Source organism: Lepisosteus platostomus, chromosome 8 (assembly GCF_059453375.1).
Source record: "Lepisosteus platostomus isolate fLepPlt1 chromosome 8, fLepPlt1.hap1, whole genome shotgun sequence".
In the NCBI taxonomy this organism is placed as follows: domain Eukaryota; kingdom Metazoa; phylum Chordata; class Actinopteri; order Semionotiformes; family Lepisosteidae; genus Lepisosteus; species Lepisosteus platostomus.
Window position 1 is genome coordinate 49,295,490 of NC_142618.1, and position 234,443 is coordinate 49,529,932.

General features: G+C 35.4%; 1 protein-coding gene across 1 annotated transcript; it reads left to right on the forward strand.

Annotated features, from left to right (window-relative positions):
• The first annotated feature begins 12,944 nt into the window (after positions 1-12,944).
• adarb2 (adenosine deaminase RNA specific B2 (inactive)) lies at positions 12,945-230,235 on the forward strand. The gene is made up of 10 exons (XM_088643780.1): positions 12,945-13,354; positions 150,898-150,984; positions 160,838-161,784; positions 196,044-196,158; positions 205,165-205,333; positions 208,216-208,367; positions 210,433-210,601; positions 219,214-219,395; positions 224,065-224,246; positions 227,066-230,235. Exons 1-10 carry the CDS (start codon positions 13,252-13,254, stop codon positions 227,240-227,242), a joined length of 2,283 nt encoding a protein of 760 aa, XP_088499906.1. The 5' UTR covers positions 12,945-13,251; the 3' UTR covers positions 227,243-230,235.
• Positions 230,236-234,443: the final 4,208 nt, after the last annotated feature.

Consider the following 234,443-nt stretch of genomic DNA (forward strand, 5'->3'; position numbering starts at 1 on the left):
ATCATGCTTTGAGCAATGCATGAAACTTACCCTCGCAATGTGCTGATAATCGTACCGTCCTCCATTGAAGTTGTTGTTATTTCTTCCAGTAAATGCAAGACTCATTTTTTCTACATCTTTCCATTCTCTCCTTTACTTCCTCCTTCCCTGTCTCTCCCTGATAAGACACACTTCTAAAGAGAGCACAATACACCCATTGTTGAAAACTACCGAGCTGATAATGTTCTATGACATTAAGGGCACTAATGCTATTGGTGTTGAGGGAGACAGTTTGATTTAAATAAACCAGAGTTCATATAAGAAGCAACCAATAATATCTGAATTTTAAACAGGACTAAATTATAAATGTGTTAATATAGTCTTACATGTTACAACTAACATCAGTAAAAAAAAATGTTTTTTTTTCAGGGTTAGGTATTAATATTCAGTATCTGTACATGTTTAATGTTATTTTTTCTTTGTCACAGCTCAGATTCAAATGTTTTATATTAAATGTTAATGTTGGAAAAAATAAATGCATAAACACGCATTTCATTTTATGCATTACATTATAAATAATGTCTGATAAACAAAAGAACTGGAAGATTCCTAATTTTCATATAATGTTAACAGCAGCAGTTTCTGGATCGCCAAATGAGGTAGCACTAAGCCAAACTGCACTGACACAAGGGGTCAGCTGCTTTGCATTTATGACAATATGCTCATATTTCCATGAATAGCAATCTTGGAAAACATTTTTTCAGAACAACCAGTATGTCTTTATCTTAAATTTCCAAATGTTAGCAGCGAAGAAGACAGTTAAGGACTAGACAATTATTTTTCAAGACCCTTATGATTAATGACTAGGGGTATGACACAGGGAAAATGAAAAACAGAAGTCAATTATATTATTGCAGACACATTAGGCATTCTTTATGAATTCCATCAATGGTGCAGTATTTAACTTGGAAAAAAAATAAAGAAAATGTTAACTAAAATTTCTAGCTCTGCCAAGTACCATATACACAAAGGTTTGACAAGTCAACAATGCCTTTAATATAAATATTGAAGGTGTATATATATATATTCAGTCTACCAGGAGCTCCCATCAAGTGACATTTAAAAAATACATAAAATGGTCACATTTCTTTAAAATAATGAAGAATTGCTCCAGGCTCTATCAAATAGAATTCAATTGATAGAAGCAGTACAAACATTTCAGTAAAATGACAGTTATTTTATTTCTTTTAAAATGAGATGGAATATTTCGTCATTAAGATTATATAAACATTGTATTTTTCAGTTTCATATTTACAGTAAGTCTCAAAGATACTTTCCAATTGCTATAATGCACTTATTATTGGACTTATGGTTCATTTTATTTCTCCTTAAGATTTTTTTAAAACTGTTCCAAGAGTTAACACAAAAAAATTACAACTGTATTTTGTATTTAGGTCATAAGAAAATTGGGATAACTGTACAGCATTGTATTTGGGGATGTTATATTTCACTGAAGAGTAACTTTACATGTTAGACATAAGTAAATATTAATGGCCCCATTCATTACTGGAAAGATGGAAATTAATTAAGGAATTAAGGAAAATGCACCCTATACTTTTTTTTTAAAAAGTGATTTTATTGATATTAAAACACATGTATCACTTACAGTACCACTGGATCGTCTCCTTCTTTTATGACAGCTTTTAGTTCTATTGTAGTTGTTTTTAAAAACTTTTATTCTGGTCAGTTAGTTCCCAGTTAACTGCCTGGATTTGTTAACTAGCCCCCCAAAAATATTTCAGGCTAGAAAACACAATTTTTAAGTTCAAAAGTTTAGTTCAAAAGAAACACTCTCAGTTTAATTTTATTTGTATTGTTTTTCTTCTGTTTACTCATTGATTTATTTGTACAACTTCACATTAATTTCTAGTGTACATTCCTTGATTCTTTTTTTAAAGATCAGTATTAACAATAGTCCCCAAAATTGTAGGCATTTCATACAACAATGCTTTATCAGCTGAGTGATTTGAAAATTGTGGTGATACTTTCAGAGTCCAGGGTTTACATTTCCAGTATCATCCTAATAAAGAGGGTAACTTGACACCCTACCTCTGTATTTGTCCCTGAGTGTAGTAGCTCTGGTGCCTCTACCATCATTGAACTTGTATGGGTTATGTAACTGTGTATACTGTACATATGGTTCTTTGATCAAAATCTTGAAAGAAGCAAAGTAATCCTGTGACAGCCCAAATGATAGCAAGCTTAGAGGTAAAGAAAGTGAAAGGAACACAAATGAAAGATAAGTGCATAAGGACATAACATAGGAAGCATGTCTGTGAACAAGTAGTTTCAAACTACCTAATCACACTGTAATTAAAATGATACAAAGATCACTAACATATTTGGGTTTACTTTTCTAGTATACTTTCTGGTCTTCTTACACCAAACACATAAAAATCAAGAATTGTGCACCAAACATGAAGGTTTGCAGCATTTAACCTACAGTACATCTTACAGTATGTTTAGGAAACCAGATATTGTTGAAGTTCTGTAGGTTTTGTTATTTGTCGTGAAATTTGTGTTTCAAGGGACATTTTTTTCTGACGTGTATATGTAAGGAGTTGAGTGCTCTTCAGTTCATATTTCCATATCTCCCATGTATCTACTGTGTTACAGGATAACCACCTGCAACTTTAGATATTTGCAACTTTCGTATTTACCGTAAGATCTCTCCTCAATCACACATTTTTGTAGCTGAGCAAAATCTTCTCAGAAAGGTTTACTGTACGTACACACTTTTTTCCCACTTTATTTGTTTGTTGATAAAATAGAGTTTAAAAGTTTTTATTTCATCCTGGAGAGATGATTCTCTATGGCTCTATCCTATATTTTTCATACCCTGAAAGAAATACTGTTAAAGTGCAAACCTGTACAACAGAACCTAGAGTATCCTGTATAAAAAGAACACAGGCTTTGAAAGTGGAGATACCGAGTTAAAAAAGCCATTAGAATGTCCCCATTCTAAAAATAATCCCCAGTTGATTGTCATTATGTTATTACGATTACATTCTGTAGGATTTTACCTGTGATGTTAGTTCAGTTATACAGTTTACTTGAATAAAACTGTATAACTGTGAACTTGAAACATCTTTCCTAAATTTTCTTACTTTTTCTGTCATATGCAGTTTTGGTTTCTAAAGGGCTCCTATTAAAAAAAAAACTCTTTTCACTATGTAAACCTTTCAGTTACACAATCTTCATTTCCTTTACCCTTCAATAAGGAAGCGGCCTCAAAGGTAATGCATAAACAAATAATGATTATATTTTGAGTGGGTCATCTTTCAAAGTTGCTGACATGCATGCCATGTAGCTAATGAAAAATATTAAGATAAAACAGTTAAGCAACAAAGCCATTTTGAATTTAGAATGCCCTGAAGGAAATATATTAGATGGCACCATATAGTGTGATTATTACTGGACTGAGTAAGCAAACATTTCGGTACATAAGAGCATAAATTCTATAGAGAGTTTAAATTTAGATTCAGCATATCTTTTGATGTTTTCTTTGTTTGACTGGATCTGAGACGGACATTCTGTTTTTGTTTTTTACATCATCTACTGTATGGAACTGTATCCAGATATTTCAGATAAAACTCTTGGATTTTTCATCTCGCTAATTTCTGCATTACAGCATACTTTGAACACTTGACAATATAGCTGGCTGTCTTCCTTTCGATGAACACTATTTTTAAAGTACTTTAAAAGGAAAAGCATAATAAACAGTAATGTGGCCTTTTCTAAGAAATCAGCCAAAAGCACACAATCAGTCAGGGGTTTTGTGATAGGATAAAGAGGAGAACCAGTCTACTTACTGTATCATGTTCTCATTTATGTCATTATTTACTTCCATGCTTTTTGGCGTTGTTTCTATTGAAAGAAATCTGCATTAATGTGTTTCCTCATGATTATGCATTTAATTTGAACATTGGGGTCATAAGGGGTCATAAGGGGCTGTTCAGGGGGTCATTAACGCTGAAATAATGATGCACTAACACATTACTAGTTCATTTCATCATAAGGTGAGAGAGAAAAAACAACACAAAGCGGAAGCTGACAGATTGCACCTGTATTAAGACTTAATTACTCTTACAGTACCTTTGCTATAAGATAGGTCGTTGTAAGCCTCTGAGGTACAGTAGGCATTTATAAGCAAGTGTGAATAAATTCAAGCTACATCTGCTTGTGTTGTTCTGATCCTGTGAAACTACAGTACATTGCAGTTCATCTTCATGAGCTTTCTACTTTACCACCTTGGTAATACTTTCCTTGGCCACCTTAAGGTGTTAGAAATTTTCTGCTGGTGAAACCTTCAACTTTGATCAGTTTTCTTTCATATGGATCTATAATGGGTGTGGAACAATAAGCCTTGGAGCTTCAGTGAATATAGTGAGAAAGGACTGTAGATAACCACTTGGATGTGTAAGGTAAAAAGCCCAGTCAGGATTAGGGGAGGTGGAGTGAAATGTCTGCTGTGGAGAGATGAAGGCAGATCTGAACCGCTGCTGAATTCCCATGTGATGGGGTTGAGCAGTAGATAAGGAGACATCAGCCTAATCCCTCCCTGAAAGCTTAAAAGTCGATATCTTCACAAAAATAAGAGGACAAAATCCTGCTGGTGACCTATGTGAACACATTTCTTCCCTGGTACTGCAGAATAAAATGTCCACTAGAAGCACTGTAAAACTGATAATAACAATATAAAATATATACAGTACTTACATATTGTGTCTATTAGAAAACAAGGATTTTGTTTTCGATTTGTAACACTGGAAAAAGTAAATGCGTCAAACATTGTGGTTATGTTGCAACAGACAATTGTTAAGAAAAAGTATCTACTGTACACTCCTTCTAGACAAAGATTATGTTTCCATGTGTGTTTTATTTACATTGTACAGGCTGAGAAATAAGGCTAAGTGTGGGTCATACACAGCATTATTTTTCCCTAAGAAAACTCTCTTTTATCAGGATAACATGTTACTGCAGTTTTGATTACAAAAAAGTGTGGTAGTGAGAGCCCACAATTGTTATGTGACAAGGAGCTGAATTTAAATTGTTACCAACCATGTTCAACACAATAAAAGTGGTATTAGTAATGTACAGTATTTTTCTGAAAAGTTTCAATAATGTTTCTCAGAGTGTAAATTCTCACTTTATTAGTGAAAAGGAATTTGTGGAATTGATTTTGAAATGCCTGAATAAAAAAAAAATAGTCCAAAATAGTACGACTATAGTACAACACAACTGAACTGTAAACCAAAATGAATTTAAGGCTTCTATGCCATTCATACTGTCAGAGAGCATTTCGGTTTTCTACTGTCACTGGCATCTCACTGCCTTTTCACATGATTCTCATTGCATGATTTCATACTGTTTAGTGAGATCCAGCCATTTAGGCTGTTGTTCATTGTCTCTAGCTTAATGAGACTGAGATTTCTCAAGTGACAGTGCATAATTGGTAGAACATTGCCAGAATAGGGTGGGCATTAGTTAGACAGGGTGTTCTCAACTCTAGATAAAAACCTGCCAGAATAGATGCCAGAAGGCTTGTATTGACATTAGAGAGAATCACATTGGTCCTAGAAAAGATACTAATTATCTGGCAAGGTGCTGAGTAGGTTGAATCAAGACTGTGTCATCACTAAGTGAACTGAGGTCATCATCATCCAACCACGGCTATGCTAGATGGCATGCTTTCATTCCAAACTTTAATTTTGTTTGGTGGTCTTTCAGTGAAATGAAGAAATACTTCCAGCAGTTAAACATGAATGTGCACTCATCGGAGGACAGTGCACATGACAAGCATGAGTGGCACCCTGCCATGCACAGCAACACCCAACTGTTTGAGGATAGCCACGGTCAGACTACTACAGAGAGACAAATTAATCAAAGCAACAGCAGTCCTTAGGTGACACCTTAGTGTTCATCAGGCATGTGGCTGCATCTGGCTCTTGGAAGGTGTAACATTCTGTTTTATGACTTTAAGAATTTCTGAGTCATTTTTGACAAATAGAACCTACTGTACACCAGGCACCAGTGATGGACTCACCACATTTCTGGGTGCTTTAATTCATGGAGCAACTACTGTAGGTCAGGCAGCAGTGAGACTAATTATAATAAAGAGAATATTGCACAATACTGTATGTCTGCCATATGTTTTAAGGTGCTATCTCCCTAGTCATACTTCCACTTACTGTATGTAGGAGAGGCAGATTTGCAGTAGTATGTAGTTATAAATAGAACAGGAATGTGCAAAATACCATTTTATTCCTTCTTTATGTTCTGATTTTCTATATGCTCTGTGATCACTTAGGCTTCCTACAGACTGTAATAGCATTACCCTGAACAAGATGGAATGGAAACGGCTGTATCTTTTTGCAAATCAATTACTAATAAAGTCTTCTCGGACATCTTTGATCCTTTCAATGATTTCAGCATAAATTAAAATGTAGAAAAAATATGTTCTGAAAAAAAAAGTAGAGGTAAGTTAACATCCTTTACGACCTACAGAAGTCAGATAAATAGAGAAAGTCATTTAGAATTAATACAAGGGCTCCATCTAGCACAACACATCCTTGGACAAAATGTTCTTTATGTTCAGAGCTTTACTTTAATTTCGTGTTACACTTTTTTCCCTTGGGTTTAAAAACTTGGCACAGAAATGTGAATTGTGTTTAAAAAGTGGACATGTATGGTATGTATTGTTATGTGGGAAAAGTAATTGATGAGACTAATAGTTATTATAAATTAGTGTAACAACAACAGGTACCTAATACAATTAATGCAACTACCATTTTCAGTTGGGAATAAGACTTAAAATGTTTTCTAGGGTGTATTAAAAAATATTTTACAATTTCAGTTATATTTTATGAAAGTATGTTATTATGGGAAATATTTAAGGACTTTTAAAATGTCCCAACTAATGAAGGAAGCAGCCAGCCTAGTATGCTACAGCTCCCCTTGTGGTCCTTATGAGAAAGACACAGTAGGAAATGAGATTGTCCATTGAACTAAGAAAACTTTATTCTGAACTGTGGTACAAAAACATCATTCAGCACACAGAAAAGAAAAATACATTAAATAATATGTGTAAAAAGTTTTAAAAAATCAAGTGTTATGCAATACATTAAGCTTGGTGACTGTAAAAATTAAACTTTGAGTTCCAAATAGATTTAATACATGTGGATAGAAAATATTTTATAACATAATTTCACTGTATGAGGCCAGTAAGCCAAAGCACTTTGTTTTGAGTAACCAGACAAGATGATATACAGATAGCTTACCTACCTATGAAATTCAAATTACAATTAAAAAACAAACCGACCATCAAATTTCAGATACGGATCATAAACATGCTGTAATGGAAGCAAACAAACACTTGGCTCCAAAGCAGAAAATGAGACAAAATCTGATGCACATATTAAAACTGACATGAAAAATACAATGCTACTGAGAAGATGTTTGGGTTGCTGTGTGTAACTACTGTATGAAGCTTGTGTGTACATATCAATCTTGTACTGTATATACGTATATACTTTTATTGCTTTAATGTTTCAATGGTGATCTATAATAATGCTGCACTGAAGAGAGTGATAAATGAACAGGTAGAAATATAAAAAGTGATAAGTATGGATACATTTACTATGGACTGGAACAATTGCTTTTATTTCTATAGTTGTTATTCTATTGATATTCATCTCCTCACTTACTCAATTTGTTTCCCTTTGTTGGGTAGACCTGTGGTTGTAGGGGTTATGCAAAGGTGCTCAACACTCTTCTCATATTTCTATCTGTTCATCTACCACTCTAGCCAGTGCAACATTTCAAACATCTTTTCATTGCAACAGAGAAAAAACAAACATGTTACAGTGATGTAGTACACAGATAGTTGTACTCAATACAGTATGTAGTACACAGTTGTAATACATATGTAAATATGTTATTTGTATTAGGCATTCTACACTGTTCTGGCAGAACCTCACTTTGAAAATCTTTATGAAATTAAGTAAAGACAGGTTTATACAGTATTATGTTCATGATGTTTACCCTACTAATTTGTATAAGTTTCGTGGAGATTTTTTTTTAAATTTTGAACTTTGTGTTTCTTTTTAGTTGCTGTTTAGGTAAGAAAGGGGCTAATAAAAGCACACCCAAAATATTCATATAAAGTGCCTTTAGCTTTTTTGACTGTTTTACCGATACAATTGGTGTCCCAAGAATTCCTGTCTTTAACCCTTATCAAGCATTTGTAAGCATTTTTTTTATATTAATATAATATACTCGGTATCACTGTCTGTCAAACTCTGAACATTTGTTTTTACTTTTCATTTAACCCTTTTCAAATTAAAGGCCCCTTTCTCTGCTAGCAAGGCATCTTCTTAATGAAAACAACACTTCTGCTGAGTAGCACCTTTTTAATAAGAGAGAGCTCAGCTCATAGCACAATCTTTCCCATAATGCTGTGTATCAAGCAAATTAAGAAACACCTTATGGTTAATAAGGTAGAGTGAATGCTATCTACTAATCTTTCCACAACATTTAAATACATTAGCATGCATTTTGCATATTCAGCTGTCACTAATGAACCCATTGTCCTATTTCTAAAGTGTGTTTGTGCAACAGGGCTCAGTGCAGTGAGCATGTTGCAGAAGTGATGTCAACCTCTAGAAATTTAGACAGTGTAGAGTTCTCCCACAGTAAAAGTTAATTTTAATGGCAATTGAAGGGCAATTTGTTAATGCCCTTCTTTTGTTTTACAGTGATTGATGAATAGCACCCATATACACAGTTTATCAGGTGAGGACCTTTACTGAGTACGACCCAAAGAGTACCTAAAAATTCAGACCACACATCTTAGGGATCTCCAAACGTAGTCTATAGGGTCTCTGAATTATTTTGCTTAACTGATTATTTATTAAGTTAACTAAAAAAGCAACATTACATTTGACCCCGGAAGGTACTGTATGTACTGTAGATTAAAAAATCTAAAGGGCTCATTAAAAAAGGTTGATTATTACATTTTAACATTCTGGGTCAGGTTTACCATATTCTAGATTACATATTTTCTACATTAATTGGCCATTTGTATTTGCTAAAAAGTAGTCAAGTTAATGCCCATTAGGTATTGTATATGCCCTTACTAATCACGCATTCCATTCTATACAAATAACCACAGCATATCTAATTAGGGTGTAACGACTATATGAAGTGAAGTAGCATTTACATTCAAGCATTTTGCCATAAAATATTCTGAGGTTCAAAATTAAAGCTCCCTGTAACAGTGAGATGATATAGTAATTAAGATGGAACTTCCAGAATCCAGCTGAAATGCACTGTAACTGTAAAAACAGAGACAAATACGTTGAATGTACTACAATTTCTCTCCTCCAAACTGACAAATTGCACAACAAACGTCTTTAGACATTGTCTTCATTCATGGGATATAGCGAAGATTTCTTGCGCAGTGTGTTTAGTTTGTATCAACAGCACATCGAATTGGCGAGTGAACAGTTTAAAGATGTACTGTAATGTAATTAGTGCTCAATAAACTAGCGTGACACATTACATCCCATCGGCTGTACAGTTACAGTATGTTCGCACAAGCAGAGAGAAAATCACCTAGGACAAAAAGTGTGGATTGTTGCTGTTAAATTCGTTGCAATACAATAATATTACAAAACAAAACAAACAAAATAAAATTAGTCTTCATTCAGATTACTTTTAATACTTAATGGTAGTGCATGAGAAGGGTAGCTGGGTCGAAAGAGAAAACCGAAGAAAAAAAAGATTACAAATTCAGCACCACGGACAGCGGAGCTCCGCTGTGAGAACGACAGCGGCCACAATGTACTGTAAGGAATCCTGGCATGACAACGAGCTCCTACAACAACGGCATATTAGTGAAATGAATAGAACCCTGAATTCTGATTCTTCTTAAAAAAGCAAACCGAGGGAGCGCAAGTCAAAGTAATCCCCACAAAAACTGCTGCCCAGCAGATGCTGCTTGCTGTTGATACAGCTTCGTTTATTAAATAGGCCATTACAGTATGTCCCCAACAAAAGGGGACGTGTTTTGGGTTTTATCTTTCTTATAAAACTGCTGGAGGATAATCCTATTTCCCCCCACCAACCCAGAAAAACAAACAAACATTTAAAGCCATAAAAACAGATGTGCAACGCAAATTGTCCACGGCCGAAGCACTAAAAGGCGAATATGAAGATAGTCTGTGTTTCGCTTGCTTCCTCAAAACTGTCAAACATACAATACTACAAGAGAGTGAAAATCGGGTTAGTATCCAACAAACAAAGAGTGTCAGTTACCTCATCTTGGCATTACAGGGAAAGTTAGTGTGTAGAACAGATGGGAGGTTGAATATATTCCCTGAACTTATTCAGTAAGGCACTACTGCCACTTACAATTAGGAAGGACAAGTGCACATACACTTTCGTTGCAGGGAGCCGTGACCTGGGAGCTACAGCTCATTTTCCACAACACTTCTTCAGTGCAGCCGCGTTGGCCTGTAATTTCACTTAGATTTGTTATCTGTTAGCGATTTACACGCACACACCTCATTACGTCCCGAGATAGAAGAATTGGCAACTTGTCACATCTATTGATTTCTCTTAAACTGCAATTTACATGGATATTTTTGAGTGTCCTCTGAGCAAGTGATGTCACCTTTGACACATTTGCTGTTTGCTAACTAATGCCGTCATGAAAATGTTTCTCCAGTACAAAGGAACTCAAAGTGACTTGACCCACCGACATCAGCAAATATGTCATTATTTTTTTTTAAAGCAGAAGAAAGCATGTCGCGTTTCTTGAATGTCATAATGCCATTTTATTTGCTTTCTGTTTATGATTAGGTCGGACGTTGCTTGAAGCATCAAGTAATTCCTTGCGATGTTTTGCAAGTATGGGAAAGGGGTAACCTACATGAAAGTGCCTCGTTAAATATAGGCCCATTTTTCTATACAGTACAATGTCCAACCAATCGACAAGAACATCTGGATACTCTCAGGCCCGTGTTATTTAATAAAACATTGCTCAAGAGATAAAATTAATATTCATAATATAAATGCAAATTTATAATTTAACCATGAGCGATATTTAATGTATTTTTATCGTCTAGCATCCATTTATTTGACTTCGTTTTACCTAAGAACTTTCATTATTACTTTCGTAATCTGACTTTTTAACTTTAAAAATTGCTGGTTGACGTGCCCCAGTACTGTTCTGTAAAAGCACATCTTCCAGTACGCGAGTTCTTTCTCGTATGTAGTGTAACTAAAACTCTTGCAATGCCATACTGGTCGTACTGAGCAAAAGGGAGAAGAGCGTGAAAATCAGTTTAATTGCTTTAAAGTTCTAAATCTTCTGACGCCGTATTCCTTCATTTTATTTCAATGTTTGTCTACCATTCTGAATTTATACGGCACCAATGGACATCTACTGTACAATACAGCATGACTAAATCTTATCCGTAGGGGCCAGGAATTTCAGCATCGCCAGAAAAACAAAGAAAAAATGTTAATGCTTGTCGAAATAGTCTACACTTCCGTTTCATATAAAATGTCAAAATGTCACATTTCTCAAGGCAGTGCTCCCTCTGAATTGTCAAAATCTTTTGTCTTTGAAGGTCAGAAGCATGTTACGTTTGTTTTGACCTCCTTTGCCCAAACCTCTGAATGCAAGCTTGGAACTCAGTCTTAAGCAAATCGATCCTAAAATTATACTTTATACTGTATACGAGGACACTGCAAATAAAAAAAAAACACTTTTACGTGTCTGCCATGCGTAAATTTCAGCGCGGTTTTCTTTTTTAATGTTAGTTTCGTATTTATCGATGCAAAGCTGGTACAGTATCATTTTAGAAATTGCGATTGGCATTATAGTGGAAGTTCTGATTTTGTCCAGGCCATTGTTAAACATGTATAAATGCCAGTTACACTGTACATTTGGGTATTAATCTATATTTCTATCATCTTTGAAAATATGTAAAATCCTTTACAGAAAAAGTCTGGTTACATCTAGGTTCTTTCACGCAAATAATATAGTACTAATACATGTAATAGGATACTGTACATTATCTTTATTAACGTGCTGTTCAAAACTGTATTTTATACAGGTGCACAGGCCATTCTGTTTTGACATTCCGTGGGTATTAAGCTACGTAATGTCAAGGAAAGGGAATCTGTTTAGCAACAACATAAATCAATGAACAAATACTCTAAAATGACTTTATCAGGTGCGGCATCAGATTTATCTTGTTCAGTGGTGGTAAACTCTAGAATGCATACAGGTGGATCTTATCTTACGGTCCAAACGAACAATTTGTTACATAATTGACCTGTTAATTTTCTTAATAGGACTGCTATAACAAATCCCAGGTCTGGAACTGCCATTTAAAAGACCAATACAGACTCCTAGTATTTGTTTCACAAAGACTACTGCATAGTAGGACACACCAGCTGTAGTTCACTGCCTTTATATAGAAACAATAGTACAGATATATGCAAGTCTGCTTAAAGTTCCCAATTCAGTGACATCCTGACATAAAGAGTGAAGTTCAATTACTTTCCGAAAACACGGGTTTGTCATATCTAATCACTGTATATGTGTATTGTATGTAAAAAAATCTTGATTTATATGTTAAATATAAAAACATTTATATGGTTTCAATACCAATAATGTACTTCTGGCTTCTTTTGTGTGAGGACCTAGACATCACTCAGCCCAAATGGGAGCTGAGTTTGCAAGCTACAGGGGAGGGGGGTTTGGGGTTGGTGGTAGATGTGGTGATGTCAGAGCCTGGAGACAGTCATGATTGGGTCTAATTAGAATTTGCGGCAGCAAATAGATAGGCTTCCTGCATGATTGGATTCAAAGTGGCTGGTGCCAAAAAAAAAAATAGCAGAGGTGCAGAAACTAGAAGCAGAGCATTTACAGCCCTGCGTGAAAAAGGCGGCTCTACTGAAAGCTATCTCACTGTGATGCTGATACAGCCTCTCCTAGAGGCTCGCATGAGTTTAATAAATTATTGTGCAGACAGTGCTTCAACAGCAAGGGTAACCAATAAAGAGTTCCTGAAGGAATAAAGAGAGAAAATAAGCTGCCGCGTCAACGGTGTTAGGTTAGAAAGTGAGCACGGCAACCTAGGACACATCATAAACGAAAACAAAGGTTATATTTAACGTTGTCCCAGAGCTACATCGATGGCATCAGTTCTTGGAAACAGCACCCGCGCTTCGGGAACTCCTAACAGCCAACTCAAATGCAAGTTCAAAAGAAGAAGGAGGAGGAGGTCGAAGAGAAAAGGTAAACTTTTATATAAATAGCGCGTCTTTTTCGGTATCCTTATCGCTAACTGAGGTCAAGCGTGACTTGCTGAGTGAGATTCAGCGACAGGCAAATGACATTCACCTGCCACTGCGTAACATCCTTTATTCAGGTTTGTAAATGCCGCCTGAGCTCACTTTCGCTTGCCAATGTATTAGTTATGTCCTTGCATAAATTACTTTAGTTTTTTTTTATTCAGTGCGTTTGTGAATTGCATTTTGTCATGCTTAATCAGTAAAAGAACGTTTGGATTAAAAATGGACTGTTAAGATACTCGTTAAGACTACTTGTGTGAAAGTTGTTGTAATATGCTTCTCACATAAATATACTTTGTAAAGTAAGCTCCTAAATCTATTAATAAACGAGAATTGTCAAAAACTGCAGTAAATGAATTTCTTACACTTAGGTTTAAGTTAGGGTTAAGTTGCTAAAAATATTAGGAACATTCGGTGTTTACAGTACAGTATATCAACTTATATCATATTTCACTGTCGTGTATCTATCCGAGCAAGGTTCGTTTCGTCCTGTTGATGTTAAAAATTATTTTTAAAAATACCCCTTTTCTTACTTCAAAGGCCGTGTTTGGAAAACGAAATTAAGTCGAATTTGTTTTGGTGCCAGTTACATTTGAACATTTGCCAGTCTGAGACTGTCCAAACTAGTACATTTATCATCAGCTTCCAACTGCCTAGCACTTTCAAAGGAATGTGGGCTTTTCGCCTTTTGTTTCATGTTGTCGTTTTTAGGTGAAATCTATTAGCATAACTAATATTGCCAAGATATCAGAGCAAGATTGTAAAAGGGCTAATTGTTCGTCTACAGTACGTCCTTTGGCTTCTCTTGGGAACACTCGTTGTGCAAGGACATATAATGACTGCCTGTTTTAATAATAGTTTATAGGTTAGAGCTTTAATCAAAACAGGGACCTCTTAATGTTCTTTAGGTTCCAAGTTAATGAAAAGGTGGGATTAGCTGTAAATCCCTTTTTTAAAAAAAAAAGCTTTTTGAATTCAGAAAATACGTCATGAAATAACATTTATGACTACAATATGTCTGTGTACATGAGGATAAGAGGTTACATTGTTTTTACTTTGAAAGAATGAAATTAATCCTGATGTGTCAATATAAATCCAGTTAATCTTACTGGAAAGGTACAACATTTGACATATTAGCATTTAATTTATGTACGTCATTAAATGCAAAAATACATATTGTGAGGAATGAGCCAAAGTTGGAGACAGGCTTTTCATTTTGTCACACAAAATGGATTTCTATGTAGTACTGAGCAATTTGTATTTTAACCCTAAAACATAAACCATTTAAAAGATTCATATGTATATTTTCATTTTACATCATGGAACAGATTGAAAATGTATTTTGTGTTTAGAAGTTTCTAGAATATTGAAATCTCAATGTTAATTCTGTGGAGTTGATTTTGTTTTCATATACAGATTGAAAACTTTTGAAGCGATTTAATGTGCCAATAGTAATAACCCATCTACAAATAAATGGCTAGAATGCATTTCTTGAGTTTATGTGGGGGTTGTATTAATAAAAATGTATTCCCTGCACTCTTCCACTTATACAAAAATGTCTTTTTCATTCAGAACTTAAGGACCATTATATGTGTTTAACCTCTTACTGGCTTTCATTTTTGTTTTGCAGTTAATACACAATACACACAAAAAAGAAACAGTTTTTCTACAGTACTTTGTTATGCGCAAGAGGTGGAAAAAATAGCTTGTGTCTTGTGAGAAGCTCAATTCCATCCATTATCAGAATTCCGCATACCCCATAAAGGGTTGTGGATAGCCAGAGTCTGTTGAAAAACTGAGGACTGAATCCACACAACTGCTCTGCCCCTTGTCAGGACTTTGTACTGTATATGCATTCAAATAAATAAAGAATACATTTACAGAATATTCATACTACAGAAAATGAGTTAAAAGAATATCATATTTTGTAAAATTGTGCAGCAAATATGCTCCTCAGAACTTCCAAAAGGAGTAACCTTTTGTTGTGCTTTATATACGTTATCTGTATTTTGAGGAAAAATAAAATGAATGTTATACATTTTAAAGACAGCAGAACAGGGAGGCTGGTGTAGATGATAATGTAAAACTTTCAAACCAAAAGTAATAATTAAACTTTCAAAAGACTTTCATCACTCCTCAATATTTATTTCAAATCAAGAAGGTTGCTGTACTGTACATACCTGTGGAGGTGCTTGCCAGTTAGAAGTCACTGTCAGTCAAAATTACTATTTTTTTTTCTTTTACACTTTAGTTCTTTGACAAAATCCTAAATCTGGAACACAAATTTCAGTATATCTATGGACGTCTTGAACATTTTTTCCATATTGATTTAATGTTCGTTCCTTATGTTCTGTTTTCTTCAGTAAAGGTTGCAGAGAGATATAATGGGGTGCATTCATGAACAGAGAGAATTTGGATGGAAGCTTGTAGCCATGTTTAAGACGAAGAGCCATTTTGCCACTGTTAGTCCAGGTCTTTACTTGAGCGAACTGAGGGCACAAGCTAAGGTGCAATGGGGAGCAGCGAAAGAGTAAAGCGGAACAAAAGAAATGTACCCCAGGTGGGTGAGTGGAGAAGGATTATTGAGAAATGAAATTTCATGAAAAATTAATGGAATAGAAAAATTGCACAGGAGCTGAAGGTAGGGAGCCATTCTGCCTCTTCATCTTCCTGCAGTGCCAAAATAATAAATGAGCGTGTTTCATCTCGGCTGGGTTCAGGGACACAGCTCCTTCTCCATGACAAGTTTGTGTCGTACGTTAAGACCTGTTCAGCTTATCGTACTCTCTGACAGCTACAGGAAGAAGACTGGATGCTGATAAAATTAAATTGATCATACCTTTTTAAATAGCAGGCAGCTTCCTTATCTTCCTCATCCTCTTCTCCTTCCTCTGTACTTACGTCTTCCTTTTCCTTTTTTTTTTGTTCTTCATGGTAGATTCTGATTTCTTGTGATCCGTGTAATAACTGCCATTTTAAATTGCATCAAGGCCATTAGCTGTGATAGCTGGGCCAGAATTCTGAATAAAGAAATATTAGAATTAGATTCATGAGCTTATTTCGGAAATGTTACAGAGTAGTTAATAGCAGATGTGACTGTCTACTGGCCACGGGGCAAAGAGAAAGGAATTACATTGAATAGCTATAATAAGCATAGAAATGAGCCTATTGATGTATTGTTTTTTTCCTAATGAACTGATTGTGTGCAAAATATGTGAAAAAATGTAATATACTAATGAGCTATTCCTTTCCACAGTCATTTAATAGGTATAACTTATTTTAGACTGTATGTTACATGCTGAGTAAGTGTTAATGTGCCAGACATGCCAATTATTTATGTATTTCTGAGTACAATAACAGGACTTTGTCTCTGTCATTATATTTATTCACAGAATCAAAAATATAAGACTATTGCTCTACTTCCGGTGATTTGTTCCTCTTAGGACGATGACTATGGAAAAGCCCATTTGCAACTTTTCCGAAACGAAATGTAGCATTGACTTCTTCTCTATTTTAAATTAAAGGTCTTCCTATATTGTGAAAGTTTATCATTTGTTTTTGTTAGAGCCTAAAAGCTTTCAGCTTCATCCAAAATAAATAAGAAAGAATCCATTAACCTAGTTAAACTTTTCTAATGAATTCTGTTTCAAGTATAGCTTTCTTCAAAATTATGTACAAGCTTCAAAATGTATTGAATGGACCACTGAGGCATTTTTTTTACTTCAGCTCACAGTGCAGCAATATTAATAACCAAGTAATTTAGAAAAGAAGGACAATAAATAAAATATAGCGTGGAAGAAAATATATTTACATAATGGAAATAATAAAATTGGTTACACAACATTAGGCATTGCATATGAAAATCAGAAACGACCGTACACTTGCGAGAGATGTGCTTCAAGCTGTCAAATTGCATATTTAAATATTCTCTTTATCAATATTGCTGATTCAGTTTGATTCCAATTGATGACAAGAGAAAATGGTAACAAAAGGAAGTTCTTTATAAAACTGATTGGTATCTCAACTTTTACCTACTGATTTCATTGTGAAGCTGAAAGAAACAAAGGAAATGAATTGTATACAACATACGCTTAAGCCATTCAGGAAAAGTTCTATTTTTTATTCTGAAAGGCATTTAAATAAGTTAAAAGAAAAGGTTTTATGCATACGTGAATTTCATCACATTTAAAACTAATTATTAAAGTCTCATAATTGTTTGACAGGATACTACTAAGGTTTTCAAGTCTGCTGTAATAACCTGCATATACAGTACTTTGTTTGAATTGCTGTACAAGGAGATGATGTTTTTCCTTGGGTGGGATAATCCAACTACAAATACAAAGCATTTAACATTTTATCTTTTTAATTGTAATTCCCATAGCAGACATCCATTACATGGTTTCTCATTCATGAATTAGTATTAAATAACTTCTTTTCTGAATTATATTTCTCAAACATGTACGGTACAAGTAATGTTCAGTGGAATTTGTGTTGGAGTATAGTGCCAATTACAGCAATGAAATTCAGCAAAATTTATCAACCAATGTACTTATGGTACGATGCAATTTGCAATTTTGAATTCTCTGTAGTCTCTACTTTCCGTTATCAGTTGATACTGTACTGTATGTGTGGAAGTACATTTTTTTGCATGTCTTCTCTGTTTAAAAAATCTATTTATTGTTCATTAGAAATGTGCTATGGCTTTTTTTCTTCTGTGGCATTAGTTAAAGTATGCAAAATTTAATTTAAAGAATTTCAATCAACAAATTGTTTTACCAATTTCCAAAATAATGGAAACGAAATCAGTAATTCTTTTTATGTTATTTGAATGCATATTCATCATCTTGAAAGCCTAGACAATTATTTTTATAGTCCTCTTGGCTAAAGGTCAGTGTTTTAGGATTACAGAGACATGGGATTTGACAGACTAATCCTTAGCAAATGCTGCAGATTATTCTATGATGGGTCTTGTATTAAAAATATTCAAAGGATGTAAGCAGATTTTTCTGTTGATTTCATTAGATTTTATGGGGTATTGTGCTTTTTTGGATAACATACTGAGACTAGCAGTTCAGTGTATGTGGAAAACAATGAGGATTAGATAAAAAACAGATCAGCCTTTTTAATATCTAAAATGAAATTGGATTGGCTTGGCTTTGTGTATAAAAAATGTCATTTTTAAAACAAATTAGAAGTAGCTGTACTTTAATTTCACATTTTTAATTAATTCTAAAACACTAATATTCTTGTACTTCCATTTAAAATATGTTTGTTTACATTTAAGATTGTTAATTCATTAACGTGTGTTTCATACACACATGTCAATATGCTTATGTGTGTTATATTTAAATATGTACTCTATGTACAGGTTAGTATACACATTTTTTTAATTCTCATAATTTATAATTGCTTTGTTTATAATGTAATGAGGTTTAATAAAAATGCTTAAAATGTTTTTGTTTTGTTTACTATGTCATTGCTCTATATTTTGTTATAGTTATCCATTTCTAAATTGTAGTGTGTATTTTGTTTCTTGGCTTTTTAATTAATCACACCACAGTGATTTACTTTACAGTCCCTTTGGACACTATAAATAATTTCAGGGCTTTGGTAGTCACTTCAGCAAAGGACAAATTATTTACCTAGCTGTGAAAAAGAAGACATGCTTCCACTTGTGATGTTTGGTATTTTGTTGTGACTTGCAGAAATGTGTGTGTGCGTTTGCAAAAAACATAATTTGATGTACAGTACATAAACAACAGCCTTATCTTACTTTGGGACATTAAATAATTATTTATTTAACTATTTTAAGTACTACAGTATGTGCAGTAAAAATATACATTATGTTACATAGATGTATCTTAATGGGGTTTGGTGGCATTTAACCAATACTCTCCAGGCACTGTTCATTTCTATAAAATAATGATTGCACAATTATCTAATATAAGGTTATTTATGTCAGACTGCTGTTAAAGATATTCCATCATATTCATGCATATTTTTATGGTGGGGGTAAAAAAAAAGTGTACCTAAAAGACTATGAAAGGCAGAGAAGAAAAAAGCACATACCATTAACAGAACTACTCTTTTTGGTGTGCATTATTTCTCCTTTTAATGTTAACACAACGGCACATCAAAGAGCTGGCAGGAAGTCAGAAGCTGTCTCGAAGTGTCACATAATTTATGTAGCAATTACTGTTTACGCACTCCCATAGTGACGAGCTTCCCAACACTGTCAGATCCAAAGATCCAGGTCAACATATTTTCAGTCAGTTACACAACAGTCTGATCAAAAAACTATTAGTAAATCTGATGTGCCTACTAGAAACAAAATATTACAGTGTGCTACTGCTGCATAAGTAGCATTGGTGAGAATTAGAGGTACTCCCTTAGTGTAATAATAACAAATTTGATTTTCTGAAAGTTACCTAGAGAAAAGAAGCAAGACTCGCAGCTTCAGGTTGAGGTTAAGGCTGGGTGGTACTGTCATAAAAAGCTGTTTTTCATCACACCTCTTCTTTTTTTCACGAAAATATTGATAAAGTCATAAAATTAGAGCTTTAAGGGTTAACTGTTTTTTTTCTGTCTGTGAAAGTAATTTAACACTGGAATTTCAGACTGAATGTGTCGCTATGTGGTGGAGATCACACTGTGACACTGTCAGTAATTAATATTCTACTTCATTTTAAAATGTTTACCTGCCCTTTTTACTGGAGTGAAGCATGCTGCCCTTTTGCTGAAGTGAAGCATGCAGTCTTAATACACCAGGCTTATTCTGTTTATATAGTCATGAATAAATAAACATTTTAAATAAACGTTCAAAGCTTTTACCATATAGGTCACAGGAATAAATTGGAATGGAGCTAACCCCAAACCTCTCAAAATTATGGTCTATGATACTAATGTAAAAAAGTCTCAAAACAGTGCACTCCCTGTCTTTCCAAGCACTGTACATCTGACTTTCTCACACTTTAAAAACTCAACATAATTGAAATCAGAGTGACACTGCACAGAAAAAAGGGCTTAAATTTGCTTTTCTTCTTTTCTTTCTAGCCTGTTCATTTTGCATTTTTGAGGGCTACACAAAATATTGTTTAGAAATTTGGTGAGGATTTAAGTTTTATTACATCCATTTAATAAAAGAAATTGTATTTTAATAAAATGAACTCCAATGATATTCTTGATGGATTTAAAGCCTTTTATTAACATTGAGATATATTTTTTGGGCAAGAGATTTTAAAATATTAATGTATGAATAATATAATAGATTTGAAGAGACTAATGCCTTCTGAAGACACATAAAGAAATCATAAGAACAGAGCCTGATGATTTATTGTGATGTTTTATTTAAAAGTGTTGTTCTAACACATGTTCTTAAAAGTAGTGTTGGTTTCATGTATCGCATTCGATCACGTGGAACAACAGAACGAGACAAAAAAAATTGGAAAGGTGTTTCTGGATAGCTGCTTAGTATACAACAAATACCTGGTTCTGTACTGTATGTCTAAGGTTAATGAAGGTCATTACCATCAGCAAGCACTGCAGTTTGTGAAAGGCACTGTCTAATTCACAGTCACATCCTGATTAACTGTAAAATATTCCCTGGTTTAGGACACTCCGTCCTCCACCGAACATTTAGCAGGGGAAAAAAGGTTATTAACATTGAATGGTGACTGTTCTCTCTGGAGAACTGCAGATAAAATGACCAAGGAAAGAAATAGCACAACTTTGCAAATTAGCATAATTAGTAATTATCTCTTAATAGCCCCTCTTGGCTTTTGAGACTTGGCACTTGAAATTCTGCTTAAAGTTCAGTGAGGAAAAACAAATTTCATGCTGAAATGTCTCAATAACACAGCTGAGCTATTGAGGTAATCACTCCTCTTAAGTTAAAAAAATATAGGGATAGAGAAAGGGTGGAACTGTTATGCATGGAAATGTAAAACTGGTTGAGTAGGGACTTATATGCCTTGTAAAATAAATAAATCATTAAATACACAGATGCTTATTTTTGTGGTTTTCCAAAGTACTTTCTATTAATATCTGTAATGATTAAGCAACCAAAAAGAAAAATAGAAAAATAGATCTTTGAAGTAACAAATTATAAGTACTTAAATATTGATTTTTTTTAAGTTACTGTAGCAGTGTATTTTGTACACATTTTGTTTTTCAACAGGCAAAGTGTTTTCTATTGACTTAAATATACAGTAATACCTAATAATACAGCAATATTTGAGGACTTTCATGTCAAATGTACTTTTCTTCACAATGAAATGGAAGCGAAGTTGTAGGAATATTTACACTGTATTCACAATCTCAGATGTGCAAACCCAAGTGTTGTTGAAGTGGTGTCAGCCCAGGATAAAACAGAATGTTTCTTTCGTAGTTAAGAATAGAAAATTTAAAATGTCAGCTCAATAATACATTTATGGTAAATAAAAACATAAAATATTATACCATATAAAAGCTATTTTTAAGTAACTATGAACTATTTCCATAAAAGTTAAATAAAAACAATGTATACATTTCCATGTGTGATTTTTACAGCACATTTGGCTCTTTAAGCTTAATGAGGCAGACAGCTAACATGGATTGGTAAACAGATTGTTTTGTTTCTAAAACTGTCGTGAGACTCTTTAATTAATTTGCCTGTTTTATTATTACATAAAAGACTTAGAAAAACTACAACTGAAGTGCAGTTTGCAGAGTTAGAGGGACTTCAGGGTGTGATAATGTTCAAATAAATATGCAATTAACACCAATAATAAGGAAAGCATTGGAATTTTCGCAACACACTTATCTTGTTTCTAATTTTACCTAAAGCTTTGCATCCCACAGATGTCACTGATAAGTGAATTCATCGTCAGTTTTTGTGGTGTTCCCGACTTATTTTAACAACCATTGGTATGTTAGCTTGTTACATACAATTAGTAAAAACTGATATATAGAATTGAAATATACTTAAGGAGTCATTAAATTTTGATTTTGAGGCAGCTGGAAGAATGTTTTCACATTACATACAAAATCTGTAATATTCCTGTAAATATTTTTGTCTGACTTTTTAAGTTATTTTTTTTTCATGTGTATGAGATGAATGTAATGACTAAAAAAAGATTTGTCATTTAATTTTAGTATGCGCTATAATAATTGCTAACACACCGGTAATTCACTTCCAAAACAAGGTGTGTATCCAGTGTTGTTAATGGAAGCAGACTGATAACTGGACAGCAAAAGAAATAAAAAAATATTTTAAGTTTTTGGTTCGAGAACTGATATTTAAGTGCAGAGGACTGCTAAAGAAGTATTCATAAAGATTATATGTTAACTTTTGGCCAGTTGGCTTTTGTCAGTTTAAGCTATAGTAAGATACTTTGTAGCCCTCTTCAATTCTTTGTAGCAGTAACACTTTGTAACCTTTTTGGGTTTTTTTACGTCTCGGAAGCTGACTTGATTATGTCAAGACAGTCCAGGGAACAGGAAATCAGAATGCTATTGTATGTGGTCTTGGTGGACCAGTAGGGGGTACTCATCTCTCAAGACCAGGATTTCCAAACTAATGTCTCATTAAAATGACTGGGTACACTGTGCTGTAAGAGTTGTCATCCTTTGGCTGCGATGAACTGAGGCCTGATTTCTTTATCATTAAATCTGGTATCCTGGCTAAACTCTGAGTTTGGACAATCTGGCCTCAATTCATTTTTACTTTAATTCAATTGGTGAGGTAATTCCTTATCACTCCAAGTGCGTTGGTGTTGAATGAAGTGAGCCTTTTCTATATGTGAAGCGCATTAGAATAAAGTTAAAAAGTGCTTTACAAATGCAAGTAATTATAACCGTTTTTTCTCAAATTATATGGTTGGCTTCTGATCCTATAAATCTAAACTATTTCAAAGACGTATATAGCAAATGCATTGCAATTTTAAGCACCAGCAGCCAAGAGGTACATCCTATAGGAGGATTTTAACAACATTTAAAACTTTCTTGCCAAGAACGAGAAAATAGGTTGGCAAAAATGATAATGCCGATAGGTTTATTTTAAATATTGGAACAAATTGGATAAAGCAGCTTACAGCTTTTTTCCCCCATCAGAATGGTTTCCCATTTTAGATAAAATTAATGAAGGATTTAAGCAGGAATAGAACTCAAAGCTTTTTTTTACAACAGAAGGCCAAGTGAATGGCACTTAGACTTTATTAACAGCAAGACTGAAACTCCAAGCAGCTTACAGCAGAGCAGAGTATTGTCTTTAGTTCTGTGCAAAACAAAAACTTTTCTGTCCGTTAAAATCACTACAAAAGAGGAATTTCTTATTGCCTGTATGAATCTTCTTTTAATTCTGTATGAATGTACATTGAAAGCTTTTTATATCCAAAAGTTTGTCAACACTCAGCTGATCACATTTGTCTAGATTCAGTACATGGTTACAGATACAGTCTATGGTTATTCATTAATTTGTAGTCTGTAGGTAAGGTGGTGTTAGCATAGTTTTTAGACTAATGAAAGTACAGAAACCTACAGTATATTTATGAGGTATCTTATGAGATGTATAAACCTGAATACATCTAAACCATTAAATGGTGGTTTGAAAGCAATGTATATTATACATGGTTATCTTTTAACTGAGTCATTCAGTAGCTCACACACAGCAGAATTACTTATAATATGTACTGTACTTTAAGTAGAAATGAATCTTTGTTTTAGAGATGGATAAGCTCTATGATGTATATTCTTAATCTGCACTTATTTTTGCATACTGTTACTTTGCACAATGTTATTAAAAAGTACCTTTACAAAATATGTTTCCTTTTGAAGTAGATTGTTTTGTTAAAGCAGACTTTGATACTTGTTAATTGGGTTCTCTTTCTGCCCAAGAGGGTGGGGAACTTATCCATTTAATATGATAACTTTTGATTAATTAGCTATTTTTTATACATGTAATAGTTATAATTCTAAACCTACAACCGCCTCCAGTCACTTTTAGCCGTGTTGACTGATGTGCCTTTGTAATCTTTTAATTCTCTCTGTGAAATTCTGCATAAAGGAGACAATTATTAATTTGAATGATCACATTTTATGAACACCAGTCTGTTGAATTTTCGTGAAAGTAAATACAGTGACTAACAAATCTTTTTTAAAAGGTAAATTGTGTAGGAGCCTCCTTCGGGTTATGTACTCTGTATCCTATAAAATAATGGATTTGTTTTATTCTAGTATTTTATGCACATCTAACAGGCGAGGACTTAGTTCAAAAGCAGTTTCAACCAATTCGTAAATTAATTCCAACAAGACACCTTCAGTGATTTTTTTTACATGGGTTTACAATCTGTTCTCTAATTTGCTAAAGTACAGTTTGCATTGCTAAAGGTTTTAATCTTTTATTAGACTAAATGGTAACATGAACAGTTTGGAACTTCTAGTGGTGATGGTGGTACTGGTGGTAAGTGAAATGAGTATGGTATTCATTGTTTGCACATGCAATTTCTTAGACAAATAGGAACTTACATCCATGACATACAGTACTTGAATGACATTGTCCCAAAAGGTGTCAATCGACTAGTAAAGACTTCCTCTACTGCCTCTGCTTCTTTTCCCCCAAACAAACCTAATGTGCAGTTAATGATCTTGATTTTGCCTTTAGAGGATGTAGTGGTTGCCTTGGAGATAGGAGTTGAATCAGGCAATTGTTTCTCAAAATATATGTGGGATAAGAGTTTAAAGAAAGTGTTTTTTGTCCAGTCTTCTACTTTTGTGAATATTTTAATATTCACTAAGCCTAATAATTGTTTTTAAGCTTAACAGGAAAAGCAATCTTGCCCATGCCTTAGCCGTAGAAGTGAAATACAATGGGTTAAACATAAACATACAGTAGCCTATAAGTGCTAATCAATGTCGGGATATACTGAAAAAGTTTGTGAATCCACCAGGCTGGTTGGTATTATCCTATTTTCTCATACTAAAACTCAATTAGATCTTAATGAAAGTCTTAAAAAATTAAAAGATTAAAAGTATAGCACAAAGACACAAAATATATTTGGATTAATTTGAAAACTATCCAAGGGTAAAAATGCTTGTGACCTCATATGAATAAGTACGGTATGTGAACCTTTGAATTCAGTGTCCGGTGCCACCTGCTTTAGCAGCAATGACTTTAGATCATTGTAACTTTTCATTAGACCCCCACAAATTATTCCCAATTTGGGAACATGGTTCGGTGGCCATTTTAGTTTTAGTGAGAAAAAAAAATTGAATATTAGAATGCGTAAACTTGTTCTGTCATTGATATTCATAAAAAATATGGCTTCCATAGACCAAAGAAGTTGAAGGTTGGTAGTTTACATACTGTATAGTGCATTAGATCATCATTGTACAGTGTCCCAACCTAATGAAACTTTATGTACTCTCAAAATTCATATAGCTTTAAAGTGAATGTGAAAATTAAGCTACAGTTATTGCTCACATGATTTGGTCAAATGAATTTTCACAATTCTTCTCCTTCGAAAACAGTGAAAGTGTTATCTTGTCCAAACTTTAGACATCTTCAGGACAAGTTGATTAGTCACGTGGTATGGCTGCCATAAAGGATTTGTTGAAAAATAATTCAAACTGTCTTCCCAATATGCACTTGGCAAGTTGGTGTTTGGTGTAACTAAACAGGTTTTCTCAAAGTTGTTCAATTAAGAACCATGTTCTCTAGGAACCAATAGAATTTCCAGTGTGCTACAATATATACAGAAATTGTGTACTGTATGTTGCACCATACAGTATATAGTAGTGGATATAGTAGAATGTTTTATGGTCATAAATAATCACAGAGAAATCAGTATTTTATCAACTGTTAAAAATACAGCTCACAGCTTAATAAGATGATCATTCACGTGATTTGGTGAGCACATAAGACTTCTGACTTTTCTTTATAGTCAAATGGGAAATTAACTCCTTATTAAGTGCAGATAAGGTTACAGTTATGTTTACTATGGAACACGTTCTTTCTGTTCTAGCAAAACATGTCCATGACCTCTGACTTTTCCTGAAAGTCACAGACAAAATGGTCTGTTAGTTCCTTACAAACATCCATCCGATTGGGTAAGTGTAAACGTTTTCACAATAGAATGGATGAACCTGATTTTAACATTGGTAAAATAATTATAAATCAATATAAATCTGATCTGTTTATATCAAAAGGTAGGCTGTGTTTAATGATGCAGACAGGATCTTAAGTGTACTCTCCAGTAATTCCCCCTACATTCAGCCTTAAGAAGTCCCTCCCCACATACTTCCTTCATGTTAAATCCCCTTTCTTCCATTGATTGTAAGATCCACTGGGATCTGCAGTGAGAAAGCAGGCTTATCTAACAAATCCTTTAAAGGGTGTTGGAAAAAGTCTTCTTCTGCATTAAACTGGTCAATGGTAATGCCCTTCTGAACTGATATAAAGCATTTTATGCAGTATGTGAGGTACTCCACAAGTATTGATTTTGCTTACAAATAGCACATACTGTATAAAAGCAAGATAATAGAAATGTGACTAAATGTGACTAAAATTGTTTTCCACAGGAAAGGGTTACTTAAACAATTGTGTGTTTTTATTTTTTCCCTCTTTACTTTTGTTTTTTGTTTTGTGGAGAATAGGCTGTAAAGTAGCAAAAACGATTCCTATTTCAAGCTTTAAAAACAACAAAACGTGAAAACTGTGCAAGAATCTGAATATTTTTGAAGGGTACTGTAAATATTTATAACTTAGTTCCATTGAGAAAAGAAGAGGGGTTAGCCCTTATATTCTGCAAAGTAGTGGGATGTTTTTGTATTAATGATGTCTTTTTTTGTTGCTTTTCTGAAAAGGGCCTGATCCATCACTTTGTGTGATGAATTATACTGATGATACATTTTCTTTGCTGTACCTCCTACTCACACAAGTAGACATTTTAGTTGTATCTACACATCAAGGCTCCAGGTCTGTACGCTACACAATAGGGGGTAAAATTACTACAATATATGACACTTACAATTCATTTGTCCTGCTTTTTATTCTTTTGCAGTGCAGCATTCTCTAATACCTAAGCATCCATGTCTATTGAACTCTGTGTTTAACCTGAAATACATCGTCAAGCGGTCTTATCTGTCTTCTAAAGTTAGATATCAAAAGAACAGAATGAATGAGAGAGGATCTAATAGTGATGTCGTGGGTGAATTCATTATATTCTGTCCTCCCAATAATTATTCTTTGTCCAACCATGTTTGCAAATGTACTGTACTTCTGCAAGTCCACTTCACCCATGGCTCTGGGAATCACCACCACAGTGGCTCTGCCATTCTCTCAGAAACAGAGTGGCAATTGGTGTCTGGCACTTGACATGCTAGACAACTTACAAAGCTGTTGCTCTGAGTGCAGAGAATATGGTAAATTAAGGTGTGATTCAGATACACATTCAAGTCAGGCTCTGGCTACAAACCCCACCATATTTAAATACAGTAGGTAATCCTGGAGTAGAAGTAACAGAACTGCACCAAAACACCAAGCACATGAGGGAGAATACATATGAATTGTCCTTATCTGGTATTCTGGGCTTCTGCTCCAGACAAAACCTGATGTATTTTATTCCGAGCTTGCAGAAGCACAAGAAATGTGAATGATTCCACTTACTACCCATATTTTGTTCATGTACTCTATTCACTCCATCATAAATGTAAGAGGGGGTTCCTGAGTTACTCCACACATAAAGCTGCTCACTTCGAGCAAAGGATGAGCAATATAAATATCAGAAGTTTGAGTCTGGATCAAGTCACATGCACACAATTGGCAGACTTGCAATGACATTGTTGGGAGATGCACTGCTCCTCTAAAACTGGCTAACTGTCTATTAGGGCACTAAGGAACTTACTAACTAAAGCAGTAAGGAACTGCAGCTAAAATGAATCTCTCCCTATGCGGTGCAGGTGCCTTTGATGTGAATTGCAATTGTATTTTGGGTGAGTATAAGATGGAAAAAAATAATTGCTTAGAAAAAATATGATTTTGGATAATGCTTACATGTTGTATTGCAATCACTTTCAAATTATGGCCAGAGTTTTCTTTGAAGCAGTAGTAATTTATCGTTATCTTGTCGCTTTCCTTATTCCATCTCCAAGGGGAGATGGGGTTTGATTATTTAAAGTTGCAAGAACATCCAGTACTGTATACGTTTATTGCTTATGTATTATGTAACTTTGATCTCTGTCAATGTAATCATTTGTTAACTACAGTACATAAATATAATATATATATATATTCTGTTCTGTAAGTCTCTTCTGTACAGTATATCGGTAAAAGGTAAAGCTACTCACCCCTAAGTAGAAATACAAGTCTAATGTATTACACTTCTAGAAATAATATTAATTATCTAATGGCAACTGTGCAATTGAGGACTTTATCAGTATCATCAGCTACAGAGAATTCTTATATTATTTGAATATAAGTGAGACCCATCTGATAAAGCACCAGTCATAAAAATTATGTGCATTAACCAACTAAGTATTCCATTATCAAGCTGCTCCATATTGATGTGTAAAAATAATGCACTTATTTATAATCTCGTTAAATGAAAACCTGCAAGTGAAAATATTTCACTTAGAAATGTGTTCCCATTAAAAATAATAATCCTAGACGTTCTGATGAGGAATGTGGGTCATTGTTCTCTGGTGTTTCTGTTAATATAATGAGGCTTTGTTTTAATTTGAAAGGACTTTGGGCTGATTATGGTTTTGAGACTCTCCTGTGCCAGGAAAAGACAGACTACCGATGGAAAATAACAATGACAAAATCACCCTGTGTCTGCTTGATGAACTTTCTGCTACAGATGCTATTATGTTGCTGTCACCTGCTTTTTCTGGTGTCATTCTCAATTGGATGGTGAAACAATAGTGAGGTAAAGTCACTGGCAAATGGGAAAAACTTTAAAGAATATAGGGTCTGTCATGTAGCACATTCAATTTTAAAAGGTAGCATTTTAACTAAAGCCATTTAAGCCATATGCCAGACTAGACTGGGCATGAACACAAGCTTTATATCGAATGTCAATGGTACAAAATATGTTAGATATGCAAAATAGGCAACATCTCTAAAATTATAGAAAAATGTAAATGCAGTTCTTATTGATATTTCAAGTGTACTTTTACAAAGTAACATGGCTAGCTCTCCTGCTAAATTAGAAGACATACATGTATATCAAAACCAAAAAAGAAAACTAATGCATATCCACATTCATGAAACACCCTTATTTCACAAAACACATAGTCTTGCCTGGATTTTCTTCTAAAAGTCTTGATATACTGAATGCATCACAACATATTACCAAAATTGCTAATCATTATTCAAATGTTGTGTTAATTTAGTTCTTATCTGAGCACTCAGCATCTAACTACATAAAAAATAATATTGTAATATTGCATATTAATATTACAATTACATATTCAAAGGTACATTCAACAAAATTAGTGAGTCACATTTTCAAAATGTAGTAATTTGTGTGGTAATGTGGCAAATAAATATTATTTTAATGAGACCAGAAGAATCTGTATCGTCTATCTTTGTTCTTACAATACATTTAAGATGTATTCAGTGTGCAAATGTTCTTAAAGTTACAATCACATCTGATCAAGTATAACAGTAGCATAAAACAGCAATATAACCACATAAACAGGAAGTACAGTACATGTTATGTGTCATGTTGCTAAGGAGTTTCAACTTGACAGGAAGTAGTAACGTAAGGGTAAATTTAGTAAATGGGGGTCAGTCATGAGATGTGGACTTCGAAAGAAACACATGAAAATATGTACAGTATCTAAAGCAGTAATCTGACAATACCAATCAGTCTTATTCTAAAATTACTGTGAATTACTAATGTGTGTTACAGAGCATCCTTTTGGCAGCATGCCCCTGACATTTCGTGACCATTTTTAGAAATTCAAATATTAAATAAGTTTAAATAAACCTTTCAGTGGGGATTATAAAAATTTTAATGAAACATTTGATCTAAAAAGTAGAAGGAACTTCTAAATGAGTTTCAAAAATCTTTTTATCAAGTGTTTGAAATCTTTCATGTTTTGTTTTTGTATGGTACAGTCACAAGTCATTTATTAACTGACACTAGTTAGGCATCCTCCTACTCAGCTGCAATAGAGAGTGTAGCTCACTTCTACCCAAAAGTTAATAGATATGAAATTGGACACACCTGATTTAAAATGTACCATTTGTTTCTTAAATGAAGATCATGGATATTAGACAGCCACAAACAATGTTTGCTGGTTGCAATCAAGCAATGTCTGGTCCTAGAAGTCTCCAGATCATAATCTTCACGTTAATTCTCAAAAGTTAAATCTGTAAATTTAGGCAATTTCATAATGAAAATTACGGCCTATATACTTTGCCTTTATAGCTTTTTTAAAGCCTTCATTTAGTTAAATTAGTAATTTGGTGTGGAACATAAGACTTGAGGAGTTAACTCAGTAACCCAACAACTCCTAAAAAGAACCAGTTTCAGTGTTTTCTTCTAATCTCATGTTTTGCCAATCCAGATGGCCAACTGTTAAAAACCTCAAAATCTTACATTAAAAAATTCCGTGACTCCTGCTAGATGCTATACTGAAAAAAGAATAAAGTAAAGATGACCAGTAACCTGCTGGACAACAGAGAATCTAGCCAGACCAAAAATGTTATTTTGTTCTGTGTATTCTGTATTTGTGGTATAATTTCAAAAAAGTTAAAATGATATGTTTTGATATGGGGTTCTGTTTCTTTAAATGCATTACTCCTTTGTAAGAGGTATAGGCAGGAGGCACAGTCTTAGTATTCCCTTGCAGTTACTAAGGTGTGCCTGATGATCAAATTCACTCTTCTTTTTTTTTCATGCCTAAGGAGGAATTAAACCTGAATAAAGACAGTTTTATATTGCAGGCTGTCTAATTCATTTTGTTTTGTTAAATCAGAAGCATTCTACTGAACACTTGTTCATTATTTTATGGCTCCAGCCACAGCCTTTTCAATCAATGCTACAAAGCACATTGTAAATACATACAGTACAGTAGTTATTTTTACATGTTTTGTTTCATTTAAGGGTGTTTATAAAGGCTTTTGAATGCCATCTCATTACAAGCATGCTATTATTCTGTGTGTTTGGATTAAATGTGCAAAATACATTATAGTGAACCACTGTGTCCTACACTGTGCAGTCTGGCATTTTTCTGTCCTTTCACATCGATTTAAGGTTGGGACAGTGATTGGGTTTTGATCTGAAACTTTATAAAACTTATTTTTGTTAAATACTGTACTGTTACATTATTGCTTTGATTCATAGAAACATACATAAAGATTGAGAACGAATTAAATATTTCCTGTTTGGTTCTGCTGTTGGAATATTTCCCAAGATACAATCTTCTGTATAATTTAATGATTTACAGTAAATCTGGTGTAAAACAAAAGTCAAGAAAAGAATATGGGTACTCTGGATATCTCTTTGATTGTTTTAGAAAGTTTGTACAATATGTAATTTGTTCTGGTATAAAGCATAATGATTAGCAATACTAAGAGACAAATTGGTTGTACTGTAAGTGTAGTGTGACCTTTCTTGATTTTCAGTGTGTTTTATTCGAGGTTAATGTGTAGACTGGAATTACTGTCAATCCGTGATCTAAATTAAAGCTTGTCAACCTCTTCTTTGTTCCTTATGTTTATGATTACAGAGATTTTGAATGTGGGATTCACTTTAACAGGGTGCAAAAGAATCTATGTCTTCATGGTTAGCTACAGTATTTTGCTTTCTTTCATTTACCTGAGCTAAAGAAGCAGCTCCACGAAGACCCACTGCATATACAGTACAATACATTTTCACATACTGTGCAGTGGTAGTAAAGTATGGCTCTATGTCAGCTGAATGCAGCTAATATCTAAGTGGCTGTTATTAAAGCATCTATGAAAACTGTTATGGAATAGAACAAGATAAATGTTTGTCCTAAACTTGAAAAACCATATCCTCTCAGTTCAGAATTTAAGGAGTATGTCTAGGCATCCATACATCAAATGGTTTATTCCAGTGTCTGTTTCTCAGCTGCTCTGGTTTAATTGGTTCTTTTAATTTAAATGAAAATGGTGACTTTCACAGAAGATTTTATATAGTTAACTACACATACAATCTGCTTTGCCAGCAGCTATATCACCCTGCAGCTCTCAACTGGCTACCCACTGAAGCTAAAGAGGATTGAGCCTGGTCAGTACCTGGATGGGAGAGCTAAGGTTGCTGCTGGAAGTGGTGTTAGTGGAACTAGCAGGGGGCCCCATCTGTGGTCTGTGTGGGTCCTAATGCCCCAGTATAGTGGCGGGGATACTATACTGTAGTGGACGCCATTTTTCGGATGAGACGTTAAACCGAGGTCCTGATTCTCAGTGGTCATTAAAGATCCCCGGGTGTTTCTCGATAAGAGTAGGGAGGAATCCTGGTTTCTGGGCCAAATTTTCCCCCTTGGCTTTTGTAGTGGCCTCCAAATTCTCCCCATGTATGATTGGCTTCCACTTGCCCTGCAATGGACTGGTGCCCCGTCCAGGGTGTACCCTGCCCTGCGCTTGGTGCTTGCTGGGTAGGCCCAAACTTCCCCATGACACCTTATGTTATAAAACAGTTTGGCAAATGACATGACAATCTGCTTTATTTTGAACCTCAGACATTTACTATGGGTTGTTTTGTTTAAAAAATAAAAATTGCCGTGTGTAACTCTTTGACCTTTTCCATTCATGATACCCAGTACAAGTAGTGACTGAACCTCTCCAGATAATCTAAGACCATAGTCATGTGCAAACGTTTTGTGGAATATAAATTACCCTAATGAGTGTGATATTATAGAGGCAGTCCATGAGCCTTGCTCTCACTCTACTGATCTGTTGCAATAATAATTGAAATAATAATAATTTTGCATTTAATTTATTATGTGAATTTAAAAATGTTAGGGTGAACTCTTGTTTTGAAATACAAAAGAATTGGGTACATGGTGTAAACAGGTCAGTCAGTTAGATACTGGAGCAGATTAACTTTTGCCATTAAAGAGATTCAGACAAATCTAGACTAAATATAGTGGACCCTGTTTACTCTGTTATAGTCACAGACTGTGAGCCAAATTATAGTAGTTACCACTTCTTTTGAAAGACTTGTATGCAAATGGTCAACGAGACCTACCCCTGTGAGAGCCAACAAGGAGAACTCCTTGCTCCTAGAAAGCAGTTGCATTTAAACAACAGCAAAGACAAGGAAGCAGGGCAACAGAAAAATGCATGTCTCACTATGTATGGTAAACTGAATATTGCAAAATATTGCTGATGGGCAGCTAAATGTTAGACCCTCAAAACATAAAGTTTCAGGGTTTATTTACTGTATGAAAAAGCGGCAGTATCAGACATTTAAAAGATAGACAAGATCCTAATAATGCTATTTCAATAAAGAAAGAACACTACTTTATATGTTTGGCTTTAACCAATCTGACTTGAGGGAAGACCACCTGTCTGTATGGAGAATGAAATCGGATGCCTTCACCAAAAAGGATGTTTGGTAATTTGGTAATGTGTTCTGGGGATGGTGGAGAGGTGTAAGAGTGACAAACGGTGGAATTAATGTTCAAAAGGCATGCATGTATTGCCTAAAGGGTAGATTATTACCATAAATTGGATATTTGATATCCCTCCAAATCTTTCGTTGTTGAAAACCAAGTAAGATGCATTGAAAAGTATTTTGGAAAACCATTGTTCAATTTTTTTTCAAAAATGCTCCTCTCATGACAGTAGCAAAAATTGTACATCCTATTGACAATAAATTGTCCTATTTTTTTAGCAATGTACAGTAAATACTCAATCAATTTATCATCCAAGATCTTTTTTCATAATACAATACATAGACTAATTCTTCTCATTTAAAAAAAGGTCTCAAGAGCCTGTTCAGAAGAGGTATTTTTTAACAGAATGTTGCTAGTCTACACAAATCCTTTCTGAGAAGAAATAATAGTTTTTTTTGTAAAACTGTGTTGGTAAAATGAAAGAAGTCAAAATCAACTGATGTTACTTTTAGAATTGAAGAATAGATATTTGTGATAAAAAGCTAGATCATTATAATACCTTACATATGTAATATCTAGAACTATCAACACATTATTTCTAGTAGGGGGAAACGCAACATATTGCTCTTGGGGTGACAAAAACTACAAAGTCCCCATAGCTGCACTTGAGTGCATATAGAATTAATCGGTTTCATTTTATTTATTTCAAAGATATCTCTTGTTTTGCACAGACGGGAAAAGATAAGCTGCTGATGTGCCTGGATAGTGAAACAGACAGAGGGAAATCCTTTTAGTTTGAAGCTCCCCTGGGTACAGGCTCTCAAGATGAGTTAGTGTTTGTGTGATAAATCACATCTCTGACCCCCTTCGCATGCACAACACAAGGCATCAGCTTTATCTTTACCACCAGGAGATGTACACTAAAGTGTGGTAAGATATGAGACTCGTATTTTATTTGCAAATAGAAGACTAATAGCTCTGTCGCTTAATACAAGTAAAGGGAGCTTTCACTGCCATTTCAGCATGAAGTCTCTGTGACATTTCAAAAAGCTGTTGCAATGACATCCCTTATCCATCATTTTAGGAATTCTGCAATCCACTAGAGGTGACATTTAGATAGCTGGTTAAGTAGTGTATGTACATCTTGATTTTGCACAGTTGGTACATACAGTATTAGAAAAGTACTGTAAATACAACTTACTGTTAGTCCTGTAAATACAGTTTCCTGCCTATTCCAAGAACTCACTAAAGTGAATAATCTTTATACACTAGACCACATATTTAATTAGTTGTTTTTTTTTCTTTCTGTTTTTTACATTCAAGATGCATCACAGAGAGACTGAAGCTAAGCTATTAAGAAAGAGTAATATATATCATAGCATGCAAATGTAGAAATCTTCTAAAAGAATTTATAAAACCTTTAAATACTTCAGTACATGCATGATTGAAATTTAATCTAAAGGAGTGCCAAATCAAGTAATTGAATATTAACATTTGGACCCATTTTGTTGCATCCAGTGTTGACTGTTAATTGTTGCATCGAATCTTGATTTATATCTAAACCTTAAACTACTAGTTAATGGAAAAAAATATAAATTGATGCAAAAGGGAAAATTAACAACTAAGACAGCCACATCATACAATACTACTTTTGAAATACAGGAATGTTTGTTCACATTTGAAAAAAACAAGAGGCCAGACACTTATCTACACAAACCTTTAAAGCCATTGATAATTACCCATACACTGTAGCAGCATAAAAAGATATTGACAACATTGTCACCTAAAATCTGGACTGTTCAGTAATCATCTGTCGTTTCAAATGAAGCTCAATCAGAACCAGCAATAAGGCATTAGAAATTGGACTTGATAACAGATACAGTATCAGTGGTACTGTAACACTGGAAAGTTTCAAATTAAAGTTGTAAATGGCTTACCAGCAACATTCTTGAGACCAGAACGATTAACAAATAATAAAGATAAGAATGCATACTTAACCCATCTAAACATGCACTGCCTAGTGACTAGACTGATACTGTTGCTATCTGATTAAAAGTAAGTAATTTTTATTCGTACATGCAGTACATCATATGCTTCATATGTCTCATGCTTCATTAAGAACAACATTTTGCCTAGAGATAAAGCCCTTGCTAAGCATTTGATGTGCTAAAGTAAAAGTTACAATAGAAACAACTGAAATGATTAATTATGGATTTGAATGAAAAAGATTCTGTGAAAAAGGCAATGGGCAGATGAACTTGTTACTTGCCATGCAGCCTTGTGTTAGTGTATCGTTAACTAAAGAAGAAAATGAAGTTTACTTAAGTGAGACTGACATTTAAGGGGAGGGGTTCTTTTGATTTTAATTAAGAATGAATTAGCAGGAAGCATTTCATTACAGGTGGTTGCAAGTAAGTCCAGCTGATTGCAGATGGGAAAACCCCAAGTCTCAAGTATCACTGATTGAAAGTCAATAAAAATGAATAATTTGAGCAGACAGACATTTACTTCTTTTCGTCGACATTACTTGAGTAATTACCATTACCTAGCTGAACATCTTGTCACTGATTTGAATAAATTCATGCTTGTAGCTCAGATAAAGTAGGGGTGGGCAGCCCTGGTCCTGGAGGGCTGGTACAGTATGTCTGCAGGTCCTTTCAAGGCACGGGGACCCTAAGAGTAAAGAAGCTGTTAAATTGGTCCCAAGGAGTCAAAAATAAGCTGATTAAGTTTTTTAAGAGCTGAGTTGGAATGTACTGTAAACATGCGTACACACAGGCCCTGTAAAGTGCTGTAAATATTATTCCAGGTGGAAAATGCATGGATGTTTAATGTAAGTGTTTCACATTACTGTGAATTTTGTTGTGATTTACCATGTGTAGAAAGCAAAGTCTGTTTTAAACAGTATTACTGTATATTCAGTATGTAGTATCACATCATTAAGTATGGTGATACTGTATCTCACTCACAGTCATAAAATAATAAGGCATGACTTTGTCTATATAGTGTTGCCTCATTTCATATCACGTAATTCATTTAATGTATGAGGTCTTTATTAAGTGTGAAGATTTGGTATGTAATGTCTAAAAGTTTTCATTATTTGCATTATTTTGTTCATAACTGTTACTTATTGGAAGATATTGCACACAGAGCTTATTATTATTCTGTAGTTTTGTTCTTATAAATGATCAACAACGTTTAAATAACCTAATTCAAAATATAGGGCTATTTTATGGAATGCCAGAAATGGATATTACTCCAAATTCATTGGTAATGAACAATGTACTCTAAGGGATCTTTTTAGAATCATAAAACAAGTCATCTGCTCATGCTTCAAAAGCATTGACTAGAATTTGTGATGACTTTATATTTATTTATATAATGTTTTTTCAGGAAAGATGTCTGCCACTAGGTTAAATATTTCTGTTCTACAAATGAAGGAAATTAGAAACCTGTTGAATCCTTCATCCTTCATTGTAACACAAGGATTTGTTTCTTTAAAGATATCACACCATCTAAGGCACAAATACTGTAGCTGATATTTAAAATAAAACCCATTGCTTTTTGCTTTGATCCTTTTCTCAAATCTGTGTTATGTTCATGATCTAAAACTAGCTAAAGCTCTCTTTTTTGGTGAAGTGATAAATATTTATTTGCACCTTAAAACTGGCTGCTGTAAAACAATTAGGAAGGAAACCATCCATAGATCAAAGAATAGTATTTGAAAAGAAATTAAAAATATTTAGGTTTCTGATGGATTTGTTCAGGGATGATGATTTCTTCGCCATTGTTCAAAGTGCAGTCTTTCACAGTGTTGATCTCAACATCTTCCTTAAAATCTTCAAAGATCCAGCTGGTATAACACCATTCTTCACCAATTGCCGAGTCTTGTTTGTGCAGTAGGTCACAGTGATGCTTGCTTCTGTACTTCTCCCATGCTTTTGGCTATCATTTTTATGCAAACAGCACTCAAATTTACATTAAATTCTAATTATGATACTTCTGACTGTGAATAAACTATCAATTGAAGGATTCCAGTTTTTGAAAAGTTTATTGTATTCTTATGAAATCTAGAATCACAATCTCATTAAATGATATCACCACTGTTGAAGTCACTGCACTGGTTACCTGTAAAATTTAGAATCTAAGTTATTACTTTTAGCATATGGCACTTTAGAGACACTTGCCCCACTGTATCTGGAGGATCTTTTGCAACCTTATACTCCCTGTTTTATTCCTACTGTATATTCAGGACATTGTGTTCTTCTGTTCAAATAAGGTTGAAAGCTATAGTTGACTGGGTTGTCTATGCACCTAATCTGTGACATTCTTAGCCTCTAATCATGAGATTCTCCAAGCCTGAACATATTTTTAAAACCCATCTAAGGGCTTTAGTTAAAGCATATTCTTTTAACTATGTTACACTGTTTTATTTTTTTCCCATTTAATTTCAATAGGTAGTACAATTATTTTCTTTTCAGTGCCACTAGATGGAATGCATGTAATGGGGATTTATAAATAAAATTTGATTGATAATCAATCAAATTGATAATGTTGAAAATTAATTCTAAAAACATTGGGTATAGAGGCACTAGTATGTAGTCAAAGTACACATTTTGTACATGGTTTTGGATGTGGGTGGGGTTTGGCATGTTACATTGATCCACATCCTAGTACCATTCTTAAAACCATAATGTACCCTGGGTAAATTTTAATTAAATATCATTGCGCAACATTGAGTGTTCCAGTTTTTCTGTTTCCCTAAATATGTCCTCACATCAGTTAAAAGTGTTGCATTTTAAAGTAAACATTTGTTTTGTTAGGCATCGTCCCAATTAATTCAATATTTTTTTATTGTTCCACCAGTTGGAAATGAAGTGAATACTGTGTGAAGTATAGTGAGTGTCTTTCTTCTATACTGCATTTCATTATCACAGTATGACAACTGGTTGACGAGACAATGTCAATTCACCTGGAGGCGGGATTGTTGTAGTAGATTTATTGTATACTGTACCTACAATTGAATAGTGTGACGTCAGGTTACCATGGAATTGTAACCACAGCAGCAGGTCTTTTCAATAAGCAAATGAGTGATAGACAACTTAAGCTGTAAAGCATAATGTAAAAGTACTCTTTTCTGTCGTAAGTCATAGGAACAAATTGGATTGCTACGAACAGATGATGGTGTGCTTTTTAAAAAAAAAAAAGTCTATGATAATGTTACAGTTCCATATGCAGTAAGTCCACCATGCTGTATATATTAATATACTGTAAGTTAACATAAAAGTAGTCTTTAGTTTTTTCTTTTTCTTTTTATACTCCATTGCCACTCAGCCTGAATTAAAAAAAGACAATGAAATAACAGCTGGGGCAGTAGAGGTAGGCAATTTTTTTATTAAAGTGGTGACAGAGATTTTTTTTTCTTTCACTTGTAAACATGCCCAGTGAATTGATTTATTGCCTTTCATTTTCTGTTATTAGAGATTCATAAGGATGCTGCTAATTTGCTACCAGAGGACCGGTTAGTGTAAAGATTGAAGAGCTCTTCTGCGGCGTGTTGTTTACATTTTGAAATTCAACAGCTCTACAGTCCCTAGTCAGTAAAGACAGCAATTTGATCCTGATTGGCAAAATCAGCCCTGTGGCACACTACTAAAAAATGCCCATTATCATTTATTAAGCAGGTGTTGAAATTTATTGCTCTTTTATCATGATGCAGATTTGCGGCACATTAGGCAATCCATTTTTCAATTTAGTGTACTGCCTGTGATAAATTAACAGATGTCGATTGATTTTCCTCCTCTACAGTTGTGCGCCTTGTTTACACCTGACAGCCCGAACTTTATAGCTGAGTAGTTATTTGAAGTTACAGACATTATAATTAGCAATTTTTTAATTAGACTGACAATTACCAGGAGATTTACTAAACCGCTAATTTGACATGTCTCCCTCGCTGTGTTTCTTTGTTAACCACTACTTGAGTGATTCCATTCAACCAGACCACAGTATCTGAATAAAATCAATCTTTAGAGACTTCTACCCCAAGGGTGGCTGACCATTTATTGGACGCCTTCAATAAAAAATGCATTATTGTACACACTACCTTACATCACACACTCTGGGGAACATTTTAAATCCAACACAATACTTAACTTTTGGTCAATTTAAACTCACTGTAACTGTGAGCCTGAGGTCCATATCTGCTTATCATGTTGAGTGGATGCTTGCTGTACTGTATGTCTTTTGCTGTGTTGAGATATTTTATGATTACTTCATATAACGTTTTTTATCTCTTCTTGCTTAATCAAACCTACTGAATTGTTATTGTTAAAAGTAAACATCATCATCGTAATTTTAACAACATATTCTTTTTTTTTATAGCAAAGTGTTATAAGACCTGGGGGACAATCAAACTTACATTTTCCAATGACCCAGCTCTTGAGGGATGAACTAAAATACTGTACAATATATTTCCTTTTATTATTCATGCTAAGCTTCAGTATTTGTAAGCCAGTATAATTATAATTTGAAATGCCAATGTGGCTAGTATTCAGCTAAATAAAGTCCTTCTCATTTCAGCCATTTCTACAAACTAAGATCAATACGCTGCATGTTAGTATTCCCCATCTTTAACCACAAAACCACATGAAGCTGACATGATTGTTTCACCCATATGCGCTTGTCAGCAAGTGTCACAATAAGAGATGATAAAGATGTACAGGTATCAGAATTTGTAGTATATCCTGGCAAAGCTTCATCGTACATTCATAACCGATTTAAATCGCACAAATTGTGCCTCACATAAATATCTTAACAGTAGTGATACAATGAACAGTTTAAAGCCAAATTAAATTGTCACTATTTTGTGATGTGATTCATGGAACTGTAGTTCTATGTGCGCAATTCTACAGCTAAAACAAGACAACTGTGTCTGTTTTATACACAGAGTATATAAATAATCTACTTTTCAGTCTAAGAAATTGTGAATCAATGGGTCTAATTTATAATTTAGTACTCACATATAATTGTTCATTCACAAATTGTAATTATTTTCTCATGTGTAATTTCATGAATGCTATTGTTATGGTTAAGTCTTGAAACGTGATCATTTACCCAAGCTTTCCAAGGAAAGGTGTATTTTCTGAATCAGTGTTTAAGGAGGTTTTGCTTGGCCCCATCTCTAAAGCTTCTGTTTGTCAGGAAAGACCAAATAAATAGTATTAAATAACATGGAAAATGTATTTTCTGTCTCTTTCTGTATTTATGACTAACTTGGTGACAGGCAGGCTTGGTTCGTGACGCCTGAAACTGGGACAGCTTACAGCTGCTTTCAATTGTCAAGGGACCTACAGATTGTATGCCACCGTATTTCATTGTCAAGAAATTAAAAAAATTCTGGATGTAGCTCATATGTCACCTGATGGCAAGACAAAACAACAGCAACTATCTTTTCATTATTAAATTACGATACATTTTGGCAGTATTGCTGAAATTATCCGTAAGGAAAAGGTGGTTTTTCTGTAATGAAACTGCATGTTGACCTCTGTCATGTCGTTCAAATTGGAAACATGAAAAAACAGATTTCCACACTTGTTTAGAAGTACTGTGATAAAAGACAAGATGTGTGTTCTCCGTTTTTAGCTTTTTTTTCCTTCTGTAAGATGTCATGTCATTGAATCATGTTATGTTCATTCACAATTTTCACAATGGTTCGGTCTCTACATTTTTTCTTCCAAAAAGGAAAAGAAAACGAGAACTGCCTATTGGGGTAATTAAAAAGTATTAAAAGTTATTTAAACTCCAACCAATTTTTGTTTTAATTTTGTTAAGGCATCCCAAAGAGTTTTTAAAGAAACGTAAAAAATCCTTTCTAGGCAAAATTGGTTTTACTTTAAATTATTTTTAATAATAATAATAATGTTAATAATGTTGTTATTTTACTAAAAATATTCTTTATCATTTCCAATAATAGTGAGCTCCAGTTTGGAATTGTGTTATTATATTATATTATATATCAACCACTGAGGTTGATTGATTTCAGCTGCTGTGCTTTTTCAAGTCCCATATTCTAAATTCTTAAATAGGATGAAGTCAGGTTTATTTTGAGATCGTTATTATTTTACAAATTATTATTTGTAAATGTCTTTGACAAACATGTCTGAAAGTCATGGTGAACACATGGTGAATTCAAGTAATGTACCTACTTAGGCAACAAATACTTAAAGGGGAACAGCAGTTCTACTTTCTCAGACCAGTTCTTAAACCTCTGTAACAAAGAAATGCATTGTTGGTACAGAAAGATTTTACAAATTCCAAATTAAGCACAAAATCATGACTTTGTGAAATTACTGTAAGTTGCCATGTTGTCTCTTGTCGCAAACCCCTGGTCTCTCAAGTTGCGACATGAAGCAGCCCTTCCTGCTCAATAGTCACTTTAATGACTAAAGTAATGTGATTAAGGAGCAAATAAGTTGCGCAGCAGTCATTTCACCACAGTTCCAACATGATCTGCATGCAAAATTAACAAGACGATTGCAAACTGTCTCGATGTCGAGAGCAATATTTCTATTGGATTAAAAGTGATGTGCTGTATTCAAGAGCCTGCTTTTTTATAAAGTAATAGGGCCACATCACGTCACTGGAGGTTTTGTTGCCTTTTTCTGAATAGAAGAATATGAAGCAGTGCATACCTGGAAATTATGTCTATTTTGACATGTACTGTAGATTGAAGTTTTCACACACTACTGTACACACTTTGCTTTCATTGTGGTTTGAAATGCACTCATCAGTGTTGATTCTTTCTTACTCCAAAATATAAAAATAGGGTTGCAGTTCTCTTTTAGTAGGTACAGGACTTGAATTCTAGAAGACTAAAGGTAGACTAGACTAGAAAAGATGTTGTGCTGTGCATGAATCACAGCAATGTTCCTTTATTAATTGAGTTGCTACTATACATCAGCAACAATATTTGACAGTGGTTCATATATGCATTTTCTCAGCCCTTCGCACATACTGTAGCTAAAGGTGCTCAATTTAGTTATGATCCAATGAAACTGCAGGTCAAATACCAGATTTCAGTGCCAGTTTGATACACGAAGACTTGAATAACCATTGCTGTCTGGGTACACGTATCATCATGTGGAAAGATAACTGGATCAGATCAGCATTTGTGTTTCTGTGACAACAGGTGGAGCACAGATATTAAAATGTGGCCAGCATATTGATTATGAGAGATTATCATCAATAACCACAAGTAGACTCCTGAACCTGGTGTATGGTCTCCTAAACCATTAGGCCACTGTTATCAAAATGATAATGTTTCTTCACCGATGGACCTCAGAAAACTTGTTATAGTTTCTCTTGAATAAATCTGCCCTACCACTAACAAATCAAACAAAATCAGCTCATCTGAAAACATTGAATTTTCCCCAATATTCATGCGATTGTAGTTTATTCATTCATACTAAATATGCAACTTGCAGTCGTACAAGCCTGTGATACTGGATCATGACACGTTCATTCCAGGGGCAGCTCTGATGGCTACTCGTGAATCTGAGCTCTGAATGAGGTATTTGCAATCAACTGTTTGAGTCTGACATGAAACCCTATTGCATTAGCAGCTGGAGTTACATACCCTCGGGTGGTCCCCACACATTTAACACTCCCGTCATTTGGATCGTTATAGGTTGTTGACAGAGTCTGCGTTAATCAAATGCGTTTCCTCTTATGTTTTAGTGTCCCTGTAACATTGTAATGCTGACTGTACTCTAAATTCATCAGTGATGCAACATTGCAACTTTCTTCCCATCACTTTTAGTGTAGCGGAGCTAGTTCGGATACGGTGACGTCGGCGCCCTCACTGCGCGTAGCAGGGACCTCAGCTGCCGGGGCTGAGGGAGGTCTCCTTTAGCTCACGGGGCTGATGCCCTGTTGCGTTACGCCGGAGACCTGGGTTCACGCCCCAGGTACTGCGGGACGGAACGGGTGGCGGAGGGCACGAGCCCACGCGGAACCGCGACGATCACGTTAGCAATGCGATGTTTTCTCCCTTTCACTAAATGTTGACCATTTTGCTGCCTTTCAATGCTCAGACAATCACACACGCGCATTCATTATTCATGTGTTGCTACACATTTTTTCTTATTCTGTACTAAGTAGCAGTTCAGAAACATTTGAACATTTTCCATAGGCATATCATACCATCTCCCACCTGCACAGTGTTGCATTGTTGTAATACTGTGTAGCATTTCTAAAATACTTCAGTGTACTGTATGTGATTAAATTTATATCATTTTTATAAACTGGATTGTGTGAAAATACGTTTGAGCAGATGACAAAGTGGCACAGCTTAAATTCCATATTTGAAATTATTTTTTATTGAGACGCCTTAGTTTGTAAATGTGTGTCAAAAAGCTGACACCCCCATATGCTTACAAAGAAGAGTATTAATTTTCTCGGGTGGCTTGCCAAAGACAAGTAATATAACAGTTTTGAGGGTGCACACCACATTTAAAATTTTCTCAATCTTCATGAATTAAAATGACAAAAACAATTCTAGAATTTCTGATGACTGTGTAATCTAGGACTTACTTATACAGTACCAGAGAGATATTTTAAAGGGAAAAGATGGCCATGTAGGGAAGCCACCAAGTGATCCTGATATTTCAGGTTTTAGAAACATTGTTTAATACTCCCTAGCTTTCACATTTCAGTTACCTGCATTATTTGGTTGGTTGTACTGTACATTATATATGGTTGTAAGAAAATGTTATAATGTTGAAGTACTGAGGTTCACCAAGTAAAATATACAACACTTAAAAACATTATCACTTCTATCCAGAGTAAAGCGATGAGTAAATAACTGTAGATCAGCTTGGGTGATATTCTACAATGCATCGGGACAGTGTGGGTAATGGAAAATAAATAATAAGGTCCTGCACGTCAGGGCTTTGGTACTTCTGATCCCATCTCTGTGCGTTTCCTTTTAAATTACAGTGCTTATGGTGAAGAGCCACTTACTTTGCATCGGAAGCCAGATTGTGGACGAGTACCTACAAAGCCAAGCTGGGAAAATGGCTCAGCAAAAAAGTGTCATTACTTTCTTTAAAAAATACTATCAAATTGTGCATGAAAGGGGCTTTAATTGAGAAAACAGTTTTTTTAAGCAGTTTATTTAAGCAACAGAATGGTTCCTAATGGAGCCATCAGCCCTTACTCATTGGCTAATAGTTTAATTAGGCCCATCTGGAGGGGGCTGTGAAGAGAAGTCGTCCTCACTCTGATGTTGGCAGAGATGTAATTTGTCATTTTGCAACCCAATGACTGGCGTGCTGACTCCTCTAAACTCAGAGTGCTTTTGGCAGCTAGTCCCCTCCCCCCTTTCCCACTGGGAGAATGTTTGTACCATGAAACACTGCCATGGTATACATTAAGTGAGCAACATTAGAAAAATTGTGCTTATAATCCTTATTTCCAGTTTACAGCCTTATGCTCTGAATGTATTTGTGTGTGGGAACTGGAAGGGTGTCTCACCTGAACTCTATCCTGGACTGTAAAGAAAAAATATATTTTGCCTTCAGCTATTTTTGTGATATGCCACATGCCATTTTACACCAAAGAGAACGTCTCTGATTCATTGACCTCATACACAATTGGAAAAAAAATCTTGCTGACATTTAACTTTTCTTTTCACCCATTTAAGTGTTCAGTTTGAGCACTTATGTTCTGGTTATAAATATTTGTTTTATACAGTCAAATGTTTATGCATCATTTCTAACTCAACAAAACAGACAACATTGGAATAGGGTGAATACTTTTCCAGGGCTTTCTCTGTGACAGGTTTTTATCATTTTTGTATGTGTCTAAATGTACTAATGTGTAAAAAACAAATCCATATATACTGTTTATCAAAAGCATCTAAGACAGAATATTATGATAGTAAATGGAAAAAATATAACAACGTCAAGACAGGGTTTGATACTATTTCATTGTTTCTGATGGAAAAACATAGTTTATAAAAACAAAATAAATAAGAAATATTTAAGACAAATAAGAGATTTAATTTATCCATAAAAGTGTTAACACTTCGCTATCTCACATTAATAGTCACCACTTTGTAAAACATTTAAAAGTACATCAATACATTGTATAAAAATGTATTTGTTTACTGTATGTATGGTGTTACTTACAGTATGTGCATGTTCTGGAAGTTAGCTTTAAATTCAAACTGTCATTTCTTTAGAATGTGGAATTTAGGTATGTGGATTAAAAAATATAACTCTTTCCACCCCCCCCATGTAGAAAAAAAATTGTGGGATCAGCTTCATTTTTACATGTCAGATATGTGCTTAGACATCCAGTAAAATAATGGGTTGTTTAAAGTATGTAGATGAAGACCGTGAGAGTGAAAAGTATTGAATATTGAGGGACATGCCCTGATCATAAATAGCTTTTTAAAAGTCTGTTAAAACGTTTTAGAAGATTGTGTCAACAGTTTTTTAGAATGACCCAACCTTAGAAAATTAGAAAATCACAAGCACAAGTGACCTGCTGGATTAACCCCAAAATCCTCAAATAAAAAAATTGGTTATACAGAAAATATTTTAGGGAAACTTACTTTTATAGCCCTGTAACGTGTGGCAAAAAAATTGTCCATCGCTGCAAATGAAATATGGTTGGAATTCAAAAGCATAAGTTATGGGAATTTTCTAATGAACACAAAGTTTGATCTCACCTAATGACTTCAAGTTTTAAAAACAAAAAAAGTATTATCAGGAGTAGCTACAGCATATAAATATGTGACCACAAAAATGAGCAAACCTACATTAAATAGTAACCTCTGTGAAGATTATTTTCAGAAGAGTAATTTAAAATGAAGAGCAAGAATTGCCAACATTAGCTATCAACATTGAAGAATCCAAATTAAGGTAGTGAATAATGGTGTGCTTGAATTATGCATTAAGTTAGAGAATGGGTGCTTAAAAGTATTCACATCAGACTGCTCAAATATAACCTCTGAAACTCCTTTTTGAAAAATATTTTTATGAAATCAGATGTCCAGTTAGACTATGTACTGTAGACTAGTACAGAGTGAGGTTTATGATATTTCAAATTACAGCCACAGAAAATTTTGATGTGGCAGAGGAATATCTTGAATAATTCCCAATGATTATTATTTTTTATTTCACGTTTAGTATGACAATTATGGCTGCCTTTCAAAGAGACGCCTTGTCATTTTATAAAATGCATTTTCTCTCAACCCCACAGTCTGAATGCTGACTTAGCAGATGTATCTCATGCTAGCAAAGCATTTTCTGACATAAACTTATATCTTTATACATAAATAAAAGTATGTAGCCTGAGAGAAATTGTTTCTAGGTTTAAATGAATGCTTTTGGAAAGTCAGCACGTTTCACCAGTGTCAGAGGCTCCAGACCCTCACTCTAAACAGCAAATGATCAAAGCTTCTACTGCAGCAATTTTGGTTAAAGGCTTTAAAAAAGTGGTGCTTTTCTTTTTGGTTCTTTGGGCTCTTAAAAACATCCCTGCACCATGGAGTAACCACTTTGCTATGTTTAAGTTCACAATCTTGAGCAAGCCCTCATTCATATCCAAGCAAAAGGTTTTAAAGGGTGATAAGAATGGAAGTGAGAAAAATGCCTGTCGCTGAATGATTCCAGCTCCAATTATAACAGGAAGCAGACTGTTACGCACCAGATGAGCTGAGACACCAACTTGCTAGTGACTTGGGAGCAAAAGCTGATAATTCCTGGGCACAGAGCTGTGCTTGTAGCTACTGCAGAAACAGCTGTGTCTATTACATGCAGAAAAAAAAGTTTCAAGTAATCTAATTGATCTGGACACTTTTCATTAAAGTAGGAAAAGAAAATCATCTTTCGGTTTATGATCTTCTTTCCTGTTGTAGGAAGTCTGCATTCTGGAGTCAGGTTTGTCTGACCAATAAAAAAAGATATGTTTTTCATATCCCATGAAGCAAAAACAAAACAAAAAAAATCACAATCTGGCAAGATTACATGAAAAAGCCGCATTCACAATACTCACATATTCCTGCTGGAATGTTTTGGAAATTGCATAGAACAGGACAAAATATGAGATTCATGAATTCAGTGTTTTATGAATTGCAGAAGTTGTCATCCACAATTTTTGGGTGGTTTTCATTGCTTGTCTGACTTATACAATATAAGTTACTGGATCTACGTTTTTGGTTTGACTTCTAAAATGACTAGTGCTTTTCTAGACTCTTCTTCCTAAAGTACATTTAATAATACCTCAGTTTAGGCTTCTGTTGTTACTCTTGGTAATAAATCTATTAACATGTTATAATGTTACTTAAAATAAAATGCATTCTATTGTAGGTCACTTGATCATTATTTTTTTTTAAATGTGTACATGTGATTAGGGATAACTGTGTGGTAAATGTCTAAAATCATAACATGCTACTGTAGATTACAGTAAATTATCATTTTTAAAAATAAACTGTTAAAGGTCTGCTTTTCATGCACTATTGGTTACATTTCAATCCTGTTTACACACAAGACCTTAAAATAAAATGTAAACTAACTTATTTCTAAATAAAACACACATAAACCTGGAATGTGAAGTCCAATGCATATCTCGATCAGGGTAAATATTTTAGTTGTTTATATGTATGCTACTGTCATGTAATACACTTTTTCTGCAAAATGCCAATTAACCAAATAATAACAGGCATATTGCTGTTACAGTATATCCTTCACAAATCCTTCAGGACATTTTCATTGAAAAATCTAATAACTGCAAAATATATGCACTAAATATAAATAAAACGTAATTAGAAATGGTATATTTATAATTACATAATATTATGCAGCACAATGAGTACAATATGTATTACATAAAAATAATCTAAGTTATACCACTGTACCAAATTTACAACATGAGGAAAGCAAATAATAGCACACTGATGTCTTAACAATTCTTAAAGGGATAAGATATTTTAGGATGCAAAGGTCAATGGCTGATAAATCCCAAGCTAGTTTTCAGCCTTTTAATTAAATTGGTGCAAGTATGAAATGTGTTTCAGCAAGCAAATGTTTAGTTTCCAGGGCTTGCTGTGTACATCCTTTCACTGTTTTGAAGCCATTGGAACACAGATGCTTGCTGATTAAGGGTATACAGAAGATGACAGAATTGCATTAGTTTGATGTATGTGTTGTTAGTGAGAGACCAGCTAATTCCAAATTTAGTACCTGATTCACACATACAGTCACACCTGAGTGCAACCAAAGATTTAGTACCAATGTCAGTGTTTTGATGGCTTTTATAAGTAATTTTTGAGTTCTGATTTATTCTTTTGGCATTCTATAATAAATTATGTTTCTAGGTCAGGAAACAGCTAAAAAGGTAAATTATTGCCATTTTAGGGAGACTAGGCTTCCATTAGCTCGTTATGGAAGCAGATTCCCTTCTTGCATCTTTATGGTGACTATAAACATCCACTGAATGAAGACTAATGGTTAACCAAATGAACAATATTTCTCCTTTTAAAGTGCAATACTGGAATTACATAATTTGTGATCAACTGTCATATAAAAACACCCTTTTGTTGTCTTTTTGTGATCTACAGTATGATTACATTGGTGTCCATTCTGGCTTCCTGAAATCTCAAAGACTTTTTGCCCTGCAAACCAATATTTGTCTGGCACACAGAATCTGTAACAATACTGTAGTAATGGCAGGAAATAGTTTGTATCCTCCATATCAGAGTGGCTTGTCTAATAGACTGACAGCAATTGAAAAAGCAGTTGACTGCTTCCTAAAAGACTAAAACAATAAACAGGTCTTACTCAAAAAATGTTTAAAATGTAAGATGCAAGGTAAGGTTTTTCATTTCGAATGTTAATTTCAGTAGATAATTTAGTGAAGGTCATTCATTGCCCTCTGGGCTTGGGGTTTTATTATTAATAATCATATTTAGTTTACTACATGCCTCCATTCTGTTGCAAAGAGTATTGTTGTGGCCATCTTGACCAGCTACTGCTAAGAATAAACATCAAACAAAAACTACAGTAAATCTAATTTGGGAAAGTGCAGTATGGAAATGCACATTACATTGTTTTTTTGGAATTATGATCAGCATTACCTCGACTCTGCCTGAAGGACCGACCAGGCAGAGGATTCAGAAGTTGTGATGTTAAGGTAAAACCAGACCATCTCATTTTGGAATCAGTAGTTTTTAAGTGTTTTTTTATCTTTCAAAGATAATTGTTAAGCCACGTGGCAAGTAAAAATAAATACTGCAAAAGATGAGCCCTACAGCAAAGTTAAGACACCAGCTGGAGGTCTTGCTACAGTTCTCACATGTGAGGTGACAGGTTGGAGACAGTCACAGGAGTCACTGTTGCGTGTCAAACTGAGACAACCTGGCTCATATCTGAACACATTTAATTTTTGTGTGGAACTTGGCCTGTTAGGATATAGTCAACAAATATTTTTTTCACTGTAGTTCTTAAAGAGATGCAACATTTCTTTTGTCTTGTACAAAGATTCCTAAAAGGTATGGATTTTTTGTGTTTTCCGTTATAAATTTGTTTAATACAGTTGTAAATTCGGGTATTTTGCATAATCATCATTATGTCTAGTGACTTTCTGGTCTTCTCAATGAAAAATTGCAGGATACTGGCATTGATTCTCTCTGAGAGAACCAACCAACTCTGCATGGATCCACTTCTGTGTCCTGTGGTGCTTTTAATTTTAATCTGATATCGTGCAGCACCCAATTTGTACTAAGGGATGTGCAATATGTTGTATTCAAGGTTTGTGATAAACATGCACCTTTCTGACTGGCACTTGATAGGGATTGCTACTGTCTGTGTTGTTGTGCTGGTGTGTTGATGTGAGACACTGTCAGCAGTGATTTGAAGCCCCCAAGGTCAACTTTGTCACTTAAGATGAATCCCAAGCTGTGTTAGATGTGCACATAAGTTCTTATGGGTTTGTAGTGCTTGTGAAGACTAGTGTCATGGTAGATTAATTAAAAAGCAACCTGCTGACTTTCAAGTGGCAGTAGTAGAATTAACCTTTAATTTCAGCTGGAAATCCTGATTATTTTAGCTTTGATTTGAAGGCTTATTGTACTGCATTAAATGAGCCTTACACATCTCTGCATGACACTCCAAATTTCTTAAAAGAATGCTTAAGAAAGTGTTATTTTCATTACATACGTTAGATTAGAAAATATCATCACAACAAAACAGTGAACTTCGCAATAGTATTAATATCGAGGGATGCTGTTTTGAAACGAAGAGGAATACAATTAGAAATCATATTCTTTACAATAACATTGAAGCACATGCTTCAGTTGTGTAATGAAAGTACTTGATCAATTGCTACTTTACTCCTATTATTCCTAAATTTGTTCAATTGTTTTTTTTCTATAAATAAATCACTTAACTCCTACAAATACATACTGGTGTATGTATGTTTGTTGGTATGTGTTTAGATGTAAAAATAAGTTTACATTTTCACTAAATATTTGCAAATATGTAAGTAAGCATTACTGGAATAAAACATTGAGGAATTATATCGAATTTCCTTTGGGTTTGTAGAGGGTCAGAGCACTACTTGCCTTCAGATAAAATCATGTGAAGCCTTGATTGCTTTTATTCAGTTTTTGAATTTTGGAGAAAAAAAAGGCTTGTTATTTTAGGCTGTAGAATTCTGCTACTGTTCCTTAACACTTGGTACCTTTTTATTCCATATGGAGCCCCCTACATGTCTGAAGATGTCATAATGCATTATTATAGACCGTCACCTCCCCCTAGGACAATTACAGCCTGCCAGCTTCAGCACCACAGGACTGCCAGAATAACTGCTTAGAGCTTCAGACTATTGCCTGTTGCAAATCTGCTACTGATGTCAAACAGCCACTTAGATTCTAAGTTCTGCTCTAGTCTTTGAAGGAAAACTTTATTGTAAAATAATATTTTTAAGCATTTGTAGGTCACTCCACTAGTCGAGTGAGTGAACACGAAATGTACAGTATGAATGGCAAGAACAAGAGAAGTTCTGACTTTCTTTGTCCACTTGGTTGATAGTTGCTAATTGATCTCAGAATGTTGCATAGCTGTTCCTTGAAATGGCAGTCAGCTTCTGCCTCATGGCTTCCTGACAATTGAATATTTGCCTCCTATTTACAGTTTTGAATTTGTCATTTCATCATTTCTGTTTGTTTTCTGATGACTGATGAGGCACCTTAGACTGACAGTAACTTTTTTCGTTGCTGTTTCATGACATTGTTTTATGTAGAAGTGATCATCTACACTTAGATGATCAAGAACATAGAGTACATCATAGTGCGCCACATGGAGCTTGTACCAAATGGAGGAGTGGTACGTCTCTAACACTATTACTGTTTTGCTAAGAAAACTGTGGCCAACTAATTCCAACACTCTCCTTGGCAGCCCCTAAGTGACTGAGTGACTACTTAGAGAATCCTGGTCACCCATGGTTATTGACATGGCTCAGATTCAAAGTTGCAAAGTCAAAACGTTCAGCCAGTGCTTGAAGTGTGTCTTTACTGATAAAGCCACATACTGTAGTAGCTCTCTTTTATTTTCTTGGTAAAATTCCTTTGTATAAGGGGAAGTGGGGAAAACTCTGTTGGGTATGTCTCTCACTTATTTTATTAGAACTAACCTACTAAACCTGTAGCAATTCCTATGTTCATTTTTATCCTTCCCCTAGCCTTGTTCAGAAGGTGGAGAAGTGCCTCTTCTGTGTCAAGATCCATTAAAAACTTCCCCATTCAAACTCATATGAGCCTAGAGCTGTTTTTATTTTCCATTTGACCCAAATGAAAGTAGTGCTTTCAGTCTAGGTGCTAGTGATCTTCCTTGGCATTCTCAGAGCCTTTGTCAGTTCGTTCTTTGGGGGCCTGTCCCCATTTAGATGAATATAGACCTCTGAGCTGTTTAAGAACCTCAGATGGAGGTCTGGCTTTGTTCCAACCTAGTCAACATTACAGTTAAGTTATTTTTGATGTAATTCTGACAAAACTGTGGGTGTCACATTAAAGCATATCAAAGAATACATTATATCTTTAAAATTGCATTTGGTACCCCTTGTTATACAGTATGCATCCTATTTGAAACTATTCTTAACCTACAGTACAGTACATTTTTTTCTACTTATTGCATTAGTAATATTAAACAGGAAAAAACACAGATTTTGTAAATAAACTGTGAATCAGTGGCATGGTGGCTTCACAGCTAGTGCTACTGCCTGACAGCTTTTGGGTCCTAGGTTTGATTCTGGACACCTTATGTGTGAAGTTTACATGTCCTACCACAGTTAATGTGGATTTTCACCCAGTCCTCTGGATGAAACCGAAACCAGAAAACACTATACTCTCCAGAAACTGAGTATGAGACCCCTGTTTATTCCCTGCTTGTCTCTGGGGACTGCAGTGGACAGACATTCTGTCCAGGTTGTATTCCCACCTCATGCCATGTGTCTCTGGGATGGACTCTAAGCTGCTGTGACTCTTGCTAGAAACATATGGACTTCTGCTAATGGATAGGTGAAAAATCTGTTTATTTCGTTGTTGGTCATACTCAAAATTGTTTTTTGCTTCAACGTTTTAAGAAAAATAATGTACAGTATGATATTATATAGCTGTATTTGCCTTTAATTAAGAACACAATTATAAACTTTAAGAACAGTGCATATTACCTATGCTGCAAAGAATATGTAGTGGGGTAAAACTGTTTGTCTTTGACTTGAAAATATTAGGAAAGAAAATAAATTGGATCTAGTGTGATATATTCAGTATGACCAAATAATACTAATTCCTGCAGTTTGGCTGCAATGTGCATGCAATCTGAAATCCCACAGTGCTGCAGCCGTTTCAGAACCAACGCACTACCACCAGGGTGATGATTAACTGTCCACTCTGCAGCAACCCTTTTGCAGGAGAAGTCCAAGTGAAGTGACAGCTCTATGAACAGTCGGCACAGTTCTGTGTCACAGCTGTTGATAACCCACAACCCCCATCAGCCCCTGTATATGTCTTCAAGGGAAAAATACTTCTGTGATCTACCTGGAAAGCTTAGCATTAAAACACCTGATAGATACAGGTTTTAAAAAAGTATATTTCTGTATGTAACATACAGGAAAATGAATGCAGCTTAGGACAGGGGGGTGAGAAATGTTTTTCTGCATTTGAATGGAAAGGGCCTTTGCATAGTCACACTGTTATGAGGAGCTGCACAAGATTCTCATGTAAATAATATTATAGTCAGGTTGTAGAATAGAAGGTTCAATGGCTTCTCCTTATTTGTAACCTTTTTGTGTTCTTATGATTTATTTTTACAGCCAGAAAACATAGGAGGTTTTTTTTCTTATTTGTAAAAACAGTAAATTTCAATACCAAAAAAAGAGCCACTTGGGCAATTGATAACATTGCTACTCTGTTTCTCACTAAGCAAAATTATCACAACTCTAGTACTTAGTGGTATGTTTTAAAAAGTATGCTTGGGTCAGGAGGTCTATATTTTATAAATATTATACAAAATAAATTGGTTTATTTCCTTTATACCATCCAGTCGTAAAAATACTATTTTTACGGGGACCGGGAACTGGGCTTTGCTTTTACTTTCTACTTCACAAAAGAAACAGATATAAAAGCTAAAATCCCCATGGCACCTTGTAGTAAAGCGTACAGTAAAGTGAAAACACATCAAATGCTCTGTAAAATCACAGTAAGACCCTGGTAAAAGGGCAACAATTCTAAGGTACATTTACTGTACCACAGCAAACTATCATAAGTGATGCCTGTGATGTGTCATATATGTTTGCATGTTTTCTTTTTAATTCTCACCATAAATGAGTGGGAACTCCAAGTGCCTCAGCCAAGACGCTCGGAATCTAGGTTGAGAATCCTAAGCAATAGTGAACAATACACCGAATGCCACTGGCAAAAGATGGGCAAGGTGTGCATCTCCTCAAGCTGGTGGCATTGTGGAGCTCACACTCTGTCAAGAAGGCAAATGCGTCAGATGAGTGTACAGTTCATCATTCCCACTGCACAGTAATGAAGTTAGTTCAAGTTCAAGTTTGTCATTATACTCATATACAAGTATATGGTATGACGAAATGCTATTTAGTTAGCTCTCGGGCGATAAGTAGTACAAAGAAAAAAACAACAACAATACAATTGTATAACAAAAGAAAGACAGACAACAGGCAGTGTGCAAAAACAACATCAGATGTGCAAAAACATGCATCAACAGAATGAAATGAAATCATAAAAAGTTATGATTTTAAGTCAAAAGAGGTATGGTAAGAAATTGCTTATTTCAGATTAGCTGAGTAGAAAATCATCTAGTTTTTGAAAAGATTGTAATGCTTATTCAATCCACTCCAGAATGTATATATCAACAGCATTCACTTGTACTTTTGCATGATCTTTAATTTTCTGCATGTATGCTTAAATAAATAATTTGCAGTAAAATAATTAATGCAAATATAGTCCTGTGACTGAGGAGGAACATTCAAGAAGACTGCCTAAAATGATTTGCAAAATGTAGCAAAATGTATAATTGACTTATCACAATTTTTTCCAGAATCAAAATGCAGTCACAGCTGAATTAAAATTCAATTGTAGCCCTGTCATATTAAAATAAATTATCGTGAGAAATTAGCTAAAACATTTGATACACAACCACAAACACAAAATGGAGCAGGATCCCAGCACTAGCATTGTACTGCATGTCTTGTCTTAAAGGGCAACGCAGATGCTCATGTTAAAGGCTGATTTGTGGGATACTTATTTTTATATGAGAGGGTTGAGTATGCAAAAGCAGCTGGTGAAAACATTTAATGTACAGTGATGAACCTCTTTGGTTGAAAGTGGCTGCTTTCTTCAATCTTGGGCGCGTTTTCATTTCATTCCCAGATATCTGTGTTTCTTTCTTGATATTGTGCTGAGTCATAATCAGTAACTGAGCTGAACTTTCTTTAAATATGTTCCAGTTATTTAAAGACCTCGGCTTAATATGGTAAAAGACAGCATGAATTTAAATATGTACTGCCTATATTTAACATAATAAAAATCTATAGACACCACCAGTGGGGGGAAGGGTCTTTCTCTTGCACATTTGCAGCTCACACAAAGATTTGTCTTATAAAGATGTTCCATAGACAGAGACCGATTCAAAAAATATGTTTTTCAAATATCCCTTGGAGCTACACAACAATAATTACCATCATAGCAAGCGCCGAGCAGTAAGCGGCTGATAATAATTCTGGCTAATGTCTGGTGAATGCAATTAATCAGGAATATTACCCATAGAGCTTAGGATTTATTCATAGTTATCTTAAAGCACTGATGAGCCCCCGTCTTGATCCTTCGCCATGTAAGCATTAGAAGTATCTTTTCTCAACAAGCTGGAGAAATGTGCTCTGAGAGTTGGCGCAGACTAATATGCTTACTATCACTCCTGTATGTCTGTACTCCCTGGTAGTCTCACAGGGTGCAAGTATCATGAAGTGGCAGCATTGCATTAATTTAATCTCTGTAACTGATATGACAGCGCACACTGTATTGTAGCAGTCCCAAGGCAACAATCATGTATCACCATGTTGGTTGTTAGTGTATCCTTAGCAACAAATTGGCAGGCTGGGCCAAACTGCTAGGCTGCATGTGTTTCACGCCTTTTTTCTGTCTTCTCCTTATTCATTTCTTTTCCTTAAATCCGAAAGACTGTTGTAACTCCGCTCAGACAGTGCTCCCTGACCCTGAAATGCACATAATTTATCAATATTATCATTGTTCCATGTATAAAGATGTTTATTGTTCCTCAGGTTCTAATATTTTGAGCAGTAAAGGAGAGCAGATTTATTGTGAACGCTCTCTTTTATAAAAGGATAATAGCTGGATTCAATTTAAAATCTAAATTATTGGAACAGCATGGCTCAGTTAAAATCAGATCATGACATTTTGAAGGTATAATAGAACGTAAAATAATGCTTTGCGCTTCGACTGTTAGGAATTTATTTCTCTTTTGTGTAGCACAGCCTCCACATTTATGGTTATGGTTCTTTCAACACTGGAATTACACTGCTATTTTTCAAAAATTATCACTCTCAATTTTTGCTATACAATGAATGACATAATTAATACGTTTTTTATGATTCATATTCGTGGACAGCATGGTGGCACAGTAGTTAGCATTGCTGCCTCACAGCTGTGGGGTTCTGGGTTCAATTACTGAGGTGCAATCTGCGTGGAGTTTGCACAGTATATTCAGGTGGGTTTTAGTATATACTGTATATACAGTACATATTCAGGTGGGTTTCATCCAGGTGCTTCAGTTTCCATAATGCAAATACATACTGGAAGGTTAATTGGCTTCTGGCAAAACTGACACTGGTGTGAGTGTGCTTGTGTCTATGTGTTTGTCCTATGATGGACTGGTGTTCCTTGAGGGTCTAACCTGTCTTGTGCCCATTGCTTGCTGGGATAGGCTCCGGCTCCCCAGCAACCCTGTATTGGATGGCTGTTAGGAAATGGATGAATAGAAGAATGGATTCAAGTTTGAATAACCAAAATCTAATAGAAATAAATCATGTCCATTCATTGATCTATCCATTTTATAACTACTTCATTCAGTTTGGGTTTGCTTTGCTACAGAGCCAGATCTAACCCAGCAAACAATGGGCACAAAGCAGGATAATAATAATAATAATAATAATAATAATAATAATTGCTTACATTTATATAGCGCTTTTTCTGGACACTCCACTCAAAGCGCTTTACAGGCAATGGGCAGCATCCACCTGGATGATGCGACGGCAGCCATAGTGCGCCAGAACGCTCACCACACATCAGCAATCAGTGGGGAGGAGAGCAGAGTAATTAAGCCAATTTACAGAGGGGGATTATTAGGAGGCCATGATTGATAAAGGCCGATGGGAAATTTGGCCAGGACGCCGGGGTACACCCCTACTCTTTTCGAGAAACACCCTGGGATTTTTAATGACCACAGAGAGTCAGGACCTCGGTTTTACATCTCATCCGAAGGACGGCGCCTGTTTACAGTATAGTGTCCCCGTCACTACACTGGGGCATTAGGACCCACATGAGCCGCAGGGTGAGCGCCCCCTGCTGGCGCCACTAACACCTCTTCCAGCAGCAACCTTAGTTTTTCCCAGGAGGTCTCCCATCCAGGTACTGACCAGGCTCACACCTGTTTTAGCTTCAGTGGGTTGCCAGTTGTGAGTTGATACACACTGGATACACACTGGATGGGATGTGAGTTCATCACGGGGCACACACCCAGAAAACTTTATCAGGGGCATGCACACGGTCACACCAGGGCCAGTTTTCCCAGGAAGCCCATTGCCAAAGCCAGCATGTCTTTATTCTGTGGGAGGAAATCAGAGCACCCAATGAGCCCAGGCAAACGCATGGAGAACATACAACCTCCACACATATTGTATATCTCCCCAGATCCAGACTTGAACCCATGGCCTCAGAACAGTGAGGCAGCAATGCTAACCACTGTGGCACCATAACAACCCAGATCACTTACTGTACAGTACATTTGTCATTAATCTCTCATACTGGTGTGTTTTCTAGGATAATTTACAGTATATGGCACACACTACCAGAATATGTAGATAATGTATACTTTGGAACCTGATGAATTGCCATTTTGTCTACTAAGCCCAAATTTGGATTGGCAAGTTTTTAATCAACTCACTGCACTGCACTGACACAGCTGTAATGAAGACTGTGTAAAGGTTTCCTCTGTATTGTTGGAGCACTGGAAATTGGCAGATCTGCAGTACTGCAATTCATGCCCCTGATAACATTTTCTCTTCTACCTCTAACTAGGTGTTTCACCTCATATTAAAGGAGAGTGAACAAATTGTTAACACTGCATTTTCTTGATTCAGCAATGAATTTAAAATGAGCAACCTGGTATGTATTATATACAAGACAGGCATTTAGTGCAGAAACTATTTCTAGTGAAACAGGATGGCGTTTTCTTTCCAACAGCACAAATACTCCATCATACTAGCACAGGTTATTTTGGCATCTTGCCAAGATGTACAGTAAGTAAAGGTCACATTTTTAATAGCTTTGTACTCTGAAGTAATCACGTCTGTTAGCTCTGCGAAATAAATGAAAATATTTCAGTGCCTTCCGATGCCTGTGCCCTGCCATTTCAATAAATGTGTTGGTCTCAGATCACTGACAGACATTTGAATGCTAATTATAATGACACAAAAACTTCATTTCTGCTGCTGGGTTGAGAATGTAGAGAATAGTTGAATTTTACTAAAAGAAAAAAGAAATACAATAAATCACAAAATGAAACAGTAAAGTGTAATTTGGAGGATACAGTATATGCAACTTTCACATAGTCTACTTTCTTTTTCTGCTACCTTGCTGTACCTGACTTTAAAGCCAGGTTTTATTAACCCCCTTACACTTCGCATATAACTGTGTTATTCATGGATAACAAATGTATTATCATTATAATAAAAATATTGAATTGAAGCAGTGAAAATTTAAAAAATGAGAGGTTTGCTAAAAATTAAACATTAAAAATTAAAACAGGTTATTTTAATAAAAACGCTCTCAAATGTTAAAAATGTCTCAAGCTACAGTATGAAGTTAAAATAACTGTGCTTGACTCCTATTAATAGTTTTCTTTGATGTTTTAATTACAAAACCACAAAAGATTACAATCTGTTCAAAACAAATATAAACGAGTAAGAATGGTACAATGTATAGGGCCATACACAAGGCCATGCCACTAAAACCAGTTGTTTTTTTTGTCTGTTCTGTGCTTGGCTTTGTTGGATACTATGACACTAGTCAATTGTGTAGCACTTTGAGATGAAAACTCCACATTAATCAAGGAATTATTATTGTTATAACTCTTTCAGTATCAAGGCTCTTCCTTTTCCAAGGCTCATATTATAAGTATAAGAAAGTGATACTACATTGTCCTATTTGTTGCTGAATGAACATAGATTATGTTCAAAAAAAGACAAATCCAGTATAAGTCATACACAAATTAAGTATGCATTATGTTACAATAAATGATTTTACATTGCAATTAATTCCTTAATATGATTTTAAAAGGTCTGTGAAACTGGTCATAGATTGCATTTTGTTATTTGCCTGAAGACTAGCTCTGACTTGGTCTGTCATAGTAAGTATTCATGGTAGTCTGAAACACTTAGCCTTGGGGAAAATACAGCATGGAATTTCTTTATATTCCTGTCTTGTAAAGTTGAGGATTAAAGTGTATGGAAATCCACTCCCTATGAAATACAGTGTACTCCTAAAACCTGCAGCAATGCACAGACTATTAAAAACACAATGTGTCCTCTAGCCCCTGTGTTTAGAATACCCTACACTGCTTTAAAAGGGTCTGAAGAGCCAGGGAAGGTAAAAAATGTCAGTTAAACTCTGTAGAAGACACTGTAACCAAAAGGGCTCTGTGCAATCATCAGCAGAACTAGCTATTATAACCAATTTAATAGCTTAAAAATGAACTCATTAGAGGTCTTTTATCAGTGGAAAAAGTCTATTAAATCCGGATGTGCGAAGAAGCTGTACAGAGGCTCATTTCCATCCCACTTGTGACCTGAACAAATCAGAAAAATGCTTTCCAAGGAAGGGGGTCAGGCATGACTGGAAAAAGATATTTCCTACTCTGTGCAAAAACTAGGATACGGAGCCTTTGGAGTTGCAGCGTACACAGCACACTTCAGATGGACTGTCATTTGTGCAGTTTTGTTTATTCACCATAATGTTTACATCTAGTTTCATTCACATCACGTGCTTCTTTAAAGATGACATTTTAGCATAAATGAATACCAATTTAATTCACAGTTGAATACCATTTTTAAAAAGGAGTTATGCATGATTTACATCTACAAAAAATATGCAGTTCAGTGGGAAAAACAAAAAAACAAGCAGAAAAAAATGTGAGTGGTAATTCATTAGTCTGGTTCTTGATGATCTCTTTAAAAACATGAAATGTAAATTTCGTTTTTATTTGCTTTACCTGTAGAGTGTGATTACAGTTAAATAAGAGTGTATTGCATTATACAGAGGTTGTGAATTAAATTCATGATCCCCTGTTTTGAAACCAGAACCATTTTTGGTTTAAAAAAATGGTTTAAAAAAATAGTTTGAATTGAATTAAAATGCTATGGCTTCCATTTTAATGCCTGTTGGTTCGGTACATACAGTATATAGTCTTACACTAGAGTTAAAATAAATGTTTCCCAAGAGATACAAAAAACAAAAGGACAGGGAGCATAAGAACATAAGAAAGGTTGCAAATGAGAAGAGGTCTGTCTTTATTTGGTTACAAGTAGCTCATTGATCCAAGGATCCTAAGGATTAAACTTCAGCAACATGGACAATGTCCAAACTCCCACAACCTTTTGTATAGAGAAGTGCTTTCTGATATTAATCCTAAATTAACATTCATTTAATTCCCACTTATCTCACCTTGTGTACAGTACTTTAGCAATAATACTAAAATAATTTAATGGATTGAACATGCTGGGTTAAGGGTCTTTCATGCTTTATAAACAATTTCCTCTGTACTCCCCTTTGCAATAACATTTTTTTCTTATTTAAGGATGTATGAAATTCCTGATTCTTTCTGCAAATGAGGGTGGGGCACGCAACCCCTAATCCAAGCAAATCCAGGCTCCTATGCTTTCGTGCTAGAAAAACCATAGTGTCTAACTGTAGCCTATAATGAAGAAAAATGTTACAATAGGTTACATGACCTCACTTTACAATAACTTCAAATATTAAAAATTGACATACTCTGACTGTAATAACTGAGTCTGAATCACTGATACAATGAATGGTTTATTGTAGTTAGCATTCTAGTGATGCTGATATGTTTTGTGAGCCCTTATTAATAACTATATACAGTATATAATAGCAGTATAGGGAGTTTACTAAGATTTACTGAAATATTAACTGAACTGAAATAGAACTCTAAAATATAGTTGTATAGTACGTGCTTGACAAGGGAAAAATAGACAAAAATTGTTTTTTTTCTTTCAACTAAATATAAACTACAACTTTTTGTATATAGTAAACATCTTTGTCGAACTAAAAGAAGCAGTATTTAAGATTATGTCCCACTTTAACTCCTAGCTTGAGTTCACATCTTAGAATGTTTTACAGCCTGTTTAACAAAGGTTTTGCTAATCCTAGAAGAGCATCCCTATAGTTTCTTAATAAGAAGTAAATCTGAAAACTTAGTTACAGAGCCATGGGAAGCTGAGACATTTCAGCAATTATAATATAGGTCTACTATGGCGTTTTCTAATTAGTTTTTTTATATCGAGCATTGTCTTCAGGCACATTTTTTAGTACATTTACTGGTTTATAACTGATAGCTCTCAGTGCATTTTGAGTGAATTAATGAATGTGAGGGTTATTAACACTTAACACATCATGTATGCCTTGCAGGGTATGATCAAATTTCAGGTTTTCATTATGTGTGCACATGTTCAAGTGAAAGTGAACTGTGGAGTTAAGGATACTTCCATTTTGAATATAATGATTTTTTTTCAATACCAACGCAATTATTTCCATTTCATTGTATTCTTCACGTATCATTTAATCAACATGGAAAAAGAAAACTCAACAAGTAAAAGCCAAACAATCTTAAAATCATGTTGTACATCTATCAGCAAATATCACTATCACAAGATGGCCAGTATACACAAAACATCTTCAGAACAGACAAGTGTATTATTGAAAAGGGAGTGTCTGTAATCGACCACTACCCGGACAGAGTAAGAAGATTTTCTCTTATATTTTTTTACTTGAATACAATGTACATGTTGTGTATTGGAATACCTTGTTGTGTACTAAATATGGATATTATAACTTTAGCTTTATTTGATCAAATGTTGAAATCTCAAATGTCAGTGCGCATACAATACAATACACAATGGAATAGATCATTTTCTTGGGTTTCTGTGCACATTTACAGTACCTTGGTTAGGCAATGCAAAATATTTTATGAAATACTGTACTTTTGTGGTTAGATGATTTGGTTATCAAAGCTAAGCTATCTCTAAGTCAGTCATTCTCAGCCAGGTTACTCCTCTGGGTCCTCGCACACAGAAATGTGCAGTTTTCACTCTGTATTGTAGCATGTACTGTAAAATAAATGTTCTCAAATGGTAGTTCTGTTCTGTCAATCCTAATTTGGAGCACCTGCTGTCCTCTGTTTAATATTGCAATACATTTTAGCAATATTTCTAATGATTATTTTAGTTTGATCTTATTTTTAATTAGTTTTTTGAAGAGCCCCTTTTCATAGTGATATCTCCATAGGGCCTCTCCTAGCCTGTAAAGAACTCTTACTTTGACGTCTAACCAGTGGCCAATGGTTCTGCCCTTAGCCATATCTACTGTAAATAAAATAACTTTTTTAAGGAAAATGTATGCCCTCAAACATTTTTTTTCCTTGATATTATACCAGATTTATGATAGCAAGTTCATTAAACATGCCTTGATACTTCTAATGTTAAATGTTATACGACAGGTAGGAAGGTAAACATTCTGCACTTTACATGCTGTATAAGAATTCACTTCTGTGTATCAATCTGCTTCAGGTGTGATTTCAATCAATTTAAATAAATATATTCCTTACGTTTCAGAACATTTTATATTTTAATTTAAAAATATAATTTTATATTTCACCTCTGATATAAACATTCAGTTCACAGTAAAGGCAGCTTCCCAGAGTCAGAATATGCAGGTATATTATACAGAAGACGTAAATGGCAGTTGCTTTTGATGGTGTTCTTTCACTTACTTTAGAGAGTATAGATTAACTTTGACATGTGAATTGTCATATTCACAGTATATGGAAAACCACCTTGGCATTTTATTAAAGTGCTTTATCACATATGTTTTACATTGAATATGTTAGTTTGATAATAATCAGAATTACAATGTCTGCACTAATGTATAACTGGTGTAATTTAATTTAAAGCAAGCATCTTCGCCCAGTGAAAGAGAAATATAGATGTGTCTTTGGGTGATACAGAGGGAGCTGAGATGAATTCCAATGTTTCTCTCAAAGTAAAAGGTCAAATCAGAATTTTCTGAGTCATTTTAATTATGACTATAAACCATCTAAATGTTTTTTTTTCATTGCAATCATCACTAGACTCCATTATGATTCATTATGCCTGAGAAGTGTGCCTTTTTAGAGAAGGCTACTAATTGAATTATTATTCTGTTTTATATTTATATTTAGTTTTAAATTCTACTTCAGCATGCTGTTTTCATAATTTAAGAAATGCATGCACTTGGCAACAAATCAGGAGAGATGTTCCAACATTCTGAATTACATTTAAATCAATATCAGCTTCATTATAAAGCCTTTACAACATTCAGTTCATTTTATTCACTGATGCTTTTTTGGTAAAAACAGCACATTTTCTCAAAGAATACATTTGACATGACAGAATGAAATGCATGTGTCTTTGTGAAGTCACAAAATATGATTTGAAAGGCTGGGAAATGAGCCAGCCCTACTTTGTATCTGTAAAGTACACAGCTAAAGGTCTAGACATGACTGATAATGTTAAATGCTGGCAATAGATCAGAAAGTAAAAATAACAGCATTAGTTGTTTTTTCTTAAGAAAAAAAAAGAATAATGGCTCATTTTGTTGCAATTCATCTACTTGGGCAAAAGATGCCAAATCTTCAAACGACAAGTATATGCAGTATGTACTTTATTGAATCTGTGTATTTGTATACAAATGTCTTTATGAATTACTGTATATTCATAGAACAGTTTAGACGTATTTTGACATGACCTCAAACCCTTGATGAATCCTCTCAAGAACTCTGATAATGTTATAACAAATATCAATAATGGTTGCATAATATTTGAATGGTGAAGGAATCACATGCAGGACAGGATTGTGGGAAATTGTATGTTTTTCAAGGTGTTACTCTAGATCTGTAAATGGCTTTTTTTTGTCTAAACAAGAAATGTTTTTGACAGTTTTTGAAGTTTCCCAAGCCTTTTATCTCTTATACCCCCCTCTAAAATATTTGCATAGACATGCTCCGAACACAATTTTTTTGATTGTGCCAAATCTGGTCATAACAAAAGTGAGGATGCAAAGTGCCATTGATATTACCACATATTATAAATCACTCTGCAACTCACAACTTGCAACCCACTGAAGCTAAGCAGGTGTGACTCTGGTCAGTAGCTGGATGGGAGACCTCGTGGGAAAAACTAAGGTTGCTCTGGAAGAGGTGTTAGTGGGGCCAGCAGGGGGCGCTCACCCTAATGTTCTAATGCCCCAATATAGTGACGAGGACACTATACTACAAAAAGGCTCTGTCTTTCAGATGAGATGTCAAACAGAGGTCCTTACTCTCTGTGGTCATTAAAGGATTTTCTCGAAAAGAGTAGGGGTGTTACCCTGGTGTCCTTTACCAATCCCATCCTAATAATCCCCATCTATGAATTGGCTTCATCACTCTGTTCACCACATAGCTGGTATGTGGTGAGCATATTGGCGAGGATTCTGTGGATTCTGCACATTGGTGGTGGTGGAGGACAGTCTCCATTACCTGTAAAGCACTTTGAGAAAAGTTTCATTATTATTGTTAATATTAATTGAGAATGTACTGTAGTTCTGCACAATAACTGTTTTACTGCCCTAAGGAGGGCAACAGGCAGAGGTAAAATGGTTTTTGAGTTTTTGAACTTATTTGAGGGGAGGTTTAATGGACTTGGATAAGGATCAGCCAATAATCATTTTGGAGACAGCAGGTTGTAAAATGTATTTTAATGAGTGTGATTCTCTAGTATTCTCAACTGTGTCACGGCACAACAACCCCACTAATACCCCAACCCCCTGTTAGAAACAACACTTATGCTTGTCATCACAACTTCACCGTGTGAGTAGTAAAGGTCAGGCATTAAGTAAATGAGTCTGTAATCATAAAGTGAATAAAAATGTATTAAAATGTTTGTTTTGGTTCAGGTCTGCTGGATAAGTGCTTTTAAAATTTCATTAAAACCATATATATTATTTTTAGAGCACTAAATGATAATAATGAATTCAATTATGTTTTACTTGACACAATTTAGAAAGTTGTTTTGCTTTTAAATCCAGCTAAATATGCAAATCGTGTTCTAGACCCTTTCATTATTAACAATCACATGCACAATAGAATATACTTAATGTACTACAGATCATTTTATTGGAAGTAACAAGCAAAGACAGTCTTGTGAACAATAAAAGTTCAGTCATGCAATAAAATTGAGAAATGTGCTTTTTTTCCAAATAAACTTAAAAAGTTCTTGGGGGGGGGGGGGGGGGACATTTTACCTTCATCCAGAGCTGACAACGTGTATTTTATTTAGTGATTCTATGACTGATTATATTTAATTTCTTTTTAAGGATGTTAACACCAGGAACACAAGGGTGCTTGAGACATGTTAATGGACAGTATAATATAAAATTCCTGCTGCTGTTGATTTCTTTCTTTTTACATTTGATAAACTGCAAGCACTCCTCAGTTGTAAAAAAAAACCTTGTAAAGTACTTGCAGTTCTACAATAAAGGAAAACAAGCTGACTAAAACAGCTCAGGTGGCAGATTCTGTGATTATAACTGCCTTATTATTGTGCACCTTCTCATTAATATTTTCGCAAGTTCCTAATCATAGAATTCCAGTTTGGTCATGAACTAAAGATTGCAAATCTTTCTCGATATTCACATAGAAAATGTACTGTACAGTAGGCATGTGTGCATAAAACGTTCCTACCAGTTAGCTAAGCTGTGGATAAAATATTTGAACTTGAATGTATTAACCAAAATACAAAAGTCAAAGAAATTAGAAAAATATTTGTACAATATCTGTTTTCAGCTTCATTTTGGGATTAACATTTATAAAACTATAATTTTCTGGAATCGAGAGCAGCATGTAGCAGGGGTACAATAGAATAAATAAATATTTCTGGAGCTTATCTATGTGAATTAAAACACTTTGCTTTGATGGATGGAGGAATGGTTAATCCATGTTTTGTTTTCCATCCCATATGCCTTATCAAATAACTTTGTAAAACTTTTGAAAGGTGTTGTAATAAAAAATAAACAATTGTATGCCTTTAATTTTAAGATCCCTACTCCAGTTTTCCTTCTTCCTCATGTTGAGGCAGTGTAGTACTTATGCTTCTCACATGTAATGTTTGAAACCATCTTCTTGTCCTCAGTCTTACCTCATGGAGTGTTAGGGAAATAAGAATTCCACAACATAACAATTTTATGAAGTTTTTTGAATACATAAGTATAAATTGTTCTAATGAAGGAGAAAACTGTTATGTCTAACATCATTTTAATGTAAACAAGGTGATATATTCCTCAGAAACGTTCAACACTGTGTTTGCTAATGAAAGTGCTTAAAGTTCATACATTGTGGATCCATCATTTACTGTACTGTATATAATGTGAATCTTACTGTACATATTTTGCTGCAGTATATTCAGTTCACCTTCCTCATCTTTCTTTCCTCTTCTTCACATACAGTAGATCCATCTGCAGTACACTTCTGTGACCTCAGACCTTCTAGTTCTTTAATGATCCCTGGCTGCGATCTGTGCTCAAAGCTCATGTCATGCCACAATGCATCATAGACCTATCCAGCAAAAGTACTGTAGATGGAGGTCTTCCAACCTTTCCCTTATATTCAGCTGTCAGGTCGGTGTACTGAAGCATTCTTTTCTCACAGGCCCTATCCACAGCTGCTCCTCATGCTACAGTGAACTCTGTGATGATCTCTATTACGACTAAAGTGCATAACTGCATCTGGCAGTTTTCCTAATGCAAGTTGGGAGCTGGAGTTTTTTATGCGCTTATCTAATTTTCCTAGCCCTCTTCTTATTTCACACACTGTAGATACTGTGTATAATTTTTCTGTTTACTTTTTCTAAACGCTGTGAATCTGATTTCCATTACCAAAGCCTTTTCCTTTAAAAAAAATTACATTTCTTATTGGTATTTTTGGGGGAATTTGGAATTTTCCAAGCTGTGAATAAACACAAATCCTGTTGGTAGTACTGTACAGTATCCCAGTGCAAAGGTCCATGATATAACAGAACATAGATGATCACAACTGAGACCTTAAGTAAGAATGATTTCACATATCTTTATATTTATATGATAAGTAACAGGGGCAGCACAGTGGTGCAGTGGATGGCATTGCCGCCTCACACCGCTGGAGCCCAGGGTTCAAGTTTGGAGCTAGGGTGCTATTTGTGAGGAGATTGTACAGTATGTTCTCCCCATGTTTATGGAGCTTTTCTCTAAGTGCACCAGTCTCCTCCCACAGTCCAAAGACATACTGTACTGGTAAGTTAATTGGCTTCTGGGAAAACTGGCATTGGTGTGAGTGGGTCTGTGTCTGTGGCTGTGTTTGTCCCATGATGGGCTGGCATCCTATCTTGGGTGTATTTCACCTTGCGCCTGTTGCTTGCCAGGATAGGCTGTGGCCCCCCTGTGACCCTCTATTGGATAACAAGGTTAGAAAATGGATGGATAATGAAGTAACAATGTACTGTATGTACAGTAGATTACAAAGAAGGGACATTTAACAGTGAGTACTCCCATAGGAAATGAAAAATTTGTTTTCTCTTTAGTGCTCCCCTTTAGATACTGCATAGCACAGTTTATCAGATAGTTTTATTCACTGGCATTTTTGATGGGTGCTTTTAGTATGACCATCTTGAATTACATAGGAGATTTGTGCAGATCAACATCAATTCACATGTAAGTGACTAGAACATTTAAAAGCTCTCTTCGGAGAAAATTAGAAGTGTTAATTCTAGTTAATTCTAACACTTAAATATTATAAATTGTATAATGTTTATTATAATCACAGTTAGAATGGAAACTGTACCGATTGATCCTGCACTTTCATCATGACCTAAAACTGTTTACAGTATGTGCTACTGACTTAATGAGTAAAGATGAATACTTTGCCTCCTTTAAAACACATACTGTAGCAAGTGAAATATATTTTTTGTTATTCAGTAGTAAAATGTAGATTCTTTTGATATTGTTCAAGAATCCCTGGCTTCTTTTGGGAATGTAATTGTAGCTTGTTTTGTCTTTTGGGTAATCACCAAGATGGCATAGGGTAAACAGCTCTTCCTCTCTCAGTCTCTTGATTTCTCAGCGCCAGCCTCTTTCCATCTCAGCTTGCCAGCTGTGCTAGGGTTGTGAAGATTGAAGCTAATATATCTTGCAAGAAATTAAAGCCAAGCACTGGTGAGTGTACTGGATATTGTCTCTGTGCATACTGTGGCTATGCTGTACTTGTCACAGCCTAAGTTTAATAGATATATAAGCATATGTTTGCAAGGAATGATCAATCCCTCAGCTCAAAAGTGGAGGATGATCTTTTCTGTTCTGTTAAATGAGTGAGATAGAAATCAGTATAAAAAAGTCCATTATACTTTTTTTGTTGTTACAGTACATCAGTTTTTCACTGGGTACAAAAATGCCTTGCAGAAGTATTCAGACCCTGCTCAGTTTTAAAATTGTGTTGCTTTAAGCTTGCAGTCGTGGTACTTTGATATAGCAATTATGTGCACAACCTACAAAGCAAAAAAAAAAACAAATACTTAGATAATATGAAGGAAAAGGCATGATTGCAGCAGTATTCTCAAAATCCTTTGCTGTGGCATACCGTACATAGAGCATTTAAGTATTCAAACCTTTCAAGTGAAATCTAAATTAATTTAGCTGCATCTAATTACCTTTACGAGTTATACAATTAGTTGAGTGGCCTCTATCCATGAGCAATAATCTTGTTTCTTATGGTTTCAAAATAAAAACACCTGTCTCTCACAGGTTCCTTCATCAGGTAGTGAATTCCGAGCAAAGGCAAGGAGATACAGTACTGTGCAGAGCTCAGTGGCTGAGCTGAGAGAAATGTCCATGGGTCAACGATATACTGGTTACAGTGCAAGGGGTCAACTGTATGAAACTGAAAAAAATCTCAAATCCCACATGGGGTTTGCAGCAAAGCACATAAGTGGTACTGAAAACATGTGGGATTTTTTTTCTGTGATCAGGAAAGACAAAACTTAAACTTTCTGGCCAAAAGGCACGTGTTACAGCTGACAAGAAACATTGCTGCCAAGTAATTCTTGGCAAGAGTTCACCGATCTGAATACTTATACAATAAACATAATCCAGTTCTTTTTCTTTTTGCTGACATCTTCAGTTTAAGCATTCAGGTTTTGACTAAAATATTAAGTCTGGAAAAAAAATGTCCATCATTTTGTCATTTCAAAAAAAGGGATACTAGGAGCAGTCTGAATGCTTTTACAAAAAACTTTTTGAAAGACACTTTTATCCACAGAAAATTGTATTTTTACCTATTTCAGCTGGGCTTCTAGCTACAGTGATCTGAATAAAGTGCTTTGTTTAAGGGTGCAACAGAAATACTCCACCTATTTTTTGAAAGGATGACCTTTGAGTTACAAATCCAGAGACCCTATATATCCAGAGTCAAATATTTCTGAAATGTTTTAGGTTGGGTATGTTTTTCAAAGTTATCCAGCTTTTACTGTCAGTTATTCGCTTATATCCTGAGTGACATGACCCAGAACGACTACTGTACATGCAAGTGAGAATATTGATCCATTTAAAGTTATTGTATATGTTAACATACTGAATTGATTCTTGGATTACAAATGTTCTCTGACCATTTTTGGCATCTCATCAGAACATGCCCGTTTACATAGGATCTACTTTTCTGCCTTATATCAGATCTACAAAGTGGTTTCATCAGTAATGGCTACTTGACACCAACTCACTACAGAATAGCTGATTAAATGCAACTTTTATTCAATTTCTTTGTATGATACATACAGTAAGTCATTCATTTGCTGTAGCTGTCCGCATTGTACATTACACATTTGTTCTTCATTTTGGAATTCATTTTATGTGTATACAATTTCCTGATGTTTGCTAAAGCACTTCACTTAGAAGTGCACTAAATAATACCTTTGCAGTCAAACGTTTATATTTATAATATTCTATAGTGTAGTACATTATCTCTTGTTTGGATAAAGGAATAACTAAAACTAAGACTGCTCTTAGTCTATTACTACTGCTAATAGCTTCAAATGTCTTTTTTCCAGTACCTGTACCAACTCATGTAAAAATACTGTAGCTAATCTCCCACTATTTGCCTCCTGGTATTGACCATGTCTGCCATATGAATCTTAAAAGGCTCCCTGAACTCCTAAGAAGCACAGCAACACACAAAAAGGGGTAAACTTTTCAAACAGCACTGCCATGTTCTTGCACTCAGAACGAATGCTTTCGGAGCACGTCTTCGTAGTCTTTCCTAATCCCACTGGGGATTTGCTGGGTTTGACTAAAAATAAAGATGAAAAAAAGAAAGCACTGCCTGACATTTTCTCTCGTCACACTTCTAACAATAATGAAGATAAACAAAGTATCTTGGAGTTGAGACAATGTCCCCCATGGCTGCTGCTTGTGCTAAACACAGAGGGCACTGCAGCCATGTGAGAGACTGGAAGAGCCAACACTGAAACCTGCGAACTGGCACTGTTTTTTTTTTTCAGCATTGGATGCTACTGTCTCTTTTGTTGCAGGTAGTAATTAGTGATTAAAGCTTAGGATCCTAGGACAGATGTACTGTATAATCAGGAAGCAGCTTCACTCTAGTGTGGTTCTCAGTGGATTATAATTATCAAGGTAATTGGCACTAGATGTCTAAGATTTCCTGAATCCTTTACTCTTTTCTTGACATCTTTTACCCCCCTTCCCTCCTTTCTGGCACTGATATTGCTTTTAATGATACCTTATCATGTAGGCTGTTTGAATCATTATTTAAATTTAAGATGAAAGCTTTTAAGAAGAAAACTTTTGTTTTCAAACTTGATTTGTGATTCTTGGTGAGGACCCAATAAATTGGCAATGCTCTTTTTTCTTGGGGTTGGGGTACGGAAAAAAAACAATTCACATCTTTAGGAATGTGGCTGCTCTGCAACTCTTCACAATAATCCATTGAAACACACATTGAGCATTCTCTAGTACTATACTGTTTTTAAACAGTATATATACAGAATGAGGAAACACATGAATATTGGAATAATATAATTTACTGTGTTTTTAATGGTTTCTCAGTTTATTATCAGAGATCATCGGGGACCTGTTTCTTAATCTTTAACCCCTGTTGGTTAAACCCTTGTGGTAACAGGCACACAGATAGCTGTTAAATTAAGCTCAATAGTGGCACTATAATTCCATTCATATCTTAGTCTCCACATATCCTTATCTTACAGTTTTCTGCTTAAAACAAGCATGTGATCTGCTTCATTCAATTCATTTAGTAATGATAAGACAACCATACTTCTCTTGCAGCCTCAGAGAGCACTAGCATTGCTGAGTGGGCGGTTTCCAGTGACATGAAAGGACACTCGATTTGGAAGGCTGATCATTAAACTTTGGGCTGTTTAGTCCATCTTAAAGAAAAAGGGGAATCACAGAAACAGGAAAGTTCTGTTAAAGAAACAATGACTCAGTCTGAACTTCTTGTTCACAAGACACAGACATACAGTACAGTATATCCAGGTTTCTGAAAACCTGTTGCAGACTCTGTTTGAGCCAGAAGGTAAATTTATCTGAGGTGTACATACCAAAATACTCTATCCCAGTTAATATGGTCAGAAGAGCTGCTACTATTTAGGATTTCATTGCATTAGCAGTTTTAATGTTTTTAAAAATTGATTTAGCTGCAGTACATGCAGTGCCCCTTACCCCTGACATATCATTTCTGTCTATCTCTTGTTTTCTAATGCTTAGGTTTTTATTTATCATACCTTTCTGGATTTGTTCCCATGGAATAAAAGTAAGGATTTGTCTATAAATCAGGTTGAAGTGAAGAAATCTGAAGTTTAGAGAAATACTATTAGAGGAATTGTTGTATGCTCAGAAAAGCATGAGAATTTAACTTCAAAAGATCAGTGAAGGCTGTTAGTGAACTGACAAAGCACCAGTCTCTTACATTTCTTCAATAATAAAATGTGAGAAATAAGAAACAGAGAATGGTAGATGATGATGATGATGATAATTCCTTACACATATATAGCACTTTTCTGGACACACCACTGAAAGCACTTTCCAGGCAATGGGACTCCCCTCCACCACCTATGTGCAGCCCCACTTGGATGATGCGAGGGCAGCCATAGTGTGCCAATACTCACCACATATCAGCTCTCAGTGGAGAGAAGAACAGAGTGATGAAGCCAGTTCGTAGATGGGGAGTATTAGGAGGCCATGACTGGTAAAGGTCAATGGGAAATTTGGCCTTCGGGAAATTTGGCCAGGACACCAAGGCAACACCCCTACTCTTTTCAAGGAACACCCTGGTATTCTCAATGACCACAGAGAGATAGGACCTTGATCTTACATCTCATCTGAAGGATGGAACATCTTTTAAGACATGACCAAAACTGTACTATGGTTAAAATTGTTCTTTTTAAATTTCTAATTTGTAATTAAAATAACTTAGCCGTTACATACCTAGCTGCAAGGAAATTTCCCAGTTAGGAAAATGTTGATGTGAACAAAAGAAAATGACATAATGTAATGTATCCAGGGTATTTGATGCATTATGCTATTAATTTGTATTAAATGTAAAGCATCAATATATTAACCTGTGATAATTCTTTCTTGGATATACTGCAGCTAAAATGATTTCTGATTTTTTTTGTACCCTCAGGTTTTCCAAGAAATATAGTGTCACATTTTTTTTTATGGAAATCTAAATCATACATCCATTTTTTTGTTCTTTAGTTCTAGGAGCCAAAAAGTTACAAAAGTAACACACATTTTGCCACGGTCTTTCTGTCATTATTGTTAGCTTTCATTTTCTTAGAATTTGTGTTTTGGCCATGCAACCTGTACAAAAACTAGTTTGTGTCACTATTATCTTCTTCACATTTCACTTACTAAGCGAAGAGGCTGTATATTTCTATTCTCTGTAGGCTCAATGCTTCCAGTATCCATTTATGAAGATGTCTGTCTTTCTGTATGCATTTAACTTTGAGATGAAGGTTTTGATGCTAGTATTGTCAGGTTTCCTTGAACAGCACTGAATTTTAACAAACAGAGAAAAATTTATGTGGCAGGAAGCAATCTTACCAAGCCTTTAAGAACTCCACTGATATTTTTTGTATTTCATCAAATTCAAATTATTGAGTTTCAGCATTATTTCACTTCCATTCCAGGCCTGGTAATGTTAGTCAAGTATCTGAGATAACAGCTATAGTATTCGCAAGGGTATTTCCTTAATGGTGCCGTAAACCTCAGGATAAATTGCATTTCACTTTGCAGTTTTAGGTGTTTATTTATTGGCAATGAAAAAGCATTTTGAATTTTTTTTTGTGCTAAGGACTATGATACCACTAACAAACATTTTATAGATGTTTCCTTTATGGCTCTCACCTTGCAAAAAATGTTATTTTGGAAATTGATGGAGCACATTGAGACTTAATAATGTATAAGGTTTTCGGAATTCAATCTGAGATTTTTATGATGTATTAGAAAAAAGAGCATAAAGAATGGAGTGTATATTTGACAGGGAACATGATTCTTTTTCATGTAATTGATTTGCTTTGCTATTTGTGTTTTCTTCAAGCGAGGAAAAAAATGATAGATGACATAGATTATACTCACTTTTCCTTTGGCTTAAATAATGCCTATTCCGATCTGAGGATATTATAAAATGTGCCTGGGTTTTCTTTTGTTCAAAGAAAGATAACATGGGTCTATATGCTTTAATACTCTTTGAGGTGCTACTCTGTTGCATTATTAGGAGTATAATTAAAGGTTTTTGTTTAATGATAGGAGAGATTATTGCTGAAGTTCTTCCCCTCACAAAACAATAAACAGCAAAACTTATCAATCATGCCAGCACAAATTAACATTTCAGCCATGCATAATGTATTTGCGTCATTAATTTGAAAATACTCTTAATTCATTTTCTGAGAATGTTGTAGTGATGCTCTTAGGAAGTGGTATAATAGTCCTATGGGAAAACATGTTTCAGTTCTTCTGAAGTATTCCTTAAGTTATGAAGTACTAAGTCATAGAAGCAGTACTTAAAGTAACTTTCTTTTCATTAAGAATTAATCTAATATCTTTGAGCCATAGACACTGTAGCTGTCCATAAAATATCTAGGGTAGGAGTGTGTGATTATTCTGCAACACTTGCTACTCCTTCTTGAAACATACATGCAGTAGGAACATAAGGAAAGCATTAATGAACAAAAGCCTCATGGCTCCATTTTTCAAGATCCAATGCAATTCTATCTCACCATTAAAATACTGGCCATCGCATTTTGACTAGGAAATTTATTCTGAGTATTGATCATTCTTTATGTACAAGTGTTTTTGTGTTATCACAGTAGAACCTTCTCATACGTTTTCAGCACAAACATGTTTTCTGATCCTGGACAGGTTCCATGGTAGCTGCAAAAACGTTTCTTTAGTGTTTGTTTATCCTAATGGGTCTCTGACAGTGCTATTAAAGCTGTAGATATTTGCAGGAAGAGGACTGTGTTTGCTATTGTTCCTTTTCTGCTCATGTACCCTTAACTGACATCAAAGGGTGGACTGAGACCTGTTTACAAATAGCACTTAAAGCCTTGGATAATTCTCCTCCAGTTCACTGAAGTCTAAAGTGTATCTGTGGAACTGCATCCTGCTGTTGTGCATATAGCTAATTAAATGATTGTATGAGTTCCTTTGAATCTACACCTTTTTCATGCACATGCATTGGTATGAGGTCTGACCTGGTCTATTTTCTTATGGTGTTATTTAAAAGAAATAGATCAAATCAGTTTGCTCACTTGAAAAACCCACAAAGATGCTTTTTCTCACAAGGACACCTGAAGGTTTGTATTTTCCTAATGATACTTCATGTGGCTCAAACATCAGCAAGCATTTGCACCACTGCTTCACACAATACAAATAAATTACATTGACTTGGACAGATCAATAACCAAAAAGACTGCTGAAAGCCAAGCTATCTGAATTGTGCAGTAGATGTATATCTGGGACAATAAGGCCTTACTGATACAGGAGTCAATCAGACAGAGATGCCCAGGGTTGACTTAAAAATGACTTCAAAGGTCTCAGAAGAATTATGTACAGCATAGCTACTGTATATGGTTTAAATGTGTGATAACAAATTTATTCCCATGTCTTTTGTGATAAAACTATGATCTGTAGTCCACAGGGTATACAGTATGCAGTAACTGCTCTTTTTATAGATACTTCACACAGTAATGATAATACTAAATGTATAAAACGGGGAACTATTCACCAAACTTCATTTCAGTGTACTAGCCAACAAAAACTAAATTCAAAATTCAAGAATTAGGACCACACCCTTCAAAGCAAACATCCATACGTGCCTGAAGCTTTTCAATCTTTTTGAGCCACTTACCTTGCACACATTTCTTGATTAGTATGACAATACAAGAAAAATGAATTTTTGGGTCTGTTTTATTGAACCATTGTTAAATAATAACTTCCTGAAAATAATTTTTAAAAATTCTAATCAATCTGGAAAAAATACTTTTAATTTCAGGTTATATTAAACTGGTTATTTTAAAGGTTCCACACAGCACTTTAGTGTGTTTTGTGGAAACAATACTAAGAAAGAAGAAATGATATACTGTGTAAAAAAGTTTTAGAGAATAAATCTCCCCAGATAAATTACTTTTTGTTCTCAAAAACTACAAACACTAAAGATGCATCCCCTATACTATACAGCCTGAAGTCAGTCAGTGGTAAATTTTAGAAATATTATTTCCATATATGTACACTATATACAGTATTAAGATGAAATGGCATAATGATATAAGGCAAAGATTCTTGATGCTTTTGTTAGTTTTTTTATTATTAGTGTTATTATTGTTATGTTCATTTTAGTTCCTGTTATAATTGACAAGACACAAAAAGAAAAGGGTTTGACTAACTGCCAGTCACAAATGAGTTCAATTAAACAGCAGTAGGTACAGAAAAAAAAGAAGAATGTTGTTTCTCTGGTTTTCTACAGATTTGAACATTGCTTACTACAACATTAACATGCTACCATTGTTATCAGAGTATGTTGGTTTTATCTGTTTTTCTATACTTGTAGGCATTGTAATACCTTTTTCATAATAGTGCACATCACATGAGTGGAAGCCTTTGACAAGTGGATTTCATCAAAAATTAACTCCTTGCTGGTTAACCATTCATTAGTTTAAAAATAATATTATTTTTACAAAGAAAATTGTAAAGTCAGTTTTGAGGTTACAGAGAAAAAACATTGTGAAAAGTGTAGTAACAGATATTTTTTAATCAACCACCTGTAGCATACAGTATATGGGCAGATGTTATAATGTCTTCATGCAAATGTTTAAGGTATGCTGTATGTATATTCTCTTCTCGTTGCTCATAGTCTTACACATTTTTAGGCTTATGTCATCTAATGCAGCTGCTTTCACTTGTCAAGTCCTATTCCATGCAACAGGAGAGTGTCAAGCAGGCAGCAGCCTTCCAAGACATTACTTGAACCTGGTGAAGAAATGCTCATTACAACTGTTTCAATCTCATTATTTTTTCTCTGACAAGAATATTTCTCTAGCAGGTTTGAATACTCACACATATATTGAAAATACTGGGGGAAAACAATGTATGGTTATATTTACAGTCAAAACAGCTGGTTTACATACCAACAGAATAAAATAGAACAGACTGTATTCTCCTAAATGCAACCCTAATCTTCCACTGTTCGCTGGCAGCTTTCCTCTGGAGGTTGGTAATATATCCTTTGCCGTTGCCTATGTGGAGTGATGGGTAAGATATGATTGCATCTTTATATAATAAGAATTTATATAGCACTTTCCATCCTGAAGTCTCCCTTATAGTAATGGGCCCAAGTCATCCACCAATGACATAAAAAACCTTTTGGGTGACCCTGGATAGTCATATTGTCCCACTACACAGCCGATCAGGTGAAGAAGTGAGAAATTGCTTCAACCACTGAAGAACCCACCAAGAGAACTTAGACCTAAGTCATGCGATCTTAATGACCAAAACATGTAAGGACTTCTGTTTAAAGGTGTTAGTGGGGCCAGCAGGGGGCACTCACCCTGTGGTCCATGCATGTGGGTCCTAATGCCCCAGTATAGTGACGGGGACACTATACTGTAAACAGGTGCTGTCCTTCGGATGAGATGTAAAACGTTTCTCGTTTCTCGTCGTTTCTCGAAAACAGTAGGGGTGTAACCCTGACATCCTGGCCATATTTCCAATTGGCCCTTATCAGTCATGGCCTCCTAATAATCCCCATCTATGAATAGGCTTCATTACTCTGCTCTCTTCTCCCCTGATAGCTGATGTGTGGTGAGTGTTGGGGCTGCACATTGGTGGTGTGGAGGGGAATCCCCATTATCCATTAAGTGGAGTGTCCAGAAAAGCGCTATATAAGTGTAAACTATTATTATTATTAAAAGTGCCACTTTCTACAGCACAGTGTCCCTTTTCACCTTTACCCTTTTGAGTGACTGAGAAGGTATCTTCTTCTGGAAAGGTGTCATAAATCCTTTCTGTCTGCTCTGTGACACATCTCGTATAGTCCTAGCTGCTGGCCAGCATCTTCTGAGATCAGTGATCATTTGCTATATTAGTTACTAACTATATTAGTTAGTTATGGAAAGTTCTTTTATCAACTCAGCATACAGTATGTGTCCTCTCAATATGTGGCAATTTGCTGTCTGTTTTTCTTTTTCATACTCTTACATTTCTTCTCGAAGGGGAGCAGTTTGGGAGTTGTTACATGTGCTCATTAAACTGTTCTGACAACATTATTCAAATGTTTTGTTGCCTGTTTGATAGTTACAAAAGATTCTTCAAGAGAATTAAATTAAGAGCACATGCATGTCTACTGCTATACAGTAGGTTTAGGTTTTGGAAGGCACAGTAATGAAAACGCAGTGAGTATAAAATGTGACTTTGTGCCTAAATAGTAACAAAATAATGTGCTTATGTAATTAAGTCTATATACACCATATTATCTGATGTATTACCAGATTTTGCCTATTTGACAAGAAGTGACTTCAATTACACGGCACCGTTTCACATCTGACATTCTGTTTTATCTTACATAATCTCACTGATCTGCTCGTGACAGCTCAGAAAAGTAGCTGACCTTTTCCTTGGAATTCATTGTACAAGTTGAGTGCTTAGTGTGATTTTACCATACTTTTAGCATAAGCATTTAAAATGACCTTGAGGGAGTGAATGATAAGATATACAGTAGATATCATCCATACTATTAAAATTACAGTGATTTTCTCCTTGTATGTACTTTCTATAACCTCTGTATTCATTTTTTATCCCTTTGAACTATCTGCTTTACTGGTAGAATTTTTTTTTCCATCATAAATACTGTAGCAAACAGAAATAATCCAATTCTACATGCAGTAGACATAATTTCCAGTCATTCTTATACTTATAACAGAATAACACTTTTACTAATCATTTTCATTTCTGCTGGCTAGAGAAATTATTAACTCACACTCCCCAAACTTTCCTTTCTCCCATATACTGCACTTTTTGATAATCTGTCTGTCCTTCCATTTTCTAATTGCTTCATCCAATTTGGGATTGCTGGGGAAGTGTGGCCTATCCAGTCAAGCAATGGGAGCAAAGGCAGGCTACAGTACAAATCTGTACAATGCTGCTATACAATGGCTACAAATCAGCTTACTTTTCTAGATTTATACACCGTAAATAGCAAAGTACCCTAAATTTGCTTTTCCTTTTCAGTCAACTATGTTTATCAATTCAGTTTATTACATTATCTTGAAGTTTGTTGATGGTACAGGTGTAAATTACACACATTATGTGGGATTGGGCATAGAAGAAATCGGTTTCTTCTTTCAACTACTGTATTATACAGTATGTGCTGAACCATAATGTATCAATAAATAAGGTAAATTTACATTTCAAAATCTTAATACTGCATTAGGGTAATAATTTCCCTCTCAAGGCCCATGAGGCCTTAGGAGTACTATTCATTACTTAGCTACAGTGAATCACACTCCTACAGAGGTATAAAACAGCATGTCTTTCTTATTTGCATCAACAAAATGAGGCAAGGCTGGTGTCAGAGCTGGAACCATTGAAATTGGCAAGGAATAAATTTGATGTCATTTCCTTGAATAGCAAATCCCCCACAACGTGTCTCATAATTAACAGGTGTTCTGATGTGTCAATTCAGAATAATTGCATGCTCAAGAAGAACCCAGTTACTCATATAAAGAAGGTGATGCAATCAAAGTTTTACAGTAGGTGATGCAAAGTAGGTTCATTCTCATTGTAATAATTTATATTTTGAAGTTCTAGCACTGCAAGTAATGATAGTTATCTGCAAGGATAAAACATGAGTTGAGGAGGCAGTATTAAATACCATAAATCCATCATACAAAAATTGATGATATCATTGAAGATGCTGGTTTTCTAAATGGAAATGTACACCACTTAAACACAATTTTATGATGAAGGTTATGGTAAATCATAAAATTAAGATTTTATTATTTACCATGACTGGTGGTCATGAACTACCAGTTACTCTACAGCATGCTCCTACTTGTTTGGTGTGAAATATATTTTATTGTACATTGCCTTGTAATGAATTTAACTAATTTTCTGTAACACTGCAAACCTTGGGACTACTCACAAGTGTGTGCAGGCAAACTTTTGCCATTCTTCTAATAAGTGTTAATCTCACATGGACTTAGACAGCAACAGAGTATGTGGTCACAGTTTTACTTCAAACAGAGGAGGTCGCTGGAGGATTTTCATCCCACCCAGGTCTGTAATTGTTCATCCAATTGTTTGCTACCTCTTAAGGAATTTCAGTCACAACCCATATATGTACTGTACGTTCAATCCCTTGTATACTGTATAGAGTCCATCTTGCCTTTTTAGGGTTTAGCTACCACCTTTATTGTTCTAAAGCAGAAAAGATGCATTTTTACTTCCAGTGATGATTTGTTTGATCAATCAGTTTTCAGATATAAAATATTGTTATTAGAATCAATATGTATATTACATCTGTTATAATTACATTTGCATAATTTACTTCCTTTAATGGCTTAGCCATTAGAATCCAGATTTTTCTTTTGACATTTAAGGCCAATATTTCTTGCTTGTCAGATATGTTTTTCCTTTATTTCCCAAGGGAACATCCGAATACCAGGAACCATAGGCTGCTGTGATTTCCTGTTACTAGGATAAATCTCCTTGCTTGCCCATTATAATTTAAAGTGCAGTACCTTTATTGCAAGAAATGGGAATTCACTTATTAAATGAAATGATGCATTGGAACACCTCAATATGTGCAGTAAAATTGTTCAAACAATTTTAAGCATACTAATTAGAGCAAGATGTCTGGTTTTTATTCTAAATGTAACTGCCCATAAAAAACAATGTTGTTGAATGGATGTATAAATGGAAAAGAAAGAACAAATGGTCTAGATTAATCTGAAACTTAAAAAAAAACATACCTGATTATATACGTTACCTGCAAAATGTTAAAGGTTTTCTTTATTTCCTTACTGTAGTTAATACTAGACTACTGTAATAGAATAGAGTGAAGGGAGACCCTATAGTTTAATTTATATTTGTGCTGGTTTGGTCAGAGAACCAAAAAATTTGGAAAGCTCTGGGGTTTAAGAGTCCTTTATGCAGTTAAACTAACCATTCATTGATGTGCTGGCAAGGAAGACCTGGTGTTGCCCTTATCTTGTGTGCCAAACCTGCAATCTTCTTCTCAGCAGATTAGTGCACTAACCACTGAGCTACAAAATGCCCTTCACTGAGCATGCAGGTGGCCTCACATACAAATAAAACAAATTAATCCAGTCAGTTAACAAATAAGCAGGCTAGCTAATAGCATATTGCCAGAGGCCTATGTTTCTCCTATTATCAGGGCTTGTTTAATTTGTGTTTGATTGTGGGAGAGAGTCAGCTAAAAAGCATACAGAATTTGTACAGTAGACCTGATCTTAGTGTTCACTGTAACGCACTGCAGGTAATTTATCAAATGTGGCAAACATGACCACATTCACCCTCTAAATGTTATCATTTGCATTATCAAACTCAGCAATGCATTGATGTATTATATAATTTGAATATACTTGTTACTAATAATAGTAGGGTTTTGTGACTGACAGGGTTTATGCTTCAGCAAATAATGTCGGAGACTCAAGTGGGGAAAAAAAAACAATAAACAGGACAATTTACATAGTACAAATTAAAGTACAGCTTTAAGAGTTTACTGTACAACACATTTGCATAAACTGTGGTTGAGTTAGGGCACTGGTAAATTATTTGTCTTTATAATATCTCGAATATCTTGCAATCACGAATGATTGCATGGACTCAACTATCTTTTCAGAATCATGTGACAATTTAGATGAACTCACTGATGTGCTTTGTAGTCTTTTATGACGAAATGGTGATTCCTACAAAACCTCTTAGAATTTATTCAAATAAGTCTTTGGTAAACAAATCACTGAAGAGCCTACTATGCCATTGCTTCACAACAGGGTAATAGGTCTGTCAAGAGGGAAATCAAATCTGAAGTTAGAGCAGAAATTAGAAAGGCAAAATTAAAGTATAAGGAAACAAATGAAGGTAAACATTGTAATAATTTGAGGACTGCATGGTGCAGAATGAAAATCATTGCGAGTGCAGGACAAAGGAATCTCTCCAAAAACATAGTGAATATTGATGATTTTAGCACTAACAAGGAGGTGAATATTTTTTACCTTAGATTTTGACAAGCATGACTTTAGTGGAGAAATCTGGGAACTTAAAGAGAAGCTCACTGCTTCCACCACAATTGGATTTGAAACACATTTTCAAGAAAACAAAAGACAGGAAAAGTCTTGGACCTGATAACATCGGTGGGCTGGTACTGCAATTATATGCTCAACAGCTCAGTACTATATATTTCATTATATTTTCATTTATAATGAATCAGTAATAGTACCTCAAATTTGAAAACAGGGAACAATCATACCAATGTCAAAACACAGATCCTCCCAAGACATTAAATGATTTCAAACTGGTGACATTGACCTCTTTAGTAGTGAAGTAATTTGAGAAAATTGTTAAAAGGCAAATGATCCTACAGGTACAGCACCTACTGTACTGAATCCCATGCAATTTGCCTATAGGGCTAAGAGAGGAGTTGAAGGTGCTGTAGCATTTCTGAATCTCTTACTGTACAGTATATACACATTTAGAAAGTCCCAAGATACATGCCATGCTTTTACTTATACATTTCTCATCAGACTTTAACACCATTATATCACACTTGTAAGTGGAGAAATTACTCTCAGATTTTAATCTAGACTTCAGTATTGTAGGCTGGATCATACTGTACATGCATGTTTCTTAATTGTTAATAGGTTCATGTTGTATTAAAGATATTGTATATTGTGTTATGCCTTTTACCTGCCTGCAAATAAAATTTCCCATCTGGGACAATAAAATGAAGCAAATAGGTGCTGCAGAGCACACGGTTTCACATCTCTCAGTTTCTGCAGCCAACACCATAAAATGCTGAGAGTAACAAAACCATCCTAATAAAAATGCTGTGTGAAAAAGACAATGACCTTGGGGAGGACTGTACTATGGTAATATTTTACCACTTTCTACATTTATGTACATGTGAAAGACACCCCAATAATGAATGATTATTGCTTTAATGTTAATTTGATACCAGGCGATTTACAATTCTGTTTAATGAAAAATAGCATTGACAGATTATTTGCCCAGCATCATGAAACTACTTTTGGGTCAAAAACAATACATTTTGTTTTCTGTTAATAAAAGTTGTCAGGGGTAATTGTTGTAGATATGACAAAAGCCCAGCTTTCATCTTTACTAAAATATATACTAAAATGGAAGGGTAAAGACCAATGTCACCTTGTTAGCTTAAAATATTTCATTGTCAACCCGATATTGGGCTGCTGTGGCCACAGTATTATGTGACCACAAGTCCTAGTTCTTAAATATGCAGAGCCTAAGCGCTCCTTAAATTAAATGCAGTCGTGCAGTTAATGTTTTTTTGTGCAGCCTACTTGTTGGATGAAATTAAAATCCCAAAGGATAAATGCACTTGGGCTCCTGATCTTATATACCCTGTCTCACTTTAGTCAGAGTGCATTGATGTTCCCTAATGTTCAGTGACACAGTCGCTCAGTGGTAATGATCACCTTTGGGGATTTTTCAAGTGTTTGTCTCTTGATGGTCGCTGGTGAAATGTAATCAATAAATCTCCCAGCTGTGCTTTTCATGTCATGTTTCCCGTTTGAATTGAATCTACAACCCTTATTACAGATGAAAAGATCCTCGGTGTTTTTTTTGCTTTTTCCCACTTTGTTGTAGTTTTTTTACCCATTACTTGAATTGCACATACAACGAGCAATTAAAAAAAAGCACAGCTACAAATTAGTGGACTGAAAATAAACAAACATTGCCATTCATTAATATTAATACATGCAGCTTACCCCCACCCACTCCCCCAGACCCTCATAACCAAAGGGTCTTCAGGGTTTTTCTAAGTTTGCAGTAGCTTGATACTCTGCCTTTAATCATTTAGCTATACAATTATATTAATTTCATTGTTAAGATAATTTACATAGAATAGTATGACATTATATAATTGTAAACATCATGTGTGGGGGAATAAGATGATAACTGGTAATACAAATACCAAAATGCCAAGAGAATTTTTGTGCTGCTCAGGAAGAAGGTACTGTAGCAGCGTGATGATGTCGCTGCCCTCCCTGCGCATACCAGGGAACTCAAGCTGAGGGGGGTCTCCTTTAGCTCAGCCGGCTGGTTCTGAGACCCTGGTTCACGCCCAGGTAGTGGGGAAGGAACCGGCAGGGTGGAGCGGCGAGGGCACAAGCCCGCGCAGAACCACAACGGTCACATATGGAAACAAAAAATGCACTTAAAACAAGTAGGAAAGCAATGAGTTTACAGGCTCCCATTCAACCTTGAGTTTAATTTAGGTTTTTGTTTCTCCAATGTTTCCTTTTCTTCCCCCAAAAAAAGCTTAGTTGTATTCCAGTGTCAAACATAAAACAATAATAAAATAACAATTGAAATGACATGAAATAACAATAAACCAAGGATTATGTGAGCTAAATTCTACATTGTACTGTATGACAGTACTACATAAGTGAGATATACAATTGTGAAGTTGTTACTGTCCCTGTTCCTTTATGGTTGTGTGGGTGTTATAGTTGTCAGTGACGTTTGTGTTTAAGCACGAAGTCCTCAGATTGAGCTGGTAATGTTTGCGTGCAAATCCATTATTTAAAATGAAATGGGTATTGTACATTATTACAGGCCTATTACAACCTAAGCAAATGTATTTTACTATGAAGTATCTTTGAGTTCTATAAGCATATGATAGTCTTTTCAGGGTTGTATTACTTTCTTCTAGTTACAGTTACTGTTTTTTTGTTCAAAGTGTTCTCTTTTGAGGCAACTTGATGTGTAAAGCTAAAGATCTACAGTATATAAACTAGTGAAATTCTAGTCATAAACATGATTATTGGTGGTTAAGGAAACCTTTTGATATAGCTACTGTACATTTCCTTAGTGGAAAAGTGGAAAGTGTACTCTTTTACCCTCATTTTGTTTCTGACATGCTTTGCTAACAACTAACAGGATGTTTATATGCCTTCCTTTTTAATTGATCTTTCTTCAAATTTAGAATTTACAGATAAACTGATTGCTATGGATATGGACTGTAAATCTCTGTTGTCTTTCTAGCAAGCTGATTTTCTAAACTCAAGTGATTAATGTACCTATTAATTTGTAATGTGATCTGTTATTTTCGTGTGGAGAATACATTAAAATTCCCTGTTAAATTTCTAGAATGTTTTGCCATAATGGGTCAAAGAAGGGATTTTGGCAGATTCTGAAAACTGAAGAGGAAGGTTCCATTAATAATTCCTTTCAGGAAAAGAACAGTGTCTGTAACATTTTGCAGGCCTTTTGGAAATTTCTATTATTTTGTATTAATGGTACTTATTAAATGACTGTCGTACTTCATTAATTTTAATAAATGATCAAATTGGCAGTGCTCATTAGGGTACATTTTAAAAGAAGCAAAGTTATTGTAGGGTTTAAAAAATTGACTCTGTATTAAAACATTTATAAAAAGTATGACTGTTTTATTCAGTAAAACGCAAAGCAACTTTAGTAATAGTCACTACTGTACTTGATAGTTAAAATACATACGGTATAAATCTAGTTTAGAAAATTGTTTGGTATTTTCCCAATGTAAAAGATGTTACCATTTTTACATTCTTGTTTTTCTGAATGTTAGTTATGTGCCTAAGTTCATCCTTTTTTTAAAAGGTGGAGAATGGCATCCTCATATCATAATTGAAAATGTTTGCACTGCTTCCTTCTCAGGCACATAAAGCTCAAGAATTATGATTATTGTGAATACAAGAACAGAAAATGAGTGTACACAGTAAATTAATTTTGTCCACCCTTAAAAATGTGTTTAAGAACTGTTTTGGAACTTGTTTTGTTCTCACAGTCAAATTTTTGTTTTTTTCTAATATGCATTCTATATACACATGCTCTCTGAAAGCTGTTTCTAACCTTGACAGATAGCTTCGTAAGTTATATTGACTGCATGAGAGCAGAAAGGGTCAAAGCTAAGGACCCTCAGCCAGGCCAGGCATCCAACAGACAAGTCACACCTCATTAGCAGGTTTGCAGGTAGTGGAGGCCTCAGATTTGTCACCAGCCCCTAACAAAGGCTCCTTGACGGTTTGAGTTATGTTGACAGCCTCCCCTCAAAGGGACAGAGAGTGTCACGTGGACAAGATGAAACATGCCTCTCTGTCACCTGCCACACACAATAAATGGATGGCCCAGAATCTTGCCATCAGCGACAATCTCGTCTGGCGAAAAAATGGAGGAGAAGAGTTTGATGTTATAAATCACCATAATTTGTTACAATTTCCAAAGACAAATATGACAGGATGGAATTACTTTGCACCACTGAGACAGTCATTTGCAAAAGCCTTAAAGTGCCAGTATAAATCCTGGTATGAGATATTTAATCTGTGGAATCCTGAACACAGCATCATCTCTGTGTATTATATTTACAAAGAATCCCTATGCCATAATATACTTTAGTAAATATTGTCCAGTGTTCATCTCAGTTTATATCTGCATTAAAATATAAGCCTGAAGTTTGTGTTTTTTTGTGAACGTTTTTTTTCAATATGATAAATACTTAGCAATAGTGACTTTACATTGTTGCCTTTCTCTTATTTTCCAGACGAATTAAGAACATTAGATTCTAGCTGTCAACACTGAGCTAATTATCTCACAGAGATAACTGAGAATTTCTGTGCAATTCTAGGGACCCCCAGCTGTTCATATCATGAGTTACTCACAGTACTTGTAAGCTTCTCACAATCCATCAACTTTAAAAATAGTTATTGGGGAAAATGTCGAATAGTACTGTTATTGGAATGAGTGCAAAATTACAGAATATCTATTTTACTTATTCCAAAAATAATATTTCTTTATAAGCTTTAGATAGGTCAGGTAACAACAAAATGCCCAGCATTGCAACAAAGTATTTTTTGTATTGTTTACTTATCAATGGAAATGCTCCAATATTTTAACCTGATTTGAAAGTTTAAGCAAGGCTGGGCCTTGCCAGTAGTGGAATGGGTGACCACCAGGTTCTTGCTGTACTGATGGTGGACAAGTGGCACTTACTATGATGATGCAGACATTATACCAAGGTCCTGACTACTTGTTCTTGAAAAATCCCATGGCACCTTCTACTATGGGTTTGCACAACGTGGTCTAGCAAAATTCCCCACTTAATGCAATTTGTAAAGTAATTTCTCGCTCCTCCATCTAACCTGCTACAGTATGTAGAGAGGCTGCTGCTGCCGCATAATAGCTGCCATGAGTCACCAAGGTGCTGCAACTCAGTGGTAGATGTAGTGTTTCCCCTTCTATATGCAAATATATCTGGGCACCTTTAGGATGAAAACTGCCATATACATTATATGCACTTAAAAGTTATATTATGATGTTGTTATATTGTTTAGTTTCAGGGGTAATTGGAGAGTATATTGGTGTTTTAAGGAAAGTACTACTGTACTTGGTGTCTTGTTTAAGAGGAAGGGATACCTTTTGCCCCAATTCAACTAGGATCCAGATGAATATGGGTATTGGCGTTTGCATAGCTGGTCCTAAATCACTTAAGTGAGAAGCACATACTAGGCAAATTAGACATTTGTAGAAACTCCACAAATGGCCCAAGACAGCCATGTGATTGGCTTAAAAAAGACAACAGAGTAGTGTGTGGGAGATCGTGTCCAAATCTGAAGCAGAAGGTTGGAATGAGTGAGCTACAACTGACCATTACTTTATTGTAAAATTTCTCTTTGATGAACAAATCCTGCAGGAATCTGAAAACTCATTTGAATGTTTCTTCAATATTACAGGAACTATTTAAGGTTACTTTTGTAAATCACCCAGGCAGAGTTTATTTTATTTTATTGGGGTTCCTTTTTATGAGTCTTTTGTTTATCATAGGTTTAAAGTGCAGACTCACCACCACATTTGATTTATGAAGAGAGCCCTCTTTACATTTATAGTGTTCTATGCTCACTTAGTAACAGAAAGAAGATAGAAGATGTGTGTTTTCAGACCCAAAGCATCACGCCTGTTGTAAATAACTGAAAATAGTGGTAGTTTTATGTTTGTGTAAAGGGAGAAGTCACATGACCATGCTCAGTATTCTCCTACAGTGTATGTTCTGTTCAAGAGACAGGGTTCCTTCACTGTTAGTTCCAATACTCATCTGTGAGTATTGTCTTCAGTGCCTCTTAGTAAATCTAATTTATTTAAAACCTCTCCCCATATATTACATTGGTCATCAGAGTTTAACATCAATTCACCCAACCACTCCCCTCCTCTAATTTTAGAACAATAAAGTCGATGAGAAAAATGCACACAAATGAAACTTTATTTGCATATTGAACATGGATATTTGTAATATACTGTAGTTTTATTGGGATTCACACACCATTTAATTAAATTACACAGTTTACATGGATTACAAAATTAATAATATTACTATATGGCTGCATCACATTTTCTTAAAAACACAATTAATAGTTAAATCAACATAATATGGTAACAAAGAACATCTCTATTAAAACATTTTACTAAGAGTTTTCTTACATAAAGTTGCTTTCTATAGACATTGAAAACTGAATAAACGTCTTATTTTAGAGCATTTTATTAACAAGACTTGTCTTGCAGCAAAAGGCCATTCAAATGTACAGTGTATTGGTTTTGCAGAAAACTGACCTTTTCAGACTGGCATTTTGTATTCATCATTTTTTTTCTCCTCAGCATAACTGTCAATGATTGTTGCTATGGTAATCATGATACAAATTTGATTTTTAATCATGTATTCTTTCACACTCAAGTATGTGGAATTTTTTAGAGCAGGCATTGGACATAGATATGTTGCTTTGCTTAAGATTAAATTCTCTTGAAAATAAGATGGGCTTTTTTCAGTAGTTTTTGGTTAATATGCTGTGATCAAAACAGACATGTCAGTTTAAGTTTATACACTTGCGGAATGCAGATTGTGTTTTGTCTCACACCAGATAAGGACTGCATATAAAAACGGGGAACAGAAGCAAACATGAACCTTGAGACTAGTCTTGCCTTAGGGCTTGTTATATTCATACCAAGACACTGTGGTCTTGCAAGCTCCCAATGTAGTCTTACAAAGCCCATAGTATCACTATGTGAAAGATGCATTTTTCCTTTGGGTCACACCTGTAGTAGAAAATTAAATACAATTCGTTGTATTTTCAATTAGCTGAAGGTCAGATTAATTTATTTACCATCTCTTTTACTTGGTTTACTCACCACTGTAAACATGAGTTTCTCATCCAAAAAAAGTCTCCGTTCATAGGATGCAGTATGATCAATAACAGCTTGAGCAGAGCTAGGTGAAACAGTGCTGCGTGGTTTTCATGATGTAGTCTTTGTTTTGTGCATCTTTGCTCATCTTGTGTACCAGCAACCTCTGATGCTACCTGGGCACCTAAAGGAATTCTGGAGTCTGAAAAGAACTTCTAGCTGACTGCCTTCTCAATTTGCATAAAAATACTGAGTGAATATTTTCATTTCTAAGTGTATGTTTTTAGAAGAAAATGGTGTACTGTATACATTTAGAATTTTCACTATACTAAATATTTTAGGTGATGCATTTACCATGCATGACTGACTGTACTGTAGCAGACCATTTATAAGAACAAAACCACCTCAGTAGTTGTTGAGCACAGCTGATGGGGTGATGTTGAATGTCACACCTGATGAAAATAAAAAAAGGCAGAAGCATAAATACACAGCTTATGGAGGTAATGCAGTACCTTAATTCCATTGATGTGACGGAGGAACACTTCAGGTGGACTTGCAAGCGATGGGCCAAATTCTTCTTTTAGAAAAGAAGGTTTTAATGGATATCAGGGAGCACAGTACCGACATGCAGAATGATATGCTTTATGTACAACAGATCGATAGTTGGGGATGTCAAAGTGTAATGGCCTGGGAAGAATTGTGTAGTTACTAAAGAACTCCACTTGCTACGATTGATGATGAACATGATTCACTCACTGCTCTTCCTGTGGGATCGACCTGATTTGACAACTTTCCTCTAGGACAATACAAAACTTCATAATGCTCTTGAGAGATTAAATTGTGGCAGCAAAGCCATGGATTCTCTACTCTCCAGCCCCACCAAACAGTGGTGTGATGAACTGGAACGATATGTGACATTAAGGGCTCTGAGACCAGCGAACAGGCACATTCCTGCCCAACCATTATGACAGTAATAGGACAGTATTCTACAAGACAGCGTCATGAGCCCATTGCAAAACATCAAAGGAAAGCATCTTTCTGGTGCACAGCTTGCATTGCTGTTGATGTCAAATGTTAACCAGAAAAGTGATTTTTTTTCATGTCGTGTCTGTTCAATTAAGTACTAGTACATCTGCCATACAAAACATTTGTAGTGGACTATTAATGACTGACATTTGCCTAGTAATAACTTTGTGAGTTTGTTGCAATTCTGATCTTTTTGTTGGATTTTTGGTATGGATAGCTATACCTGTTTATAACAAACTTGAAGGGAAAAGTGACAGACTGGGGGATCTGACCTTAATTTCCAGCTCTTGTTTCAGAATAATCAATGCATTAATAAATCACCTGTATGGCAGTCAATGAGGATGCAAACATAACAGAAATAGATGTTTATATCAAGTTTTTATACAGCAGAATTCTAAGTTCTTATTATCTGCTCTGCAAGTTGGAAATTCTTTAGCTGAATTCCCTCTATGTGTGACTGTGTTCTTTTACCTGTGTGTCTCACATGTACAGATGTTTCTCATGTTTTCTCTTTTCCCATATAGACTACTTCTCTGTTTAATGTCACCTCTGTATAGTTTTTTGTCAAGGTTTTGGAGTCATTCTAGTATGTATGAAAGTTCAAAAATGCTTCCTTATCCGCTATGTTATAAATCACTACTGCGTTTCAACTTTTAACTGGTTACAACCAATTTGTGTAGGCAGTAAACACCATATACAGTAGTGAACCTCTGAACATCATGAAAGATTATGTGAGCATAGAAATGAATTATTGAACTGTATGGATTTACCATTTCCTTGAAAGAAATCCTTCAATCTGAAGAGATTAACTCCTGCATGTGATAAATTAAACTTTTTTTTCCTCTTCAATTTCCTTCAAGTGAACCCCAGAAACCCTGGCTGTGAGCAAGATAAAAATTATCACCTAATTCACTCAAGCACAAAATACAATTCCAAGGAGAAGAGGAGAAAAGTGTGATACATATAATAGAGTAGCCTTATAGGTGCTGCTTAATAACGGAGAGGATGATTTCATATTCTCTGTTTTCATCTTTTATTATTAGACGTCACTTTAACATGCGTTTATGTCCTGAGCCAATGCAATAACTTGTGCGCAACCAACCTTGCCTATCAGACCAAATAAAGACAAATGCTCTGAAGGTCATGTGACAGACACTGTGCACCATGGAGATTGTTTGACCCTTATTGTGATATGATATTTCCATCAAAGATTTGTCCAAAAGTAACAGAGGGCAAGCAAATGGTAATTTCCCTGTGGTGATCTTCTAAACTAGCTTATCTCAAAACTCCTCCCTAGCATACACTGATGCCAGTTACTTACCTGGACTGTTTATTTGGTGATATTTTCTTTCATTGTTTTTAGTTCTTGTTCTTCAATTGTTTATCCCTGAGTATGGTCACATTTTGATGAAAACATCCTCACCGTCCATTGTACTGCATTTTTTTCAGACATTTCTATGGAATGTGGTTTCACAATAGTTTTTAATTCTTGCCAGTCTAGAATGTTACAGGGTGTAGATCATTTCACTTTTCTCCTGGGGAAAACTAAGGTTGCTGCTGGAAGAGGTGTTAGTGGGGCCAGCAGGGGGCGCTCACCCTGCGGTCTGTGTGGGTCCTAATGCCCCAGTATAGTGACGGGGACACTATACTGTAAACAGGCGCCGTCCTGCGAATGAGACGTAAAACCGAGGTCCTTAAAAATCCCAAGGCGTTTCTCGAAAAGAGTAGGGGTGTTACCACGGAGTCCTGGCAAAATTTCCCGTTTGGCACTTACGAATCATGGCCTCCTAATAATCCCCATCTATGAATTGGCTTCATTACTCTGCTCTCCTCCCCACTGATAGCTGATGTGTGGTGAGCATTCTGGCGCACTATGGCTGCCGTCGCATCATCCAGGTGGATGCTGCACATTGGTGGTGGTGGAGAGGAGTCCCCATTACCTGTAAAGCGCTTTGAGTGGAGTGTCCAGAAAAGTGCTTTATAAGTGTAAGCAATTATAATTATTATTATTAAGAATCTGGATGTTAAGGACACACCTGCTTGTGATGTCTATTGAAATATTTTTTTTATTATTTTGGAGCACATTAATTGGTCAAAAAAATTCAAAACTAAAGAATCCTATGAAACAGTATAGAAAATTCAATACTACTGTTGTTCATACTAAAAATGAAAAAAAAAAACACAAAATGAATTATTAGTTGATTTAAGTGCTGTAATGATGCACTACTCAAGTGGGACTTGAAGATGATCTCGGAATTGCCCAGAGCTGGAATCGCTCCCTCCAGTTTCAGCAACTGGAGGTGATACACAGGCTGTTTGGTGACTGGCAAGCTGACTAACCGCGCACGTAGACAGGCCAGGGGACTACTGTAGGGAACTGGTGAAGCTCAGTCTGAAAAGAGGGACGAATCCACAAGTCCCTCAGCTTTGTCCGCTGCATGTTTCTCATCTCAGACCCTGCCTCATCCCCTTGACCTATCTCTCAGTTTTCTCCATGTCTTCTCTCCTCAAGTATACAAGGTTTTGGATTTGCGTTTGAACTTCAACTGTTGGATTCACCCAGTCAAAGAGCTCTGTCAGGTCCGAGTATTTATAGAAGGACTCCTAAACAGGCGTTGCCGTAAACTAACTTCAGGTTCAGGCAGTAAAAATTATTTCCCTAAGATTGCCACAGATTCCTTTGGATTTGAACACGTTCCCCCAAACCTGAGTGTTTAAGACCAAACTAACAAGGTCTCTGACTTAATGTACAAGTGGAATCACTTTCTGTTTTTCAGCTAAACATTTGCACATGTTTTGATGCACCAGATTCTACATACTGTATCCTCTGAATTGGGATGGTAGAAAAAAGGGTGCACCTGCAGGACTTTGTTTTACACAATGATATTGAATGCTGGGTGATTTGTTTTAAACTAATAATGACATTAGATTTATTGTGTGTTATTTGTCAAATAAGGTTAGTGGTATATCTACTATAAGGACCTGGTAAAGATTAGGTGAAGGTCAAATACTGTATGTCTAAATATGTTAAACCATAAAATGTTAAACACCACCTAAGGAGGTATACGTTTTCAGCACCCTGCAAATTTTTAAAGCCCCACTATGGTATTTGTTGTTACAATTGATGAGGAGTTTTCCAAATTCTACTTATGGTGCTTCTTTTGGAAGAGAATTAGGGTCCTCTTTGCGGTTTTAGCAGTTTTATCTCAACAGGAGTCTTTAGTAGTTTTAAATTTCTAGTTTTAAATAAATATGGCAGTAAATATATTAATTACTGTATATACAGTATATATACGTTTTTGTGTTGTAAGAAAACATGCCATTTCAGTAAGCATTGGTTTAATACAATATGTTTCGTACCTTCTCTTTCTTTCTATTTTATGAGATTAGGCTAAGGAGCTGTTTACATATCAAGAGAAAATGTTCAGTGTTGAGGTAATAATGCAAACAAAATGTATTGATGCTCTTAAAGTTGTGTACATTAGGTTATTATAAACTACATTTCATGTCCAATTGCCCTCAGATCAGAGCTATTATTTTACAGACCCAAGTGAATCTCCTTTGGGATTTTGATGTCTTACTCTAATTTTAATTATTTATAAGGATCACATATATATTTTATTCATGTTTACTGATCACAAAACGATGGTTCTCCACTGCAGGTCTCTTATGGTAATGAGCTCAATGATAGTTTCTTGATAGAGATCAGAGTGGGATTATACTGTCTGTAAGAGACAAAAGCCTCAATGTTGGTTCATTTCCAGTGTCAGTGACATTGAACCAACATAGGCAACTCATCTTTGCATGAAGTCCCCAGAGCCAGAAACTGCAATATTGAGCTGTTCGTGTGTGAAAGCAGTTCATGTGATAAAATGCCTAATTTGTTTATGGAAGTGCAATACATGATTGTATTCATAGGTACTTCAAAGTAGGTTTTTAATATACAGTCAATTTTGTGAGAGACATGGGCCTTTAGTTTTTTTTTAATCACAGCTACAGTATAGTAGGTGAAATTATGCTACATATAATTGAGGATTAGCAGTGAAATTAATCACATAAAAAAAACAAAAAGGGGGTAACTAGATTACTGCTTTGAAGATTTTGATTCATATCACTCAAAGTTAGCACTAGTCTGTTTATGCCTATATATAAAGGAAGAAGTAATAGGTTTATTCCATGCTGAAAAGAGAAGAGAGAAAACACAACGTTTCATGTGTGGAAACCTGAACCATTTACGCCTACTGTATATGTTACTTTTTAGCTAATATCTGTTTCCTTACTATTAAGCACTAAAAGAGCTTTATAGGCACCACTGGCAATATTATCCAACCTTCAGAAATAATATTACAAATAAGGCAGAACCAAAAACATAGGTTTAAGAATTCAGTTTGGAGAGTCTGGCTTTAGGGGACAGGGAGAAATAACTTTATGCTTCTGCACTGTGCATGCAGTGTACAGTATATATGCAGGTTACTTCATGCAAGTTTTTAATTTTAGGGTTCACACATAGATATGAACAATTTTAACCCTGGGATTAATTTAAGCAGTAAAATGTCCATTTCCTACAACTTGCCAATAAAAAATGCATTAGGCGTGATGTTATGAAGTGCATCTTGAGAATTGTGAGTAGCATCACCAAAAATGTATCATGACACAAGGCACTGTAACATAATAAAGGGACAGAAATTAAAATTATTTTGATTTATCAAATTTGTTCTTCCAAATATCCTGACTTTATTAGCTCATACTGTACCTGCAAAAGTTATAAAGTTATATGCCTTAGAAATTTAGAACATCTCAGTAGGACTAATATACTGTAGGAAGGAGCTTTAACCCAAAACATTATAAGATTCTTGAAACCTAGTGAATATTATTAAGTGTACAGGTAGTTTAGAAAATATTACTTAAAAGACCTTCAAGTAAATTGAGTACCATCAGTCTTTAGACCTACTGTATTTATTACACTTTAATTGAATAAGAAGAAATCAGTTATTTACCTTTAATGTACCTTGAATATCAATTTTTAAGTTTTCATTGTTGTAGTAGAGTTTTAAAGGCACATTTCAAATATAATATTTTAAATTGTGTCATAAATTTGAATGGAAGGCAAATGTATGTGTATGTAAATGTTTGTAACCTGTTGGCTTTGAAATTAAATTTAGGGTCTTAAAGTGCTTCTAGCAGATCTTCACATTTTAATAAGCACTTGAAACTTTACTGTTATTCATGCATAGGCTCAGGTTCATTTGCCAGACGTCTGTTATAGATTTAAGAAGACAAACAGAGCTGCAAATCCTTCAGAACACTGTTAGGCTAAATGACATTTTGGTCTATTGCAGTTCTAATCGTAAAGAAAACAGTAGCGGATCACTACTCAAACCTTTGTCTCAGGACGAATATCATTTTCAATATCACAGAAAAATCCTTTGAAGTGTTTGTACCATTGAGAGCCCCAGAGAACCACTCAGAGTTAGTTAATAGTGTGAAGGCATTAAACTAAATTTACCATTTAAATTCCCATATTGCTAGGAAAAAAAAAAATTAAATGAAACCCTCTAAAGGATACTTTTTCAGACTTAGTAATGCCACTGACTGTGACAGTAAAATAATAAAAGAATATTAGTTGTCCCCTATAGGAACATATTTACTGCTGAAGTTAAGATCAATCTTTCTTTCTGTGTAAGTACTGTTCTTCTCAACACACAAGATCATCATTTCAGTGAAATGCTCAGGGGCACCGTCAGTTTTTTGCAAAAGCATAAGGTTACACTTCCAGATTGAATAAAGAACACCCCCGAACTTCAAGGTTTTGACAAACAAGTGAATTCATTTGTTTGGTAACGTTAAGCAATATGTCTGACTTCCTAATGTTTGTTGTTAGATGAATACACAAGATGTTGGAAATAATCCTCTGCAACCTCTGAGGGAATTATTTTTTTTTTACTTTGTCAGCAGCATCTGTTCATAAAGACACAGTAAACAAAGGGAGTGAAGGCTTTCTTTAAAGGAGCAAAACCCTTTCAGAAAAAGAAAACAAAACTCAAATACTTAAACATGAAAGCATGGCTTGGTTACTGAGTTAAGGATGCCTGATTCATGCAAAAGAGCTGATTTCTCCATTGATGGTTTCATCAAAGACTTGTGTCCCTAAACTTTCAAAATCAGCATGCATGTTGACATTTCATCTCTAAACTTTCTAGCTCCAGCTGTCAGAATTCAGGGTGTTCAGGTGTTTTGTGGGGAAAAAAATTAATGTGGGCCAATGAGTTACTTCTGTTACTCATGTCACTGTTCTGTGATTTTAATGAGATCACATTGCTCATCAAGGTTCATTTACTGTGCTTAGAAAAAATAAGTATTTCTAAATCAAATGCAAAATTGTTGTTTACTGCTTCCAAAATTATGGAGAATGTACATTGACCCTTAAATGCATCCCATTCAGTTTGGTATTGTTAAAGTTCAACAAATATTTCCCCGACATTTTACATTAGTTTGTGTTTTTTTTTTTTAATAAAACCTATAAATAAAGAATCTTAAGTAGAACGTATATAAATAAAAAATAAAATCTTATCACATACTGTAAATGTTACCAGTTTTCTGACTAACATATTTAAATGTTATTATTGCACTTTAAAGAGAAATCAAGTTCTAGCAAGAGAAATCAAAGTCTTAAATAAATTTAATAAATTTCATGTTTTGTTTGGAGTTGAAAAAATGAAGCAATATGTTTCACTGGAACAAAAAGCTTTGAAAGTCGGGCTTTTGTTTTTCCCTCTTGCATCATCTACTTGCCTCTTAATACATTAAATTATATATTTAATTTAACTTTATAATTTAATCAGTAGTATAAATTGGGAGAAGGCTGACTGCTGAAATGTTTGAATTCCATTGCCTATCCTGAATTCTGTTTGATTCACAGTTTATCGTCCATGAATGTAGACCTTTGAATCAACATTATATGTACAGATTTTACATTGATTAATGTCTACCTGATGTCATCATATGGTGAGAATCAGAAAAACTGAGGCCCATCATTTTCTCTCTACTACACCTACTGTACACAAAGGATATAGAGATCCTGGCATATCTGTTGAAAACTTCCACTCAAAGTCACCTACAAGAATGTGGCATTCATGGCTGGGTTTCAAGGAAGAAGCCTCTGCTGAGGGCAAACCTCAAAAAGAGAAGACTTTATCTGGCAAAGCTTCATTTAAATTAAAATTGAAACCGTTCATCTCACGGCTATTTGAACATGCTTTTCGGCATTATGTTTGGCAGTAAAATAGCTATCTTGAGAAAATACTCATTACCACTGTGAAATGTTGTGGAGGCATCTATTATGTTTTGGGGTTGTTTGCATCTAAGTGTCCTGGAGCCCTTGTCAGGTTAGGAAAAATGCTGACACCAATACATACCAGGATATTTTGACCAGACACTTGGTTCATTCTGCCAAAAAGCTCATGCATGGCCAAAAATGGATATTCAAGCATGACAATCATGCAAAGCATACATTCAGATTGACAGAAATAGTTGTCAGTATGGAAGATTAGTGTTGGCAATCTCAATCTCCAGACCTTAATCCAATTGAACATTTTTGATTCTAACTCAAGATGACATTTCACTAACGGAAACCAATGGGTCTGAAGGACTTAAAGCAATTCTACATGAAACGTACCTACAGTGAATTTCCCATCTGAAGTGCGAGAACCTCATAACACTCTACAGGGGGCATCTAGTCAGTCTAATCCCTGCTAGAGGATGATTTACACAATTTACAAAATATGAATAAATGTGGGGTGAACCACATGCATTTTCACTGTACAGTATACAGCACTCCTTACGTTGAGCCACAAGCCAATAATTTGTGGAATAATAAATTCCAAATGTAATCAAGTTCAAAACAAATTCTTGTTATTATAAAGAAAACAAAATACAGGTTCTAACTTTGGTATCTTGTGATATGAACATGAGGAAATACAGAATGGATATTTTGTATTTTGGCAAAATACTTAAGAGTCAAATACTGTTGTTTATGTCCAGTTGCTTTTCATGCAAGCATTTATGATGACCAATTTCAGTATCTGCACCTTTTTTGTGTAAGTCTCCTTGTATGTCTGAATGAGGTCGTTGCGTAGCACGATATGTTACACAACCTTAATAGTACACCTAGGAAGTACAAGGTAGCAAAGGAATTAAAGTGAAAAAAGCAGTGCCCTGGAACAAGAAAGTAAATAGAACATTTATTTAGGACTCATTCAATTTCTGGTTTCAGCGGTAGACAGATAAGGGCACGCTGGGAATTGAGGGCAAGATATTCTGTCAACATGTGGGCAATTTCTTCAGGAAACAAGATTACTAAAGATTACAGAATTGAAATATTGTAAAAGACTATGTTCCGAAAGAGCCTTTTAACAGGGGGAGTATTTTGCTTTATTTACTGAGCATATTCCAGTCTGTTAACAGGAAGCTTATCAAATTTAGTTCTTTCCTAATGCAATATTTCCTGTCCATGACCTTTTATAGGCTGCATTGTAAATCTGCATCAATATTTATAAGTACATAATCAAGAAGCAAACAGTGACTATTTTTCATATGCCAGTAAATGATTTGTGCTTTTCCACTGTGTCTTCACCTTAATTACTTAGCATGCATTTTATTGTCAGCTCACTCTGATGGATCACTGAATAAAGAACTTTTGGGTTGATATAAGATTGGTATAATGATATCTTCTGTCTTAAGAGGAATCACTAGGAAAGCAACATGTAGCAAACATTTTTAAAAATCAAAGCGTTCTCATGTTTGTTAGTTTTTGCTGGTTAAATTCCTCTTTGTGCTAGGACAATCTAGCCTCCCTGAAGTTCTCCCTCATTTTGATGAAGTAATTTTTTGCTTCTCTACCGGTATTATATGTAGTTCTTTATAATGCATAGATTCCTTAATTAACACTGTGACAGTGTACAGTGGGAGGCACTGTGGCGAGTACAGGTAAAAAGTCAACGCCCCGGGCGAGGGAGCGGAAGCACCGGTGTGAGGTTAACAGGGACCAAAAACACGAAACAGTGGGAAGAAATGCATCAAAAAACAAAAAGAAAGAGTACCGCTGTGCTGCGTTACCTCCAGGCTGGGCTTACCCTATAAAAAGGGGTCCAGCCTGGAAAAAAAAGGAGAGCCTCTAGCACAGCGGTGACCAGACTGGACTGACCCTATTTAGCGGGGTCCAGTCTGGTCAGCAGGGCGTGTACGAGAATAACAAAACAAGAACTTAGTGCGTAACAAAAATGCGTATGTACGCCTGCCCCAGTGAAAGTGCATGATGGAACAGGCCAAAAGAAAAATTAAAAAGAAAACCTTACGCGGTTGCAAACCCCCGTACGTCTGGGGCCACTCGTCCCGTCGGAGGGTATCCAGTGTGCCTTTTTAGGACCCGCCCAGCTGGGAAGCTAAAACAGCTGAGACTACAAAGGCGAAGCGCCGCCCCTCTACCAGGGCTCCGCCTCCACACTGGACACGCCCCCGCGTAATGACACAACACACTTCGATGTTTTGAAATATAGCATCGTGTACAGTTAATGTATTCTCCTACACCAAGCTACTGTATATGAAAATACAAATCACAGGGTGCTTTAAAAATCTAAAAACAACAACATAAAACCGACTACAGAGGCATAAGAAAGGTGCAATCCAGAACTGAACTAAGTACTCAGATTGTACCAGTAAAATGCCTTTATGCAACTTTAGGCATGGGTACAAGTGTAAGTTTCTGTGGATAATAGAATTTGCCAAATTATTAATAATCAATTATAGGAATGCATGGAAGTAATCCAAGTGATAAGTATTTTTCACAGCTTGTACTGTATAATTGCTGTAAGTGATAAGTATTTTTCACAGTTTGCTTTTCTGAGTGTACTGTACACGTTTCTCTAGAATGTATTGGGGTTTTGGAAAACTATTTCAGGAGACACAGGGAGCACCTCTCAATGCATGATTTATATGGCTGTGCAACAGGAATCCAGCACTCTTTGGTGTCAAGTCCAATTAGCTGTGGAACAGCAAGCTACAGGCCATGAGGACAGTGAGAAAGGAGGATCGTCAAAATTACCATATAAAGAGAAAGCACCAGCGCTGGTGCAAAGGCGATAAATGGAGGTGGTAAAGTAATGCAAAGTGACGAGCATGGGGAGTGAAGAATTAATCGCTCTTCGTAATAATGCAGTGGGAAGTACTGTAGGTCATTGGCATGAGAAAGGGGCTTGTGATTTCTGCTGACCTTTTGTTTTTGTATGTAATGAAATAAACACTAAATATAGTATGAGTTAGGTGTGTTTCTGTTTCCTCTAAATACTCTTCTCCCCCCCATAACTAAGATTACAGTTAAATCGTTGAGCCTGATAACAACTGTAAGTAATGTGTTTTATATTTTTGAGGTATTTATGGGCAGCCATTTGTGGTGTAAGAACTTTTTGCAGATAACGCAACTTATTCCAAGCAATACGTTCACATATAGTGTACATTAGTGCTTTAGGATTTTGATGCTCTGCTGAGCAGAAAGTAACCATTTTAACAGGCTTTTAATTTACTGCTTATGGTTCCCACGAGAACTATTATTCAGCTTTCAGAAGGAATGAAAAGGGAGTTTTATGTATATATTGACATGTTTTATGTGCAAACAGTAGTCGGTAGAAATAGAAGAAAGCTCCAAAAAGATATAAGAGAGAGTGTGAAAGGATACATTTTTACCATTTGGAAGTTTATCTCTGAGCCATCTGATTCATCTCCCAAACATTACACTTAATGATCTTAGTGCTCCCTGCTTACCATAGTCACTAGACAGTTTTTGTTGCCATTTGACCACTTTAGTTCTAAGCTCTCAAACCCACACATATTGGGATAAATGCACAGTGGAGTATATATACAGTAACATTAAATTGCATAACCTTTATTGCCCCTAAGGGAATTTGTCTTGCACATCAAGAACTCATAACATAGTATATGACAATACAGCAACAGTACAATACTGTCATACAAAACAACATTTAACAACATTGCTCAGTCGGAACTCTATCCAGTATCAAATGATTAAACAGACAATCATTTGGTAAAGTGTCTAAAACAACAACAATAATAATAAAATCCCTAGCTCCAAACTATCTTTTCATTGTTCGACAACTGAATGCTTTTCAATCACACTGTTGTTAAAATCCTTTATTTCATAACACATTAAAATGAGTATTATCATCTTTGCTTATGAAGGATCCACTGCAGGAATAAGGCCTCCCCGGTATTTTTTAATAAAAATCTTCAGTTTTTGGTTATCTTGTTTGTTCTTACAGTTTTTTTTTTGTAGTATACACATTTCCACATCTTTGCACCATCTGTACATTGCAGTATTTTCCTTTCAGGGGGGAGATTTTGCATCCATATGTTGATACAGGTGCAACACTGCTCATTTGGCGTGTCAAGGGGATGTATTCCTTTGAAGCCTGAAAGGTGCTGCAAACCCACTGGGTCACATGACCAGTCCTTTGACTCACTGGATTTGTTCACCTGCCTGTTTGCTATATGGCTTCAGGGGACTCAGACATGCCTGAGAGATGGCAGATTGAATCCCATACAGGGACAAACTGCACGTGATACAGCCAGCACACATTCTGCTTCCAGGCCTGTTTCACCTCCAGTTTTGGCATACTTGGAGTAGGGCATCATCCTTTTACAGTTTGAGCCTTCCAAAAAAGTATCCTAGAAGAAAATGATGTACAAATAAAGAGCCCATTTTCACCACAGCTGGATTACATTTGTAAATTGTATCTGACAATATAGTTAAATTAGATATTTATAGATTTCATTTAAATATCACAAAGAAGTAAGATGTAAGTAGAAAGCTAGTTTTGTTAACTTAAACTATTCAAAACAACACTGAACATGAAACAAATTGTAGTGAAGAGCATTAATACATACTACAAATCGGTATTATTAAAAATAATAGCACTACTGTAAAAAATTCACATGTTGCCCAGCTGTTGTTGTTAACCTAAGAACAGTTCATTTTCAAAGATTATAAAACTGATTGTTGCTTGAGTATGACGATTAAAATTAAAGCTGTTGTGTGATGAACTGAGCAGAACACACAGTATCTCTTTCAGATTCCTTTGTGCTGTTGACCTTATTTATCAGATTTAAAATGCATCATATATTGACATATTGCAGATATCTTCAGAAGAGGAAGCATATAATCTGTGGTTGCTGGTTTATTTTATTGAGACTCGTATGAAAGCTAATGTGTACATCCTGCATCTAGATGAAAATTTGCAGAAAAAGAATTTGTGATTGTGTTCTCTTGCCTCTCAAATGATTCAATTTTTAATAATTCATGTTAGATGAGTTCCAAGACGATCATAGATTTAGATTACTTTCTAAAGAGAAACATCTATGATTTATCATATATATCAAGATCAGGTATGAATCTTTGCATTTGTTTTGGAAGAGAATTATAAAAAAAAATTCCAGGAATTGAGATTCTTTGTTGATTTACATTTTTAAATGTCATATTTGTTTTGCAACATGGAAATAACATATTTGTCAGTCTCTTTGGAGACATTTTTATTCTTTTTTATTCTCCATTCTCCATTTTTTATTCTAAATGTGAAATCAACCCGAGGTTAAAACTAAATCTCCAGTATGGTGAATGAAATGTGAAACTTTGAACAACATTTATTTTCTTTATAATACTTATATAGTTTATTTTTTCTGCATATATATATATACAGTACATACAGTATTTCTGTGTGTATATATACCATTTTAGTGATGCAGGACTTGAAGGTTAAACTCTTGAAAAGACCTTAATTAATATCAGTGCCTGCAGCACAGTGTATGAGATGTAATACATCACATTCCAGCAGTCTTGACATAGATCATTGGGTGCCCAGGTCAAGTCATGTGATTATAGAAAATATTAGGATTTTTGAAGGTGCAGCGATGAGTGCACAAAATGTGGTCACTTAACCTTTCAGTCATGAACTTCTATTTTTCTCACATTTTTCATAAATGCTTTGCAAGTGATACCAAATTTATGCAAAGCTGTTTATCGGTTAACTATATCTTTATCATGCTATAGAGTAGCAGCCGATGGGCATAAGGAGTTGATTGAGTTCTTACTGTGGTTCTGATACTGAAAAAGAAGCGAGTACTTTCAAGCAACTTGAGAGAACTTGAGCAAATCTGTGAAGAAGAATGGGCAAAAATTGTACCAAACTGGTATGCAAAGTTGGTAGAGACTTACCCAAGAAGAATTGTGGCTGTAATTACTACCAGAGTTGCTTCCACCAAACACTGACAGGTCTGAATATTTAGTTTACTGCATATAATGAACATATTTCAGTTTCTTTATTGGTTTTGTTGACATTGACTGCAACTTAAAAGTGTGTATCATTTTGTAATTTCACAAAATGGGACAGCATAGGAAGGGCCTGATTACTTTTCCTGTATGTCCTCTATTAATTGTCAGATACTGTAAAATAGTTCCTTATTAATATAAATGACTTATGGTTCATGAACTCCACATGCTGGCTTATTATTAAGGTTCCATTCTTCATATAATTTCACAAACTTATGCAATAAGATTGGTACAATTGCACTACCCCTAAATGTGAAATATCCACTAAATATACTGTAAAGCTCACACTATACTGAAGAATGTGTCACCAGTGTAACTTACTAAATGTAATGACATTGTCACTAAATGTAAAAAAAATCACACTGAAATTAAAACAGCTCCCACTAAATGTAAAACTAATTTTCACCACTAAGTAAAAAGTCATTGACACTAAGTATAAAAATGGTAAAAATAGACTCTCCTGCTTACTCTTTTACACAGAATTAAAAAACAGCGCAATATGAGTGGCATCTTTTGGTTGCAATTTCTGTTTCAGGTCTTAAAGAATTAATATAGCATTTTTACAATTTATTTTTAAATGTGGGATTTTTGTGTAAAAACAATTTTGTATATTTTGTATATATAATCTGCTTTTGAGAGATTGAGCCATTCTTTTGAGTCTTGAGTCTATGCTTTTTTGTAACCAACTTCGTAATGGACTGTAAATCTGTGGATATTTCACCACTAAGATTTGAAGTTGTCTGTAGGTTATTCATATATAGTTTGTCTTCAAGACATAATTATAGAGAGCTTCAAATCTGGAGTATTTGCCCACAACCAACCTAAAAACAGTAAGGCAGTGTTTTTACAGTAGGTAAATTAGCTACTGATATTTATAGTTCTAGTATCGCCAACTACACCCTTCAACCACAAACAACTAAACCAATATTGGTATATTATCAAATTATGGTCAGAGAGGTTGTGGTGGTGATGATGATCATAATAATAAAATTATGTTTAAGAGTGCTATAGTTCTTTGGTATTGTGGACCCAATATTGTATTTAATATTTTATATTCAATATTCTAAATTGGGTTTACTAGGCATTGTACAATTTTATTATTATTTAAATTCTATTTTTAACTATATATTCTGGTATTCTGTCTTTTTTGCTTCTGTACGTTTTCTAGTAAGTGCAAATGATATGTCAATATAAACACCTAAGTTATTTCAGAAGTATCCTCTTAAAGCTGAGCAGTTCCAATTTGTATTTATAGTTTGGTTTTGCTGCTTGCAAGAAATGCTCTGAACTTTTTCAGATTGAACCTCATCTCCTGGGTTTATCCAATCTTGAATTTATATAATTCCTTTTGAATGTTATTTGCTGTTTCTGCTGTTTGGTGAGTTTTGTATTTTGGTATTTACAGCAAACCATGCAACATTGCCTTCAGTGGAACCTAAAGTGATCAGCAGATAAGTCCGAGTGCCTTCAGTATAGAAGTGAAAGCGAAGTTCATGATGGTGGATAATCTCATCAAGAGGAAACCGTTAATCATACTGGAATATACTGTATAGGAAATCACTTTGGAACACTGCAAGGACAGTATGATGACATGATTAACAATATCAAAACCTGTACTTAAGCAAAGAGGTGGAACAGGTCACCCAGATTCAAAAGACTTCACTTAAAAAATACAGTATTATTTACATTAATGAGAACTGTTTCAGTATATCTTTTTCTAAGACCTAACAGGAAAGTTTTGAAGTGCACATTTTGTTGCAAGATGGGATTGAGCCACTGCCAGTTCTAGAATATTTAAGATGGAAGACATTGTAAATGTGACATTAGTAGTTAAGGACAGACATGGTTTTACTGAAAAGGAGGTGAAAAAAGTAGATACAGAAACCAGCCCAAATTTCAGGAACTCTCTGATGAGGTTAGTAACAAACGTAATGAAGAGAAGCTAGCTCTGAGTATGGGGATAGGAATAACATTCAAGACTCAGATAGATAAAAATGAGTACAGATTTATTTATTTTTTTCAAAATCCTTGCAAAAGGGAAGGCAGAACACACTGGATGTCTTTCGAGCAACCATGACATCAACATGGTATTTGAGTTTCAGGGTTTTAATAACTCAAGTAAATCCTGGCAAAGGAAAGAAAAAAATCCCTTTTTAAAATGGTATAAAGCTACTATTAGCTGCTAATTCTAAAACAAATTATACAATTAACTTTCCCTTTAGAATGTACACCATGTAAAAGGACAGTACAACCTTCATTCGATCTGCTCCACAGTGTGGTTGTAGGGGGAAAAAGTCCCTTATAACACAAATAATTCCATTATGCCACTGCAGCTGCTGCCATTTACCTTAAGTACCGCTTTAGGTTTCTTTTGTGTCTTCTTATTTATGGGATTTTCATACTGTTTTTTAAAGGTTTTCATGTCCTTAAACAAAGAGAAAATTTAGTCTGTGCATGGGAGATAATATTGTCTAGGGAAATATACCATGAATTAACTTACTTGTCCCTGCAGTACTGAAGGGGAAATATTTCAAGGTGTGTATATAGATTCTATTTTAACGGCTCCTTCAAAACTATTTTCCAAAAGAATGGAGGCAAGCAAAAAACATTAAAAGCGTCTTTGTGTTTGAAAATCTGGTTTAAGAAAAGGATGCAGTTACATAGAAGTCCTCTGTTTTAGTAATTTTATAACAAAATCCAGTTTGTAAGGTTTGGGTTTTTTTTTTATTCTGTAATTTGATCATAATAATTCTTTTAAGTACTTGCCAAGGTAGAAAATGCACATATTAAAATTGGATGAGTAAGTCAAACAAGTTAGTAAATAATGAGAACCCTTTCATATAAAAACAATCAGCTCCAAAAGTAAGGGAATAACCTGGCTTTCCAACAAGTACAGTACATTTGTACTTGTAATATAAATAACACTAAAATGCTTAATTAACATCAGGAAGTGCATCATGCTCAAAATCATTCAAGAAGACAGGATGTATGTTTGTCTGCTCCATATTGTGCTCAATGCCTTTTGTCTGTTTTATTATGCCTATGCAAGGTTTCTTGATTTAATAGGAAAAGAAATGTAATTAAAACATTAACAAATGAGAATATCAAATTTAATTGTCAGGATGAAAGTAACAGCACTGGTTATAATTACCTTAAATGAAACAATCTCTTAAGTAATCCAATTTTACTACACACTGCACAAATATATATTTTTTATAACTTAAGCTGCTTATTTTTTATCCCATTATAGGTGTACTGTATTTTAAGCATTTTGTTTTTTTTCAAGACCTTTGCATTATGTTTAGACATGATTTTATCTAGTTAACTAAACTCCATTTTCTCTGATGTATCCTTATGTTTTCAGTCTGTCACAGTAGTATTTAACATCTCTTGCAAAGAATTGTGGTTTTATTTACTTGGTTAAAACTAAATTGAGCACTGTGAAATCTGTTTGTAGTAGGGCTTCTGTTTCTCAGATCTTAAACTAACACAGGTTCAGTAATGAACTAGGATCCTATCTATCTGGACCAGAAAAGTAAATACAGTTCTTATCTACAAGAGGTTTGCGCATATGGTGAATCAGTTTTTAAATGCGAACAGGGGAGAAAAAAGCAGATTTAGGCACTATCTAAATGCAAACATTCTGAGCTCCAAAACCTATTGGAGGGCACAGCTCATGTTGTGCCAAATGCTCTGGAGGGCACCCTTTGTGTGCTTTAGTTTTTGATGTGGCTTAGTGATTATGCTCTGTGACTGGCTTCCAGCTGAAAGTTCTAGCTGGATACAAAGTTTTAGAGAAATGTTGAATAGGAGAGATGTCCCTATGCCATGAATTTGCCCCACATGTCTGGAGAACCTGTAGCTTTTAATGATTTCCAGCTTCACTTTCGTGTGCTAGGTTGTATCTGAAACCTATATGCAGCATCCACAGCTATGACCTTAAGCCTTCATAATGAGAAGGTGAAGGTAGCAGTATACAGTATGTGATAGTCATGCCCATTCCAGGCAGGAAGATTTAATTGTTAAACATGCAGTGCCAAAGTAGAAAAAGAAGGGTTACAAGCGAGAGAGTGTAATTTTGCCTCTCTGGCTTGTTTGTTCAGTAACAACTAATTGATCAGCACATTTCATCCAGCTGTTTCTTGAACAGCATGACTGGGTATCTTGTCCCTTCCCCTTCATTCATGTTCCTTTGTTTATATCTCATTGTCAATTCTGTGGGTTTCTATTGAACTGAATTTTGGCCATTCGAGACTAAAAAGATCTTGTTCTTTTAGTTTGTTGGTGTAGGACATCCCTGGAAATACTTTTTATTTTCCTTTGCAGCTTCTATATTATTTGCTAATCATCATGTTTTGGCATTAACTGTAGTTAACAACATGAATAGTCTGTAAATAAGATTTGTTTCTTTCCATATCACTGGGGGCCCTGGAGATTTTTTTGTGCTTCTAATACTCACAAGACCTCTGTCTCTTGTGTCTCTTCTCTTAGTAACTATATTATTATTTAAGTAAAATGCTAGAATACCAATTTAACATTGGCTCCATCATCCAATAAATTTATTTGACTTTAACTGTAAAAAAAAAGAAATATCTATAAATATTAGTTTTACAGTGCAAAAACGTCCTTATAAATATTTAGAAATATAACATTTTAATATTGTCGTTATGATTGTTCAAATTCACATAAATTGTGGACCATTCTTTTAATGCAGTTTGGGCTCTGTGGATCTGACACTCAAGAGGTGTGTCTGACAGGCTGGTCAGAATGTAGATTACAAAAAATAAATGTGTTACAGAAAATCCCAGTTTATACAGTTCAAATTAGCATCTAATGCCCTATATCAAAAGCCCATCTTATTATATTTTATCATTCTTGTCATAGAAGATGTTACCCATTATATCAGCCCAATAAACCATTCATTCGTTTGCGGGGCAGTACAAAGGATGGCTTTGTGGCTCTGGTGCGGTGGCTCTGTGGCTAAGAATCTGCACCTGTGGCTGGAAGGTTGCCGGTTTGTATCCCATGGCTGGCAGAGGAACCCTACTCTGTTGGGCCCCTGAGCAAGGCCCTTAACCCTAACTGCTCCAGCTGTATAAATGGCTGACCCTGCGCTCTGACCCCAAGCTTCGCTCCGTGTGTGTGTGTGTCTGTGTGTCTCATGGAGAGCAAGTTAGGGTAGACGAAGACAAATTCCTAATACAAGAAATTGTATGTGGCCAATAAAGTAATCTCTTATTCTTATTTTATATTACAAAATTTGTACAGTTTGTATTTAATGTAATTCAAGTTCAATTTAAATGAACCCTCCAAAGAACGTTCTCAAGTAGTTGCATTCAAAATCAGCCAAATGAGGAATGAACAGAATCTAAAAGTTCCATGAACTGAAATCATCCATTTTAAGTAAGGCTTAAAGCTTTTTCTTCTATTGCCTCTCAATAAAAAATGTGGTAGTGCCTGTCAATGTTGTAAGAACAACTGATATGAGCTAGCCTTGTAGATCTTCAGATTTCAAATACAGAATGAATTGAATCATTACTAATGTTAGATCCTTTTTCACTTGAAGTGAATAAACAAACAGTGCATTTTCCAAAAGAATTTGTGGTTAGAGAGGGAAAAGTGAAAATAACATTAATGAAGAGCAAATGTACTTCTTATATACTGTATTCCCTCCTTCACTAGGACTTATAGGAAGGTTCTTTAAATTTTCCTCAAAAGACTGCCTGGAAATAGGACATTATATAGGAAATCAAAGGAAAGTAGTTTGGGTTGAATTTAGCTAGAATACACAAATTAGTTCAGGCTATCTTTTCTTCAAGAGACACCAGCAATTGTAGAGAGGGAAGTCTGCCTAAAAATTCACATATTCTTAAACTTGGATTTGCTGTACAGATTAGAATGACAGAAGTAAGTACATTCAGAAAAAATCACTAATCTTCACAGCCTTAGGGTTATCATCTTGTGACTGCTAAGCACCAAGGAGGTATTCAACATTAAGAACATTAGAAATATTGCAAAGGAGAACTCAGCAGCCTGAAGGAATAATCGGATGTGAACAAAAAGGTTTGAGGCCATTGCACACAGCATAGATGCACAGTATTTATCTTTGTATTTGATGTACTAAATAAATGGTTTTACTTTATTCCCTTGTACACAATTAGTCATTTCATAACTGTCATAGCTCTTCTCTAGTATTTTATTTGGAAGCGAATACTTTGTAACAAATGGATAATTAGATTATGATAACAAGGTTTTCCGATTGAATATAATTGGGCAGTCAAATTCTATTTACATTTGTGCGAAGAAGAGTAGAAAATGATGAATAGCAATTTTGCTCACTTTTGTTTTCTTTCCATAAAACCAACCCTATAAATTGAACTGTAGTATTCAGTACTTCTGGTAATGTGATTATGGTTGAAACTACTGCATATGTAAATTCTTAGAGTAGTTTCATTAATAATAGGAAGTGAATTGTCTCGTGAGGCCACATCCACTGTGTTAGAAATGAACTGTGTGTTTGCGATACTTAACACTTCAGGTCAGTGGAATAATAAATGCAAACTTACTGTAGATAAGACTTGATGACACGTGTTTGTTAGATATTCATAATTTGAACTTGATTCTTTCAGGATGGTAATCACCAATTAGCAGTTGTTTCAGAACTTAAGAATGTTTTTTTTAATCAACACTGCTGTACTTTTTATATACAGTACAATGAAGGAATTCCTGCATCCACATTCTGCGATTCAGCCCTCAAAGATGCATGTTGGAATGATTTGACAGCATTGTTGAAAATGAATTTTATGTGTTATTTATATAGTATAATATGTTTAAGCTTAAAGTATGGAATGAACTACAAATATTATTGCCATTATCATTGGTTCTGTGTATTGTATTGTGTTATATGTGTTACTCATTTTATGTTATTTGGTTGAATTCCCTAAAAAGCATCTTACACTATGTGTAAATCAGATATTTTATTATATGTAGCCAAGACATGTATGTAGAGTTTTATTGTTAATGTATTTTGTTTTTCTTAAGAGAGTGACATGTAATTGGCCCTTCCAAGCTGTATGTTGTTTTTCTTAAGAAAATCACATGTAATTGGCCATTCCAAGTTCAAGGTCATTGTGTGTGTGTAGGTACTATACAGTACAAACTATTTTAACATGCCAAGTGCTAGGGTTCCTGTTTAATACAGCTTCAAATCAAAAGTAAATACTGAGCTAAAAGCATGATGTGACTGGTTAGACGTGAGAGGTAGATTCCCTAATGTTTTCCTTTAATACTGGCATTAGAAAAGAAATCAACCAAATCATGTTTAAAATCTAGAAGACAAGTTCTTTTACTTAGACCAGTGGTGAGTAGGTTTTTAAATTGAATTGGATTGATGTTAGTTGAACCTATTTCAGACAGCTAGCAAGCTAACAGTGCATTGCATCTTAATGCATACAATACGATCAAGAAAAGATGACCGAAAAAAAAGTCGCATTTATTCAAAAGGTACGTCTGATGTCTGGTTCTGCAGATAATATAAATCTAAGCTACTGCACCGTTGTTTTCATCAGCCCTCATTTTTATGTTTTCATGTTTTGAAGGGCACAAAACCCACAAATTTAGGGATTTAACTACTCGGGCATGGTAGAGTGAAAAACTGGAAGGAGACCAGTGTACACATATTATGCGCAACCCAGAACACACACACATGCACAGCAGTATACATTTACTGGAAGAACAATTTGCACAATATGATTTTGGAGACCTGATTCCAGAGGAGTAATGTCCTTCTTGTATTTGTACTGTGTTTTAAATAGTTCAGGTGGGTAGCTGCGTCAGCATGCGTAGGCTGCAAAAGAACAGGTAACAGGTTTATTCCATGCTGAAAAGAAAAGAAAGGAAACACAACATTTCGGCTATGGAAAAAGGCTCCACAGCCGAAACGTTGTGATTCCTTTCTTTTTTTTTCAGCATGGAATAAACCCGTTACCTGTTCCTGTTTTAAATGTTGACTTTATAATACATCATAACTTTGTTTAATTTCAGCTTTGGAGGAAAATAACAAGCAGTGTGTACTAGTGGCCTCCTATTATTTGTGGGGTTTTTTCAGTGCTTTCACTGGTGCTTCCCCTATGAACACGATGTAATACCTACTGTAGGTCCAAATTTTTGAACTACTGATTCAGATTTTGTAATAATGTGAATGGTCACACTAGTGAATCGATGAGATAGGATGGTTAGAGTACTCCAACTGCTGTTCTGTACCTGCAGACTTCATGTGCAGGATACAAGGCAGCAATGGAAGCTGTTGAAAACCCTTTTGTCAATTTCACTTAAGACTATCCATTAAAGTCTCTTTGCTGAAACTCCTAAGAGGCAGGTGTTTTTTTCCTCATAATCAAGATGTCATCACATAGTTGTCATAGAAACAGTAAAAGATTTGGCCTTCTAGAAAGCCACAATGCTCAAATATGACAGAGTCACCATCCTTTCAGTTTTATTTACGCAAAGAAAAATCAGCATGGCCAAACAAAGCCACCTCACATAAGGATATACTGCATATTCATCACTTATTTTATTTTTGAGATTCTCTTCTCACATTGTTTAATTATTCATTTTCCATCCCTAAATCCATGAACCCAACACAACAGCTCAAGATTAAACATGCTTCAAACTAAAATGCACGTCTCGAAAATGATGCTTGCTTCCTCGCCAGAAAAGAAAAAATCTCTGTAGTGTAGCTACCCATTTAATTCAACCATTAAAATAATTATTTGAATACATAAATCAGCTTATACCAATTATCTTGACATAATTAAAATAAACATTTACTTTCTTCTTGATGTTCAGCAAATGTGCAGAATAAACTTTTAAAAAAATGTTTACTTTTGTAATATTTTGAAACTGCATTCTTCTATGACTGTAGGCTTTGAGAAATATGTAGCCAATATGTAGCCAATTTTTGACACATGGCTGGCAGACGAAATGGGAAGCAGTTGCTTCTCAGTAAATTAGCTGTCTGCTACCTGAGCACTTGTGCTAACAAGCATCTGTTTCCTGATCGTGTAAAAAAAATGAGACTAGATAAGCAGTAACATGTTGTTAACAATTACTCATTGAATTACAGTGAATCTCATTAAGACACAAATGCACCTTTTAACCTTGATGAAAATGTCAGCAAGAAGATGCCCCTGAACACTTGTACGATAATTAAACTGGATCATGTGCCACAGGTATATACACATACACTTATTTAAATTGAAAGTCTCATAACCTAGATTTTTTTAGCCATCTCTGGAAGAAGGTACTTAACAAGCACTGCTGAAACGTGCACTTAAGCCATTCTTATCTTCTTCTCAGGTTAATGAGGAGCAACCTCATTTTCATGAGTGAAACAGGGGTAGAATTATTCACTTCCATGCTTTTGTCCTTTTTCTAAAACTCTTTCAAAATCATATTATTGGAAAGCTATAGGCTAGTTTAACATTGAAACAGATAGGTGTGATTTGTGATATAAATTGCATTTGCAGATGGCTAAATTACTTTTCTCACAGATTTAAATAACTAGACAAGATGGTCATTTAAACTCTTTAGTATCCCTAGAGCCAGCAGCCATATCACTCTGCAACTCACAACTGGCAACCCACTGAAACTAAGCAGGTGTGAGCCTGGTCAGTATCTGGATGGGAGACCTCCTGGGAAAAACTAAGGTTGCTGCTGGAAGAGGTGTTAGTGGGGCCAGCGGGGGGCGCTCACCCTGTGGTCTACGTGGGTCCTAATGACCCAGTATAGTGACGGGGACACTATACTGTAAAAAGGCACCATCCTTCAGATGAGACGTAAAACTGAGGTCCTGACTCTCTGTGGTCATTAAAAATTGGCCCTTACTAATCATGGCCTCCTAATAATCCCCATCTATGAATTGGCTTCATTACTCTGTTCTCCTCCCCACCGATAGCTCATGTGTGGTGAGCGTTCTGGCGCACTATGGCTGCCGTTGCATCATCCAGGTGGGGCTGCACATTGGTGGTGTGGAGGGGAGCCCCCGTTACCTGTAAAGCGCTTTTAGTGGAGTGTCCAGAAGTGCACTATATAAGTGTAAGCAAGTATTACTAGGAAGTTATTTTTCTTACTTATTCTTAAAATCTTAGGATTTTAAGAATAAAGAAACAATTGTAAAGAGTATGCATAACATTCGATTTTTCTCTATGGTGCTGTATGTGTTTACTAGGAGGACACAATAGCTTTGTTACCTATTGAGTGGTGAAGCTTGAAAATGTGCTGAACAGTTGATATACAATAATCAGTTGATTATCTGAAATGTTTTCATTGAATAACTGCATGCAGTCTTGCATGTAAATATAAATCTGTAACTTCTACTTAAATAGTATGTAACTAATATGCATTTTTTACTTGAATGTTTTATTTTCTTTTATCTCCCTAAATAGCCTAGCACAGGGAGCCAATTTTGCTGATTTCAGATGGTAACTAGATGGAAAAACTGTTTCTCAATGCTTCTCAATCATAAATACAAAGATAGTAGTTCAGGTGGGTAGCTGCGTCAGCATGCGTAGGCTGCAAAGGAACAAGTAATAGGTTTATTCCATGCTGAAAAAAAGAAGAAAGAGAACACAACGTTTCGGCCGTGGAGCCTTCTTCAGGTGTGAGAGAGACAGGGCAGTAGGCAAAGGTATTATTTTTTTTCATATGCACATGGTGAAATTTATTTTGCATTACAAATTATTGAGGAAATCACTGAAAAAAATGAACTGCCAGAATAGTTTATTGAAGGGCTAGTCCTAAAAATAGGATTATGGCTTCTAAATAACTAATTCATATAATTGAAATATTCAGTTTTTTAAGGGGGAGAAACGTTTGGATTCAAAATAAAACCAATCTCAGAAGTCATTTGTAAACGGAAGGCAATTTCTTTAATGAAAAAAAGATTTAATTTGCACTTCATGGTCCTACAGATTAATTATGTTTGGCATGACAACCTTGCCAGTCCTATTTTATTCCATAAAGATTTCATCTCTCAAGACTTCTGTATTTTATTAGTTGACCCAGTGACTCATTCCCCTTCTTCCCTGAGGAAAAAGGCAGACCAAGGTATATTTTTTAAATTCAAAACAAATATATCCTTGACTCTAACTCTAAACCTCTCCTAAAGATGACTCTGTGTGTAAATATTTGTTACGAAAAATCACTTGTTGTGAATTTTCTTTTGACTGTATTTCTCTGTATTAAAACATATTCCAAACCTTAAAACAAAGCAATTTACAGAATATCACATTTTCTAATAGAACTGGGCTTCAAAATTGCAAAAGAGATTAAATGCGTATTAGAGGAGGCCATTTGTCCCATTGCGTTCCTTTGGATTGAGACAATTGGAGAGATTTGAGTCATCAACAAAACCTCTCCTGCATGTCTTTGGAAGGTGGGAGCAACTGGACTAGCTGCCAAAAACGGGAGAACATGAAAACTCGCAAAGACATATCCCCCAATACCATCCCATTGCTAATTACATTTGTTTCTGTATCCCATGTTGCCTTTGCAAAATATTGTTATAGTTGCAGCCTAGAGTGATAAATAAATTTGTAAATGTGTATATGTTTCATGATCTACAGTCATGCATTGTGCCCTTGCATTCTCTCATTCTCAGAAGAGAGGCCCTCTGAATCCATTGACATCTGCTGCACTCAGATGTAGTTCTTTGAAACAGGCATATTTAAAATGTTTACAAATATTGAAAGCAGTGTTTTATAGACAGGCCAAAAATACTTGGAATCGTCTTGTGGATATTATTTTACCTTTATCCAGGGCGTTCAAGATTAGGATGACCTTTTTTTTTTAATGTGCACGACATTTCTCCCAGTTTAATCAACTTTCATAACAAATTGATCTGTGTACAGTATATGTAGGATAACCCAAGAACAAATAATATGGCAAAACCTCTGCCGGTGTACAATTTACTCAAGTAAATAACAGGCTGTATCAGTTAACATGCAAGTCAGTGAAAGTATCCAAGGTGTTGAAATGTTGTTCTTGTATTTTACTAACAGAGAGTTCACTTTAGTGCTGTGACATGAACTCAAAATTAAAAATTAAAATTAAAAAGTAAAGTACTTTCATCTTTAACTTAGTAATTAATGTATACCTGGATAAATATTTTAGTCTAGTTGATTTTATAAGGACTGAAGGATATCGCTCTAGCACCATAACCAATACAGAATGGTCAAACTGAAGGGATTGGAGTGGTAAATATAGTTGATGTTAAGAATATGATAGTAATATCATCAGAAACATGAGTCTTTATATTCTGGCTATAATGTACGTATTTAAGATCAATAGAAGCTGCCATTCACAGAAGTGATATTAAGCAGGATTAAATGTGTCTGTATGTATTTGTACAGGTGTATGCATGTCGCCATTGGTTTTCAGAGAAATCATGCATGAATAAGCTTTTTTTTATTTTCTCAACATAAAAATGTAACCATATAACCACTCTTAAAATTGAAAGCACGGCTGTCCTTTTTAGAAGTTGGTTGGATGTTGGAATCAGAACTGAAGTTTGGAAGGCTTGCAGTTGTGATGGCACCCTGTAGATGACCTGTGGCAGGAAGCAAGATGAATATCCCCCCGCCACTTGGCCCACTAAGTAATATGGCAGATGATAAATCACTTCTTTCAGTGACAGCAAAATTGGAATCATTGGGTTCAGGGGCCAAAACTAAGAACAGACTGACATGTCCAGTACTCATCTGTTAAAATGCAGCTCCAGAGCATAGGAAGGCATTCCCTCAAGCTAGAGTCATTGATAAATCATGTGAAATGAGTGTGTGAATAAAGTCTTATTAGTAAGTAAAATATTGGTTTATAAAAGTCCTTCAAGAACCAAAAACATTAAAAGCATTTAAACAGCCTGAAAAATTATAGTCTTCTTCCGTAGTAGAAGTCGCAGTGGACAGCTAAGAGTACATCTATTCCTTCATAATTTCGCTCATATTTTTGTGTGAGTCTTTCTCTAAATTTGTATATCCAAGGCTCAATCTGAATGTTTCCCCATTGCCACACTTTGATGTGAAATTATATATCTTTCTTTTTGTTATCAATATGCTTTTATATTTTGGGGAATGGCTGACCTGAGAAATTTGTAGTTGCAAGGACAGAGCTGTGTGACTTATTAGAATGATAATGATTTCAATGCCTAAAACTGAATAAAAATTATTTATTTAACAATTTATATCAATTGAAGATCTTTTAATAAGAAGAAATGAAAGAAAATAATCTGAGTGGCAAGAAAGTAAAATTATTTCTCACAAATTATTTCTTAAGGCTTTATTTATTGGTCCAAATCATGTGTAAAATTGTTTTTAATTAAAATTGCAATATCCAGTTAGCTTTATACATAATCACAATAATGTAACATCTGATACTGTATACAGGAAAATAATGAATTATCTCCACAATTAATTAGCTTTACCTTCCTGTAGTTATGTAAGCAAAACATTAGTAGAATTGCTTATTGCTCTAATTGCAGGGGGGGAATAAAATCCGAACCGTTTTCTTCATTAGGTAGCTATACATAAAATAAAAATTTAAAACAAAGTGCTCATAACAATTAATTTAAAGCAATGCAATTCCTTCCTGAACTTTTCATTTAATTAATTCCAAGAAAAGTTACTCATACAAAATGAGTAATTTCTGTTCTTAATGTGGCTTAATAAATGGGTCATCAAAATGAAGGTTAATTTGTGTGATTTGTTTGTGATTCATTTCTTGTATCCAGCAGAACCTTTATGATTTTTAAATGAAAGCAACCTTCCATATATTATAATTATCACATGTTTTAATTTTAATTGTGCTTCCTTTGCAACGCCACTGTGATTGCCATTAATTTGACAGCATAAATTTAAACAACATTTCCCTAATTGGAATACTATGGTCGAATAAGTAAGTGCATTTGTTGGCAACAGTTTGAGATAAGAGAATTTTTAAAGTTGATTTTTAGCAAACATGTCAGATTTCCATCAACTGCATTTTTGTCATGTACATTGTTCAATTATCTTTATGGCCTTATTAGTTTACATTTAGAATTAGGGGCTTTGACTACACTTCAGTGAACCTCAGAGGTTTTTTAGCTGCTTCACAATTATGCTAGCATTCATAAAGTGTCTCTTTTACCTGACTAGCCAAATCATTTTGTCAGAAAACTTTACCCCCACTAGCAAATAACTACAGTCTGAACACTGAAAATTCCTGCCTTTAATAGCAAGTCGAGAGCTACATTTTTTCACTAGATCAATGATCCATTCATCAGATCAGTGGTTCTCAAACTTTTTGGACCAAGTACCACCCCTAATCCAACCAAAGCATCCAAGTACCACCTACAAGTCATCCTCTCATAGAAATTCTCAATGACCAACATGAGCGCGCACTCACACTCACACATACATATACATATTATAATAATAAACTTAATTTGATATAACGCCTTTAAAGGTGGCTTCTCAAAGTGTTTTACAGAAAAAAAACATTAACAACAACTAATAAAAAAGCACCATTTCAGTGAGAGGGGTGAGCCTGTTTAGTTGAGCAAAGCAGATGTGAATTAATTTTTCGAGCCTTGATACAATTCACAAGAGTCTAACAGATATTAAATCGTCAGGCATTTTCTTGACGCAAAGATCTCGCGGTGGATGTTGTAATGCGTACATTCATTTCTGGAGCAACCAATCTAATTCGTGCAACTACACCGTTATGTCGGCTTGTCATTGCTCTAGCACCGTCTGTACAAACTCCGACACATTTTATCCGGTCGAGGCCATTCTCTTCGATAAATTCATTTAGAAGCTGAAATATGTGCTCTCCTGTAGTTCCTGTTGGTAGCGGTTTACAGAACAGAAAGTCTTCATAGGACATGCCCTCAAACTCGTATCTAACGCAAACGAGCAAATTGGCCAAATCGACTACAGACTCATCTAATTGCAGTTAAAAACATCTGCTCATCTTAACGCGCTCTATCAGTGTACTTTTGATATAATCCTTCATTTCAATAATTCTATGAATGACTGTGTCTTTCAGGGGGAGGGAGGCAGCAGGTCGAGCTGTTTAGCAGCTTTTTCTCTACACATAATACGTGTCAGCTCTTTTGCCAACGGTAAATAAGGTTCTTCAAAAATAGTGTAGCTTACCTGCTTTAGCAATCCGCAAGCTTGCATTTTTCCGCGTTTCCGTTTTTATTTCCGTATTTATTTAAAGTTTTTATTTCATGCGCATGGGAGCGAAACACAGAGACGCTCGGTGTATTTTTCTCAAATTAGAACAGTTCTTAAATATTTTTCTGTTATCACGGTTTCGTGTGCTCATAAGATTACCTGCGTTCGTAGCACGTATTTCTATGCATTCCTGTGTTTACAACGTTAGCATTGTTCCAAAATCACGCACATTCTCCTTTCTCCCTATTTGCTGGAGATACAGTAGCTTTTTTTAAATACAATTGGTCATTTGCATCCGTAGCATGCATTCCTATAGAGTGGTATAGAATTACAGAGTATCTCTTGTGTCCACTGACGTATTAGCGCGCACTGTATCGTAGTACGTAGGCTGCGTATTCGACACGTATTAAAATACAAAATATGAAAACCCGGCCCGATTTTTCAGCGCACACGACACAGTTCCAGGGTCATTTGGCGTACCACTTGGCGGCACTCCAGGTACCACTGCCGGTACGCGTACCACAGTTTGAGAACCACTGCATCAGATGATCATGTATCTCACCAACTCACCAAAGCCAGTATGGTGGCACAGTGGTTATCATTGCTACCTTGCAGTGCTGGAGCCCTGGGTTCAATTCCAGACCTGAGGAGCCATCTGTCTGACAGTATGTTCTCCCTGTGATAGCGTGGGTTTCCTCCAGGTGCTTCGGTTTCTTCCCACATTCCAAAATATACTGTTAAGTTACTGGAAATCTTGGCTTGAGATGTGATTGTGTGTGTTTGTCTATGCGTCTGCCCTACAATAGACTGGCATTCCAACCAGGGTGTATCATGCCTGTCATGCACCAATTGCTTGCTGAGGCTCTGGCTCCCCCACGAATATAAATGGGTGGACGGAATATCGCGTTCACTCAAGTAACTGGCCTGCACCCTCTCTCAAATGTGTCTTTCCTTAGAAAGCCATGTTAAAATTAAGATACCCACAGTATCTTTCTACAGTATGCATCCTCCGGTGTACCTGACAGCTTACTTTAGAACGAGCTAAGGGGATGCAAGTCTAGAGTTTCCTCACATTTCTCTATAAATATTAGAGCACTGGATTATAACCTCAGACACATCAAAGACAATTATTAACTGCTCTCTATACTATCTATGCCTCAGCAAAATTTCAGTCAAGCAGTTGTGGTTAGGAACGGTGAGTCTCTGTGGATTCTAGATTGCCTGTAGAACTGGCAGTGGAAGGCAAAGCAGACAATAAGTTAAACTGCATTTGAATGAGGCTATTGGTGAAGACTTCATTTTTAAGAATTGCCATGTTCTTATTTTAATTCTTATTCAATTTGTTAATCCGTGTGGATAACTGCTACACACATACTCCATAACGTGCTCCCTCAAACACTTTTTTTTCCATACTTCAGGCCTGCAGTGAAAAGTAAATTGTAGGACAGAGGACTGTTGCTCTGGCAACCCATAGAAGCCCTGGCTGGCTCCCAGCCTTTCCTCCCCCACAATGTTTGGCCTCATAAGTGCAACCCTAGAGGGGAATCTAGTCACAGTCCCCTCATGACATATCCCAGATTGAAATCTCTGGACTCTATATTGTAATGTCTGTGATCTTTCCTTTGGTATGTGTGCCCAAGTACTGTATGTGTAGTGCTATGCAGGAAGCACAACATTCCCTGACAAATACTGTATGACATCAAAGAAATGAACAGTACAGAAGTGCCTTAACGAGTAAACACAACACACTGCAAAGACACCATAAAAAATAATTTTGGATTTGCTTAGCTTAACTCTTCCTCTTGCATTTGTTTCAAAACCTTAAAAAAGCATAGTTCATGATAGCTGAAAGACCAATGGTCTAGTCATTTTACATAAAACATTACTTAATAGAGAAAACAATAAATTGTGTAGGAGTTTGTTTGCTGATGTTGATTAAAATGCAAAAGAAACTACCCAGCAGTATAATTTAATGATTCTATTGTTAAACCTGCCCTCTATACCTACAGTAAAACCATTTTATCTAGACTAAATGTTTAAATTAAACTGACTACCTCTGCATTCTTGCCAGTCATATTTTAGGTCTAAAATTATTACTCAAACAAGGATTATATTATGCCCTAACTCACTCAAAATTTAATAATCCCTTAAAGCATAGTGTAATGATTTGTTTTTAGTGAGACCCTTTTAAAATGATTTTTTGGTTAAAAATGCGGTAATGATTTTCACATATTTTGACATTAAGTTTTTTTTTTCATTGTGAAAGCACACTGTGGCGTTAGCTCCTGTTTGTTTTTACTTTTCACATCTAAATCATAAACATTTTTGTAACAACTGCTCTTATGTTGAGAACTACATATATTTTGAAAGCCAGCATAATTTATTCTTCTCAAACATAAAATATATTGTATATTTATATTTTTAAATATAGCAAATACAAGTTTCTTAAACTGTATTCATAATTATATTTACCAAAGTTTAGGTTGGTGAATGATTTTTTTGTTGAAGTTTGAAAATGTTTCACTATTGCCATAAAGCCAAGATCCTGGTCAAAGGATTATTCTGTTTTATTAATGTAGTATAGTTATTAATAAGTCAAAATCATAAATCAGCTTTTTGATGATGATGTTGAGCCACCTGAAGGGCGGAGCGGTGGCACTGTGGCTAAGGATCTGTCCCTGTGACTGGAAGGTTGCCGGTTCAAATCCCACAGCTGGCAGAGAACTCCTACTCTGTTGGGCCCCTGAGCAAGGCCCTTAACTCCAACTGCTCCAGGGGCACTGTATCCTGGGCGCTGACCCTGCACACTGACCCCAAGCTTCTCTCTCCCTGCCTGTGTGTCTCCTGGAGAGCAAGCTGGGGTGTGTGAAAAGACAAATTCCTAATGCAAGAAATTGTGTATGGCCAATAAAGTGATCTTATCTTATCTGTACATAAAAGCAGGTAGCGGTTTTTCTTTCGTGTTGGGACTGCTGGGTTGACCAGGGGCTGTCTGAAGGCTCGATCAGTCAAATGTCCACTGCTTTGGCCCGCTTTTAAAACGACCAAGCAGCAAGGAGGAATACAGATGGGGTCTTGCATCATCATACTGATGGTGTTCTGGACCAGCTTAATTGACTGCAGTCTTCCTTGTTAGCGGCAAAAGCACATCTGCATACTCCCTTAGCAGAGTCCTCAGTTGTCCCTGCTCTTCTATACTCACTCACAATCTGTTGTTCTGCCAAAAGGCGTCCACCATTTTGTTTGCCGCTGTGGTAGCTTGAAAGGCTGGACCCCTCTCAGTCACTTTGGGGTGCTCCCCCCCCCGTTGCAGTACTGTGTTCTGTGGGTCAATGTTGTGTGGCTCGTTGTGCGTCCTTTTACTGTCTTCACCTCACAGACTTGGAGGAATACAGGGATATGGCTGACATGGTGCCTGCTGTGGAGTACTCCGCCATTGGCACAGGCCTCCCAGAGATCCAACTGACCATCCAAGTTACTGGCAGATGGCAGGGGAAGGTGAAATGGTACAGGACATTTAGTTGTCTGCTCTTGTCTTCCTACTCAGTTTGGTATAGAAGGCCATTAGATGTAGATGCTCACTCCTTTCTTTCCATGCTAAATGACTTGAAAGATGTTGTTGTATTTCCATTTCTATTTTCTCTAGCATACCTTTTGTAAGGACAAATGTTTATGTAATTGTAAATATGTCAAAATCCCAATCATTTCCTATCACTGCTTAATCACTGCTGGGTTCTGCATGATCTAATTTATAACATTAACCAAATGCAAAATAATCACAATGCCCACAATATTTTTTTGTAATAGTGTAATGTAACAACTTAATTTGCATATACAAGACTGACATGTTGGGGATTGATTTTAAAATCAATCTAACGTCTCCATTGAGTACATTCCCAAGTTAAAAAAATCAAACCAGCTTGCAAGTTAAGTATTTTGTTGTTGTTTTTTCTAGAATTGATTAGCTGCATCCTCTCTTTGTTATGATGCGGTGATGAAATTAAAAAACCCACATCTTTTCAAAAGATCACATCGTAGGACAGCCTGGGGAATCCATGTGCATGGTCCCAGTACAGGATGGGGAGAGGAATATGCTGTGCAGGTAGATGAAGACAGCCGAAAAGGGAATGAACTATGTGAGCTGACAAAGCTAGCAGAACGGGATTTTGCATAATGCTGCTGGTCTAGTATATTGCTGAGCTGGAGTAGTGGAAAGAGGGCTGACAGTGCTGATCCATGTCAGGCAATTTTCAGGCACTGATTCAGGCAGAGAAATGTGTTTGTTTGTCTGTTTGACAGACTGATCGTGCTAAGAGCACCTCCTGAACTGGTTAGGAAGCTCAGTGGCAGAACGCTGAAACACATGCCGATCAGGGTTTTAGTATCCTGGAGTAAATGAGCTGATTGCCTGTTAAGTGGTGACAGGTGGTGGGGACAGCCCACCTGAACGAGTTCTCCTGGCACCATGAAGTGCTTGACTCTGCGTGCACATGTGACCGGTTACCATGGAGATCGACCGCTGCAAGCTCTGGCTCTCCTGGAGGTAATGCTCTACTACAGAGAAGCTGCCAATCTTTTCCCATTTCCTCACTGTCATACTTGTTGCAACATGAGCTCCTCCTCCTCCTCTGTTTATACACCACAATGTATGTTCTGTAAAGCAAAACCATCAAAACTCCAAACAGGATTTTTGAAAAGGCAAGGCTGGGCAGGAGCACTTAAACCAATTCATTTATCTGCAAAATCTTGCAAGGATGGTGACAAGAGATTTTCTATTTTGAGTATAAAGTAAGAAAAAAAGGTTTCAATATTCTTATTACATGTGATCCTGGGTAATAACGTTTTCTTAGTAGTGGTCAGTCTACCATACCTTACATTTGTTTGAAATCATGAACTCAGTTATATTGAAGAAAATATTTAAACCTTTTGGCCTTATAATGTCACACCCAGTACACCTGTAATTTCTTGCTTTTTTGTGGCGTACTTTACCTATCTTTCTTTGAAATATATGGTGTAACTGCACATCATAGATTTTTCCCACATCATTTTCTTTAAGATCGGAGACAGCAACACTGTGTGTAACTCATTCCAACTCATTATGGATACCGCTAGTTTAGGAAAAGCAATGTATTTGTCATACATAATGTTTTCTCATCATGGTTAGAAAGGATTAATTTTTCAGAATGAGAGTCACAGCTCAGATGCAACAGTTTTTTGTTTGTCAGAGTAACTCTTGGTGATTATGTGTGACTTCATTAGATGCATCAAGAATTAATAAGATTTAAGTTGTGCAGTCATTACTTATAGAATATATTCAATAATCTAACCTTAGAAATGGCAGGGGATATTAACCATCTCCAATTGTACAGTATGTAAGGGTAGTTTTTTAATTCAGGGTCACGTGCCATTTGATGCCCCTTTATAATATTTTTCATGACAGATCATAAGGTGGCTTTGAAGTAAAGAGCTGTTCTGCACCATGGAGCCTGACCGGGATTGAGATCTGGTGATTGGACAGTCCAAGGTTAGGCTGAGGGGTCTTATCTGAATATCATGACAGATGTCATTCTGCTTGCTGTGTATCACTCATTTCCTGACAGACGCAAGGGTTATCATGATGACTTTGGTTCTGTCTGTCATTGGAAAGAGGTCAGGGAATGCTTACACATACTGTAGGGACTTCACCGTTTCCTAATGGGTAGGCTGCTATGTGCAATTTCCATACATTCAGTATTTTTAGTGAGGTCACATGTCTGGATCACATCATACTTGAAGTAACTGTTTGTTAAATGAATTAGAGGGGAAAACATTTGAAGTATTTTTGCAGGCAATTTATTTGTGCAGATAATCCAGGCTAGGAGTGATTGACTAAGACCTGTGTCCATCATACATAAATACTAACATATGTAGAAAATGCATTTTTATATACAGATACCGCTAAAGACAAATGTGTAAGTGTGGGTAATTTAATAGGTAAAGGAAGTGTACATGTTTGTGCACAAGATCATTTAAATTGATTTGATTTTACACATCCTGACATAAAGTCACAATGCATGAAAAGGGCAAAAAATGTGTATAAAAATCAAGTTACGTTGTGTATAAATGATTTATTTACAACAGAGCCATGCCAGGGCAAGTTCATACTATATCAACCATACAAATTGTGATAATCCCTGTATTATTTTATGGATTTGGACTGAACTACTGAGCTATCCTTGGTCCAAGGATTTCATCCATGTACTTAACAGTATTTATTGCAAGAAACCTAGGAACTGTGTTTTTAAACATGGCTGTGTACTTTAGCTTGTTCCTTGTGCTGCCAAAACACTGTGTGACAAAATACATTGTTTTGTTCATGTTTAATATACTTCCACATAGTTTCCACTTGTGTCAATATGTCATTGGAGGATTTTGAAGACTTATTATAACAGAACACTTTGTAATTTGTAAGCTCTCTGTTCAAGACTAAAAAGATTCAGTTTTATTCTTTAAGTTCAGGACATTCCTTTAAGGCTGGGAATGTAACTGGTTCCTCTTTTCCGGACAGATTTCCAGATTGCAATATGAATTTGCTTGGTTAAAAAAAACGCACACAATATTCTAAATACCATCTTATTAGTACATTGTTCAATTTAAACTGGTTTAAATTCTGTGCTTCTAACTATACTGTACATCCTTACATTTTATGGACTTGAATTGTTTCCCCACATGGTCATGAAGGTGTAAAAGATGTTTGAATTTATCATTTCTTATTGCTAGCTGCATCATCTGCCAAATGTTTGTCCAGTGATGATTTTTATCCATCAACTCTTATGTTTTTTTTTATTAAGCAATTCTCAATCCATCAATCCAGTAGTTTGAGAATTAATCTTTAATGAAGAATTTCTGAAAATATAAACGATATTGTATGCCGTGTATGTATCCGTTACTGTGTATAGTTTGTCAAAGAACTCTAAGAAAACTAAATCTATGTTTTTAAATCCCTAGGATCTTATTTCCATTTAGTTGATCTTCTAGTTTAGTTCTAAAATTCTTACCATAACCTCACATGTAATCAAATCTGAAGTCCTGAAATGGACAATGGGTATGTAATTAAATGGATCCTTTTTTAATGATGGGCACTACGTTATCAGTTCGCGATGGTTGTTTCATAAAGGTGATATACTGTATTTGTCAGAAGAAGGACAAATCATTTCTCAGTAGCTGTAGCAATGCAGGAATAATGCATATAAAAAACAGTTAGCATTATAATTAATATTAGAATCTATATACAGTATACTGTAGTTATGCAGTATATAAATATATAATTAATATTATAATTGATCACAAGTTAATACTATGTAATTTTAGTTTTATTTTGTGTAGGGATGCCTTGGTTTTCATTTGAATATTTATTGAGGCGTTGCTTTTGATAGAAACAAATGTATGCAACTGCTACAGAACTAAATACAATAAATACAATAATTTATTCATCAGACTAGATACATATTACTGAGTTGTTAACTTTATTGTCTTCTTTTTATCAGCCCTTTAGTGTTAAAAGGTATGTTAAAAGAATGTTCAAGGACTGAAATTTCCTTTAGTAGAGGCAACAAAAGGTAAACCTTTCACAGAAAAATTAAAGGACGCAGTTGCTTTCTGTCAGTTCTGTTGTCTTCGGATGTTGTATTTGTGTTCAAAAGTAGCAAATCTCCAGATATAACAGTTTCTAGTGATTTTTCTTCCTCAGGGAGTAAAGTCAATAATAAATCAGCCAGCCTCAGGGTTACAAGAACAAGCTGCTCTTTCATCATTACAGAGTAGGCCCTGTTAGTCAAATGGAGGAACTGGTTTAAAGTGCAAATGAAAAATGTGAAATGGCAGCTAAGAGGCAGACCTCTAGGGATATTTGCTTTCATCCATGTTTTAAGTGGATGTTAATATCTTCTTTTTTAACTTAGGACTGCTTCACAGTCAGCACATTTAAAATCCTTTTATCTGTCATTTTAATCTAACAACCCTTGAAATGTCTTTTCAATGAAGTGTAATGGAGATAAACAATTTCCCTCCAAGGAGGAGCATCTGACATACATTTCCATAGTTTTATTTTTTGTTTCCCCCTGTATTGCTGTAGTTAAATATTTACTTATTATAATTAACATTCTAAGTTAGAACAAAACCTTAATAATAATATTTCTTCCCCAAAGCATCTGAAAGAGGTTCGCATTTTGGAGAGGACCCACTTCTTTCAGTGTTTTCCTGCAGCTTAATAGTACAGTATGATAGAATACACTTTTCCATGGGCAAAAGTACTCGGACACAGTAAATTATTATTTCTGTCATCCTTTGGTTTCTCTTCCAACATGCAAACATCAGCGTCTGAACCTGACAATCTGCTCTTCAATACAAACTACTTTGAGATCATTAAATTGAAACATGTAGCATTTTGGTAGCATTCAGGTCTAATAATTGTGATGGTCCCATGAGGCTTTGTTAACTTAAACATTTGTGATTATCGAAACTTCTGTCACAATTGGCCATGCCTTGCTGCATAGCCTCAGCTTGTAAGAACTGAACTGCAGCAACACCATTCATCTCTGCCTGTGTTCAAGGTTATATCTTAGGCAGAATTTATTTAAGTAGTGTGCAGCAACTCAAAGTTTTATAAACTCCAGGTCAACAAATAGTGTAGAAAAGGTACAATAATACATTTTTCCAAGATCCTTAGAATTGAAGTTGTCATTTATGTTTCTTTTTTCTCTACCTTGTAAATTGTTTTGGATGTTAGCAATAAAATGTGTTTTCGACAGTTTCACATAAGCTGTATCAAGAACGATTTCATGTAAGAAGCACAAACTAGAATAAAATCTAAGGCAAGGGCAATCTTTTAATTACTATTACAGTACAGGGAAAATCTAAATCTTTAGAAAATGGATGGATCTTTTTTATCATTGTACAGTAGTAAAGTAGACAAACTTATTAATATCAGAATTACCTTGCTATACAAACAAAAAAAGGTGATATGGGAATCAAAGATATTAAGGTGAAATGAGGACAACTTATTATTATATAAATGTCTCGACATTTATGAGTGTTAAAACTGAAAAACACTTGATTGTCTCTGGGTCACTAAAAAAGGTTACAAATGAGAAGCTATTCAGCCATTCCCTCTAGATCATTTGGTAGACAGTAGCTGATTGATACAAGGAACACACAGCTGTTTTTTTTTAAAGAAACCTGGTTTTCAGTTTCAACAGCATGTCAAGGTACAGTAGCGTGTAACACTGGCCTTTGTCACAAGGTTAAACCTAGAAACACTATTGAAAGCATTGAATACAACATCATAAAGATATATAAAAATCCTTCAATACAGTATATACTGCATACAAAAATCAAACTGAGAGACAAACCAAGCACCCACCCAGGTTTAAATGAAAAATATGATGTTTTCATTTGAGAAAATGAAAAGCGCATTCTAACCATAACCCTCTCTTAGCCTTTTGTTATTGCCATGGGTAGCCGACCATGGTCTTTTTGAGCCACAGTCCAGTGCATCTTGCCGTTCACCCTTAAATCATCAATTTGTTTAGACCGTTTGTAATAAACATCAATTTGTAAAGACAAAAAAGTGATCAATTTAGTAAATTGATTCAATTCAGTTAAATCAGGAACAGCCATCTATGGTCCAGAAAAGCTTCAGGCTATTGGTGTTTCATTTTGAAATAATCTATACACTACTTAATTGCAAACATAAACCACTTAAATGGTCAAATCAAAATTCCTCTTATTGTTCAATAATTTAAGGGTGAGCAATACAATATGTCAAGAAACTGAAAGTAAAAAAACAAAAATTAAGACTATAAAACATGTGACATCACTGATCTAATCACTATGTAGTGCTATGAGCATTTTTACATCTATTTCAACGACTAAATTAGTGGGGTACAAAAGTGGGGTTATGTACTGTGCTTCACACAACAAAATATTCTACTGCTAAGTTTTTCTTTGTACCATTTTCTCAGAGAAGTAATACTTAGACAGTCTGCAGTTGTAACTGCCTCTGGACTCAGGGTTCTATGTAATAACACAGTAGGCATTGTTATGTAAATTGCTTTTATTTCCATTAAGGTTAGTTGATTCATTAGTTGGAACTGCTAACTACCTATTTTATCGCACATGCTGCCACTAATGATAATGAAAATAATTTAAAGAAAATGAATGTTTTGTGGCTAAAAGGTCTAAGATACAACTCCAGCTTAGATGTGCAGACATATGAAATGAGTGTTAACTGTTGGAATTGAATAGACTTTTTTTCCTCCATTAAAAATTAAAAATTGTCATCTTTCCAGTGGTTATAGCAGCAACATCTTGTGAAATCTATGCTGATATCTGTTTCTGATTACATATTTGTTATGAGCGAATTAATAACTACAGGCAGTGATATGCATAGACCCACTGCAGACTCTCTTGTAACCTGTAAAATCAAACACAGTGATAGTGGAAGTTGTGCTTCAGATATTAATTGAAGTGCAAACTTGAGAATGTTAGAAGCTGAAAACAAGAGGATACCATGGGGCCTACCTTGCCTTCTTCATGATTTACTAGCTTAGTGCATCCAAAGGTTTATCCGGGCATTAATTTAAAGGACCTTGTAGTTTGGACCTCAGCCGTCTGTCTGGGAAATCTTGTCCAGATACCCACCACTCTTTCTGTAAAAAAGTGTTATCTATTCTCCATCCTACATAGATTTTCCTTTAGTTTCTGTGACCCCATGTCCTTGTTTCACTGCTGATGTTTTGAGACATACAGTAAGTAATTCCTTGGTCTAAAATGTTATACTTTATAGGTGCATCAAATCACCTTTGTTCTAGACTAGAAGAAATTTAATTCCTTTAACCTACTGCACCTGCAAACACCAATCCTCTGAGAACATGATTCATACTAATTGTGTTTCTCTGAACTCTATCTTAAGCTAAAATATACAATGTTCTAATGTAATATCTAATGGGCGGTGCGGTGGCTCTGTGGCTAAGGATCTGCACCTGTGGCTGGAAGGATGCCGGTTCATATCCCGTGGCCAGCAGAGGAATCCTACTCTGCTGGGCTCCTGAGCAAGACCCTTAACCCCAACTGCACCAGGGGTGCTGTATAAATGGCTGACCCTGCGCTCTGACCTCAAGCTTCTCTCTCTCCAGCTGTGTGTCTCATGGAGAGCAAGTTTGGGTATGAGGAAAGACAACTTCCTAACACAAGAAATTGTATATGGCCAATAAAGTGATCTTATCTCATCTTAATGTAAAGCTTGAGCATAATCTCCCTTGACTAATTCCACACTCCTTGCAATGTACTCAAGCATTGTTCTCTGGCTTCCCATTGTCTTGATGAGGGCGTGGAAGATTCTACTAATAAAAATCCACATTACCTTCATACAGTATGTGACTTCCTACAGCTCAGAATCACTCATACTGTATAATATATACAGTATATCTAGTGTGTATTCTGACTTTGTATATGGATGATTTTGCAAGCCGTTTTCTTTTGAAAAGTGTCTGCCCACTCCATAAATGCAAGTCTAAATCATTTTGTAATTCCCTAGTTGCTGTTTCTGTTTGTCACTGCCTCTGTATTCATATTATCTGCAAATTCAACTAGTTTGCTAACAAAACTTAAATTTAATTGCTTATTTAGGTCAAAAAGAGCAAAGTTCTACAATGGATGCCAGTGGTACATCACAGCCTACAGTCTCTTATTTGTTCATCTGTTATTAGTCCTTGTACATACTGTATATTACCTTGGATTACTAGGGTTTTTAATTTGTGGGTTATCATTTTATTAGGGACCTTATCTCCAACCTTCTGAAAATCTACTGTACAATTACTGTATTATATCATGTTTGTAGTGGTATCAACTGCCCTTGTTGCCTGTTTTAAAAAAATCTGCTAAATTAGTTAAACAAGATCTCGGAATCTATGTTGGCCATATTCTCAAAAGTGACATGTAAATAATAATTGTAGCACTTGTTCAATGCTACAGTGTGATAGCAAAACAAATGTCATGACTTTGTATGCAAAGGTTGTTATTTGCGCATGTCTCTGCAAAGCATTATGCATGTGATTGTAACATCTTGTGTAGCAGTTACAAAGGGCTTATGAAGCCATTTGCAGCAACATAGAAATAAAGTTTTGCCAATCATTTTATTTTATGGCAATGTTCATGGTACATCTTACAGAGCCATTTTAATAAAACAATCATACAGGTATACAAAAGTTGAAAAATTAAATTATACATTATTGAAAACTATAGTGTTAAAGTGAGTTTTAAGACAAGATTTAAAAGTACTAAGTCTTGCAAGATTTGATGTGGTCTGGGAGATCATTATACAATCTTGAAGCAACAGAGAAGCAAGTACAGTCTCCCATTGCTTTGAGCCTAGTATTGGGAACGAAAAAAAGGGTCAAGTCTAAAGAGCACAATCGATGTGTAGGTGTAGAGAGAGATAACAGTTCACTTATGTTGTCAGAAGCCAAATCCTTCAAGGTGAGCAACAGTATTTTGAATCTTATTCTGAAAGCTACTGTGCAGAGAAGCAAAGTTAAGAAGCTGAATTCAGAACATGCTGCAATTTACTATGAACATGTCTGGATACTCCAACACATACTCACAAAAGTATACATCTGCATCAGACTGCTAGCGATGTGTATTTTTACTACAATGTTGTGACATTAGGAAGAGGCTTGCCTTTGTAAGTATCATAACTAAAGCAAGTGTGCAATATTTTTTAAAGGTGACATGTATGGTTCTGGATAAAAAAGTCTATGAAACCAATTGTTTTGTTTTAAATTTAAAAAATCCCTGTTGTAGACAATTATGTATAATTCAGATTCAGTAATAAATAAAACATAATTATGCACTTCCCACCCCTAGCAATAATGATTGTAAGCAATAATGATTGAGCAATAATGATTGAGACTTGATAGAATGAATGTAAAACATTAAAAAATGTGTTAATACACACATTATTGTATGATAAAAAAACACACAAAACTAATAAGAACTTTTCACCATCTGCTCTTGGTGACTCATAAGACGGTAATGGATGCACTAAAAATATGGAAACTAGAAAGGTCTGCATTACTTATTAACTACTTAGAAGAAACAATCTTGACAACGGAAATTCAGCCAAAATCCTTTTAACCTGTCTCTTTGAGATACAGTATCATTTAACAGTTGTTTGGAATCTCTTCACTGTTTTAGAATTCAATTAAGGAAACTGCTCTATGCTCAAAATTGGGAAGAATGTGTCTAAATTTATCCTTTGGATTTCCACTTGGATATTGGATAGTAAATAGGACATTCAGTGTTTCTTCACTCTCTGACCGTGGTTGTCAAACCAAGTTCCATAAAATCTGTTCTCACTTGTACAGCATAAGTAACTTAGTGGAGATTTTCGCTGTTACACTGATTCTGCTCCATGTCAGTCTGATGCTTGCCCATTCATTGTAGTTCTCAAGTGTTTTTTCCCACTTTACATGTAATATTTATATAAAGGATGTTTATGCTAGATAGTGCATCGTACATTCATGCTTTACTGAGGGTAGTCTCATTTTTCCGATACTAATATTAAAAGTTTAATATCTGAAAGTGCACTAAAAGGGAAAGAAAATCTCAGATTTTTAGAGCACATTTCAGATGTGTTTAAAAGCTTTTCAAATGGCCAATTTATTCGTACTGGAGGGATGCATGTGGTGATAGATCTGTCAATGCTTTCTTTGTGATTACTAAAAAAGACTTTCAGGTGTTTGAATTCCTCTAACTTTAAACGTACAGTGCCTTCATGAAATATTCACCCCCTTGAATTTTTTCACATTTTGTTCCTGTTACACCTCCAGATTTTAACACATTTAAATAATTTTCTCCCTTAAATAACCCAATAAATTCAACACATTTATGAATCATAAAATATTTTTTATTCAAGAACATTCTTTTCTCCAGAATGAAAGACTTACATTTCTCGTTTACAAAAGTATTCACCCCCCCCCCCCCAGTTAATACTTTGTACATAGTCCTTTAGCAGCATTTACACAGGATCCACAACAGGATCAATGTCGATAATTGTTAATGAGGGATTGACAATTCTTCCATTTAGACATGATTTAAATCATAAGATGGCGCTCATCATTGGGAGTAATGCATTAAAAATTCCTAATTTCCTAATTCCAGGAAGCAATTCTTTGTATTTAAATCCTGTTCAAATTAATTTTGTTTCCTTTATTTTGCTGTTGTTTTATTTTATTTTTTACTGTTTCTCACTGACAAGGGAGAAGAAATCTTACTCTGAAATTCTATTGTATCGAACTATTCTGTGTTCTTTAAGATAATCACTTTCAGGACTGTAGTTTAGTTGCTGTATAGGCTAATAGGGATAATGCTATGTGTAGATAAAAAGGGATATTTAAATCCTCTTCTTTGTTATGACTGCATGAAATGCATGTACAACATTTTCGAAATATATTTCATTTATAACAGGAACCAGATGTTTTTCTGAAAAATTGTCAGGAAAAAAAGACTTTTCTCAATTATATTTTAATGTCCAAAAGTCTTGACCCTACGTGAGCATATACAGTAGGTGTCCTTGAACGTGTTTTAACACTACTTGTGTCCATGGAATGAAAGCAACCAATGTGATTCACTAACTTTATTACAAAGCTATACATTTATTAGATGTTCAATCACAAAAACAGGTGAGACTTTACCATATTCAACACAATTTGATCAGACCTTACACTTTTCAGTAGCAGTTATGTACAGTATATAGAGTATGTATTTTTGCCTCCCTTTTTTAGAGTAAGGACATTTAATTTAGTCTTAAATTATTATTTTTTTCCTTAAAAATGTTTTAAACGATTTTAGGTACAGTGTTTGACTTTGCTTCTAAAAGTAAAAGACCCTTCAGGGTGTTCAGTTACATGGAAAATATGGTCTCTTTGGGGTTGGAAGCCTTCAAGCTTGCCTCCTTTTGTAGAACACCCTTAGGTTTATGCATATGAATGTGTATGAACTTCCTAGTGAGTCTTTTTTTATACATGCATACACATTAACATGTATACTTGGCATATAATTGAAAATCTAAATGTTTCAACATGCTGCAATTATTCAGTTTAGTGCTCAGACACATTTAGCACATTATATAAAATTAGAAAGCTTTTCAGCTGATATTAAGATGTGTCAAATGGCGTTTGTTGGCTTTGTGCTTTCTGTAATTTGATAAAAGATAAAACAGTGGTGTTTTATCTGCAGACTATTTTGTAAGGGTTTTTGGTCTTTATAGCACATCACTTATTGAATTTGAACTCAATAACAGATATGCTAAAACATTTCTCAGAGTCTTCAGTTAATGGAGCCATTTTAATTTTTATTTGACAGTATATCGTCCTGGGGGCACGATGATGCAGTGGTTGGCATTGTTGCCTCTTAGCACTGGGGTCCTGGATTCAATTCCTGGAGTTTGTATGTTCTCCCTGTGTTCACTTAGGTTTTCTCTGGGTTTTCAAGTTCCTTCCCACAGTCCGAAGGCATGTTAATAGTTTAATTGGCTCCTGGAAAAATTGGCCCTGGTGTGAGTGTGTGAATGTTTTGTGTCTGTGTGTGTCCTGCGATGAACTGGCATCCCGTCCGAGGTCTATCCCACCTTGCACCCGTAGCTTCCCAGGATAGGCTCCCTCATGACCCTGTTTCAGATAAAGCATTCAGGAAATGGATGGATCATACTGTCAAAAATTTCAGTAGTATATACAGTATGTACAGTATACTTACAATGTAATATGCCTCTGAGAAACTTTGCTATAAGCAAGCACTTAATCTTATCTGGTTCCCTAAATTTCTCAGCATAAAAATATAGGATAACAACAAATGCATAGTTTCAGTTTTTGTATTTTAAGCTGAAATGGGAGGTCTCCTTTAAAGCTTTGAAAAGATTTTACCATGTTTGCTTCCTTTTTTGATTTCAGTGCCTAACAGGCTGGCAGCTATAAGTATGTCCCAAGTGACCAGCATCCGAAACTTGTGACTAGCCATGTCTACAAACATCACCATTCAACTAAGGCATGGCAGAATGACAGATAGTCCTTTCAATATATAGTGACAAATAAATTAGTGCAAAGATGCTTTTCACTGCATACCAGATGTGTTGAGTTCTATCGTATGGAACAGGCAATGAAAAACCGTCGCTGTCCCATCTGTGCATTCTGGGACCATTGGTGCAGTTACTTTTGCTGAACAAAAAAACTGTAAACATTCAGCCTGATTACATACATAATGGAAACCATAAAACACAGGCTGTAAATTAGATCAGATTTAGGTTTATTTTTTGTGAAGCAGACAAAGATAAATGCTAAGAAAAAGTCACAAAGATGTCTGATAGCACTTACTCTAGTGCATAATTACTTTATGTGTTGGGGCATTATATTTTTGATTAGGTCATCAAAAAATTAAATAGTTGAAGTAGGCAGCTGCGTCAGCATGCATAGGCTGCAAAGGAACAAGGTGTCAGCCTAAGAAGGCTCCACAGCAGAAACCTTGTGTTTCTTTTCTTCTCTTTTCAGCATGGAATAAACCTTTACTTGATGATTAAACCTTTACTGGATGATTTTATAAATGGCTATGAGTTATGCAGAGATCAAATGTTGTCTTAAAATACAGAAATTATGTCCTGTGTTTCTTCTTCCGGGTAACCAAAGATTTTCCTGTGCTACCTGTGCTTTATCATTCAATGTCTTTGCCTTCAAATGTGAGGATGATTTCATAATGGTACAGTAACATTTTTAAAGTCTGCAAAATCACATATATTAAAGGAAAATCAAGTTATTACCATTTCTTTGAAAATTTTAATCTGAGCTTTTTTTCTCACAAAACATCAGATCACATTTTACTCTCCTTTGTGTCTGCAGCTCAAGATTGAACCAAGGAGATTTAAGATCACTGAGTGGCATTGCCATCCGTCCCTCTGTTCTTTATGATTAACCTGATCAGCAGATTTTACAGAGCTATTTAACACAGCTGGATGCAGCTCAGGGTGCTCCCACATTGCCAGGATTCTCCCGTCTCCTGCACAGTTGGGGTTTGTGTGGAGTTGTGAGGGGAAGCAATACAGCCAATCTCACCAGTAGCAGTCAGTTGTGTTTAGAACCATCCAGAGTGGACACATTTCTGATCAGTCCGACCAGCTGCTGGTGGAGCATTGACCAGAGAATGGGAGACAAAGAAGGATGCAGTTTTGAGCTTGCTCTATGAGAAACTACACAGCATCCTCTTGGTTACAGCCACTTGCAGTCTAGTTTGTAGATACAGGAAGACAGATAGACAGCACACACATACTGTAGGTTACAACAATTTACATTGCTTTTCGCTATTATTAATGCTTTACATTATCGAGGTAAATTTTGGAGGAATGGAAAGCGAAGTGGATAAAGGATTGCATGGATGGAAACGGAACAGCCATTGCATAGTTACTTGATCCTTTTAGGGCACCTTAACTGTGGGATTTTGCATTTAAGAAAACAGTGGGTGCTGGATGCTTCACTTTTTTTTTTCAAACACAAACATGGAGTTAAAATATGAAATGTTCAGAAATTCTTTTGTAATTCCATCAGTACAATTTTTACTATTGGGATCTTATTTTTATATTTGACTTATGGAGCTAATTCCTTTGGATACAAAAGAAGGAAAAGGAAGTGGTTTCCTTGTTCTGTGTTACTGAATGAAGCAAAGTGCCAACATAAAGCAATTAATTTCATTCTGCAAATGCTTTTTTGAGAGCTCCACATTGTCCTTTGTTGCTTTATCTCATGACTATGTATCATTCACAACCAAATTTCACCTTGTTTTTAAGAAGGTGAATATCATCTCCTGCTTGCCTCCTAAACCTCTTAACAAGACAATCCCTAACATGTAAATACTTTACTTTGTAAATTAGATAAACACAGTAGACTACTTGTTATCATTCTACTACAGCAACAGATAATGCACACAATTCTTGTATGAAGACAATTGTAAATTCCTGAGTCTTGTGGATCAAAGCTTTCATAAATATTAAATAAAAATACTTTATATATCATGCATTAAATCTGTCATTTATCAGTGGGGAAATCATGAGCCGTGAGCCTGTTGCAAAAAAAAAATCTGCGATTAACTGTTTAATGATTGTTATTGCATAGGGTTATTCATGCAAACATGATCAGATGAGCTTTTTGCATCAGAAATCAAATCGCAAGGATGGAAGCATGAAATGTTGCATAAGTGGACTGTTCTACTGTAAAGTATATGTCATGTATGATGGTAGGAGAAGGGTAGGATTTTATGGTTGCAGGTGTAAAAACTGTTTTCTTTCATACAGAAAAATAAAGCATTCAGTTTGTTGCTGCCTTTTTAGCACAGGCTTCTTACAGTATGTACTTAAAGATTTTCAGAAGTAAAAATGTCTTTTTATGTGACGCTGGGACTCGCAAAGCAGTTTGAATGCTTTAAGCTTAAGTTACAACTCCCATTATTTTTTCTTTTAGCTAAATTATTTGAGAGCATTGCCATCATTGTTTGGCACTTTCCCTGTTGACTGCTAGTTCAGAGTCATTATCCAAACATGTTAGCTGAGGCCTCTTATGTTGCACTCATCTTAGTCAAGTATATTTTTTTTACAAGAGCCCTGTCATCCTTTTTGCTATGGAACTGAACATAAACAGCAAAGGTATATTTTCTAATTGACCAAAGGAGCTTGTACATTTTTGTTTCCTCCAATTAAGTCTTTGTAATCTTGCAATGAAGCTTATCAAGAAGACACTCAGTGTTCAAGCACTGCTTTGAAACCGCCTTTGTAGCAAACTTACGATGTCTCCACTTTCCCTCATTTTAAACTAACATTTAATCCAGTTTTGTAATTTTGATAACACTTTTAGCTAATCTCTTGCTTAAGTTTTCTTTGTGCTGTCTACAACTTTAAAGTACTAGAATTAAAATGAGGAGCAATTTTTAAAATTATTTATTGACTTGTCACACATTGTACATTTATGGGATACAGTACTACACCTTATTTAAAACATAATGGGATTTTATAAATAAAATACATTTAAAAATTAGCTTCAGTTAAGCTCTACTGTTCTCCCTTTACTTTCTAACCAATATTGATAATTTTCCAAAATTAATTTTAAAAGAAAGAGAAAACATTATTTTATTTCATATGAGTTGATCTTAATTATGTTCATTGTCTTACCTCCACCTTGATTTGCACCTATAAGATATCCATTACAGTTGCTCTGGAACATGAAGTTTTAAAAATGACCCCTAACACACCTTTTACAATGCTTCATGACAAATAAGGTCAAGCATTTTTGGCCCAATGTATTGCGATACTCAATACAATACCTGGCTTTAAAGATCCATCTCAATTCTGAAGCCTTGTAAAAATTTTGATGTTTTAATCATATAGATTATACAGTAGATGTTGTTCTGTCCTCAAACACAAAAGTGGTAGGATTCCCCTATTTTTGCAAAAGATGCTAAAGATATGTGATGTGAGCGGGCAATAAAGCTGATTGTATCTCATTAATGTCACCATGTGTAGTGCTGTATGATTGGCGATTGCCATCCCCAGTGATAGAATTAAACGGCAGGAGGGATTAGGAATGCTGCCCGTATCCTGTTATGAGCAACCTAAACCACTGGCCTTGGCAAAGATCAAGATAACACATGTAAAGCAGATGGTCCTGCTCTTCTGTCTTCTCTGCCGTTAATCAGGTGCTAAATATCAGTCCGTCTGCTCTTTTACACACCCACATGCCACGCATTACTACCACCTGTTTGCCTGCAACGAGCCTCAACTGTCCAAAGACAGTACAGCAGCTTCGGAATACATTGGTTCATTCCAGTGTAAGAAAAAAAAAATCAGATATTCATAGACTCTAGCGCTCCGCTTCATCTCCATTTTCAGAACTGGAAAGTAGAGCAAAAAAATGCAGGAAAAGAGTTTGTTTTTTTTAATGAAGACTAGAGTTTAACCCTGAAATCATTTGCTTTCATGTTACATCACTACTGTACCTTTTCATTTAATTACAACAAGGTTTGTAATGATTGTTAACACTCCAGGTGAACTCCAGATGAAAATAAAAAATACTTTTTTTTTTATAATGTGAGTGTGTGCATGTCTGTGTGTGCCCTGAGATGGTCTGGGATTCCATTCTGCGCGTATACTGGCTTGTGCCCATTGCTGCGATAGACATTGGCTACCCTGTGGCCCTCGACTGGATAAAGTAGTTAGATATTGGATGAATGTTTATTTGTTGCTTATTTTATTTCTTTTGAAAATATCATAATAGCATCAGAGTTATTTGTTTATAAACTCAGGCTACACTGGACTGTGCTATACTGTATATGACATAATAATAATCCAACAAATATTGCATATCACCCAAACAATCATCTATCCATTTTCTAACCACTTTATCCAATACAGAGTCGATCCACCCCTGAAATTGGGCCCAGGGCCCCAGCTCTGTGAAGGAACACTGCTAACCACTGTGCCACCATGCTATCTCCGAAACACTACAATACAATATCATACTATTGTATGGAAAATACATTCATTTAGTGCTTGCTTTATTTCTTTTGATAGTAGCATCAAAATTATGTGTTTGTAAACTCAGTCTACACTGGAGATTGTATAATATTATATATCACATAATAAGACAATATCAATATCGCAAAGATATCACTCAATCCTTTTTTTTAAATTTAGCTGTTTTAGTAGCTACAGTACGTCAAATGCATATGATGAAGTTTAATGCATTAATCAGAGTGCAGACTGAAGCGTTGATATGCATTTTAGAAATGAGAGTTTTTTTCCCCTCCTGTGACTTCCACCAAAGCTTAATACTCAGTCCAGAGTAGAGGTAAGTCAACGGCTCTTCCCTAATGTTTTAGTGTCTCAAGTTATTCATTTGACCCATTTGTTATGTTGATCTGTGGGGAAATCTGATGGGGCTCATTGCCTTCTTTAGTACTGGTAGAAGGAGAGGGAGCTTATCCTCTCTAATAATTTGTACTGGCACCCTCCTGGGAGTGTGATTGTCCGCCATGTTTACGAGTCTAACCCAGATTTCTATTTTCTTTTGCTGAGGGAAATAAATTACTCTGTCCTCTCTCCCCCAGTTCTAGGAGGTCCGGTGTGTTGAGGGAAAAATATATTCGTATACTGCTATTGTAGCTTAGTCTAGAAATAAACTGCACATAAATTCAGCAAGCGTGCAGCCTGAGTGATTTTATAACAGACGTAAGTTACACCAGTCAGGTGTGTCTTGAAAAGATTTTGTAAGTACTATGCTACGGTTAGGTTCTCCTTGGAATGTTTTGCAAGAATTTCCAAGTAACTTAATCCAAAATCAGGTAAAATTTTGATTGATTTATATTTGTCTGCCCTTTATGAAGCTTATATTTTCACACAGGTGAACTGCAAGTATTTCCGTTCATATGTATTTGTGAGATTTCATTTTTGTTTATATTCCTCTAGATAAAGGATATTGCAAACTATTTATGAAATATGTTTGGCAAAAAATAAACACCATTCTAAAATATTTACTTAACAAGATCTGTACAGTGTAAGTGATTGATTAACCGGATTGTCCATGCCTTCAAACAAATGGCAAAGGTCCTCAGTCCTATTTAACAGTGTGTAGGATGAGACACCAGTCCCCTAGGACTATCAGGAGTGTTCAACTCCCCACAGCAGCAGATGATCCCCTTTGATTTAGGGCTTTGTTGTTTTCTTAGCTATGCAAGATGAGTGCTATGAGATATCCATAATGTAATTTTAAATTTTGGGTCAGTTTCTTGTCATTAAAACCTTAATTCCTGACATACCATCAAAGGAACAGTCTCAACGTCTTCTGTTGTGATCCATTTTAATTGAGCACCCAGTGCTCTCTCTCTCTAATGGACTCTGTATATCTCTATAAAATGAATCTACAACAATGTTCAAAAGAGATTTCTCATTAGAAGTACATTGAAACAATAAAACAATGAAAATGTATGAAATCTTTCACAAAACTAAGAGCAAGGTTAAAGAATGGCATACCCAGAAGTGTCTTCTTGTGCTCTTCAAACTATGAAAAAAAGTTTAATTGGAAACCTGATGATTGTGTCATTGGAATTTACAGTATGTAATTAACAATGACTAACCAGGTTTCATATTTATAATATCTTACATGTTTTCTACTTAGATCTGAAATGCAAATTTTCAGGCCCTCATTGCCCTCATTGGCTCCCATCACTAAAGAATACATTAATTGTAAGGCATGCTCTGCATTAATAGGATGTTTGTTTAGCATATTTGCCATTGGTCTGAGTAAAGGAAAAATGTTTCTCCTTGAACAGATTAGTGAAAAGCCCTGTTTATACAATCAGCTTTGCAAACACACTGATCTTATTAACACATTCCTTTTGCAGTTACTATTGCTTTTTAAACATGAGTGACTACACAGTACAAATAATTGATTAACGCACAATGACTTTAATTCAAATATACAATGAGAAAATTGCATGCCATGGTTGTCATTTACCCAGAGAGCCATGTAGACATATAGTAGAATTATTTTACTGATCCCCAAGGAATGGAAAAGGTCAAAATGTTTGTTAATGTGACCAGCACAGACAATATTATACTTTAACTTATGAAACGTTATGGCAAGGGGGGGGGAGGGGTAAACGTAGTATCTGTTACATGTATCAAAATAAAAAGGAGGTAACCACACCTTTCTTTATCCAATCATACAACAGGGCTACATTGTAAAAAATGCCTGGTTAATTCTGTTATGATTTTTGTTTGTCATCAATCCAATCACAACAATGAAAGAACATTTTAAAAACACTTTGTGGTTTCTTCAAGGAGGAATATTCCTGAGTACAGTGATATAAACTGCAAACTGTAAAATCCTGCATTCATAGAGTGCACTGGTTTTTCCCTCCCTCCAAAGGCATGATGACAAGGTGAATTGGTATATCTAAATTGTCACTGTATCAGTTTGTTTGGTGGGTGTGTACTGCAACAGACTCGTGTCCCACCTATGCAGTAGTCTAGCTTCCTTTTTTTAATATCAGGTATTCTATAGTCTCAACAGCAAAAACATTGTGTTCCTTCTTTGTTTTCTGCATGGAATTAGCTCTAAAGTTCCATTAATATTTTACCCATTACTGAAAGGCTTTATTTAACATGCTATGATAATTGTTATAGTCAACAAAGCAGTTTTAAAATGTTCTGTGGATGCTTTTGCATAGACTGCAATCAAACCACTCAAACTAAATAATTATGCTAAATTTGTAAACTGAGCCTTCTCATTAAAATGTGATCTTTAAAGACCTTAACAATGTACAAGTATTGCAACAAAGATCTTTTTTTTCCCCCCACAGTCATCTGAAAGCACTTCAAGCTTCATAAATCTGAATGATGAAACTGTCTAGGATTACTGTTTTTTTACTGGAGTGAAAAACTCAGTTAAAAAAGCACAAATATAAAAGAAAAAGTAATCCACATTTCAAATTTAATAAACCAGAAGAAGGAATTGAGTACTTAAAACAATTTCCTCCTTATAATTTAGAAGTGATTTAAGCACAATCCCCAGAACACTGTTGCTTTGTGGTAACGTAATAAATCACACTATATATCAGGTGTGAATAAACTGATAATACCTTCACAGTTTTTCTGCAAGTACTCCCCCTCAAAGTAAATGTCAAAAATATGTTCCTCCTTTCAAACAGAATTAAAAAGCTCTCGAGATCTGGTTTCGCAGGACTGAATTTGATTTTTACATCGAGCGATTTGTAATCTAATGGAGAACAACATAAGTATTTCCAATTTAAAGAAAATCCATTCCTGCCCTGTGCTGCTCTTCTCATATTGCTTTCTTATGTTATATCGGTGAGAGAATGCCAACTCTGGACACACACTGTAACCACCTTGTAATACTTTTAGAGATCCCCATATTGAAGCAGTTAGGAAAGTAATAGCTGTAACTGAAAAGAAGTGACATTCAGTCATAGAGATTGCATTCTAGCTCATGGCAATAAAAAAATATATATACTGGACTACTGAACTGTGTTAGTGATACACTGAGAGGGCCATATTTACTAACCAGTTACAGCTGCTCTGTGCATACCCTTGCTTCTTTTTTGATTAAAGGAAAGTGAAGAGAAAGCTTTACATTTACATATTAGTTAATTTTTGAAAGTTTTGAAGTGTACTCCTGCTTTCAGAAGCAAGATCTATTTTTTTAGGATCCAATCATTAAGGTCAGTGCAATTAAAACTTATGCCTCCTTCTGTAATGGTGTCCTTTTTCTAACCCAGTCATTCTTTGATCTTGGTAATACTGCAATATACGTATTTTGTTTTACTTTCCTGTTCTTTTTAGACCTGATATTTTTTAATATTAAAACAGATTTACAATCTTAGGCATTCAGAACCATTCCCATTAAGCTCTACGGGGGGGAAAAAATGCTTCTTAAAAATCTTGATGATGGTCAGTGCAATTAAAACTTATGCCTCCTTCTGTAATGGTGTCCTTTTTCTAACCCAGTCATTCTTTGATCTTGGTAATACTGCAATATACGTATTTTGTTTTACTTTCCTGTTCTTTTTAGACCTGATATTTTTTAATATTAAAACAGATTTACAATCTTAGGCATTCAGAACCATTCCCATTAAGCTCTACGGGGGGGAAAAAATGCTTCTTAAAAATCTTGATGATGATCAATTGGGTGAATTTAATTAAAAAAAATAGAGAGCAATATTCAAGTTTTTAATACTACGTTTTTTGTTGCAGAGAAAATAAAAAAGTATATTTAGTATTCACACATAATGCTATAGCACACACATTCAGTTAATAGAGAAAAATCAATTTCAAGTGAAGTGGTAATTAAGACAAGGTTTCTCATAAAAACTGCCCTGACAGTATGTATTTAGGGTTGCACCTGACTAAGGGGAAGAAGGACTAGGGAGAGAGATAGGAAACAGTATTCAGTGAATCTGGGACAGAACCCTAATCTTTCTGTTGTGATGTGTCTGACAGCAAACAATAGCAATCCTAATAAAAGCACAAATGGTTACGTGCAAAGATTCTGCTGACTCATTCTTCAAAGCTCACTGAGAAGGAAGATACAGTATGACAGATCTCTTAAGACATACATCTCTTAAGGAGCTGGACAGAGGAGTAAGTTCAAGTTTAATCAGCTGGTTGGAAGAGCATAGACAGAAGCGGCCTGATCAACTAAACTAAGAGGTTTTAGTTTTGTTGTCACCATCTTTCTAGTTTTTACAGTTCAAATATTTAAGCACAGGTATTAACACAAAACATCCTGTATACTGTTCGGGGTGATTATGTTATCACTTTTGTTTAACATGTTCTTGAATTTAATGTTTGGTTTAATGTCTGTACAGTGCTGGGGAAAATTACTTTAAAAAAGTAATCCATTCCATTTAAAAGTCATTGTATGTAATCGATTACTTTTTAAATGAATAAGAAGTAGGAGGAAATTGCTTTTAAGACATAAGGTAGAAGTACACATAGAAACTATGCAAATGACTTGGATCAATGTATGTGATTACTAAAGTTTTTGTGAAAGTAAAAAGTAATCCCTTACACAAGTTACTGTTAAAAGAATACTATATCAACACGCCTAATAAATCCAGGAAAAGCTCATCAGGAGAGCAAGCTCTGTCATTGGGTCTGACCTGGACCCCTTGGAGGTAGTGGCTGAGAGGAGAATGATGTCCAAACTAGAGGCCGTCATGGACAACTTCTCCCATCCCCTCTATGACAGGCTTGCAGAAATGAAGAGCACGTTCAGCAATAGACTGATTCATCCACGGTGCGTCAGGGAGCGCTACAGGAGGTCATTCTTGCCTTCTGCCATAAGACTGTACAACGCATCCACCTTGCGTCTGGGCAGAGGCAACATCGACAGTGACCTGTTTCTGGACTGAACGCGTCTACACATCTACTGCTACATCTGTTCTCTTTCTTTTTCTTTTTCCCGTTTACAACCGTTTTTTGTGCAATATGCCAGGGACCTGTGCAATACATGTATATCTATATTTATATCTGTATTTACATTCATATGTGTGATACGATTTTTCTGTGTACTGTTCTGTTCTAGTTTGTTCTTTGTGTGTCCGGACTGTGAGTAACTCTTGTATTGTATTTTATGTATTGTACTATTATTATATAATTCGTTACACTGTGGCTGTGTTGTCTGTGTTAAGCTGCTGTTGCACTGCAATTTCCCTCACGGGATCAATAAAGTATCTATCTAAAAGGCAGCAATATCCTGAACCGATAATCCTGCTTCAATTAGAAAGTGGGGCTCACAGCTATCTCTAGCCCGAACTGCCCTATCGGTTGCTTGACATCCACCATTCCTCCCAAAGTGATCCACTGCAACATTTGCTCTTTCTGGGTTTTCTTTTTACTACTTTGGACCCTGATCATCTTGCTGTGTTCACTACCTCACACTCCTGGAAATCTCCTTTGAGGTCTCTGAAAATCTGGTTGTTTTAGGCAACAGAAGACCTGTACAATGTTATGTGTACAGGTCCAGAGCCTTTACAGGTAATGAGGACTCCCCTCCACCACCACCAATGTGCAGGATCCACCTGGATGATTTGACAGAACCTGTGAAACTCTTTGACAAGCCTAGGATGCTTAAAACAGACAGATTTATGGTTTTATATTTGAAACTTATAACATGAAGTTAATAAAAACTGGGATGGAATAAAAGGATAATAATAATAATAATTGCTTACACTTATATAGCGCTTTTCTGGACACTCCACTCAAAGCGCTTTACAGGTAATGGGGTCTCCCCTCCACCACCACCAATGTGCAGCATCCACCTGGATGATGCGACAGCAGCCATAGTACGCCAGAACGCTCACCACACATCAGCTATTAGTGGGGAGGAGGGCAGAGAGTAATGAAGCCAATTCATAGAGGGGGATTATTAGGAGGCCATGATTGGTAAAGGCCAATGGGAAATTTGGCCAGGACGCCGGGGTTACACCCCAACTCTTTTCGAGAAACGCCCTGGGATTTTTAATGATCACAGAGAGTCAGGACCTCAGTTTTACATCTCATCCGAAGGACGGCGCCTGTTTACAGTATAGTGTCCCCGTCACTATACTGGGGCATTAGGACCCACACAGACCGCAGGGTGAGCGCCCCCTGCTGGCCCCACTAACACCTCTTCCAGCAGCAACCTTAGTTTTTCCCAGGAGGTCTCTCATCCAGGTACTGACCAGGCTCACACCTGCTTAGCTTCAGTGGGTTGCCAGTTGTGAGTTGCAGGGTGATATGGCTATAGTATACAGTATACTATAGTAGTTCAGGTGTGTAGCTGCGTCAGCATGTTTAGGCTGCAAAGGAACAAGTAATAGGTTTATTCCATGCTGAAAAAAAGAAGACATTGTGTTTTCTTTCTTCTTTTTTTCAGCATGGAATAAACCTATTACTTGTTCCTTTGTATACTGTAGTATATACAGTACAGTAGTACATTCGAAATAATGTTCAGAACTGTGCAACTAAGTTACTGTGCCTGTTTGCGACTTGGTGCCCCTATTGATCTGTTAGCAAATCAGTGTTGTTGATATTTGTCTCCTCAAACATGTAAACTCAGCTGCCACAAGAGAAACACAATGAACACTGCTTGCATCAAATGTTTTTTTCATCTCTCGGTCAAAGTCTTCTTGAAAGTTTTGAAATGACAATTTTTGTTCAGCTGCAGCCGATACCATCAGTCGGTGAGGAAACTGCAGACTTTTTTTTTTTGGTATGTCAGATAAATGTTAATACTCCTTTTAAACTTCACAGTTCCAAATGACTACACTATTGGAAAGCCATAGAGTAGACATAATTTATTTTAATATTCAGTCCTTCTGTTTGAACAGGCTTTCAGATGTACAATGTGGTGGTAAGAGTAAGCCATCAAAATATACTACTATATAAAGGTTAGATTTAAAGCATGTACAATAAATTATTAATTACAGTATGCTACAATATGACTCTGTTAGAAAGTTGTAAATTTGCAGCATCTGGCTTCTTCTCTGTTTTCTGACACACAGGTTGTACTGTATCTGCTTAAGCATGCTGCATTCAGATGTCAAGAAATGAGTCTTGTATCAACTGCTTTACCTTAGTTGTACCTTTCATTGGTAGGCTAATGTCATATTTGTTTTAAGTAAGTAGAGAAAAGCATTAGAACTCTGTGGACCTGATCACTTAACTGAAGATGTTGACTAAGTAGGAAGAACCCAAGGCAGGAAGATATAATAAAAAATACATTAAAGAATTGTAAAGCTTATAAAAGTCTTTGCCCAAGAGAAAAAATTAACATCATTGTTTTTTTTTTTGCTGTAACTACTTTTTCCTGTCGTTTATGTTGTTGTCAGTGCTTGTTCTAACTGAGCATGAAGTTTATCTATTACGGTTCAAAAGATATCCAAATCACAGGATTAAAAATTTAGAGACACTGCTGTTCTAACCATTAGCTGCTACTCCCTTCATTTAACAGCTTCTAAGACATCCAAAGCAATTCCAATTAATAGCAAGTGTAGATACCACAGCAAGCAGCTCCTTTAGAGTTTTATCCTTAAATGTGGTATTTAATCTTGCAATCTGTCCTTTAAACACGATAGTTTGTTGCTTAATTTTGATAATTGTTGCTTAATTTTCTTCCAAATTAAGTGTCAGAGTATAGAAACTACTGATGTTTTTCCAATAGAAAAATTAATTTAAAAAGCATCATGTCACAACTAAATAAATATTACTGTAGATGAGTTGAAGTCTGTTTTATTCCCAGTTGACACTTGCTCTCGATATTAGGAATGTGCTGTAGTACTGTACCAGTATAAGCATTTAGCATTATCATAACTAAATCTAGAACCAAATTATGTATGTACAGATCATAGTATAACTAGAGTCTATTAAATGTGTTTAAGGCTCTTTATTCAGTAAAAAAAACAATTGGCATTTTTTCATGTTTTAATGTGCTTTTTTATATTATTAACAAGTTAACAAGTACACAATGAAGTGTTTTAGCCCATTAAGTTTTTCCATATAGGAAAACGCTGATTAGGCAGAATTGCAGATTTGAAGAATTGCTCCAAATGCATTCCTAAGAAATACTGAGCTCTTTTCATTTTCAAATTAATTTTATGTTAATTAAGTTTTTAATTTAGGTACCTGGTGAACATTCTTTCTCTCAAAGTCACCCAAAAAGACATTGTTGTGCTTTGGGTTTTTTATCATTTTTCTCTCTTTGACTCTCTGAATACACTCCGAGGCACTGATTGAATGATTATTTTTTCAAACATTATTAGTAGCTGGTTTTTCCTTCAAAACTTTTATTAAACACATAAAATCCCCTTTGTGTTTGTCGGTTATCAACTAGTCATTGTGATCTTTCTAATTAAACTTGTCAACATCACACTTTAAATAGACTTCATGGCTTCAATCATGTTATTTGTCTTTCAGATAAAGGAGCCCAGTGTAAGAGTAAACATTCATTTTTATCTCTGCTATTGACAGAGACATGAAAAAGGCACATAGTTTAAGAATAAACTGTGAGCAATAAACAAATCCTTCAACAGGTGATATATTGTGTAGCGTGTCAGAGGCCATATGCTTACCACTGAACCCTCTCATCCTTGTCAGAAATGAATTGGCATTTTTGTTTTTATCACTTTTCCTTCTCTTGCTGGATAGTCAGACCATTAAAACTATTGATCATTAAGAAATGTTCAGATCTGAAGGAGCTAATTAAGGATCCGTTCAGCCTGTCAATTTCATTCTGTCTGCGTCAAAACCACTGAACCGAGCAACATCCTTAATAGGAACCTGTACTGCAAACAACAAGAAGACAGGTGCAAGCAAAGCAGTCTGAAAAGAGAACTAGGGACTTCTTTGTAAACCTCTGCTTTATAGCTGTTTAAACCACATTTTATAGCAGAAATTCTAGCCTATTTTATGTCAAACATTTTGAATAGGGAGTCTATAAAGTATTCAGTTTAGTTCTCTCACTCAGAATAGAAAAAGATTACTCTTGAGTTGTCCTACTTTATGCCATGTTTTTTTCCCGTTTACCCCTTTTCATTTTGATCAATGATGGTGTAATTTAGGTGCCCTCAAGATTGATGTTTATCAGGCCAGTTGTTTATTATAATGTCTATAATTAATAAACGCGCCTGCAAAAGATGTTTTGTAGCAGAATACTTCATACTTTGTATCAGAAACACTTGATTAACAAAGCTGCTTAGCTGAGTCACTAATACTGCTGTGAAATGGACATTAAAATTGACAAAAATGTCTGTACATTTTAGTAACAATAAATAACTAAGTAAATAATACGTATATAGCACTTTACATGTCTAAGCAACTGCAAGTGCCTTGCATGAACTACGTTTTGACTGTGATGGTTATTTGGAATTATTTACCATGTCAATCTGTAGACTCTAGTATACTGGAGCCTTTTAAAAACCAGTTAGATCATGAGTGAGCATCATTTAGATTACCAGTGAAGCTAAGTAAGATGGGCCTAATAGACCTTATTCATGTTTATATTCATGAGAACATTCTGTTATCTTGACAGCTGTCATGACATCTTCACAGAGTCATGGCACATATTATAGTAAAATGATCATATGCAAATATGGTTGTCTTGCTTTCAGGTACAGCTTCTCACTAGTCTGTTTTGTTTTTGTCAGGTGTCTGATGTTAACATCAAATTTGTAGTTCAGACACTTAATTTTATTCGTTCTTATAACTATAAATAAAGAAGTCAACCAGTCTTGATAATTTTTTCACAATAAATGGAGTTTATGCCGAAAGTTCAGGAGGGATGACAACAACCAAGCTTAATCGTACTCAGCTGTCAGTAATTAGTTATCCCTCAGCCAAGCAGGTTAAGCCAATATCCGCACCATAATAGTCCATCACGCTTTGATCTTGAGAGTTGTCGTTCCTAGTGAAAAGAAGTTACACAGTATTTTGGAAAAAGTAAGATATCAACAAAAGTATTTCTAATTGTGTTTCTTACTTTTTTTCTTTACAGAGAGAGTCAGTATGTTATCTGCTTTCATTGGTCCTTTCAAATATTTGAGCCCTGGAACTACAACCACAGAAGATGAAGACACTTTAAGTAAGTTATCCTTCCACTTTTTTTTTTGTGAATGATGACTGATGTGGGCTAAAACATCAGTTATCACTTTTAAATAAAGTGGGCATTACATTAAAAGCTCACAGGACTTCAAAAGTCAAAAGGGTGGAAAAAGTCTTAAATGACACAAACAAAATTTAAAAAATTATTTATAAATCAGTCTCTTTTCTAAATAAAAAACAACCTAACAAAACAAAACGCTTTTGCAATTATCCCCTGGAAGCCCAATTGAGGAGCAAATTATTATTCTCTTCCATACATGGTAAAAATGTATGCTTGATTTGTTACACATTAATATAGATTGCTCTCTGTATTAGTATCTTGCATTTGTCAACATTCCTATACACTGACAGCTGGAAACCTCCCAGAGCTTCATCAAATGATCTGACCTTATTCAGTTGTCTGTGAAACAAAAATCTATTTCCCTTTCTTTGGATTAACGCAGATCATTTTCCTTGTTGCTTGCTGTTTTATTGTCAGTATTCTATTGATTTTTCTAGCAGTGTGCTGAATATTTAATGAAACAGTTTAAGTATTTAAATACCGTGTTTGTGGCAGGTATTGATTTTTTCTTTTCTAAATGCTCTTGCCTAAATTATTATAGTAGTGCAGTGTTTATTGGGCTAGAAGGTCAAAACCATAATTTAAAGACACTTTTTCACAATGTTGTTGTAAGAATAGGTTTTCTTTTTATTTTAATTACTCTTTTCAAGCTAAGACCTGGTTTGTTACTGCTTTTGTGTATTTTGGCCTTCAAAATGTGAAAACTGAAATGAGATTAATAGAAAATAATATCGCTTAGTAGTAATGAGACAGTATTACACTTCTTTCCAAACCTAAAACTATAACCAGGTCCTTAAATATTTATTTTTTGTATATTTATTTTCTAGTGTTCATTCCACAATATTCTGGTACTGCTTTTACAGCTGATGGGATCGAGGTTCCCATTTGCAAGTCTTAATGTTTTCACTCCATGTTGTTCTTAATTTGCAGATTGTCATTTCAGTTTTGTACCTTTTGTAAATTCTGGAATTAATATAAGACTAATGGATCGTAACGGTAAAGAGTAAATGGCCCAGATGAATGAATTTAAGAATATACAGTAAGCGGTATTACAATTAGAATTAAGGTTAATTATTTTTGTCCCATTCCAATGTCGACCTCTTTCTATCTCAGCAGAAGACTATTTACAATCTTAGTCACACAGCAGCAGTAAGAAAGAAAAAGACATGGCAGTCCAACAGAGCCCTGATCTACCAGGCATTTGATGTTCTCCACACATCCCTTGTGATACGTTCTTGCTGTGTGCTTCTCATTGTACCCAAACCCAAATTACAGTATCAGCCTGTTCTTGAAGATGGTAGCCAGCACTTGATTTCTATTGATATTTTTCTGGAAATAGCAAACGTTCTACAAACCACTGTAAAGGTGCTGGAAATATCAAAGACTGCAATGCGAACCTTATTAGACTGTTCTCATTTCAGCTGACAAACTTATATTTCCTTCCTGGGAATAGTGCAGTAAATGATTGGCAAACTTTTCCCTCCCTTGCCCCCGACACAATATTCTGTTCTTTTCAAGTAAAATTTACCATACATCTGAACTGCCAGCTTCTCTGCTACCCTCTTCACTTCTGCCTAACAGCTAGTTTGAGTCAGCCACATGTGGGAATTAAACCTTAGACCTCCCCAATTTAGAGACGTCAATGCCAACCACTCAGTTGATCAGCTGGTCTTTTTAAGTCTAGACAGAACAAAAATGTGTTAACAGTGCAATTTTTTATCACATTCGGCATGGAGAGGTGAAATCATTTCCAAACTTGCTTTGCTCATCAAACCTCAAAACCTGTGCCTTGCGATGTGATATCACCAGTTTATGTGCTGGTTAAGGGGATCGAAAGGGAAGGGACATTCACATCAGCAGCTTAGGGATCATTTTATAATCGAAATATATGAAGAAGCAGACAAAATAAAATAAAAACATAAGAGAAAAGACAAGAAATAGATAATGAAATTATCATAGGTAAATCAGTAAACCAAAATAAAATATTCATATATAGTATCCCTAATTATATTAATGAGTTCCTCTTAATTCTGTATTGCTTGAAAAAGACAAATTAAACACTTGTTTTGCCTACTTTGGGTGGTTTCTCCATTTTGTCCCTGGAGTATGTCATCTCATCCCACAGCTTTTCCTATATTTTTTATGGCAATAATGCTAAAATGTTCCTCTCTTTTTCTCCCTCTGATACTTATATCTCCTTTTGTACCTCTGCTGGTGTCACAGCCATCTCCTCCTGGATGTACTACTATCATTTTAAACTCCTTTATGTGAGGTCTGAGCTCCTTGGTGTTACTCTTGATCTCTTCCTCTCCTAGTCCTAACATACTACTTCTCATCCTCACTTTTTTTCAGTTACTTCATTACACCAATCCCTTTAGTGCCACAGACATTGGATTCAAACACTCGCAACCACTCTGCTCCTGCTCATCTTCAGTGTATAATTTCTGCATACAGCCTATCTCTCTTTCTCCAGACCTCCAGCACCACCTCTTCATTCTCTCAGTTCTACTCCATCGCTCTTTAGTGATTGAAATTAACTACTAACCACCCTTTGAATCTACACAAGATTGGTCTATTTAGACAGCAACTGTAATCTTTAAACTTTTGACTAAATTCTTCGGTATCTCACTGTATTATAGTGATGTTTTTCACTAGATGGGCCAAGTGGCCTCATCTTATTTTTATTCTTTAATACGAGGACTGGTAATATAACTTCCTTTTTACACTCACAATACAAAAGTTACTTGTGGTTACATTACTGCTCATTATTGAGCATTTTAAGAGTCTGTATACTCTTCTAATTCATATTATGTCATTTATTTGTATGACACTTGAATTGGTTGTGTAGTTTGTAGTAGACTAGATTGTATTTTAACTGATTTATTTTATTCTGCTTCTTTGTATCACTGTAAATTTGAACTTTCTCTGCTCTGGATAAAAGCATTTGCTAAGCAAATAAATATTTGAAGATAGACACAAATGAGCATTTAAGTTGTAGAGTAATGTACATACAAGAAGGATGGACAAGGTGATGATTTCTGAGCAATAAAAATCACCTGATTTCTGTTGCTACTGTATAATTGAAGGTAGACTTTCTATGAGTAGAATATTTAAGCAGTCAAAAGACTTGTCTAAAGAAACCAAGAAACACATTTAGTTTAAATAAACCATGTCTGGGAAAGCAGAATGAGATTTGCTTCATCTTTGGAATAATTTCTTTACCACAGTGGCAACAGCATGTAAATCATCTGGAAGGAGTATTCAGAGATTCAGCAGAATAACCAGAGCACACAGTCTGCACAAATCATTTATGTGCTAAGAAATCATTGTGGATAAATGTCTTCATGGTCAAGCATAGAAACTATGACCTTTTGAAGGCTAAGAAGTGGTTGAGGGAGTGACAAAGATACTGTGAAGTCTTTTATTCACTGATGTTGGCCATTGACCAGAAGACTGACTTGACCAAAAATCTTTGTCGGCACCCAACAACTATTTAAGAATATTAGTAAAACATACCTCACCATCGGCTCATAACATCATCAAGACGTAAAGATTGTGTGACTGCTTTGAGAGGTACTGTAATCCAGATAGAAAGAGGGGCCAATCAAGAGGTGTGAAGTCAGAATGGGTGCAGAGAGGTGTGAAATGAAACTTCCAATGAATGGAGAAAATTTAAAGGAACAGTAGTCTGTCGTTAAGAGAAGGGAGAATGTGTGATCCTAGCTGCAGAATAATTTTGGTTTCGGTGGTCTTTCTGATGTATGAGTTCGGAAAACCGTCTTTGAGAACACAGACAGAGAGATGAGAGTGGTCGTGGCCGTCAGAGGTGAAATGAGAAACAAAGGGCTTGGAGAGATCTTTAATCTTCACAGGCCTGACATGTTCTCTGAAGCGGTCTCTGAGTCTCCTTCCTGTTTCTCCAATGTAGATGGCTGGGCATTTACTGCAAGAGATACAGTAAATAAGGTTGCTGGAGGTACAAGATGCTGTCTGGGTGATCCGGAATTGTCCTGAGGGGCCTTGAATGATTGTGGTGGTGGATGTGTACTTGCAGGTGATACAGCGAGCTCTGTTGCAAGGGAAAGTGCCTGGTGTGGATGGTTGTTGAGGGTGGTCAAGGGAGCTGTGAACAAGGAGGTTATGCAGATTAGGTGGTCGGCGATGATAGTGCGATCAGAAAAGAGGGCCCCAATGGACGGATCATCCTGTAGGATGGAAAAGTTGTGGTTAATGGTCCTGGGGATAGGAAGTGTGTTAGGGTGGTAAGGAAGCACCAAAGGAATGCGGTTGTTACGGCGGGAGTTCCTGATCGGGTTGATGGTCTGGGGGTGTTTTTGGCTCGGGCAAGGGCCCTGTCAATCACACTGCTGGGGTATCCTCTGTTGATGAAAAAGGAGTACATTTCGAGGGCTTGGTTCTCGAAGTCGATGTCGTCGCTGCATAATCGTAGTAGCCTAAGGAACTGTGAAAAAGGAAGAGAGTTTTTAGTGTGGTTGGGGTGAAATGAGCTGTACAGGAGGTAGCTGTGTGAATCCGTGGGTTTGTAATAAACTGAAGTGGACAGTCGGGGGTTGTTGATGGAGAAGTTGATGTCTAGAAACGGAAGAGTAGTGGAAGATATGTTAACCGTATATTTGAGGGACGGGTGGAAGTTGGTGAAATGGTGCAAAAAGAACTCAAGCTGATCGTTGGAGCATGTGGCGGCACCGACGCAGTCATCGATATATCATTTGTAGAGGTCAGGGGCATAGCCAGTGTAGGAAGTGAAGAAGCGTTCTTCTACCCAGCCGACAAAAATATTGGCATAGCTGGGTCCCATTTATTAATAACACTGTATATCCTGTAAGTAGGTCTGCGTGATGGCACAGTGGTTACCATTGCTGCCTTGCAGCACTGGGGCATTGGGTTCAATTTCTAGGGTGCTGTCTATGTGGAGGTTGCATGTTCTCCCCATGTTTGCATGGGTTTCTTCTAGGTGGTCCGGTTTCCTCCCATAGTCCAGAGACATGCTGGTAGGTTACTTTGCTTCGGTAACAATTGGCCCTGTGTGCTCTCTAATAGACTGGCATCCCATCTTGTGCCCAGTGCTTTCTGGGATGGGTTTCATGCCACTGTGATCCTGAATTAGATAAGTGGTTACTGAAAGTGATGGTGACAGTGATACTCCATACGTGTGATGAACTTTTTTAGATTATTTCGAACCTGATTGATGACAGTTATTTAAAGTATATGATCCATTAAAATAATACAGGGTGTTGAATTTATATTTGTGCATGAGTAAACACACACATATATAATAATTGTAGTATTATTCAAATAGTTGGAAACAGTATTTACAGGGAAGCTGGGCAAAAAATAGTGGTCATTCATCTTCAGTGTTATCCCTAAGTTCTAATATGTTTGCATCACTGAATATAAAACAGTCTTTTCCTTTGTAATATCCTTCATTGATGTCTAAATGTACTGTCAACCCGGTAACCTGTTAATTTAGTAGAAAAGCTTAACTGTAATGGATTTGTATGTGGCTTGCCATACAACTAAATTAATATAAGACATTAATACTTACCTTCTTCAAATTCTTGCACAGTTTAAGGTCATTCCTAAAAGTGAAGCAAGGGTTCAAGTACTGTATGTGCCCTAATATGTTTTATCAGGCACTGCACAAAGGAACACACAGAGGCAAACTAATTTTGCTGCCATTATTTACAGTCTCGCTTGTCATTGAGATTAATATTTTATTTCACAATAGAAGTAAAAATTCCTTCATTGCATTTAATGAGCAACTCACTGAGTCAATTACACCTAAAATATTTTCACACTCAAATCTCCACAGCTACATTTTTTTCACTGTTTGGTTGCATGTTTTTTGTATGCTGTGTTGTGTTTTTCAACTTCCGAATTGATTTTGATTTTTTTTTAGAGTGGTTACACCCGGTGTTCAAAACATCACCTAGCACTCCTTTTAATCTCACTTTTATATACAGAGGCACAAAGAGATAGTAGTGCTCTTGCAAAATAATATTAGTATCTTTGATCATTCTGCACCTGCCTGTTCCACATAGTGGCCAGTGTGTGGAGCGTTTAAATGGAGATTTTCTACTTGTAGAAACATCTGATCACCCATTACAATTCCATGCACAGTTGGTGCCCCTGATATTTAATCTTTACCAGAGGTTGGACAGGAGGCCGTTCTGAATATGACCAAAGTGAAGCCTCATTGCATGTCATCATCCAGTTTAATGTCAATGACATTATAGATTGGAAGGTAGGAAATTCCATGTCTCTTTTTCATAAAGGTTAAAACACGCTCTTCAATACCTAGCTTGAAATACTTAAGAATTTTAGTAAAATACTGTTAGATTGCTGGATCCAAACTCATTTAGCTGCACTGAAGAGACGTTCTTAAGTTTAAATTTATTTTATGGATAATGTCTAATATGACACCCACCACCCAGAGAATTTACAAAAATAAATATATTAAAATAAAAATAAATACATAAAAAATGTTTCAGTGCTTCCACTGGTAAAGGTAAAATGACATCTGCACACTATACCAGATGTTTAAAGTGTGGGCCACAGAAGTCATATATCCAGAAGTGCCAATATCCTTTGAAATTGCCCCACGGGTGAGAAAGCATATCAGAAACGAATGAGATGCTTAGAATCACCCCTTAGTGTGGATTCTGACTTAAAGACATTCAGTTATAATCCACAAAATGGTATCTTTATTTGAATCCCAACATTGTACAGCTCTTAACTTTTTTCAACCAAATGTGATTAATCCACCCAATCTACAATTTCTAAAACTGTTTTTAAGTCAGTCATCTCTAATTGTTTCTACAAAAAACTTAATTGTATCATGCTTAAAAGAAGCACAGAATGATAGCCATTACATGACACTGCACAGCATAATACCTTGTGACTTCCATGCAGTTTTGAATTTTGTCCCGTCAAGAGCCCCCTGCATTTGATCACTGCAGTGTTGTACATTCAGAACAACAATCACCACAAGTAGAGTTCTGTAGCATCTAGTTACTCCTGTCCAGACAATTATACCTTACCCTTACCATCGCCATTCATCACAGTGGTCCACAGATAACTTTGATTCTTCACTAAAAAGAGCCCATCTCCATTGCTGCACAGTCCAAATGAGATATTGTTCGCACCACCTCATTATATTGTGTCAGAGAACATCAGTGAACACTGATCCCATGTGTGGTTGTCAGGCCTGCAACAATGATTGTTTATCTACTTCTTCACAGTTGGAATTCTGATGCACAGATTGTTATAACCAGATGTTTCTGATGCTGTGGAACTGACAGCATGAAAACGATCATGAAGATGGAGTATGCTCATGTGTCAATTTTGGAAAGGTGTTGTGACTCATGGTCTTCCAAATTGCAACCTATCATTGATTGGCTGTATTTGGCTGTAAGATCTTGGAAGGATAGAAATTGCTATCTGTGAACATCCCAGAAAATGAGTGACAATGCTCTGCTTTAGCCTTCACCCAATCAATTGCATGAAGGTGGTGTTCTTATTTTTGGTTTTCATCAGGCCTGACATTCAACACGTTAAGGTACCTCATCATCTGTGCCCAGTCAACTCTGTAAATAATGACATGAATAGGTGATTATGCAATAGTCACAATTACCGTATTGTTTTACACTTAGTCATGAGTGTTCAATTTATTAAAATAATGCCAGAAACATTTAATCAATATCCAAAATTGTTATACTGTATTTTTCTAATAACATGCATAAATAGAATAGTAAATTTATTTTCATGCACAGCATATAAAGTACATATATACAGTATATACAATATACTGCACTTTCTGTATTTTTACTCCATGTTGAGTTTATAACTCTATTGATGAGACAAGCTGTTAATCAGAAGCTTTAGGTTATATCAAAGAGAAACATTTATCTGTTCAGAGAAGCCAACAAATTCTCTGTACCCTGAAGTAATTTGTGATTTATCAGACCAAACACATTCTCTCCCTAGGTGTAATGCTGTCCTTGAAAAAAGGGGGCAATGTGAGCTGCCATTATCCTTTAACAGTTTATTATTAAAGATGAGCTACAGTATTTACTTATTGAGTTATAGTATTAATTCACTAGTATACCAGTGCCCAATTCCTGTGGCCCAAGAACCACTGCTAAACACAAAACACACAAAAGCCACATGGACATACAGTACAGTACAGTATGTCAATTTTAATCAAATGTAAACAACAGTGGGTAAGGAATGACCGTATTTAGTAGAACGGGTATGGTTATGTCGTCTGTACTATTCTTTACATCAAATCTGGGGTGGGGAACATTGGTCTTTGAAAGACACTATTCATTCTGTTTAATGGGTCGATGTGATATAATGGGCTGTGTTAAAATGTTCATACATACAAATGTTAAAATTAAAATGTTGGTTTTATCTGGTTTTAATCCAATAAATAACTGAAGAACATAGATAGAATGGAAACCTGAAGATACTGTAGCCCCCAAAGAGCAGAAATCTAGAGACCTTCTGTGGGTTTATTATACTGACAGACTGCACAAGCATTATCCTGGATATATGAATGTATTGTTGATCAATGTCACTGTTAGAGAGTATGCCAGGCAAGCATTTAATGCTGACAAGGTTTAGGCATGTTAAAATTAAAAATATATGAACTATTTTCAGTATCTCAATACTGTAAGAGGAAGGAAATCAAGATTTGGTTCAGAAAATTAATTTTAGTTTTTTTGTTGTTCTATTGTAAATGTGTGGGAATCCTAATGTTACAATCTTACTTTTAAAGAATTCATTGTTTATGTTCTAATAGATTACTAGTTAGTTTACTTAATTTCAGGTTACTATTGTTATTATTGTTGCTTATTAACCTTAGACAAAATCAGACTTTCTCTCAAATCCTTTTTTTCTGTTTTAGTATTAAGGCAGTTTCTGAAGTCCAACTTATTGGATACATCTAAGTAAAATAAGACTGCAGAATGCTTTATCTTCAAAGATCCTTTAACACCTACTGACATCCATCTATTATAAAGGGATTGGTGCTTCTTACTGAAAACAATGAAAAAAGAATACAAAGTTTAACCATAGTCAAAACCAATTTCATCACAGATTATGAAATAATTTAGCTGGTAATGCACTGTTTTTGAGGATTTGGATGGGGAATTTTAAACACTTGAATGAGACAGCTTTGGTGCATAGAATTTAGGAAATCGTTTCTGTAAAGCTGCAGATAAATGTGATTCTGATTATACTTTAAAATAAAACAATTATATTTATGCTATTAAATTGCATAAAAATAATTAATGCATACATGCATACAGTGGTTTGAAACTATATAACAGTAACATGGTCAGCAAATGTGGTAGTAATTATAATTAAAATAATAAATTATAGAAAATATATTTTATTTCAGCATACTGCTTTTTCACCATGTAGAGTATATAATTAAAGGGAGTTACATATGGGACTCCTTCATCTGCCTTACGGAATGATAAGGTATAACAGTTGCAAATAAACATTTATATGGGAAGCAAGATAGTGATTTCTAAAACAATCCATCTTTTTTATAAGATACAATTCAATAAGGAAAGAAAACCTTTAAAGCCTTCTTAACATTCACTGTGCAAATTGCATCTTTTCTGTTTAGAAGTATTTCCTTCAGATAATTCCCTGCCCTTCTTGTAATTTTGTCTTTCTGAATATTTTGGAACACAAGTTGTTAATGTTACTTAGACTTTTATTGTTTCTTTTTTCTTACCAGGCACCAGTAGTGCTGAAGTGAAAGAGAACCGAAATGTTGGTAACTTAGAGGACCGTGCCATTGTTCCTGTGGACCACCAGGGATTCTATTGTACTGATATGTCCCGAAGTGGGACTTCTGGTCTTAAAAGGAAAAGGCCTCTGGAGGAAGGAAATAGTGGACACCTCTGCAAGCTACAGTTGATCTACAAGAAACTCTCATGGTCGGTCACACCAAAGAATGCCCTGGTTCAGCTGAATGAGCTGAAACCTGGTTTACAGTACAAGATGGTTTCACAGACAGGGCCCGTGCATGCCCCTGTGTTCTCCATTGCTGTGGAGGTAAATGGGTTCACGTTCGAAGGCACTGGCCCAACAAAGAAGAAAGCGAAGATGAGGGCAGCCGAGCTCGCGCTTAAGTCCTTCGTTCAGTTCCCCAACGCGTCACAGGCTCACTTTGCGATGGGAAACCTCAGCAACCCCTCTACAGACTTCACCTCCGACCAGGCAGATTTCCCTGACACTTTGTTCAAAGAATTTGAGCCATCAGCCCGCAGTGATAACTTCCCGTGCTATAGGTCCACAGAAAATGAATTGCTATCCGGCACTTGCCGGCACGGGAGATTACTCTGCCACACGTTGGACTTAATGGTCCAAGCCAAACAAAACAAGCAGAAGACCGCGTCCCCGGCAGAGAGCGAAAAGAACCCAGTGGTGCTGCTAAATGAGCTGCGACCAGGACTGAGGTACATTTGCCTCTCGGAGACTGTGGAGAGGCAGCACATCAAGAGTTTTGTAATGGCAGTGAGGGTTGATGGGAGAATATTTGAAGGCTCTGGACGCAGCAAGAAGCTGGCAAAAACCCAGGCAGCACAAACAGCACTGCAGGCCCTCTTTAACATCAGGTTGGCACCTGGGGGGAGGACCAGCCATATACCCAGCAGGAGTAAATGCCCTCATTTACCGCAGGTGAGTGTAGCCAGCTTGTCACTGGCAAGCACTATAGTCCTTATGGTACATTATGACAAAGCAATGCAGCAAGACTGCTGAGATTTGTAGAGGGGGTTACAAATCTTAATTAATGGGGAGGAGTAATGGGGAAGGGGGTGTACATAATAGGCTGACTTACTGTTTACTTTAGACAGGAGTGTGTGGCAGATCTAAGCAAAACATGAAAGTGTAGTCATTGGGAAGCCATGGCGATGAGTAAACAAAATCTGCTCACTGATCTATTCAGACGTAGAGCATGTTAATGAAGCAAATTATTGTTCTTGTGTCTCTAACACCAAAGAAAACAGTGTTGCTCTCAAATGAGGTTTTATATGTGTTTATGGAGCCGTAATTGCCAAAATATTGTAATTTTCACAGAATCTATTGCCTCCTCATGTGTGGAATCTGGATGTCTATAAACATTAATTTAATCTGTAGCCCACAGGATATGAAAAGCAGAGAGCAAATAGACAAACCACAAACCAATTCCCACAGTAAATGAGGAAAATATGTAAATTGCAATCAGAACAGAGGAAGTAGTGTTCAGAACTCTCAAAGTGGATTTTAAGGTAATCTTTAAGTTTTGAAACACAAAAATGTTGACTTGTTTATTTTGAAACAAATAGTTTGACTTTTTTTCTGTCTTACAATTACTCTATTAACTGATTAATTTTTTGTGCTGGACAAATCCATGTGCTTGAGAAACAATGATTTTCTTCTTTCAAGTAGTTGTAGACTAATAGATGTACTGTGGTCAGTGGATTTTCCGACTTCTTAAATCCCATGTATTTTGTGCTCAAATGAACTGTTTCAGGGAGATCCTTAACAGCAGTACTATTTTGGTGGGCAGATGCCAGGATTAAGGTGATACAAACAATCCTTGACTTTCCACACTACAAATACTGATGGTGGCTGCTGGGTGCTTGGTGAAATGGGTGGCAACAATTGGAACTGTGTCCACCCAGCCATTTGTACATAAAAATATTTTTAATTTTAATATTTTAATGAAAGTACAGCTGGAATCAGTATAGCAGTATAGCATGGCACACCTTTTTCGACAGTCCTTAGAATACATCTTGTATATCTTGCCTTAATGCTCTCACTGTTAGTGTTTTGCATAACTCCAACAATATATCGTGATTTATAATATATCAGTTGCTTAGTGGATCATTGTTTGATGCATGATAACTAATGTCTTTTAAATGTATGTAATGTAAATGCATCTTTTTAGTAACATTGAGTTAACAATGGAAACAAATGTTTACAGACCTTAAAGACATATTGAGTATTAAACAGCTGAATAGCTGGTAAGGAAAAAGTGAAAGAATGTATATCTGACTCTGACTGGGGATAAACATTAATCTGTCATAGCGCAAAGATGTACTGTAGGTGAAGACTGATGGGTTTATAACAGGTTGACAAGTGTTCAACTGTACTCACTCAGAATTGTGCTGAGATTCATTTAGGGCACTTTGAAGCAGCATGACAATGAATAAAAGAAAAAAATAATTTTAGGCTTAGGTTTTGTTTTATGTTTCTTTTGTAGGAAGTGAAAGTTAAGTATGAAGTGATTGAGATTTTTTCCTTTTTCTTCTTAAAGGTTTCATGTTTCTGCATGCACAAGTTAATCTTGTAACATAGTAGGAAACTGTCAATAAAATAATAGACTATAAGACTTGTTACTCCAGTATGTAAAGAATTCATTGTCATATTAAAATGTGCTATAGGTAAGCACATTACATTATAAGTTTCCCCAATAATCTGTGTGTAGTAATTCAACATTTCAGATCATATCAATCCTAGTGCTTCTGTGTTGCATCTAATTATAGTTTGTTATGGCTAAAAATGATGTCTCTGTATGCCCTAAACTTTTCTTGGGAAAGAGTTACATTTATTTAGTAATTTGACACCAGAGGACAATGGCCAGTATTCTCAGTACAAGTGTTTCAGTCCCCTGTAACCTTTCCCGAGTAACATGTTTTCACTTTTTTATGTCAGATATACTGTAGCACATTGAAGGCGAATTTGATCAGCACACCTCACTTTTAACATTCGGCCTTCCATTGAAGATTACGGGTGTTTTACAGGAAGTTGATTTGTTAGGAAAAAGGAAAAAAGTTATTTCGGGAGGCTGTGAAAGGCATCATCAAAAACAGAGTACAGAAAATAGACTCAGCTCCTGAAAAGACTTTCTGTCCTAGAATGTACTTTACTGTCAGTTGCATTCTGTAGTGGTAATCTGTGTTCATTTTCATTTTCTGAGTCCTTTGTTTGAAACACTATCGGACACAACATGCAGTATGTAATTTATTTTATTTTAAAGTAAGAGACCTGTGAGTGAAATAGAACCATTCAATATTCAGTTATCCCATTATTATAAGTTTTTAAAAGGTTGATAGCTCTCACAATTAGCTGATACATGGCAATCATTTTACAGCTGAGAGTGAAACAGCATTGTGCATGGCAGGAGTTAATGTGAGTCCATCCCTGAGATTCTGTCTGTGGAGATTTGGGGAGAGAGAGGAAAGAAGAGATGAAAGGGTCACCTTCAGAGGAAAGTGAAACGACAGCCAGAAAACCCATGACGAGGGACAGAGAATATTTTCAAGGCAAAAAAAAACACCATGTCACAGTGAGTTGCCCTAGGCAAATATGAACAAGGACTTACCATTCACACTACTCTCTTCCAGTCTTAAATGAAAAATGGAATCTTCATCCAGACTGTGTGCAATGTTGCACACAACCCTTTTACAAGAAATAAAAATGAGACGTATTAGCGGGACACAAGCTTTATGAGTTGGCTTCATTACTCTGCTCTCCTTCCCACTGATAGCTGGTGTGTAGTGAGCGTTCTGGCGCACTATGGCTGCTGTCGCATCATCCAGGTGGGGCTGTACGTTGGTGGGGGAGGGGAGTCCCCATTACCTGTAAAGCGGGACAGAAAAGTGTCCAGAAAAGCGCTATATAAGTGTAAGCTATTATTATTATTATTATTATTATTATTACAAGAATTACAAGGATTCATTCCTATTAGGAACTACACTTTGGTGTAAGCATCTAATGTCAGGTTTCCAAGGTGAGGCTGTTCCATAGCATTGGGCAAATCCCACAATATGTTGTGAATTGTTTGGACTTCATCTGTGGAACAAATGCCTGGTCATGAGGGTGAGTATGTTGGAACCCAGAATGTGTTGTGATGATCGCTGAGAGGCATTTACCTGTTATTTATATTTGTACTTTAATAAGCAAGTTCAGGACAACAAAGCAAAGGGCACCAGAGGCAATTGTGTTCCTGTTTTTATGAGAATTACAAAGAAACTTTTCCCCTAAAAGTATTTTAAGAACAAATTTGTTTAAAAAAAGAGAGAAAGTCATTCAAGAGGTGACCCACCCACACCCAGAAACTACTGAGATGGTTCAAGGTCTTTCGACTAATAAAGGCGTTTCTCCCTTGGTTTTACAACTTGATTACTGGACAAGGCTGAGAACTTGTCTTTCTTTCAAACATCTGTTTATCAAAGTCTACTTAATTCAGATCCTGATCTTAGTCAGGGTCAGGGTCTGTGTCAAGGTGAGCTTTAAGAGTTGTATCCTCCCTAGGCAAAATGTACTACTTGGTTTATTAAAAGATTTTTAGTCGTTTTTAAGCTGCAAATTTAAATGGAGAAAATCTAGGTACTGAAGTGTTTCTTATCACATAAAAACTTTTAGAGAATTGTCTTTAGTTTGGAGGGAAGCAGATATTTTTGTGGAACAAAGGTCTTTCAGAATCTATGACTAAATAATTAACATAAATCTGTGAGTTACCAATTAAATTTATGTCGAAAAAAAATAATGATACCAGGTTTTGAATCTTAAAGTGTGAAGTTTTAATTTTAACAACGAATCAGTATGTATGTAAAGAGAAATGCCTATACAGTATGTAAAGATGTATGCAAAGAGTAATGAATATAAATATTTACATACAGTACAGTGATTCCACAATACTTTAAGACAAAATATAAAAACTAAAATAAACTCAAGAATAGAGAATACTGATTATATAGCAATGGTATGAATTTTGTTGTTAGCCTTATTATAGCATAAAAAATCAACTAAAAGCAAACTATGAAAAGGACAGAAATAGTGGATTAAAAGAGACTATTACAAATACTGTAGCTATTAACCAAGATGGAAATAGACAAAATGCTAGGCTAGGAAAAGAGTTCTTTTAATTGTTTTTTTTCCTCAGGTAAAATAATATTTACTTGAATTTCCTTGTGTATTGCATTATTATACTACGTGAAATCTGTTGTTTTCAGAACAAGATTAAGACATTTCTCTTTCTGCCCCTAGGCTTGTCTAAATAACTCTTATTTAAAAACTTGACTTGCTCTTTTTACTGATACCCTTCCTTTAATTTATGGCTGGTGTTTCTAGCAAAATCGCTATTTATATAGCAGTTGATAGATACATTCTAGTTTTATGTTATCTTATCACTGCATGCCATTTTATATCAAGGAGTGATGTCCTTTTATGCTCAAAGTAGGCTCCCTCTCTCTTTTTAATGGCATGAGCACTTTGAAAGCAGATTTATTTACTAGCAGTGGAAAATGTCAGGTCACTGCTAATCTGGTGTGAACTGAAATCTTTCTGAGACCCAAAAAACTAGATTTTTCCTAATAACTTTTAACTAATTGTTTAATTTTTCACACCTAAATAATGTTGTAACAGGAGGCAGTTATGGTAAGCAATGTTTGCACTTCTTATCTTTTTAGATTATGCAGGGTGGAACAATAAATGTTGTCTTTCTGTATTTGTATAGGTTGGCTAGGAATAAAATCAACATGGGGGAACATGCAAATGATCAAAGTTAATAATAATAATTGCTTACACTTATAAAGCGCTTTTCTGGACACTCCACTCAAAGCGCTTTACAGGTAATGGGGACTCCCCTCCACCACCACCAATGTGCAGCATCCACCTGGATGATGTGACGGCAGCCATAGTGCTCACCACACATCAGCTATCAGTGGGGAGGAGAGCAGAGTAATGAAGCCAATTCATAGAGGGGGATTATTAGGAGGCCATGATTGGTAAGGGCCAATGAGAAATTTGGCCAGGATGCCGGGGTTACACCCCTACTCTTTTTGAGAAATGTCCTGGGATTTTTAATGACCACAGAGAGTCAGGACCTCGGTTTTACGTCTCATCCAAAGGACGGCACCTGTTTTACAGTATAGTGTCCCCGTCACTATACTGGGGCATTAGGACCCACATCGACCGCAGGGTGAGTGCCCCCTACTGGCCCCACTAACACCTCTTCCAGCAGCAACCTTTTCCCAGGAGGTCTCCCATCCAGGTACTGACCAGGCTCACACCCGCTTAGCTTCAGTGGGTTGCCAGTTGTGAATTGCAGGGTGATATGGCTGCTGGCCAAGTTAATTGCTAAGAATTTACTCAGGTTAGTTAACTTCACTGGAATTCAATAGTGACTGGGCCACTTCTAGTGAGATCATTAATCTGGCCTCCATACGAATGTACCGTAGCATAAATATTGTAGCAGACAAGGAAGGAAGAGGAGAATGACCTCATCATCATCCTAATGATGATTTTCTAAACAAGAGTAGAGTAGTACTGTAAGTAGATGTCTGAAACCCATCAGTTATACATAGCTGTATATAGTGTAAGTGTTGTAAAGTAAATTATTGTTTATTGTCTATTGTTTATTATTGTTTATTATGTCTTAATAAGGTTTGGGTCCGATTAGAACTGTATTATCAAGCACTGACTGAGAATGAAAGAAATTGCGTGCTACTGTATGAACTCTTGATAATCTCTGACCTGGGGGTGAAACTATTATTTTTATAATTATCAAGCTGGTATCAGGATTTTAACCTCACCCCCCCATTTGTCTGTAATAATTGTGTGTGGTACAATTTGTCATTATGTCTTTGCGTGGCCTTGGAACCTGTGTGGCAGACAAAGTGCATATTGCATGAGTACTATGTTTGCATTTTTTCATCAGATAAGCTCAGTGCTTTTTCATCACTATGTTTGCGTTGTGTTTTGCATAAAATGTTGTCTTTTTCACAGAGATAATGTCTACATAATATATATGTAAGCATAAATGAACCATTACAAAAATGTTTCACAAATGCGTGTCACACATTTTCAATTGGGCTATGAAACAGAAAACATTCAGTGATGTCTAGTGACATTTTTAGGCTACTGATGTGTGTAACTTCAGGGCGTTTTACGATAGCCAATTAATTTTTTAAATTTGTTTTCCCTGAACAAGAGTTTGTAAATCCACTAAACTCAAAATTATTACTGCAGTTATTTAACTCATCTGGGTGCACAGCTTGGCCAAATGTGTAATTCACACAGAATTAAAAATGATTCTGCAAATTGATTATTAATCGAAGAAAAGTGTTAGATATATTTATATTTCTAAGTTTCCAGTTTTAAATCTAAAACCCCCCAAAATTAAGAAAAAACATGTCAATTTTGGATCCAGCAGCTTTAATGATGATATCTGGGCAATCGTCTCTTCTCCATTTTTGCTTTCCCATTAGACATTGCAGTTTTTTGTTTGAAAAGACTTTTTGTGGATATCTTATGTTATATCAACTTTTTGTAATGTTGTCCAGTCAAATTATTGTGCAAAGTTACTGGAAATCATTAAAAATGTAACAAATGCTATTGGTTCCAATAGTTATTTTGTTGTGTTCATAATGCCTCCCAGTATATATTACTATTTGTCTGATTATGTGTAGGTTGGTTAGCAATAAAATGCATTTAGACAGCTGTCTTTAATTTTTGTTTTCCTTTTCCTTCTCTACCACTTTCTTCTAGGAGCAATCCTTAGAACAAAAAAAACAAACTCAAGTATAGATTAAGTGGGTTTACTTTATGGTTTTTTGAAGGCAACTTGAGTCAAATATACAGTATACTGTACACAGTAAAGTTTCTCATCTTTTCTCTTGCTGTTTGCTAATATACTGTATAAACAATTGTCTATCATATCATATCCAAAATATGTCCAATTAACAGAATATTCCTTTTATTTGATTAACAGAAGTGTCTCATTTAAAATAAGCACTCCCAAAATAATAAACCATTCCATGTTACCCACAATGCCTCTGCATTTTATGTCTTAAATATCTGCATGACCATTTGTTTAAGGCTCTTCATTGATGCAATAGGCCAAAGCACAAGATATTAACTTGTCTGTCAAATTTTCTTGACTTTTTGCCTAAATGGAATTATCTCAATTTGAAGATAATGCTTGCTACATTATGACAGGGATCTATAACTGCAAGAATTAATTATCAAATTCAGTTTTGAAATTTTCCATGCCAGACAGTATGGTCTCTATTAAATGTAACATTCTATGGGTACATCTATGGATCTGGAAAGCTGAAGCCAATGGTATATTGTCCTATTCTTAAAGTGAACATACACATTTGTAGAATCGTCATGCATTTCTAATGGAGGAATTCATGTTTAATTGCACGTCCCATTCCTCTAATTAATTGCTGTATACCTTTCTCCAGGATAAGATTTCATAAGGTTATGCTAGTGGTAGGCTGTCCACTTCTGTCCTTCATATAGCCAAAACAGCCTACTTGTCTGAAGTGAAATTCTTTTCCTTCCTCTTCTTTTACTGTGCAGTACTGTATTCAAAGCACAGCATTAACAATATTTCACTAATCTGAAGTCTGACATTGGAGTCATTTAGCAAGGCAATTTTCTTACATGAGAATTAAAAATTATTTCAGACACGTCAAGGTGACCCTCATCTGCCAGACACTAGCTTACAGATTGTTTTCTTAATCTTTGAGTCCTTCTAATCTGTCTCAATATAAACAGCGTTTCACCTGCCATCAAATGAAGATCATTAATTAATATTGCCATAACAAATTAGTAATAAAGGGACGCACTCATTTAAATAGATGGAAATTTAGAATGAAAAGGTGTGAAAAAACATTATTCGATTTAGAAATTATTTAACACCTTCACTTCCAGTGCCAGTCCTTATCATGCATTTATATAGTGTGAGCAAACTGTTCCATATCAGAGTTGAAAATATGTTTGTGAAGCTGTCCATTTAGTAACGTCACAAAGAAATCAAAGCTCTATTTTAAAGATACCACTGCTAAACGTCTGAATGATATCTGAATAATACACTAAAGGAAAAAAGAAGTAAAAAGCTCGAGAAAACCTTGTTGAGAATAATATAAATTGTGAGATTTATTCTGCACAGCATACATTATAGCATACAATGAAAAGGTCTTTCAGGTCAGTATGTCAAACAAGTTAAGTGGAGAATTCTTCTCAAAATTAAGAAAAAAGATACTGTGTTTCAACATTGTTGTAGTAATGGAAGTAGTAGAAATAGTAGAAAACTCAATATTATCAAAGATTATTGAAATATAATTTACTGGTAATGCTTTGTTTTATTCAATGTATAGAGAGTTCCAAACACTAAAATCAAGCAACCTATAGCTGAAAACATCTGTCTTAATATAGTTTAGATTAAAATTGTTATGATGCTAGTTATATCATCCATCTCCATATAATAAAGGTTCAAATAGATATGCCTGTTTTTGGAATTTCCTCTTCATTATGGGATTAGGTTCAGCAATACTGTAAAGGAGAATAAAATATTTTTCTTCCTATAACTTTATAACTGGATTTAACTGGATTTAGTCTGTTAAAGATAGCAAAGCTATGGAGCTGCCCAGGGGATAGTTGATCCATCTATGCAGATGAACAAATACAGTGAGAAACAAAGTTTGAAATATGAAGAATCCTCAAATGTATTGGTGTATATTTTGTGTCCCTTTTTAACTGGATAGACCATATGAATACAGACAGATGAATAAAAGAGACTAGACTCCTTCAATCTCTTCTAATCAGTAGCCCTGCATTAATGTAAGTATAATAATGAAACTTTACAGTCTAGAAAATAAACTCCCTACTTAGTATTTTCAGACATGTGTTAGGGTGTCTGGAAGGTATTCTTACACAATCATAAGTAAAATGGTTTTAAAATTTAAAAGGAGCAATTTGTACAGGAAAAGGTTAGACCTGTAATGAACTGTCTCATACTTATGCAAAATATGACCTATGAGAATGTTAAATCTATTCTGCTGCTTTGGTTTACATATTATACGCTGAGTGAAATAAGCAAAGGGAAATCAGTTAAATAAGGTAGATTTAAATTAGGAATTGGAACACCAGGTCATCCATTTATGAGCCCTGTGTGATCATCCTATTACAAACTATGCCGCTGGTTTGTGAGCTGTTAATGCATGACACCTCTGTCCCCACACTAACTCCCCCCACACATACACCTTTTTTCCTCTTTGACCTGACTGGCTCTTATGATCTAACTACATATCAATAAAAAGCCTCACACTTCATTTAAAACATAATCAAGTCCATTACAATTTCATAGATGCTCAGGTCCCAAATAGGTTATTATAAATCATCACAGCAACTCCCATTCTCCTCTGCGTGAGGTTTTATCCACTGGAAGCCTGGTGAAGACACCCTTCCCTGCCCTTTTAATGACCTTACAGTGGAATAAGGCTTCATGTTCTCCAAGTGCTCAACTCCCTAATTAATCTCCAAGATTGTTTTGTGAAGCAAACCAGTGACACAACTCTATCCCCACCTACCCCAGATTTATTCTCCTGGACTTATTTTCTTTCCCACTGATGTGTTTTATGTAACCAGAGATACTGTATATGGCAGGTTTTCAAAATGCCAAGATAATGTCTCAGGAAATAACAGCACATCTCAAAGGGGAAGCTGGAAAAATTATTTCCCATTTGTATTATGGCATGAAAATGATGCAGCTTACATGTTGTTTGTTTTTTTTGTAGAATGGCCATTTGTAATGGCTGGAGTATTTTTCAATTTTCCATCTTTTACAAAGCAATTGTAGTACAGTGTATTAAAACATGTGCACTGACCTTTATATGATGTAATTAAATGTTAATATTATGATATTCCAAATAGAGAAGTGACCGCAATCAGTGTTATATCATAACCAGCTCATTAAAGCAATAATATATAGACCACAAATGAAAAATGAAAGCTACTCTTCAATGTAGTAAAAATAATTGCTGAACATTTTCAACGTGTGTGCCAGCAAGTGCAGGGAATGAATATTTCCGGGTGTCTCTTTTAATGTAAGGACTGAACTGGTGTACACCACCACTACCTTCTACTGTTGTAGAACATGCTTAAAGGAAATAAAATATCTTTCCAAAAATACTATACTGAGAGGCATTACAAACTCAACAAGTGCTTTTTGCTCTAATACTTGTGTTGCATTAGAATGTCTCTCAGTATATAATGTTTCTTTTACATTGGAGAGAGAAAACATAATGAAAGAAATAACTGATTCATCATTGACAGAAAAAAGAATATGGAAGGAAAAAATGTTGATGCTTATGTCTGCTTCCAAAAATATATTAATATTTTATTGTAATCGCTTCCCTCTGAGGTGGTGTAAAGAAAATGAAAACCTCCTTTATCCCGTATTGTAAAATATACATTAAAATCTTAGTGGTAAATTGCTTGAATTGCAAACTCCTCTCTCCTACTGTTTGATTACATTGTGTGTAAATCTCACTTCAAATAGAAACTACATGCAAACATTTTATGATTAATTTTCATTTTTACAAACTGTCAACGATGATACATTCAGTTTTACTCCTGTTTAGGCATTTCAGCCTGACAGTATTCAGTATTCATGGAGGAGGATGAGAGAATGTACTTCTATCTTTACCCCATGTGATGTTTCCTTTTTCTTAAGCAGAAGAAAACTGGATTTCCCCTTTGCTGACAAACCTGTTGCAGCTGTGAAAAAGTGACAATAGCTACTGTATGGTGGCTTATTGTTCCTAAAAATAAATGCTACTTTGCAGAGCTTTGAAGAATCCTTAAAATTTAGAATACAGTGTTTGTGTAGGCATAATGTTCTCAGATTCTAAGAATATTTCAGGCCACCCTTGAGTAAACCCAGGAAATGTTTTGATTTTGGACTGGTTTCACCATGATATGGGTTTCATCACTACAAGGCTAGATACATTTGGTAAAATCAAATTAATTCTGAAAATTATTACTTTGGTCTGTGCAATGCTAATACAATTACGCTGTAACATTTCTAGATTATTTTAGCAAGACACAGTAATCAATCCGTAACTGTTATTTGATGTTTTTGTATCTCTTTCCCTGGAGTTATGAATAAACCTGGAGGACACTGTACTGTATATATGTTTCTAATTAGATGCATGTCACATGTGATAGAATTCGCCTTTAATCCAGTTCAGTTTTTATGGACAGTCAACGTGGACCTTGTAAGTAACATAAAACGGTTCTTCCCAAAGTCTTCACCAACATGTCATTGGCTAGAAACATGACTACATGAATTTATTTCTCATTTACATTTATTGCTGATTATTTGCCTGCTTTTGCGTTTGTATCCTTTTAGGAAGATGACAATGCTTCTGCTCTTAAGCTAATGGCAACTGTAAAACCATTGCAGAATATGCCTGTTGTACTGACGTTAACCTGCACAGGTCCCAGAAATGTACAAATTCCCAATGAGATGTTTATCTTTTGGTGTATTGGTAGGACACTCATTCAAGCTGTGCAGAAATGACAAATGAAGGTGCAGAGAGCAATTTGAATCCAAGGTCTATCTACTGTACATACGCTATGACTTGGATTAAGTAAATTGATTCTTATCATTTGCAGAGGTAGAGGTAGGGCTTATATGAATAGGTTTTATCTGATACATTGAGATTTACTTGTGCCATTAATTGCTTTGGTTCTCAGTAGCAAGACCCCAAGGTCAAAGAGATGGACTCTTATTAGAGTTATGGGTTTGACAACTATTTGACATTTGTGGGTGGGTCTCTCAGAGAATCGCCTTTTACAGTGTTTGGCTTGACTCTAAGGATTCATCACGTACACTGAAAATGTATTAACTGGGTGTTTGTGTAAGGACCCTACTGTCACTTTAGCAGGTGCCGATCATAAATTCAATGTAAGGAGTTACCAGTAATTTTTATACTCACAACATAATAAAGAAAATGAATAATTACAAAACTATAAAACATTCTTATTTCTCGATGTCGTTTGGAATTCCAAACGCACCTATTTTTTCCGTAATGATAAATAAATAGCCCTCCTCTTCAGCACAGTACATAGGCCTGTGTGCAAAACAGACACGTCTTGCATGAGTCAGTCTCAAGATTTCATGAAACAAAAATAATAAATAATAGAGATGCATTTTATGCAAAATATCTTGTATTTCTGTGCCTGATGGATTTTACAGTGAAATGAGGTAAAAGCAGCCTTCAGCCCTTTGACAGAGCCTTCTTGCTTTTTTCTGGTCCACTGAGTGCTCTCGCCTCGGTGTTCTTAAGTACATTTGAGTCATTACAAGTCAGTAATGACTCTGTGGAGTGTCTTACTGCTTAGTTAATTCCACTTACACAGGAAATCCATTTCTTCCCTCCTATTTTACCGAAGGTGCACCAAAGAGTCTGTTCTACTTAACTGTGACAGCAGCAAGAGAACACAGAGCCTCAGCTTTGTAATGTGCAGAGAAGGGAAGTTTCAGCGATCACTTGATGCTTCAGATGGAAAAAGAAGATAGTTTGGATTTTTTATCAAGCCCCAAGAATCCATCTGCTTTTCAGGTGTTGGCTCCCCCTTGTGGGTTTATCATATTTATCATCTGGCAATGAATAATAATCCAGGTTACAAGAAGATCATGGAGACGAATGTAACCAATCATCATCACCAGAGTTCAAGTTCACAACTGAAATACAATGCAACCATTGTAAAATCAAAAGACTGTCATACAGTATATCCATATTTGCTTTCCCCAATGTGTGCAAAGCTTCAAGTTTTACTCATCTGAAATTGAAATACTAATTTGTTGTTCATTCTTATCCATTCTCTTCAGCTGTAGAGTTTTTTAAAGTGCTTATGGTAGGTCTAATATTTAATACTAATTTGAAATGGGAAAGCAAAGTACTGTACCTTGAGTGGTAGCAGCCATGCAACACTAAAACATGACGCCCACAATTCAATTGAAGGGTCTGCACATCTCTCCCCACCACTCAGATGTTGAATTGCATTTTCTTGCTGCCGCACGTACTGCGTTTGCACTCTCTTTAAAATGCCAGTTATTATGTCTGATTATGTCTCATAATGCTGCTATTAGCAGAGTGCCATTGCTATTTACTAAAATACGGTTAAACTAATAATGTTGAGTAAGTATTAAGAACAGGATTGTAATATGTTACTTTCACGTATCCACGTTTTCCAAGTTCAGATCAATGTTGCTGACAACAAACTCACAAGTCGTATAATAGGATTCTTCCTTCCAATTTGTAACCCCTTTATCCAATAGAGCGTCAGGGGGGAGTCAAAGCCTATCCATGCAAGCAACAGGCACAAGGCGGAATATACCTTGGACGGGACTCAGAACATATATAGACACAGACACCACACGCTCGCACCAAGACCAACTTTCCAAAAAGCAAACAAACCTTTTAGTGTGTCTTTGAACTGGGGGAGGAAACCGGCACAACTGGTAAAGACAGACACACACACGGAAAACATGCAAGCTCAACACAGATAGCGGTCTGGGATTGAACTCAGGGCCCCAGCACTGTTAGGCAGGAATGCTAACCTCTGCACCATCATGCCACCCTATAGGATTCTTTTTTTATTCTTCACTTAGAAAAAATACTGCACAGTAGCAGAAGCTCATTTACATTAAAGGTTTGGCACTCTGGAGTCCATGCTGTGTCAAATTGCTATTCCAGCATGTTTAAAGAGGAAAGTCAAGCTTTGTGCTTAACAGCAATAGGCAGCTATTGCACATCATGCCCTGCAGTCCCTCAGAAGAATGACACGAGTGGAAATCCCATGACTGACAACCCATAAAAATAGAACTCTAAAAATGTTCACTAAGTACATAAATAACGAAAGAGTGGTATTTTTAAGGATGCCTATTAAAGGCACTTAACTAATGTGTAGTTTCTTAATAACTGGTTAACGCGCTTTCAATGAATTTGCACAAGAGGGAGGAAATGAATACTCTTATGTATTTTCCTGCTGTATCACATGATAATTATACACTGCACAACTGAGCTTTCAGAGGAGTATATAATTTTTTGTTTTCCATATTAGTTTTTTGCACAGATGACATGAGTGCACTGTGTTCCATCTCTCACGCATCATTTCTTCAGCCCTTTAATGCCAGAATAGTGCTGCCAAGTGGCTTATTGAGCTGTGGGCTAACATGATAGTCTTTAACCTCTGGAGTCAAGGAATTTACAGTGTAGATAACAAGCGAGAAAGGTTTGGCACTCTCAGTCTTATCCCAAGCTGACATCAGTTTGTGTCCAAAAAATGCCCATTCTGTCAAATTTGCTTGAGAGAGTGATATATTATATACTCACAGGGGAAAGTCTGATTTTGTGAGTTGTGCAGTTTCTGCTGAGCTGAAAATTTAGAGGTAGGTGCTATATTTACTTTATTATTGTATACAGTATGCATTATGGTATATGTTGTAAATTGCCCTTGACATAGGCATCTGCTAAGCAAAATAGATGATAATACTATATACTGTAATTCAAGAAGAATTGTTGGTAGTTAATCATTAATCTTCTTCCTAATTGACTTAGCCATACATTGTCTGACAGTTTGAAGCAGTGTTGTTCCTCAGCTCTTACATCCTTCAAATGGAGGAAAATGCCCTAAGAAAGATGTCCCTTATTAAGATCACCAGCAGATCTTAATTTTTAATGTCTCTGAGAAACAGATAAGTAAGTGTCTTGTGCAAGACATTGACTACAACTGGAGTTGGACATCCTGCTTCTGCTCTGTGCCTCATAATTATTACATATTGTATATGCAAGACTGATGGCATATCAACCTAATTATGTGATCAAGACAAAATATAAGGAAAAATATATTTGATTCAGGGTACATGGAGTTACAATACCCTTCTCAGTTCCCGAGTGTCTGCTTTGTAAATCCTTTGTTTTATTTCTGAGAATTGGCTTTATTTATACCTACATTTTCACTGCAGATAATACATGCTGATGATAATCCCTTTTCATGGACTGATATTCAATTTGAAGAAGATACAGATATGTTCAAGGTTGTGTGTGTTTATGATCAAGTGCATTTTCTTTATTTATTTTCAATCTTTATTTCATTTCTGTTTGTTCAAATATTACATTGACTATACTAGAAGCTTAATGATGAACATAGAGCTCAGTGTATTTTTTATTTTAAACTGATTTTAAATTGAAAACAATTGTTTATGGAATTACCTTGATAAGTTAATAAACCTTCTTGTCAATCAGCCATTTAATTTCTAAATCAACAATTACCAACTTATCAGTCCCTTCACAATGTTATTGTTACCATAAGTATACTTGTAGGCTGATGCAGATATTGATTAAAAGGCATCTCGGTTATCTTCTCCTTTCCTTAGAAGCTGCAGAGACAAAATCGCATAACCTCGCAAAATCTGCCTTTTGTGAAAGTTGTTAAAAACTTCATAATTGAAATAGGTTCCTATACAACCTGATCTCAATCTCTTACCTATCTGATGGCTTTACAATGAAGAGCCTTAACAATAAAAAGGTATTTGAATTGTGCAGTTTACTATGATTGGAAATTACACCACAGGTGTTGTAGTAGTGCCGTGTAAGCATTAAGTTGTGAGTGCATACCACTTCTTTGACGCATTCTCTATGTACCAGGATGCTTTGAGTTAAGAAAATAGGAACATAGCAAGGCTTGCAAACAAGAGAATGTTCATTTATTTGTTTTGTAATAGCTAATTGATCCAAGAATAGCATCCATCTGTTTCTTTAAAAATGCTGGCGTACTGACTTGAAGAATATGGCTGGATAGCTTGTTCCAGAATCCTTCATGTAAAAAGCATCTTCTATTATGCACCTCCCCTGACTTTCCGTTCTGCTTTCTGGTTTGAGCTTGATTGTTAGTTGTGAAGACACCCATTGTGTTGAGTTTGTCCATGCCTTTGATGGTGTTCAATACTTGAATCAGATCCCCTCATAATTTTCTTGTTTCAAAACTAATAATATTCAGTTACTTTAGCCTGTCAATATAGAAAATTCCTTTGAATCATGGAATGTATCTACAGTAGCTGCACTTTTCTGGACTGATTCCAGATCCTCTACATTTTTTCTTAAGTAGTGTTTTAAGTTCATTGTTTTTTTCCATTTAATATTTCAAATTTGTTTCTCCTACTTGCATGCAACACTATGCACTACAGGTACTGTAGATATAACACCCTATCATTTTGTCTTTTCGTTACGTGCAGGCAGCCTAACACTAGATATCCTGTCATGAAAAATATGCAAACAGCATAGACACTCAGTACTACAGTATGTGCATCCATGCAGTATGTGGGTGTGCTCATTATTCTGCCCCCTCTCAGCAGTAGTACTGTATATACCCTTACTGCACCACAGAACTGAACCACTTTATAAACCCATTCCATCACTAATGTAATGTATTGCTGGTAGGGAAGACAGTCTGAGATGTGGATCAAAGACCAATTAGTTCTTGGCTTTGAAGGTAAGTTAATGACCACACCTCCAAAAGACCACGACCACTTGGTAAGATGGTAGGTATTTTCCATCTATAATGCACGCTGGCACACGGCACTTTCTAAACGCAGACAATTCCAGGAAGCCAATGGCGAATGGATACTTCTGCAGGCCCCATACCTATGAGCATGATACACTACAAAATGCATGATTAGGATTAACTTAAAATTAATTAATTGAATGCTAACAATAAGGAAACGAGCCTTTAGCCATGTTTAAATTTGTCACAGAATTCAACAAACAGAAATACCTGAAGCCAGACCTTCCACAGCACTGGTGACCAACACCTTGCAACTTAATACAGAATTGTATTCAGTCATTGCTGTTCTGCACCCCATGATTTGATTTTATCAGTTGGTCATAAATCAAATTAATTCAAACGCACTTACTGTATAGAAAGTTTGAACGCTGTCTCAAGAAGACAACATACAGTGAGAGTAATTGTCACGAACCGCATTCCTACGAGTACCTCTCACCGCCAACACCCACATACTAATTAATCAATTGTCATTCCTCACGCTCTTCCCTATTTATACCCTCTCACTCCAGTCAGTCCTTGCTCACCATTGAGAATAACCCTTGGCTTTCTCTGGTGTGCACTACTACTCTCGACCTGAATTTTGGCTACCCTACCTTGTTTCTTCCTGCTTCGACTTCACCTCACTTCTCGTTTCGTATTTGGATTCACTCGACCTGACTCTTCTGGCTACTCGACCCAGCTCTTTTGCCTTGACTACAGCTTTTGCCTTTTGCCTTTGGGATTGGGATGCCAAGACCTTCAGTTTCAGCACCGCATATGGTCTAACCAGGTCCTCCTAATGCCCTCGCTGACAGTAATGCCTGTTTAATACTTTTTTAAAACTATTTTAGAAAGTGATCTTGATAAACATGCTGCTTAGCTTGAAACAGATTATTTAGTCATCCAGATATATTGATAATTTAGTAAAAACGGAAAATGCTTTGTCATAATTTGACATCATTTTATCATGTCTTTAGGTCCTAATGTTTTGGATGTTTACCACCAAATAGGGCATGTGGTAGATAAGATAAGCTTGTTGCAACAAGATATGACCTTTTATTGTTGTTACAAAGATCTAAAATGTATTAATGCCTTTATAAAAGAACAATAAAACTGCTTTATTAATGAACAGAATTTCTTTGTTATACAGTATATAAGTGTTCTAAACTGTGTGCCATGAACAGAAAGCAGTACTCATAAAAATGCAATAATACTTAAATTATAATTTATACACGGTTACGGTCGAAAAGAGGCTATTTAGTGCTCAAAATGACTTCTGTTCAGGAAGGGGGGGAATAGTGCTGAAAATGAATGTATTCAAGCCATTTGAAGTCTTTTAAAATCCAATTATTGATTTTTTGCCATACTGTCTTGTGGGGCCTGAAACAATTTCTTAATTTACTTTGGTCAATGGAAATAATAAAAAGTCATTCAAATGTGAAAAGCAAACCGAATGCAATATTCAAGTTCCAGGTGATATGTGCAAAGATAAATATGTGAAACGTGCAGTGGTATGGTAGAAAGTTAGGGCTGCAGAGGCCTTCTTTTCTGGAAAGGTGCTGAGCAAAAGGAAACTGAAGAAACATAAAACAGAGAGAAGAAAGAAATGACAGGCCACCAAATCAAAACAAGTTACCTGGGTTGGTCCTTTTACCAATTTCAGACATGCCACTCGTGCTTTCAAAACAGTGCACGTTTGACATTTTCCCTTGATCCCTTGTTGACTGTTTAGAATTAAAAAAGAACACCTTAAGCTATGAATCAAATGTCAGGTGTGGCAGTGTAGTGGAACCGTATCAATATTTCATGATGTATAGCTTGCTGGAAGGCTTTAGGAGGGGTGTAGGCCTGCCGGACATGACACCAAGCATGCTTTGCACTCAGTCAGCCATGCTTTGGGTTCAGCACCACACTAAATAAGCGTAGCATTTGATACATGTAGAACATGGCTGTATTGCCAATATCACAATTTGCTTTGCAAATACATTTTTACATTTGCATTTGTTTGTCATTATGGTACAGAGTGCCTAATTTTAGTGAAGAAGCAAAGTTGTTCTTTCTTCTTCTTGCATTTACATACAGATAGATGGTTATTTTCATCACTCTTCAGTTTCGTGATACAATCCATCATTGCTCAATAATGGGATTGGTAAAACTACAGCCAGTATGGAGATATTTCATAGACTTATCTACGGCATTGCTCATCATTAGTCTACGGCATGGCTCATCATTAGTAAATATGGCTTTTTTGTGGCCAATCTGTTGGAGAGTAAAGGTCATCCTGAATCATAAAATGATTAATGAGCTTCTTCTGAACAACCCTTGCAACCCATGGAGTATCTGCCCTCTTTTTAAAAGATGAAAGCCTGACAACATGTGCTCTGTAATTTCAAACCCCTTCAAGTTAGCTTTCATTTTTCCTACAAGTGCTATTATCCCTACATAAGGAGTGTTATCAGAGTTTAGTTCTAAAAATGTGCTATAAAGCCAAGGATAGGTTTCAGTGACCTAACATATTATTAAGCTACATCTGTTTGTAAGCATTCCATACTATAATTTGGCTAATAAACAAAGAACTTTGGTTGGTGGCAAACATCAGCCAAAATCCCCAAACACATACCAGCACCCCTCAAAAAAAAAACTACAAACTGAGAAATTCAAGCATAAAGTTAGCATTTCCATTTGCAACAATTATAGCATTTCCTTTCAAAAGATTGAAAACACTTGACATAACAGGTACATTGATCAATTTAATTGACCTTTTTAACTATGCAGAGGATAGGAGATTGGTTTTAATTTGCTGTAACAATCAGAAATTGTAACAGTATATTGTGAGAATACTTGACTACTTTTAGGATCTAACCAAGCATAATGATTTATGGTCTCACACACGCATTCTAAATATACAGTTTACAATTCATTGATATAACTGAAACATGCATAACAAGCAACAACCGTAATAGAATATATCAGTGAAACGATCTGTAAACACAAATGGCTGATCATTCAATCAGGGATTACAAAGATCAGAGTTAACTTCAGAGTTAAAATATAAATCGACTGTAATCTGGTACAGTCTAGTTTGTAGGTTCTATAAGTTTCATATATCTAAATAACATTTACATGCTCAGACATATACATTCACTATTGTGAATTAAACATGTATTTGCAGGAATAGTTCTAAAACATTATGTGATTAATGAAGTTATTCTCAACAATCCGTTGGCCAAACCTTGATGAGATAAACTTTGTGCTGGCTGGGTTTGTCCATGGCCGACAGAGGAGAGAGATCCTTTGCCTTGCATGGGCTTAGGCAGCTCTGCTAAAGTAGCATCCTGCTGACTTGGTCCTTAAAAATACTCTGTACAGTTTGTCTTCTTGGAGTCCACAACATAGGCAAAAGTTCTCAGTTCATTCCATGCTATAGCTTTGTTCAGAATATGCTTGGATGTTCTGGAATCCAACAAAAAAGAAAGAGTCCGACTGTCAGGCATAAATAACAGTCAGCTCTCAAACACAAGATTTCTTCTGTTTCAGGAAGAATGTCTTGGACAGAATTTTGCATTTTACTGACTCACTCTCTCAACCTGGAATATTGGAGAAAAGTTTAAGTCCTGATTTGGACTGCTTGCAGTCACCTGTTTGTAAAAAACAGTTTGTCGGTTTAGAAAGAAATTTCACTTCAGTGGTTAACAGGCGAAGATGTGTTGGGTTATAAGTTATAAGCGGTGACATCAAAAGTTGGTGATTGACTGAGATACCATCAGGTTTGGTTCTGGTACCCAGCCTACGGATGCACAATTGGTGGATCTTCCTTTGGTTGATTAAAAGTACCATGCCCTGTGACTTTAAGATCAGATCCAGATGCGCCATTGCTCTCTGCTAGACACCCAGGCTACCAGGTCGCTTCGTTTAAGAAACAAACAGATCTCCAACAGTGGGCACTGGTTAAAATCCAAACATGGAGACACTTCAAGTAAAGGGTCAAATGGAGACGCAAGGCCAATGCAAACAGATTTGTCAGATGGCATGCAAACTGAGGATGATGACTTTTTAGTATGCATAGTTATACATATTGACACCCGAGTCTACCACTATGAATCAGGAAGGTTGCAAGTTATGATAATCATCTCTAGGGTAAAGATTTTGGTTTTAATAGTAATTTAGCTGTGAAGGGATGCATGCTACATTTTATGACATCAACATAAAGAATTCTTCTGTATGAAAATTTCATTTATCTTCCTTTGAATTCATTAAAAAATCTTTTACTGTATGGAGAATTTGTCAAACCCATGTGAATGACGGCTCATGCCACACATACTTCCACAGAAACTGGTTAAGTACTGACAGTGTATCTAACCACAGAGGGTATGAAAAAGTAACAACATCCCTTGCTCAGCCATCGAGTCATTTCTTAAGTTTCTTGGCATTTCTCACTTGTGTGTTTGTTTTTCATGACATATTTGCCGTTTGTCTTTGACCATGTCTCTCAGTTCTCCCCTGAACTTGACCATCTTGATTGTGTTTCAAACCCTGCATCCCATTACCTTGATTGGACTGACCTTCATGTTTTGACTCTGCCTGCTCACTGTATTTGAATTTTCGCTTTGCATTCTTTTACCCAGCTTGAAGCCCTACTTGTCTGACCATGGCTTCAATATCAGTTTCACTTTCACCAGCTAGTTTTGTCTGCTCCACTAAGGGATCAGGCTTGGATTTTCCCTGTCCCCAGACTGCTGTGCATACCAACTTTAGTAGCAGGTCTCACGGAATTATGTAAAAAAATAACCAAGAAATAAAAATGTAGTAGGACTGCTGGCCTTTCCTCTTAGTGAAACACCCTAGTATAAAGTGTTCTAAGTGATGGTAATTAAGTAAATAATTCGTTTTATGGTGAGACATGTATTCTCTTTATTCACTAATTAGCATCAGCTTTTCCCTGATTCACATCTGCCTACTGATATTACTGAGCTATGTTCTTAAGTAAGAACTTTTTTTAAGATGCCAAATTTGCTTTCTTCTTTATTTCATGAATTAGTTTTCTTTATAGTGAAGAGTTGTATCAGTACTTTAAAACTGTTGTGATCATTCAATCACTCTAAAAAAGCATTAAATCTAATAATACAGTACGTACAGTAAACATTCGATTCTAAAGGAATAATATGTCTGTATATTTAAATGCACTTACATTTAGAATATTTACATTTACAGATCAGCAAAATAGAACTTAGTACTGAATATTACTCAAAATTAAATAGCATTCACCAAATTGCACAGCAAACATTCAATTGCATTATCACAATGAATATGTTTCTTGTTTAAAAATGTTAGCAGTTTTAAATTGTGTATGCTTTCCAGAGATGTACTGTAGCTACTTTTTTTCTTACCATTTATTTGATAGGTTTTAGAGATGTGTTTATTTATTCAAATGTAACAGCCATTTGTACATGCAGATAATATTGTTTCTGTTTGCATAATCTCTAGGTCCACGGTTCTGCTTATTCAGATGGTAAGGAATGGGACAGTCCCCTGTGGTTTTTGTCTCTGTTGTCAGAAGCCAATGAGAAAACACTCAGCGAGCTCAAAGTCAGATAAAAGTTAATACCTGGAATGCATTAAATAGAAATCTGATTGCTCTAGTTTCGTCATTTGAGCTACAAATGTAGTTAGTGCTACTCTTAACAAATTTATTGATATTTTTTGTACATTTCTTGCTAATAACATTTCAAAAGTGTCAGTTTTTAATATTTCTACATTTCATGATTTTGCAACAGAATTTGAGCATGTATTTAAAAACTATAAAATGCAAATGTTTAAAGACCACAGCAAAGAAAAGCATTTATGTCATTAATGACAAAGAATGAATAATAATGAACATGAATAATATTTGGAAATAATGGTGATTAGTTTTGCTTTCTGAAGTCAGTAGTTAAGTGAGAGCACGAAGTATTTTCCATCTTTGTCTTTCATCATTCTGTCTCTGTGGTGAAAATACCTATCCATATGTAGACACAACTCTCTGTCCATTAGATTAGATAGCATTTCTATTCCCTGTGTGAATTTAAACACTCTTAGCAGACATTCCCCTCCCTGACTGGATCAGGAGTTTTAGCTTACCTTAATTTTCTTCACCCCTTGAGGGACATAGAATTTAAATCATGTCACCACCTGGACCCTGTTTTTGGCCAAATATTCCACCTTTCCATAATAAAAGCCTATATCACATAATTTAGGCTAAAATTACACTACAAGCACTATTCACAACCAGATTGTTCTAGGTCAACCCCTAATTTGATCACTTTATGTTGTCCTTCAAAGGACAGCATTAGAAGTGTTGTTTCTGTACATTCTCAGCACATGGCCAAGCAACGCTTTATCTCCTGTGTGATGCACTGGGATCCTGTCTTTGATATCTTATTTGGCCAGAAGAAGTGACCTATTTTTACTAACTAACTTTACTAACACTCTCTCATTAGTAAAGTCCATGTCTTCAAAATGAGAGAAAAGAATCCTTTGCAAGCCTCCAAATTCTCATAACAACATAGCCTAACAGAAATTAAATTCCCAATAAATTAAAACAAGTCACATTGTTTGAAATATGGATGAAAGGTCACAGGCTTGTCATACCTCATTGTCCACAGGAAACCAATGGAAAAGAGAGCCATTAATTCAAGCACTACAGTGTTCGCTAAAATTGCTGTTCAGACTGGTGAGCTATAGTGGAATTCCATAAGAGTTTAGGATCTTTCAGAGACTGTTGCAATGAATACTGTCAAGTACTGTTTGGAGTCAATGAAACTCACTAACAGAGGAGCATTCTGTTTTAGACACTGTTCAATTCTATTTCTAAGTGTAAAGATCTGATTGAGGCATTCACAAACTCTCCTGCAGCCACACTATTCTTTGCAAAGCTGAGTCAAGTACTTTTTCAATCTAATAGAGCACTATCCTTTAAACTGCTTTTCTTGGTACTGAAAGTAATCAGAATTTCATTTGAAGTCACATATCTTTGGAAGTTTAACAATACTATCTGTTGTCTAGGCTTTAGGAATGGTGTTATCTTTCCAGATACTATTAAATAGGTATGGCAGTATTTCTTTGGATGTCCTTAAATTCATCTTAAGCATCTCGATGTCGTAGACAGAGGCCAGTTTGCCTGGCTTGCAATCTTGGTATTTTTGGAAGTTCAGTTTGATATTTGCAGCCAGCAGATAGTAATCAATATTTGTATCTGCTTCTTTGTTGATGATTAATAATGACATGGCAAATTGAGTTGATGTCTTTCCTATTGAGAAATGATTGTGAAGTCTATAAATGTCTATGTCAGGAAAAGTGATTTATCCAGTTATAAATCTGTTTTTAGCACAGAGATCAATGACAAAATCTTCATTTTCATTGACTGATACTGCAGATCCACTGCTGTGTTTTTCCATAGTTGATTTTATGATGGTGTTATCAGAGCCAACCTTTGCATTAAGATCACCAGTGATCAGAATTGGATTGTGTGAGAGAACCTTGAACACAGTGGACGGTAGTTGCTCATTCCATGTGTTTTTCCTGCCTTCATCAGTATTGCTGGTCGGTGCATAACAATGCATAATGTTAAGTTGCAGAGTTTAGAGTTTACTGTACACATTTGGAATATGATCAGATGGGGCTGGGTTCAATTATTAGCTTATAATCCATAAGGGTTTTACTGCACTCCCACTGACGACCACAGCAACTCCTTCAGCTTTTTTAGACCATCAGACCAATGCATCTGCATTCACAAATCATGGTTCACAAATCTATCTCTGTTTGCTGTGGAGTCTGTTAGCCTCACTCACACCACATCCTGGAGGATCACTTATCTGGTCCCTCTGACTTAACCAATCCAGCCTGGGCACTGAGACTCTTCCATTTTAGGGCCAATGCAACACATAAGCTGATCTACCGTGGTAAGGCAACAGTCCATGAATGAACAGCAGACAAAAGTGAATGCTTTCTCTAGTTTTAGCTGTGCAAAGGATGAGCTGCATTGTATTGTGTGACTCTTAACTGATGGCCTACCTTCAGTCATATACAGTACACACTCTGTTTTTCTGTCAAACACTATCAATTCAACATAAAACATACATCCAAAAAAGCACCCAGAAGGAGTCAGGTGTGCATTTTACTCTCTTTTTTATACCATCATCCTCAGGCATCATCAAAAAGTCAGCTATCTCGTCATGCATTAAGTAGGAGGGGAAGCAGATTGAATAATTATATTTTGAGATGTTGATCTATTTTTTAATTCTTTTTTTAATGCATTAAGCATGTGGCTAATAGGAAATGTTTTTATGTTACACAGTTTGCCTGGTCTGAGAGACAACACCCTGCTGGTAATGATAAAAGCATTAGTGGGAAAAGTCTGTTGCACAGGCTGTAGAGCCATCTGGACGTTATGTTGGAAAGGTTGAACATGGTTTTAGGCAACATTGTATCACGCTTTAAAATCTGCACACAGTTCATCTTCCAGAGATGTTGTCAGACTCTGTTTGTGTGGTGGCAGCAAAACAATAACAGTAAGTGGGTGAGAACAGAATATCAACACTCCTGTGCTGGAAATCTAGATCTAAATCTGTGGAGGGAATATTTAGTGAGACAACGCAGAGGGAACAAATCAGAGGAAATGTTGTCGTAAATTATGTGCAATTGGAACTTGAAAGTTGTAAATAAATAAAAAAATACCGCTAGGCAAGGCTGCATAGTTATCACTTTTCAAAAGGCATACGTTTTCACTGTGGAAACAGTGGTAATATACTGCCCAAAGAGATGCTCTTAAAACCTGGGAGAATGAATTGTTAAATACCTATAAAAAATATAAGACATGGCCTATTTTTATGCAGTCATCGCAGCTCTGGCTGGACCTGATAAGATATTGAGGGGTTGAATAAATTGCAGTCGCACACAGGGACATATGATTGCATTTTGGAACTTGATATAGCAGTGTTCTGCAGCATCATGGATGTGCTATTCAGAAATGTACATTACCACCTTCTCCCACTGAATACAGATTTAATTGCAAGCTAGTCCTATCTTTTACCTCGGATTTCATTCATAGTGCTAGGCACTGTAACTCGCTACATATTACTCAGAAGTTCTATTACCATAATTTTACAAATTTCCATTGCTTCTTTTTTATTTAAACAAGATTTGGAGGTATGTAAGTCGTAAACTGGTCTGATGGGAAACATTTTCTCATTCAGGTGTCCAAACAAAGAGACGTGCTGCAGTCACAGAGCCTTTAATGAGAAGTTTCCAAAAATTTAAAAACTCAATAAGAGAAGACAGGTTTCTGTCTGTCCCTAGACAGACAGTTATACAATTCCTTCAGCTAATCAGATAATAGTACAGTAAAGCAAATTAAATATTAGAGTTTTTTAGCATTGGATTACATTGATGGATAGGTTTTATTTTAAAGGAATCCATTCAAAACCCATGTTTCCATGTTTAAGTGAAATTGGGAATAATTAAATGTTTTAGTAAAGCATTAAAATAATAATATACAGTATACTTAATTTAATATGGTGCATAAGTGCATTCAGAGAAGACATCCTTTACACTGGCAAGTGGGAAAAAAGTATCGGTTCAATATTCAAAACACTTAGATGCTTAGATGTCATGTAGGTACATAAGTATTTTGAATATAGGGCCCCATATTTTTACCCAATAATTAATAACAGAAAATAATTAAATGATGCACAAGTAACATTATACTATTTAAATAATATAATGTTTTCCAGATTTAGGTATGAAAAAATCTAAAGCTGAAAAAAATATTGTATATACATATAATTTAAGAATTGAGTAAGTATACAAAAACCAGGCATTCTTATAAAACTATTTGGGGGCATTCACTTTCTTTAGTATTTGACGTATTCACTGCCCTGCTACCCTGATCTAATTAGACAGTCTGTTGCAGTGTTTTAGTAAATGAATAGCAAGCTAAACAACTTATTTTCACATTATTTTAAAGCTCACTTAAAGACGATGAAACCTTTACCAGTAAAGAACACCTAAGGTGTAAAAAACAGAGGACAAATTACATACTGTAGATGCAGGTTTGTACTGCATATGTCTACCTTTAACTAATAATAGTACCATATGGCAATGTGTTTAATTAGTCTTTGACAATATTCTGGCTTTTGTTTTGTTGTAAGACTGTACCTGTATGCATAGATACAGTATGTCACATCTGAGACGAAAAACTTGTAGCGATTTGAAATCTGCAGCCACAGCATAGCTTGACACCTGAGGTGTGTTCCACAGTGCACACAGCACTCAGACAGCAAGATGTTTGCTTTATTCTGAATTATGCAGTGTGCATGTTTCCTTTGTCAGATACTTCCCCAAAGGAAAGGACTTCTAGGTCAAGGATCGGCAGAGAAAATTTCCCTGTTGACATTTGTTTTTTGGCACAATATTGAGTTCTGAGAGAATACTCGGAAATTGGCATATTCTACATTACCTAAGCAATAAATGGAAAATTGCTGGCAGGGGATTTTACAAGAACATTCATACTGAGTAGTTATTGTATTTTTCTCTTGAGACAACAAATACTGTGATTGTGTTCTAGAATGAAGTTTTTGGGTTGTACACAAAGTTTAAATGATTACAAAGGTTACATTTTTTCTAACCAGCTGAAGAAGGACATCTATCTGAAATGTCCTGAAACATTGTGATTTTCTGGTCATTTAAAATTTCTTTTTCACTCATTTATTTGTACACTGTAGTTAAATATAATCTAAATAGACAACACAAGGGTGTTTTGGATTAAATCCAGGGAAGGCCTCTTATTCATTAAACATGTTCTCCCAAACTTCATCTGAAACACCCTTGTATATTTAAACAAATATATATATACTGTTTATATAATGTAGCCATGTGTAGTGAACATGGAATATGTTGAAACTATCCATATATTGTATATCTGGAGAGATTTTGCAGTTGTTTTTTGTAAAACTTGTAATTGCCATTGCATTGTATACATGTTAAACTCTGTGAATTGGTGTGTATGTAAAAGTGCATGTACTGCATATAAAGCCTTAAAAAACTTTAATTGTAAAATGAGTATAGTAATGCTATCTATGTCATATGGGAAGAGCTGATGCTTTTTAGAGATTATATTAATATAAACACATACTATAGTATATATACTGTATACTATATACATGTTAATACTCACATATACTGTATATAATTACACATACTGTATGTCAGATTATATTAATATATGTCCAGGTCTGAAATGTAACATGGAGAAAGCAGTTTGTATGTGAAACATTTGTATGTGAATGTAGATAGAAGGTAAATTTAATAAAGCAGGCTTTTATGCAAAATTATTACTACTATTTATTGTTATTACTAAATTAATTAACTACTTTTTTAAACATAAAAGTTAGTATATAGTCAATTTATACAAGCTATACCATTTAAAACATTGTAACAGTGAATCTCAATATGGATTTTTTGTAATTTAAAGACATCTGTAGAAGCTACAAAAGATTATTGGGAATGTGTATAAATACACTTTTAGTTACAAAATTAATGAGTCTACAGAGGAAAAGCTGTCATTTATCAATGAACAAATATATCTCTAATTATGTTAAGAAAATAATTCTGGAAAACTAAAAATGTTGGATAATGTTATACACAATTATCATGTTTTGTTACTGCTCCTCTAAGGTTTTAATTTAAAGAAAGTATCAGTCAAGAGGTGTGCTGGTTTATCCATTTTTAAAACACCAATTGGATATGTAATCTATCCAACGAGCGCATTACAACATAATTATTACTGCAGCAAATGATACATATAATATTAAGTTCTGAAATCATTCATTTTCATATTAAAATGGGTATTTTGAGATATTATTAACTGTAATTCAGTTTGTGATATATAAACGCAAATGCCTATGCAGTCCAATTTATATTGAAAAAAAACTAAAGACATAGCAGAAAATACAGTACAGCTACAATCTGACACAATAATATGAATTATGCAACAGGAAGACATTAGAAAGCACTGAACCATGACCCTTCTTCAGGTTTAAAATGTGTAACAAATGAAAAGATTTCAACTCCTGTAAGAGGTAGTAACATAATTCTTCAGTGGTTAAGTAAAGAACAGTTTTAGATATTTGGAACCATTGTTTTGAATGTTTTTAATTATAATGCAGTATTATACAGTATATTGTGTTTATTAATTGTTTATTGTACGAGTATTTCTAATTTAATTACTGTAGAACTATTTTATGTAATATGCAATATTGTTGTAACACTTAATAATAAATTCTGTGAACATGTTTAAAATATTCAATAATATATAAATATACACTTTAATCAATGGGGACTTTTGTAATAATGGTTTGAATATTTTCTAAATGGTCAGTTCCTGAGATATACTGTCCTGTATAGATAGATGTGTAGCAAAGCAAAAAAGCTAGTCCATACAGAGAATTATTTTTACTACCATTTCTTATATTAGTCAGTCCCTTAATAAGATCAATGCATTTATTTTTAAAATATAAATGATAATAGTAGTATTAATAAGTTATAAATAATTATTTTAAATGCAATAAGATCCCTCAGAACTTTCCAGATTTACAGTATATACAGTAGTAAGTTCAATACCTTCTAAGTAGCTGTATTTTCTACTTTCCAGATTTTTGTTTTCTTGTAGATACTGAAGTGCTCCTTTTTAGCTTGTTGTTGTTGACAACTTTCAGGGCTTTACCTAGATCACATCCCTTTGGTAAATCTCCTTTGGTAAATACATTCAGTTCCTTTAATCTAACTATGACATTAATTTCAGACACCAAAATAATCAGGTCACTCTTCACTGTGCTCTTCCTAGAAATGCCTTTTTTATAGTAGTACTGTGGAAAAATGAATGCACTGAACTAAATGAGGTATGGTGGCAGTGTGATCTATTTCCAATCTCACATGCCCTGACAGGTAACATATCTGAAGCCCTTTTACACAGATCTTGTGTCAGTATTGGCATTCTGTCACAATCTTCCAAACTGAGAAAACCAAGCTGTGTTTCTTGAAGAAGTAACAGCGGTAATGGATATAAACAGAGAATACAATATGGTATATTTAGACTTTAAAGATCACCTGAATCGTCTTAGTCTTGAGCAGGAACAATGATGAGGTCACCTGATCCAGTTATTCAAAATCCCCAAAGACATTAAAAAAAAATCAACCCATTGGATTTCTTCAGAATCAGCAGTGGATTACAAATAAGATGGTACAGGTTGAAACCGTTAGTAAGAGCATTTAAAACTGAGAACAGAAGACGCTTTAAATAAAGGTTTGTAGATGTCTAGAACAAGCTAGTCAATTATTTTTTCAAAGCTAATACCTTGACTACTTAAAGGAAATAGCTGGATGAGATGGTCTACACACAGACACCGACTAGCAACCAAATGACCTAAATGGGTTCCCAGCAACCTCTGAGCAGGGAAGTTTAAATTATCCAAATGCATGTAAGTGGTGTGTGTATTGTGTATTATTAAAATAAATCATACTAAACAATTCTGTCTTTTTTATAAAAAGGACATTCTGTTTTTGTCATTTAAGGCACTTTGTTTAATTTAAAAATTGTCCATTTTAAAAAACTTTTCACTGCATTTTCCTCCATTGCAATATACATTGCTCTTGGGATGCCACACTCAAATCATTTTCAAATCCTAACGCAACTGGTGGTTCAGATGGAGATCCAAGAACAGTAAGTGTAACGAAAGCACAAAGACATTGATCCTCTTCACAAACATAGGGAATGAAACTGAAATGCTCCAAGTGCTATTTTCATGTTAAAACTATAACCTGACCCTAACAGATTCTTCTCTAAAGAGGGCAGGTTATGTTTCAAGATACCCTGATTCACTACAGCATTAATAGGTCCTGAGTTCTATAACATTGACCACGAAACAAGCCTGATTGCAGAAACAGGAAAAAATAACTTTATCCACATCTGTGCTTCACTGTTTGGACCAACTTCCATTTATGTTACAAAACTTTCAGTCTGAAATTTTGTTTTGCTTTCATAACACTGCAGCGTTTTATAAAACACATGAGCTTCTGCCTTTCTATTCTTATTTTCCTATTTCAACTTATTTTCTTACACCAGTGTTATGATGGGTGATTTAACGGATCTTATTGATGGCTTATGCTAATAGTTTTCTTGTTATTATAGAAGGTGTACATGTGAGTTGATATTTTTTACCTTTTATCTTTTGATATTTTTTTCTAGACTCTATTTACTGCATAGTGCAATAGGTAACACTTTATAATACAGTGTTTGAAAGTATTAATTTTGATTTGTATTAAAATGGTTAAACTGGGGTTCAACATTTTTGAGTTAACATTTTGTGCATGTGAAATAAGTGTTTTTTTTATCTGATTCGCATCCTTCTCCTTTTTCAGAATTATTTTATCTTGAGCAGAATAGCACTAAAATGTGTTACCAATATATTTTAAATTGTTTTTTTTTTTACAATATTGTATGCCTTAATCACAAATCTGTTTAAAAGTTGTTGTTTTTTTACAAAAGCCCATCAACATTACACAAAATTGTGCCCACCAAATTCTTAATGTTCCATAAAATATAGATGAATTTATTGTACCACTATTCTGTTCCTGCCACCGAATTCAAGGAAAACATTCTTCAGCTTGAAAGCACTTTTTATTGCTGTTGTTTTTTCATGGACATCTATATCAAAAGTTTGGAGATTAGTACTGTAATGTGTACAGATAAATAGTGACAGAAGGAATGTGCACTGCATTTACACTCCTTGGTTGTTTCAAAGGGCTACTGTATTTTCTCTGTAAAAAAAGCCTTGAAATGTTACCATTTTGAAGGAAATATATGTGGCATTTCAAATATTTTGGAGAATATCTATAAAGCCCATCAATTTTTGCACTACTTCATCCTCTTCAGGGTCACAAGGGAGCCAGAATTTGTCCCAGCAAGTATCAGGCACACGGCAGGGTACATCCTTAACAGGATACTAGTCTATCACAGGAAACACAAAGACATATACAAGCACACACAGGCCAATTTTTCCCAGAAGCCAATTAACCGACCCATATGTTTTTGGACAGTGGGAGGAAACCAGAGCACCTTGGGTAAACCCACAGGAACACAGGGAGAACATACAAACTCCACACAGATAGCACCCCAGGTCTGAAATTAAACCCAGAGCCCCAACACTATGTGTCAGCAATGTTAACGGCTGCATGACCGTGCCACCCTATCTATAAAATCTTCTATTTAAATTGCAGCTCCATTGATAGAAATGTTAACAATGGGGCACTTAAAGGTAATGTTTTTCAGCTACAGTAGGTACTGTTTACCAGCAGAAAACAGGGGCATGCTGATTACTTTAATTTTAGTTAATTTGCAAAATTAGTCCATTTGATTTATAATTGCTGATTTCATTTGATTTTTTTATTGTCCAACAATGTTTGGTGGGTGACTTCAGGAATCAGGGGTGTGACTTCAGCTGTGTTAAAAAGTATGTGAATAAGATGAGTTAAGTAAAATGTCTGGGCCTTACAACAGTGACTGAGCTACCTTTATACTGTATAGCTAGTGAAGGTCTGACATTACTAGTATATCCTTGATAAAAGGCATTTAATAGTAGATGATATAGAGCTTTATGCTATAAAGTACATTGTAAAACACTGGAGGAGAAAGGGGTGTAGAACAGGAATCGAGCCCAGATTGCTGGCAGTGTAGGCATATTCAGTACCACATCACCTGCAGAGCTATTCCCTCTGGTAAGGCAGTAATTAGGTTACGTGCATCTTCGCTGCTGCACCAGAAGACACAAATACTGCATTGCCCCCTTACCAGCCTAGCCATAGAGCATTGCTGACCACAGCACACCCAGCTGAGGTATTGAACCTGAGTCGCTCGCCCTACAGGCAAGCTCGTTACAATATCATAAATAAAATAACATGGCCTTCACCCAGCCTCCCATGTGCCTCATTAATGGGAGTTCTGTGAATATGTCCTTAGAAGGAAACGGCAAAGAAAATTCTCAAAAATGTTTAATTTTCAGTTCTGGTTAACAGGCCTTATTTGCCTTCCACAGCAAAAATGATCCCCGGTACACTTAAATGCACAATTTTTGATTAACCCACTCACTTCTTATATTTAGCTTAAAGATTCTTCTGATCAAAAAAGGCTTTTTTCTGTTCAAAAGATTGAGAACCTTTGAACTGGGAGAAATGGCATCCTCTCGTTTGTAACTGTTCTTATGTTCTTATGAGCTCAAAAAGTCTAGCCGCTACAGAAGCAATTATTCACTAGATTGGTAAATTCTCCTGCAAAACCTAACCTTGAGTCTAATCCATTTCTCATGAAGCTGAAAACAGATATTCAACAGTGCCTGCCACAATTCATTGAATTTTGTTTGCTACAGCAGCTGCGTGAAATGTCACCTTTTCTGCTTTTGTCAGCATAGAGACTATAAAATATGTACTTATTTTTAACTATCCATTCAATTATCTGATTGTTTCCTTCGAGAGATCTGCAGAATGCTGCATGGAACTGGCTCAATTGTTTTGTTTATGTTTAATAATATGTGCTTTTTGCCTTGACTGCAGGGGCTAAAATGATAATTAGAACACAAAATAGCATAAAGTACATAGGGTCAAGAATGTGTGAAGCCTATGTGTGCAGAATGTTGACATCTGCCAAACAGTATGGGCTGGATTTAGAGAGCTTCTGTTCCAATTTAAAAATGGAAGCTAAACAATTTCTTTAATGGGAAAATGCTGTAGATGTGGAATTGGAATTGCAGATGGCTCGTCTGAACTTTTAAGCTCTTTAATATTCTCCATTTTTTTTTAAAGAAAACTTTTTATGAGTGCAACAGTTCTAGTAAATAAATGGTATCAACATTTAAACAACGTGCCTATTATAATTACCTGTTTTTTCATGAAAAATAATGTAATATGCATTGTGAAGTGTTATTGTTAGAGACTGTGCAGGAGGTAGATGCTGGTAACAAAATATCATTTTTGAGTTGGAATTACATTATTGAGTATTTACTTAAATGTGCCTTATTTTTGTAAGGAACATAATGCTCTAGATCCCCTACCTTACAATTAAGTTAAAGAAAAAACTAATGTGTATATTTTTATTTTTATTTGTGTGTAACAAGGCAGATAAATCTGCAACTTACAAATTTAGGTTAAAATGAGATAAACTGGAATCACACGAAAAAGGAAGAAGCTGTCATTCGATGTGTGAAATTGCTTCCACTAAACATTATTTTCTCATGGGCTCAACCACTGTCATTGTAACACAAATTTGTACTCTTGCAGGTTGATAAGGTTTAGCAAATATTGCTGTGAACCACTCAGAATGACTAGAATTTCTTAACTGCAGCATGTATCAACAGATGTTTGGAAAGAAAGGCAGATAACCAGATAGCTAAAGCAAGTTAGTAATATAAAAGCATCTACATATTTGTGTAAAAAAGAAATAAAGAACCGATTGTGTCTTGCAGGAGTTTGCAGATTCAATATTCCAATTGGTGACCAAGAAATACAGCGAGCTGGCAGACAGCTGCACGTCCTTGCACGCACGCCACAAAGTCTTGGCAGGAATCGTAATGACCAGAGGTATGGCAAATTTTATTGACTTTTATATAGTCATGAATTATTTAACAGGTCCACTATATTGAAGACCAGAAGATTCCTATATACCTGCGTTTCCACTATTGATATGAGATAAGGACAGGCATTAAATATTTAAACTGCTTCTTTATGAAAAAAAGATGGGTACTGTCATATCCATTACATCCACCAAATGTATCAGATTTATTTTAGCCTTCTTTCTGGGTCTTAATATGTGTTAGGTCCCATTTCTTCAAGGTAAATTTCCATCACTTGTTTTAAACCAAAAATATTCTCATGTTGTTCTTTGTTCATATTTAAATTTCCTTGATGACTCTGTAAAATGATGTTTTTCTTTCTAATCAGGAAAATACAGTACTAATTGCACATCTGGCAAGCAACCCTCTCATTATAACAGGCTGAAATATTATTAACACTTTTTCAATAGATGAATCAAATTGTAATTGAGAGCTTGTTGCTGATATGAGGTCACATGGTCTCTGGCTCATGTACAGACAGTGCTAAGTTAATTTTGGATTACAAGATTGAAGTTCAAGGAACAGAATCTCTTCAGTCTGTGACAAAGGAAATTATTGGGATTCGAGGGATAGTATTTAAATACTAAGACAGCTTCAATTTCAGTATGAAACAGGGACCCAAGGACAAAGGCACTGGCGCACAAGTACTGGTGTTGTTTTTAATACAGAATACAATGGTTATTATTATTATTATTATTATTATTATTATTATTATTATTATTATTATTATTATTATTATTATTATTATTATTATTATTATTATTATTATTTCACCTGACTACTGGCCCCAAGAGATTCTTTAAAATTTAAACTGCTAAGCAACCAAATCTGCAAAACTGGACAAACAACCTATTCTTGCCTGTAATAAAATTTATGCTTTTTATGTTTGAATCTTGTAAGCAGCCTGATCACCATCTTCAAGGCATTTGAGGGTCCAGAGCTGTATTGGAATCTTAGTAGAGTGCTGTGGCTCATGTTTTTTGCTTTGCTGAAATCACCCTTGTGCTGACCTAATCCAATTTCTCATTTCTTACAGCCTCCAATAATTGGCCTGTTTGTTTATTAATAAGTGTGTTATCTTCACAGATCCAGATGCAAGCTGTCCAAATATTTGTAGTGAGGTAGCTGAGACAGAAACACTAGGGGCTCAGTTTCAATTTTCAGATCTATCGGATATTACAGATGTCTGTAGGCACTGCCAGAATTTCAATACATCCCAATCTTTAAACCACCTTCAATCAAGGACTGAAGAGCAATAAAGACTTGGATTAGTTTTGTACTGGAACCTAACTGATGGGGCCCTTTTATTTGGTACTTTACAAAAAATACAATCCACTAGAAAGAAATGCAAAATAAAAATAATCTAGACTTTACCAGGCACTGACATTCATAGATGGGGTTTTTCAGGTACACTTGGCAAATATTATCAGCAAGTCTACACATTCTAAAACCATAAACGCATTCATTTAAAAAGAAATCAATTGTTAATGGAACTTTCATAACATATTGGAATTAATTCTTCCTAATGGAACTTTATAATCGAACTTTCATTCATAACAGTAAACAAAGTGTTGCATATTTACATTTGGCACACAACAGTTTGCTAGGAGGTCCCATAAGAAAGCTGCAGTTGTTTACAAACTTTCGAAGATGTGGAAAAAACATTTAATGCACTCGTTGTCTGTGTTGCTCTGTAAGGCATGGTTGTATTTCGACTGTGTAAAATAGGACATCTAGTTAACATCTAGTTAACAAAAAATGTGTCAAAAATACCATATGTTCTGATATCAGAAACACAATTAACAAGTGTCTTCTCAGCCTTCCTAGATTGATTTGAAAACTGACACCCTATATTACACATAGCCAAGACCTAATGTGATTTAGAAAATGATTCAGGCAACATTTTTTTTTTTACTTTATGACTAATAGTTTAACTATTCACTTCATAAAACCTTTAGATCACTGTTCTAGTTGTCTTCTGCACTATTGCTGCTTAGTGATTTCAAACTTTTTTGACCTTAAATATTTGACAAATATTTCAAGATTAAATAAAACATGTAAAGGGTCTTTTTTTTATGTTCCTGTTGCTTAATGGAATATAAATGAGCCAACATTGACCTTGACTGTTCATTTAAGTCTCAACTAAGCCATTAAATTCTAATTTTATTCTTGTTTTTTATTGCTAGAAAGAAGCAAATGTATTTCTTAAAATTAAATAATTACAAAAATGTACTCAGAAATATCTCCTGTTTTTAGCCAGCATTGGTTCAAATGGTGGCAGGCTGACACCATTAATGAGCTGAGGGCTGATTTCTACATTATTTTTCACAAAGGCATGAATAAAGAATACACTTTATTACCCTAATGATATTGTAACGCAACGGGGGCTCAGGCGGGCGCCCTTGCCGCATCTGGTCGGCCCCATCCCGACTGGAGGCTCGAACCCGGGACTTCCGCGTCTCTCTGCAGCGACCTAGCCCCGTGAGCTAAAGAGAGATCTCTCCACAGCCCAGTAGCTGTGGTCCTGCTATCACAGGGAAGGGCGGTGACGTCACCCGCTCTGGTACGCCGGCTCTTACACACAGTGCTTGTCGGCCGTAAGCGTTACAATATCTTATGAGATGGATTCTACAAACAGAAAGCTTAAAGCAAAACTCTATGTGAAAAGACTCATTTCTCTTAAACTTTAATTCAGGAGTAAAGGTGTTCCCCTCTCTTAAGTTCTCCTAACTGAAAAACACCACAAACAGCACCTACAGTAGTTTTAGATTTCTGTGTTTATACTACCAACTTCCTCTCCAATCTCCCAGCATTCCAAGACTTACTTTGAGGTGTTGGGAGACCACCTCTGATTTCACAACAACAGAGAGGTCATTGTATTGTATTGTCTCTCCTATCTCTGCTGAGAGAAGCAAGCTATTTGCTGTTCATTTTTTTTAGATTAGGAAGAAGGAAACAAAAGAAATCAATTAGTAATTAAACTGCAAACATTAAGCATCCTAAGATTTAGGACAAAACTTTTAGATGAAGGCTCAATGGAGTGAAACAATTTCTAAACAATATGCAACAAAATGAATTGATCCCCAAAGACATAGACGGTTTGCAGAATTCCGTTCAATCTCATTTAAAATAATACACATGCATGTGTACGTTTCTGCCCATATTTTTAAATTGTAATCATTAGTTATCATTTGGGGGCCTCATTCTTCATGCGTGTTCGCCCATTAGATCACATCAAATGGAAAAAAGCCTTGAGTTTTAGATACAGCAGATTGATTACTTGATTGAATGACCGATCAACTGGTCAATGTCTTTTTTCTTTAGATTATAGTTTTGAGTGTTATCATGACATTGAACATTGCCTTGTCATAAAAGTGGAATGGATTAAGAGGTCAAATTTCGACCTTGCATAATAGGACATGCATTCAGTTATTGTAACTTTGAATGTGTCTTAATTATAGAGTTAAAATCATTTGAAGAGATAAAAGGAAACTTGGTTTGAATGTGTAGTCCAAAGATAAAATAAGGAATTTCTCCTTGAGTTGTCATTGACAATTACTTGCTACTGAATAAAATATAATTTAACTAATATTTCCGATTTAATCCATCCATACTGCATTTCTAGGAAAAGGGTCAGAGCCTGTTAGGAAGTTAATATTATTAGTATTATTTTCTTACCCCAACTATCTCCACCCTTTTTAATCCCAAAAGAGGTTATTATTTCTTACTAGCAGATTTATCTTTTCAAAGATACAATATACATTTTTATAGTATATATATAAAATAATAACAATCTTTATTTTATATAGTGCCTTTAAAGGTGGCTTCTCAAAGCACTTTGATAATAAAATAACCATCCTTTCATGTTTTAAATTGATCATTTATCACAATATGAAATGTATTTCCTAATTTCCATTTAGTCTAGGGAAACATTGTCAAATATTAAACAAGCTGACGCTCTGAAGTAATGCTGAAATCAAGAAAAACCTTGAATTAATATCAAGCATTACAATTAAACCGACAATGCTGATGCTTTTTCTGTTGGACTTAAATTTGTGAAAAAAGTTTGTCTCTCTCAGTGCAATAGCTCACCTTGTTATGCATCCTTTGGCACTGGACACTAAGGTACTGTATGTCTTGTGCAGAACAAGAGTTTTTGCCCTCCTCAACATTAGGAAACTTTACGAAAGCGAACACACCAAGATGAATACAAATGCCACTAAAAGCAAGAAAAATATGACTCAGAGAGCAGTACTTGTCATCCTAAAACTCCACCAGATGTTTATTTTTAATTGCTTGATAGGTCATATCTTGAGATATAGTACAGTATGGTCATGTTTTCTCTTTGAAACGTTTGCTGTCCACAGCTTCTGTCTACTCTTGTGTTCCCATGTCACTGGCTTCTCTTATAGTGTGTTTTAAAGGAAAACTGCAATTACAGGAAACCACATTATATACAGTAGAATTCATTTTTATTAATAATTCCTTTTCAAATTAAATACACCTAGTTTTGTTAAATTTAACTGGACTTCACAGGTTGAAGGGGAAAGAAATCCAATGAATAACAATTATCTTGGTATTACATTACGGCTTTTGACATGATAAATACAAAGAGCTTTCTTCTTTTCTGAGACCAGCATCCAAAGGTCCATCTGTGTATCCTTGACTGCTGTCTGCATTTGGTTCTGTCACTATCTCTGTTTTCTTTGTGAAGCTGACAATCATTTTGATTTTAAAAGCATGCAGGCTTCTCAGCTGCTCTTCTCCTGCAATGTTGGATGGACTGAAGGGACCTTCACAACAATTTCATGCAGAGATAAAGGCTGGGGAAATTATTACATGCTCTTCTTGTGCAAAATTGATCTAAACAATTGCTAAGTGGAACAGTAGAAAAAAAGTGAAATAGACAGTGTGTCTCTGTGGTCCTTTCAACTTAGATTATCACAGAGAACAAGCTGACGCTCTGAAGTAATGCTGAATATCAATGAGACTTCGATATGGGCACCTTGCTGAGCAGTAACCTGGTACCGGCTGCAGTAATATAGAATGTGGGCATGTGAACAATTTTAAGTGTACCCTGCATAAATCTTACCATTTCTGGCATGAATTCTAAAGAATATTGCAGTGTAGTAGCTATAGTATTTGTCTGATTATGTCAGTAGAGTTCCTATAGTAATGTGGGAAAGAACATACTGTAACTCACACAGAGTATGTTTAGGATTTGAGTTTCTGACTGTTTTTTGTAGATTTTGTTTCCTGGATTGGTTATCCTGTCTCACACTGACAGGTTCTCTCATATTGGAGAGTAAAAGCAAATAGCAATGCTAGAAACCCCCTTTCTCTGTGTGATGTATGCTTGGAAGTACAGTATTGTGGCTCAGGAAATCCAAATATTGTGGCATATACAGTATTTGTAACCAAAAATCTCTTCTGAAAATGAGTCGTACACAAATCTTTAAGAATCGTAACAAAAGTTCTTTCATTTTACAAGATAATTGATGTGTTTTAGAATTCAGCTATGCACTGTAGGACTACAGTAAAGTTATATAAAATATATGAAAATATAATAAATTAGGTGGGATGTTTATGCTTGTTACCATTATCTAGTGGTGAGTGAGAGAGATCTGTTTTAGCTATTATAGTCGTTTTTTACAGACCTGTGTTTTTTCTGTTATAAATGAACAAAATAATGGAGGTACACCACCCAAGATCTATCATTAGGATTTGAAAATTCGATAAAAGAAGGTTTGAAAAACCATGCAGTTAAAATTAAACAAGAAAGAAAGAACAATACTGTGGTTCAGACATTTATTCATGGAGTGATAAAGGTGACTGAAGTACAGTTTAGTGTAATGCTTTTGTGATTTTTACAGATACAAATACTTTACATGGCTCTACAGTATGTAAAACATGAGATATATTTAAGAACTGAATAAACTGAAACATACTGTAGTCTGAGTACAAAAGAAAATCAATATAAATAAGACCTGGAACTGCGAGATTGTACAAAATACTATAAATCCATTAAGGGTACATAAGGGCATTTTTAATACATTTCCAAATCACATCCATAATACCAACTGACGGGTGTAAATATCAAATTCATTCACTTTCAAGGAATAAAGATAGAAGTGAATGTTATTTTATTCAAGGTCTTTGGATGGCTTCTGTATATTTTCCTTTCACTTGGACCATGTTATTCTCATTTGATTGTTTTATTTTTTACCCAAAGTAATATAATGACAAGTATAGATTTTTTTTTTTACGAAAGTGTAATAAAGTCTGCAAATTGGATTTGAAAGGGTATGCCTTTCACCCTACCTCAATATTACCACTGCCAGGTTTTTTCAGCTAAGGTGATGTTACTTCATGTGCAATACCGTCTGTGGCATTAGAGATAAAAGTTCATATGTTACAGAGTGCCTCCGGGTCTGGTGAAACCACTGAACCCTGAATTTTGAAAAGACAGAGAGATTTTGCCAGTTTCAACAGAAAGTACAGTTAAGCATGCTGAGCCAGCCTGTCAGAAAGCCATGCTTTATTCTGTCAAAAATCCCGCTGAAGGTTTTCTTTTTGTATCATGCTATTGAATTGTAATCAAACAAATAGGATGTAGAGTGGCAGATGGGTCTTTTTGTGTTTGCATGTTTTGGTTTTTTGTGTGGTGCACACAATGCAAAACATATTAAAATGCTATATGTTATACATAGTGACAGTGCACAGGCTTTATATCTTGTAAAAATATTTGAAAAAAGTATTCCCTCTCCTTCAGAAAAGTACCAAATGAGGAATGTACAGTGTAACAAGATTTAGAGTGAAGTTCATTTACTATATTTAGAAAATACTCACCTCTTTCCAATACTAAATCAGAGCTTGACATGGCAGTTATAATGGCTCAGAAAGGTGACCTCAATTTATGTTTGGACACCTTGAATATCAAGTTACAACTGTGTCAATTGTGAAAACATGTAGATTTAATTGATTGTGTTCTGATCAAAACAAACTCTTGCTCAAGTTTAAAGCCATTTGTGCCTGGGCACAACATTACATAAGATAATAGCTGAGCTGTTTTATCACTGTGGTAAATTGTCCATCAGTATTTGGAACAGCACATTTACCCAAAGTATACTCAGAGTCAGAAATAAATATTGCCATCCTAATGTTTGTAATGTCTTATACCAACTTTGCAGCCTGACACAAGTGAATAAAAACTGCATTTCTAGCAATAGTAATAGCACAAGCATTCAGCCAATAAATGCTTTTTTCACATGGCCAGAAACCATTTACAGACTTCTAGTCTAAAGCTAAGCTGTGTTACACTACCAAAAAAAACAGGGTGAACAGGGTCAAGCGCTTAGTGCTGCTCTTCATTTTTTAATAGAGCCAAACTATGGGTTGGTATACTGTAAGTCTATTGCCTATTAAAGACAGTCAGATTTCAAAAACTAATAAAAATACATGTTGTTTCTCTGTCTTCTGTATAAAGTAGTATGTTACTTCTATGTAGGTCTGCTTATCCATGCTGTGGAAACCTTTTTGTTTTTCAGCAACATGAATCAGATTCATGACAGATTCTTCAGAAGTGGAGACAAAGTACCAAATCGCATAATTTTCAGATATAAACTATTGAAAATGTAAGGTCATGAGCCGAGTAGACATAGCTTTTTTGTTTTGGATCAGGATTGTCACAATAAACGACTTAATCATAATGCCTTAGACTGTGACTGTATTATCTTCTGTAGATCTGTCTTTTAGGTTTTGTGATAAAGGTGTTTAGTGAAGACACAAAACATTGATCTGAATAGACTGTAGACCTAATAATGTTTCATCCAAACATTGAAAACAACTGATGCCAGACTTTGAATGAAATGGGTGTGTGCCAGTGACATAAAAAATGGAAGTTCTGTTTGCTAGCAATTGATCTTTTATCTTAATTATAATGTATGGTAATTTTATTATGGCAATAATGGAAATAGTACTTTTGGGTATATTTTTGAGAACTGAGCTGTTTGTTCAAGCCTCGCTCGACTCGTGCAGTCCATGAGTAACTAGAATCAAATACCAACAGGGGTAGGGGCAGGGAGAGCTACCCTTGCCATACTGAGGGTATGAAAAAGATATCTCAGCCTAATGTCTATCAGTCATTGAGTGTGCCATTGAGGGAAAGAAGCAATTTAGAGTGGGAGAATGTAGCAGGGCTCAGCATACTGAGCAAGTTACAGAGGTGATGTCACACACACATCCTGAAATCTAGACAGTGTGAAGCTGTCCGGAGTTATCCTCTATCTAGGAATGGTGCTGTGTGTGTTTGGAGCCCAGGAGCAACTGAGATCAGATCTCTACAGGGAAACCTGCACTTACTCCTTTTGTTTACTTCTAGGATTCTCAATTATTCAGTCATTTTAATTAATTTCTTATTTAAAGTAACTACAAACATAAAATACATGACAGTATCTATAAGTATCTATTATTTAAGACCACAAGTCACTTTGTCCTGGCCTTCCACAGTCAAAAACTACTCACATTTGACTTCTAAAAAATGGACCAACTTTAACTAATTATACCCCTGACACATAGCTTTAAATATTAGATATATTTGATTTTTTAATGGTGTATAGTCATTTGTAAATATTCTATGACTGTAAAACAAGCTTTTATAATTTATCATTTAGTCTGAATAAAAGTGAAACACTCCTCAAGTAAAATCCCACCATTATTTTTAACTACCTGAATCAAAGAAACCATTAACCTAGGGGCATGTGCGTTAACAGACATGTACAGAATTAATCCTGCAAGGCTGTTTCATAGGTTGTCTTGAAACCATCAACTGCTATAGACCAGGGTGGGATGCTAATGTAGACTAATTAAGTAATTAGTTACTTTGCGCAGTAAAACGCAATTTGTCCCTTTTTTTTCCAGAATGTTTGAAGCTCCTTTAACCTTTTCTTTTGTTTTATGCTTTTTGTTTTGAAAGGTTTAGATGTTCGACAAGCACAGGTGGTCGCAATATCTACTGGCACCAAATGTATCAATGGTGAATATATCAGTGACCGGGGACTTGTTGTCAATGACTGCCATGCAGAAATCATCGCAAGGAGAGCATTTGTTAGATTCCTTTACTCTCAGCTAGAGCTCCTTTCAAGGTAAATATTGCGTTCTTCACGGTTTGAGCCTAAACATACTATTTGAAAAATTAATATTCTATCATATTTACCTTCTACGAGGCTTTTGCAAAACCAGTTAAAATGTCCTAGTGTATATACTTCAATAATGAGTCATCTAGGATTGTGATTTTTCTGTATTTCATATAGTTTCATACGCCTCTATATTTCTATTCACTGTTTCTAGTCACTGTTTCATGCTTAAATCAACTGTTAACTGTTATGCTAATTTCTATTAAAGGGTTAATTAAAAAATATTCAGCCATGATACTAGACAATCTAAAGTTAATCTTGCATTATGTCTTTTGTTGTCTTTCCCCTATATTTTTATGCCTGGTAATTAATCCTTAATTAGTGCCATGGTAACAGAACAGGTTTATAAACCAAATGCATTCTAATGACTAAGCCTTTGTGAATTAATTATTCTTATGCCTGTCTCTGGCAAAAGATAAGTATTAAAGATGCAGTTTACATTAATATCAATTGGTGCTTACTTTTCAGAACAGTTTCACCTTCAGATATTATGGATTTATGCTGCTGACTCTGTTAATCTGGTATTTCCATTGTAAAAAGCCCTTTATTTAAATAGAGGTCACCATAAGGAAACAATCTTACCCGCCAAATGTAGCGTTAACGGATATCACAAGCCTATCTCTTTGTTAAGGTATCTTTGCCCTCAGATGTGTTAAATCGACTCAATAAAGCGGTTTATAGAAGGATAAGGGATCCTCCTTTAATGTTGTATTTGCCTAAAAAATTACCTTCATCATCCATTGGTACACAATCATATGTACAAAACTCATCTTTAATGCATCCAAATGCCTAGCTAGAACATACTTTAATATGTTCTGATATGTTAATTATACTGTAATATAAAATGGAATTTAGTTTTAACTTTGTTACACCTGATTAATTAAGAAAGCATTCATTTTAGTAGTTAAATTAAGAACTAAAATAAACATATTTTTTTAAACTGTTAATGCAACAATGCTTGCTATTATCATTTTAATTATACTAACATACAGTACATGTCTGGCACTATCATTAGACATTTTTTAGAGCAGTGTCTTGTTAGGCCTCTTTTTTATGTGATTGAATTTACTACAATATTACGCATCCATTAATCAATTATCAAAAAGGTTCTTATGAAGGTAAGGGTTACAGCAATGCAGAGCTTATCTTGAGAACACAGTGTTCGCAAGGACTACACCCTGAACAGAGCTCCAGTCCATCATAGAGCATACAGTACACACACAAGCACTCCATCAAGATACCCAATCTGAAAACCTTTAAGAGATGGGAAGAAACTGGAGCACTTAGAGAAAACCCACTCAAATGTGGAGGACCTGAAAATTCCATTACAGCCATATACAGCATATATGTTTGTGAAAATAAAATCAATATGCAATATTTAGGTGTTATTCACACACTTCAGATTGCAAAGGTTAAGGATAAGGTATACTGTACATTTACCAGAAAAACAAAACATTTATAGAAGTTAAAATGTCACTCTGCCCATTTCATCACTGTTCTGTGGACTGACCCTTAACTCATGGTTAATTAGAATTTAATCATAATTTCAGCTGGCTTTTTTGGGCTGAGAAAGGCCTTTTTTGTGCCCTTGATTTCTAAAACTGTTTTTTTCTAAAGTGTTATTTTTTCCTGTTAGGCTTAAGTTATCCACGTCTGCAACATTCAGAAAGGAATGATCACTGCATAGTTTGTGGAACTCTAGTCTAGCCCACCTGTCCATATAATGAAGTAGAATCTGGATGTCCCGATGAAATAGGGGTGGTGTAGAATCATTGACATTTCACTTGACTAACCTCTACCTCTTTCAGTAACCTTTACACTAACCTCTGTCAGTGTTTACAGTGGTACATGAAATTGGTGTTCTATTGCTGTGTTCTATTGTTATTCAGAATCTAGTTACATTTTCAATGTCGGTTTAATGTTTTGTGGTAAACTCATGATAGTTAGCCAAGGACTTGCAAGTCTTCTGCAACCCCCAACAGGACATTGTCTCCAATGAAGGAGACGTAATTTTGGAAAAAAATTACGTTGCCCCACATATTTATCGATGCCTAATTTGTACACAACACATAACACTTCCCCAAGCCTATCACTAGTATTGAATTTATTGGTTGTGCCAACCATATCTTAGGTCCAAGGTCAGTATACAGCACATATACCCTAGGCTCATATACAGAATCCAGTAACATGTGCTGTGACAAAAACAAACAATTGAGAGCAGATATCAGTTACATTTAACCAATCTGATAATGATCTAAAAGTAATGAACAAGTTCATTATTGGAAAAGAATGGGTAATACACTATAAACAAGAATAATACTGAGTAGAATGTGACTGGGTCTTTGATGAGAAATAGTGTAATAGAAGGCTATGCGATGTAAGAGTTATTGTGTCTTCTCTTTCTAACCAGAAAATGTCTGTATTGCTGTTCACTTGCATAAGAGCCATAGCTGTATTTTTCAGCAGGATGTGTGAATCTGACTAATTTTCACCCCTGTTGGTAGTCTTGGTAGTTTTACAAAGACCAAAGATCATCTAGGCTGAAATATCATTATTTTCCCTCTTTCAGGGAATTATCCTCAGCACACTTTAGCAGAATAACGCAAGGAAGCTGTGTGACAGATGAATAAAGGACTTTAGTCTGGGGAGCACTAACATTTATTAAAGTGTTTTGTTCTCAAAACGAAAGGAGAGAATGTCTGTAACAAACAGCATGGGGCAAATCACACACAAGTGTGAAGCCGTTGTGTACTACTCAGCTGCGTGCATGGCACCAGGTCCTTTCTGCCTCAATTTTAATACATTATTTTTTCATTGTTGCCTGTCTGAAGCAAACGGCGAGAAGACTGGGAGCAATCAATCTTCATCCGGCACAAGGAGGCAGGCTACAGACTGAGAGAAAACATCCTGTTCCATATGTATATCAGTACTTCCCCTTGTGGAGATGCCCGCCTCAACTCTCCCTATGAAATTACGGCTGACTGTAAGGAACATGCCCCCTTAACTCTCTTGCCTTCTGCTTTCACAATGACTTTCTTTTATTGTCATTTAAAGAGCTTGTTCTTGCTGTGTGTGGTCTTATTAGCACTCTCTTTTTGTGGGACTATAAAACACAGGCATTTCTTTCATCATGCTTAAGAGAAACTTAAGCCAGATTTTATAGTATACTGTATGAACGTGCAAAAGAACTTAATGTAATATCCATCATGTTAATGTTTATGAGATTCAATGAACACTTTACTCTGCATTTGCCCTGTGTAATTGTGTGTTACTGGGTTTATTGTAGTTGTCTGGGTTTAAGTGTCTTTCTTGCATTTATAGAGAAACTATACATAGGATATTTTCCATTAAAAAGTATGCAGGAAACTCTATTCATCTTGTTTGGATGACAGGTAGAGTACTAGGTCATTATGAAAACTGCAAAGTTTTAGATTTGAGAGAAAACAGAATTTAAGAATTCCAGCAGTCAGTTAATCATATCGGTATTAAAAAAAACCTCTCTCAGGGAGCTTTGAATTTTAGCTGGTTGGTCATTAAAACCTTTAAAATGTTCATCATTCAGCTTTTCAGATTACGAAATTGCTTATGCATTAGGGTTCCGTAATACCTTTTTTTCTCCTTTTCCTCAAGACTTCAGAGAAGAACTTAAGGCTTAACTTTGCCCTCATTGCATCAAGAGAACCATAGCAACAGCAGAGGGGATGAATAAATCCTCCTTTCTCTACTTCCAGTGGAATGGTTCTCAATTATTGCCTTTTTCATGGTGGTGTTAGATTGGAAGACATGAAGGTGTTTTAAGGTGGAACTAGTGTATTGCATTTCTTTTCCATTTTTGTTCTGAGTGCATGCTCATCTATAAGAATTAAAAAGAAGGAAACAGCTTGGTCCTATTTTCACAAAATGTGAAATGATTTTCTTTCAATTGTTCTTATAAAACCAAAAGCACTACCTACAATATTATATTTTTTATTCATGACTTCAATCTAACTGCATACAATTTTAAATCACCATTCTCTTAAAGTCTAGGATCCTGAATTGTATTTTTGTTAGCGTAGCAAGAACTAAAACATGCATATGCAGGGCTGTCCTGTTATAAAATTACCCATTATTTTGAGGAATTGGTTGTAACAGTATGGTTGTGGCTTCCATTTCAGTTGTAGTAGAATTAGGCACTGAAAAATACTTCTTCTGTTACAATGGAAAGACTCTACATTGTGTGAATGGCCTAATAACAAATATATTTTCATTTTAAGATTATCTTCAAAGCTCAAGGTTCAAGAGGAAGAAAGCACTGAGCTTAAGACATTGAATTATAAAGTTTTATTTGCTGGATTTCAGCAGGACCCAATGTGGTGCAATTCAGCAGGAATTGGCAAAGAAATTTAAAAGCACTTGGAGATAAACCCAAATTTCAAGCAAAGCTGGATGACTATGGTAGTTTAAGAAGGGTCATTAAATGGGTAACTGTGTGCAGGGGGAAAAAGAATCTGAGGATCATTAAGATTTATAACTTTATGTAGGTTTTGTTTGAAAGTATTTTTTAAGGAACAATTATCAATATTATCAATATTGGATGCTTTTGTTTCTGCTATGAATGCTTTATATGAAGATATTATTTGTCTTTACTCTAGTAAAATACTGTTTTATTCATTTAAAAGGTTCATATTAAGATGCATATTTTAGCTTAACTGACACTGAAAATTACAATGGTAAAGATTTTTTAGGGGAATCATTTTTCAAGAAACCATAAAACATTACTAAACCATTGTGTTAAAAGAAGAATATGCTTGATTTTAATGCTTGATATTGTCTTTTTCAAATTAAAAAGTGTAAAATTTGCTTTATAAAAGTTGTAAGTTGTAAATTACAAATGCTGGGAAAAAGGGAATGAATGAATACAAACCCTATTCCTTGAAGACACTGTTTTACGTACACCTTATAGAGCTCTTTTACAAAGGCAAAATAAAACCTCTCTATGTCTAAAATTGAAATTGTGACTCCGAATGCATTACCTGATCAGCTTGCATTCTGCTCTCTGTAACCCTCAGTGAACAGCAGCAAGCACTTTGTGAGAAAGTTTCATGGCCACCTCCGGGCTAAGATTGAGTCTGGAGAGGGAACTCTTCCTGTCCGGTCCCGTGGGGCTTTTCAGACGTGGGATGGAGTCATGCAGGGGGAGCAACTAATCACCATGTCTTGTACGGACAAAATCACAAGGTGAGCTCAAAAAGGCCAGTGGGATTGTTCAGCTTTAAGAGGAATTTTAGGACTTACCATGCAGTACTTTTAGAAAGCGAAAAAGGACAAAAATTTTGTCGTCATCATCATTTGACACGATGGAATGTCAATTGAGATTAATACTGGACCACAAATACACACTCTCAAATATGCTACGTGTATGTTCTTAACGCCAAAATTCACCATCTAGTCATAATATAAAATACATGGTAGGATGTAGAAATTATTTTTTTGCCTTGATCATAAGTGCTTGTTTTGTTTATTCAGAAACAAATGTTTCTAAACTAGAATTTTAAGACTATGAAGTCTAATAGAACTGAAATGAAGAGTAGAGCTAGACATTACTCTCAAACAGAACCCCATTAAAAATGCATATGAAATTCAATATTTTCACCTGACACTCTTTATGCTATTCCACACAAAATTAGAAATTATTTTTTAAGGCCAGAATGTTAGATGTGGTGAAAAATAGTAAAATAATTTGTCAGCATTTTAAAGATGAGCAGGCAGTATTCTGACTAAACAAAATTTAAAAAATCTATAACTGTAATACGTTTTGTAAACCTAGTTTTTTAGGCTTTCCTTTAGTTTTCTTCCGATTTTTGTGTTATTTGATTTTTAAACTTTTTTGTGGTAGAAGTTCAATCCAAAATGCTACTACACCAAAAATCAGATGCCATCCTAAGTTTGTGAATTTATCAATATTAGAAAAGTCATACCGCTTGCAGCTTTTTGTTTTTAGAGATACATAGAGTGACACATATGAGTTGTACATGTCAGCACTGGAGAAATAAATGAAAAATTTGGAACCTTAAAATAGAACAAAATTAAAAAGAAAAATGTAAACAGCTCTGACTCCTCCTGGCTACAGCCAGAAGCAAGACAGATTTAAACAAATTCCCCTCTTGGTGGAAATCATTTGTTAGAAAAAAATCTCTGGGTCTTCTGTGACATTTCAGTGGTAGGAAGAAAGGACAATATATTGATTTAAGGATTACTTTTATTAAAGACTGGGCAAGGGGGTTTTCAGTTTAAATACTGCATTATTATCAGGCGGTTCAACAATAAAAGGAGAGGTTTTCATGATATTTGTTCTGTGTGGGAGCATTGGCAGTCTAAAACTAAGGAAAGAAGTTTTCTACTTCACAAAAGTTCAGAAAATCTTTAAGCTACAATAGGCTGGGCATTATACTGGAAAGTAGACAAATAGACATAAATTGTATTCAAACAATGAGATGCAGTTATAAGGGCAACAAGAAAAGTAATTTTTGAAAATGGAGTGACTTGCACAAAGTGCCAGAGTGATACTGAACAAAAGAAAGTCCCCCCCTTCAAAAATAAAAATGTAGTGAAATAAGCTTGCTCTAAACCAATCACTGCAGAGTTATTTCTGTGATTCGTCATCCAAGAATCATGAAACGAGGAAGGAAAATGCCTGTGGCAGAATCCTGCACCATTACTGAGAAGACACTGTCACCAGTGTATGAAGATCAAGTGCGATTTTGCATCTTTTTCAAATATAGCAAAAGGAATATTTCTGCCACCACAAGCTTTAAGTTCCTGTTGATGTGAGAGGTAAAATGAATATTTTATACGCAAAATGTTCCCAAACCTAAGCAATATGAGCCAATGCATCATCACCATCATCAAAAGAACAGTAAAGGATATCTGAGATAATAAGTGAAAACTTTTAGACTATGAAAGGGAATGACAGAAAAGTATTTATCAAATATTATATCACTTTAGGGTTAGCCAGGAAGAAACAAACAAAATGTTTCAGTTGAGATAAAAAAAAAAGTTCTAAGCTAACACTGTTTAACAGAAGAGGCAGAAATGTTACCGGTACTAGAAACACTTAAGTAAAAAAAATCTCCAAGCTCTAGCCTACCAATTGTACTTAAGGGAACAAGAGGTGTTATTCATAAAACATTAACAAAGCCCTTTTAGCAGTCTCTGAAGGTATAGTAATCCCCCTTGACTGGAAAACTACAGATGTAGTACCCATCCATAAAAAGTGTGAAAAAGAGAAACCAGGCAATTAAAACCAAGAGTTTTTACTTCTATTAAACGTAAAATTATGGAATAGATCATTGGAACCCAACTAGAGGATCATCTGCATGGAAAGAGAATTCTGGTGGATAGTCAGGATAGATTAGGAAAAGTTAGGTCTTCCTTGACAAGGTTATTTGAATTATTTGAACAAACAATGGCAATAATGAATACATGCAGAATATATGATATGGTATATTTAGATTTTCAGATGGCTTTTGATTGAGTCCCTCATAAAAGACTAATTCTCAAGCAGAGAGTATTCAAAATTCTCAAAGGCATTGACAAAGACAACCCAATCAACTTCTTCAGAATAAATGGTGAAACATTAACTAGACAACCAAAATGGAACTAAAAGAAAGAACATTTAAAACTCCAAAACTGCAAACAGTAATCCCTTTTTTACAGAAAGGGCTGTGAGAGTCTAGATCAAGATATCTTACTTGTACTGTAGCTTTCACCTAGCTCCCATAGCTCCTTGTGTAAAAACATTACATCGTGGGTTCACGTTTCATAGTTTGTTCTGAAGAATGTTTGTAAGCACTTAATTTAATATTATTGCATGATTTGTTTTATTTGTGTGAAAAGTAATTATGCATAAAATGTTCTAGAAATCAACATTAATGTTTTGCTGTGTTACTGTGTGAAACAGTAACATGCCCATTTAATGGGATATAAGAAGCATCACTGTATTGATTTATTTATTTAAAACTGGCATTAAGTAAAATATATCTACTGTAAGTAAATGTTTTGTGGGTAATATTTGAACATGTAAAATATAAAATAACATTGCTAGTTGTAGACAGAATGCATTATTGTAAAACTGGCTATTCAGAATTAGTGCTCATATCTATACACAATTGACTACAACGAGAACCCATACTTCTGAAGAGACCCTGCATAGTTACGCTATTCTTGCTCTTGTTCTTGTTCTTGTAGTTAGTGAGACAGGGGAAAGCACAGTTCCTGTAGATTTAGCTAAGGCTAGTAACCTGACTGCATGCCTTACAGCTGACTGGCTAAAACCTGCTGTAGCACCAACAATACTCTATAATAAACTGTTGGCAATAGGATATTGCTGAAATACTGCAAACACCCAACAGTAATGGGTAGATACTGCTCACACTTTATGTAGATTTGACTGTTTTCACTGGCAGTGGTATTTAAAAAAGAGACACTTGCTTGAAGAACATGTCCGGACATCATGTTAACTCATTCTTTTAACCTTTCATCAAATGTGTTTTTCTTTATAAATAAACAACAAAACATTTGCTTTACATCTTTTTCCCAATATCCGTAGAAATGAAAACTTTATGTACTGTATACGGAGCACAGAAGGAAACTTAACAACCAAAATTAAAAAAAAATAAATACAAGTAAAGAAAATACATATTCTTGACTAACACAATTTTGTCAAACATGAATCCATTTGAATACTATTTTAGAAACAAGGCTAGTCCCTCATTAATGTGCTCAGTTTAACACAGTTGTTTGCCTTATCGTGGTACAGTGTTGAATGGGAGAAGTGACTTAAGTAGGCTGCAACCTTGCAGCTGTATAAGCTGTGAAACCATAATGAGTGGTAAGGGTCAGATGTGTTGTGGCGCAGCAACTGGTGGTGATGAGAATGAGAGAACTGGAAAGGTGAAAAGTTTAGAACAAACATTCAGTGTAATTCAGAGTGACTGTACCCGTTTAAGTCCGATAATAATACATTGTATTGTTGTGTCTGTGCTACCAGTTTAAACAAAGTACCATTGCCAACCATTCATGCAAATGCAGATGAAATTAATTAACAGAAGGGTTCAAATTGGTTAAAACTTTTATATCAGCTAAATATGTCTGTGTTTAATTTAATTCTCCTCTTACTGTATTGCCCATATTCTGTCACAGCTCATGGGACCAAACTTCTTCAATCTTCTTATATACAGAAAAGGGTAAAAACTGAAAGCACTAACTAAAATATGGTTATAATAAAACAGTGAAATTAATAAATATGAGATGGAGAATCCCCCCTGTTTACATTTTTCTTATAGGAAGTTTGTGTCCAACTAACACAATTTCACCTTACACAAGACATTTGTACAACACATCTATCATGTTAGTCTAGTGATACCTGTGTACCGATTTGAATATTGCATTCATGTTTTTTGTGTCATTTTTAATACATTAAAGTCAAACTCTGTCAATAATAGGGCACAACCTGGAAGATCACAAGTCATGCAATCTTGCCAAGATCAATGGGAAAGTCCAAATGTGATGGTCTGGTCAGGAGAGTTTGGTTGATATAAAACTCTGTAGTCACTCATGACAACCTGACTGTCCAGTGTGTCATTTATCAAATCCTGGGACATTATTTGCTGCTGTTCCTGCTGGCTCATCCTGATGTGACAACACAACAGCAGGCTTGAGTCCCATTGAAACTCTGTGGGATCAGCTGGGATGATATATGGAATCTAAGACACAGAAACCAATGAAACACACTTTTCATGAGAAGTACCACAAGAGAGTATGTTTTTCAACAAGTGCAAAGTTGCGTCACATATATCTTTCATAGCAGACACCCTGTTGATCAATCCTGAAGCTGATAAATGTTCATGAATCAGCCACATGAAATCACCTGTGAATGTTCGATATAATGTCTGTGGCCCTGCCACAAAATAATTGTCATTTTCTCCATAGAAAACTTGTGAATGTATTGCAATTTGTACTGTAAATGGCATTTGAGTATACAAATTAAATAGAATATATTACAAATATGTAAGTCTACAAATTAATGTAATCACAACATCATGAATAAGAGTGAGTGTATAAGTACGCCCATGCATGTACACAAACGATCCACACTCAAATTTGTGGCTATTCTTCCATTGACGTCCCCTACTGATAGTTAGTGGAACTGTTTGCCTTGAGGATTGCACTGTGAAAAATCCTCCCTGAGATCGCACAGACAAGATACTAATGTGCTTAGGACCACCATCAAAATTGCCGGGTCGAGCACTGTCACCTGCACTGCTCAGGAATCCTACGTGGCTCAGCCAGTAAAGGCCCATCACAAGCCGACTGTGACTACAATGGGGATATTACTGGGAATCCTCGATCAGTGGTACACAATGGGCTGAGGCCCGCAGGGGATGAGGTGGGATTAAAATTGGGATCTTTTGGCTCCAGCAGTTACAGTGACCCCTGCTGCTTCATGGGTGCTAAGAGGCTCGTGGTGCTGTGAATCAGGGATGTGACTTTCCTCCAATGGTGCTGAATGTCTGAATAACAATGAATAATTTGTTCAAATAAATCTTACTCAAAGAATGGTTCTAAAATCACAGATAATCTTAGATCATTCTGATAAATAGGCACTAACACATATTGCCCGAGTATTATGGCTTTGCCTTGTGATCAAAATGTGTCCCTTAGTGATCTTTCTTGGTTGATTACATACATGTATTCCAAAGACTGTGAGCTACAGCAGAATATCCCAAGCGAGCTACAGAAAATAATGATACTGCATCAATCCGTTGCTTTCCACTCAGATTACTACTTTGCTTCATCACGCAAAACTCATTAAATAAGCTTCATTTCTATTAGCAATATTGCTTTTTACCCATCTGTTTAGGGGATTAAGAAAACCCGTGTACTGCTTAATGAATCAAGATTCGCATTCAGCTAAACTCTCCCCTGTTCTTCCAGATTGGAAAAGCAAAGGTGTTGACTGTTTAAAGTTTTTCTTTATTATTACAGAATAACATTTTTGCTGGTATAGGTTTTATAATGTTTTTTTTACACACAAAGCACATGTTCTTATGTCTTATGTTCTTACGTTTTTTCCGGTGTTTTTGTACCACTTCTAGATGAATGCAGAATAACAGCATGTGTGAGAAATTCCATTGTGTTAAATTTATTTTACAATGAATTGAAGAACACTGCCGAATGATTGCTAATACATAAACAGTGCAATTTTAATTGCTTGCTGTGCAACTTAAAATTCACATCATACCTCTGGCCTTTTGACCTGTAAGTGAGTAAAACGAGTTCAAATCCTTGTTCATTTCTTGTAATTTTTCCTCATGTCAAACAAATTTTGTATTCATTGAATTATGACAAATACAACCAGAAAAAAAAGGTCCCTCTGAAGTTTAAGCTATGCTTTCCTCTCTGGGGGGTGGTGAAATGATGTTGAGTGAGTTTAGTGTGTCAGTATAAACCAGCCACAGCAGCTTCTTGCTCCTCCACCGGTGTTAATTTGACCAATTTGATTCACTTCACAAGAGCTGGAAACGTCCCGATTAAATCTGGCCAGGTCACCGTGGGGGTGAAAGCAATTACTTTACAAAAAATAGAATCAGGAGGAATAGGACCATCTCTCTCCTTCCCACCCCCCTCCAACTCCATTTTATATCCCTGTAAATTATACTTCAATTGAAGTGCGCAGGTCACCAGGGCAGCTAATCAAGGTCACTGTCAAGAGCAAGAGCGAAAGGAGGCTTAAGTCCTTATCCTGCTACCTTGCGCCATTTTAACAGACCCATAGATCTCCAGCATTCACCACACTATCAGAGTAAAAGTGTTCAGTATCATTCCTGAATTGTTGCACCTGAGAACATTTTCTTGATTTTCTTCTCTCCTAAAATGACAGCCCTTCTGTGTCAGTGGACAGACATGTTTTATGATTATGAGGTGCCATAAAAAAATATTTTATTTTCTTTTCCAAAGCAAAAAAAAGGAAGGGGGCCTGACAGACCAGAGTAGATGTTTAATTAAGCCAATGACTGTTTTAATTGAAGGTTTAAATGGCTTTTTCTGTATGAATATTATCCTTTATATTCCATTTGAGTTTTATGTAGATGAACACATTACTTTAATGGTCCCCACGTTTACAGAGCAAAAGACTGGGAGAGGAGGAGGGAAAGATAGAGACTCCCCCCTTAAATCCTCTAGCAGCCAGATGGCTGTCTTTTCTTGCATGAGATTAAAAGATGTTTCTAATTCACAGCGCTGCTTCCTGGGCAAATTAATATTGCAAGCTAAATCGTTTCTGTTTTGAGAGGAAAAAAATCAAATCAAGTACCTTTTTTCCCTTACAATAGGTGTGACAGATCCCTTCACCAGATTGTTCTCCAGGTAGATAGAGGGCTGCTATTTAAGTATTCAGTAATTAATGTAAAGTATTCTGTGTTAATTGACTGCTCAGGGAAGCAAAAAATATAATGACTCCTTATTAATCATAAACGGAGATATACGGAAAAGAGGCAACCACAGTAATTGCAGTAATGATGAGGAGACATTAATTAACAAAAAGAACAATGATGTAAAAATTAGCAGCATAATGTTTGCCACTGATTATACTTTTCTGACTTCATTAGCCCACACATGCCAGTGTTTGCTGTCAAAGTCCAACAACAAATCTGCTTTTTCTTCATTTAAAAAATGTTTTAAGCCTTCAAAGTCTTTTTAAAGTTTTTTTTTTGTATTGATGGCATTTAAACATCAACAGAAATTTTATTATCCATTCTTATTGTAGAATTTCCCGTGTCCTGGAAATGTCACTTTGTCTTTAAGATCAAGTGGTATTAGATTGTTTTAACGTACCTGAAAACTGGTTATAGCTCAGGCTCTGTACCAGTCCTCAGCACTGAAACCTTTTCTGTTTCTTTATTTGAAACCGGCGCATACAAGCTTTTAAATTATTTAACTTGAGATTGCATAAAGCGTTACCAAGTATGCATGGAACATCCTCCTGATACATTTGAAGAGGGGGATGTAGTAGAAGGACATTACTGCCCCATCAGTGAAACAAAATAAACAGAAGAACAAATGATTCACAATAGCTCTAAATCCATTTAAATTGCTTGGCACCCATGTCTAATGTTCACGTCCTTCCTCTTCAGGAGATACTACAGGTCATAAAATATACCCTTCAGGACACAGGTTTCAAAAACAGCTAAGAGATCAGTATATACATTTATCAAAATGTAATAGGGGGGTTCTGATATACTGGAAGATGGTACATACTGTAGGAATAAGTACTTATGGGGCTTCTGAAAACACACATCACACATATCGTATTTAAGTAAAACACTTTACCTTGAATTTTTCTTTTCATAGTTAACATCCAAGCTATTTTTCAAGTAAAAGGTTGAGACCTTTGTCACTGTTTCATGCTGGAATCACCTCTGTTCTGCCCTGAAAACGTCCCCCTGAAATATTTCTAAAACTATAAAGAGTGTTTTGGCTTTGCTGTTCTTCGTGACAATGATGGATGTTATTGCTACGTTAACGGTTCAGGGACTTGAGTAATAATAAACCAAAGCAATTGCTATAGTTTTTTTTTTCATTTAATTGTTCATCCAGAGGGTTTCAAGTGAAGGATTTGAAATTTGCCATTGATAGGTGGTTAGAAGTTGTAATATACTGTGGAAACAAGTAGTTTGCATTCCATACATGCACAGATTATAAGGTATTCATAGTTGAATCTACTGTATGCCTTCAGCTAAGTAAGTAACACATCAAGATACTGATCACTTGGCTATTTTATTCTGTTTCAGATGGAATGTTCTTGGCATCCAAGGATCACTCCTCTCTCATCTTGTGGAGCCAGTTTATCTGCACAGCCTCATTGTGGGCAGCCTACACCACACAGGTCATCTCTCCAGGATAGTTACTCACCGACTAGACCGCATGGGCCACTTGCCAGCATCTTACAAGTGCAACCAACCACTTCTCAGCGGTACAGTATTTAGTATTTATTGGTAGTATTAATAATTTTATATTTATGTCAAAAAACATATTCATAACACTGCACAGTTTTGGAGCCAGAAATCTAGATCTCTAACTTTCTCATTTTTGTTCAAATTTGCTAAACATCACTACCGTTACAGCTCTTATTTTTCTTAAGAGTGGTTTCTTTAAAACACTTTTACAGTGGTCTTCTGAGTGGCTTAACTGCTAAAAGACAACCCCCTGAGCATCTGGCTGAGCTATTTGATCATGAGTTTGAACATGAGTCATGTTACTTGCAAACTATAGCCAGGATTCCCTAAGTGGTGACACATATTGTAATTAGCTGCGTGCCACCAAGGGTGGGTGTGTATCTCAGAGACATTGCAATCCTTGTGGCCTCTTGGGTGTTTCCAGATATCCAGTGCCATTTTGAGGTGCACGCCTCTTTTCCAGTCAATGCTGTACCTGTACAGGTTACAGGATATGGGTACAGGTTTGATGGAACACACTTACCTTCCTAATTTTCTCCGTGTGTGGTCAAGGGGCTCGTGATAATAAACTATTGGCTATTCAAAATCGGGCAGGTGTATCAAAATTAATTGACGATTCTCTGTGTCTTTTACCATAAAGACACCAATACCACATTGTTCTGCTGCCAAATGTTGAAATCATCTGTGTTGTTTTGCAAAATGACAAGCAAAAACACCACATACAGTAGTCGAAAACAAAAGGCAATTTCAGAGTTTGTTCTAATATAAAAACATTTTTAGCATTTGGCTTTCATTTGCTATTACCATTCATTTTCATCGTATGAAAAGTATATCTGAGGTATATAATGATTGGTCACATGGTCTTGTTGAAGAAGGAGAGCTTCCATGTCTCAAATATGGTAGTGGTGGTAGGGTCTTTGTTTTCCAGTAAGGGACATTAAGTCGTCTTCCATTATCTATCCACATATCCACTTACTCTTGTTTCATATATGTTTGGGTAGGAGATAGTTGATAATTATAGGAGGCTTTACAGTACAGTTAAAATTTCTGAAAAAAAAATGACTTCATGCTTGAATCTGTTTCTTTCAGTCTTACTATAATGCTTCAGCAAGTGCCACATCATATAAAACAATCAGGTAGTATAGTTTATTTATCATTTGTAAATGTAAAAAAATCAAGAAGAAGAAGAAAATAAAGATTGACAGAAGTGATGTTTGGCATAACATCTTGTACAGATTTATAATTTGGATTTCTTTATGTGTACACTGTGCTCTCAGTATGACTGCTACTTACAAATATTGCACATCCCAAAAACACATCTCTATTCTCTTTGTAAAACAGGTAACAGGTGCAGATAAATATCTACTTATACACAGAAGTACATAATTTCTCTTTTATTTACCATCATTTGAAAGGTTGTTATATTCTAAACTCTTAGCTAAATGAGCGAAGTAAATGAAGCAGGCAGTCTGTAATTAAAAAAACCAAAAGACAGGCTGAAAGAAAAGCTACTCAGTGGCCAAAAGGAAAAAGATGAATTAGAAGAAGTGCTTATTTCCTGATCCTTTGTAAACCCAATAAAAGATGTACCAGCTTAAAATCTGTATAAACTGTATGTATAGCTTCAAAACCTCCAACAATAATACTTTCTTGAAATAGAAGCAGCAACAGAAAACACCAGACAATGGACAATTTTAACAATTGTCCAGCAGTCTTTCAGTTCAATCTTAGAAAAAACTAAAAGCTAAAGGGGCTATATGGCCAGCTAAGGTCAATGCTGGGTCAGACAGTGCAATTGGTTTACATTTCCCACCCCTAGTGTCCATGATGCCGACTCTGTGGTAGCAGGCAAGAAAACCCAATATACTGTAGTGACAAAAAGCTCTTTCATTAGTAATATCACAGTATATATTGTAAACGAATACACTACATTAGCTTGTTGCTTTTTTTTTAAATGCACGTTTGCAAGTCCCAGTTATGATATATTATATACTGACTGAAACCCGAAATATGTAATCAAAATTTAGTTTGCTTTGACAATTGACCCTGAGGGGTCCTCAGACAGAGATGCCCTTGATTTTTGCCTCAAAGGCCAGAGCAAAGAATTCCACAACAAAAGAGGTATTGAAGAAGGAATCCTTTTAATCAATCTAATCACACAGCACATCCGAGACATCCTGCATTTGAAACTTTGAAAAGAAAAGAGGACAATCCATTTATCAGTGTGTGCATATGAAGGATCCATGAAGTGATCTATCACCAGTGGGGGCTGCAACACTGTGTGTACTGCAGTATAGGGAGATATATCTTTTTATTTAAGCTAGTGTTGCCATAAGATAACAAAAATAAAAAACAGTAATACAATAGGATCACCATTGTTATAAACATGTTCCTATGACAATAATTTAAAACTTATTTTGCAAAGATAAAAACTTGAAGCAGGGCAGGGCACTGTTAAAGGCAACAGTGGCAACATAATAGGAGGTACAGTAATGTCAGATTCAAAAAATGATATCTGAATAAATGGCAAAGAAACCATACTGAAGACATCAATAAAAACATGAAATGAGGCAAATCGACAGTAGGAAAACCAGAGTAGTTCATTTAGTAAAAGTTGAATCACTCACATTTTAGGTAACTACTCTTATCTCTCTAACTAGTATCTATTAACTAGTAGAACATGTGTATAAGCAGCAGCAAATATATAACATCCTTTTTTGGACGCTGAAGGTGTTTTTTATTAAAAAACATAATTAAAGGTGATTTCCACTGATAATTATTACATTTCTGTTTGTACAGTAAAGGATGTTGTGCACTTAAACTGCATGCATTTTATTGAGATTCAGAAATTAATGTCGGTACTATTACTAGTAAATGGAGCAGTGGTATTATTATTATTTGCCATTATAATAGTATTATTACAGGTAGAGTAAAAGATAAATATCTGTCAAAACCTCCTCTTGCAATGTCTTTTCATGCTGTTGTATTAATTTTCCATGTCTTACTTAGTGCCTAATTCTGTTGACAAGTCAATTGATAAAAAAAATTATCCCTGTCAGCTTTTCTTACACAATCAGGATTTTTTCATTGCACTGTGTCTGGTGTATGGGTTCCATGTGAAGAGAAAGAGCATTGTGCTGATTGCGAATCTCAGCAACCTTTGTCACTCAGCAGTGTTTACCACAATGATAGTAGGCTTAAAGTGTTCACATTAGACACACAGACATATTTGCTTTAATGAATTGCTCATGACTGGCATGCTTAATAGACATAATCTGGTGTTGCCTTTCAATTATTGTGCTGTGCGGATGGATTGAATACCAATACACTGCTGCAAAACTCAGCTATTTTTTTTTACTTTGGGTTATGTTGTAGACACTGCAGCAAATAAAAACAAATACAAAGGCCCAGCCATTCTTATAACTTCTTTTTTTTATTTATCGTGAAAGAAAAGCAGCTACATTCTCTTTCTGCTTAGCATTGTACCTCTGATATCATGACACGGGGTATTTTCAATTAAAAAAAAACATGATCTGTTTTTTAAAAATAAGCCAAATATTAATCATAGAGAAAAACTTTAGGTGAAACAAACTTTAGCTAATATTATTTTCAAAAGTTGCAATGCTGGTGAAAATGAATTAATTTATGGGCTTCTGTCATGCTTGCTTCATATTCAGTTGAATTAAAGTTTTATCTCAAATTAGGGTTACACTTTTAGGAGGGGAGAAAGGAACTCCTTAACAATGTTCAGCTTATTTAAATTGTTGTTTTTTTCATTAAGAAAATTTTAATGTAGTTGAAACTTTTGTTTTTAAATCTTTCTATTCATGTTTACTTTATATATTTCATATTTTCACATCAGCTTCTTTGTCTCTAATATTACAAAAATGTGCATATTATTGGTTTAAAATTAGTATAATATAGTATTTTATAAATGTCCATGCGTTCTGCATACGTGCAGGATTTTGGCAATATTCTAATGTTTTTCAAGAAAAGCATTCAAGAAAAACATTAGAATCAAAATGTTTGGAGATTAAAAAAACATTAGAGAGTCAAGGATAATGATCTCCAATTATCCTTTGATAAAACATTCAGATCAGTCAATCATGCTTTCTTTATACTTGGAGCATGAAACAACAAAGATCAAACAAACAAAATGGCACTTTTGATCATTTAATACTATTGCTATGCTTCTGTAGTGTTTTCTATGTTAAAACATCTTGTGTATCTGGCATCAGTTTTACCTTTTTAAAGAAGTTCTCTACAGAGCACATTACATACAGTATGTAAAGGATTACATTTTTAAATGAATAAAGTGAAGGAATATGCTTTTAAGAGGTAATGTATTCCTGTACAGCATATAGCAGCATAGAACACTGTAACCAATGACTATAATTTTTCCCCAAGATATTGCAAATTAAAAAAAAAAAATCGCTTACACAAATTACACTTTTTAAAATCAACTTTCACCAACACTGTTTGAAAACGTCAAAACTAGAATTCGTTTTAGAAGCATGATATGAAAACCCTTTTTTTGTATTTGTGTGAGACCAAACAAGTTTAAACCTTATCAGGAAACCATCTACTTGCTTTTTAAAGTTTATGTCAAAGTTAGACATGAAGAAAATGTCCAAAGGAGGAAAGCTTCCCATTCATGGACCCTGTGTTTTTTGTGCTCCTTTTCAGGGTTAACCAACAGCGAGAGCCACCAGCCAGGAAAGTCTCCCAGCTTCAGTGTGAACTGGACAGCAGGTGACACCGAGCTGGAGGTCATCAATGCGACCACAGGGAAGAGGAAGGACACGGGGACTTCATCCCGACTCTGCAAGCATGTGCTCTTTGCTCGCTGGGCCAAGCTCTACCGTAAGGTGAGAACCACACAGGAAAAACCAAACCCTAATTCACAGACTTTCCTTGTCTGGTCTTGTGGAATTGAAGTGTACTGTAGGTTTTCTAAGTCTAGAAAATACTGTATATGAAAGTGGATTTCCGACTGAGAAGAGTAGGCACTGCTGAACCCAAAGGGTTGACAGAGCATGGAACCTAACCATGTTGTCTCATATCCTAGCCTCTTTCAATTGTATCTTGTCATCTGTAACTGTACTTATGTTCTTATCCATCCATCAATTCATTTTATAACCCACTTTATCGAGTACAGGGTCACAGGGGGAGCCAGATTCTAATATAGCAAGCAATGGGCACAAGACAGGATACACCCTGGACAGGACACCAGTCTATCACAGTGCACACACAGGCAAACACACACATAGAAACACACACTAGGGCCACTTTTCCATGAAACCTATTAACCTACCAGTATGTCTTTTGACTGGAACGGAAGGAACTGAAGCCAGGTGCCCAGTGCTGCAAGGCAATAATGCTAACCACTGCACTGCTGTGTTCTTATATCTCTTTAAAACACCAAATAAATCAGCCTTTGTGGGGAGGGGGGTTAAATTGTATAAATATAAAGATAGTTATCATTTTAATCCAATAAACTAATCGATATTAGTGAAACCTGAATAGGAGCCAAGCCATTCTATTAATATTTCAGGCACTTAAACATTATTTTTAAAAAGAATTGCAATCCCACCTCTTCAAAACTAATATGAAGGTTATTTCTTAAAACAAAAACTGAGCTCCTTCCTTATGTATACATACCTAGTATAGTGGCACATGCTGATTTCATAATATTGATTCATTAAGTGGTAACAAAAACAAGTTACATAGACAAAATAATGGGGAAATAAACAATGTAGTAAGTACTAACACTACAGAGGCACTCTCAGACGGATACTAAGGATACTGATTCGCCTTTTCCATAGGAACCAGCAAGTATTTGGTTGGCAGCTATGCTAGAATGCACTCAACACATTTTATTGGTATGACAATACTCATAAAATAGTACAAAACAGAGTACAAAGAGTTTTTTTTTTACATGTGAGAAAAAGAAAACACTGAAATGGTATGTTTTTTCAATTAAGCAATGTAAGACTCCTTATATGTAGTTGAAACATTTTTTGTTTTATTTTAAGCAGCACTTAACTTTTATTAAAAGAAATACAGTAAACAGCGTGATAGAAAATAAATGCTGTACTGTTCTGAAACTGTGAGATTAGCATCATTTTACTGTAGTAATAATAAAATTTAATGGATGAGCTTTTTTCATGAAACTACAATGGATGTTAATGGCTGCAATGTAACAGAAAATAGTGAAATGTTTCTTAATGACGTTTTGTTTTTCAGTTTTATGTTAAAATTTATATGCTGAATGCTTCAATTATAAATTAGCATTATTTTCTGATATAAGGTGTAAGCAAAATTATATAATTATTCATGTGAATAAATATTCCTTGTTACTTTCATTTAATGCGCAGTTTAAATGAACACCCCCTTAAATCTGACATTAGGAAAGTATGCTGTATTTTTGATAAGCCAAGTCAAACAGTCAAGTGGAAAAAGGTAATTAGTGTTTATAATTTCACTGTGAAAAGCATACAGTGCCTTAACCAAGCTTATAATGGAATCAACACATTTTGTATTGTTCCACCGTCCATATCATTGTCATAAGTTTGTTACTGTTTCTTTCAGAAACCTAAAATTCAGGGTATTGATTGTGGTTGCTGTTTACAGTGCTGCCATGTCATGACATTACATACTGATTCAATTTCTGATAGCACCCTTAATGCCAATAATTCCTGGTGGAGAAATAAAAGAAACAAGCAATAGATCCTAAGAGTCTGATACCCCGATCCAGTTACAAACTGAATTTGTAAAAACATATTAAAAAATAAGTTTTCAGCTTAGCGCTAAAACATTGATACAGTATGCCGGAATGGAGTTTCAGAGGGCACTACGGCTAAAGCCCCCTGCTAATACGAGACTTCTTTTTTCAGAATAATAACCTGAGCTGCATTTTGTAGTTTTTAAGACCAATTTGAAATACATAGAATTAATAGCCCTGGGGAATGAGAGGGCCTTAGTCTGTATAAAGTCTTAAATGTTATTGTAGCAGCTTTAACATTTGAAAACCTTATTTTGGCATCTGTGCTAAATGTAAAATGCTGAGCATCGTTTTATTACTAGTTATTGAATTTGCTTATAGGCTTGTCAGTCAAGAGGTTCTCATTCGCGTTTCAAATCCACACTGACTCTTAGGGTTTTACCCAAAACAAATATCTAATTCATGAGAACAGATTTATGCTGCTGGTTACAGTTTCTTACCTCTCCTTCAACAACATATGGCATAATTTAGATTCGAGAAAACAATGCTCCCATACGCCCATACTTCCAAAGCTAGAACCACCTAACACTGACAAATTTAAAAGCTTACAGTTTTAGCCGCAAGATCAGTCGTTTTTAGGGCAAAGTTGGGAACGCGTTTATCAGTGGTAACAGATTAAACACCTCTAACATGAATTGTTTCCCATCAAGAAAGCATGCTGATACTACAAGTCATATCCAAGTACAGGTACAGTCTTCTAGAAATAAACTTCTCTCTCCTGTTTCCCCACCACCTCCACGGATTCCTTTTGTTGTTGTTGAAACAAAGAAAATGCACAAAAGCACAGAGAGAGTGTTCAATTGCTTGTGAAATTTAAATGGGAAGATTACACAGCTGTTGAAGTTTTCCGTTTGTGCCGGCTCATTCGTTTTGTTTTGCTCCTTTTTTTCTCCTCCTCCACAGCTGAGCACGCAAGTGCCAAACCACGGGGAAAGGCCACTGATGTACTGCGAGGCCAAGCTGGCGGCAAAAACGTACCAAACTGTCAAGCAGCAGTTGTTCAAATCACTACAGGAGTCCGGACTGGGCACCTGGATACGGAAACCACCTGAGCAGGATCAGTTTGTACTGTCTGTGTAAAGTAAGAAGAGTCCAGCCACTCCCTAGGGAAAAAAAAAGGCAGCTCCCCCAAGTGGTGTGCTAAACTCCGGCTCGCAGGCCACATTGCCCCTCCTGCTGGGACTGGCAGTCCCCACACAAGCACAGAAAATGAGGAAAGAAGAAGGGATTTCGCCACATGCACAGAACACTTGATGATCCATTGTCACTCCCTCCCACTTAGGCGTGCTGGGTCAGAGAGTTCCAACCCTTCTCCGAAGTGAAAGCTAGTCGTTATCTTGTGTTTGTCGTGTCATCAGCCATTTTTGTGAGGTTTATCTCTGCAGCTGTCCTCAAATCCCGGGCAGTTAAATTTATACGCCAACTTGAGATTTCTAACTGAGCTGCCCCATGTGAGGGTGGTACATGTTCCATACATTGTAAAGGTTTTTGTTTCTCACAGATTGTTTTAATAACTGATTTGCTTCGACTTTGTGTGTTTTTGTTCAATGAAAGAAAAAAGAAATGTTTTTTAGTTGTGACTCATAACCCCTCACCAGGTATCACAGCAGCTGACTATAAGGGCAAGTTTTAAGGTACTCATCTTTGAGAATATAGAATTTTAACATTTCTAATGCTTTTCATTCTTGATACTTTTTGCCATTGATTTTGGGGTATTTTTGATATGCAGTTTGTTTGCAACCATGAAAGTTTATTCCATCCAAACAGAACAAAAAAGCTACAATCTTAAGTTGATGATTAACAGTCAGGCTAAACTATAGATCTAATCACACAAGCAGTCTCTTTCTGCTTGGAAGGCTTAGCATTTCTTAATAACACTATATGTTAGTGCTGTGTTTTACATAAGACACACCTCAGACACAACAATATAAATAAAGACACACAGTGTTAGTGTTCTAGACACAAAAATACTGGATCGAAAACATAGATGGCAAAGAGGTCTTGAAAACTAGAGATAAAAAACACTTAAAGCATTGGGAAACTGTGTTGGTATCTGCATCATGCCCAGCTGGCCCAAACCTGAGAAAATGATTTGTTATTTTTCTGTGGGTTACTGAAACCTGTCATTATACTCATTTTACCACATTAAACATTGTGAAACATCCCATAACCATGTTATTAATATTATCAATATGGATTTTAGGATGCAAAGCAAGACAGTTCTTGTATAAAATGTTCTTGTGTCACATATTTTAGACCTATAGAACAATGTGATTCAGAATGAATTCTATGTAAGAAAAAAAAACAGATTTAACATTATCCTTGTGCATTAGTAGAGAGAATAGTAGCTCTAATCACACTAGGGGACAGAGATTTCTAGTGCATTCGCTTACTCGAGTGTTTCAGTGTGAAGTGAAATAACTTCAGGCTTAAGTGTTTCCTCCACAGGGAAGTGCCTGCAGACCAGAACAGTGCTGCGTCACTCCAGACCTTAGAATATACTCATTTCACCAGCATCACCATCTAAAAAATAATGCATATTGTTGTGAGTCAGATTTACTGTCATCCCTCACAGCACCTCTCTGCTGCCTACAAATGAATTTTAAAAAGCTTGTTAAAGCTAAACCTGTTTCTCTTGTTTAAAATTTGAATTCCTTCTTGTCTTCTTCTGTCCTGTTTTTAAAGCTGCTTGAAGCCGAGTGGTTTTCCCTATTTTACTATACGGTTTTTTAGTAGCCTTTGGGGATCAGGGGGGCCTTACTCCAGGAAAAGCCTTTAAAAGCTTAAATTTGAGCATTTCATTAAATTGCTTTTATTCTCAACTGCCCTGCTCAAGATCAGATTTATTTATTGGTGGGTGGATGTTTTCCGAGAAGAATCAAAAGGGTTAACTGTGAGTTTCATTCTTTGTCCTAGGTGGTGCACAGTAACTATGGAAATATATGGTGGTCTTTGTGTCCGTCTTCTCTTAAAAGTCGTTGTGTCCTGTGAACTGCAGAAACACATCACTGACCACTTTAATTAAAAAGCAGTGACCCCTGGTGGTAAGAGATGTACACTGTTTCCTTTGTCACCATCTCCAAGGGTGGAGCACAATTAAAGGAACAAAAAGCTATTATTTTTAGGAGAACATGGCTTCTTTTGTGAATATGGAATTTTGAATTTGACTCATTACGTGTAAACTAGGCTGAAGGGAAGAGAAGTTCACCTTTAAAATAATGTAAAGGCTAATCAGACAATACTGTAACCTTTTTGTGAAGCAGGGTACATTAGACACAATGTGCTGTCCTTTCTCATGTATGTGTATATAGTTTGGGTCTGATCTGCTGGGTTTTCCCTTCAAAACTCAACTATCCTGTTCACCACCACCTCCACGATAATAATAAATATAACAGAATAATAATCCAAGTGTTCTTTTATAAAGAACATGTTGTATGTATATAGATTAGGAGAGTTAAATACAAGTTGTTTCTTGAAAATGCTCATGTACAATAGCTGTGAATGAAAAATTTAAAGGATTTGCGGGTAATTATTTTTTGTTAATTTTAATCACTATACATTTAGTTTGGTCTAGGAAAATGTTCTTGGTTTTCCCTGTGACTCACATTGTATACAGATCTTTTTCCCCCTTTTAACTGTAGCAGTAAAAGTCCTTGAGATGTTAGTTTCATCTTCTGCAGCTGTGTATCATACAAATTAAGTGCAATACTCATGTTTTTCACGTCATGACTCATGTCATTTCAACATTATTTTATCAGTTACAGACTTTGTAACTGGCTTGAGACACCTGGTTTTCTTACTTTTGCTTAGTACTTTATACAAGTAATTATCTTCACCCTTAAAAGCTCAAATGTGAGAAAACTTGCACAGGCAAGATTACTAATTTAAATAACTGAATACCAAGGCATGATTGAATGGCAATACTGTATTAACGGATGTAAATTTGTAATATTTGTAAAAAAAAACAATGTGAATTTAAATATATGAATATGCTGCTAAGGTCTGTAAATTGCACTTCAGTGATACCTTAAGTGAATGTTTCTGTTAAAGTGAATAAAAAAAGAAAAAAAAAATTCTTCTTTCTTGCAGCACATCATGTGTGTTAGAATACATAAAACACAATTCCATCTATCTATATTCTAACCCCTTTATCCAATACAGTGTCACGGTGGAGCCAGAGCCTGTACCGGCAAGCAATGGGTGAAAGGCAGTATACACAGTGGACCATCAGTCCATCCAGTCCATCACAGGACACACACAGACACAAACACAAACACAGAGACACACACACCTGGGCCAATTTTCCCAGGAGCCAATAGCCTACATGTTTTTGGGCTGTGGGAGGAAACCAGAATACTCTGAGGAAACCCACACCAAGAAGGTTGACAACATACAGTACTCTATGCAGACAGCACCCCAGTAATTCAACCACTGTGCTGCCCATAATTAGAAAATGCCCATTTAAATCGTAATAAGAACATATTTTTAAAAATATGAAGTACAGGATATAAAAAAATCAGCCTATTGGCAAAAAGTCTCTAAAGAGATAACTCTCATTAATTCATTCGATACATTAATTGCATGTAATATGCAATTCAAGTCAAATCAATCTTATTTTAGTATCTGGAAGTATGTCTGAAAGCAAAACAAATGAACGCACAGCGACATTACCTTCTCTTGTCTCTGACCCATCAAGCAACCACATTAAAAGTCCCCTAATCAATGTTTTCTGACTTAATATAAATACTGTAGGACCAACATTATTTATATGAGAATGCAGACTCAGTTTAAAGCAGGCACATAATACAGTATATACAGTAAGTGAATGCAATATACAGTATAATGTTTGGTGTAATTCATACCTGGATTTCAAAGGAATGTATTATGGAAAATGTGTATAACACAAACATTTGTATTTGGTTGTGAGGATAAATACCTAGATACTCAGAAAAGGTACTGTCATAATTAAATTTCAGTAATGGTAATTGAAAACACTTCATAATTAAATTTCAGTAATGGTAATTGAAAACACTTATGTAACACATAACACAATAAACACAATATGTAACATTAAAACGCTGTTTTGAATGTTCAACATTTTGCTGAGAATATTTTGGATTTTCTGCTGAAGCATGTTGTTCCTGTCAAAAGAACAGCGTCAACTTCTCATGGGTTTCCTATTGGCACTCCAACAAAGTATGTTTTTTTAATGAACAAGTAATAGGTTTATTCCATGCTAAAAAAAGAAAAAAGAAAACAACGTTTTGGCCGTGGAGCCTTCTTCAGGTGTGAGGCTCCACGGCCGAAACGTTGTGTTTTCTTTCTTCTTTTTTCAGCATGGAATAAACCTATTACTTGTTCCTTTGCAGCCTACGCATGCTGACGCAGCTACCCACCTGAACTATGTTTTTTTATTTTTTTTATTTTTAAATGTCTGGAAAGTGTTTCAAATTGGACATACAGGTTTAAATATGTGAGGCAAGAGAGTAACACAGGCAAAAAATACATTTTCTCCCCCGTGTCTTGCGCTGACCAAGAGAACTGTATGGTACCATAAATACTTCTGCCTATTTTCACAAACAGGCCGCAAAAAAATATTAGAAACCAAGACTTTTCCCTGAAGGGTATATATTTAGAAATTGTTATCTTTCGAGCCTTGTGACAGGTGTCAAACAGAGAACCCAAGGAATTAACTAAACTGTAAAAAAACATCATTTTCTGCCTGCAGTCGCTGTGCAATTCCCTGAAGGCAGGAGTCTGCGGTACAATAAACATTGTAATTGACAATTTTTTAGGCATTGACTGGGCACGGATACTGAACTGTAATCTAATAGTGAGCAGAACCAGATAACTATGAATCATGACTGCAAGAGAAACAGGTTCAAGTTAGTCAAGCCTTCATTAAATCGTGAAAAAATAAATTTTAACTGATCCTGTACTGATAGTGCTACAGTATAATCTGCAATTAAAATGACTAATATAATCATATAAAATGTTCAAACCTTAAACACAGAGCATAATAAATTATGTGGCAAAACAATAATATTAATCAAATGAACGTGCAAAACTATGAACTTTTTATGCATTTACAGTATGCTGAAAAATAACATGAGCAACGTACAAATATTCATTACCTTAGCAGGTGATGTAACTACATTAATGAACAATACCATCTGCTCAACTGATCAATTTCATTAACTCTGGGGCAGCACTTCAATATTTGAAAGTAGCTCCTTATTCTATAAAGAAGATACTTGGGCCAGAAATTAAGAAAACACAGAAATTAGAGAGATACACCAGAAGACAAGGTACCAGAGGGCTTCATGTTTTCCTTTTTGTACAACCCCAGAATTGTACAAAGCCTGTGGGTTATAAAAAAAAAATCCAGAAGAGTCTGCCTGTGATCGATGACATTTAGTTTTGCAAAACAAGAAAGTAATGAATGTGCAAGTGCTTTTGAGCTGTGACAGTGAACAAGATAAATCTGCTACAGTTCTGGATTTACTGAATGCCTGCAGTTTAAAACACATATAATCATTGCATACGGTCAGTGTTCTTACTTCATACACTCAGATTTTGATTGCAAGGATATTCGTGTAATGGAAAAGGGAAACATTTGGTTTTTTTATAATGCTATCTGCATTTAACAATGGAAAAAATGTGAGATGAATGCCTAAATTAAATGATGTTATAAATACTGTACTGAGAAAAAGCTATGTATTAAAGTATGTTTAATCATTTATAAGACAAACAGAACACAGACCAAAAAAGCAGTCTAAGTTATATTGAAATTAAAACACCAATTTGTACAGATTCTAAAGAATATGCAAACACTCTGCAAACATTACATATAGTATAGCCATAGTGTTCAACAGAGAAATTCTCACTGGATGAGGGAGAGCCAGTGTTTTTTACCACTCAAAAGCATACTCACAGCTATGTATCTCGGCTTTAAAAAAAAACAAGCTTGTTAAACAGCACGATGAAACGGCAAACTTGTAGCAGAAAGGTGGCCCAATCTGGATTGGGCTGTTGATTTGCAGACACTCATGAATCAATCTTCAGGCTTCCTCTGTAGGATCAATTATAGTCCCAAACTTAAAGGATTTTAGATATAAATCAACCACTAAGAACTGAAAAGCCTCCCTGAGAAGCACCATGCATCATTGCCTACTGACTGTTAATCTGCACCTGTATTTATTAGATTTGGCGGTAGTCCTATGTTGCAGTGTTGGCTATCCACCATGAAGAATTACATGAGATCTGCCAGAAAGCTGTATTAAAGAGTTAATCAATTTTTATTTACTCACTTGTACTTATTTTCCCTTTACTTAGAACTGTTGTAATGATTTTCTTTTGGTTTTTTTTATCGGTTCGTATTGATACCTGCCATATTGAGAAAAAAACTCTACTAGCACCCCTCCTCCTTGAAAAGTGTATACTTTTATACATTTCCCACAGCACTCTCCAAGACTAAGGTACATGAACAGTACCAGCCTGTGTTACTACAGAAACCTTGTGCACAAGACCAAGTGACCAGATAGTGATGTGTTTGTGCCTACTCTAGTTTGTGCTTGGTATTTTGATGCAGATGTGTAAATGTTGTCTGTGATGCTTTGTTATTATGACAGGGCTGTATATAAAGTCTGCATTTCACACAATGCTATTGTTATACTGACAGTTGCAACCTACCATGAAAACATATTTTTTCTATTTTGTTCAATTAAAGAGGTGCACTGATGCCATTGTGGTCTCTGAAAATGAAGATATAACTAGACAACAGACTGTAGATTTAAGAAGAAGGCAATATAAATTGCATGTCATATGCATCTTTACAAAATACAACCTTCTTTATTATTCACATATAAATATATTATTATATAAATATGATTTGATTCTAATTGAACAAGGATTTGTTGAGTTATCCCTCCATGATTCTGACAAAGTCTAGTCACTGTTATATGCAGCTGTAAACTGGCTACTGTTATGAATTCTGCATAGAATGGCCTGTCTGCTAAAAGTGATTGGATGAAGATAATACATAAAAGTATCTAAAATGTCTGATTTAGTTTTTACCAAAAAAATTAAAGACATCTACAGAACAGAAGACTAAAATATCTCATGATCAAGGCATCTTGACATCCCTCTAACTTATATTGTGATCTTTTGTGATTCCACATTATTACATTTTCTAACATTGTAATAAAAAGAAATCTCTTTCATGAGCAATGTGATGAATATGTGAATTAACATGAAAAGCAGCAATATCTAATCGACAGAT

Coding starts and splice junctions, on each gene's coding strand:
- adarb2 (XM_088643780.1), top strand. CDS start 13,252: ATGGCATCAGTTCTTGGAAACAGCACCCGCGCTTCGGGAACTCCTAAC. Junction 161,785..196,043: donor AATGCCCTCATTTACCGCAG/GTGAGTGTAGCC, acceptor TGTGTCTTGCAG/GAGTTTGCAGATTCAATATT. Junction 224,247..227,065: donor GGGCCAAGCTCTACCGTAAG/GTGAGAACCACA, acceptor CCTCCTCCACAG/CTGAGCACGCAAGTGCCAAA.